This window comes from Epinephelus fuscoguttatus, linkage group LG14 (assembly GCF_011397635.1).
Source record: "Epinephelus fuscoguttatus linkage group LG14, E.fuscoguttatus.final_Chr_v1".
Taxonomy (NCBI): Eukaryota; Metazoa; Chordata; class Actinopteri; order Perciformes; family Serranidae; genus Epinephelus; species Epinephelus fuscoguttatus.
The window spans coordinates 30,120,170-30,408,527 of record NC_064765.1 but is presented as its reverse complement, the minus strand read 5'-3'; the positions used below and the strand labels follow the sequence as shown (position 1 = coordinate 30,408,527).

General features: G+C 41.3%; 2 protein-coding genes across 7 annotated transcripts; both read left to right on the top strand.

The window, feature by feature from the left end:
- The first annotated feature begins 63,185 nt into the window (after window positions 1-63,185).
- On the top strand, window positions 63,186-192,417 carry myt1lb (myelin transcription factor 1-like, b). 6 transcript variants are annotated; one of them, XM_049595486.1, is made up of 25 exons: window positions 63,186-63,339; window positions 64,903-64,973; window positions 66,086-66,194; window positions 107,768-107,881; window positions 115,703-115,748; window positions 119,209-119,242; window positions 147,083-147,552; window positions 151,211-152,395; window positions 156,552-156,686; window positions 161,873-161,963; window positions 163,234-163,341; window positions 165,125-165,351; window positions 165,917-166,203; window positions 172,436-172,666; window positions 175,779-175,900; window positions 176,424-176,486; window positions 177,267-177,335; window positions 180,330-180,392; window positions 180,588-180,671; window positions 186,549-186,770; window positions 187,311-187,405; window positions 187,985-188,088; window positions 188,210-188,353; window positions 189,061-189,123; window positions 189,760-192,417. In XM_049595486.1, exons 5-25 carry the CDS (start codon window positions 115,703-115,705, stop codon window positions 189,898-189,900), a joined length of 3,984 nt encoding a protein of 1,327 aa, XP_049451443.1. In that variant the 5' UTR covers window positions 63,186-63,339; window positions 64,903-64,973; window positions 66,086-66,194; window positions 107,768-107,881; the 3' UTR covers window positions 189,901-192,417. The 6 variants fall into 6 exon arrangements, with proteins under 6 accessions (XP_049451443.1, XP_049451445.1, XP_049451446.1 ...); XM_049595488.1 differs by lacking the exons at window positions 63,186-63,339; window positions 64,903-64,973; window positions 66,086-66,194 and adding an exon at window positions 66,216-66,885 and having other exon boundaries at window positions 165,191-165,351; XM_049595489.1 differs by lacking the exons at window positions 63,186-63,339; window positions 64,903-64,973; window positions 66,086-66,194 and adding an exon at window positions 66,216-66,885 and having other exon boundaries at window positions 188,210-188,257.
- Window positions 192,418-201,525: 9,108 nt separating this feature from the next.
- LOC125900470 (peroxidasin) lies at window positions 201,526-267,668 on the top strand. Its single transcript, XM_049595484.1, has 23 exons — window positions 201,526-201,799; window positions 220,435-220,506; window positions 222,040-222,111; window positions 227,249-227,320; window positions 229,636-229,707; window positions 232,273-232,344; window positions 233,373-233,542; window positions 238,480-238,597; window positions 238,805-238,974; window positions 240,085-240,357; window positions 241,202-241,477; window positions 243,974-244,086; window positions 245,147-245,303; window positions 246,226-246,334; window positions 251,129-251,286; window positions 256,582-257,588; window positions 257,779-258,275; window positions 258,534-258,668; window positions 258,956-259,164; window positions 263,259-263,370; window positions 265,095-265,227; window positions 265,726-265,839; window positions 266,927-267,668. The coding sequence occupies exons 1-23, from the start codon at window positions 201,615-201,617 to the stop codon at window positions 267,068-267,070; spliced, it is 4,440 nt and encodes a 1,479-aa protein (XP_049451441.1). The 5' UTR covers window positions 201,526-201,614; the 3' UTR covers window positions 267,071-267,668.
- Window positions 267,669-288,358: the final 20,690 nt, after the last annotated feature.

Genomic DNA, 288,358 nt, shown 5'->3' with positions numbered 1-288,358 from the left:
GCTGAAGGACCAGCGTTCTAAAAGTAACGGAAGTAACTGATGTCTTGTTTGAAAATGTACTTAAGTATTTGATTACTCAAACAGCAAACTAACACGTTAGGTTACTCGTTACTGCAAAAAGTAATCAAAGTACTCTGGTGGCTACAGTATGTAGCTGAAAAATGGGTTGAGCTGCTGGTTCTGGAAGTATTTTTGTCACTAAATCCCCTTTCAAAGTTTACCTATATTGATTCTGTATCTTAAGTGTTACTCAGCATAGAAATACAGGGGTCTCCTGGATAATTTAGGCCATCAGCTTTATTCAGTTCAACTTTGTTTCAGAGACATCATGTTTTTCCATCTAAAGTATCTTGAGTCTTAGCTGCTGTAGGGATGGAGTTGGCAGAGGGGTGAATCAGAGTTGTAGAAATACTGCAATTGCAAACACACCAGATTCATACAACACTGATGCAGGATTTGAAAGGGAACTGATTTAAATAGCTGAATGTTCTATCAGGTGTCTACAAAGCATTAACTACTAACGATGAGCCTCTGCTTCTGCTCACAATGCACGCAACTGAATTTTAAACTTGGTGACCAAATGATTCTGAAAAGAAATGCTCTTTGGCAGTTATAGTTGACTTCTTTCATTTTTAATAAAGTTGTAATTTTTTTGGCCACTTGGAGGCAGTATAACAAGCTGAAAAGACAGTTTCCTATTTGCACTTCCACCAGACATGACGCAACATGTCTCTCGCTTAGCTCTGTTTTAATCTCCATCATAAACTGGATGATAAAAATGGATTGATCCCCAGTAGTTGCAGTATTAGTCATAACCCCCGCTCCCTCCATGTTAGTGGATGGGACTTGGGCCACACTGAAAGATCAAAGTACACGTCAAATAAATTTTTCCCAATGATGGTTTCAGTCATTTTAGGTAGTTCTTATCATGGTATTGTCTGTTTAAGTGTTTGTGTTTTCTGAAAAATGTTGTTTTAATTAGTTATTTGATGCCATGAAAACGGGGTTTGATGTCATGATTGGCAGCTATGTGTGCCAATCGGTGTGTGATCAGTGGTGCCGCTCGCAACTGGTAAGACGGTATGTGCAGGAAATTAAGACCTCTATTGTGCAGACTAGGCCATGCCCAGGATATTTTGGCTTCATTTTTGTACAACAGGAGTAAGCAGAAACCCGTTGTCCGTCTTTATAGACAGTCTATGATCTCCTCTAATTTCTAAGACAACAATCTGGCACTAAAGCTACTAAATCTATCTTCACCAGCTAGTCACTAACTTTGTCGGTCTGTACAATTGCTGGAAACAGTGTTGATGAGAGTGTTGAGACTGAACTAAACTGTAAAGTTGTGGGCTGTAAAACCAAAACAATGACCTGAAAGTCACTAAAATGCTTTGTAGAGATGAAGGGAACTGCAATGTCAGGTGATACTTCTCTGTGCATTTGAGACTTAAAATGACTCCAACCAGATTACACAATCATTTTATCCATTATAAATATAAAAATATTGATAAGTGCAGCTTTAAAGAGTCAGATATTTTCTTTTGCAGTGATAATTCAGACATTAGAGTTTTCAAGTTTTGGTCTTTTCTTATGTATGAGCATGTTCTAGCTGTGTTGTGACCCACATTCAGTCCAGGATTTCTGTGCTGAAGTCTCGAGCCATTGCTGTTTTTAAGATGCCAACATGCTAGTGCTTAGTGAGGGCTTATTGTGTTAATGATGCTTTGTTTTGTTACAAAGCACTTGTTTTTTTGTTTTTTTTACCTCAAAAAACTACCTGTAAGTCAATCTGTGTTATTAAAACAGTAGAATAATACAAGACAGTACAATTTTCGACCAGGGTGGAATTGTGTTTTTGGCTCTGAGGGGGGCATAATTACAGAAAAATACAGTACCATTGATTTGTGCACATCAGTTCATCATTTTATAACACAATGCACAGTAAACATCAAATAATTACCAATTAAAAAGTACAAAAAGAAGAGTTTAAAATCTTCACTATTTCAATAATATTGTTATTATATATGTACTTTCTTGCAGTAAAGGGATCATTTTCTCAATGTTTTTATGAAAAAAAAAGTATATATATTTATCAGCAGCTCCAGTAGATACGAGGCTTCTGTGAGGGGAAAAAATGAAGCAGGCCTTGTGTTGTACTCACACGAGATGAATTGATGTTGCCATTTTGACCATTTGTGGTTCCCCACCCCAGGTCTACTCTTCATCTATAGGCTAATGCTATCACTCATCTCTCCCTTCAGATCACAGACATGGAGGGTAATAATCCCTAGTGGTGGTGTTCAAACACCTACAGATGCGCACACACCTGCAGCCACACATGGACACTCTCGCCCCCTCTCTTTTGCACACAGGCACACACTCTGATGAGACAGGTACACATATAAAATGATAACAGTCAGATAGACAGACAGTTGCATGTGTCAGGCACAGATGTTCACATGCTTTTCAGGCAAATTCAGAACAGATGTGTACGTTGCTTATGCTCTCCTTCAAGGCAAAAACACACCTAAACATTTCATGGAAATTTTAATCTGCTCACAGTGCACATTATGACCTCCCCCTTTACACACACACACACACACACACACACACACACACACACACACACACACACACACACACAAAAACAAAAACGTAGTAGCATTAATGTATGCATGCATATTTGGATACATGTTTCTGGATGGATGAACATCAGCTAACACATTTATACAATACAGAGTCCTGTTTACATGTTGGTACATGCTGATGCTCTTCAACTTCATTATACAGGAAGCTTTGGTTGATAACAGAGCTATCGTTCCTGTCCATTGATCTCTAAAGGGCCTGTGCATTCAGCATACAAATCCTCCTGTGCTGATGGTAAAGGTTGTTAAAGGACAACTCTGGCAAGTTTTTATTTGGAGGGGGGCTAAGTCTCCAGGTTCACCTAAATTGCATATTTAGCTAAAGGGTGGGTTCACAGAAATTACAAAATCATATTTTCTGTTCAAGTCAAGCAGCAACCTCTGGGGCTGAAAAATGAAGCCAAGTGCTAAAAACTTAAGTACTGAGCATATGACTGGATAAATGAGACTTGGTATATACTGCACTGGAATTGTGTGAGTTTGTAAACTGATGTATGATATAGTCTTGCTGTTGTTAAACACGGACCTCTATGACTTTAATTCTTCATTCTTTGTTCAGTTGAGGCGTGCAAGAAAAACAGTTTTCTCCAAAAATCCAATGTGACATGGGGTGAGTACTTGATATATAGATGGTCATTTTGGGGTTGAAGTACTTAATTAAAATTACTAAAGGTTGAAATTGCTGTAAGTGCTGCAGTATACTAATTTCTCTTAAAACACTGATGGTAAATCCCAGAAATAGGTTTCACTTTTACAGACAAAAAACAATGATTTTTCAGAAGACAAACTGCCATTGATTTTTCGTACTAGTATATTTCTTATACTCATGTACTTTTTCATAGCTGTGAGCCCCATGAATAAAATTCCTTTTACCTTTGTTGTGCTGGGGTCAGAAGCCTCGGTATTCTTGATCCGAAACAATTTCAAATCATCCTTTGAACATTTTGTTGCAAGTTGTTGCAAAATAACCCTTCATGTTTTTAATGGCAAAAACTACAACAGTTTAAATTTTGCAGCACACACAAATCAAGCAGCAGCGTGTCTGCTCCAAGCAGCATGTTTGAGTCTTGAGGAAGAACCTTGACCACCCGTCAAGTCCCGCAGCCTGCATCGCAGATCAAAACAGTGGACCACACAAAGCACATGTATGGCATACTCTCTCATACACTGGATCTCTCTTTCATGGTGCTGCGGACAACATTACTGTGATGACTCCAAAATTCAAACCAGCGGCACAAGATTAGAAAATATGCGTAATGTACAGTTTGATTAAAAGATAAAATAACTTCAGAATTTTTATCACATACGTTGATTTTTATCCTCACACGTTCTGTATTTGCCTTGACTGTTGCCTCTTTGTTTTCCCCACTTGAAAACTGGAAGAACTTCAAAAGCAACAGGCAGTGCTGCGATTAACAAATGCTTTTTGACTGGCCCATAATTAAGTGCTGACATTAGTTTCATATTTGGGCCCAAACTGTTATTGGCTCCTGTTGTGTTTACAACTGATGATAGCCTATAAATATAAGACTTTAAGTTGTGTATGTGAGTGTGAGGGATGAGTGTGTAGTGCTTCACCCAAGATGTACTGTTCCTTCTTTACAAGGCACATACACAGAAATACACAGAAAAATAAAGGATCACCCACAGAAATACACAATATTCATTCATATGCTGAAACACAAATGCACACACAGAGAGCAGGGCAGACTGCAGGCTGCAGAGCTCTGCCAAATGATGGGGTCCTAAGAGGCAGTGGCTCTGACCTTGGCTGCCCTTGTGTGTGCCTGACTCCAGCTGGGCGTCCATTAGAGGGCTCTACAACAGACGCTGGCCACTGCTGAGAGCCAAGGGTCGGATGCTATATACACACACACGCCTGCACATGTCCCACACAAACACACACACAAACAGAGACATACAAAGTAGCACACACACACACACACACACACACACACACACACACACTCAGGCACAGTTAGGTATACACAGCATGTGTGCATCTAAGTATGTGTTCGTGAGGGCATTTCATAAACACGCTCCAATGTAACATTCATGCTGTGGGTACACAAACACACACATACACAGCGTCACCACATGTGTGTGTATTTACCAGTGCGTGTATGATGGAGAGTGACAACGAGTGGGAGCGAGGGACGGGGAGGTGTGACCAGTGATTTGGAACCTAAGCTTAAATGCTTAAATTGAACAGGTGTTGGGATGTGATCTTAAAACGTGTCAGGGAATTTCACACAAAAAAGGCTGTAACTTTTGAAAGATACCCACCTGATTTGTCAAATTCAGACTGCAAAAGCCTAATATCTTCTGATAAACCTTGCATGTTTAATATGTTGTTTTACACAGAATGACAACTGTGGATTCAGCCCCTGTCACTTAGCACATAGGCAGCATGTTAGGGATGTAGACTGTATAAAAATAGCGCACGTAGCCACCATTTCATCTGCAGTTGGTTTGTGGACTCATGTTTTGAAGCTCTGAGTTTGGCATTTTGGTTGTCGCCATTTTAGATTTTTGGAGCCAGAGTTGACCATATTTGGATGAGAGGGTGGAGCTGTGAAGGAGCGAGGGGTGAATCTCACTCATAGACTGTGGTGACGCCTTGCAAACAGCCTGTCACTCAAAGTGGCCATACCCTTTGTGCCAGGCTGTAAACCTGTTTATTTCTGCTGTACAGTTGGGCATTTTAACATGGGGGCCTATGGGGATTGACTCACTTTTGGAACCAGCCTCAAGTGGCCATTAGAGGAACTGCAGTTTGGCATTTGCACACTTGCATCATTTTTCAGGGCTAGCGTTAGGGTCAGAAATTCAGTCCTCATACTATTGCATAGTGGCTTGCCTTATAAAAAGCTTTTAAAGCCTTGAATGTATTTCTTAAACCAGACTTGTACCTAAAGTAACATTCTCCCAACAACAGAACCACTTTGCATAGCCTGGTCACTCCATAAAGGGTCACAGTAAAAGTTATTCATGCATTCTTGCAAAACGTGGTGCTAAAAGGCTGGTGCCATAGTGCAACACAATTAATATGATAGCTTCCTCCAGTTCTCTCTGTACTAATACAGTATAGCTCAAAGGTCAGCACTCCCAAGATGGTTTGCAAATGCCCAACTCCATGAATTTGCATGTCAAAGTTTCCCCAAATTAACTTGTGAACTATGCTAATAAAGCACCATACAAAAGTCTCTGCAAGCCAATTTATGTTGATTTTGGTCTAAAATTATGCTGTTTTAAATGTTGCTGTGCATTATTAAGCGATAGTGGTGAAATCCACAAAAAGCAATGAAAAAAGGCTATCTTAATTGGTCAGTAATGACACAAAGCGTTAAAGTAACATGGTCCACAAATACAGCAACACAGTGGCACAAAGAGCATAAAAAAAGTCTTGGTGCTCTTCTTCACGCAGCAGCCCACAGACCTGAGGGACAATGCCAAACTTGAAACACATTGCAATCCAAAGTAGCTGCCAGTCCTAGCCATTTTGTTCTTTGTGGCAGTAAGTGCCTGTATTTGTGAAGTAAGGGTGGAACACATGCTGGCATATGACACTCATTATCACACACACGCCCATTTTTTTTTAGCCATGCTAGCAGCACTGCTTCAGGGATGGCAATGTCAGATGCTCAGTGGATTGGACACAGTAGGTCCAGACTAAAAAATCTCAACAACAATCAGATGGATTGCCATGGGATAGTGTACAGACATTTATGGTCCCCAGACGATGAATCCTACTCATTTACACGATCCTGTCTTTTCCTCTAGCACCACCAGCAGGTTAAATTTTTGGGCTTTATCTCAATTGATTAATTGGCATTAAAGGTGGTCCAGACATGCATGCCCCCCTCAACATGAACTATAATAGCTCTGGTGATCTCAACTTTTCATTTTGCACCAGCATCAGGTGTAAATATCTATTCGTCAAATACTTAATGACCAAAATACCTGCAAAGCTAACATTACCATCAGCCTCAGCTGTATTTTGAAGTGTCGTGTTAATTAGTGATCCTAGCATGTTAACAACCTAACATGAGATGGTGAACATGGCAGGCATTATACATCTGCCTGTGTGCAGTGTGACTGTGAGCATGTTAGCATGCTGAAGTTAGCATTTAGCTCGGATCACTGCTGTATTTACAGCCTCACAGAGCTGCAAGCGTAGCTTTAGTCTTGTTTATGCATGCCATGTGACATCACAGGTCCAAGTGTTGATGCACATCAAGAAAAGCAGTAATTTTATCATGTTTGGTTTTTGGATTGAAACACAGTTGGTGCTTTAAGGGGAGAGAGGGAATGGCTTGCCTCTTGTAAGCAAAATGACAAAAACGCATCCCCCTTGTGAACCCGCTATCCCTCTCCATCTCCTGAGGTGCTCCAGATGCCATCCTATAAATAAATCCTTGACTTTTTATTTTAACTGGTGAAACATTTGTAGCACTGATTATAGAGCAGCAATGTGAAGCACCACTACAAGACAAAGCACAGAGCATCTTTCTCGCAAACATACCCACTAAATTCCAAATGTCACATGTCACAGATAGATAGATAGATAGATAGATAGATAGATAGATAGATAGATAGATGGACGGTAACAATAGTTTTCAGGCAGCTCCTAGCTGGCATGGCCTTTCCCTTCCTCCTCACAAAAGGATAGGAAGGCTAATTTTACCCTGTCGGCTGTCTGCAGTGGAGCCAGTGAGCCACAACACTGGTATGCTGCAGACACCACCTCACAGCATGCCATCTCTCTCTCTCCCTCTCTCTTTGTAAGCCGGTCAACTCCAGCACCACAACCATCATTAAAGCGTTCTGGCTGATCACACCCTTTAATTGGACCATACAAGCGGCCCGGGCAAAATGGCGCCTTGTTAGTTCAGCTGCAGAGCAGAGCGAATGCACAAACAAACAAGCAAATAAATGAGGATATAAACAAACCCCATGGAAGCTCACTTGGAACGTGGAACATGGGAAGAAGCAAAGATGAGGCTGACCTGCAAACACAGAGACTGATAAGGAGACATGTCGCAATATACTGTAGAAGGATGAGGGGCTTTCCTATCTGCTACATTTATTTGCACTTATTTTTGACAGCTCTGTGGAAGCAGTTTTTACTTCACTAACTAACTAGACTCAGAGAATCTCTAAATATATACAACACAGTTGCTATTTGGTATCCATATAGAGGCAAATCACAGTCAAATGAGTACCAAGCATTCATGAAAGCATAGGTGTCCCCAGTGGGACTTCTAATGTAGGCAGTAATGCTGTGGTTTACTCCTTGAAACATATAGCTGTTTATATATTGACACAAGAGGCATCTATACTTAAAGTTCACATACCTGTCTGCATAATTAGCACATGGCTTTCACAGGATATTGAACAATAGTTTGCTCTCCTCCTCCTCTCCTTAGTGGTGTTTAATTTGGAGGCAGGAGTGTGTGCATTGTAATATTTTCCATTTAGCGCTGAGGGACTTGGAGAATTCAGTGGGTCGTTTCACTTTCACGCTTTGCTGAAGAAAAAGCGAGGACCATCTGACAATAGTTGCTACGAGTCACCTTGGTGCTGCTTTTACGCTAACGGGGTGGCTGATAATTCAAGGTTGTTAATGCCGCACAGTCACCACTGAATCAAGAGCTTTAGGTACAATGCAGATCCTCTAATCCACTGAGAGTGGCATAATGTTGTTGCTTCACTGATTATAAAGATAACAGTTATGATTAACACACATTACTGATTCTAGCTGGGGAGATCTTTTTCCTCTTACGTCTGACAGGAACTCAGTGTCTTGCTCAAAGGTAGACCTGCTCCTGCAGGTGGATGATTGTCTGTCACAGGTACTTAAAAGGGACCTATATTTATTTTTCTTTTAACTTTACAATGTTGGATGTTCAATTTCAAGTTATGAAAAATGAGGTAAACACATGTAAAAGCAATCCTTTTAAGCAAACACTACAGACTTCGAACCATTCTCAATTCTCTGATTCCAACACTTTTTCTACTTTGGCTACAAGATGACATCAGATTGTTACGGATTTCTTTATATGGTTGTGCTCCAGGTACGTTACTGCAAGTGTTTACATTGCATAGCCTAGGGTGACCATATTTTGATTTCCAAAAAAGAGGACACTCAGCCCGGCCACGAGGCCTACTTAAATGATACTTGCAGTTTACTCAAAGATGCCTTATAATTTTAATATATTTAAAGTTTATATTAATATAAATTCAGTTATATTACAAAATAATATCTCTCAAAGACAGAAATTCAGATAGGCCCCAATAGATAGGGGACACATACACACACTAGAGTGTGGCTATCAATGGGTCGGGCTGGGTTCGGTCGAAAATCTATAAATTGTATTCGGGCTCGGGTCGGATTCAGTCAGCTTTCAGTGAAAATGTAGTGTAAAAATAAATAAAATCCTATTGTCTGTCCTGTTTATTGCTTGACAGTTATTTATGTGACAACACCTGAACAGAACACAGACACACATTGGCTGTTTGTGTCTACCTCTCCCCTCGCTGGAAGCCTCAGACCTCCAGCCGCCCGCCTCCACCTTGATTAAATGCTGAAAATAAAATAAAAGAGGGAGACAGGTTTTTCCTATTTTATCTTATTTTGTTATATTTCTCCCTCTCCTCTCACTAGAAGCATCAGACCTCCCGCCGCCTGCTCCCGTCTCAAACACGGAGGTCTCCCTCTTCACGGAGCACCCACGGCGCACGCCCGGCCTATTAAATAGCCTGTAACCATAACAACTGTGTGACACAAACTCAGTGCTTTAGTAATTAAATAATGTCGGACTCGGTTTGGGTTCGGACAGAAATATGCGGCCCGTGCTGCACTCTAACACACACACACACACACACGCACACACACAAGGAAAACCGGACATTATCATCAATTTATAAACACCCCCCGGACTCCCTGGACAGGACGTGAAAAGTGGACATGTCCGGGCAAAAGAGGACATTTGGTCAGCCTAGCGTAGCCTACACTGCTACATGAAGCTACTTGCTAACGTCAGGGAAACATGTAATCTTTGATGCCGATACTGTAGATTTGTCCCCAACTTTAGATCATTTTCCTGCCGAAACATATCTGGTTGCATGTAGAAGGTGATTTTTCGTGATAGAAAGAGCTTCTATTCTCCGTTACAGTCATTTCCCTGCTGGAAGTACACTGCTAATACGTAGCCACATGCTAATGTCAAGGAAATAGGTAATCTCGGTTGCCCATGTTGTTAAATTTTCCCCATTTTCAGATTATATTCTTACTGGAGCATGCCTGGGAGGGCTTAAAAGGTTTACTGGTGATTTTTAACAGGAGAAAGTGCCACTACACAGTCATTCGCTCGCTGCAAGTACATTGCTACATGTAGTAAAGTACTAACATCAAGGAAACATGCAATCTTGGATGCTGATGTTGTTAATTTCTTGACGATATTGGATCATATTCCCGCTGGAACATGTCTAATTGTGTCTAAAAGCACACTAGAAAGCCGCTATTCTCCCTTACAGTCATTCCCCAACTGCGATGACTTTGCAGAGACAGTGAGATTTTAAAGACCCGGAAACAAGAAAAAAGAGACAGCACAGATTGTATGAGGAAAATAAAGTGTTTTTTGACCAATAAAACATGTAAACATTTCACATACCCGAAATACAAGTATGAACCTGAGAATGAGCATCGCAAGTCCTATTTAAGATGCATTTATGGCTGATGTGTAGTCATACTAGTCTTGTTGTCATCTTACCGAGCAAACCTCTAATTAAAAATACAAATTTAAGAAACCTGTCAAGTTTGGTGTTGTATTATGATGGGCAGCAGCATGTTGAGTAGCGCTGATAATAGCTTTATGAAAGGCTCCATGTATGCAAATATGCCATGCTAAAAATGTATAATGTTTTAACTTAAAAGCTGAAAACTGAAGATTTAAATGTCCAAGTGAATACATTACAGTAATGCGCACATCCACTTAATCGCTTCAGACATAATTGACCTATCAAGGTCTTCTGACTTTGACTTAGGAGACCATGCTTTGCATCTTGTCTCCTGCAGCCAAATCTTCCTACAACCATAACCAAGCACTTTATTCAGTCACTCTTACAATTTGTCCTTGGCCTTCAGCGCATAGTTTATGTTTGCTAGACTTAAGGGGATATTTTGGAAGTGAGGGTGCATGGGGTACACTACCATAGTCAGTGTATTACCTACAGCAGATGTCATTCGGCAGGCCTCCATTTCAAAGAGGCAGGCTGGAGTTAAGCTAGGCAATGTACTGCTGTAGATGGGGGTCAGCAACATTTATACATTGTATTTTAGCCACCTAAAAAGGTCTTATCTTGAAATAATTAATATCAGTTTAAGTGTATGTTATATTGAGAGCTTTTTCAACTCTTTACCTTTCCATCACACAGCCCGTTCTGAAGGGGAAGCCGACAAAACAGTAATTTTAGCTCGCTGAACAGTGAAGCTGCTGATTTATCACTGCCCCAAACAGTTAGTTAGTTAGTTAGTCTTATTGTGTAACTTTGGTTAACCTGAACTAACACTTTTAAATGGCACACAATAACACAAAATAACTTTTGAAGGCAACAGCAGACCAGCAGCTCCTGTGTTCAGCAACGTAGAATTACTGTTTTTCTTAATGGAGTCTGGCTTTGGTGAGGGTAATATAAAGGCTTAATTTTCCTGTTTGACTGTATGATATTAAGGTAAAGCAGTGAAAATATTATTGATGTAGCATACACTTAAACTTATTTGATTTGATAGCTACCCAGATGTCACCCAGTGGTTTGTGGACTCCTGTTTTGAAGCCTTGAGTTCGGCACTTCAGCCATTGAAATCTTGGTTTTATGGAGACAGAAGTGACGTTATTTGGGCAAGAGGGAGCAGAGAGCCTGTCACTCAAAGCAGCCTGCTCTTAATAATGTGTAACTTCAAGGCTTAATAAAACATAAATGGTTGAGTTATAAACAATTCACCCCCTGTGCAGTTGTGACAAAGGGGAAAATTAGCTATAGAGACCAAACCCGTTTTTTGTACCAGGCTGTAAACATGTTTATTTCTGCTGTAAAGTTGGGTATTTTAACATGGGGGTCTATGAGGATTGGCTGACTTGACAGCCGTTCAAACAATTTTTTCATTTAGCTAAATTGATGTGTATGCCCTACCTCACCAATAAAAAATAAGCCTGCTGGTTGGCAATAATTGTTACAAAGAGAAAAGTAAAGCCTGCACACTTACTCTGTGCCATGTTTAATAAGGACAATGTTTCGATCCTGCTTGTTTTGACGCTTCGACATTTCGACATATTGATCCTACTTCTATCCACGGATCGAAACCTTGTTTTTACTACCGTTTGTGTTGCATGGAGTATGTGTGCAGGCTTTACTTTCTTCCTAATGTACGCTCATTTTTCATGGCCTTGCACCTACGTGATGTGCCTATGATTATTTACTCTTGTGTATTATGTGTTATGTGTGACCTACATAGAAAAATGATTAAAATAAAATAATGTGCTAATATGTTTGGGATACAGATATACAGACATTTGTTTGGCTGTGTCTTTTATACTTGTATGTGCAACTTGTGTGACTTTTGTTTTTGTCTCTGTTTTAGACCTGTGTTGAATCAACCAACCAGCTTGCTTGACATGGAGGTCTATATAACTCTTCTGCTAGCCTCTGCATCCTTTGGTTGCCCATAACACCCATCGCTGTGTAGGTTTGCAGAGATGTTTATGTGTACCTTCAGAGAAACATAACTCCAGGTTAATGGCATTGGATTTTTTCTGTTTCTGGTGTAAAAGGGTTGAGATTGGACCATCGCATGATATTGTCCTTTCCACATCTATTAAATGTCAGCCTGGACTTCAATTCTACCTCGCTGATGTTTGACATTCAGGCCTCATGAGAACACAACTATGTCAAAACATGGTGGTGACAGGTTGGGTGGCACTATAAGAGATTGTAGTCCCAAGAAAAATGAGCACAGCTTTCATAATTGAAATGTTGTTCAGTCACAGCTGTTTAAAGATGTATAACTACAGAGGAAGTGTTGTTTAATCATTTCACTTGTTCGAGACTATATTGTCCCTCTGGGTGTGTATTCGGGAACAGCTCTACTGGTGATCTGAAGTTATGAAAAGCTCTACAGTGAAGTAATGAAATTTTGAACACCATCGATTGCCATGTCTGTAACAACTAAGAAAATAAGGCCCAAGTTGAAAATAATTGTAATCATCCTTTAAGCACACTGTTTGGGGTTGGTTGCGTTCAGGGCTCTACTGTAGTGCTCTCTATGTAGTGCACTAAACAGGACACCTTATTCAGGACAAAGCAAGAGAGGAGAGGAGTGATCCCTCCCTCCCTCTGACTCTCTGACCTTCTCAAAATGGGTAGAGTGAGAGAGAGCAGAGGGAGGAGTGGAGCGAGGGAGAGGCCATTTATCTAGCTGCTCTCCCCCTCCACCCCACCACCTCCACCACTGCCCAAGTGGGGCAGTGAAGCTGAAGGTGAGAGTGGCTCAACCCTGCTGCCAACGCCACGGCTTCAGAATCAAACCTGTCGCGCCTCAGCACTGTCATTCTTCACCCCACACCTGAATTTGCACTTACACACATTCGAGCATGCAACAGCATTAACACAGTAGCAGATTAATCTTCAGATTCAACATAAGCACACACACACACCCTAACATTTGCCCATCCATCACAGCCACCCTGGGCTCTGCGGATCCTCCTACTCACAGCCAAATGTGTGTGTGTACACGGAGCTGGGAGGGGCCGGTGCGTCGGCCAGACATGCCTGGCCGATCACACTGCGCTAGGGCCTCCCAGACGGACTGTCATCACCAATTAGCACAAATACTAACAACTGACAACCCATAATGCAGAAGCAGTATCATGGCCGAGCAGACTTCACCAGATCATATGGCTAGTATTTAATCTACAGAACCACCTCCATATGTTATTAGTAGTGCTATATAGTAGCAGTATATTTCAAGAAGTGACTTTATTGCACAGATCTGAGGTACATACAATTAACTATTAACTTCTTTCAAATTTTGGCTGCTTTCTACTTTAAATTTCAGATGGATTTTTTTACCCCACCACATTATATCATAGCTGCAGATACCACTTTGCAAATAAAGGATTTATTAACAAACTTTAAGATCAGCCTGGACTTTTAAGTCAAATCAAAGCCAAGCTAGCATGTCTCTATAGTTGACAACATCAACTTGTTGGTCAGTTGTCCTTCACTGTGATCTCAACCACACACCTCTAAAGATTTGTGACTGCAGCTTTTACAGTTGTGATGCCATTGTGCGGACAAAATCTGTCCACAGGCAGACAGACAGACGGACAGACAGACAGACAGACAGACAGATGTATAACAGCTGGCAAAGTAGTCAAAATGGCTTTTGTGGTACTCCCATAACAATAGGTGTCTCCAGGATCACATTTGACATGATGACACACACAGAAACAGACTCGCAAGGTGAAAACAATAACAGCCCTACTGTCGCAGCTGCTAATATGTCCATGAAGAGTGGGGACAGTATATCAGGACGTAAAACGAGGTCAGCAGCAGCAATAGTGACAGAAAGTTGTGAGAAACACCTAACAAAGCAGGCACATTTTCTTTTTTGTGTTCATTAACAATATTGTAACTTGTATTCAACTTAAACAACAAAATGAGTCCACCCTCCAGGATGACACATATATGTGTTTCTTATCTAACATCCCTATATGCAGGACAACATAATTGCTTCTATGCCTTCTAGAATGATCTCAAATCACTGTCAACATCATGATAAGGTTTGGTTAGGTTTCAGCAGACAAATAATTTGGTAAGGTTTAGGCAAAGATCATGCTTGTTTAGAGATGCCCTCCATTGTCATCATTGCAATAATAATTCTGTGCTTAAGGTTACAGGACAACTGCAATTAGGCTTTTCAAAACCAAAATGCTGACTTTCAGTTGGAAATGGGAAACAAACATCTCCTGTGTTTATGCCAGATATTTTGTACAATGTTGTCTAACTTCCTCTGCTTCTGTCATGATTCCTACAGATTCAGGAAATATCATGGTTTGCTTTCAATCAACTACTTCATTAAGGTTTGAGGACCTTCATCGTTAAGCGGCAACCTCCTGGACTGAAAAATGAAGCCAACGTGGCTCCAGAAGAGATTCAATCCCCACTGACCCCCTTATTAAAATGCCCATCTGTGTGGGCACTGTAAAAACAGTTTTGGTCTCTACAGCTAATTTCCCCATTCATGACAGCTATACTTGGGGTGAATTTTTATTTAACTCACTTGTTTATATTTTTAGGCTTTTTTAGGCTTAAAGTTATGCATAATTAAGGGCAGGGCTGCTTTAAGTGACAGCTTGTCTGCAGTTAGTGTCCTTAGATTCTCAGTCAGATCCACCCCTCGCTCCTCCACAGCTCCCCTCTCTTATCCAAATTTGGTCACTTCTGGCTCCAAAAATCAAAGATGGGGGACGACCAAAATGCCAAAGCTGAGGCTTCAAAACAGGAGTCCAAAAACCAGTGAGTAAAGTCATGCTGTTTTAAATCATTACAGTCTATGGGTCACACCAACATTTGAAACAGCATCATTTTGGAGGGAAAATCCAAATGAATTTGTTGTACTATTATTATTTCATACAAATTCAACTAATTGGATGAGGGTAGGGAACGATCATGGTCGTGGTTAAAAAACAACAACACTGACTGTCAGAAGGAAACTGACAGCAAAATAGTAGTCTTGTATTTGAGCCCAATGCTGATGTCAGTGTTGCTGACCCATTAAGCCGCCTTGTCTCCTCCTTCTGTGGTCTTTGCTCCTGATGGACAAGAGTCATAATAAGCTGCTCTTTATCACTTGAACTTGTTACTGGGCTTACCATCACCTTCATCAACACAATGTGAATAAAAATGTTTTAAAGGAATCCTGCTCATGCCACGAGGTCACTTCCAGAGAGAAAATCTACGCCTTTCAGTGGAACAAGATATTACCACAACACTTTTCCCTCTCGTTCATCAGCCATCTGTATCTATCACATATAATTTCACCAAACCATAAATAGAACTTTACCATCATCAGGGGTGCTCTGACTGTGTTGCTGACATCCAGAGATGTTACAGAACGAGGTGAAAGAGGAGCAAATAAGCTGTAAGAATAATCGGCGAAACACATCACCCCCACCTGCCATCAGCTGCAGCGCTCTCTGCACCAGAGCCATCAAACTGTGCAGCTTGCTTAATTAGCAAACAGCTAACTGTTACAATCCGCCTTGAGTGTCCCTCGCCAGAAGCTCACATCTCTCCCATTTTGATGCTTGGACGTGGCCCAAACGCACTGACATGGAAAATAATAACAATACTGGGGTCTGGACTTGGATGTGAAACCCTCACATGGTGCACTGATGAGTGTGTGTTAATGTGGGGGGAGACTTGTGCTGTTAATGTGTGGCAGCAGCACAGTGTGTGTGTTGTAATGGGTGTGTGCGTGTGTGTGTGTGTGTGTGTGAGGGAGCTTGAGGCCATTGGTGCTCGATAAGACTCCATCCGCACTGCAATGTATAAATAGCTTTGCCCTGGTTTGGTTGCTGGCACCCTCTAAAAATTACATACACACACACACACACACACACACACACACACACACACACACACATCCCCTAACCCTGATCCAGCTGCCACCGTGCAGCCTTTCTGTGTGGTTTGGCTGCCCTTCAAGAAGTGTGTGTATTTGGGAAAGGGTGTGTGTCGAGTTGTCTCTATCTGACCCTCTGTGTGCGTGACTGTGTGGGAGTGTGTGTCCGCGAGGGTCCATGTGTACACTTTAATACCCTGTTTGGCTCTCTCTGCAAACAGATGGAAAAAAAAATTGGTTAACTGCTGTAAATTACGAGTATACGCTTGTTTACACCTGTATTTCTGCAGCAATGGGCTCCTAAACACATACACACAAAGAACACACACACACACACACACACACACACACACACACACACACACACAGGTTCCCCTCCACAAAACATTCACATGTGCAAAAGTAAATGAATAAAAATCACATTTCCCCGAATTTTATTGCCAAAAGAATTTATACTTTTAATTTTTTTTCCTCCTCATTTCAAAGTTTTCATCTCTCTCTGGGGAGAGATGTGAATTTCTCCAAAATCTCCTCTAATCCCTGACAGGTTTTCTGTTTCCTCCTGCATCACAGCCATATTGTCCTAATCTTAAAGCCTCTCAATGGACTGCTGGAGTCTACGTTTCCCATGCTGAAGGGCCAGTAAACCACCAAAAGGATGTGGTTTGAGAGAGTTAGACAGGGAATAAAATGGTATGAGATCACTCCAGAGTGTTCTGAGAGTCGGTCACAGTATCTCTGTGCAGCTGTGGAGGGAGCAGACCAGACCAAGTCATAATCCTGACCTCACAGAATGTGTCTTACTACAGTTGAATGTCAGAAAGGGATGACAGAAGTTGACTGGGCAGATTAAACATTTGATTTCTTGTAAACAGGTAATGTGACAATGAAAGAAAATGAATTCATTAAAGTCAATGTCACAATTTATTCTATCTTTTGCATTTATCTTCTTTTTGTATTTTCATATTTTTTATCAATACATTATTAGTTAATTTAGTTTAATTACAAAATAAGATCATACATTTCTATGTGCTTCTCAATATGAATAGAGGAATGTGTTCGATCAATATTTGATACCTAGCACACTGTATTTGTAAAATGTGAAATTAGTGAGTGTCATATTCATTAACTTTACAGAGCCAACACAAATTCCCACAATGTTTCAGAATAAATTGCAATAACTGTGGTTATCCATTGATCTCTATAACAGATTCTGTATATGTAAGCAAAATCTGTAGGCAATGCGAAATGATTTTGGTATAGGAAGTGTTCTTATTTCTGTCTGTAGTCTGTTTGAAGTCAAAGTAGTATTGACCAATCACATTTGAACAGCAGGTACACAGTCCATGTAGAGAGGCAGAATGCATCAGCCGAAATTAAATCTCGGAACAAATCAGCTATCGTCTGAGCTAATGAGTAAGCTTTATATTATCCTTTTAAAAGTTAAACTGCTGTCATGTGCAGATTAATGTTTACATAGATTAGCTGAAATGACCGGTGCACAGAAGAGAAAGTCTTGGCTCTGACATCCACTGACTGCATCAGATCAGCCCACAATATTGGACCTCACGCCATGAGGCTTATGCTGTTAGGTCAATAGCTGATGAGTTCAAAGACTAGTTATCCACTGACATTTCATCTCGAGCCGCTGTCCTTCAAATTGTCTAATACTTTACGACTAAATACCTGTAAAGCTAATGATACTCCCATCAGCTTTAGTGCTAAGCAGCAAATGTTAGCATGCTAACATGCTAGACTAAGATGGTGAGCAGGGTAACCATCACAGCATGTAAGCACCATCACTGTAAGCATGTTAGCATGCTGAAATAAGCATTTAACTATAGCCTGGTTGTAGCATGGCTGTAGAGTCTTTGCCTTTTGACAGATGTGTAAATTACAATCTGCAGCGTTACAGCCGTCAAGACTGTCCTGCTAAATAAAAAGACAGCATCAGTCACTTTAGAAAATGCCCAAAAATGACAAACTCAACCACAATCGTTCTATAAACTAAGCATGTGGTTATTATTGTATCCATGACAACAAATGACCTCTAACCTTCAAAGGACAATTCACTTAGAAATCGAAAATACATATTTTTTTCTTACCTCTAGTGCCTTTTATGAATCCACATTGTTCTGATGTGAGTTGCCGAGTGTTAGAGATATCAACCATAGAGATGCCTGCCTTCTCTCCAATATAATGAAACTAGATGGCACTGCCTTTGTGATGCATTAAGTGCCCCAAAAAACAGATTTGAAAAACACAACAGAAATTCAAGTTACTCAAGATAACCCACAGACCTTATTATGAGCAGTTTCATCAAGGAACTATTTTCTTTCTACCAAACTATACCTGCCAACCATATTAACGCACAGAAGGAAGTGTGTATCTACTGTTAGCCTCTCGAGCACCACTGAGCTAGCAACATTAGAGCTCAGCCAAGGAGGACGCTATTAATGTTTACATCTCATGCTGTTCATCAGTACTACAGATAGAAGAAAAAATATGTATTTTTAATTTTGGGGTGAATTGTCCCTTTAATAAGGTACTTATTTTAAGCCAAACCATAATCTTTCCCTGACCCTAACCAAATTCTTTTGTGATAAAATCTAACAAGTGACAAACAAGGTGTAGGATACGCGCATTCAAAAAACTTTTACAGGTGTTGGATCAAAAAAAATCTAACCAAGATAAGAATCAGGTGTACCTATAAAAAGTTATGCAACACAAGTCTTTTATAATGCATGTAATCTTAAGCTAGTAATGTGTCTCACCCACTTATTTAGGAAAGTTGCAATCATGTGACCAGTGCACTGACACAGAGTAAAGAAGGTAGTTTCAAGAGAAACAATCTAAGGACATAGGTTGGGTTGGTGGATGGGTCATATGGACACAGGACTTTTCCCCAGGAGACCAGTGTTTGAAACCCATGTTTTGTTTTGTTTTCCCCCTAAACTTAACCTATGTAACTACTGGTCTAAACCTAATCTACGTAACTTTAAATTAAGTATGTTACTTGACGATCTCATTTGTGGAACACTAATTTGTTAGGATATAATACAATCTGTTGTATGAGCTACACAGGGAAAGTTACATTTGAAATTTAATGGGCTAGGTTTTAATTACTTCATCAAAGTAATGTAACTTAAATGTTTTAAACTGGGCAATAAAGTTGAATAATGTCTGGATATATGCCAAAAGAAGGCATGCCTGCACGACAAAGCAACAAGATGCAAAGCAACAGAATCAATGTTATATTCCTCATATACACGTTTTACCAATAAAAATATATTCAGATGGAACTCCTTTATAATGACCATTATTTTGATTAGTAACTGTAATTGAATAACATTTTTTTCTCAGTAACTCTATCTGATTACAATTTACTAATTACATTTATTTTCTTAATTAACTGCATGTAACTGTTATTCCCCAACACTAAGGATATGTTGGTGTTTTGCAATAGTTGTATAACAAGCCCCCAATCCTCTCCCTGTGGCTCTTCACTTCAGGGGAAAATCCATTAAAATCAAACAACGTGACATTGCTCTAAAAACTCAAGTAGACCTGTGTGACATCAACCTTCTTCTATCTATCTATCTATCTATCTATCTATCTATCTATCTATCTATCTATCTATCTATCTATTTTATCCTTATACAACCCTCTGCGTCTTCAGCCTCCCCTTTTTCCTATTCATAAACATATACTGTAGCTATTACACACACACACACACACACACACACACACACACACACACACACACACACACACATGCACACACACACACACACACACACACATGCACACACACACACATGCACACACACACACACACACACACACACATTTTCCTGGTGAGCAGACTCTGACCCCAGCACAGAGTAAGTGCCAAGTGTGTGTGTGTGTGTGTGTGTGTGTGTGCGTGCGTGCATGTGTGAGTGACTGACTCGTCTGTCCCTGCAGCCGTCTGGCACCCCTGCCAATGACATGACCACTGCTGTTGCCAAGATGCTGGCTTTGTGTGTGAGTGTGTGTGTGTAGATGCTTACATCTTTTTCCACATTCACGTACAACCTTTTTCCGTTCTACATTTTCAATGTTTGAACTATGAACCCCCACACACTCACTTTAAATCAAAATTACACACCTACACAGTCAAATAAAGTGCTTCAACACTGCTGAGGGTATCGTGTTTAATTCCTATCATGGGTGGTCTGGTGAGTCATGGTTTGTGGGGGTGGGCCATTTACATTGGGAGTCCAACGGTCGTCCCCTAGAGAAAAAACAAAACTATTTGTTGTTTTTTTAAAACAAATTCCCCGCAATTTTACACACTTTGCCATGTGTGTTTTGCTGTTTAGACCACTAATCTGGAAAATAAATAATTCACACAAGTCAAAAGAATTGCAAAAAGCTACCTGACCTGTGGGGGAGCAGTTCACTGTGCACCGAGACAATGATCTAAAGCTCACTGCATGCATAATATCACAGGACTGTACTGAAAATATTACAGGAGTTTATCAGTTTATTTCATTTCACTTTAGTATGGGAATTTACTCCAAACAAAACTGTTTTAACTGAGACTCCTGAAGGAGCGCCCAAATACATTTTTTACATACCAAAGTCAATATAATGGTGGGTACTTAACAGGCAGGTATGTCTCTAATGAAAGATGATACTGAGTTGCATTATGGGAAGTCTACAGTTCAATGTCTTTGTTGCTTGACTTGTACTGCTGCTGCCTCAATTTTGTTCAGAATTCTTAAAATCTTACTCTTACAAGGCTCCCAACTATGTGGACAGCCTAGTAGCCAGAGGTATTTTTTAATAAGAGGTTGGAACATTTAGAGCTGTAGTTGTAAAAACAACAGGTTATTTTAAACATGACTTTTGAAACATTTCAAGCATTGTTTGTTACAACCAAACCACATGTTTGTTTAATGAGACTGAGACTTTAGCACATATCCAGCCATGATTGTTGTGACCAAACCAGGTCATTTTAAACAAGATTTTGTGACATTTTCAACAGTGTTCTTAATGAGAGACAGAGACATTTCTAGCTGTTTTTGTAAAGACAAAATAAGGTACTTTTTAACGAGAGGTTGGGACATTTCCAGCTGTGTTTGTAACAATCAAACTGGGATATTTTAAGCTAAAACATCATGTTTTCCTTACCCTAAGTGCATACCCATAGTCCATACCCATTGAATGCACAGTCGCCCACGTACATGTTTGGAAAAAGCAGCTTTGTCACCTTCTACCTATGCCAGTCCTCAATGCCTATGTGCAGTTTCACATAGATTGACCACGTCAGTGAGTAGAAAACGTGGGACAGACAGAATGACTGACTGACAGAATGACACACCGACAGTTTCCGTGATTATGTACAGCATACCATACCATGACTTAGTCATACCAAAAATAAGAAAAAAACAACAACATTGGGCCACAGGGGGAGCCACAGCGATTGGTTGCATTTTAGCCATTTTTAAGCATTTTTCTGTTGTTATAGCGCCACCCAGTTGCCAGTTAGAGTTAAATTTCTCCAGTCACCTTGAGGCGTCCTGTTCTACATATCTACCAAGGTTAGTAAAAATCGATATGGCGGTTAGGCCTAGATAAGAAATTAGCTCTCTAGCGCCCCCATTTTGTTTGATCGGGTCAATAATGGAGGGGTCCCCTCAGATTATGTGTGGTCATATGCCTACAAAGTTGCATGGTGATCGGTGAAACCCTTGAGATGTTAAACACCTTTATGTGATGAGCCACGGCCTCCGCAATATTCATTGCCTTATAGAAGCTCAGTTTTAGTAAGTTTTCCAACTTTTGCCAAGAGGGAACTTTAGATATTGGTCCCTAGATTATGTTCACCGAGTTTCATGCAGATCGGTCAAACTTCCTAGGAAGAGATCGATTTGAAGTGTTTTTCAAAAAATTCAAAATGGCGGAAAATATGTACAACCGGAAGTTATGGGTTCTTGAGGCAAATTTGTTCCTCATGAGGAGAGGCATCTCTGTGCAAAGTTTCATGTCTCTACGACATATGGGGCATGAGATATGCCCATTCAAAGTTTGCAATTTCAATCGGTTGCTATAGCACCCCCCTTTGGCCAATTGATGTAATATTGCTTCATTCGCATCCTCCCATGACCCTCTATCACTGTGCCAAATTTCACATGGATTGACCAAGACAGTGAGGAGAAAAACATGGAACAGACACACACACACACACACACACACACATACACACACACACACACACACACACACACACACAGAGTTTTCGTCATTATATAGTGAGAAAATGCCCATTTAAAGTCCTATTTGAACCCTCTGAAATGTTCATATTTGTGAAGAAGAAAAAAAATCTGCTAGTTAATTTTTAAAAAGTTGTGTTAAATGTATGTTCATACAACTACCATTTTTGGATTAGTTCATGACTAGGGCATTAGAAAACAATTCCCTGAATTAGGAACTGAAGTTTTATACTCAGTGAATATCCCAATTTCACACTTTACAGTTTACATTTACTTACATTTACAATGAAACTACCAGTCCATGTCTGCTGTCTACCGATGTTCCGTAGGGAAATATTCTCTGTGACTGATATACACATTAAATGTCATTAGACAGTTAATGCTGATGCCTCATAATGTGAGGACCATTGTAATGTTGCGGCTGGTTGAGGTGAAGTTAGTTTTAAGCACTTTATTTTAACTATTTATTTACTAAAGGGTCACAAAACAAACCTGAAGGGTCATGAGATAATTATAGTTTTTCTCAGTTGCTCTGGCACAATGCTCAAATGATAATGAATATTTTGAAAACAACATGCAAACCTCCAAACCACAAGCCACTTGTTCCCAACAGGTTTGAATTTCTCATTCTTCTAAACAAATTGCAAATGTTTTAGCACATCCCTGCAAATGAGTAAGTACAATTGTCTACAATTTGCACACTTACCCACTGATTATTTTTTGCTGATCAGAACTGATTAGGATACTTCACAGGTGAATGGTTGTAAAAAAACATGCATGAATTTTGTCATTGTGTCATCACATGCACAATAGTTAATTCAATTGCAAAAATCTGTCAAGCAGATACCATGAATATCAGTACAGTAGTATGGATTTTTTTTGTGACGTCCGCTGAATTGGTAAACTGCCTGTCAGATTGAATTTGAACTTCACTAACGAGCGAGAAGTTTCTCATATCTTACATCAACCAATCAAAGACTCTGTCAAGTTACTGTAGCTGACAGGTGCTATTTATGAGTATGGATATCTATTGAACTTAACCACAATAGAATCACAACAGTTTCTGGACATGGAGGAACCTGCCTCTATAATATACTGCAGAGGAGTGAGGATCTGTGGTGGTGTAGTGAGGGGAAGACAGCTGAACAGAGGAAAATGCAGAAGAGCACAAAGACGTAGAGCTGTCTTTGATGAAATACAGCCACAATTGCAGACCATGTAATTAACCATGGCCTTACAATGCCAGAGGCTGGTCACTGAGCCTGATGTAAATCGTGCTACAGTGTCTTCGACCACTAACCCCAATATTCCACAGGGAAAACAGGTATGTACTCAGTCAATACTTGAATTATGCATGCCGCAGTATTCCACGTAGTCATGGAGGGTCACTGGGTCATGGAGGCCAGCAATAATAAGCAATGCTAATCAATTTTTATTTTGAAACAAAATAATCATTATTAAAACAAATAAAATAATTAAATTTCAATTACATTTTATTTATAAAGCCCAATATCACAAATCACAGTTTGCATCAGAGGGCTTTACAGCATACGACATCCTCCTGTCCTTTGGACCCTCACAGAGGATAAGGAAAAACTCCCCCAAAAATCCCCTTTAACGGGGGACAAATAAGCATTGTAGTTATTGTTGCTTTAGTAAAACTTATCCTGTTTCATAATGACAACCCCCTCTCCTGAAACTGATATTTTCATTACTGGTTATGAATGGTGGCAAAATAAATGTTGGCATTGTCTGTTTCTGGATATGTTACATTTGTATGTTTTTATGTAGCGGATACAGTGAAACTTTATGTTTCAACAAAGCTGAGGCACAGTGGTGCAGTGATTAGCATTGTCACCTCACAGCAAGAGGTCAACGTGGGTTTTGTGATTACTCCAGCTTTTTCCCACAGTCCAAAGACATGCAGCATAGGTTAATTGGTGACTCTATATTGGCCGTAGGTGTGAATGTGAGCGTTAATGGTTGTCTGTCTCTATATGTTAGCCCTGTGATAGTCTGGCCGCCTGTCCAGGGTGTCGCAGTTACAGTTTATTTATATCCATGTCAGTGAAAACATGGATGCTTCATGCACATCTTTACCCCAACAGCTCAGAAGCTCTTTACAATCAGCAAAGTTTCAAGGTGGACACCCAAGATTAGTGCCAGGATCTGACCAAATGTCTCCCCTTCTGTTCCTGAAATATGATGTTGAGTAATGGCGAACAAAGTGTTTTTGCAGAACAATATGATATCACTGTGATGTTGACCTCTAACCTTTTAGATATACAATGTCATCACTTCATTGTTATATCATGTTAGACATTTGTGTGAAATTTCGTCATAACTAGTGTATCTATCTTGTTTTAGCCAAAAACATGTTTTGTGAGGTGACAGTGACCTTGACTTTTGACCACCAAATTCTAATCTCAAAATGGACGTTTGTGCCAAATTTGAGAAACTTCCCTCAAGATGTTCTTGAGATATTGCATTCACAAGAATGGGACAGACAAGGTCATAGTGACCTTGACCTTTGACCTTTGAACACCAAAATCTTAACTTTTTTTTTTTTGTCAGGGCCAGGTGGACATTCGTGCCAAATTTGAAAAAAATCCTTCAATATGTTCTTGTAATATCAGGTTCACGAGACTGGGACATATGGACAGAGAGACAACCCAGAAACACAACACTTCCACCTGCGGCTATCGCAAACGCTGAGGCATAATTATAACTGCTTTTTGTGACACTATTACCAGAGACTGGTGTTTGTAACCGAGTTTTTTTTAAGGTATGTCGTCAACATGCTTCTTTTCCCAAACCTAACCTATGTACCTTTACACGTCTAAACCTAAGGACGCCCAACCAGTTTCATTCGTGAGGCGCCAATTCTTTACAGATCACACAAACCAGATCTGTTGCAGTAACATTATGAAAAAAGCAGAAACTGTTATTTCTGGTGACCAAAGACATTTCCCACATGGGTTGGATGGTGGAGGTTGGGGGCCAACTGCAGCACAGAGCTGACACCTGTGTAAGGAAAATGTTTAGAATATGACAGCAGGATGGTGATTGGTTCACATTAAGTGTGGTGAAACCTGATTGGTTGAGGGCAAACAAGAGGAGCACAAAGAGACATCTGACAGAACTGATATTATGGTATAAAGTCTCCCTAACTTAACTTTTACTGAGTTTCATATGTACACACACACACACACACACACACACACACACACACACACGCACTGCCTACTCACAGAAAGATATACTTCATGAAACACAAAAAGTCAAAAATTAACTAAAACAAACTGAATAAAAACCTAGAGAATACTACTGCCACCCACATGCATGCATGCTCACATAAGCACAAATCAGTAATAACTACAAGTCGTTTTCCAAAAAAACTATATTGCTGGAGGTGGCATCCCACACAAGCACATTTGACATTTAAATGCATACAGTCAAACCCTCATATAAATATGATAACGTTATTTCTGAGAGGAAAATTTGAGTGTATCCACCCTGATGTGTGCAGAGGCAATCCTCAGACGTCCAAACTCAAGGTGATCAAACAGAAAACTCAATAACAACACTTTACTCTTAGTTTTTGATGCACAATACATGGGTATCCATGTCAGGTAAAATGTGACTGTATCAACTGCAAGAATGTTGCCAGAAACCTTCTGAGGAAATTTACCTGCATTTTGACCAGAGGAACCTCAATCTACATTTAGTTCCTGGGCTGTAGTGCCAGCTGGACGCCACAGTTCAGTTGAACACATTTTGGCTACAATTTAAACTGCATTAAATGTCAACGTATTCTAATGGAGAAACATCAAGCCACAGAGCCCTGATGTCCGAACTAATAACAAACTCCATTACTATAGAAAAGCACTTTGTAGTATATGCATACAACTGATTATAAATGTACATATCAGCCTTCCTCTGTATAGCCTCGCTAGAATTAAACTGAAAGGATGACTCACAATGAAGCTACATAAATTAAATAACCTGACACAACCCTGTCTGCTGCAGCTGCTGATTTATCCTCTTTCTTTTGGTGCATTCACACACAGTTTCTCAGGACTTTTTCAGGTGACCTCTGCTCGTAGTTTGTAACGTTTTCAACTTGAAATTTAGGGAAGTACATGTAGTACTTGCGACGAAGTACTTGTGATAAAAAGTGCTTGAGTGAAAGAAAAATAACAGATTTTTAAAAAAGAGAGCAAATGTCAAATGCTACTCCCAGGCCTGGCTTTCACCAAACTTTTTTGGAAGAGAACAAAAAGGCAAGAGGCAAAATCATAACTCAAACTGTCCAAAGTTCACAGACCAACTCACCTGGTTCAACTGAAAAGAAAACAATAAGACACAACTTTCTTTTAATCCATATTGCCCTTTAAAACATAGATTTGTTATGCAGTGGGAGGAGAGTTATTTTTCATGTAGGGATAGTTTGAATCTTTTGAAGTGGAGTTGTATAACGTATCCATAGTCAGTGTATTATATACAGCAGATGTGACACAGTTGCGCTTATGCATGGGAATACAGAAGTTCTACTGCTGACAAAATATAGTGCCAATGGAAAGGTTTGTCTGACAGCAAGGTTAAGCAGTAAATATATTCTTAATATAGCATGCACTGACAGACTGATACTGTTTTTGTTTTTTTTTAAGTGGCTAAAGTACGTTTTGCTGCTGCTCCCATCCACAGCAGTACATTGCTTAGCTTCCCTGTTAGTACTCCTGTCTGCTTCTCCAAACTGGGAGGGTGCCGACAGCCATCATAATAATGCACAGGAATACACTGAGGGGTGAACCCACATTTTCAGTGATGCTGAGATTACATAAAACAACATAAAACAAAAATAACTTAAAACAAATTGAAGCAATTGATACATGCATATTACATGCAAGACCATTGAGATTTTTAAGCATATTTCTAAAATAATACATCTCATAACACTTACATGGTACCTTATAGTGGCCCAATTCAAAAAATCTAAACTATTGCTTTAAGCAGTATGGCTATGTATTAGCAAGAATCTGGCGATACAGTGGTTACAGTTGAATTGATTGTGATATACTGTGATAGCCTACAGTAAGAAAGGCAATATATTGTGATTTGTTAAAATCTAATTTTAGGAAAATTGTCATAGCATAAAGAATACACCACCATATGCATAAAATCTAAATAGAAAAAAGTTTACTTTTTTATTCAACCAGAATATTGGGATCTGCATTTGCTTTTAGTACAGTCAAACATGCTAGCAACATGATATAACATTGGAAATGGCTGAGGATAGATTACAATACTGCCATCTTGTGTTTGGAGGTTTAAACGCAACACAAAATGAGTCACTGCTACAAAACTTTGCATGTAAACTATTATATTAAAATCAATACAGTGTTTTTGAGAATTGATACAGTATCACAAAGGATAGTATTGTGATACACAAGTGTAAACATATTTTGTCACACCCCTATAATTTCCAGTTGTCGGCTGATGATGTGAAATGTACATTCTTATGTATCATTCTGACAATGAAATTATAGCTGATGATAAGGCCAGACTGCTTTCATTGACTTAAAAAGGGTAGGATCTACACACCTGATACAATCGGTGGTGGTGGACCTTTAAAGTTGGGTTTGCAAGCTGCCAATAAACACAGAGAAACAGAAGAAGAAGAAGAATGAGCACAGCACACTGGCAAGAGAGCCAAATATGTTGTTGCCATTGTGGAAGTCTTCCACAGTTTCAGAGGTAGACAACACAATGGCAGAGAGGGTCTGATCCTGGCCCCCAGAAAAGCAGCTCAGCCTTGCAGCAAATTTTTCCCAGTGGCCACTCACGGTATTGCAGCAAAAAAAATCCCATGCAGCTCAAAGAGCATTTTACCCATAGGCCACCATTATAAAAGACACGTCTGTAAAATTGTGAAAAGGACGCCTTGAACTGCATACAAGGTCAGTTTTGGCTCTTTTTATTCTGAAATTTTTAACCATGGTGGTTTTATATTTGTAAAACTTTCCTCAAGCCAGGAAAAGCGATTTAAAAATCTGTGACATCATCACAATGTAAAGTCTATGAGCTGAGCAGGAACTCGAGGGCATACTACGGATCATCTCCACTGGAACAATTAGGCGCCATCTTGGTGTCCAATATTTAGTTATTTTTCAATCTATGGTATGATGCCCGACCACCTGACTCCCCACCAAATCAGCAAACTTCCTGCTGCCATTAAATGGGTTAGATGTAGCGCTGGATAACCCCCTCCTGAGCCACTGTCCTCAGGGCAAATGGTCAGTGACTGCCCAGTTAGCACAAGTGAACTGTTTTGACAGATTGAGTGGAAGCACTGAATTTGAATTCTTAGGCAAAATGCTCAGTGAAAACCTAAGTATGTTTCCAAAGTTTTTTGATTTACTTAAGACCAGGGCTATGGAATATTATATCATCCATATTTTCTCACTACATCCTAGCCTTTCTTACCCTACAGTGTGCATTAACTACAGGTCATAAGCTTTTTTTTTTAATACAAAAATGTGAAATAATCAGTTATAAGAAGCAGGATTTTATCTGTTATCAGTAACAAGGCTGAAAAAAATCCATATTGTGTATCCCTAACATATATAGATATAGATATAAATATGCTTGTTGACAGTTTTTCCTTAATATTTGGAGCCCTTATGTGCTTTGGCAAACTGATGTACCCATATGTTTTTTTCCACTGGAGCAAGTTGGACTGAACTGAAGTGAACTGAGGGAGAGGATAGTTTTTGCATGTGGGTACTGACTGTAAAAAGAAAACACAGAATCTGCTGTAAATCAGCGTTGAGCTTCTGGGTCTTGTTTGAAATCAATAATAAAAGTAAATAGGCAGTGAAGTGTAAATAACAACAAGCTTTGCTTTGCTGTGCCATTTACTAAGAGGCAACCAGCTGCTGAATAATGCTAACCCTGACAATGATTTATATTGTAGCTGTGTGTGTTGGCATGTTCTCCTCTCTGTGTGTGTGTGTGTGTGTGTGTGTGTGTGTGTGTGTGTGTGTCTGCGTATGTTGGAGGAAATGAGGTGACCTGCTGCATGTGAACGCGCTCTGACAGAATGCCTCGTCAGATGTCTGGGGAGAGGCGACCAATGGGCTCTCCTGTCTGTCTGCTGCTAGCCCAGCTATGGCCCAGACACACACGCACACACACACGCACACACACACACACACACACACACACAGACACACAAAGAAGGAAAGGACGTACATTTGAGATGTGGGCACATGTGATACTGTATGAAATACTCTGAGGGATTAATATGCAGCCTTTACATGTTCAAACACACACACACACAAAACTGTGATTCAGAAGGGACGGATGCCTGTGCTGGTGTCGCTAACTGCTCTCCTGTGTGTGTGTGTGTGTGTGTGTGTGTGTGTGTGTGTGTGTGTGTGTGTGTGTGTGTGTGTGTATGCAGCTCTACAGAAATCAAGTTACTATAGGAACACCTCTGTGGGAATCATACAGGAATGGAATGAAATTATTATTACAAGTGCAGGGAGGAATAGAGGGATCAAGGGAAGGAAAGACACAAAGAAGTCCAGAATGGAGGAAGGGAGGAAGAAAGCACAGAGGGAGGGAATCAAAAGAAGAATGAAAGAAAAGAGGGGAAAAGGCAGGAAGATTGGAAGACAGAGCACGTGGGAAAGGAACAGGTGAATGCCGTGAGGAAGGAAAGATGGAAGGAGGAGACACATGCAGCATGATAGAAGGGAACTATTCCCAGATACAACGGTAGAAGCAAGCGAGGTAGGGGAAAGTAAGGGAGAAACATGTTGCTTAAAAGAACACACATCAGAACAACACATGACATAAAATACAAACGTCCTTCTTGCAAACCCCCCATACACACTCTCACTCGCTACACACACACACAGCAGCAGCAGGTCCATCCAGCAATAACAGATCAGGAGCTCCCCCTGAGAAACCCCAGCAGGCAGACTTTGCAGACATTACAGCAGTAGCATATCAATACATACACATGATTACACAGCAGCTAAACAGTGTGGTGCAGTAACACACAAAAACAAAGACCCTCAGTCCCATCTACACAGCAGAGCATTTAGATTAGACTCAAGTTATAACATCATAGCATGGCAGCAGTTTTAGGGCAAGGCACTTAAACAATGCAATTCATTGCTTATTACTCATTATTAAGTAATTACATTATTTTAGTGATTACATAACTGCAAAAAATGAGTTACATTACTTGTTATATTACTTGCCCCTGCAGGTTATTCTTGTAACTCCTACGCTGATGCCAACACCATGTGCTGCTACAGCTCCCTCCAGCATCACAACCTCCTCTTTGTGCATTTTGGTATGGATGAGTTAACTTAGTTTTAACGTTCATGTGTCTGTTAAAGCAACTCAATGTCTAAAATAAAAGTTAGAGCTGTACATTTCTGAAAACCACAAATATGTTACATTTGTTCATTTCATATGCGGCAGATATGTTAAAACTTCATTCATTCATCTTCTAACCGCTTCATCCTCTTAAGAGTCGCGGGGGGGCTGGAGCCTATCCCAGCTGACATCGGGCGAGAGGTAGGGTACACCCTGAACAGGTCGCCAGACTCGCAGGGCTGACACATAGAGACAGACAACCACTCACGCTCACTTTCACAGCTACGGACAATTTAGAGTCACCAATTAACCTAGTCCCCAATCTGCGTGTTTTTGAACTGTGGGAGGAAGCTGGAGTGCCCGGAGAGAACCCACGCTGACACGGGGAGAACATGCAAACTCCGCACAGAAGGGCTCCCACACCTGGGATCGAACCGGGAACCCTCTTGCTGTGAGGCAACAGTGCTAACCACCACACCACCGTGCCACTCATGTTAAAACTTTATGGTTCAAGTGAGGTTAGATTTAGGTACAAAAACCACTTGGTTAGAGTTAGAGAAACATCTTGTTTTGGTTTAAAATACCCAGTTTGGCCATCACAAACTTAGTTGTAAATGTCACTGGTCTTGCACAGTGGTCTGCAGCGTCGCAGCTGTCTCGTCTCTGTGTCACGCCATCCACCATCCCTTCCTCCTCCTGATGAGTAGTCTCGCCACCAGACAATCAGAGATCTCCGCCTTCTGATAGTCTGGGGACATTCCTTTCTAAAGTGTGTTTAACACACCGGCGAAAACGGCCGGCAACAAAGCAACACCTATTGCATTTTTGAAAAGGACACGCCTTCTCGGAAATGTGCGCTCCCCCTTTTCCCGTCCGCAAGGAAACAAACACACAGAGAGCTTGAAAATGGATGCCGAGAGATTTAACTCCGTTTTATCAAACGTGTGCTCATCCGTGAAGAAAATATTTTTTCCAGCGGATGTCTTAGTTACAACATGATTGAGCTAACTGGAGTAGTTTCATGTCATATCCGACAACGGGAGGCTTTTAACAGATGATGTCCTGATGTTAGCTTTGCTGCTGCTGTTAGCTGTCCCTGTCAGCTGCAGCCACTGATGCTTTCTAGACATCGTGATTTCCCAAAACTGAATAAATACCACACATAGCAACACAAAACTGCTTTGCTAGCTCAATCATGTTGTAACTAAGATATCCGCTGGAAAAGATATTTTTTTCACGGACCGTTTAAAGAGTTATTATCTATTACAGACACTGCTAACGGCTAACAGGGCTAACAGCTAACGGTTAGCCCAGCTAAACGTGCACACAGAAATAGTAATGTTTGTTCAATCATTGTGTTTATAGACTTTACAAACATCGGATTAGTCCAAACGGTGATACAGTGATGTGAAAAATGTGATTGATAGATATATATATAGCTAAAAGCTCTGCTGGTTTTCTACACGGAAGTATCTGTAAACAACACGGCGATTCCCTCTATAGTCCGGCCGGACGGATGAGTTACGGCCTTGTAAAAGATTATGTTTGTTTCTTTTAGTTGGCGAGAATGTGTCACTGCAAACACGACAAACATCCACTAACTTTGACGGCGTTTTCTGCGAGCATGGCTGAGCCATTTTGTATTGCTACACGTGTTTCTAGTCAGACTATGTTTACGAGCACAAGAGTTCAGCGAACCACCGAAGGACCGCCCTGCAGATTTACAATTGGTTCTGCAACGTAGGGAGTTTTTTAAACTCTGAAATTGTATCCGCCCATCTAAACATAAAATCAGGGAGAAAGTCATCAGTCTTTAGTCAAGCAAAGCTTCTAAAGACTGACTTGTGAGTCTACCTGATGAGAAACTTAGCTCATTTACATGTAATCTGAACTACATCACTTATGAAATGTTGATATATATATATATATATATATATATACATATATATTTGGTACGTACAAATGTAACATTCTGTGGTTTGCAGAAACATACAATGCAAACATTTTATTCCAATCCATTCTCAGGGCGTCAAATACTGCCCCTTTGTCATGTCCCTCGGCATCACATAATGACACACAGGGCACCCTTTTGTGTACCAATGTGATGCACAGCTTAAACGGTTTATTATACATGGTTAATGTTTTGAAACGGTCACGGTTAGGTTTGGGCAGCAAAAGTACTTGGTTAGGTTTAGAAAAAAGATCATCTTTTGGGTTAAAATAAGTATGTTTTTTTAAGTAATGTAACGTCGCATGAGTGACATCAGTGTGCTACGTCCGTATGGTAATTACCTAATGTTACTTTAAAACAACAGTATCTTTTGGTTTCACACAGGACACAAACATTTCTCTCCTGGATAAAAGCCTGATTTTTGACCCATCCACCTACCTTTCCAACCCTCGGACATGGATTCTCTTGCTCCTCCTTCTCTTACCAAAACTAACTGTATAATGTTTTGCTATAAATGGTCAAGTCCTTGACCCAAGTGTCTTTGACTGAACTGAACTGAAATAGCTAAGGACACAGTGGTCCTCATGAACTGAGTGTACAGTAATTTCCATTCAAAGCCTAGCAATTGTCAATCTGGCTGTGAGCAGACGCTACGATCAAATGTCGAGTCAGGTCTCAACTTGTGTACCCAAGTTTGAGTCAATGTGGAATTGTGGTGCAGCATAGTAAATCTGGCTGAGGTAGAAAACTGTTGTTAGACCATAATCTGATATACATCTAAGTATTTCTAGCTACATATAAATTATGTAAAATGTATGGTAAATGTGCAAAAATATTATATTTTCTAAAGGCCTACATCACTGCATGCTCTCTACCACAGCTGGAAGTTGTCTTGCTCTTTGGGACAGGCTCTAGCTCTATCTGAAAGGCATGTTTATATGATTTATTATTGACACATCATTAAAAAGAAATACATAAACCCTGCAACAGTGTAATTATTTAAATACTAGTAGCCTAGGCAGACTCGACACACTTGTGTCTGAATAAAATAAACAATATCAATATTATATAATATATAGGCTATATTATGAATATATGTAGGCTATAGGTTGGTTCATATTCCAAACTCAGCTGAGTTTGATTGTCCACTGCAACACTACTGACCACAGCCATGATTTCTTTCCATGCTGTGTTTTTCTCACTTCCTTTGATGACACTTTCAGGCTGCCAAATAGAACCAACTGGTTATTCCATTTACATGTTAATTGACATATTCCCGTGTTTCAGTGTTTTCAAGAAAGTACGCCGGGCTACTGGCCTACAGTACTAGAAACACTCTTATTTAATGCAACACTCAACCTGCGGGGGGCAGTGATACACCTATAGGCGTCTGGTCTGCCAGAAATGCAGTAGAAGAAGAAGTTGTTTATATGATGAACAGAAGCTATAATGTTTGTTTCTGACATACCCCTGTGTTGTCCTACTTGTGTTTTTGCACCACAACTTAACTACAACACTCCTGCTGATCTATTTATTTATGAAGGTACAAAGCCAGTTCTGCTGTTCTCCCTGCTTGCCATAACCATAACAACACCGACAACCCAGGATTTCTTCGAGCATGCGCAGACGTTACTGAATATTTTGGTCCAGGGCATTTTCCGATTAAGGTGTATACATGTCACAATATTCTGGTTAAAACAGGCATATGCCAGGGGTCTTACCTGGAATATTCTCTAACTGGAATATGACCTTAATCGGGTTATGCATGTGTTTACATGACACGTGCACAACCGGAATATTGAGGATATTCAGAATAATACAGGAATATGGTGTGCATGTAAACATAGTCGGTGTTTCCATTTCTAGCTCAGAGATGTTTTTCATCTTGGCTGTGTTATGTCTCCACATGTCGTAAACTCTTGGGGCGAGGCCTCGACGCAAGAATATATTGGGGCAGGATATTTAAATGACAGTTGTTCTCAACTGCCACATTTATCAACGCTGTGATCGGCAAGATAAAATGTTTCATAAGTCACACATGAGTCCTATGGTATGATTTCTGTACATGAATCTGCACAGGTTTGTACATTAAACTGATAAATGAGGACCATTGTGTTTTAACAAGCAACCAGTCTATGTGCTAGAGATTTTCACTGACCATCAACAACAGCCCGGTGCAGTCCCACCCTCACAGTGAAGCTGCAGGGCTCACACACTCTCCAACTGTGAGCAAAGCCAAATGATGTCTGAATAGAGGCTTACTACTAGCCAGCCAGCTACAAAATTGGAAACAAACTAAATTGATATAAATCCTCCCATCCAACTCATAGTTAAGACAACATTGCCCAACACTGATGGTCACACAGCTGTAAGCAGGGATCATTTTGAAAACACAACAGTAATGAGCTATGTTCTCAGAAAATCAGTCGCTGAAGACCAAATGTGACTGTGGTCATTTCTTGCATTAAACAGCTGATACTCGGCAGCCAGCTGTGAAATCTCATATGTCACAGTGTCCTTGAACAGTTCTCAATATAGTCCCTGCTCACTTTAACTGCATTACAACATGTCACAAAGTTTTGGTCAACAAAACAGAGGACAAAGATGCTCACAAATGAAAGACTGCCTATGATATGTGTGCTGCTAAGCCTGATTTCCACACCATAGTGCCATAATCGGCAACCAGTGACTGCCCCAGTGGGTGGACATCAGTCTAAAAATACATGCTTTAGAACTGATATGCTTTGGATGGTCGACAGTAAAGTAAATTTGACATGTTGTTTGTTGTTTTATGCACTGGCATGGTCCTTTAATCCTGACTCAACAAGCTCATAGAACATAATACACACTTTCCTATTGAATAAACTAACCCCAGAATGTACAGTCCAACCTAAGAAACTGTTCTTTCTCCAATTTTCGACTGAATATACCAACCAAAGCAAGAACAGTGAACACGTGGTTATAATAAATAAAGTGATTAACAGTCTCAGGTGAATCACACTTTGTTGTTAGGGGCCCCGTGCAACACGCTGCGCTGTAGATCCCCTGATCTGTCCTCTAAGAAATCCCTGCCGCTGATTCTGTCCGACGTCACACAGAGACCTTATGTTTCTAACCTCCACTGCAGCTGCAGAGAGGAAAACTTGCCCTTCACTTTCTCCAAACTCTGCAGTGGAAAACACAGCAGCGTCCCACCCTCCTCCTGCCAGCCTTCTGTCTCAGCTCATACTCAACAGTAAGGGGGGGAGGCAGGAGGCTCCTTCACTCATGAACAGTTGAATATAGGCAGTGGATCCAGAATCTAAGTTCAGTCGCTTCTGGAGAGTCCATCCTGCTGACCCCCGCACACCTCTTGCTGCTTTGTGTTTAGAGTGCCTGTGACGCTTTAGGGCGCCTGAGGTGACTCCACTGGAATAGATAAGCTGTCCACACTCCTGACTCTGTACCGCTGACTTATGTAGACCACAGCAGACACCAGGCTTTCATTGTTGAGGTTTAGATGTCCTGGATCATTAGAAAAGCTCAACTGATAGTTCTACTTCAAGCCAACAGTCTTCCTCAGAAGAGCCACTAGATCCCCCAAGCAGACGTCTGCACAGTATGGCATTCTTTGAGGTGCCTGGAATGTAAAAGTTGACACACTGCACACGAGGGCCATCAATCCCTGCCCACTGCAGAGGCAGAGACTGAACTACTGGGTTTTTAAAGGGTGGAACAACCAGTGCAGAAATGTTCCCTTCTTGATTTGGTCCCACGGACCTCCTGAATGATCCTCTTTGTCCCCATTGCTTCACGTTGGTTCCCAAAGCTGTCTTTTTCTCATTTTAGATGTTAAAGTGTGTAGGATAAACGGTGTTATATTGGCAGGAATACAATAAAATATTCATAACTACGTGTTCATTGGTGTATAATCACCTGAAACTAAGTTTTGTTGTGTTACTGTTTCCTTAGAACGAGCTGTTTATACAGGTATCTACATGCAAGAGGAGTGGGTCCTCTCCTAAGGAGTCTGCCACATTGTTTCTACAGTATTCCAGAATGGACAAACCAAACAGTAGCTCTTGATAGGGCCATTCATGTTTTCATTTGTCTGCATTAGTCACCACAGTACACGCTTGCCACACAGGAGATGTTTCACTTGGTTGCCATCCTCACCACTAGATGCCACAAAATCCAACACATTAGCCCTTTAAACACATTGTTTATATGGCCTCTTCAACATTAGTTGGAGGAATATAACAACAGAAATTTTGCATTTATCTCGAACATTCAGCTCAGATTGACCTCATCTGGTGGTATTTAGCAGGTGATGATCCCTAATCCTCTTTATTTTCAACCACTCAACTTCATCAGGTCACTTTAGTCTCAGGTACTTGTCCCTGCTTTATTCATGTTCACAACTACATTTTCAAAATGAGTATACTTATCACAACATGTTATTTTATGGTTCATTCACTATCCCCCAAAGTGTGTGTTCTGAAGAGACTGAATGAAGCCAAACAGCATAGAGCAAGTTTATTTGTTGTGGTGCCTCCATGTCAATATACTCCTACCTATGGCTGTCTGTTATAGCCTCCAGAATCAATGGACCATTAGACACAAGTTTAAGCTGCAGCTCCTGTAGGAGGTAAACTGCATGATAGGTAGAAAATATTTTTTTTTTTTTTAAAAAAAGACAGTGTCCATTTTATTTAGACAAGTGCTGCTGGCATGCACAAATTGGAATTCTGTATAATCACGATATTAACGGGGGGTTAGGCTTGTATGACAAAACCTTACAGCTAGGGCCGGGCGATATGGTGTATAAGTAATATCACAATATTTTTGGGCTGTATTGCGATATATGATATATATCTCAATATTTTGAAATATCCCCACAACTACTGTAGACTACTAAACTACTAAACTACTAAATAACAACAAACAGTTACAATAAAATTAAATGTTATAACAAATTTAAATCAAGTACTGTTAGAATAAAGCTAAATACAGTATCATTAGAATTAAGTTAAAGTGCTATTATAATCAAGTTAAATAAAGTATTTTTACAATTTGAAAAACCACTAGTGTCTTTATTTGAAAGATTCCATCTCATCTTGGGCCCAAAGTGTTCATTTTTTTCCTGTGAACTCAAAGCTTCTGTTCGACAGTTAGATGTAAGCAGAAAATTGAACTGTTACAGTGGCACCATTAAACATAAGGTTTTATTCACTATGAGGATGAAAAAAACTTACAGCACTCTAGTTCATATATTGATAGTATTTGCAAGTCACACTGGTGCTCCATGGTCACAAAATGCGACTAAATGGTTATTGTCTAGAGCCCTGCTGATAGAAAAACTCTCACTTTGCTTGACCACAATATCATCAAGAGGGAGTGGTCTGGATGGGCTGCTAAGCGTGTGTGACACATCACGTTGTTCTTTTTGTGTCTATGAAAGAGAGAGAGCCATAGGAGAGAGCAAAAGAATCAAAAAGCAAAAGCTTGTCGTATGCTGAAGCTTAAAACAGATGATGTAACAGTAATACATTCCGCATGAAACAAGCCACAATACATCAAGTATAATTGAAATATTGCCCACCCCAACATACACTTAAACTTCTTTCTCTTTAAAAGTTGCTGTTTATGGACTGAAAGGGATACTTGCAGTATAGAATGTTTTAACCTCCTCCATGACATTTTGAGTTGCAATAACAAGCCATGGTTTATTAACTTGGCATTTCAACATTTAAAATGAGGAGCTTATACCAATAATATTAAACAATTATAGTTCTTTCATGTGTTTCTCAGAGGATGAAACGTGTGTAAAATTGCCTTGCCCTCAAACAGATGGACATTAGCATTCAACATGTACTGATACAGTTAAAGTCTATGAATACAGATATGAAAAAGGTCCCAAGAAAGAACCCTGTGGTACACCGTTTTTCTAACATGCAATGTTTGCATCAATAGATACAGCTACACTTTTTAACCTGCCTGCCATGGTATTAAAATATATATTAGGTTTTTTATAGTCACTTAGGACAACCAATTCTGATTGATGATGTGATTGTGGTTTTATTATTATTTATTACAACTCACAACTGACAAGAGTTTGGTCTACCAACGTCTTTTACAGCCCTAGAAAGCAAGTATATTTTAGAAACTACACCCATAAATATAGAAAATTATGAGTAAACGAACAATGCCATAAAGATTTTATGTAAGCCTACTACATGCACACATACAGTGGTTACAGCAAAAATATACACTATGTCCTCTGCAGCCCTTCCAGAGACTATTGCATTATGCCATTCCTCCTCCAACAGCCATAACAATGCCTTAATATGGGCCCAGTTAGCATTAACAGTGGAAGCACTATATATTTTATACCTACAGTCTGCTAAGGCCTGCATAGGACTGAGGCATTGTCTACATAGACATGGACAGTGATGGCTGTAATTATCCCCAGCTCTGCCATCCTCACTCTCTGCAATTTTCTGTGTAAAAGAGAAGGTAGATGCCTGAAAGCTTCTGTGTATACCTGCCTCAATAGCTGCCCAGCAGGCCCCCATGCCAAAAAGTTACACCCCACCTGCACAGGCCTGCTTGGACCCCCTGCAAGAGCAACAGAGAGAGAGAGGAAGAGTGGAGGAGATGTCGGAGGTCTGCAGGAGATGAGAACGGAGGGAGGAGCAAGGGAGGAAACACAAGTGAGAAGGAGAGAGACTATGATTGCCAGCCAGCATGCAGCCAGTAATTACAATGTTGTGTTCCTTCACTCACTCTCTCCATCTCTCAGCCATTCACACCTTCCTGTCTTACATGCCTATGTGCTCAAGGTTAATGGAAAGTTGGGGGCGATTGCTAAATAAAGACACACAAACACATGGCACATACAGAGAACACACTCTTCTGTGCACTTGAAAAGTATTTAGACAGTGCGACAGGATTTAGTCATTGTCAGTGTCGCAGTTTCTTCATGGATCTAAATTATGCAAACATGTGAATGAAGTTGCATTTCATTGAATGAAATATTGGTTTATTTTTCCCTTTTTGGATAACTGTAGCAGACAAAGGGGACCTTGAAATAGTATAAGGCTGCTTCTGAACACTGGTTACTGCAGTTATATACAGTGGGGCTGAGTTGTGTCTAAGTGACTAATTGGAACAATTTTTTTTTTAAACTGGTCCAGTAACTAATGGCTAATGGTAACCATTAGCTGCAAGGTAACCTACATAGTGTGAATAGTGGTACCAAAAAACAACTCTACTTTTAATTGATATTTCTGGCTTTACTGTATGGAGCTTTATCCCTATCTTTATTCAGGAGAGTGGTCTATCAGTTTGAGAGCATTATTTATTGATATCACGCTCAAAAACCCTGCCCTCGCACTCAAATAGCCTCTGCTTGCACTTGGATCTACTCTGTTTCTGCTCAAACTGTGTGCTCGCACTCAGGTACAATGTTGCTTGCACAGATTTCCTGCTCGAGCTTCGGCTTTTCTCCTCGCGCTCAAACTGTTCCTGTGCGCTCGCGGAATTTCTGCTCTCAGATTTCTGCCCTGCCCTTGGATTTTTTTGTGTAACAACCCTGTCAAAATGCCCCAACCAATAGAACGCCAGGTTTACTGTTGACCAATGAAATGATCCCTGCCTCCTTGTGGGCGCGCTCACTTTAGTGTTAGAGCGTATACATATATACATATATATATATACATATGGCACACGCGTGTAAATTAACAGTCCCTTTATTCCAAAAGTGGTAAAGAAAGCAAAGGAATAACATTTAATAAAGCCCTGGAGGGATGGGAGTGGATGAACCCGGTTAAAGAGTACCCTCCCAGACGGGCGCAAACCTACACTATAGCGTTACACCAAGAAGATGGATATTTTCCCCAAAATTACATTTGAATTAAATTATGAATGGTCGTCAGGAGAGGACGAGGAAAAGGAAAGCCAGGACTCTTCTGTGCAGACCTCCAGGTGTGTTTGAATCTGTGCCAAAATCCAGGTTTGCCAATGTTTCATCAGCCGAATTGGACGAAGTTACACAGTTGCAGATCAATGTAAATACAAAGTAGCTTGTGAGTTCCTGGTGTGTGTGCTGCGTTGCCTGGCAACAGACTGGGGGAACTGTTTTTTTTTTTCATGGAGCTACATAACATACTTTCATTCATCTTCTAACCGCTTCATCCTCTTGAGGGTCGCGGGGGGGCTGGAGCCTATCCCAGCTGACATCGGGCGAGAGGCAGGGTACACCCTGGACAGGTCGCCAGACTATCACAGGGCTGACACATAGAGACAGACAATCATTCACACTCACATTCACACCTATGGACAATTTAGAGTTACCAATTAACCTAGTCCCCAATCTGCATGTCTTTGGACTGTGGGAGGAAGCCGGAGTGCCCGGAGAGAACCCACGCTGGCACGGGGAGAACATGCAAACTCCGCACAGAAGGGCTCCCATGCCCGGGATCGAACCGGCAACCCTCTTGCTGTGAGGTGAGAGTGCTAACCACCACACCACCGTGCCGCCCTACATAACATACTTAAATAATTTATTTCATCACCTTTTGTTAACATTTCCTTACTCAGCATTGCTGTTTAAGCTGTTGTTGAACTCTTGTATAAAAGCAATATCACACTCAAGGTCTGTAATTGTCTTCCTGCGGCCTCATGCCTACGACCAAACCACAGCCGTAACGATATACAGTACAACGTCTCTCCCTCTCGTGAGATATTGCTTAAATACATATATATGTGTATATATATATATACACATATATATGTAACGGATAATATATAGTGAGCCAATGACTGTTGAAAAATAACTCCCAACAGGGGAAGAGGGTGGGAGTGGATGAACCCAGTTAAAGAGTACCCGCCCGGATGGGATGCTCTAATACTAAAGCGAGCGCACCCACAAGGAGGCAGGGATCATTTCATTGGTCAACAGTAAACCTGGCGTTCTATTGGTTGGGGCATTTTGACAGGGTTGTTACACAAAAAAATCCAAGCGCAGGGCAGAAATCTGAGAGCAGAAATTCCGCGAGCACACAGAAACAGTTTGAGCGAGAGGAGAAAAGCCAAAGCTCGAGCAGGAGATCTGTGCAAGCAACATGGTATCTGAGTGCGAACACACAGTTTGAGCAGAAACAGAGTAGATCCAAGCACAAGCAGAGGCTATTTGAATGCGAGGGCAGGGTTTTTGAGTGTGAAATCAATAAATAATGCTCTCAAACTGATAGACCACTCTCTTGAATAAAGATAGGGATAAAGCTCCATACTACCGGGGATGAGGAAGTCCAGAAATACTAGAAAAACACAAACTGTAACATAATCTCCCTATAAAGTTGATTTAATTTAACTAATCTCTTTAAAATTCTCTCTCAGTAACATTTGCATTCATCTGAAGTCATGTTTCTGGCCACCTGACAAAGGTAAGTTCAAAAGTTATTCAACTTTTATCTCTGTTTTGGTCTTTACCAACTTTTAAATAAGTATTCAGGGTTTAAAGCTTGTGATCTGAAAAAGGCCAAAAAACGGCAGAATTTTCCTGTTGCCTCTCCTACCAGATGACCATGGGCCGCCCGACCACAAATGAAACAAGACTTAGCTAGCTAGCCGTCGAACAGAGGTCTGTCTCCCAACAAGGTGGTCTCCCTGTAGTGGCTTGAATACAGCCAGTGCAAACCCCTTGGTGCTAGGTGTCACAATGGGCTGGTGGTCAGCAACAGCACCAGGTCTAACCTGTGTAATGGCAGCAACAGAAAGTTTGGAGTCTGGGCTCTCCGTCTCTGGAGGGCTGCCCACTCTCCTCCTGACCAGGTGGCCTGTAGCTGCAGAAAGTGAGGTGGAGGACACACTGTGATAGAGGCTCTAACGTTTGCTATATAAACATGAAATTGAAGCTGCTGCCATGAGTCTTTAGCACTGGTTAACAGGCTTAACTATGAGAAAAACATTTTCTCTTTATCTCTGAAACACTTTGCTGATATTGACAGGTGTTTATTTTGTTTATTATCAGAAACTTGTTTTGATAAGTCCGTCTTCCTTGCGTTGCTTTGCAGTGTTGGCAGTTGTTCTCAAGCTGGAACAGTAACTTTCTCTGCAGGATTCTCCGCTACTGGATCAGGCTTTCACCAAAAGGATGTGCACATGCATCTGCATTTGTAGAATAGCCAATAGGTCCACCCTCTCTCTCTGAAATGAACAGTGATTGGCCAAAGTTTCCTGTCACAACCTAGATTTTCTCAAGCCTGAAAACAGAGCCAGGGTGAGGTACAGAAGTCTAGTGTCCTCTCAGTGCAAAACAATGAGCTAAAGAAGCTCTATAGAGCTGCAGAGTGTGGCGGCATTACTGTGAGGAACCACTGCCACATTATACATTGTCATATCATCCATTGGCAATATAGAATACAGATAAGGGGAGTTTTAAGATAATTAAATATTAGATTAATTTAAGTATGGTCTATGAACAAAGCATTTTTTATTTGTGTGTATTGTGAGATGCAAAAACCTGTCAAGCAATTTAGGTAATGTTTGAGAGGTGAATACAAGGCAAAATGTATGTGTGTGTGCGCATTTGTATTTGTGTGTGTGTGTGTGTGTGTGTGTGTGTGTGGTCCCTCCAGCCATACGATTCATTATTTATATGAGTGGTTAAAGTAGGACAGCCTGGCCTTCAAAGCTACCTCACTGAGAAGCCCTGATATCTTCTTGTGCTCTCCTTTCTATCACTCCTTCTCCTCTCTCAACCTCTCTCACCCCAACTGTCTCCTCCCTCCTCCTTTTAACCACTTCACGCCAGCCCATTTTTTGTCTCTCCCCCCCTCATTTTCTCAGCCTCTCCTCTCATGCTGTCTTGCGTCATTTCTTGCTTTTTTTCTCTTTTCTCATCTTTCTTTTCTCTCTCCCACTGTCTTGCTCATCGCCTTATCTCTCTGCTTTGCTTGATTCATCTTTCTCTCTGCATTGCTCTCTCTATCTCACACGCGTGCACACACACACACACACACACAAAGTACACAGACTGCTCTACATGAGTGTGTCCTCTCCTGCCTCCCCCTCTCCTCCCACTCGTTCACCCCAATCTCCATCTCTCCCCTGCCCCTCACTCATTTTTATTACTGTCACAGGAGCCTTTCTCTCACTCTCTCGCTGCCTCTTTCTCTCTCTCTGTCTCTGTGTTTATGAGCAGAGCTATATTGAGAGCGTCTGGCTGGCAGACACAGAGGAGAAGAGGGGGCGAGAGTGCATGATGAGGCTAGAGGAGAGAGGGAGGCAATCTGAGGCAATAAACAGAGACCCAAATAGGACAAATAGGCAAATAGCAGGTTTCAGACTGGCAGGAATTCTTACAAAAACTGGCGACTTAGCACAGAAAATATTCGGCAAAGTGATGAAAACTTAAACCCAAATGTGGGCGAAGTCCATCACAAAAGATGAATGCTAAATGTGGTCAACATCTTTTAACTCTTTGTTTTGGTTCACCACTCTCATAGCGTTGTTTCTAGCTGAAACTAAGTTGTAAAGCTGTAAAGCTTTGCAAAACCTGAAGTGTGCTACCAGTCCAACACTAAACAACAGACAGACAAAGTTAGGGACGAGCTACTGAACATATGGAGCATTTAGCAGCTAAAGAAACAGATATTTACTCAGGAGTCAGTGGAGACCAAAACAGAGCTAAAGGAGAATGAATATTGCACTTAGATTTCTTTGGTGACCAAAAACGTAACTCCAAAAATGTACATTTTACCCCATCTCTGGTGGACGTGTAAATAAGAAACTATTTGCTGACACATTACCCCTATCAACCTACTGGGGGACAGGATAATAGATCAGTGTTGTCTTGACAGCTTGTATGTGGCCAGAAAAACATTAATTAAGGTTTAAAGGATGATTTATTCAGTACCTTGGGTTTTGGCCATCATTTCTATCAGTTACGATACCATGCTCCTCATCAAAGTCATTCCTGAGATCCAGGAACCACTAGGTTGGGTAAAGTTAGTCAGAAGAGAATACAAAAGCCAAACAAAGACATTGTGCTTATATGATGATATGATGATATGCACCTTAAAGGCACAATCACCCCCAAAATAATATATATATATATATATATATATATATATTCCCTCGTACCTGTGGTGCTATTTATCAAACCAGAGTGTTTTTGCGTAAGTTGCCAAGTGGTGGACATATATATAATGTAACTAGTTGGCTCTTGGCTCTACATTTGAAAAACTCAACAGCAGTGTATCTTTCCAGAAATCATGACCCGAGTACTCAAGATAATCCACAGACTTTGTTGTGAGCAAGTTCGTGTAGAAACTGTTTTCTTACTACTGAACTGCACCCGCCAACGGCATCGCTGCACAGAAGGGAGTGTGCATGCAGTCATAGACGAGGGGTCCATGCTTTTGACAGTGTAAGATGTAAACATGTCACCCAGTGCAGGTGACGTGGCTCACTGATGTGTTATTAATAGTTTTTAGATGACAATAGAGCTGTATAAAACAGAGAAATAAGAGCCTTGAATGTACGGGCAGTACTTGTTAAGTAAGATCCATTCATTGCTGGTTTGGGTCTTTTAATGGGATTTGAAGAATATTAAATTTTACCAGCTTTCTCATGCAGAAAAGTCTTGTATCCGGCACTATTGCACAGATGCATAACCGCTTGAAGGAGCTCAAGACCTGGAGCCCTGAGCAATGGAAAATCATCTGATGACTCATCCCGTTTTTTTCCCTCCATCCAGATGAGTTTATATTTGGAGAAGCCCACAGCCCTCAGCATCTATTAAAGTTGGAGGTGGGTGTGTAATGGCAGCAGCTAGAGTGAATCATTAGCTTAGAAGTTTGTTGTCTATGATTACCAGAGCCACACTTAGGCAGAGTAGATGCCATGACTGGAGGCCATATCACAGAGCTGGCTGCATCTCGGTGCAAATACAGCTCCCTTTTGATGTTCCTATTATTGTTGAGTTCTCCTAAAGGTCTCGTGAATTGAGACAAAATGTAGATGACACCAAAAGGGTGTCCAGAGGAATATCAGTCTATCACTTTAACTGTCTTGATGTGACATCATAGCTAGTGTTTATAATTTACAAGTGTCCCTGTAAATAGTTTAAGTGAACACAACATTAGCACCAAATAAAAACAAACAGATATGCAAGCCATATTGCAACATAACATCAGACAATAATTTGATATGAAAAATTAATTCTAGGAATGATAACATTAGGTGGTTGTTTCGTCCGCCACTAAAATGTATGGCTCCAAAATGACTCTGGTAATCCCCTTCATTTCCATCCAGACCAGTGGGCTAGTCTCGCTCACCTGGCTGGGCTGACTCTCACTTTAAGATTGGAGAAAAAAATGCCCTGGCTGCTTGTATTTCTTTCAACCAATCACCATCGTTCTGCGCGGTGCCACAACAACGGTGCACTTGCAAAAATATTGCTGGGGGGAAACAGGTTTTGGTGTAACAAGCCCACAAAAATATCGCCTACAGGACGTGAACCATGGCAGAAAAATGGCTACATCCCCGCAAGATCAAACACCGCAAATGTTAGTAAAGGACGTGTTGAAAAAGGTTGAAAACTGCTACACAACCGGAGGTGGTAGGGCGGGACTTCAGCAGGTGGCTCGTTCTGCCCAATGAGAGGCAGATCTATGCAGCGAACTTCCACCCACTCAGACTACCAGTGGGCTGACATTTTTGGTTCAGAGAATGTCTTAGTATTGTATAGATTGGCATGAAATTTATTATGACATTCATGGAAATCATTTAAATTTGCTTACTTCTTGGTTTAAAACCAAATACCTGCAAAAAATAATGACTTTACCATCAGCCTTAGCTGTGCTTAAAGTTTAGTGTAGAGCCCTGCGTGGGACCGTTTTCTTCACCCCGCTCCTGCCCGCTCCCGCTGAATTTCTGACCATTACCGCCCACAACCGCAAGGTGTGTGTTACACTCCCGCCCGCACCCGCAATGTGTATGTCCACTCCCGCCCTCTCCCGTAAAACTCACCACACAGTAATAGAGATGCATTGATTTTGTATCTTCTCCCGTCCCGCAGGAGAAAACACGTCATTTTATAGGCTATTAATAAAGAGATTCATGGGGTTGTTTGTTTCATTTCCCTGGTCTGCATGTTTTTTGACGTACTGGTCAGGAATAGCGCTCCTATTTCATTTTTTTCATTTAGTTTTTAATGAAATAAAGGCTGATTCATATTCTATTCTCCTCCTCTGTATTTTATTCATTTTTCTACCTTATCACGCATTAATTGAGGTTAAGGTCTCTTTTCTAAGAGAGACCTGAATAAGAAACATTAATGAGATAAAGATAAAGCCTATGCTCAATAACACCAGCAACATCACGCCTCTTTATGTAATTAACAAATAGCAAAGAGAGTAGGCCGTGAGTGGCTCAAATAACACTAATAAATAACATAAATAACATAAAATAAACAAAGTTAACGAATGAAATGAATGAATTTAACAAATGAATCACTTGGCCACATTTTTTGTATGAAAAGTGTTTTAGAAATAATGATTGATTGATTGATTGATTGATTGATTAACACTAAAGACCCGCTCTGAAGGTGCGCTGGATGCAGGGATACTGAAGATGGAACGCGCCAGCTTTGAGAGCGCTGGGAAGTAGATGGCTCAGTGCGCCTTCAGACCTTGTTTGAGCTTCTTTTACACAACATTTGTTAACCGCATCCTTTCGCTATAGGCTATATCCCGATCCCGCAGTGGTTTTTTTAGCCGCCCGTTCCCGCTTGCAGCAAAGTTCAAACCACCTACTCCCGCAAGATTTGGGTTGGGTCCCGCGGGACCAAGCGGCTGTCCGCGGTAATGTACGGCTCGCGGCGGGCGTATGGTGCGCCGCGACCGGCTTGGGGCGGAGCAGGCTCACGGCTTATGTGTTTGTCACTTTCTTTTTCATTCTAACCCACACCATGATCTTTTCCTGACCCTAACCAAGTGGTTTTTGTGCCTAAACCTAACCAGACCTTAACCACAGGGCATCATGATGATTTCGGAACGGACTTAGGAACAATGAATTTAATATGGTCGGAACAATGGGATGTCGAACCAATGGGCTGTCGAACCAATGGGCAGTTCCCGTTCAGGCCTTACTGAGCATATGCGACGGTGGAAATACAACACGATTTTGACTCATCAAAATGAAAATGATGGTGCTCTACCAACCGCCAGCCGGCTTACAGTACGTCACTTCAGCATTTCTATTGGTGGTACGAATGCAAACAGAAAAAAAGCCCTTGACAGTATGTAGTTCTTAGGGGGAGCACCCTAATGGGCAGTTCCTCTTAAGGACTTCCCAGAGCTGTTTGGTCCAAAAATGTCTCATGATAGACTTTATACCCACTAAACATCAGCAAATTAAAACTGTATTCATCAAAATGATTTGATTACAAATGAAAAAAAAAAAATGACTAGTGCTCACAGTGCTCACAGTGATGAATTCACAGGGAATTTTCACCCAACTTCCACTTGTCAACTTTACTCTTGTTCAGTCTCACAGTCTGACGCTCATTATGTCATTGTCGTCGGTGAAGATTCTCAGTCATCCAGGTCATGGTAATCATAAGTGCTAATATCGTAGGCAGTTGGACTTGCTTGCATTTATTGAAGACGTTGTAACAATCGAATATATGAAATGTGCCTTTAACATGGTGTATACTGTGTCGCTTAACAGCAACGTCATCAAGCAGCGCCTGTTATGAGTTGAGTCTGTTGAAAGCGCACCCAGCGCTGGTTGGATAGATACCTATGTGCTCCTGCTTTTTCTTTTGTCTCTCAACACAATAGGTAGTAGCTGTACAACCATGCTTGGTAAGGTTGGAGTGTTATTAAGTTGATGTAAAAATAAACAACAAGCATTTGTGAAATCTCACACTCGTGTGGAAGTGAGTTTCTGCCTGTCGTCTAACTCCAAAGAGCTACATGGACCCAAAAGCATTATTGAAGACGTTTCACCTAAGATGAGAGGCGAAACGCCGTCAAGTAACACAAGCAGCAGCAGTTTCCGACGATATTAGCACTTACGATATGTCATTGTCATTTTTTTTTCACCAAAAAGCTCACATAAATCTACTGTACTGTACACTTCCTGCCATTTAGGAGCGTTAGGCCAGATATTTTTCTCAGGAGGAAGAATGCATCTACTCATGGATGAGTGGCTTGTGCTCATGACAGCACAATCTGTATACATCAATGGTGTCCTCCTCAGCTGAGCTGTAATGTTAGCTAGCTTAGTGGTGCTAGGTGAGCTAGCAGTAGATGCACGCTTCCCTCAGTGCGGTGATGTGGTTGGTCGATGTAGTTAGGTAGAAAGAAAATGGTTCCTACATGAAGCTGCTCACAATAAGGTGTGTGGATTATCTTCAGTAACTGGGTAATGATTTCTGGAAAGATACATTACTGTTTTGAAATTCATCTTTTGATGCCTTGAGCACCACAAGCCGAGTGAGTGGCAGTTTTTGAGAAAGAAGACAAACATCTTTACAGCTCATACCAAAACAATTTGGACTCATAAATAGTTCTAAGCTCTGAGAAAAAAAAATATGTATTTTGGATTTTGGGTGAACTGTCCCTTTAGATTGTTTATAGACAGAAACCGTTCAAAAGTTTCTTTTTTGTACAGATGGCGTACAAGCTTCCAGACAATTGAACTGCTTATTAATAGTATTACTCCTTCCAGCTCTTGAATGTGCATTTTTTTCCCACTGCTGTCTGATTGTAACTGCCATGCTGTATGTTGAATTTATGTGGAAATCAAGCACAGCCATTAAAGCATATCAGCTGACCTGAGCCATGCAATAGTATTTGCAAGAGTAACTGGATGGCCTCATTAATCAAGTGTGTCCCAGTAAGCTCTGATAACTCTCGACACACTTGCAGTCTTAATAGGCACTTGGGTGCTGTGGCAGTTCCCGGAATTACGTCACACAAGTATGCACTTGATTACCCATGCTGCAAGTACTGCAAGTGTGCATATCGGGGTGGAACCACAGTCTTGTTTGACAAAGCCACCTCAGACACCTTGCTACAGCTACAGATAGTGAACATGATTAAACTGGCCTCTGAGTGGCATTCCAAAGTAAAAATTCAGAGAAATTCTAAGAGCTCTTCACTCTGACAATGACTATAAGTCCAAGTGATACTGAAGGTAACACCAACATAACAGAGACCAAAAATGAGCGTTTGCGGTGAGTCCAGACTCAAGTACCAGACATTGTAATTCCCTCTTATAACCTGCTGGTTTAATGATCAGAACAGTGCAGTCAAACTCCTTATGGCCTCTACAGTCAGCAGATCTAAACATATTTCACCCTTTACAGGAAGCAGATTTCCACTTCCTTTATCGTTCAAAGAGCTCAGGGCTTTTTTATACTAAAGAAAGGTCCAACATCCATCACACACGGTTCAGGCTGCAGAGTGACAGCAGCACAAAGAAGAGTAAGGCAGAAGTTGAACTACTACTTTACTGATACTTCATATATTGTTCGATGTTGAAGTTTTTATGTGCATATATAAAGAATCAACTTAGAGAGATCCAGTTACAGCAATCCCGCAGCGACAGGAGATGGAACGGGTCATTGACTAGTGTGTGTTTGTGGATGTGTGTTTGAGCAGTAAAGAGAAAACAAAGTAACAATCTAGTGCAGTCCAGGCGATGGAGCAACCGTATGGTATTTCTGCTTTGAGCAGGTGTTTGCTGAAGCAAGGGGGAAGCATGAGTACTCAACCATATGTGATTGAGAAACTGGTCAGTAAAGACAAAGATGATGTTGGAAACACTCCCCAAGGTCAGTTTATGGAGAAATCGCACCACCCTGCTGCTACACATTTCTGAGTCTCCCTGCATCTTTTGAACAATTCCTCTTTTTTTTCCTAATTCTGAGCAATAAAAGTTCAATTCTCCACCCTGACCCATACTCAGGCGATAATCACTGTTTTCATCTGGACCAGTGTGGCTAGGGCTTGAGATTAAATAGTGGATCAAATAAATCAGCTCTGTAATTAGACAAACTGTGGTGCAAAAAGGATTGGAGTTTCAGTGCTCACTGCAACAAACGGTCTCATTTTCTGTATGCCCCCGAATCGCCTGAATTTTACAGATTCAACTATTACTCTTGGAGGAGGACTTGTGCTGCCTAATGGCACAAAAAGTTTTGTCCACTGCATTAAAGCCACAACAACAGCACATTACATTGAATGTATATATAAGCTGCAGCTGTATAGACTAAAATAAGTGTTGTACAGCCTCTGTCAAACCATGCTTTTCAATTAAAAACTGGTGCACAAAGTGAAGAAAGCAGCTTTAACAAGTGGTGCATAGAAATGTAGAGGAGTAGAACAGGATCTGATCTGCATTAAAGGATAAAGGCTGATCTGGCTGTCTTATCTGTGGGATTCTTCAATTTTCCATAGAGTGTGCAGCTATGAAACTTAATAATGACAGCTGGGATCAATTCACATTTCAGGAATTTGCTGTAGAAAAATTAGAGCCCTTAAAACAATAAATTGTAAGTAATAAATGTCACATGTGGTGTGTGTCATTCTATCCAAATATTGCAGAAATCAACAGCAACCCAATATTGGTTACACCTTTATCACCTTAACATCAATTAGGGCCCTTTAACTACTGGACAAATTGTGCAACTTTTTAATAAGGTACTTTTTATAAGTTACTACTAATGTCTTTATTGAATCCTCTGGTCTGAAAATTGAATTTTTCTGTAACATTTTATATTCGTGACTAAAGAAGCAACAATAAAAGTTAGAAATGAACAACCTTAAGTATTATCTATAATCTGTTTAGAATCAGACGTGTGTGGGTGTGGGTTTGACCACAGTTAGATTGACAGTGGCCTTGTAACATCTGCAAACAACCCCATAACTGTCGTTAGATTTAAATATTCCAAAGCTCTCATTGGTACACACTGGTATCTCTCATGTGAGACAAGCAAAACTGCTCTAACTTACAGTATGTTGTTAAGACATTTTGTGTACATGTAAGATGTTGACTGAATAAATGTGTTCAGGTGTTCATGGTTTTTAATGGTTAAGAAAAAATGTACTAATTATAGACATAGACCAGCAATAAGCCATCGATAAAGACAGCTTTTGGGTCGTAAGGTTGTGAAAAATCCATTTTACTGGAGTTTATGGCTCTTTTTTTTTTCTTTTAAGTTGCTGCAGAGCAAGTGAACGGAAATCAATTTACTAACAACTTTTCAGAACATCACAGGGTTATGATGTTACAGTGATTCGTTATATCACTTACTGTCGAACTGAACCGTATTTAAAGGGTGAAGCAATCGCTCAGCTTAGAAATAAACTGAATAAACAACATAGTCAGTCCTTTTTCCACCTCAGCTACTGAACAGAACTAACAAACTGGTTCAATTGTTGTTGAGTTAGATGATAAGATCAATACTATCTTGTGTCTTTACACTAAATATGAATGTCATGGTCAAGTCAAGACCCCAGGAAGTCACCACGATACATGATAAGGAGGTCTTCTTGGTGCCTCCCTCTGGAGGTTTTCTGGCCATGTCCAACTGGTAGGAGACCCACTGGAGGGATTCTATATTTGGTTTGGAAAAACCTCAGGATCTCCATAGAGGAGCTGGAAGACACTGCCAGGGAGGACTAAATTACCTTGCTTAGCCTGCTGCCACAGCAACCCAGTCTTGGATAAGCAGCGGGAAGTGGATGGATGGATTACAACCGTCCAACGGGCCTGCAGTTGTAAATGTTAATAAGCTGTTAATAAACAGATTCTGGTCCAGTATATTGGCAGCTATTTTCCAGAAGGTCAGAGGTTGAACAGTTTGTTGGAGTGGTCAATGTAATGAGTTACAGAGCTAAAGAAAGCATTTGTCATTTTGGAGGAAGATATAAAACAGGAAATGAGTTTTTTCACATCCTGACAACACAAAGATTAAAGGTTAAAAGCCATTAATAAGAATAGTGATGGTTTATAAACCATTCCCTAATGCACTGTATTAAGGAAAACCAACTGTTTCTATATTTACATATTTAAAGTGACTGATGATAGTGAACCAGCTCCTTTTTTCCACAATCAACAGTGCAACCTCAGTAGACCTCCCACAGTGCCCTACAGAGTCCACCAAACTTTCTGAGACACTTCACCCCCCCTTGCCCTATCCCATCATGGGAGGTTTTGATTCACAGGACTGACAACCTTATTATGCGGCGCACTTATTATTGATATTACGCCGCAGAGGCGCGGTTGCCATGGTCACCGAGCGAGAGACATTTAATTTTCTCTCCTCCATCATCATTATCTATGGGGCCATCTGTTGTGGAAAATGAATTCAGCCTCATTTGCATGACTGATAAGCACATTCTTTATCTGTCCCACAGAAGGTCATATGCCATGGATGTGGGGACTAAAGAGAGAGAGAGAAAGAGAGTGAGGGGGTGAAATGATGCGTGGTCTTACCTCTATGAATGAAGTAAATGGGGTGTATGTGTGTTTGAGTGTCTATCGGAGCTCGGATGTGTGCATGTGTCTGCATAATGCATAGACATGTAATGTTTATGTATGCCCTCTTGTTTATACTCATGCCATGGCTTTGTTCTCGTGTGGATGCTTTTGAATTTACATAAGCACATGCCTGTGTGTGTTTGTGTGTGTGTATGCACCCACCATTATGACTACATGCAGTAATTTTGGGTGTGAATGCATATATTTCAACAGTGGTATGTGTGAGTGTCTTTGTGGGAAGTACTGGTATTTTGGGTTTTAGACCTCAGAGCGAGGGTAGTTTTTTAAGAGTAATTATATTTTGGCCAGTCCAACTTCTTCTCCTGCTTTGTCTTCATTTACTGGCTATACTTACAGTCTATTGTGCATTGATAGCATTAAAGATGCCATATCATAATCTTATAAAGTTGTTATGGCAAAGTGTTAGCAAACAATTGGCTACTTGCACATTCAGCAGACACAGAGAAACATTATGATTGATTTCTGAGTCAGATTTCTGTACAACTGATAAATATAAGTCCAATATTCACTCCTTTTTGGTCTCCATCAACTCCTGAGAAAAGAGCCCAATTGGCAGAATAAAATGTTGGCATTGTACTGCGTATTTCTGCAAAACATGGATATGTTACATTTGTACATTTTTATACATACACAAAGTTCAGATTACATACATATGAGCTAACTTCCTCATCAGGAGGAAGAGAGCATGGTGGATGACTTGACACTGAGGCGTGATGGCTGCTACCTAGCAGATCGCAGCAGACCAATGAAAACATAAAAAGCGGGTGTTTTTTAACAGCAGGTTGGGACATCTAGGACATTCTAGTTATCTTTGTTGTGACAAAAGCAGGTATAATTAACAACAGTTCAGGAAATTCTCAGCTGTATTTGTGCAATAAAAGCAGGTATTTTTTAACACGAGGTCAGGATATTTCCAGCTGTGTTTGTAGCAACAAAAGCAGGTATTTTTAATGACAGGTTGGGACATTTCCAGTTGTGTTTGTAGCGGAAAAAACAAGTATGTTAAGCAACAGCTCAGGAAAAAGTGGGTATTTCTAACAATAGTTGAGGACATTTCCAGCTGTATTTGTAGTGACAAAAGCAGGGGTTGTTTTTTTTTTTTTTTTTTGGTTTGTTTTTTACAAAAGGTCAGGACATTTCCAGCCATATTTGAAGCAACAAAAGCAGGTATTTTTAATGACAGGTTGGGACATTTCCAGTTGAGTTTGTAGTGGAAAAAGCAAAGATGTTTAACAACAGCTCAGGAAATTTTTAGCTGTATTTGTAGCAAAAAAAGTGGGTATTTTTAACGACGGGTCAGGGCATTTCCAGCTGTGTTTGTAGTGACAAATGCAGGTATTTATTTTTAAGAAGAAGTTGGGACATTTCCAGCTGTGTTTATAGTGACAAACGTATGTCAGGGCAAACCTTTATGTTCCTAAAGTTTTTGTACCTGAACTTAACCACATGCAACAACAACTTGTCACAACATAAAATTAAAAATTGAGAATGAAAAGAAACATAAGGGGCTCTAGTTTCACAGACCGGGAGAGGCGGAGGCGCAGCGTACCTGCGCTTCACCAACTGGGTGTGGCCAGGCGGATTTTGCAAGTTTGGCACACCGTGCTCGCTGGCGCAGCTACTCCTCTTTTCCACCTCTGTCCCTCCTACCTGCACAAGTCGGAAAGAGGGAGGAGAGAAGGCGTGGAGTGGGTTTTTACACACATCACACCAATCAAATGAGCCCCTCTCCTCGCCCTTAAATGTGCCGCGCGAAGGCGTAATGAGAGTTTACTCAATTCGCCATGGCGGAAGACAGCAGCAGCGTCACACAGCCAAACTCCTGCCAGGAGGAAACTGATGTTTTGGTCCGGGAGGTCCAAGCTCGCAGTGTATACGCTCGCAATATACGGAACTGCGAGCAGACCTCCACAGGCTGATGATACAAAGGTAGCCTGGGAGGAGGTCACCACAATTGTAAATCAATGTTGCGTTTCTCTCGTGCGCGTGCGCTCTCTCTTTCTCTCTCGCAGTCTCACTCTGTGTGTTTTTTTTTTACTTTTCTAAGATGACAGATGTTGAATGTATACTCCCTATCTGATGCTGTGGCTGTTTGTGGTTGGCTGAGAGGGATGTGAACTCGTTAGTTTTCAGGCTGTGTTAATCAAATCAGGTTGGGTTTCCATTATGCCGTGCCAAACGTGCCAAACGGTGCCAATCCCCTTTGATCTGACATCAGATGTGACGGGACAGTCGATACAGAGATACATTTATGTGCTGATTGCAGATAGTTGCATTGAATACTGTTTTTTGTGTATTTATTGCGTTGTTAATGTGCCTGATATTCTGGAAACCTGCCTGTGAGGTTTTGGTGACGTGTGCGCACTGTCCGCCGGTCAGCCAAACTTCGGCTTACACTGGCTGCGCTCCACCTGCGCTGACAGTAGACCTGGTTTCAGCTGGCGAGCTTTTAGCGCACCTTCGGCGAAGCCTTTTGGCACGAAACTGTCACTGCGCCTAGCTGGATCTGTTGATACCTCCCCCTGCTGCACCACCACACCCATCTCAGCGCACCTCGGTCTGCCAAACTACCAAACTGAGCCTCAGGTTGCGCTCAGTTCTGCTCTGCGCGGGGTTCGCCACCCTGCGCCACCCTGCGCTGCGCCGGGAAACTAGAGCCCAAGATTTGATCATATCCACAACAAATGAAACATACATATGTAACATATGCATAATTTGCAGAAACATACAGTGCCAAAATGTGTTCAGGTGATTGGGTCAGAGCAAAATATCTGTCTGCTAAAGCTGCTGAATACACACCTATGTCTACTATGTTGTCACAAACTTAGTCTGTGTGTTGTTCCGTGCTGAGCAGGTACAGTACAGCGGGTTTATCAGAGGTTCTTTTTCTTACAGGATCGTTAGATTTTAGACAGTGTTCTGAGACCCCGCACTTATACATTTTGGTGGCTTCAGTGGATTCCTAAAATTGGAATTTGAGTTAAAGTTTTCTGAAATTTTCGTTGCCTAATCTAAATCTGGTAGAGAAACAGTGATTGCGTATAATGAATATCTCACATGAAATTCATACTTTCACATGTGAATTTTCTCATTTTTTCTCATTCCTTGGACAATTTGCATATTTCTGCACAAACTGCCACTTCTTAAAAAAATGCACAGCTTTTAATTTTGATTAAAATATATTGTACATATTTATATGTAATTTTATTCTATTGTAAATTCATGTTTCTTATTTTTTGCACTACTTGCTTTTACTTTTAATTGAATTTTCTCTAACAGTGTTTATGTTAAGCACCAATACACCAAAGCAAATCAGTTAAAAACTTACTTATACACTGGATTCTGATTCTACATATGCCTGTAAATGAAATTATCGCATGTGAAACAATGTTGCAGCAGTTGAATATTGTTTTTCTATGCTTCACATTTCATATGCAAAAAAAATCTGAAAATTCACATGTGCAAATGAATGAATGATGAACAGGTGAAACTGTGCTCCATATGAGTTATAATAACTGATAAATAAATGTTTATGATAAATATGCTTTTTCTGTAAGTGTAAATTTGAGTACTTTTTAATGTCTCATAAAAATACCAAGGATATGACCTCTGTGTTTTCAGTTGTCATTACGCCTCTGTTCTTTTCTCTTATCTGTAACAGCTGCCTGCTGCTGCAGCCGGAAACAGGGCAGATGAGAGTGGAGTTTGCCTCTTCTGTGCATTTGTCATTATGAATGTCACTGTTCACATTACACATACTAGGGACTCACTTGTCTTGCTGAGGTTAGGTAGGCACAGTTATGGTGGTTACAGTTGTCGTAGGTTTTGGGGCTAAAAACTGCATCTAGTTACTGAGGGTCCTCATAAGTATAGTAATACAAATTTGTGTGTGTTAGCGTGAATCCCCTGAAGCCACTGTTGTGCATATGTGTGAGCTGTTGCTTTGTGTCTATGTGTGTGTGTGTGTGTGTGTGTGTGTGAGTGTGAGAGTGTGTGCAGGTAAAGTGGCTCCCTAAGGGTTTGTATGTGCTCTGGTCTTTCATGTCTGGCACATTTGTCATCCCATTCCAAAGACAGAAGTCTCTCCCTTTCTCTCTCTCTAACACACACACACACACACACACACACACACACACACACACACACACACACACACACACACACACAGAAAGACACCATACTGTACATAAGTAGGCTGAAGCTTGTTATTCCTCCGCTCTCTTACTCCCAATACGCCAGCAATGCAACCTCTCCTCCCTTATACATCTCTCTCTGCTCCCTTAAGGTATCACTCTTTCTCTTCTTCCTCCTCTCCTTCCCCCTCACCCCACCCGCTCTTCTCCCTCGGTCCCACTGAACAACAAGCCTTCACCTTCTCCCACGCTATCATCTCGAGTCCCAAAACACACTGATTCTCTTTTTCCTCCTCCTTTGGCTCCCTGGCTGTAGCTTGCTTCCACTCTGCAGCATCAACACCTCTAACCTCAACAACATCCCTCTCCCATGCTCCCTCCATCCCTCCTGCAGCTATGGGTTGCAGTTCATTTCTTTCACTCTGTCTCTGCCTCTATCTATCTATTCACTCGCTCACTTCATTCTTACTCCTAACTACGACAGGAAGTTGTACTGCTGTTTTAAATTCACAAATGCATTTTCGTGTATGCACAGTATGTGTGTGCAGTTCCCACGTCAGCTCTAGTATATCCCTCAAAACATTTTGCATGCGAACATCACTTTATGCCGCAAACGTACAACTTGTGCAGAGAACACATGATGTAGAAATGACCTACAAGTAGTTCAAGTGCTTTAATTTCAGCTGAAGAGTTCAATTCAAGAATGTAGGCTATTCACATCAAGTAGACTCCTTCGTAATGACATCCAAATTTGAGAAGATTACCTGAAGTTAAAAATATGGAATGTTTTAACTTGAGAAATGATGTGGAACTTTACAAGCCCAATTGTTGGCCTAATAGTGATACCTTCAACTACTCTACGACTTTTTTTTCCTCCTGGCCTAAAAGCATTGCAGTTAATTCATGAACAGAAGGTCCACTTACTTAGCCTTCAATTGTATCACACAGTCTTCACCTGCAGATTGAGTTTGATCAGATGCTAAAATCTACAAAAAAAAACAAACAAAAAAACATAGTGACCTACGACAGTTGAGAGTTTCGTCAGTTGCAGTTTCCAAGGTCAAGAATCAGCTGTCAAGCTCATACCATATGTTGTTTGTTTACTGGATATATCCTGTAACTAATTTATTCCAGCAATTTATACAGTTTGTGTGGGAAATGTTAATACTGTTTCAAATAAAAAGAAGAACATATAACTTTACTTGATTGGTATCAAACCTAATTTGGTGTATATACTTTCTTCTGTCTTCAGTCTTTTATCTGTGTTTTCTCATTTTATTATGTGAAGCACCTTGAGTTGAACTTGCTGTAAGAACTGTGCTTTATTATCAATATCATTATTATTATTATTATTATTATTATACATATCCTCATACAGCAGCTTGTATTATATCTAATGAATTAGCCCTACTGGTTAGGTTTGGGAAAAGAATCATGGTTGGCCATCATCAAGTTACGTACTTAACGTAAAGTTATGTACTTAATGGAAAGTTACATACTTAACATTCGCATGAGATCTTATGAAAATGCGCATACAATGGTTCGCATGATATCTAACAAATTAGCACCCCTAGTTATGTAGTAACTAAGTTACGTAGTTAACATTTTGGCCTCTAGTTTCCCGGCGCGGCGCAGGGTGGCACAGGGTGGCAAACCCTGTGCAGATCTAGTTTCAAGCAGCGCAACCCAAGGCGCACTCAGTTTGGTAGTTTGGCAGACCAAGGTGCGCTGAGATGGGTGTGGCGGTGCAGCAGGGGGAGGTATCAACAGATCCAGCTTGGCGCAGTGACAGTTTCGTGCCAAAAGGCTTCGCCGAAGGTGCGCTAACAGCTCGCCAGCTGAAACCAGGTCTACTGTCAGCATAGGCGGAGCGCAGCCGGTGTAGCGGAAGTTTGGCTGACCGGCAGACAGTGCGCACACGTCACCAAAACCTCACAGGCAGGTTTCCAGAATGTCAGGCACATTAACAATGCAATGACTACCCACAAAACCACTATTCAATGCAACTATCTGCAATCAGGACATAAATGTATCTCTATATCAACTGTCCCGTCACATCTGATGTCAGATCAAAGGGGATTGGCACTGTTTGGCACGCTTGGCACGTGTAATTGTAACCCGTGGAGGTCTGCTCGCAGTTCCGTATATTTGGACACTGCGAGCTTGGACCTCCCGGACCAAAACATCAGTTTCCTCCTGGGAGGAGTTTGGCTGTGTGATGCTGCTGCTCTCTTCTGCCATGGCGAATTGAGTAAACTCTCATTACGCCTTTGCGTGGCGCAGTTAAGGGCGAGGAGAGGGGCTCATTTGATTGGTGTGATGTGAATCGGCTGTGTAAAACCCACTCCACACCTTCTCTCCTCCCTCTTTCCAACTTGTGCAGGTAGGAGGGACGGAGGTGGGAAAGAGGAGTAGCTGCACCAGCGCGCACGGTGTGCCAAACTTGCAAAATCCGCCTGGCCACACCCAGTTGGTGAAGCGCAGGTGCGCTGCGCCTCCACCTTGCCCGGTCTACGAAACTAGAGGCCATAGTCACACACTCACTGTAAAGTTACACAGGTTCCGTTTAGAAAAAGAAACATGGTTGGGCATTGTCAGGTTACATACTTAACATGAAGTTACACACTTAATATAAAGTTACATCTAAGGTTTAGGAAAGTAATATTTCATTGGTTGAGTTTAGGAAAAGAAACATGGTTGGATGTTGCCACGTTACTTAATGTAAAGTTATGTATTTAACGTAACGAGATCACATGACAGCACACCGTAAAATAAATCAAAGTTCATTTAGTTTCACAGGAGACACGAACACTGGTCTACTGGGATAAAGTTCTGTATTTGTTTGACCCATCCAACCCCTCCATCCTGTCTTGTTACATGGACTTTTGATGTTAATACTACTTTCTTCTTTAGTCCTGTCAGTGCGTTGGTCACGTCATTGCAGCCTTTACAGTTACGTGGGTAATACACAAAATATTAGCTCATGATAATGTGGGCTATATACAAATTCTGGTGCATTCCTTTTCATGGGTATATGAATGAACAGTGCATGAAAACAGCATGCTTTGTAATACACAAAAATACACTGTATTGTGCTTATGCTGATGTCAAAAATCTCTTGCACGTTTTCTGGCTACATGCCAACACTCCTTCACTGATGTATCATGACTGAAATGTAAATCCTGTTAAATAAATATATATTATTGAGGGTACAAATTTTCTACAAATGGATCTGCATAGGTTTTTGGACAACGCTGTAGTCTAAGCAATGCAGTAAAATTGCTGGTTTATCTAATAGATGAAAACAATACACTGTCTGTTTTGGTGGATTTTACAGTCAACAACCATTACACATACTGTACTACTTTGTATGAGTAATGGTCAGCAGTGGGCTGTCTTGGCTTAAGCTTTAATAAAACAGCCTTTAGGTGTAGTCACTGTCTAACCGCACTAATGTATTGTAGGTGCACATCACTGGATTATCTGATTTTTATTTTCCTGCCATTTATGAGTTGAAGGCAGACTGTCCAGTGAATAGACTAACTGAGATGTGAATTTTGGCAGTGAATTTATCTGTTTGATTTGATGACCCAGTTTACAGCCTGCACAAAAAGTGCATCACAAACAAGCACTAGTATATTCAATCTTTAATTTTGCTAAAACAAGTGGAATATAATGATGTAGGTTGAGATATTGTTATTGTTATATGTTTTGGAAGGAACAAAAACTATGTTGGCATAAATCGTTTTGAAGAATTTCGGAAATTTTTATGAAATTAGTATTTTTTTCTGAATAAAATGCTTGAGGTGCCTCTTCATTCTGCTCTTGAGTCTCACATATGTCAGACTTTTCCTCAGCTTTTTCTCCATAATTTTACACCTCTAGTTGTCCCTCTTCAAGACTGCATCTTTAGATGACACAGGTGATGTGCCCCCTGTTTCTCTCTGACTGTCTGTTGGTGTCTGTGAGCATATCGGTGAAGGTTTCAGGGGGACATGGGGAACATGTGGGGGTAGTAAACACAGTAAAAGTAGCTTTCAACCAAAAGGCAAATGTCTAATCTGTCACCACAACAGAGTATTAGGCCCACTGATTCTGAAAATGAATTCAAAAAGGTTGCTTCGAGTCATATGTGCATGTTTTAGCATTTCCTGACAGTCAGAGGCTGCTGTATGCTACAGTTACTTTGACCCATAAAAAGTTTGTCTTTCCTCTGACTGGTATCTCTGTGTAATTGTCTCTGCGTCCCCCTCACTTATAGACCTTTGCTCTGTTAGGGACTGTCTCCCTACATATTCCACTGAGCAGTGAGGGAAGTGGCTGTGAGCTGCACTTTATTGGATGTGGTGAAGGTAAAATTTGTGTGGACCAAAAAACACACAATGGTGCAATTTATGCCTCATCAGAGGTGTTTTCACACTGTTTCGGTTTTCCACCTCTAATGAAGAGCAGCACACAACCGCTTCCTAAAACTTTGTCTCATCCAGAGAGTCCCAAACAAGGTAACATGTCTGCCAGACTGTCTGAAGAGAAAACAACCATATTAGGCAAGCCAAAAGGCAATGCACACTAGCCTACTGGGACAGATAGATCTTTTGCTTTAAATATTATGACTTTATTCTCATTAAATGGCAACTTTATTCTCATTATATTATGACAACACATGTGCCGAAAGTTTTGAACATGAGCAGAAATTTGGCTGCAACATATGAGCTATCAAAGTCCAGGTGTTTATAATGACTTAAAATCATTTAATATATCACTGACATGCCACATGCACATTTAAGACACCAAACAAAAGGGAAGAGCAGCTCATGCCTACAGGTGTGATGATTTAACAGAGATAACATTAAATGAGAAAAGCTGATCCACAAATACATACATGAAGGTATGAAGTACCGAAGGTAAACAATGTGAACAGCAGTGTGTAAGGGTGGTGTGTAAAGGTACAGCACTCTGGTGGCACTTCTCAGAGACTGTGTATTTATTAACATGACAATGGTGCTGCCTTCAGATGCTGCAGGGATTTGATGAACTGAAGGAGAAGCTTTTCATATAGCCTTGTATAAAGCAGCTATGGACAGAAAATATTGTTCATTATATATTACTGCAGACCAGTTTATTGGCTTTCCTGCTTTAACCACATTAAATATTGTTTCTTGTGTTGATTTAGATAAATTATTTTATATTAAGCATTAATCTGTTGTTGCAGCATGTCTGCAGTGAGACATGGTTTGAAACACAGGTGCCTGATATACTAGTCTCCTGTATCAGTAGCCTATGTGATGCTTACAAAAACAAAGGGATTTCATGAGTCAATAATTGATATACAAAATTATTTTCTGTTTGTCTGTTTGTTTAGCATAGTTAGCCTTACCCGTGTTCCCAGTCTTGACTGGGAACTGCGCATGGGTTTGACAGCCCATTGTTCCGACCATATTAAACTCACTGTTCCGAAGTCCGTTCCAAAATCATCATGATGCTCTGTGGTTAAGATCTGGTTAGGTTTAGGCATAAAAATCATGGCTCATCATCATCATGGTGTGGGTTAAAATGAAAATGAAAGTGAAAACACATAAACCGTGAGCCTGCTCCGCCTCAAGCCGATCGCGGCGCACCATACGCCCGCCGCGAGCCGTTCAGCACCGCGGACAGACGGATTAATGGGCTGTCGAACCAATGACATGGACCCGTGTGACTGTGTTAAGTAAGCTAACGTACCATTGAGGAAAGTATGACAAAAACTTTGAATAACTCGGTTTTGTTTGACTTTAAAACGTTTGTTTCGTCTTACATTACGTTACTAGACCTTTTCTTCTTATTTGTCTGCCTTTGTTGTGCTAAAAATACCGAAAAGAGTGATTTATGTGATAACTTCGTGACGAGGTGATTTATGTTAAGCTAGTTTTTGCTAACAGGCTTTAAGCTAGTTTGGGCTAACAGGTGCTAAGCTAGTTTTGGCTAACATGTTTTAAGCTAGTTTTTGCTTGGCAAAGTTGACATTACAATGACGGTAAGTAAGATAGTTGTCATACACCTGACATAATATAAATGTCTTATAAAATGTTAGCATCATAATACTTTTATAATTGGTCAAATATGTCCTGTCTTCTAGCATTAGTAACGCCATTACGTTTTTGAACTGGTCTTCATGCGACATTTTTGGCACTTCCACACATAAATCGAATGCAGCTAATCATGTAATCAATTAACACCTGTGTTAGATGTCAAAATGTCCGCTGTAAGAGTGGGTGAGAAGGTTCAAAGAAGCTCATATTCAGAGAAATGACACACTAACTGTGAGCCTTAAGGAAACCATATTAGTCAAAGGTGAACACTAATGCAGCCTTATTAGTAAAAAAAATAGTTTTTTTTTTACTCAAAACACCTGCAATTAAATACTTAGGTTAATAAAAGAATTATCTTTAGTTATTCTACACCTTAATATCGTTAATTTGACACAGGTATGTTAGCTTTCTAATATGTAAAATTTTGTTACAGACCCATGCATTTAAATTATTTACACAGCCATATCAGCAAACACATCAGGGCAAATAAAAGTTCCAAAATTCCCCACATAATTTTTCTGCAGCTGCTTAAACCACAGACTGATTAATACCGTAATCATTTATTCAGCTGAAGGGACCCACTGCCTACAAAAGCCTATTCATATCCATATTTTTACAGATAGCATTTCTCTGCTGTATTAGTGAGACCTCTCTTTTTTTATGCTGATCCATGAGTGAGTATCATAATACAATAACAGCTTAAACATTGATTTCCAGCTAGTTTTCCTAATGTGTGGTGATTCCTCATATTACCGGCATTTTCCTTATTCATGCACGTTTCTCCCCTTTGTTTATTTGTTTAAGAATGTGGGGTAAATTAATTGTGCTTGATTGGCATTAACATAGCCAAATAAGAATTTGAAATTGCTAATATTAAACGCCCTGAGGGCATCTGTGTCCCAACCCACCAGAGTACTTATCATGCCTTCCTCAGCTGCCTGGCAGCATTGTTGGAGAGAGCACTGCTTGTTGGTTCTGTAAAATACTGCTGTATGGCATTTGATTTGTTTACTATTATAGGGAAGATCAAAACAATGTGCCTTGTATACATGTATACTGGACTGGAAGAGCGCAACACAAGTCCATGTCTTTGAATGTTATTCTGAATATTAATGTGTAAATATGAATTTATTTGAATATGTTATTGCTTGTCGCTGTCAGATGAGCATATGAGAATCCCCAATATTCTGTTGTGCCTATAGGGTGGCTGCTGCATTTTTCAGCTGAGTCTCCCCCACTGGTGGAAAATGAATGAATTAGCACCTCTTGTCCGGTAAGAAATGAACCTAATTTATAATCTAATTATGATGATGTCTCAGGGATCAAATTAGCATTCTCTGTGTTTGCATATCTGGGTAAATATGGAAATCATCACGTTGTTATTCCCATTTTCATTCACACAAGAGTGCGCATGAATGTCACCCTCTTTATGGTGTGAGCATGATTATATTGTAAATATTGTCTCCTGTTTGGGAGCAGTGCATTACCGGTGCTCATCACTGAACACATGGCTACAACTAGCCTGTTTCAATACTCATTTATCTTCTGCGCTCTTAATTCTGGTGCTCAGCCAGCCTCGAAGCCTGGAATGGGGGGGAAAAAGTGTTAATTAACAGCAAGCCAGCGCTCAGCCAGAGACTTCCTTTAAGTTTGCTTCCTGTATCTCTCTCAGCTCTCTGAATGATCCCAGGCCAAATAATGTGCACTGAACCACAAGTGGAGCTCATTTTGCCTTTTTAAAAGCACAAATTTGTGTCTCTCCCATTTGAAATAAATGCACTGCACATGCTCCACATGGCTCACCCATCCCTCCTCTATTCTCCCTCTCCTTCCCTTCCCTTGCCTTCCCTTCCCTCCTCCCTGCCTCCCTTCATCTCTACCCAGGGCCCGTGGGAAGAACTGACTCTGGGAGCAGACAGTCTGCAGCCCTGAATAAATGTATAAGAGGGAGAAGGGGAAGGGAGGGCACATCAGCAGGCAGAGAGAGAGCAAGCGGGAGAGAGAGAGAGAGAACATATTGAGTGTTGGAGGACATACATGCACAGTGTACAGAGAGAGTGAGATACACAGATAGAGGGAGAAAGAGACAGAGAGAGAGGAGGAAACCAATTCAGCTTATAGGACTGAGAGAGGAGAGAGAGCATTTTAGCTTCCTTCAAACCGTCTCTCCCTCGCCTCCCAGCACAAACACATGCTCATACACACTCCCACCCTCTCTCCCTGACACTCACACACACTTACACGCAAACACACACACATATACAGACACACACACACGCGCACACACACACACACACACACATACACACACACAGGCACGATTGCTTTAGGGTATACCAGTCGGCTTTGGCAGTCCTCTCCTTTGTTGTTTTTGCTTTTGGTTAGTCTCAGCGGCAGCGCGGCGTGTGCCTGTATCGCTGGGGTGGGTGCATGTGTATATGTGTGTGTGGAGTCTGCGAGGCGATGTGTGAAGGATGCCACTAGCAGTACCCAGGTAAGTCAGTTCCTTCCTTCTTTCCCTTTCTTTCTTCCTCTCCCTGCCTTTCTTCTCCTCTTTCTTTCTTTGTGCTTTTCTTTCTCTGTTCCCCTCTCTGATCTGCACTCTCTCCATCTCGCCTGGGATGCTTGCCTCTCTCCACCTACCGTGCACACCCGCTACGTACAGCTCTGCACTCTCTCCCTCTCTCTATTTCTCTGTGCACTCCCAGTGTGCTTTCTCTCTCCTTCAGTGTCTTTCTCGGTCTGCGTTACAACGTCTCCTCCCGACTGTGCTCACGCCATCCCTGCTTCCCTCGCCCGTTTCCTCCGCTCTCTCTCTCTCTCTCTCTCCTTCTCGCGCTCTCTCTCTCTCCCTCTCCCTCTCCAGGCTGCGCCTCATTGGTGTGTCCTGATTCCCTTTTTCCATTAGGCTCCAGGCCCATTGGTCGCCTGCCTTCCAACCATTATCTCCTCTCCTCCACCCCTCTGTCATCCTTTCTCCCTCTCGCTCTCCCTCCTTCCCTCATTCCCAGTCATCTCTCAAGTCGTAAAAATGATTTGCATGCAGGAGGAGAGCAGAACTTTGCAGTGAGCACAGTAAGTGAATTGGGAGAGAGTAAGGGACAGAAGTAAAGGAAAGACTGAAAAAGGAGAGGAAGCGCATTCTGGAGAGCAGGAGGAAAAGTTTAAAAAGAAGACTGCAGTTGGTAGGTAACTTTGGCTTGTTTAGGGCATCTTGTGTCTTTGCTTTGCACTGATTGAAGATGTAAGGTACATGTATAGTCTTGCAAAGATTATATTTGAGTGCTGCTTTAAACTGATCATTAATTCTACACAGTTCTCTTGTGTTCATCGCTTTAGTGTTACTGATTCTTCAGATGTTTAGCAATGTGATCGTGTGGCAGTGGTGCAGTGAGTTAAGTGAGAAAAAGTAACAGCTGGCTGAGGAAGGTGATTTGGTAGTTTATTGTTCTTGTCGCGTAGCTCTGGGATGGCTTATATTGTGTCTTTGTTACATTGCTCTTGACTCTCTAGAATTGCTTTACCTACTGAATATTAATAATTTTAATTATCCCTCTTGAATGCAGTGTTATTTCACTAAGAGGCATGTAGAAGTTTCAGTCTGCTGTGAGCACCCATTTGAAAGTTTGTTCTGTAAGTTTTGTGCTCCTGCTGTAGATAATGCTGCACTGCAAACTTCAGCTGTGTTAGAGGATTGGACAATATTCTAGGGGCATTTGTTATCACTATACATTTGTTTAGCTATTGAATACAGTACTGTTATTATTATAAAATGTCGTTTTTTTATTATTTTATTTGGTTGCTACTCTGGTGCTTTTATCCCTTGCTAAGATCAGTCTCTCCTGTTGTGCAATGTGTTCTATTTGATGTTAGTCTGAGGTCTAAGAGGTAGCGAGGACGCTGTTTGTCATCCAGGGAGTTGAGGCATTGTGACTACCAGAAAACAATTAGAAGTAGTGGAATAGAGACTGAGAGAAGAGACTGAAGGAGGGAAAGAAGAGAATTTGAAGTTAGAAGAGAGCTTGAGTTCCCAACTTCAAATAGAGTGAACTCTTTGGTTGAGTTGCATGCATATAAACAATCACACACACACATGTGCATGAGTCCCTTAGTCCCTCTATATTTCATCTTACACAAAGTATTTTTTCTGATTTGTCTGTGAAAAAAGACAATGCAGATGTTTGTGTGTGTTCCCGTGGGTGGCATATACTGTATACACACACACACACAGCTAAGGCAGATGCGCGGCAACATGTTTCATTCTGTCAAGACAAACAAATGTCTGATACAAAGTGAGATACTTGTGTCTACTCTCCCTTACCCAAAGTGTGTCAAAATGAATGTTTCTCATGTCAACAAATGATGGAGACAATGTTTGTGACATCTGGGGATACAGTGAGAGGTTGTAACAGTGCGTTCCCCATACCAAGAAGATTTTTATATCACAAAAAATCAACCTACAGGATGTAGGCATAGTAAATGCCTTCTTTTCACAATCAATTTTTGGTATCTGTACACCTTTTAGTTTTATAGATTCAGTCTGAGCTCAGTCTTTTATTGTGAATCGTTAGAGAGAAGGTGGTGAATACTGCAGCTATTCCATCCTCTCACAATTTCCACAGTATTGTTAATGCTTTTATTACAGTTTCTGTCCAAATTGTGAGCTCTTGTGTTAAGTATAGTGTCCTTCAGTGCCCTGTATCTCTCAGAGGGGTTGTGTCACTTTATTGAGGCAGTCGGGACAAGCCGCTTGGCATGAGGTGAAGTCATGTTCTCTGGGATGTTCCTTTAGCTGGAAGAGGAAGGAAATGTCTTGCTTGTTAGGGGGAGACTCGTGTTGGTGTGCCGAGAGTGTGTGCGACTGTGTGCGTGTGTGTGCCACCATGGTGCCTGATGTGCTTTGCTGAGCGAGCCGAGGACAGGGAGACAGCTGAATGTGATTAAATTATAGAGGGAAAGCACGCTACCCGGGTCTTACTGCGACCAACATTGCGGGAACCCCCCTGCCTCCAATCTTTTCTCTCTGTCTCTCTCTGGTATGATAGAAGAACCCAGCCCCTCATAATCACAACAGTCTAGTCAGAGCTGGAGGGGAGAGGAAATTGGGTGTTGATGGGATTGCTGAATATGGACTGTAAGGTCATAAGAAATGTACAGATGCATTGTAATTAGGTACTGTAATGTGGGACAGTTAGTCCCAACCTCTGCTCAGCGTGCTCATATTTGATTCTTTATTGGTATAAACTGTAAATATATAAACATTTATGTCTACATACTGTGTAATAATGTGACAAAAAGAACTGCAGATTTTTCAAAGACATGTACAGCTGCAGACTGAGTCTAATGGATGGATGGGTGGGGGTCTTTACTCCAGCCTCGCGTGGGAGATACTGTATGTCCCTTATTTCTCAGCAGCCTAATGAATGAGCAGCAGAAAGCCTCCTGGGGATCCCCTGCATGCAATCGGTTACTGTGGGGTGGGGGGGCAGCCATGCGCTAATATTAGCCTCTATGTTGAGTGGCTGGATCACACATCCACACGCTATGCTTAGCATGTCTGAGCCATGCAGTACCATAGTATGACTCTGCATTCATGCTAGACTGTCTGTGTGATCTACTGTGGTGGTCACTTTTACAAATGCCTTCACATATGGAAGTACTGTGTAGCCAAAACGTGTATTTAAAAACATTACAATATATTAAAAAATATATAAAAATACTTTGGCAGTTGTAAATATAGGTACATATACATGTACATTTTAGTGTTGCTTAATTCTGATTTTAAAGGAAACAGGTGCAGTATAGACTGAATCACAATGTTTGTTTGCAGTAAGTTTCGTAGGGAAACCCCCCACATTAGTACATGAAATTAAAAAGTGCTGAGCAAACACTGCCTTAATTAGTTAGTTTTTAGACACTTAAGAAAAGGCCCACTTAAAAACTTTAAGTGTTCACTATATTTAGAATATTGTCCCCACTTTACCTTGCCGCAGACAGCTCTTTCTGACGGGAAAGTAAAGCTATTATCTTAACGCCACCAGACTCAATTGACAAACACAGTAATTTTACTTCGCAGAATAAGGGAGTTGCTGGTCTACCACTGCCTGAATTGGTTAGTCTGTAAGGTAAAGTGAAGAAAATATTCCAAATATAGCTTACACTTAAACCTGTATTGATTTTTAGATGGGTCTTTTTAGAAAAATATGTTTAGCTGCAGCCCCTGTCCACAACAGTACATTGCTCAGCTTCTGTGCAGGTAGATTTGATCAATCAAAGATGCTAGCAAAGCAAAACACTACATAAAATAAACACAGCAGAAACATCAGGTAGGTTGGACCACTGTATATAACTCTGTGTCTTTAAATGCATTTACTTTATGATAACAGAAATAAACAAGTGGGTTGGTTGCCAGTTGAAGTGATTGTTTTTGGTCTATACGACAAGTCTTTTTAAGGTTAACTTATACATAAAGAAACAGAATTTTTATTTACATTGAGCCAATAAGCAGAATTAGTTTGTGGGTGGGAAAGTCAGGGACGGATCACATCGTTGCCTCTGTAGCTACTCCTATCTGTTGTTTGGGGTTTAAAGCCTGGAAGGGGGATAGGATCAGGACAAAACTGTGTGAACCTCGTTTGCTTTCCTTGGTAAGCTCCTTTCTGGTATGTGAAAAGGAAGCGGTTGCTGACATCATGTGTATCAGAGGAGACCACAGTATAGAAGAAATGCATTTCAACCCAGTCACAATATGAATAACTACAACATTTGATTACTAATACAAAAAGTAGATATTACAAAATTGTAAATTGTATTTTACCAACAAACTGGCGAAGATGATTTAACCTTGAATTACATCCCTTTATACACCCAGAACCAGTGGCCAGTCTCTGAAAATAACTCCCATCTGCAGCCTCCGCTGTACTGGATGCAGCTCCCAGTAGACCATGCTACCTCCAGCTCCACACCAGGAGCATATCTCCCAAACACAGTGCAGATCGCACTCTCTCCCCGCGGTGAAGGCTAAGACGGGCTTACAGGCTGGCCTTCTAACATCACCTGCCCTTGACGCCAGACTGTGGCGCACCTACAGAAGTGCTGGCCTGCAGTATATTTGCCCACGCCATGCAGGCTGTCTGCTCTCCTTACGATGAATCATAGCACAACACAAATCGATTAAGCAGCAGCTGGGATTATTTTAAACATTTTCTCTCAAATGTTAATTTCATTGGAATAGAGATTTATTTTTTCTCCTCCTTACTTGTACAAAGGCCAAGAGGATCAGCCCGTGGTTGTGTGATGAATGTGTATCCTTGTGAACCTGTGTGGAGATACCATGGGGAATCAATGTGTTCTTCCAATCAGCCTCAATGACGTGGTCAGGCTATGGCAGAGAGGGGACTGATCTATTTGAGCAGACACAATGTCAATACTGACGTCTGCTCAGTGTAAGATGTAGCTGCTCCCGTGTCCTTCACACATGCATCCTTGGTACGCTTGCTGCTACAGGCTATTAATTATGGCACAGTCATCATTCAGACCAAAAGTCATGATTTTTAACAGCCACTGGAGATTTTAACTTTAGCCATACTACATTTTGAAACAATTGTATTTAATAACTAAAATGTCTGGCTTGACAATTACCAAAAATACAGATACAGATACTGCAGCTGCAAACACTAATGCTACTTGTACTGTAGGGAGATGTGCTCATACAATTACTTGCATACTTGGTAGCTGTCATATCACCACTGAAATGTAAAGGTTCTGTATTCGATATTCAGACCATTAACGCAGCAGCAAACGACTATTTGTTATGTAAAGACAAAGTGAAGTATTGGTGTCAGAAGGAGAAGGAGAAATCATGCTACCACTGTGTATGCTGTAATCAGAGCTTCTCTGTTCTTTGTTGTGTTAAGCCGGTCTGGCTGAGCCTGCATTTTAGTGCATATGTGTATCCCACTGGCTAGCTTATCGCTGCTGCTTTGCACTGTGCACATATTTATTTTATTTTTTTACTTGTTTCTGGCAAAAGTATTATGTGTATACATACAATATGCAGTATGTGATAGGTGACCACCCAGATCTGCTTTTTCATCCTTTTGTAAAATAGGTGCATAAAGAGAATTTTACTGTGGGTATCCCTCAAGAGATAGCACGGGTGCCCCCCACCATACACACACCTTCGTGCCTTTCCTCAGGGAAAACATGATCTATCTCCTGGCGGGCAGGCCAATTAAAAACCAATCAGCCTGCTCGGAGTGCACTGGTAATGGGAAAGCCACGGCAATGGAGGAAGTGGGGCTGATTAATGGACATTTTCACCTTGTGGCATAACAGCCTCCCACAGGCATCCATCACCCCAGGGGACAGCACTCACCTACACCTCAGGCCCCACACCTATCCAGTACTGTCAGACATATTGTATAAGTTGCAAATGTCTAAGCATATGATGATGAGCATAAAGTGCCAGACTAGGTGATAGGAGCTTTATACTGTATTAGCCTGCCTGACCTGCAGGACATTGGGATCATGTATTGTAACGTGGTGTCCTGACTCTTTCTGGGCTATTTTGCTTTGCATCTTTTCATGCTTAGACACTAGAGGCCATTTCAGCTACTCTGGAAATACAACTGCTGGAATGTTCCTAATAGTATTAATAGCTAAACCTCTGCCCTGGTATTTACAGGCTTTGTAGCTGATGTTTGCAGCCTATTTATTTGTTTTGTCAGGTAAAAGCTGGACTTTCCCACAGGGTGCAGACACATTTTTTAACAGCCGGGTCAAGACGCTCTTGCTAAGGAGGAGTGGAAACAGTGTGTCTGTGTCTTTCCCTCAGGTGCCATTGTAAGGCAGCAAGCATTCAAAAGAAAAGTATTAAACGGTGTGAGCGAGGTTCGTTCCATTTCAGGAGCTGCTGTGACCTACTTCACACAGCCAGGCAGCTAGCTGTAAATAAGGATTTTCATAACCTGGTTTGGCCTTTTCCCATTAGAGGCACAACTGTGCCTTGAAGAATATTACAAAGAGCACCGGAGCAGCTGTTTAGAGCGCTGCTACGATATCATCAAAGCGCTGACCTTGAGACTGCTTGTGTTGTTGTCATACGATCGCAATTAGTTTTAGTACAACATTTAGTATGAACTGAAGGTTGTGTATGCAAACCATGATAGAAAGGGAAGGTACACAAGCAGGCAATTTGATCGCTTGTGCCCCCTGCTAAGCCTTTTGTAAGGTATGGTTTCTGCATCCAGTCCCCTGATGCCCCTGCCTCCACACACCATCAGGTTAGAAGAAATATCAGTGATTATAATTCTAGCTAGTTTGGCTCACATCCATCAATCTGTAGTTGAAACATGACATGCTGAATGGACAATGATGTGTGCAACCATTGGATGTTTGGCCATGTTAGTATATGTATACAGTGGTAGGCAGGTATCATATTTCTAAGCATGCAGTATTTTGATAAAACATAGCAAACATAAATATTGATTTTCTAATTGAGAAATGCATTTTGTCCGTCACGCTCTTATTTAGAATGCATCTTTGAAAAAAAAGTAGAAAACTTGCAAACACTGGGATGGCCATGTTTGGATCAAAGAAAGATTAGCTTGCTTTACCTTTATATTCAAGTTTAGCCTGCATATTTTGCGTAAACTTTTACAAATTGTATCAACTGTAACTTTGCACCTGTGACATTTTCTCTCTCTAAACAATGGCAAGATGAATCAGAAAACAAAATGTTTCAATCACAACAACACCCGCCTCCTCAGTAATGACGCTATCACTGTAGCATCACTACTGAAAGTCAAGAAAGTCCCCGGACACTTTGGGTCAGAGACTGACGTAGACAAAGACACAAACTGTCCACGTAAATCTTTGAGCCACTGGTAGGCTGTTTCAGGAAACTCCAGCATATCAGTGTATACAAGAAGCAATGTCGGAGTAAAGATAGAAGGAAAGACAGAGAAAGAGATAAGAAAGAAAGAGATAAGAAAAAAGAGAGCCGTAAAGAGGAAAGAAAAGACAAGAAAAAGGAGGACTCTGCTAGGCCAGTCTAGGGGAAAGTGGTGTGATATTGGAAAATGATTACCAAACAGGCATCCATTATTCAACAGGGCAATCAGGGAGGGCACAATCTCCTTATTTATGCTAGCTCTGTAAATCAGATTTGTCGGTTTTGATCACTCTAAAATCTCCCAGTCACACGCCGGCAATATTGGGGGAATATTACACTGTCTAATGGGTAATTGATGACGGCATGTGACACCGGCCGAGACGAATGGACGGCCTACAGGAGCAAATGGGGGGAGGCTGGAGGTGTGGGGAGAAGAGATGACTATTGAGTGTAGTGTTGCATTCAGCAGGCGTATTACAGGTCTCCTCATACAGGCTTCATCCTGGTTCCCCTTTTCCATAGAGGCACTGATGTGCAGGATGGGCTGAATATAAATCCTGACCTGTATGCACTGCTGACTAAAGAGGGCATTGTATTAAGTACTATTTGTTTCAATCAGGACTCAAAGTAGTTATTGTTGTAGACAATGATCCTGTTATTTTTTCTGTACAGTTTTTGTGTGGACTGAATAGCTCTAATTGAGGCATGTTGGAAAAGAAGTAATTGAAAATTCAAATAAACGCGACTGGTGTGTGGAGCTCAGGCGAGCAGTGTGTGTGTGTGTATGCGGATAAATGTGTGTGACTGTATTATGCATGAGCGTGTGTCGGGCTCAGGCCTACACCACAGCGTTGGGAGGCAGGCAGACATGATGTGCTCTGAGTCGCAGCGTCTCTGTGAGGGTGGCCTGACCTCTGCCTTCAGCTCCGCTTCACAGGACAGCAGCAAATAAGAGGTGTCATCGCATGACAGCAGCATAGCCCCTCTTTAGGACTGACGGCTCATCGAACGCACACACAAAAACACACATATGCGGAACCAAACGCGCTATTGCAGGCAGGGATATGTGTACACATGCATGCAAACATGCAAGTTGAGGCAACAGTTGGAACATAAACAGACATAGATGCATAAATATTGACACACACACACTTCCACACAAAATTCCCAGGAAAACACAGCACAGATCAATAACTTTGTTTCATGAACATACAGCTTTTGTTTGGGGAACAATGATTTGGATTCAGTTTTGACCACTTAGTGCTTATGGCTTGCTTTGACGAGCTCCGAAAATCAAACTCAGATGCAGAAAGGATTGTGTCAGACAACAATCTGAGCACGCTCATTTTTGATTTGGTTCTTTTTTAAGGGATGTCAGAATGATCCTTTGAATTGGAGAGTCCATTTTAGTTTAGATAATCTGTCTTTCTGTCGTGTGCATTTGAGTCAAATCGATCACTGTATCTTTTTTTTCTTTTTTTTTGGAGTGCAGTTCTTGTGCAGTGGGATATTTTGTCAAAAAAGCTCAGTTATCAGTAAATCCATCTCATACAGGCAAGAGAATGCAATCTCAGTGTGTCATCAGAGGCAAGAAAATGTTGTCTATTGCTCCTTTTACAAGCAGAGAGAGGTTTAAGTGATTAAGGTATAACATTAAGTCGTCTGTTTTTGAAAACAGTGCAATTTAAAGCCTAATATTGACATGAATAAATATGTCATTATGAAAACTAAGGGTGTCAGTTTTGGTTAAATTTGCTTTTGATGGCTTGACACCTATTAATGGGTAACTAATTAATGGGTAATGGGTTAATTTTTGAGAAAAATAAAAAAGTGAAATGACATGCAAATCAAGAGGTCTTTCTTTTTAGGTGCTTCATTGACTGTCAGATTTAAAATCCCTTTGGCACTATTAACTATATTAGCACCACTAGCTGTGCTGACACTGCTTATGGTGCTAACGGAGCTAACAGTGATAATATAGTTGTCAATGCTAAAGGGTGTTTCTTGATCAAATTTGAGCAACCCACCCACCAGGGTGACCTGGGAGGAGACTGGAGGCTGAGCACAATAAGTTTAAGTAACTTTCATATTCAGGTACTCACATGGAGTTTGCATGTTCTCCCTGTGTCAGCATGGGTTTTCTCCTGGTACTCCGGCTTCCCCCCACAGTCCAAAGACATGCAGGTTAATTGGTGACTCTAAATTGTCCGTAGGTGTGAATGTGAGTGTGAATGGCTGTCTGTCTCTATGTGTTAGTCCTGTGATAGTCTGGCGACCTGTCCAGGGCGTACCCTGCCTCCCGCCCAATGTCAGCTGGGATAGGCTCCAGCCTCCCCGCGACCCCCAACAGGGATAAGCGGTTACGGAAATGAATGAATGAACAATGGAATTATTATAGAGTAGTACTTGCAAAAGAAACATAAGTAATGTTAGAAAGGGAATGTTAATTGTCTGACAACAGAAAACAAGTGCAATTTATTTATTTTCATTTATTGAGCAACCAGGCTTTAATTTGTCTATTAAACCAAGTGAGAGTTAACATGGGAAAAATCAGCCATCTTTCTGTTGCTGCTGTTACATGGGTTAGACGCAGCACTGAAGGAGTTTAACGCTCTACTTTGTCGTTAAACCTGTTAAAAGTATCGTGCACCCAAAAATGAAAATTCAGCCATTATCTACTCACCCATGTGCCGAGGGAGGCTCAGGTAGAGTTTTAGAGTCTTCACATCCCTTGTGGATATCCAAGCGGAGAGTGGGTAAGAGCACAACTCCACCTAATGCAGGCTGACGGTGCCCCAGATTAAAATGTCTAACAAACACAGAATTGAAACTACAGAATATCTCCATACTGCTCGTCCGTAGTGATCCAAGTGTCCTGAAGCCCTGACATAAAAAGTTGTTTGGAAAAACGTCATTTGAACTCTGTTTTTAGCCTCACTGTAGCCTGTAGCTCTAACTACTTCTGTGTACACCGAGCTCACGTGTGTGCGCTTGCGCTCAAGACCAGTGAAAGCACGTGAACACACATGAAGGCAGTGCCCATGTCTCACGGTCTTGCGCACAGAGAGGCAGTTAGAGCTACAGGCTACAATGAGGCTAAAAACAGAGTTCAAATGACATTTTTGCAAACAAATTTTTATGTCGGGGCTTCAGGACACTTGGATCACTACGGACGAGCAGTATGGAGATATTCTGTGGTTTCAATTATGTGTTTTTTGGACGTTTTAATCTGGGGCACCCACCCTGCATTAGGTGGAGTTGTGCTGCTACCCACTCTCCACTTGGATCTCCGCAGGGGATGTGAGGACTCTAAAACTTCACCTGAGCCTCCCTCGGCATATGGGTGAGTTTCATTTTTGGGTGCACTATCTCTTTAATAACTGATAGGTAATGTTAGCTATGTGATGCCAACAGCACACTCTGTCATGTGTGTGTGTGTGTATGCGGACTCTTACCACCTGTTCCACATTGCGGAGGTCACCCTCCTGCAGCATAAACAGAGAGGGACAGTGGGGCAAGGAGGTGCTGAGCAAAGTAATACACTGCTTACAATTCTACAATAAAATACATTTTTATTCATTTTTTTTACTCTATATGTTGAGCGAAAAACTGACTTCCAAACGAGTGCTTGAGTGCTCATTCCCATCCCTAATTTCTAACTGGTCAAAATATTCTCACCAGTTAACCGATTAACAGCTAACCATTGGCATCCATTTTCAACAATGCATACCTGTACTTAGGCTAAATAAGGTGGGAGAGAATATAGAGTTAAATAATCAGTGTGATTAAGGGAAAAGATTTACTTGTGTACTAAAAGACTGGTGCGTTTGTTTACATGCTCTGTGCACATGCCTCCTGTGTATCTGTGTATGCGCAAGCCAGTGTGTTAGTAGACAGAGACGCCGCTCCTCAAACTAGGGCATATTCACCTGCCACCTGGAGGCCTCCTCAGACATGGCCCCCAGAAACCGCTGACAAGGCACCTCTGGGCCCTCCTACTAACTCCCCTCAACACACACACACACACACACACACACACACACATACACACAGTTCTAGTTGCTCTGTCTCTCCTCATGTACCCTCTCCCTGTCTGTCCTTCCTTTGCTCCCTCTGTCATTTCCTTTATCTTCGCCTGTCTCTCTCTTTCTGTCGCTGCACACACACTCTCTCCTGCCCCTCCCTCGCCTTTCTGTCTCCCAAAAAATGTTGTGTCCCTCTGTACCCTCCCTGTCTATCGTTTCGCTCTGGCTCTTGACTGCAATGCATCTCTGTGCCATTGTTATCCTGGTCTGTGTAACAGGATTTTCCCTGCTAGTGGATGATTAGTTCAAATATAACTGTGAAGGGGGGGGGCAAGTTTTGCCTTCACTTCTTCATCTCAGTTCAGCGGTTAACAAGGCGGATGGATCACATATTTACTGTTAACAAGGAGGATGCCATCGTTTCTCATTCCCCCTCACCAATTGCGCCCCACAGTCCCATGCATAATAAATCAGACCCTCTGTGTCAGCATCGGTCTCTGCATACAGACAAGAAAGTCATAGTGTGCAGTGTGATCTGCTACAAAATGCAGGAGGAATTTGAAGCTATGCACTCAGAGCTGGATTCTCGCTTCCCTTCCATTGCTGCAATGTATTCAGGTCATTGCCAGGTCTCTGTTAAAACGCTTGTTTGCTTTGCCTGTGTTAAGCTCCTGCATCTTGTTCATTTTTCTCAAATTTGTGTACCCCCTGCCCTGAATAAATAGCGCTACACGTTTTAGTTCTTTAGTCTTAGCCCTCGCCACCGCTCGCTTGCCGAAAGAAGGCACTGCCCTGCTCTTGTAAATGACCTAATTTTCCTGCTCGGCCCAGCGTTTTCCGATGTGAGCCGTTCCAAAATAGCTTGGCTACAGCAAAGCGTGGCAAACTCATTTCCATCTTGCATAACAGGGACCAAACATCCCCCCACCCCCCCCTTCCTAAGCTCATTGGCGAGATGGCACATACTCTCACAAGCTGAATGTCAGCTTCCCACCTCATTGTATGAGGAAGATGGTGATATTATGCATTTCACTAATTCATTTTCATCCCAGTTTGTGCTGTATGTCCGTTCAGTCTCTCATATTTATTGAGCATGTCATTTCTGAGTGAAAGTCTGACTTGGTTGATCAAACTTATAAAATATACAGTATGTGCTTAGTCCAGATGATAAAGGAATGGAAAAGGATAGAGTCAGTGCAAAGGTAGCAGGGCAGAATCAAAAGGATTTCAAAAGGATTCAGGGTAACGTATTCAGACATAGCCTATATACTATGATCTATATTTCATACTATAACAACATCAAAATAACTATTCATGCTATAAAAAAGCCCATTACAGTACAGTGCCGTACTGTACAATGCAAGCCCTGCATAATATCACAGTAAGACGGCATTACAGAACAGTATAAGGGTCGTACATGCAATTGGCCCATATCTACTCCCTGTCATTGAATTGGCTTTGGATGGAGATAATGAGGAGTAGGGGGTTGAGAGAGGAATCATTATTTTACCCATGGCTGCGGCGCTTCTTAACAGGGTCTGTAGGGCGCCTTCACTAAGCTAATGTAGAGAAATGGAAACAGATGGAAGGCATGATTATTTGATCTGCAAAGAGCTCTTGGTGGGCTTTGTAGTAACTGGACTAGACTGCTTAGAGGCAAGAGTGGGTTGTATACGTCTGTGGGTGTGTGTATGTGTGTTCTGAGGGGAGTGCGTTAACATGCCTTGCCGTGGGTGGCTATTGTTTGTGTGTGTGGATGCCCGCATGCATGTGCAAGCGTGCTTGTCCATCTGTTCTCGTGCTCGAATGCATCGCACGTGCCTGCATACTCCTCTAATAACAATACGACTATTTGTTTCACACTGCAAACATATGGCCTTCTAATTAGGATTGAGCAATGAGCAGTGATACAGGTAGAAAACAGTTTTTGCAGTATAGGCAGTGTACAGGTCTCTTGGTTTTGTGCTGAAGGCTGTGCCTGTGTTTGCTACAGACTACCTCACCATGCTCCCTGTTAATTTGGTAACTGTGCAGAGCTCTGTACCTGTGGGCAGCAGCAGCATTACTGATTTTGTGCATGAAGGGCGCTCCATTCTGAAATGTTCATTCACAGATACACATTTGTACCAATACTCACAGAGTGCAGGTTTCATCTGCTTCACTCCTACACACATGCTGTATATATACGTGTATCTATGTATGTAGACATCAAGGTCAGTGTCTCGACTTTACCAGGTGTCCACCCAAAAAGAGCATTCCCACTGTGAAAAATGCATAAACACACATCAAACATACAGAGGCATATGGCTCCATACTGTACAGCCCACACACAATAGAGAGAGAGAGAATTAGTCAGGCTCCGTATTATTCTATTGATCTCACTGCAATGCTGGAGCTGTCTCCATGCCACTCTACACAATATTCACAGCTACAGCAGCACTCCCGTATACTAGCACTTTGTGGATTGGCCTCACACACAGAGTGGCACATACATCTACCTACTGAATGCATGCAAATAAACCCAGCAACACACACATTTAGAAAGCATGGGGACACACACATGCACTCTGACAGAGCATACAGCTTCTCACTTTATCACTACACACACTCATTCACACACACACACACACACACACACACACACACACCGAATGGGGTACATTATCACATGGGGTTGGGGGACGTGACTGGTGGCTGGTGTGTGTGTGCGTGACTGGCGGGCCACACCTGTCAACAGCACTCCATAGGCTCGGTGCTGATGCTATCTGACAGCCTGGCTGCCATGGCAGGGTGTGTGTGCGCTTGTGTGTTTGTGTGTTCTGTGACCGTTTGGATGAGTCATTGTTATGCCCCCGCTGCTATTTTCCCCAGAGGACCCTCTAGTGTCTGACTGGTGGTTTCAGTGTGTGTGTGTGTGTGTGTGTGTGTGTGTGTGTCTTTGTGGTTTTTGTCTGGCTGTGTGTTCAGACCCTATTAACAGCTGGCCTCTTACTCACACAGTAAACAAACACGTTGAACCATCAAAATTTTTTAGTGATCTAGTCTCTTGTAGTGTTTGCACCATGCTTCTTCAAATATGCAATGTGCTGAAACACTCACACTCAGTGTGCTTGTATCTGTAACAAAGCAATCTGCTTTAATTCATGGGAAGGATTTACATTAAAGAACAACACCTTTTCCAAATTGGCTCATTGTAATGCAAATCACGTTGCTTTAAACTTAATGTTTCAGCCCACTTCACATCACATGTAGCAAATGACTACTTTCTGGATGTGACTCTCAGACACCATTCTTCAATCATGGCCGCCACAGACCCAGCATTATGAAGCAGCTGTACCCTCCAGTGCCTCTCAGCAGCACATGCATTTGGCTGAAATATTCAGCCCAGCTCCCAGCGTTACCTTGCATGTATAATTACCGGATATGCTGCCTGCCGCTGATAACTCTCCCAAACAATGTTTGAAGGGGGAAGGCGGCGATGAATTCCCAATGAAGTGTGAAAAAGACTGATTAAAATTGCCGTGGTCAAAAGCCAGCGCACCAGTGTGTTCTGCTCTCACGGACCAGGGGAGATGGGGAGACAGGCTCTGCAGTTGAGATAGCTAGCTTTTTTTCTATACTGTGCTTGGGATTGATTTTTGGTTTCTATTTTGGTCCACAGTGGAAATTATATTGGCATATATTTTTGTATTTTTGTGTTTTGGCTGAGCTCGTCATAAAAAAAATAAATAAAAAAAGACATTTGGTGCAATCCTTGAGCAGTTGCATTCAGTAAATGGTTGGTTGTACAGCATAAATTCTCATAGTCTGAGAGGTTTACAGGTTCACGTGAGCTTTATTACTTATTTATAAGAATAACAGAAAGGTAACAGAGCAGTGTCTGGTGCTAAAATCAATCATTCATTGTTGTTTGAGGACAGTTTCCCCATCACTCTTACATTCCACTAATGCAGTCACTTTATGATCCCCAAGATAAGTGTGTTTCTGAGTGTGTGTACAGGCTCTGCAGCTGTATGTGTTAATTGTGTATGACATTCTTTTTCGCGGGTTTGCACATGCTGTAGTTGTGTGGGTGAGTTTGTCTTGTGTGCTTGATGATACAAATGATATACTGTATACTGTATATGTGCATGTATGTGCACCTGTGTGTGGCTGTGTACCAGAGCCCAGGCGCCCAGGAGCCTATTTGCAGTGGAGAGGGAGGGATGGATGGCGTCTCGTTCGAGGCGTGTGGGCGTCAAGCTCAGGGCACCTAATTACAGCCCCGGCTCCCACAGCTTGCCTGCGTCTCCCTCAGCCCCCATGTTTGGGTGCATCTTCCCTGGCAGAGTCAGATGATATGCTCCCCTCGTCTCCGAAGCTTTGGTCTCAGGAGGGCTCCACCTTAGCACAATGCACGGTTGTGTCTGATTAGCAGGCTTAAATGAGATCCCTAGCTAGCCAGCTATATTGTCATTCTCTTTGTTGACAGTTATGAGATGGGCTGCTAGACAGCCACCCGGCACATTTAGCTTGTTAGCTTGATCAGGAGATTTCTGTATCATGTCACTGGCATTACAAACCTGTAGGGACCTCATTTGGGCTACGCTAGTAAAGAAACTAGTTAGCCAGCTAGCTAGCTATGTGCCTCTGGGCTAACAAGCCCTGAGTAAAACAGAGAAGGCCTTTTTTTATTTTTCTTCCATTCTTTTCTTGTACACTGATGTACAGTTCAATAATTGGTGGTTATTAGAGAGCTTGCTGGAAGAGGAGCCGGGTATCTGGTTAACCCTTTCCTCCCTAAAAGGACGGCAGATGTCTTTCATCTCATTTCAGAGGATTAAAAGGCAGAGAGATGGCAAGAGAGAGTAGGAGAGAGAGACATAGATGGATGCCTATAGTGGGGGTTGGTTATTATTTTTTTTGCCAACAGCAGATGCCAGGCACAGTGGTTTCAACCGGGCACACTTTAAAACACAACACAGCTGCCTTCTCTGCATCTGGGCACCGAATGGAAAGAGGAGGGAGGAGAGGAGAGAGAAGCAGAAGAGAACAAGGAAAAAAAAGACAAGGAATAAGAATGAGAGGGAGCAGGAGACAGGCTGTGCAGGGAGAAACAGAGGGAACATGAGGGTAGAGGAAGGAGGAGAGAGGGGAAGAAACAAAGGCTGACACAGATAACATCTATCAGCACAGCAGAAACATGGGCCGGGTTTACCATTATAAATAGAGAGATACCCACATCCCCCTCCCACCTCATCCCCAGTTTAGTATTCCCTTCCAAAAGCTGGGAACCACTAACTGGGCCAATCCACAACAGGGATTAGCTATCTAGCTGCAGAGGCATTTAAATGTGCTCATAGCAAACTCTGCGCTTTATGTGGGAGTGACTGTAAACACAAACACATACCGAGGTGTCAGAAAGAAGAAAGAAAGAAAGAAACACACGGTTTACTCTATTGTCTTTACTGTTTTTTAAGGGATGTCACATAGAATTTTAATACTATAAAGAAGACATGTTACAAAGAGAATGCAATATTCTCGCATTACATTAAAAATCTCTATTTTAAGATTTAATGCAGTGCAATGTTCTCATGAAACAATTGATAACAACAGGACACAACAAAAAGAAAGAGAGAATATTAAATGCAGAAAAATGTACCAAAACTTCAGAGGATGCGAAGTACGCGGGATGAGATATGACTGAAAAATAATGAATATACAAAGAGATGAATGCAATGTATAACACATTAAAAGGAGAGGAGACTGTGGAGACAATGTGTTGACCTTACATATATTCAGTTAATGAATATACTGTATACAGCTCTGTATGTGCTTATTCCACAGGGGGAAATGTGGTACGGCTCTTTGAAAGCTTACTGTCGAGCTGTGTGAAAAATAGGGGTAGATTGAAATTTACTTTATCTCGCTCCCCACCTGTGGACAGTAGTGCAGGGCAAATGTCAGCACCACTGAAAAAGGAATTACACACTATTATTATTTTACAATATGTATAATTTCAAAGACCCTTGCACCACAGTATGCTTGTTTCTCTCCATAGGTCTCTGTTTCCCCCTCTCCCTCTCCCCTCTTTCTTTTGTTCTACGTCTATTAGAGTCGTCCTTGACTGCCGAGCGAGCGCACGGTGCAGCCTTTGGTTGAGAGGAGCCAGTCAAACGCTCTCTTGCTCTCCTGTTGAGACAAGAATAGGAGAGGACATGGGAGTGTGAGAGGGAGAGAGACAGAAAAGGTAGTGAGGAAAGAGAGGGGAGAGCCTTTTTCAATTCAGCAAACATCTTCCTGAAGCATCGGAGAGCTGTGAATGAGACAGGAAGAGTATTAGCAGGAAGTTGGTTTGATGACTAAGCGTCTGAAGACAGGGGAGAGCTCTGGGCATCTTGTTTGGAAAGACAGTGAATGGAGAGACATTGTCTGCCAAGAAAGCAGGGCTCAGAAATTGTGGTGCATCATCCCTTGAGATGTAGAGCTTTTGGTCCAGGAGAACGTACTCCTCATGGTGGAACTGCAAGGTGGCATCATAGACTGAATGTAATAATGAACACAACCATCGTGATGTCACCCATCAATTTAAGGGCTCAAGTTTGGCATCTTGGCTGTTGCTATCTTGGATATTTTGAGTCAGAAGTGAAGCTAACACCAATACTAGCTGCTAGTTTGGTTAGCCTGGTGCATTTACAGCTATGATTAACTAAAGCCACTTTTACACAGAGACAAACAATGGCAGCATAATGCCACCAGTGTGTGATTTTAGACAAGCAAAAGAAGCATGACGGGTGTGACATGTAATGCAACAGGGCTGATCTCTTGTTTGGCATAAAACGTCCATATTGGCAGCGCTCAGTAAACAATAACAAAGACATAAAATGGCAATCATTTACCATCTCTGTTACACGGAAACTGATCTTGTCTTTTGCTTGCTGGGTGAGGAACTCCTAAACCCCATTGTTTTCGCAAAATCCGTCTGCTAGTGTTCTTTGAGTTAGCCGCTAACTGCTTCTTGGGGTGGGTCTCACATATCACACATTGCCAAAATGTCACACCTGCCCCATTTATGGTCCCTTCCTGCCGGCTGTCCCTTTTACACAGACCCAGTTTTGGCAGTGTTATTACCTCTGCTGCCCGCTTAACCCTATGGGCCCGAATGACGCATAGTGCGTCCAAATTCACACCTGTTCTTCTCTGTGGATTTTCTCCGCGGCCGTGCATCATAGCAAGAAGCCACGCATATCACGTGAAACAGCGGAATCATAGCTTTCTGACAAGGCCACTTGTCGGTAGTCCATTGTTTTAGTTACACTAAAATTATGTATAACAGAGCTTTCATACAGCTTTGCACACACATTACTCTTGGATGGATTACTCACGAATGCAGGGTTGCACAGAAATGCCACGCATATCACATGAAAGTGCAGGACTAGAGCTTTCCACTGATACCACACACATCATTATGATGCCATCCCATCACGCTATAAATCCAGATTAATTGTCTGCAAAATAAAAACCTGACGAATTTCTTTACAATCCATTATACAGATCTTGTTGTCAGTCACCTCATATAGTGAGGAATATCGTATCTTACCACGTCTTAGGCCTGTGTGTGTTTTTCCCTGTCTATCCACATTTGTAGTCCGGCTTTCAAGATGCAAATATCTCCATATCGTCCAGTTGACACTCCATCAAACTTTGTATGACAAGACTAGCCACTTCATCTTTGTGCACCCAGACAACTGTAGCCTAATTATGCATGTCTGACAGGGCCGTAGTCACCATATACATTGAGGGGGACACGTGCCCCCCCACCAATGCCCAAATTTTTTTTTACTGCAAACAAAGTGGCAAATATTATCTTGGAGGACATCATAGCACTTGGTTGACTATTTTTCTATGATCTTAGATGTAAATATTGCATGTTTCTTTCAGATAAAACACATTCTTAACTTGTGAATGAGTCAATGGAATTTCTTGCAATAATGAAAAAATACTGGCAATCATGTCCACCTGGCACAAACCACATGTTTTGGACAGCTGTGAAGTGACAGAATGTCCCACCATCATGGTTCTTATATTGCCAGATTCCAAAGAGTCTCCCCTCTTCATATATGGCAGAATATGTCTTCTTCCAACATGCTATGGTGAGATACATAAAAATGTAAATGAAAAAAAAATGTAAGAATTTAGTCACACGGATTTGTTTTTTTCATTGATATAAAAATTAATATAAAATACAGGCACATAGAAGGACATGAAATGATTAGCCCAGATTGTCCTGAAAAAAAAAACAAGATATGGCATGTGTATGTAGTCTTTATAATGACTGTGATATGAGCTTAACAGTAAAGGCAGTAAAAATACCCCAAAAACGCCTAGGGCCCAAAGGGTTAAAGGCAAGACAACTCTGTCCCCCCATTCCATGACCATACCTTTCATAGAAAACAGGGAGGTGGAATAAAAGTGCTACAGTGTAATCTGTAAACATGTTTATGTTCATGTTTCTGCGGTAATGTCTGGCATTTTAACCTGGGGACCTATAGTGATTGACTTGCTCTTGGAGCCAACCTCAAGTGGCCATTGGAGGAACTACAATTTTTGGCACTTCTGTGTTGTCTTAATTTTTCAGCCTCGGAGATACCCTTTAAGGTGGCATATATTATACCATACCAAATGTGAATACAAGATGAATACAAACATAGATGTAGCGAATAGTGCAGAAACGTCAAGTGACAATGTGGTGGCCACACAATCAAATATGAATGTTACTCCCCAGTCAATAATCCAGGTCCTGTGTGATCTGAGGTTTCAAGATGTTGCTTGGGTGTTGAAAGGTCATGTAGTGTCAAAGTGAGAAATCCATTCACAGCACCAGTTCTTTTTCCTGTCACATCAGTAAACCTTTCTGAAACTGAAGTACTGTCTACTATAGAATGGGGTTAGGGGTTCATGTTTGGCATTTGTCTAAGCACCTCGACGCAGGCAGACATACAGTGAGACAGGCAGATGAACAGAAAACAGGCAGATGGACAGGCAGACAGGTAAACATGCAGATAGACGAGCAGGCAAACAAATAAAGACACAAACAGATGACGAATAGACAGGCAGATAGTCAGGCAGATTGGCAGAGCGGCTGACAGCCTGGCCGCTTTCCTGCAGAGAGGCATTGGCTAGAAAGAGTGGCTGGCAGGCAGACAGGCAGATGGACAGGCAGGCACCCATGCACACAGACAGAGACACAGACACAAAAGCAGACAGACAGGAGGACTGAAGGAATAATAGACAGAGAGACAGACAGAGAGACAGACAAGCATGCAGAGCAGCAGACAGAAAGGCAGGCAGAGAGGTTGCCAGACAGACATGCACCGTTGGTAGCAGGACAGGCAGTTGGCGTAGGAAGGAGACACGGGGACAGCAAGTGCCTCTGGCAGAGAGGGAGAGCGAGATAGAGGGAGACAGAAATAGAGGGGGAGAGAGAGAGAGAGAGGGATGAGGTCAGTGCACGGCTGGCTGGCTGATTGTTGATCTGTGGCACTGGGCTGGCAGAAGAGGGTCCTCAGGGAGCGAGCAGCTCCATACAGCCTCCATCTACACCCCCCCAGCCCTCCACCCATCCCTTCATCCCTCCATCCCCCAGCTGGGACAGAAAGACAAGCCTGTGAGGGGAGAGACATTTAGCAAACAGTGGCGCAGACAGGTGAAAGAAGCAAAATTAGGAGTCAGGGTGACAAATGCCATTCAGTAAAAGTGGTAAAAGAAAATATCAATGAAGGCTAGGATATTATGTTTTGTGATACTGTATCAATTCTCAAAAACATTGTATTGATTTTTAGCTAATAATTTGCATGAAAAGGTTTGTGGCAGTGGTTCATTTTGTGTTGTGTCTAAACTCTGAACGCTAAATGGTAGTGCTCTAATCTTACTCTGCTGCACCAGTGCAACAACATATCGCTCTATCCCTGTTGTCCTGATACTGGGATTTTTAACTTTGATACAGTACTTTGAAAAATATTGATATTCAATTAAATTTTTGATACCAAGAGGAAAATGTACATTGAGAGCATAACATTTTAAAGTTGTATTAAAAGATAAATAAAACAAGACTATAACATTTCAATAACGACTTCTCTTTTCTTGGGTAGTAGTAGAGGACAGCACAATGACTGTAGTAAACATTAACAATAATTTTATACATAAATGAAAACAATATTCTTGTGGTTGTGCAGATGTTTAAAATCCTCTGAGACTGTCACACATTTAAAGGACAATAAAATGCAAGTAGGAAAAAACAAAACAAAACTGTGTTGCAAAAAGCCAAAATGAAACCACAACATGTGAGACGAGTGACAAGAAGACAGCATTGTGAGTGAGAGGAGGCGGGGCTATAGGAGGCACCGCAGCAATGTGTGTGTCAGCTGGCTGTTGGAGAGAAGGTAGAGCAAAAAAGTGTTATTAATAGCATCGTAGGAGTGTGCCATATCATCTTGTTCACAATAATACCAGTATAATTTTTAATATTATATGAAAAATTCATGTTGTGATGCTCGCAATATTTAGACTTGTTGACAGTGACTGTTATCCACAACAGGCATGGTTGAAAGAGAAATTATTACCGACTTCCAAAAAGAGGAGCAGCTTCATTAGTGTGGAATAAACTGTGGTGTCCTGAATGTTTTATAAACTGCCCCAGACTTCTCAGACTCTTGTAGCCAGTTACTGCTCAGAGGGAACTCACTCAGTGACTCCGCCAGCAGCAGCACACCGTCTCTCTCGCCATGCAGTAGTTGGTGTTGTCATGTGATTTTGTCATAAATCTTTGGTAATGTAAACCTACCTGATACTTACGGCTCGACAAAAAACTACCTATATGTGAATGTGCGATAGCTATGGTAGCATAACAGCCTGTTCTTAGATTAATAAAGAAATGAATGAAAATTTTACTAATTTGTCATATTGTCAAGACTATTGTTATAGAAGAAATACCCTGAAATATCGTTTTATTATTTTAGGGTCGTATCACCCACCCCTATAGCATCGATACTGCAGAAAATAAGTATTGAAACTGTTTAGAATATTCAGAAATGATATGTATTGATAAAACGATATTTTTGGCAACACTAATCGCTATGATTAACACGAAGAACATGAGCCTATGAACCAGGCAGAGTCATAATGGGTATGCAGCCAGCTCCTAAAATAAGATTTTGAAGGAACTGCAATGTTTCGCCTTGCTTACAATATTGCAATATAAGTAAATGTAACCCCTGTATTGTGATACATATGGTAGTGCTAAATTCTTGCCAAAACACCGCCATATTCAGTAATATTTGGAAGAAAAGAAGATAGCAGTGACAGCATTTAGTTCAGAATCAGCAGCGGGAATACAACAACATGGTCGCCTCTCCTCTGCAACAAACACTTGAAGGACGTTCTGACAGGACTGCCACATGGGGCTCTACATGTACCTCAGGCTTTTAGAAACGGGGACATGTGATATTCATTGTGCCTCCTGTCTGACGATGATATGGAAATATAAACTGTGCTTTGGACCCCAGTGCATTCAATAAGTATTTTACTGATCTTCTCAAGTATTTACATATTTCTGCATCACAAGTTCAGACATCTTCTAAATGAGCTACTCTCAGTATGTCATATTCACTTTAAATATCATATTCACTTTTATCGTACTGTAAATTTAAAGCACTTCGCTGACGTTCTTATCTACAACTGACGGTGACAACAACAGATCACCAGCATTATAAACAAGCACTGCTTAACTAATAAATTGCAGCAGTGAGAGCCAGATGAAGCAAACATTTCTGTTTATGGAATGATCATATATCACAGAGAAGTGTAAAAATAAACTGAAATGACAATGAAGAAAGGGTTTCAATTATTTTAACAGAACTAGCTCTTACTGGTATGTGTTGTATAATATTTCCTGATCATTTTTACAGACCAGCTCAGTGAAAATGCACTGTATTGTGTTGAAAATGCCTGTATGTCAAAGGAAAATTCTCCGCTTTGCTAAAAAGCCTGTGGAGGTATTTTCAGGACACAGACGAAATATTAGAGTATTATGGTCGTTTTGACTTACCCCGTGTTTGGACAGTTGAAATATTGGATCAGTATGTCGATTTGTGATTTGAGGTGCTGAGGATGTTTTTTATGGCTTTCTCTCAGCTAGAGTTACACAAGGTTAATGTTACAGCCGCGTGTGGGAGTGTGAATGTGTGTGCGTGTGTTTGTGTGTGTGCGTGCATGCATGTGTGCGTTTAGCTGCAGGGTGCAAAGCTGCTCCAAATGTCCATCTGCTGAGTTCACAATCCACCTGAGCCCGCTCACGCATGCACATGTGCACCCACACACACTTAGAGACATGCAGTTGCACCCATGCTCCCATACACACTCTCGCACAGGCACAAGTAGAGACATAACCTACTCTAGAGCCTCAAACATTCAGTACATACCTGTACAGCCACGCTGAGTGTTTTCGTTCTATTCAGACCTATCTCCATTCTCACAGCCATTTGCATAAAAACATCCCACCTTTTCTCAAGCTGTCACCTTGATGTAGCTGCAATATGCAGTGTGATATCAACATAACAAGTTTTCTGACAAGAATCCAGAAATGCACATATACATATTTCACAACAGGTGTTAAGAGAAGTACGGGTGAAAGGAAAGAATGCGTCGAAAGAGCCTGAACACACACAAACAGGCACATACAAGCATACATACACACATACAGTTAGTTCTGTGTGTACGTTTACATATACACACAGTTTGTGTTTGCAGATTATTGTTTTTTCAGCTTGTATTTCAGTGTGGGCATGTGTGCTTGGCGCACTGAGTGCCAAGCTGATAATTATTGAAACGAGCTTATGACTCGCTGACGCTGGTACGACTCTGGCAAGATCTCAGAATAAAATTCATTTACAAGTGCCACATTAAGCACCTGTTTCTTTTCTGAGGATTTGGTATATGTTTTTCAGTGACACTAGGCATGGTTCAATCACTATATTCTCTTATAATGGGATACAGACGAGTGTGTAAGCTGTTGTGTCCAAATAAATGCTGCTGTAATGGGTGCTGTGCTCACTTATTCATCCACTGAGTCAAGATATCAGCTCTGCAGTAGCCAAACAGGTGCCGTGTAGCTGGCATTTTATAGGTCTCTGATAACGTGCAGACATTTGAAACCCTTTATTCCACTTGGATTTTAAGGTTTTCTCTTGAAGGCAGGGATTTGATTGTTGCTGCACATTCATGTAAACATTACTGTAGGACACTTTGGTTAGAGGAGTTCTTGAATTGTGTAGTCTTTGAAATGTTTACAGTATGATTGTTTAAAGGAATTCCTCACCCCCAAATGACCATTTGTATATTGATTACTCACCCTGTGTTACGTTGAATATGTGAAGAAGCCTTGTTTTTCTGGCATGCCTCCGGGGAAGAATCCAAAAATAGAGGAATTAAAGTAAAAGGGGTTTGTGTTTAACAACAAAAATACTAAATCAAAACATCACAACACACCACTCGTGCAGTGTAATCCAAGTCTCATTTATCCAGTTGTGTGCTCAGCACTTCCTAAGCGGACAGCCCTCTCTGACGGGGAATGAACTAAAACTTAAACCTATCTATGCTCTCTTCAAAGCTGGACTCCATTGACAGAAACAGTCATTTCACTTGCAGAACACAGGAGCTGCTGGTCTACCGTTGCCTTGATCAGTTAGTTTGTTTGTGTTATTGTATGACTTCAGTGTTTCAAAGAGTCAGTTCAGATTTACCAAAGTCCCATGATAACACAAACTGTCAATCAAGGCAGTGGTAGACCAGCAGCTCCCATGTTCATTGAGGTAACATTACTGTTTCTGTCAATGGAGTCTGGCTTTGAAGAGAGCATAGATAAGTTTCACTTGTAGTTTAGTCTCCAGTCAAAAAAGGTCTGAGCATTCATCTGGATAAATGAGACTTGACTCACTCACTGCATGAGTTGTAAACAGAGGTTTTGATATAGTTTTGCTGTTGCCAGATGCGGACCCCTATGACCTCAATTAATTAAAAATCTTAACAGTTTTTGGATTCTTCGTTTACCAGAGGCATGCAAAAAAAGCAAAGAACTTTTTTTTCCACAAATTTAATGTAACACATTGTGACAAAGAACATGTTAAGATCCCCCATTGCTCCACAGACCTTTTTTCCCAGCCAACATTCTGACTTGACATAGTGGGAAGTGTGCAAGTGTCACTAATAACATTAACACATCTGATCAGATTCATAGACTTCTTTACTTTACTTATTTTTTTCCTAGACACTTCCTTATTCAAATCACTAAAGCCAGTTGTTTTTACAGAAAGCAATTTTATACACTCAAGGATCAGCTGTCATGTTAAAATAGTAAAAAAAAAAATAAAGGGGATATAGGAAGTAAGAGAGTAATGAAACAACAAAGACCACAGGCTGGACTACACAGCATATTGACCTCAGCCTGCAGCTAGATGCCACTTATTTTAGGGTTTTTGAAGAAATCCAAAATATATAATCCATTAATGACTCAGTGGGTATAGGGGGAAAATGTAGCCTATGCATGAACAATTGTTCACATCTGAATGAGAAGCAGCATGGGATGCCGAGCCTTTAGTCTAATGAATATAAGCCTATGAGACAAATAATAACACCATCAAGTGTGACTCAAAAGTGATACTGAACGATAACAACAATGACCAAACCACGGAAAGTAAATCTAATTTCATGGGCAGCTTTTCTATTTCTCTTCAAATATGTGGAGTAGGGCTGCAACTAATGAATATTTTCATTGTCAATTAGTTCTCAATTAATGGATTAGTTGTCTGGTCTGTGAAATGTCAGAAAATGCTAAGAAATGCCAGTCGGTGTTTCCCAAAGCCAAAGATGACATCCTCAGATGTTTTGTTAACAACCCGAAGATATTGTGTTTACTGTCAGAGAGGAAAGAAGCCAAAAAATATTCACGTTAAAGAAGCAGGAATCACAGACTTTTTACTTTTTTTTCTTCTTGAAAAATTACTCAAACTGATTAATCGATTATGAAATTAGTGGGCGATTAATTTAATAGTTGACAACTCGTGGTTGCAGCTCTAATGTGGAGTGCCTTCTAAATTGGCTGTCTGAGCATTTCAGACAGGGCCGTAGGTAGTGGAGACGGCCCAGTCTGGGGGTGTTTGTGTGTATGTACCTCTGCAATTGGTCTCTGGCTTTCGGATAGCTATTTTGAATTACCGTGTGATTCATTCAAATCGAAACAAATTCTGTCTCATGTTGCCCAACGCCTTTGACTCCCACACTGGAAATATAGGTCCTATTTGAGTGGAGAGTGAGGGGACATTTTCTATTCCGTTCTATTAGGCTGCTATTTTTGGTGCCACAGGATACCCAGTGACTGTGTAGAGCCTTGTCAGTGACGAATGTGTTTGTGTGAGAAACAGGGGTGGGGTGCCTTCCCACAGGAAGATGTGCGTGTGTGTGTGTGTGTGTGTGTGTGTGTGTGTATGTGTCTGTGTTTGAGATGGATGGAATTGGGGGGATATTCAGTGTTTTTCTATCTTGCCTGCAGGACTGTGTGTGTTACAGAGAGAGAGAAAGAGAGAGAGAGACAGAATGTGTGTACAGTGGTGGGGTGTTCTGTCTCTATCTCTCTTTCTGGCTCGCTCGCCTGCGGTGATTCAGTGTGTGTATGCCCATTAGCTTGCCTGAGTGTGTGTATATCTCTGAATGTGAATGTCTGCAGTGCTATGTGAGTGAGTAAGTGTGTGTTTGCCTTCCTGCTTCAGTGCCTATGCTGAGATGCAGCATGCCAAGCTGGGGGTACCTTTGTGTGAGTGCATGTGTGTATGTGTGTGTGCGCCTGCTGTCATCCTGGGGTAAAGCCTCGGGACATATAGGGTCATGTGACAGACAGCCCTATCTATCTATCTGTAGACTGCATCATTGGTATTCTGGGTAGACACTGGTAGCCAAGCAGGGGGTGGTAGAGCAGGGGAAGTAAGGAAAGAGGGAAGAAGTGTGTGTGTGTGTGAGAGAGAGAGAGAGGGAGTGAGAAAAAAGAGATAGAGGGATAAAGAGGGGGATTTTGTGGAGGGAACCAGAGAAAAAAATAGAGACAAGAACAATAGAGCTCATCAGTGCATTGAGACCTGGGTGCAATCAGACACACACATACACACACACACACACACACACACACACACACGCAATGTTTGTACACTGTATACTGGCTTGTGCACTTATAAGCATGCTTGCACATGCACACAAACTGTCATCCAGTCATCCATCAGTAATGTTAAATGCAGGCATTGCACACACACACATCCTATATACATACACACACAGCAACGTCCTTGCCAATTCATAAGGGAGGTCTGATATGAATAACGAGAAGGACGATGCCATGAGGACTAAATGTTGGAAAATGTCATCCACAGCGACACAAAAGGAGCTGTTTCATTAGCCAGGGCAAAGCACTCCAACACAGCATAGTTTATCATAGCTTAGGGTTAAACTCTCATCTGATGTGCTAAAAGACAGCTAACCTTCAAAGACGCTTCGCCATCCTTTTTACTGCATAGATACTGCAAACAGCCTCTCCTGATTGATCCCCTTGTCTGTCTAGTGAGGAAAGATTGTATATGCCTTGGCTGTAAATAAGTATTCAGCCTTCATTGACAGACGGCCACATGCAGGGGTATCAGTTCGCTAACCAAAGGCCCAGGATCTAATATCATTTGCCAGCAAAACATTCAGATCTGCTTATATCGAAATTTCCGAGGACAAGTGGAGCAATGAGTGATGACTGAGGAGATGTTATTTTATTATTGGTCAGTCTGATGAATTGTTAGACCTCAGGGTTTCCATTATTTATGGACACTTGTGCCCCTTGGGTAAACATTTTAGGTGCATTGACAAAAATCTCAGGCACAGGAAATGTTTAATTTTCAATAGCATTTATCACATCTGAATCAGAGGCCAATAACAGTGTGTGTTTTCGTGTTAAATAACAAGATGCCGTACATTATTTTTCAACTGTTAAATGTTCTGCTGTCACAATTGTTTAATAGCCAAATATAAGGGAACCTAATAAAAGTGTTTATGGTATGTGTTTATGTACAAAAATTATTATAAGCCATAATATTATTACCTGATTTCTGGAGACTCAAGTTTGGTACATGTTGGGTAATAATCTGAGTTAATCTGATACCTGATGTCATTTAAATCCCTCGTCAAAGCTAGTATTTTGGTTTATCATTCGTTTATCTTTCAGAAAATCAGATGCTCAGCTCTGTGACTCAAATGTACCAATAAAATATGAGAAGCATAAGATGGGGTTAATATCTATGGAGAGTCTGTCTTGCAGAAAGCACACCGACCAGGCACCACCAAATGCACATTTTGGCTTTTGTGAGGTCAGTCACAAAATTAACCTTAACAGCAACCATAATCTGCAGATGACAATTTTGGTCATTCTAACCAGTGAAAGTGACACTCAGTACTGGGTAAAAATGAAGCTTACTACCTGAAAGCTTTGTAGTTTTAATATGAGACAGAACAAAAGGTAGTCAATGGTTCTGTGATACATAACACATATCAAATGTTTGCTACATTAGACGGTTGTAGTTTTCATTGGATCATGAACCTTTACCTGCAGTCACTGTGAACAGTTAAATCAGTCATATGCTGTCAATAACCCTGCAATACCAAAACATCCACTGCTCCCATCATAGACTATAATTTTACAGTTTTTAATGCACATTTTTTTAATGTGTAGGCTACATATCATCTGTTACTGTAAATAAAAATCCTACATGCTGTATATATAATATATAGACATCTATACAGTCTATCTATATGCAGTCAATATTTATTTCTTTGCACTGTTTGTATATTTTACAGCTAACAGAACCCTTGACTTGTAGATGTTCAATTGCTATTGTTGGTCATTTATGCTTTATATACACATCTCTTGAAAAATAGCAAAATACTCACACAACTTGCTGTGATTAACTGCTATTAATCACTTTTGAAAACATTTATTAAACATAAAATCACAAAATAAATGCAGAATCAACACAAAGGAAGAGTACTTGAATTCAGATACTATTGTTTAATAGCATCTTTTTAACCGCTGAACTACAGATTTCCAATAAAAACCATCAAGGCCATCAAAATCAACTGTCAGCTTTAAAGGCATATTTCATATTCACCACCAGAGAAAGATTGCAGATTTCCTTCTTTATCAGTGAAGTGTGCTGTGACGCCCAAGTACTTGTCATTACTCAGATGATCCCCTGTGAGAGCAACGTCCTTTGCTCACTCAAGCATGTTCATCCTCCATGCATTGCCTTTTTACAAAGTGTGTATTCTTGGCACTATGGTTCTTCTTGAGGGCAGATCATGCAGTTCAAATAATTTCCCTTAGTTCGTTGTCTTCTACTTTGATAATTTGGCGACATTTTTTAGCTATTCATTTAGACAAAGAATTTATTTTCCTTCTCATCTACATGTTTGGATATTCACCCACAAATAACACACTGTTGTATTTTAGATCGCGAAGCCCTGCAGTTTTGGTAGGGTGTTTTGCTTTCGGGTGTTATGTCAAAGATGAATTACTTCTGTGGTGATTTAATTTGGCTTTGGGGTGCCCCAGTAGTCTACCTGGTAGAGTGAGTGCCTCAGTACTAAGGCTGTGGCCAAAGACTCCAACATTGTCCTTATCCATCTTCAGCCAGGATGGTTCAACGGCACACGCCACATAAGCCACCACAGGAAGTCAATAAAATTCAGCTGCGTTTAATTTACTTTTTTTTTTTTTTTTTTTTTTAACATGCTTAATATTTTAAATTAATTGCACAAATGACCACCATAATTTTGACAGCACTAATTTATACACCCTTTTTCACACACTTGTGTACACACTAGTCCTTTCTAGTCTTTACTTTTATTTGTCCTGCTTGTCCTGATTGTTTTTGCTCCTAGCTCTTATATCTACTTCTGTGTAACTACATGAGAGCGATGCAAAAATACAAACAAACATAAAAAAAACCCAGAGCCAAATTCTTTGTCTTTGTTCACATACTTGGCCGATAAAAGTGATTTTGATTCTTATTATTTACTGAGTGACAGAACTCAGTGTGCCTCAGCCCAATTGTTAAATGTGTTTTTCACGTTTATGCTTTAATTGCCATTCACACATTCAAGAAAAATGCCTGCACTTTGAAGGCCTGGCATACTGCAGGTCACCCTACTACAAACTCTGACAGTATCTTAAACACTCCCTGACAGCATCATGTACAGCAGCAGCATGAATAGTGTCTTCTATAGGTGCAGGTACCGTACTGTTTGGTGTTTTCCTGTGGCTATTTCAGGTCTCGACTGTCTCACTCCACAACCTTGGTGTTCTATAGCTGCTGGGGATGAGAGATGGTGTTAACACTCTAAAGGCGTAAATCACCTCTCTCTCTCTCTCTGTATCTTGCTCCCCCTCACTCTCTCTCTCTCTCTCTCGCTCCCTCTCTGCAATGTTGTTCCCTTCACTCGCTATCTGTGCTGAGAGGTGATTGGAGTCTTCCCAGTCTGATAATGGGCCACATATACACGCTCTCACACACATACACACACACACCTTTTTACAGCCACAGAGCAGAGAGAGAAGGAGACTCATCAAGTAATTAAGGCCCTGGCTCTCCCTTGGAAATTAAAGGAATGGCCCTTTGCTCTCCTCTCTCCCTCTCTCTCTCTCTCTGTCTGTCTCTCTCTTCCTCTTCCTGCTGGGCTGATTGCTGTCTGGCTTCTCTCCTCACCTGAGTATTTCACTCTCTCTCCCAGGCAGCCAACCCATAGTGCATTGTGCTGGTGATTACCCCACTGTGGGTAATTGCGGCAGTGGTTCGCTCAATGTTATTTCCCCCCACTCTCTGCCCTTACAGAGGAGGAGGCACCTCCCTCGAGAAAGCAGAGGGGTGGAGGGGGGTGTGCTTTTAGCTATTTGTATGTATGTGTGTCTCATTGGGAGGGGCAAGTTAATAATGAACGCACTGAATGTGTTCCTGTGTGCATTGTATGTATTTATTTTTACTTCCTTGAGTAGGCGTCATCTGTGTGTGTGTGTGTGTGTGTGTGTGTTTGTGACTACAGTGAAGCCCAGCAGGTCATGCACACGGTCAGTTCCATCTCTCATGTCCTTGAAGAGAAATGCAGGTCAGAAAACTGCTTTTACCTTGGCTCACTCTTCCTCTTTGATAGGAGCAGGAAAGTCATGAAGAGCCAGTCCACTTCACTACCTGACAGCTTCTCTCACCCTTGAACCTCAGTGTCTCCATATTTTGTGGGAGAAATTCAGACCAGCAGATAGATTCATTTTTTTTAGCTGTTGTAACAAAAAGCATCCAACAGGTAAATGTGATATGTGATATTGATTTAATATGGACTGCTCTGTGGTTAGCTCTGTGTTTGTCTGCCTATGCATCCTGGCTTGACCTACCCAGAGAGAGCTGCCTGCAGCCCCACAGCCCTCAATAAGATAAGCAGGTATAGAAAATAGAAGGTTAGATGGATGACAGTGAGCAGTGTGACAAAATGAAAGAAGGCAGGTCCATTCCAGAGGCTGCATTGTCAGGACAGCTTTTCCATTTTTTTAACGAAAGCAGCTCTGGTCTAATTACTGAATTTCTTGATATTTACAGAAATAAATAATAACAGCATCTTATTTTTTGAAAAGAAATTGTCATTGCCTTACATTTATCCTGCAGTATATCTAAAGTACTTAGTACCCAGCTGTAAACATTGCCTATTTTATGACTTACTAAATAAATAGATAAATTAATTAATTAATTAATTTGCTTACCACCCTCATTATTTAATGAGGAAATTTTATTTACTGGTAGTAGATGTTTGATTTTGGAGAGCGATGTTGCCAATGGACAGTGAAAATTTGGAGCTACCTAATCATGTTCAAACTCAAAAGTGTTGAATGCTGGATACATAAACAAGATATTAAGCATGAAAACTCACAAATACAAACAGTGAAATACATAAATGAGCCACTAATAATAATAGAAACAAACTGCAGCTGGAAGGGCTTTAAAGAAAATTACACGTACTGAGTGCTTTGCATGATGAAAAATAGGGATGGGTATTGTTAAGATTTTAACGGTACTACTACTCTTATTGGCACTGCTTATCGATCCGGTATTTTAACGGTACTCTTATCGATACTTTTTGAGGAAGAAAAAAACAAATTAAGAACATAAATTGCTTTATTTTCTCAATTCTCATTATGCAACAAAATAGTTTTTAACGAAACATTTTACTTTTTACAACTTGAAATGTAAAATACATAAAATAATAGTGTTGTCACGGTACCAAAATTGGGACCCACGGTACGATACCAGTGAAAGTATCACGGTTCTGAGTAGTATCACGATACCACAGCAAAAATGAGGCAGATGTGCCTTTTGTTATTTATAAAAAGATAAATCACTTTTCTATAATACATCACTGATATTTCAATGGAATAAATTACTTATTGACTTATTCATACTTCAAAAACAGGAATACATATTCCTGTCTGTGTCTGTGACCCCTGTTCAACCCACAACCAACAGGATTCTGCTGCTGGTTGAAATCTGTACTCGCGCAGCGTGCTCCTGAATGATTTCTTTTACTTGCACAACACTATTTTTAGTCGCAAATGCAGTAAAATGCTCGCACTCTAGAGTTCTGTAGAAAACAAATCACTGTAGCATATATAAACAAATCTAGCCTACAAGTAAAAATATTAGGTATTCTAGGTATGTTAGGTATTCTAGGTATTTTATATTTTATTTTTATCTGAAAAAGACACAAATAAAATCCCAAAGCTGAAACCCTATTTAGTAAATAGGGTCGCAAAATAGCTAATGGTTATTAACGCCACGTGTTGGCTGCTAGCATAATGTTACAAACCTGGACTGGACGTAGATGAACTAGCTAGGGGTGCACGATAACTATCGGGCCGATAATTATCGGGCCGATAACAGGAATTATTACGTCATTCCGATAAGTCCGATATCATGACGAATAGCCCCGATAACATATATAATTTTGTCAGCACGGCAGTGCCCCGCTCCCACTATGAGAACTGAATGACCTGCAGTGAATGCTGCATTCAAGTGACGTCGGCATAATCAGAAAAACTCTTTCTGACTGGGAAAATTCAAGAATACCCCCTCATGTCAGAAAACAATTCGTTAACTCAGTCATAATTTCACACAGACGTGCACACTCTCTCTCTTTCACACACACACACACACACACACACACACACACAGATGCGCACACTCTCACTCACACTTTGCATGGTATACTGGTACCAACGGTAGACCGCGGCACTAAAGCTCCACAGTACATATCAGTGTTTCCGCTACATTCATTTAGCAGCGGCGTGTCGTCGCTGCTGCTCCTTCAAAACATTTTTGCAAATGCACCACCACTCTGAGACATCTGTGCACTTGCACAGCGCAGCAGCCAGTATAGTGAGGAGAGCAGCGGTGAGGGGAGTGGGGAGTGGGGGAAGGCTCCTATTTAGGGATGCACCGAATATATTCGGCCAAATATTGCAAAAAAACACACATTCGGTATTCGGTGGAATAAGTGAAAAGCAAGGCCGAATAATAGCGGCGTGTTTTGATAACGCAATCAAACAGTGTGCGGTGACAGACAGAGTAAAATGTCGGCAGTGTGGCGACAAACAGTAACGGCGAATCCCGCCGGTTGTGGGTTGAACGGGGGTCACAGACACAGACAGGAATACGTATTCCTGTCAAATATGGCGGCACATTATAACGGCTTACCGGCGAAGAAGTCCGGCTCCAGGTGAATAACTTGTTGTCATGACTGCCCAAAAGTACCTGAACAGCTGAGCCATGGCGGCATGTGGCGTATCAGAGGAGAAACTTTAGGGACTGTTCGTTACTTATGAAGGGACTTGTCATGGGAGGAGGGTGGCTGGTTGATTCTTATTTAATTTATTTATTTTATTTTGATCCCCCCTATGTTCATCACTCATTGATGCTGTTTTTGAAGTATGAATAAGTCAGTAAGTAATTTATTCCATTGAAATATCATTGATGTATTATAGAAAAGTGATTTATCTTTTTATAAATGACAAAAGGCACATCTACCTCATTTTTGCTGTGGTATAGTGATACTGTCACTGGTATCGTACCATGGGTCCCAATTTTGGTACCGTGACAACACTATCTCAAACACACACAGACTCTGTGTCTCTGTCTCTCTGTCTCTCTCTCTCTCTCTCTCTCTCCTAATAGGAGATAAAAGAACAACTGAACCCCATTTACCTTCGTGAAAAGGTATTCATTTGAATGGAACCATAAGCCAAAATTCTTTAAACTTATTTTTTTGTTATTATGGAATGCACTTTTTCAGTTTGTTTACATAGGCAAGTCTAACTTGTTCAGTGCAATCATTTTCTATATGTATTTATTTTTTGACCTTCTGGAATGAACTTTTTCAGTTTGTAATCCCGATGCATGTATTTGCATCAGTTCAAGAGACCTTTATTTTTATATCAGTAAGTAATGCACCTTATTTAAATTGATGTTCATTTGAGATACCAAATAGTTTTTTTGTTTGATATCTTTTCGAAAATGTTTGAGATGCTTGCCAATAGTTTTTCATTGGAAAAAATAAATATCTCTTCATTTAAAGAGTCATAACTGTTTTGGTTTTGTTCATAGTATTGATGTCATGATCTTAGGTATATATATATATATATATATATATACATATATATATAAAATATATATGTGCGTGCGTTATTGGTTATCAGTTATCGGTATCGGCCTTTAGGAGCTGAAAGTTATCGGTTATCTGTATTGGTTTAAAAGAAAAGTTATCGTGCATCCCTAGAACTAGCTGTGCTAGGGCAGTCAAACACTGTACATCTTTCTGTCTGAATAAGATGCACTTTTGCAAGGTGTTTTGACAAATTACTAGTGTTGCCGCCCTCACACGCAAAACATTTGTCACACTTGTGACAACGCGCTGTGTCTGCATCAACTCTTGTAATGTAAAGCCACACTTTTGACCATTTGGCTCTCTCCGCCATCGTTATCTATCTAAAGGTAGGCTATGAGCTTGAGTTGGTGTATGCGCTGTCTTGTGTGTGTGTGTGTGTGTGTGTGTGTGTGTGTGTGTGTGTGTGTGTCACTGGAACAACAGCCCCGCCCCCCGCTCTCCACTCACACATAGCAAGCAGCCAGGGTGAGCAAGACAGATCTCTCGTCTTCAGGGAGAATAGCGAAAATTATGATACTATGACGGATAATTGACGGAGTTGGTGAGATAAATGTGCAAGATAACGTTTGTCTTGTAAAAAACAAAAAAACAAAACAAAAACGCAACTGCTCCAGTACCGATAGCAGAACCGTTAAGGTCAGAGCTTATCAATACTGCGATCTTGAAGAATGTAGCCCCGGGGCTCATTCAATACCGGTGTTTGGTACCCATCCCTAATGAAAAGTAAATAAGTGATAAATAAGTGAAATATTTTGATATATAATTAAATTGAGCTTCTGTTTTTTTTCATCATTGTTATTTTCCTTAATTTTCATTTAGTCATTTTTCTTTCATTTAAAATGTCTTCTTTCAAAAATCTGGTTTTATGTCACATTGGCATTTTTCCCAGTGACTCTTTTATTTCATAGCGCCCACTTTCCATGACAGCAGACTTTAAAACCCCTTCAATTTTCAACCGACTAAATGCCTCAAATCTCTTTTAGCAGGACTTAACAACTGCTGCCAGGTTTTGCCAGCTACAATAGCTCTTGTTTGCAAGGGCAACAGCAATGTCAAAGTAAACTCTATCAACAAACTAGATGCTACTGTAAATAGATGCGGTGCAGAAGCACAAAAAATAATCTCTGCTTGCATGTAGTTTAGCAGAGCTATATGCCACCCGTCTGAGACAGGTTGGCTTGTGAGCGCATTAATTCACATCAAACTGAACAGCCAGTGTAAGCAGCAGAGGCTGCCTTGTTAATTGAGCAGTGATGTGACGTGTTGAAGATGTTGCTTAGAGAATGATAAACAACTTTTCAGAGAGTTAAAAGATTTTCACATTGGTTGCAATAGCCAACAGGAGCTAGCTGGCTAGATGGCAGCACAGATCTGACCTCGCTAAGAGAAACTTGGGGTCTAGGCAGGAAACTGAGGGCCAGGCATTGGCGACAACCCACTGTCATGAAAAGTGGCTTTAGGAAAAATGCCATTATGACTTGAAAATGATTTTGACGTAAAAATGTCTATAATGAAACCACTCAATAGTTAAAAACAGTTTTAGGAAACTGGGTTTCACATGCTTTCTGTTGTATTTTCTCTCTACTCGCAAGAGGATTTGTTGGGAAAAATCTTGCAATATTAAAGTTGTCTAGATGCAGGGTCATGGGATTTCTTCCACTGGTTTCTGCTGTATCACTGTTTTGACAGTGTGGTCAGTGTAATGCCTCAGTGGGATTTAGAGGGTTGGGGTGGTTTAGTTCAGGGATATAGTGGATCAGGTCTTTTTTATAAACTGAAACCCTTTTGAATTACTAACCTCTGTGCTGTCTGGGCATGGAGAGACTCCTAGACAGACACTCTGAACAGACTGCCAGCTGAAATAATAAAAAATAGTCAAAATATGGCATGAAGCATGGAAATGGATCTGCTCTCTGCACACCTGGACAAATGAAGACCACTCTTGTTGCATTAGGAGATAGAGGGGTGTGGGCCCGAAATGATACCTTTAAGTTAGAAATGATAATGTGTACTGCTTCTTATCTGTTACCTTAGTCTGTGTTTGCAGTCCAGTCCAGTGGAAGCATTGATTTCCACAGGACAGTGTGAGGAGGAATAGATAAAGCTGCCAGCGGGCTTTATTATCTGACCAATCCCATCTCCTGCTCTCTGGCTAATCAGACCAGCTAACAAACAGACCATCACCCAATAAACACACATGTACACAAGCGGACATTAATTTAGGTTCACCTCATCAACTTATCTTGTTCTCTACTTGGATTCCATCACGCCCCTCTTCTCACCTCACCATTTGTTTCCCTGAGAGGCTGGCCTTCGGACCACTTGCTTGCTTTGCAGTATTTTGGGGGACCTAAATATTTTATTTACATACATGGGGAGCATGAGGTGGTTTGAGGATCTTCCATACTGTACTCAGCAAAGGAAAGACAGCAGTCCTTTTCTCACCTCAGTCTGACATCCATCAAACACATGTAGCTATACTCTGACAATGCTAGTTTCAGCAGCAGCACGAGGGCATTCAGGCTAAGAAATCATAGTCGCTACTTCACCTCAACTGTGTGTATGTGTGCGCATATGTGTGTGTGTGTGTGTGTGTGTGTGTGTCAAAGAGGCAATGGACAGGCACAGAAAAGAACACAGGATATGGAACAGAGAGAGGGAGAGCAATAGAGAGTGAGATTTCATCTCCTCTCTGCCTGTACACATATCTGCTAGAATGTAGGTCAGGCAGCCCCAGTCACTCTCAGAGCCTCGGAGAAAGAGATTGCTGTGTGTGTATATGTGTGTGTGTGCATACACATCACATGAATAAAGCATGTGTCTCTCTTGTAATATGCGCTTATTTGTGTGTGCCCTTTGTCCTCATGTGCCATACGTGTGTTTCTTTGTAAAGACGGGTGTGATTTTGTGTTCCGTGTGTGTGTGCACGTGAAATGCCTGTCATGTACAGTATGTGTCATAGAAAATGTCACAGCGGGCATCATAGCCCACTTTCCATACTGCAGTGTACATAACCAATACAATAGGGTTTTCATTACAGTTGTGTGTGTGTTTGTGCCAGGCTATTTACAGTGTGTATCCTGGCTTTGATAGATATAGGAGCCCAGTAGAGGGCAGGCATAGTCCCCTGTCATTCTCCAAGGAAAAGACTATGAGAAAATCACACACACTTGTAGGATTCTTGGCTGAAAAGAATTCTACCAGTCCTTGGTATATATTCCTTTATATTCCTTTGTAACTCAGGAGAAGAATGAAGTGCAACACACACCGCCGCCGTACGCCGCGCGTCAAAACGCCCACCTCCATTATATTCTATGAACCAACCCACACTGGCGCCGGCCGACGCGCCGCGCCGCTCTGCTTCAGCCCACTGCTCTATCTCCAGCGCGGCCAGCGCTCATGGCGGTGCTGCGAGAAGAGCCTTTTATGTATGTCTCTTCTCGTAGGATCAACTCCGGTTGTTTCAAATTTTTAATAAGACGATTTTGATAAGAAACTCACCCGTGAAATTCAAGTTGTTGTTGCCTCAAAGTTTTTCCTCTTCTTCTTCTGTTACTAGCAGTTGGCAACCGTTGGCAACTACTGTAGGTACAGCCACCTAGAGGGCTGGGGTGGCAAATACATGTTGACGGTGCCGCTGCGCGCCGCTGCCAGTGTGTGTTGGGAGGCGGCCCTTGACGGCCACAGCGCCGCGCCGGCGGCGGTGTGTGTTGCACTTAAGAATAGCTTGAGTACGTGTGCATCTATAAATGACTGTTTACATGTGTGATTGTATAAACCTTGAGATAGCATGTATGTTTGCCTTCCTGTGAGTGTGCTACCATTGCTATTGAAGGCCCATTCTTCCCTTACTGTGCTCTGTCTGTCACTGTCCTTGGTGCTGAAATGAACAGACCAGCATCATTGCACATTGGCTGGAGTACCATACACAAACACACATTAAATACAACCACACTGAATACTACCAAAGCGTGCTGTATTGTTCAATAGTGCAACATCTTCTGCTGTTTTCTAGTTATACTCTTCTTGCTTGTTATTTTTCATTTGTCTTTTTGTCTCTGTTTCTTGTCCTCCCCCCTTTTTTTTCCCGACACACGCACACACACACACACACACACACACACACACACACACACACAGAGTCAGAGAGCCGTGATTTGTCATCAGCCTCCACATGAAGACCTTCATCAGAGGACAGACCCATCACTTACACCCTGATTATAATGACCAATGGGCAAGGGATGAGTGTGTGTGCGTGTATGTGTGTGTCATGCTATGGGGTAAAAGCAGTTAGAAGTATATCACAAATGTGCCAGAATATATATGGATCTATATTTTTTCTAGCTACCCTTGCCCAAAAGCACTTTGACTTTGTTTTACCACCAAGGGCTCAAAATACCATGTGCATATGCATGGTGGTCCACATAAAATAAACAAAAGACAAAATAAAGCAGCACTGTAAAAGACTGTGGTTATGCCAGCTGCAACCGCCACACCGTGGTGAAGTTCGTTTTAAGTCGACTGACTTTCTCTCCAGACCCACTGGTGTGTTCTTACCTAGTTTTATCCGATGTTGACAGCAGGAGGACAGGCAGTTCACCTTCCAGCCCTCCGTTTGACTGCAGGGGGCAGACTGAGGGATCGTCAATGTATTACTCTTTAAATAAGACAAAGCCAATGTTTGTTCAACACCGTCATGCTGACTTGTCAATATTAGTGAAAATTATGGTTAAAAACTTATTCTGAATTGGTCTCATGCAGCACATGTATTTTCATTGTTAATGTGTAGTGTAATTATTTTTAAATAGATTTTAATAGAAAATACTGGCACTCTAATATGAAATGTCTCCTAGAGACTCGGATTTACTACCAAAATGTATCATTATTCAAGACACACAGGAGACACCTCTTCATATGGGATTTAGTGCTTCCTCTAGAAGAAAAACAGTCACCAAAGATGTTGAAATTTGATGAAGAGAAAATTTGTGTCCATATTAGGTCTGCTAAGAAGCTGCTCAAGTGTTACTTTGACCATATAAAATGTGTGGCCATGGTGGAAGTGTGAATAAAGAAGGATAAGAGCGCCAAATGGTGCAGTGAAAACATTTTTGGTGCAGGTAAAAAAAATGGTGCATGTCCACAGAAAAGGTATGTCAGGCTCTACTGCCCTTTTTTTCTGAATGAAAATGTTTTCTGGGTGCAGCTGTGGCTATAATCAAATTCAGACCACATTTTGACGCCATTCTTAAAGACATTAAAGACATAGTCGTAAAACGAAAATATAGTGTGAGTGGCCCATTGTTTGCGCTATCCCCTTACAACTCACTCACGCTGTTTCCAGCTTGGCCACACTCAAGATTCACTCTACAAAGAAAGTGGACATAAAAAGGTGAAAAAACAGAGGTGTGTGTGTGTGCGTGTGTGTGATGAAGGGTAAAAAAGACCCCCTGCTGGTTCAAAGCAAAGTTCGCTTATGCACAAAACCACCACCGCTCCTTTTACGTAAGGCACAACAGGCACTCTGAGTACTTGCTGTATGCCTATGGTTGTGTTTGTCCTGAGGGACCAGCTATTGTTTTGATTTAAGCTGCTTTGAAATAGGTTGGGAATAGCTGCTTGTGTGTGTGTGTGTGTGTGTGTGTGTGTGTGTGTGTGTGTGTGTACATGTTATGGGCCGTCTGGTAGGCTCCCTATGGGGGCCTTCATTCTTTGTGATGGTCCCTATACACCATCAACACCTCATCTGTTCTTTCCCATACGTTCTCTCAATTAGCTGCACCGGATGGAGAGACACAAAGACAGGCAGAGTGTGCAGGCTGTGTTTGAGTGCATATGTTCATTCACACCACCATCTCTTCCCTCTCTGTCTTTATCATTTTCTCTGTCAAAGGTTATTTTACCTTTTTTTTTTTTTTTTGACAGAGTAGGACATCAGCCCCTTTACTCACTCCTCTCCCATCTTCCACCTCTCTCCCTCCCTTCTCCTCTCCTCCTCTAACTCAGCAAAGGATGGCGAGCTGAGGAGAGAAATCATGGAGGCAGGCACGGATCATTAGCTATATTTGTCCCCACTTCCTGCAGAAGATGATAGATCTAGCTAATTACCCCATGTTGCCAAGCCTATCGCACACGACAAGCGGCCGTCGTTATGGCGGAAATCAACGTTCGCTTGGCGTGTGCCGCATAGCTGATGATATATGACTATTCATGAGCCCAGAGTCAAAGGAGAGGAGGAAATTTCAGATCCTGTCATGGGTGTATGTGAATGTGATTGTTTTGGAAATGATTTTAATGATGCACCGTCTTCTTCTTCTTCCCTCTGTGTAGAAAATGAGTTTGGAGGAGACGTGGTGAGCCGTTCCTCTCCAGCTGAACGTCAGTAGGTCACGGTGGAAGCAGAGGTCTGGACCAAAGAGCTGTCTCAACCCCAAACCCTTTCAGGTAGTGACGCACATCCTGTTGTCCACTTAATACTGTTCAAATGTCTTTTGATCAAGTTCACAAACTGCTTCCAGTGCAGACTTGGCAGATTTGTGTCCGTTTTGATGAACAAATGCTTGATTAACATTATAGCTTTATTTAAAAACAAACATAACACCTTCTATCTTTTCTCTCTGTTTTGTAATGGATCAGTGAAGCAGCCAGGCTCCTGATAAAGCTATTTTAAAGTTAATGCTTGATATAGTTAATGTCCCTAATTAAGCTATGTTAGCTATTTACAGATATACAGATAATTATTTTTGTTTAGAGGAAAAATTCTGTCCACTTGACCTTCATTTTACAAAATATCTCCCTCCACATTGAACACAAACATGACCCCAGACGCTCACCATGATGGCTATCCCTTTTTTTTATAACACCTACTTGAGATCTCATCACGAATGAAGGAGCTCACTCAGAGATATGAGTTCTGCGCTGGACATATGAATGTATCCCTTCCACTCTTAACTGACAACAACCCCACTCTCTGATTTGACTGGGCCTGGGTGCAGTAGACAGCTCTGGTTATCCGTGAAGTGGTGCAGAATGACTAAGTTTAAGAGTAAAGTAGTCAAGCAGTGCTAACAAAACATAAATAAATCAGAAGTCAGCCATTGTTGTCATTGTTTCTGATGCATGGCTATTACACAGTGCAACAATGGGCATGCGTGAACTGAGGAGATGATCCGTTTTACATGTCCTCAAAAACACAATGTAACCAGAGTTTTGAAAAATCTGTACATTTAAGTAGGAGGCATTTTCCAAAATCTCTTTATTCATGCAAAACTCTGTTAATGTGTTGACAAGGGACAGAAACCTATCCGTTTTTAAAAATATCTGTATTTGTGTAGTGAGGGCCTAAAGCTAACACTTGATGAAGCTAACACCTAGCTACGTCCAGCCATCAAAAAATGGAGAGAAAACAAACAGAAGGCATTTCTGTTATTTATGACTGTGTTAAAATGAATCTGTAAACATGCGTTTGTCCGTCAGAATAGACACAAATCTGACAGAAAGACACTGGAGTGTAACGTTATGGAGTTTTTGAAATATTTCATGTTGTTAGTCAGAGTTGGTCACTTCAGCAATACCTCATCAATATATATTAGTTACATTTCCCTTTAATTCTCAGTGCATGGCTGCATCATCAATGTTCATTTATGTTTTTTTGAATGTCCTTTTTTTAATTGTAGTGGCCTTGTCTGTTCTTACTGTGGCATTCAGGTACTATTTTATTTCCAAGTTTGAAACACAACTGTACTGAATTGGAAAGAGTAACATGGGGGATAGATAGATAGATAGATAGATAGATAGATAGATAGATAGATAGATAGATAGATAGATAGAAACAGATCAAAATGAAATATGTGACAATATAGAAATATAAAATATATACAAAAATAAGCAGTATTAAAATCTAAAATATACAAGAGAAATATACAGTAATAAAATAAATATATCAAAATTGCAGGAGTAAAAAGAGAACATCAGTTATATACACCACACAGTGAGAAGTGAGGTAGAGGTTGTAAAAATGTGTAGTATAGCTAACAAGATCTGTAAGAGCAAAAAAAATGTTCAGGGGGGGATTCTGCATTTAATCTGAACTTGCCTAAATGGCAGGGGAACCCTTGTTCATGAAGGTCTCCCATAGTTTTGTTGTTAATTATTGGTAGAAGCCCAGATGAAAAGTTTCCACGACCTGCATGTTTGGTAATATGAAATCAATTTTTTAATGTGTTAAATATGATGGTGTTTTTTTCTACTGACCGCCAATACAAACCTGTTTCTAAAGTGGATAAAACATCTTACTTCCAATAGCAGTTTAGTTCATTCTTTCTTCTCCATGAATGCTATGACAGGCAAGTTTTCAAAGATAAAATGTTTGAGATAAAAGGCAATCAAGCTCAATAGAATCAAGATTTTACAAAAGGAAAAGTATCCAACATGATCCACTCAGGCTATATGGCAATCATGTAAGCAACAATCACAGACCCTGCACATCCTGCACTGTGACAGCTCTCTGTCGTCACTGGACCAGCTGATAAATTGTCGTATTGTATTCTGATCACAGCTTTTTCACACTCTAACCATTTTAGAGCCGTGCACTGCTGCCATCACCCACCAAAGCCATTTTCCATACTAGTTAGGAGTCACTCCCCAGATTTTAGTCTCTCTTTCTGTCTCCATCACTCTCGCTCTCTTTCTCACTCTGACTGTCAGCGCCCACTCAGATGCTATCTCCACAGCCCTTCACACTAATTCAAATGCACTTAGCATCGGTTTGGCACACATGTTTACTGTCACTAGATGATGCATGGCGTAAATACCTATTTGCAGTGAAATTTGATAGTGCCAGAGCAGTTTTGGTGGCTCCCTACCGCCACACTGTACAGAATACGAATGTGAGGGTAGGAGTGTGCGTGCGTGTGTGTGTGTGTGTGTGTGTGAGGCGGAGTGTGGGTTGGGCGCCATATGCCTGAAACGCATTCTCCCAAAACTTCAAGGTGAAAACAAAGGGAAACTGATAACGATGTGAATTGTTGTGACAGATGTCTGAGCACACACCACCACCACCACCACCACCACCACTAAAATGATAAACACACACACACACACACACACACATACAAAATGCTTGTTCTGTGTCTCAGTGCATATTACAATAATCGCTGCATTTCTTATCATGTGTAATTCCCAGCAATATCCCACTTCTTTATCAAACAGCAAGAACCTTCTTCTTGTTTGTGTACGCAATTTGTCTGTGTCTGACGGCATTCCTGTGTCCTATGTAATGATGAAGACACCTAATAATAGGCACCGCCACTTTAATTTCCAAAGAAGAGATTTACATATTGTTTTCATTTTGATGCAGACTGTACAATCAATACCAACACAAACACAGTTGGCATTTGGACAGCTGCTTTTTCCAATATGTTTGCTGCATAAAATGCTTAGCTGCATTCCACATCACATTCACAAACATGCATGTATTTTCAAAGGATGCCAATCTTCCATGAGGATTCATCTTAGTACTGAATGAAACACTCGCTTCCATAGCTTGCATTTGAAATGGAATGCAGCCTTCACTTCATGCAGCCACCTCCTCCCAGACCCCTTGTATGTGTTGAATGTGAATAAAATCCTTACACAATATATGATGCATAATATGCCACATGGATTAGAATTCATGGATGCAAATTACAAAACATGGGAAGAGCTTCTGTTGTACACATTTAGAGGCAATGAATGGTAAATAGGAATATGAAGTACAACCGGATTTTTGTAGCTAATTACCTGCTGGCTTGTGCTTGGTTTTGAATATAGCAACTGAGTCCCAGTGGAGGTCATGTGTGAAATGAAATGGTGAATTACTCCAACACAAGTTAAATACCTCCATCTTGCTTGAGTACTTCCAACATTAAGTTTGTACAAGAATGAAAAATTGCTTTCTGGTATTAGATATATATTTCCTAGAATTATTATTTTATTTTATTTTATTTTATTTAAGAGTTTCTTTACTGTAACTAAAGTGATGGATCAAACTAATAATTGTTGCAATAATATTGCTGTTATAGTGTAAATTAAAGTTTATAAATGCTGTAAAGAAAAACTGTTAGATAAATGTTGAATAATTAAAAAATAAAAGTAAAAAAAAAAGTTTGTAAAAACAAATGATAAAACATTAGGAATGTGCGCAATCAGACGACTAGTCTAAACTTTGCTACCATCACTACTTGCCACCAGAAAATTAGTCAGTTGAACTTAATGTTAAGATTTTTATTTTATTGATGTACACATTTAAACTACAAACTGACATAATTTGCACTGAAATGTGGTCTTCCTAGTTTCTCTTTAAACAAAATGAGCACGCGTTAACTGGCAATGTTGACAACACCAAATTTAAAAAAACAACAACCATAAAACAAAAAACAGAAATAGCGAGGTGGAAAGTGGGACAAAGATCATATCGCTGCATGATTTGGCAGTATATTTGTTTTCATTGAGTGAGTAGCTGTCATGTTGCCATGACAGATAATGAGCAATGTTCATAAAGCATGGTGTGAAGTGCCACACATTTCAGCAGCATTAAAATACAATTTTGTTTTTGAAAAATGTGATAAACATTTTTAAATGGCTGTTAGATGGAATAACGTTTTCTTACAAAATTAACCTTATAGATTTAATTGTGCTTCATTTTGACTCTGTTTTCTTACTTTTAGACTCACTGGGAAGTCTATGTTTAAAGTTCTGTTTACACATGAGGGAAATTAGTTGTTAGGAAAATCCCTAGAAAACATACATAGTGTATATGGCATTAAAGCACTTTCATGCTATGTTTTCATCTGTTTGACAATACATTTGTCAGATAATCCAGTGGGTTCATAAATGGTTTATTATGGTTTATGAAATAAGAGATTTCTCTCAACCCAAAGTTGAAAAATTTTAAAATCAATTTGGAGGCACATGGTTTTCTTGTCTTGTTGAAATAATATAAATTGCTGGTTGTGTAGAAAAACAAGAGTATGCAGTATTTCTTTTGGACTGTGCTTCATTATGTTTAACTAGCCAGTCTAAACTTTGGTGCTTGGATCAACGTGACTCTGTGGTTATTCATCTGGGCCTATAATGCCATTGATCCAGGGTCTAATTGAGACGCAGACAGAGAAGGAGTGGGCCTCTTCCTAATCCTCAATAAGCAGGCTAACCTTCATTACAGCCATGACATTTTCCCATGGGGTGCTAAGAGAGAGAGAGAAAAAAAGCCAGACTACGAAGGGCTCTCCAACATATGGTGAGCTGCAGAGGCGTGCATGCTTCCTGGGTCCAACGCTCACAAGGAGCCTTGAGGGAAGGAAGCGGAGGCGACAAGACTTACACTGCTGCCACCGCCGTTTTTGTTGTTTTATTCTGCTGCTGGATTCAGTTGATGTAGACGCCGTGTTCAGTGCTGATGCAGGCCTCGCTCAAAACCAGGGCCCCTCAGAGAGAGTCTGACAGCTTCAGATAGGCACTGTTAGGATGCTTATGTGTGTGTGTGTGTGTGTGTGTGTGTGTGTGTCTGCTTCAACTAAACATGCATTCATATCGTAGTCCACAAATGATATATTTCTTTTAACATTCTGCAAGCAGGTTGAGACCATTTCCCTTCTTCTCAATATTTCATTCATTACATTTTCAGACCAGACAGCTCACTCTAGTTGGTTCAAGAAAGTTCTTCAAAGAGATTTTTTCATGTACGTATTTTAATGTAATCATCAGCAGTGTTTTCATATAAACAAATGGTTATTTCCAACCAATTAGTGTGTTACAAATGCTGCTGCTGCTGCTGCTGCTGTTAGGAAAGTTTTTCTAACAGCAGGAAAAGACATTTGTTTAGAGAAGAAGTGGGAGGAACAATACCTCCCATGGCTAAATAGAGAAAGAAAAGAGCGCCACCTACAGAAACTCAAACTTTAAAATTCAGGAAAAAACACCATTACCGCCCACATTGATTGACAAGTGATCTCTGGGTATTTCGGTACAGAAACAGCAGCAATGAGTAGACAGTAACTACACTAGAGAAAATGTGTTAAAGCTTAGATTTAAAATGAACTAGACATTGAATTAATTGTTCCATACTGTGTGTGTTTTTGAATGTGTGGCACAAGTGTGCTGTGGATGCTGTAAAGAATTAGCTACTGTCTCAGGGAACACAGACATGTAAGGCTGGGTGCTTATAATGTCACACCTAACTGTTAAGACATGAAAGATGTGCCATGTGCTGTACGCAAAAATCTGCATATGCAACATGATGTTCTCATCCACGTTAAAGTCGGCTGCACGTGTTGAAGGGATGCTATCACTTAGGCCCGTACTGTGGATTGTTCCAGAGAAGCTTTGATAAAACAGAGCAGTGATGAGACCGATGAGAGATGCTCAGTGAGAGGGGACTAAGTCCACTTTGCTCACATGACTACTTCAGAAACATTCAAGGTTATGCACTCACATATGTACACACTCACAGTGGTCTGTGCTCAGTGTCTGTCTGAATGACTGCCTGAAAGGAGAGAGGAGAAAAATGGATTGATAAGTAGTTATTTCTGTTTTTCCTTCCTTTTTTTCCTCAAGGAAGTTTTTTTTTTAATTGCCATGGTAACCACATTTATGCTTTATGCACTATATATATATATTACAGAGAGAGATAGTTTAGGTCACCCTCCCCAAAATACTCCGGGTCTTTCCCTCCCTGCTACGCTAATAAGATTTACAAGGTATCCTTGCCTTTCATCATTTTATTTTTCTCCCGCTGAAACATTTATGGGCATTCATAAAGAAACACACCATTAGGGCTGAGGGGCTCTACAGTACAGTAAGTGTGGTGTTAATAAATCATGTTTAATAAAAAGAGACATCCAAACAGGTCTACGGCCCCCGTCATAGTCCAAACCCGGCGAGCATGAATATTCAGGACATCTGGAAATAACAGAGCGACGTTCAGGCTTCTTAACAATTTATGATGTGTTGGTAAGGAGATATAGGCCTACCTTTAAGAGGGATATGTTGGTCTGGCACACATGAAAGAGAGGTGGAGGGGAGGATAATGCTTACTCTGGCATATGAAGAGCTTGAAAGGCCTACTGAGGAGGAGACAGCATAAATGGAAACCATGCAGTAAATGTTGGATGCTGTTATGTCTGCAGTCCATCTGTAAAGCCACTGATAGGTAGTTGAACTATTCATGAATGAGCAGACGAATGGTTTGACAGATGGATAGGTGGATTGATGGATGGAGAAGCTGATGAATGAATACTTCAGAAATGACGTTTTTCATGATTTCAAAATGCAAACTTACATTCATTGTAAAAATGGAATATGTGGTTATTCATAAAACATTTCCTCAAACATTTTTTTGGAATTAACAAAGGAGAGGGGACTTAGCACCAAATTCTGGGCTCCATGCATAAGCAGTTTCTGTGGGCCCCCCACCTTACCTCTCTTGATTCATGTTTCTCTCATGCACCTTTTGGTCAAAGTCAAGTCAAAATGCTTTCTTTCTTTCTTTCTTTCTTTCTTTCTTTCTTGATTCTCCTTTCTCGGGGAAAGACATGACAGTGTACGTTAGTGCCACAGCAGCAAAAGCAGTCTCTCCCTTGGCTCCACATTATAGACAAATCAGCCTCAGAGAGTTTTCAGTATTTTTTAAATGCAAAGTTCAGCCTTTTAATCAATATATCTAGCCAATTTGACTTTACTCATGCCACTATTTACTTAGAAATAAAATACCACAAACGAAACCCAACTTTCCAGGCTTTTTTAGGGCCCCTCCCCCATCGGGCCCACTTTCCCCCCACTTTGATGCCCCTGGAAAGGAGATCTCTTTTCCTCATTGACAGACAAATCTGTCTTGACCAAATAGGAGTCTTTGCATAATTTGTTACTTCCTGAAATACTTAGGACACTTTTGATATTATAAGCAGTGATTTACTCGAAACTAATTTTTGATTGAGGAAATACGTTCATGTAAATTCAGCAGGGCAGATGTATAGGCCAAGAGATCTTTACAGTAGGTCTCATTCACTCAGAGATAATTTAAGATAACAGGAACAGTCAGTCAGTCTGCCTCTACAGTGCAGCACATGAAATGTTACGTTTAAGTGTTTCAAACATCAGGTGTAAATTACATGTTTGACAGGCGGGAAAAAAAGTACTCTGAACGTGAAGAAACATGTATCCAAATTAAGATAATTTTGCAGTGCTGTCTGTTGTGTGTTTAACAGCTTGTTTGTGCCTTCTTTGCAGATGGAGGTGGATGCAGACGATAAACGCCATCGAACACGCTCCAAAGGTATCTGCACATACACACACACACCACATACACACAGCGGCACTGCCATTCAGGGTGACCTTCACTCCCCCAACACAAACACATGCATGCACAGACACAGGCACGCACATATAGTGTACACACACCACTGCACAAATCCCAGACTGTCACAGTTGAGTTGCCTCTTCTCACTGCTCTCTGTCTTCCTCTGACGCTGTTTTTATACATCTTGCAGAAACAGAATCACAAAGTCCACATTTTAAGAGCTTTGTTCAAAATGAAATATCTACCACAGTGACATCTAATCCTACAAAATGATGCATGGAACAAAGTGAAAACAAATGATGGAACTTTTTTTAAGCAAAGAACAGGTAGCTCCCAGTTTCAGCTGATAAACTGGTGACACTCTGTTTCTTATTTTATTAGTTTAAAAAGAATTCTTCCAAAACAGGTGTTAACAAGATTTGATTACAGTGAATATATCCACATAACCAAGGGCAAAATCTTTATTAGTGGTAGGTAGAGCTTTATAAAACACACACACACACACACACACACACACACACACATTAAAAAAAGCATCAGTGGATATTATTTACCTGTTTCTGAACATTTAAAAACACCCGACCAGATGTGTTCATCAAGAGCAATAACACACGGGTTCATATTTAGCTTATGCATCAGTGAGGCTGCAATTTAAACAGAGAGTATTTAACCTGGGTAGCAGACCTGTGAGTGATCCAACCTGCAGGATGTGAGGACACAGAACTGGTAAAATTTTAGCATGTGCTCAGTAGCCACATCCACAATCAGCATCAAGCGGGAGGAGTTCATTGTTGGTTTAGCACTGAACATTGAAGAACATTAGCTTTCTTCTGACTTTTGGAGGCATTTGATTGGTATGGCTTTGTGTATTTATACCAAACCATCACAGTACGGGGGTCACAGTCTGGTGCACACAGCTATACGTAGAATACACGGTATGTAAAGTGAGGCAAGTTATATAGAACAGAAGTTTACAAACGAAAGAGGCATACGCTGGGGTTAGTGCAACAAATAGAGTGGCATGGGAGTCAGTCACACTATGGTGAGTGCAAATGAACACTGGAACTGTAAGCTGGTTTTGGGTGAGTTTCAACAGCAACGGAGGGAGAGCTGAGTGTAAGACAAGGACGGCGTTTCGGTGTTGCGCCACTCTTGTAGGGAATGTGAATGGAAACACGTCTAACATGCCAACACACATTCAGTGGCATCTCCCAGATGTGCCAGTCACCGGGATGATAAATGTTTGAGTGCTCTGCATGTGTTAAATATAGCCACAGTGGAACCAATTGAAAGAGTCCTCCTTTTCTTTTTTTTTAATTACAGTATTCCATGTTTTCTGTATTTTCAATTTCATAGCATAAGAGAAGCATTTCAGTTTTATAGCTTGTGTGTGAAATGGTCCTTGTTTTTATAATGAAAATAGTTTACCAAAGCTGCTAGTGGGCAAAATGTAAGGATTTTTCTTTATTTGACACTTGCACTACTGTCCCTTCAAAATAACTGAGAAGAAACATATCCTTATGCATTTGGGGTTTGTTTTTTTTTTTGGCCACTGAACTATGAAGTGGTGTGAGCTGGACCGTGACCTCTGTGTACCATTACACCCCTAATGAATGGTCATTATGTGCTTGCACCATAAAAACTAAAAAACTCTAAAAATGCTCACCGGCCCTAATCTTACTCCCCACCGACCCTCCTGTCCACCCTCACAGGTTTAAAGCATCTAAAAGGAATTGACCATGTTTAATCAGATGACCCTCTTGATACATATTTTATTTCCTTTAACTTTAGAAAGTTTCTAACATCTTTAACCATACAAAGAACAAGGTGGTGACCTTTGTTCTTAGAATAGGTGGATCAAGCACTGTGTAGTGAAGGCTATGACCACAAGGCCTTTGTTTGATTGAGTTAAGTGTCCTCCACTTGTCGGCCAAAGAGAGAACAAACGTGTGAGTGAAGGACTGGCACTGAAATCATCTTTAGGGCTGTGTCTGAAATCACTCCATCATTCACTCCTTTTATATTAGAAAACTCAGTAATTTAGCATCAAAATTTCATATCTGACACTCATGAATCATCATCATTTTACGTCATCACTGACACACCACACCTATTAAATACAAGACATTGCATTGTGGGATTGCTCAATGTTTTGATTCATTGTAAGAATAGAGCCTTCTCGCAGCAGACATTTTGACTTGACTTGCTCTGAAAAGTCAAAATGTCTGCTGTGGAAAGGCTCTATTTTTTAGAACACTATAAAGCAGATACATTTCACACTCAGCATTCAGACACTCAAATAAAATGGCAAACCGTAAATATAGTGCACTATACAGGCAATAAGAAGCGACTTCAGACACAGCCTATTTTGTAGCCTAAATGTTTGTAACTCCTAAAAACAAGATTACAGTATTTATCTTTGGTGAAGCTCATGCAGTATTTCACCACTGCCAATATGTGTGTTTTATTGTGTGTTAGCGTTATTCCAAACAGGCCAGTTAGGTTTATTGTTCACATGTCTACTCAGTCTCAAATGTTAGAGCTCAAAACAACATGTTATCATGTGCACACTTAAAGGAAAAGGCTACTGATGTATGGTAGTTCATTTTAGAATAATTTCACACATGAACAAGTGTGCACCATGAGTGGGAAAATTGTCTACAGCACACCAAAACTAAAATATTGCACAGAATAAATGTGGGGGACAAGACACTGGAAAAGAAGAATGGGTTGTTAAAAAATACAAACAAAATACATTGGCATGATAATAATATCAATAATAAAAGCTACAAGATATTTCCACTGCAAATCATTTTCTTTAAATGTATTCAATTGGATTTTACCCACAGTTTGCATTATTTATTTTTAATCTCTTTTCTAACTGTTTTCGAATACTCAAAATATGAATACAAATTAATATATTAATAATGTCATGTTTATTTTATAACACAACAAAACAATGAGCACAGTATGCACAGTCAATCCTCTCATCTTATACCATACATCTTTAATAGAAACACTGAAAAACATGTACACGACTACTGTATAAGCAGCTGTTCAATAAATGCTGCTCACATTTACTTCAGACAAAGGTTATACACTAATTAGAAATTGATCTGTATAAGAAATGTTTGTCGCAGATTGGCTTTCTTATCTTTGAGATGATCGCCATTAGGCGAGGATATTTTCTGAAATGAATATATTGTTTTTCAATTGAGTTGCTCAAACAGATACAACAAAATTCTACATTGTACTGATCTCAAAATGTTTCATTGGTAATTTATTTCATGGTAAACCTTCGCAGATCACAAGCCTCAATGATCAACTATTCAGCAGGTTCCTTTTTTATGTGTTATACAAAGAGCCTGTGGATTTAGCATTCACAAGTCAGTCCTGTTTCATAATCTCTCTCCCTCTCTCCCTCTCTCTCTCTCAGTGCCTGTGGATCCAGCATTAACAGAGCTTTTCAGGTCAGTGGGATTGAAAAAGTGCACTGCACTGATACGCAAACACACACACGCACAAATGCAACACACATACAAATGCACAGACAGGCGGAAAATAGCCAGAGAGTTACAAACACATACTCATACACACCCACACTCACACACACACACACACACACACACACACACACACACACACACACAAAATTGGCCTGCTGTTGTCTTAGTGCCGAGGTAGAGACAGTCAAACAGTGCCTGGATCAACTGTCACTTTATTACCAAGCAGAGACATTCCAGCCTTTCCTCCACTGTTTGATAGCTGCTCTCAGATCAGCAACCAGTCACTAAAGTGTGTTTTGACACCAGTTCTTACTCTTTCTTGCTCTTCGCTAGTTCCTTCTTGCTTTTTCTCTGTTTCTTTGGCCACACTGAGACACTTATGGATGCTTCACTTTGTCTCTCCTCATTCCTCCCCTCCAGTGTGAATTTCTCTCTTCCACTGTTTGAAAATCTTCAGTGTCACAAAAGATGTTAACAGCAAACAGAAACAACAAGCACCAAATTCTTTCTTCCCTCTAGTTAATACAATTCCCCCATATGAAATATTAAATAAGAGGGTTTTCTCATCTTTTAATGTTCCAACTAGACAAGCTAAATAATTCTGTTTTTCTCTTATGTACTTGATGATATTTAGCATAATAGACAATTATCAATTCATTACCCATGCAGCACAACTCTTTCTCTCTTTCTACGCCTACAGCCTTAAAGTTCTTGTTGGGTGAGTGGAGTGGGTGGAAGGTAGAACACAGCTTTATTTCAAATTTAAAGGTTTTCTTTGTCACTGTAAGTTTCTTCCCAGTATTTTTTAACAGCTTTTGTCATTTTATTGATTTTTTAAAAAATGTTTGTCTAAATATTATTATTATCACTGTTGTTGATGTAATTTTGCAGTCAACACACATACATACCTACAATTACGTGAAATATATTATTCACAGCTGCTCAGTTACACTGCAGTCCAATGCACCTGCAGAGCAGCAGCCTCACACTAAACTGCAACAGGCTACATGTCAAGTCTGAGTGGTGGGAGGCTCTAGTGTTGTGTTGCCTTGACATATAGGGCACACTAATGGGATGTGCCGGTATTGAATAAAAATAACAACATTTAAACTGTATTACCCTTCCACATTATTGACTAATCTGTACAAAAAAACTCCACCATCTCCTACTGGATGAATTTTTTTATTGTGGCAGTGACAGAAATAAGAAATTAACCATAGTAAAAAGTAAAAGTATTTAAATCAATATGTAAAACAATTAATAAAACTAACAAGCAATAAAAGCAAAAGCTAAGGGGTATACTGTCTGACAATGTTACATGAATGAATTTGGTGGTCCCTGAAGCCCCCAGTTGGTCTCTGTGATATTCTAGGGCGTACAGTAGTTCGGCATGTACAAGAAATGTTGAGGGCAGCAATTATGTATGGGAGCTGATATCAGCAGCAGCTGAGCCAAGTCAAGTATACAGGCCACCTTAGAGCTAAACTTTGTCACACAATATACAAGTGGGTTTTTAACACTGCTTAAGGTTGGAGTGCTTCCATTTTGCTTCCAGAAAAAGCTGAATAGGATGGAAAAGCAACAGCCTTTGTCAGTGTCACACTCAAAGTGGGCACCTGGTTCAAATGTTATCACTGCTGATCAGCCTCATAGATACTGGTTAGAAGGGTACTGCTACATCAGTTAGTATGTTCAAAAGGCCGTTATCAACCCATAAAATAAATGTGTTTCTTGTAATGCTGCAATGGAGGAGGACAGGTGGCTGAACATTGGTATGAAGAGCGAGAAAGTCTGCAGAGGGAGTTGGACAAGGTGGTGGATGGGTCAAACAAACACAAGACTTTCACCCAAAAGACTAATTTCTCGTATGAATCCAAAAGTCGACATTGAGTTACAATAACTGCATGATGTATGTCACGCGACATATGTTACATAACCTAAATCTGTGTCAGTAAAAAAAAAAAAAAAAAAAAACTTACATCAAGCCAAACAATGACGTCGGCAACCTACTAGTCGGGGTAGCAGGGCCCTGCTAACTCATTAACTCCGATCTAATCGAGTGATACAGTTTGCAGTGTCTGTGGCCTGGTACTTGTGGAACTCAGAAACTTCTCTTTGAAGAGATTTCTTTGATAATTTTTTGCCAGTGCTAGACTCACATCGTAATGTGTTTGTTCATCATCTGTGATGTGAAAACATCTGATTTCCACACAGTCAAACAAATGAAAAGCGTGCATCCTGGTCATAGATCAGTAATATAATTATTGCGCACTGTGGATCATACCCCTTGTATGTTTCCTGGCAGCACTTTCAACCAAAGTACCAAAAGCAGTAGTTACATCTTTAGTTCAAAAGAAGCTTTGCCAACTTCACTAGCATTTAGCAGTGAGGCTGAATGCATTGGAGCAGCGAAAGGAAACACATGTTGCACTGTTTTGATATTCCCTTCATCTCACTTTCATTTCTTTATTATTATAGTTCATTTTTTTATCAGGTGATTTGTAGACAAGACTAGTTATCCTACATAGTGCTCAATGACTCAGCTAAAAATCTGGATAAAGTGCAGTGATTCGACTGACAAAATAAGGTCTGACTGCGTGGCTTCTCCACTGAATATTCAATTCAGCGAATTGTAGGGGGTAGCCCTCATACATACTAGGGGAACCAAAATGATACACAATACCAATTTCAACAAAAGTAGCTATATTGCCATTCAAATGTACCAGTCACTCCTCAGCATTGGCCTTAATGGAGCCCTTACACTGGCGTTGTAACAGCTTATTGACTTATGTTCCACACAGTGCAACAGAGTCTCTTGGGAGGATGAGGATTGTAGCCCTAAGGATCTAACTGGAGTTCATTAATGTTAGCCACTCAGCCTGGCTGTCCACACCAGTTCCAGTTCTGACTGTTAACTTAGCCATGCTCACACAGGCTAGAATATATTTTACATATATTTTTTTACTTTCTTATTATTGTCACTATTATTTGCTTAGTGTAAAGTATAACCTGTATGGGACTTCCATGGTTGGTATTTCAGTGTCCTCTACTTGTCTTTGCAAGTTGTTTCCACCCCAGTAATGTGTGAATTTCATTTTGTCCTTGGCTGTGTGTTAGGGGGTGGTTGCAGCTAAGATAAGGGTTCCTGCCTACCTATATATCAATAAAATATTATTCCACCTGGAAGATTACTGTGTAGCCTTTAGCTGATATTCATAGATTGTACAAGGTGTACTCTCTCTCCTCTCTCTCCTCAATCCTTCATCCCCCTCCACTCTCACTCTTTCCCCTCTTTCCCCATTTTCTATCATTTTCACCTCCCTCTCTCACTTTTCTCTCTCCCACCTCTCTCTCTCTCCCTCTCCCTCACCCTGCTGCTGCCTGCAGATAGTAATTAATCAGGGGATCGATGTGAAGCCTATCTCCAGGCTGAGGCGTCTATAATGTCGATAATGCTGCTCGATGGCCTCTCTCCCCGGAGAGCTGATAGTCTTCAGGACAAACACGCTTGACTTTGCATGGAGCAGCATGGGCTGCGTCAGATAGACTGTTGCTGTTATGCTTGTGTGTATGATTATGTGTGTTTTTTATGTACATACCCTGCTTGTATGCTTCCATGTAAGCCTGAACTCACATACAGCAAACACACGCCCGCACACAGGAATGGGTCGAGAACTATGATTGATGACAGAGGTCAGGAGAATGATGGCAGTTCACAGTGACTAAACTGAGGGAATGCAGGGCTAACTGTAGTGATGTACATGTCCTATTTTCTGTGAAAATCTATTTAGGTTTACCAACACAGGATCAGGTTAAAGACAGGTGTGTGACTGTGGTTATAGAATTGGCTCTGCCCATCATAGACACTGAACTGGTCCCACAACACCACCAGAAGGCTCAACAGGAAGTTGTGGGCCCTATTCTTCATACATGATAACTGGTTTAGCTTGATGTAATTATTGAAGATTTGATCTTTTAGCCTGGGTTTTTGAGTTCTTCCAGCCTGGCTCAAAATATATTAGAAGCTGTTGGCAGAGCTTGCTGCTATCTGATACAAGCTGAAATCTGCAAGTTAAAGGCTCTTCTTTTTTTTACAATCAGCTGGATCTTGACCCATAAGTGAACTATTTTTTTTAGATACAAATGTTAAAAATCAGTATATGTAAAGCTGGGGTAGGCAGTTTTCCTGAAAAGGCACACTATAAAATGCCAGAATTTAGAGTTCATTTATGTCCTAATGACAGGTTCGTATTAAATACAGAGGCACCATGAGGCGTGCCAAATTTTCTTGCTTGCTTCCTTTTAGCGCCCATGTTAACCAGTTTGACTGTTCACACTGGACGTGCTGCAGCCCCGAGCTTTGTTTCTGGCTCCTGATTTGCAGAGACAGTTTTGTCATCTGGTCTTTTTTCCATGAGTGAATCTAGCAAAAAAATTAAACAGATAATCTTTTATGAATGATATAAAGAACATATTAGACATGATATAAATGATCTGATTATGATAAATGCTAAAATATGCATCCAGTGCTTCCACGTATTTGTCAGTTGTGTCAAAACAGAGAGTGAGAGAGACGAGCAGACACACAAACACATACACACAAGGAAACAGAGACAGAGCTCTACATGTTAAGAGAACAGAGCAGAGGAGCAGGATCACTAAGTGACCTCCGTGGAGAATTGTGCTTCTGGTGTGAACTGCCAGACAGCTGTTGATGGGTGGCTTATCAAAAATTTACATATTAGGGCGCTGCTGCCTCCAGTGTGAACATGGCATATGCCCCTCCCTCCAGATGAGTAGGGGGCATATGCATGCACTTCATACAATAACCTGTGTGAGTAATACTCATTCATGACAGTCATTCACACAGCAGTTATATAAGAATTACCCTTTTTTTTGGTAGACTTGAGAGCCTGAAGACCTTTGAGATGAGATACTGTGATGTGAGGCTCTAGCTAGCTACATAAACATGAACTTGAATTAACCACAGTCATGAACCTTATGCTATGGTTAGCAGGAGGCTTATCTATTAGCAGCATTTTCTGTCCATCTCTGAAATGCTTTCCTGATACTGACATGTGTTTTGTTTATTGTCAGACTGTCTTTTAGACTCTCCTCTAGATAAATCCAGAAAAGCAATTTTTCTGCAGCATTCTCCGCTCTTGAATCAGGCTTTCACCCTCTGAAGGGACGTACACACACATCTGCATTTGTAGAACAGCCAATAAGAACACCCTCTTTTTGAAATGACCTGTAATTGGCTAACGTCTCCTATCATGGGCTTGATTTTCTTAAATTACAATATGCTGATTATAGGATTTTTGCTTAATGATGCCAAAAATAAATAAATACATTTCAAAAAATCCGCCCAACCCCACTGTAAAGAACCTCTCAAACTCCCAAAAAACAGTATCAGATGAGCTGAAGTATACACGTTGAACCCTTAATGTATTCACATTAATTAAATTTGAGTCACTTTCATGAATGATATGTAAATCGTTCTACTCTGTAAGATTTCAGGTTGCAACAAGAATATGGCAGTGAGATGGCCGACTCTCCTGGCCTCAGACATCCTCATCAGTTCAGAAACAGAAGTGTCTTAGTTATCGTAGCCCCCAGGATGGCTATAAAGTCTGTATACTGCATGGCAGAGGTGTATGACAAGCAGTGAGCTTTTGTGAGTTTCATTAAAGTGGTATTATTAGTGGTGGCACGCAGTACGGGGCACAGGACACAAGTTTCTCACATAGAAAAAAAAATCAGCTTGAGGTCCAAGTCTGCTGACATGTGGGAGGAAGCAGTTTAGAGAGAGGGCATCCGTGCATCATTGCAGCTGCCCTGTGTCTGCGCCCGATCAAAGCAGCCACAGCAGCAGCAAATATGAAAGACATGGAAGGTAAAGGCATCCCTTTTTCTATTCAAAGCTCCAATTACATGGTTGAATTTCTTTTATGAAAGGAAAAAAAATAAAGATAGCTTTAACAGGGACCCCATCTCGATAAACCTCATCATGGTTTCCATACACAAGGTAGGGTGGAGGAGGGGCTGTGCTAGACAGAAAGCTCACAGCATAAACATTCCCCTCCATATCTCTTTTGTCATTTGCATATTTACAGTCTGCCATGCTAATCGTGTTTATTGGGGTGTACAGCCTAAGTACTGCGCATGAGCTCAATAGGGGAGGATAGCTTTGTGCCACAGACTGGATGGTAGAGGCACTGGGATAAAAATTGCCCCCAACCCCCCATTTCTGGAAATAAATGGCTCCTCCTGCAGTAATCCAATTTCAAAAGACAAAAAGAGCTGTCTTACGTAACTAGGACAGCACGGGATTTTGCTAATTATGGTGTTAATGCACAGTGAAGAATTCCCTTGATTTCAAACAAAGGCCACGATTTGTGAAGATATTTTTGTGTCGCTGGGTGTTGTGTAGTTGAGCAAGTGCAGTTCTTACAGTATCACATCATGAAACAGTGCCGAATCTATCATTATGCGAGGTGATGGATGTCTGGCTTACAGGAAATAAGGTATTTGTTCACTTGACTGCATGTATCAGAAAAAATTGCTAGAAAAAAATTACACACCATGTAAAAGCTATCAATATGTAAAGGTGTTCAAGGTGGATGTCTCAGTGCCTAAGGCTGGCTTGCAAAGGTAAACTATTCACTCCCTTATTTGCATTAATCAAAAAAAATTCAAGGAAACCAAATCCAGATTTGCACGATTTCACCTTGAGCACGTAGATTTCATTGTCAGCCCTGGTGTGCTTTTGCACTGAAGTGTTGAGAACAGTTAAGTAAGGTGGATAACTGCTAAAGCCCCTCATTTTTCCCCTGTCAGATTTCTGCTTTCATACAAAAGACATAAGGTTGTCCTCTGTCGCCGACTGGCCGAATGAGAGAGGCGTACAGTCCCGGCCCCGGCTTTAATTGCCGGTGTCAGAGCTGAAACATGGCCGAACAGGAAATGATCAAGTTAATGAAACGTTTTAATTATTCAACATAATTGTGGAACGTGACGAGCATGTCGGTGAATCCCTGGCCTGGCTGTTCACACAAGGTGTCTCTCCAACACACACACATTCATATAGTGGCGCTGACTCTCTCTCATTCCCTTTGTCTCACCCACATTGAACACTTGCTTTCCCATGGTGCTCTCCCTCATCCTTATTACTCGCCATTCTCCTCAATGATAGAATGAGTGAGATCAGTCTGTGTTATAATTACTTGCCCTTGTCTGCTCGGGGTCGTTACTCCGAGCCGCCCACCTCAGCCACCCGCCCCCCCTGCTGAGCCTGTATGCCGACCGGCCAGAGCTCCTGCAGCCATTCTGCACATCACTGCAGGGCTGACGGGTACTGGCTGATCGATCTGTGAGCTGGAGAGCACAAGGATGAAAAGAAAGAGTCTGTTCTCTCATTCTCTATCCCTGTGCCTCTGTCTAATACCACACACACACGCACATTTACCAAATGTGCACGCCAGATAATTAAAGACAACTAAAACAAACATGAGGATATCAGTTCATCAGCACGCCTGAGACTGCCTCCTATCTCACACTCTCTCTTTGGTCGCTCCTTTCTTTTTCCTCCTGTTTCTTCATCCTGACATTCCTCTTCTCTTTTCTTATCCGTCCTGCCTCTTTTTAGTTCCCCCTTTTCCCCCAACACCCTGTCCCTTCCTTGCTCCTTTCCTTCCTTCCTACCTTCCTCTTTCACTCTACCCCTCCCATCTCTCTCGGCTGTCTCTGGCAGAGCTAATTCCCTCTTCAGATGGTGCGGCTCTCATTTGCATACTTATCAAAGTGTTTGGACTATCCGACAGAAGCTGTAGGAAGGTGGGGTCATTAATATGTTAATTACCCCCCCTTTTTCTCCCCACTCGCCTTTAGACGGCGGCGCACCATCCATATCCTCCACCTCTCTGTTCGTTTCACACGCAGCCTTTGAATGTTTGAATATCCTTAGAGGCCCTGCAAATGCCATAAGACTCTGTAGACGCTCACACATGGGAGTTAGGGTAGGTTTAAGGCTATCTATAGCGGGTTTGTATATGCGTGTGTGTGCATACTCTGTAAGCTACCATCAATTACATGTCTACGTCAGGGATTAGCAGCATTTGTACAAATGATTATTGGACATTTTAGAGCCATAATATGATCTGGTGGCACAATTGACTGTTCGCTAAACCCCTCCCCCAAACTGTAATTGTCCAGTCATAACCTTAGCAGCTGTGATTAAACACAACAGGCCTGTCAAGCTTTGGATTTCTTTACATGCTGGAGCGTAGTAAGAGCGACACTGTTAGGACTGACCCAAAAAATTTGAAGCTTCGAAGCTTCGTTGGATGGCACGGGATTCGATTGTGGGAAAAAAAATTGAATATTCTGCCTTTTTTTTCCTCCCGTTTTTTTGGGGGACCTTGAATACAGCACTAACCCCATTAGGCCGAGTAAAGAAGTCATCTGGTCTAGTTGTTGCATGAATTGCCTAAAAAAGTTTCACGGTAAATCGGGGGGGTATTTGAAATGGACAAAGGTATTCTTTACTGGTGAGTTAAGGGATATGTAATTAAAAAATTAAACATCTCCGACAAGGAAATAGAATGGAGGCAATGGATGGAGACCTATTATCCTGCTTGAACACAGACGACTAAATTCTTTCAACAGTGTGACTCAAAATAATGATAAAATAGATTTTATTGATGTAAAATAATATGCTGATGGTGACATTTTCCACCGGTCCACTGCGCTCTGAGTCTGGTGTCAGTGACACATGCTGCTCTGAGTCGCACATCTGTCTGCTTGCACTGAGGGTTTTAATTTTTAGTGTTAAATCAAATGTTAAGCACTACTTATCAGCAACCAGAAGTGTTTTTTTCATTTGAATATTTTTATCTTAATTCTAGGGTTGCGAGAAGCTACCTTTTTCGACATAATTTTTAAGTTATTAACTTTTTTGGACTTAGCATCACATTTGGTAAACACTCTAGCACCTTTATTCTTGTAATGTTAAAAGTATTAATAAATTCTATCAAAGTAAGATCAAGTATATAAGATAAGTGACCAAATAGGATTGCCAGAAGGAAATAACAGTTTAATGTTACATTTTTCTGTACACTTATAATACAAGAACTAAGTAGTACTATACCACCATACAACAGTAATGTTGTTATCTGCATGGATCGACTGCTGGTTTTGGTGTTAACATTTTGCTTGTGACATGTAGCTTAGGCTTCAATCTATGCCACCACGATAGCGTGTATGTATCCATTGAGTGCATATTCAAGACCCCTTTCACAAGATTCTCACTTTAAAAAGAGTGAGCTGGAGGCTTTAAAAAGTCAGTCGGCACATATGAGCCCGGCACATCTCTTTTAATTAACTCAGATGTAATCCCACCCATAGCAATAACATAGTAAAAAGAGTAGGGATGCACCGAAATGAAAATTTGTGGCCGAAGCCAAAGCCGAATAATATTAAATGCTTGGCCAAATACTGAGTACCAAATACCGAATATTGTTGTTTAGTTTTTCATTAGTTTTTGCAGATGAACCCCCTCCAGATTAGTGTTGTCACGGTACCAAAATTGGATCCCACTGTATGATACCAATGAAAATATCATGGTTCTGAGTAGTATCCCGATACCACAGCGAAAATGAGGCAGATGTGCCTTTTGTCATTTATGAAAAGATAAATCACTTTTCTATAATACATCAATGATATTTCAATGGAATAAATTACTTATTGACTTATTCATACTTCAAAAACAGCATCAATGAGTGATTAACATAGGGGGGATCAAAATAAAATAAATAAATAAAATAAGAACCAACCAGCCACCCTCCTCCCCTTCATAAGTAAAGAACAGTCCCTAAAGTGCAGTGAGGTTTGTGGGCCGTGAACAGCTCGTTTCTCCTCTGACACGTCACATACCTGTGTTCGGCTGGCTCGGCTGTTCAGGTACTTCTGGGCAGTCCACACGCCAAGAAGAGGATATTATTGGAGCCGACTTATCCGTCGCCGGTAAGCCAATGGCCGCCGTATTTGACAGGAATACATTACTGTCTGTGTCTGTGACCCCCGTTCAACCCACAGTCGGTGGAATTCGCCTTTGGTTTCTGCTGCTGGTTGGAATCTGTAGGCTGCTCGCACAGCATGCTGAATGATTTAAGCCTATTTTGCTCGCTCAAAACTATTTTTAGTCGCAAATGCAAGTGCAGTGAGGGACGGAGTAAAATATCGCCACACTGCCGACATTTTACTCCGCACGTCACAGCACGCTGTTTGATTGCGTTACCAAAACACGCCGCTATTATTTGGCCTTGCTTTTAACTTATTCCACCGAACACAGAATGTGTGTTTTTTTGCAATATTTGGCCGAATATATTCGGTTACCGAATATTCGGTGCATCCCGAAAAAAAAAGAGTAAGAAAGTTCGAGTCCAGCAGGAGGGAGGGAGGGGTGGTGGACAGGTCAAACATATCCTGGACTTCCACCTGTGAAAACCAGAAGTCAGCTTTACTTTTTCAAAGCATGTATTGTAGTTAATAGGTTGTCAAGTGACATACTTGTTAAGGTACTGTAACAAATACAGTTGTTTTAACCATAACCATTTTTCTAAACCTAACCAAGGCGTTTTTGTTGCCTAAACCTAAAGTAGTTTTGGTGGTAAACCTACGTGTCCTGTGAAGAAGACAGTTAATTTTAAAAGACAATGTAGAATGTAAAGAGCAGAATTGATGCAAAAATGGACATGACCGAAACTGACACTAGAGGGGTACCTAAAGCCTTATAGTTTGAAGTGTAGGGCCCCTGACCAAGCTGCTGTATTTGACGTTGGAAGTGAAAACATTTTCCAACCAAGTCATGGAGCTAATGTTAGCGTAATACGCTGATAACATCTGCCACTCTTATCAATGTTAAACTGTATATGAGCTGTGCAAGAACTAAAAGCTTGCCAACCATAGCCACAGTATCTATGAGGGGCAGTGTTTAGCACACTGTCCACTGAGTTTGAACCTCGTCGAAAGGCATATTTTCCACAAAGTTCCACAAAGCTATGTGCTACAACATCTATAGATTAGATTTGATGCTGGCTTTCAACAAAGCCCAGCTAATGAAAAAGCTCTCCATTCAAAGTCCAAGCCTACAGTGGACTTGATTTGCATACTGTACAGGATGCTGTTCTCATGTCATTTAAAGCAATATGATTACAATAAATGTCCTACGTAAAGGTTGCAGGGTCAGTGGTTAGGTCACTGAGCTGAAGGAGTGGACATCTTGTTAATTCTGATTTATCTGCTCATGAACAAAGGTTAATGGGTCATTTATGTTTAAGATGTTATAACAAGGCTTGGTTGGCACTGCATCCCAGATTAGTCAATGCTGATACAGGTGATTGACTGAGGTGCTTACAACAAGCAACTGTGGCTGACGATAATTAAAAATGGCATGGGAAGTTATAAGCAAATGTTGGCGCAAGGCATCTTGGGAATTGACGTCCTTGATCGAGCTTGTTTTGTGGTGCGCTATTTAAACTCTGCAGTTTGAATATGCTGTACTGGAATGCCAAAATCCACAATTTGAACATTTATTCAGTAACATGCTGGCAAACAGAGGTAAGTGGCTCCTGGAATGAAAGGGAAACATGAAAATAAATCAACATTTTTCTGAGGAACAGAAAGGTAACTAGGGACTCAAGTGTTTTCTAAAGTAGGTTTCAATAATTTAACCAGGAGAGTGAAGGCAGAGGAACTGTTTCAACATTCCTGCTCACCCGTTTTGATTTTAGCTTTTCAAGGACTTTAACAAATAGGAATTGTAACAGCCGCCTCACTGAACATGTTTATGTTAAGTAGACTTTCAGTCTCTTGCTTTCACCTCTACAGCCCTACGTCTTGTGTATGTCACTGTGCCTCTGCCAGCGCACCAAGGGGTGGCTTTCTAGGTTAGTATTGTGTGGTGGATAGGATGGGTCTAGGAGGGACTACAGTATATTATCACAGAGCCATCTACAGTGAATTTGAGATAAACAGTGTGATTTTTACAGCAAGAGACAACAGGCTACCAACGCTTGTTTTGCACCCCCCCATTTTGTGAGTGGCTTTCCTTTATCTGTCCCTCCCCATAGGTAAGATAAACTTTTAGAAATAAGGGTTCTTCTGGAAGGGCTGAGGTTCTGCCCAGAAACTTTTTGGTTCTGAAAAAACCCATAAGAAGAAAGGGTTCCTCAAGGGATCTCTATAAGACTAAGAGTTACATTAAGAACCTTCTTCATCCAAATGGCTCTTTCTTAGAAGAAGGAATTCATCAGGGATTGTTGAAAGCATGGGTGCTAAAAGATCCTCACCCTCATATATCGAAAAGTTTACTCATGTTTCATTGGTATTTTTAAACATAGATGTATCTGAAATCCCCTTAATTGGTTCATTTTACTTGTGCTTTGTCATAGTTGATATCTTTCCCATCAATTAATGTCATGCACTGCCAAGGTTTCCATGGTTTTTGAAAACCTGGAAAAGTAATGGAAATACCCATTGACATTATCCAGGCCTGGAAAAATCGTGGAACTTTGTTGTGTGTATAATGAATTTGTTGAAGTAATCTTCTGTGGCTAACCTTCCACATCATGTAACGTAATGGCAAATCTGTTTGCTGTAGCTGTAGACATAACATAGCTCTACAATATGCAAGGGTTTTTTCTGTCTCTTCATTTTCTGCCCATGTTCCACCTCTCTTTTCATGGCAGTTATGTTTGGATCTGATATCTTTTTAAAAACACAAGGCAAGTTGGGCAAGATTTTATTTTTATTATGGGTCCTTAGAAGTTATGGAAATGTTTTCAAATGTTGACCATGACTATATTGGAACCCTGTACTACATTGTCTGCCTTTTTTGTTGTTGTTTTGTTTTTTCGAACATTTTGCATTTGGTTCTTATTTTGGAACGAAGTTTTGGTTACCAACCCTACTACACCATTGAAAAAAGTAAAGGTTGTAGTAGTAATGATTTTACAAAATCTCCAACCCCTAAAAACATGATTGTGAACCATGTTGTGGGTTGTGTTGGATCACAGCCCTGTGATGAAGCCCAAGGCTCTTGGATGTGGCTGTCTTGACCCCAGGCCAACCTTTTACATTAAAAGCCATGATTAGTGGAGCAGAGGTCTACAAGGTGGGAAGGTTCTGATAGAATCCCCAGAGAGGGTTCTGGGTGAAACCATTACACAGTAGAAGGGTAGGTAAAACACAATAAATGGTTCCAGGTCAAACCTTTATGTAAGTTTCTACCATGAACCCAAAAGGGTTCACCTATGGGAACAAGCTGAAGAACTCTATATGGTTCCAGTAAGCACAATTATTTTTAAGAGTGGACATGACAGAGGTAGGGCAGGTTGGGGAGGTGTAACTGAGCAGAGAAGGCTTTGATAATTATTGAAAAGGAGGATAGAGGAGAAGTGTTTGTGCAGTGGTATTAAAAATATACCTTTGGAAACTGGGTGGAGTAATGAGGACAGAAGTAAAGGAAAGGCAAAGAGATTAGACAAGACAAAAGGTGAGATGAGGAGAGCCCTCACCTTGTTCTTAGCAACAATAAAAGCCTCACAAATCCACCTGGCCTTGCCTCTGAATACATATTTTTCTCTGTGCCAAACCGAGAGGGCGTTCAATTCAACCCACACAGGGCAGACTTAACAATTACTCTCACTTTGAACGCAATTTCCTTGCTGGGGGAAATGATTGACAGATTGTATCCATGGTGTCAGGGGGGCAGCCACGCCCCTCCTGACTAAGGCAGAAATTAGAGAACAGTAGGAGCTAAATTACACCTTAGCAAAGACCTCTGGCAAGAGGACAGGGAGGGAAGCATGATGAATGAGGAAAGGATCAGAACAGAAAGGTAGAGGGTGAGTCGCGTGGGAGCATGGAGACGACTGGAGGAACGGCTCGGAAATACATTTGTAGCCACACACAAGCGCACACATAGATGCGGGTAGACACACAAACATGCGCGCTGAGGTAATGGGTCTGCAGTACTATTGGAGTGCAAAGGGAGAGACACTTAAATGCCATCTCTACAGTTGGGATGCTATTTACTCCCTCACTCTCTCTCACACGCACACACACACTCACACACTCACACACACACACACACACACGCACACAGTCATCTCCGCTCTCCCTACTATGTCATGCTCTCAAAGCACTCAGACTGATATGAGAGCAGCAAGCAACCAGCAGAGTGGCACAATGAGTCTCAGGGTATCTACAGTGGAAGAGCTCAACAGTAGCAGCATTGGTTTGTACACATTGTAAGGCAAAAAATAGCTGATGGACATCTACTGTGGTCGCTCCATAGAAACTGTTCTTTTATCAGTGCATATTTGGTTTGAAAGTGTAGGTCTTGTGATATGCGAAATCTTTGTTACTGTTAACAGATGCATTTAAAACGGCCAAAACCAACAGTGACCTGATCCCACTTATGAAGGCTTGTGTGTGTGTCCAAACCTAGAGATTATAATGGGAAATTTAGCTCTCCTCCATGCATAGATGCTGAGTTGAGGAGGCAATGGTACTTTCAAAGCTGGAAAAGCTCAGATATACCACTCAGGACTAGATTGATAAATTCCAGTAAATATGGCAAGCATCCCTGGGCTACTGTTACAATTTCTGTGTTACAATTTAATACAACTCAATGCCTGTAACTGATAACCATAACTGACTAAAACCAAGGGATGAAAACTTAGAAATGGCACAAATGGTCCATTCCATTAGAATATGCCTCAGAGCTTATCAATTCCTTTCATTGATGACATTTTTCTGATATATGCGCATTGCAAAACAATGATGTCAAACTCATGCGCATATGCTGCTGAAAACGTGCAACAAGAAGGAGTCATGGCAGAGAGGAAGAAACATTTAGAAGAGTAGCTTTGGTTGTAATGTCTGTAAAATGATCATTTCAAAACAACGGCATTATGCTGAGACATCTCTTTATACAATATGGGCTTAATCCAGGAATGACATGTTTGACACTCTCACGCGCTGTTGCCACTGCTTCCCAACTGAGCAGCGCATCCATCACTGAGGGTAAATATTTTATGTTATAATAACATAAGTGCCACGCATGCAGTTTTGCCGATTTTTCTTTGACCAAGAAAACCTAAATGAAACACATGCTGTTTAAATATTCTACCATTTAATCCATTTTTAGTAATGACCTGAGTCACATGCATGTTTTTTCTCTACTCTGTTACCACACTGTACTCAGACTAATAAAACAGTTGACGCGGAAAATGTGTAGGCTGACTTTGTCCACACAAAATTGATCATGAATCGATAAGGGAGTTAGTAAAGAGTCAGACCGCTAAGCAGAATCCAGAATAGCACTGGTATCAATAAAATCGTATCAATTCCTATCACCAATAGAAATTACTCACGCCATGTTACATTGAATTTGTGAGTTTTTGTTTTTCTCACTTGCTTCCATTGTGAACAAAGAATCCAAAAAGAAGAAAATTGTTGATGAATTGAAGTCAAAACTTGATCAAAACAACATACTCACATAACTTGGGTAGTATAATCCAAGTCTCATTTACTCAGTACTTCCCAGACAGTCCTTTTCTGACGGGAAACTAAACTGAAAGTGAAACTTAATCTGTGCTCTCTTCAAATCCAGATCCCATTGACAAAAACAGTGATTGTACCTCACTGATAACAGGAGCTGGTTGTCTACCACTGCCTCAATCAGTTGGTTTGTTTATGTTATTGACTGGGGTTAATCCAAACTAACCCTTTAAAACACGAAAGTACAAATTTTTTTTAGCGTTTTCTTGACAATTAGAAAATTATAGGATAACATCCTGTCCTTTAAATTGTATATCTTTCATTAAACAAGTAAAATATTCTGCCTGTGATATGTGTTAATGTGTTTCAGGATTAGTATATGTGTAGTCAGGAACAGTGGTAAATGTCAACTAAAGTGAGACTGAAACCAGTGTTTTCTTGAATTACGCTTATAAGCATCACTGACATTTTCTCACTTGACTGACAGATTTGGCAGACTTATTAAGAGAAAAACAATGTTCTAGGGGTCAACAGAAGAATACATTAAATTACTTGTTAGTGTTGATGTTCTTTGCAGCGTAGGGCGTTGCTGCCTGCTGGTGCCAAACCACTTGTGGCTGCTGTCTGATGGTCCACTAAGTGTTTGCTGCTAAGACAGATGGCGTAGTGTAGGTTTACCTCTATCTGGGTAAAGTGCTGCCAGCCTGGCTTCAAGAGGCCTCGACTGGAGCAGAGCCTTCAGCTCAGGCTCTTCACCTGGAGAGAGAGGGAAGAGTGGCAAAGGGCAGCACACTGACACTCACATTCACACGGACATTCACACCTACATGGGCTCTCTGAATGTGAACTGACACAAATGTAGACATACAAGCCACATGCGCACACACACATCTCCAAAGCTCCTCACACACACACAACCTACTTCACATGTAGAGCAGCGTTCCCAGCTGAGTGCCTCTCTCCAACCTGGCAATTTCAGCGGAAAGAGAATCCAGCTAAAGTACACAGAGCGTCATGCTGATTTCACAACAGGGGGGTTGAATGGCAGAATGGCCTCACTGCAGCCCTCGTTACTGATCCGGCAAGATCCAACTCATCTATTTCAATAGCACTCTATCATTCCCACTTGTGTGTGCATATACGGATGGAGCTAGATTGCAAAAGTCCCAGTTTTTTTTTTTTTACAGTGTTGCTGTGGCAGTGTTGTATTATTCCTGTTTATCTGCTTCAGGACATATTTAGGATGGACAGACCCTTGCAATGAAATAAAGACGCACATGCACAAACACAAACACAATTCGTACATAGAACCATTATGTACATGCTCATACACACAGCACCATCTGACAGTGATGTTTTGGGTGACATTTAGTTTCTAGGTTGCACAAGATGCTCCTATAAATGAATCATGAGTAAATCTGTGAGGTGTGAATAATAGATGGGAGGAGAGGTAAAAAACAAAGGAGTGCTGTTATTATTTGTTAATAAGACACTCTGGAGCATCACTAACTAGATCTCATTACCACAATCCACGCAGGCATGCATACGCACACACCCAACCACAGCCACACAAACACACACACCTCCAACCGCCCACACACGCGTACACCTTGAGCACACACCCCACATGCCAAACACATGCAGAAATCTCTCATCCTGCATGACTATTTTTACCTGTGAAGCCTGACGTTGCCTAGCACTCTGTAATTACATCCCACACTCCACCAACGAATGATTAGAAGCAATGATGGATGGGTTAACACTGTCACCTAAGGATGCCTCGGTGCAAAACTAATTACGTGACCGTACATGTGTCATATGCCTGATACATGCGATAGCCCTCTCAGCCTGCTGCCATAACTGTGGAACAAGTGCGATAAAGGTGGACGACATGTCTCCTGTTAATCAACAGATAAGAGATGATGAAGTAACTCCGCTGTTGATTAATAGATCTTTGTAGCTCAGTGGTGTCTGAAATATAGACTACCAGAGTGTCATAAAGAGCTCCTTTGGTGGCATTTGGTTTTCAGTTTTCCTCACTGAACATTTAACTCAAAGGGACAGTTCAAAATAGAAAAATACATATTTTTCCTCCTGCCTGTAGTGCTGTTTATCAACCTAAATTGTTTTGGTGTGAGTTGCTTAGTCTCAGAGATATGTCTGCCCTCTCTTGAATATAACAGCAACAGCAATGTCTCTTTCCAGATATCATGACCTGGACCTTGTTGTGAGCAGTTTCATGTAGGAATGTAAGCGTGCATTTAGCGCTAGCTTACCTAGCACCACTGAGTTAGCTAACATTACAGCTCAGCCAAGGAGGACACCATTAATGTTAACATCTCGCGCTCTTCCTTCTGTGTGGTGACACAGTTGACAAGTGTAGTTCGGTAGAAAGAAAATAGTTCCTACATGAAACAGCCAGTTTGGCACTTTGAGCTCCACAAGCTGAGTGCCATCTAATTCCATTATATTAGAGAGAAGGCAGACATCCTTCTGGCCAGTATCTTCAGCACTGGGCAATTCACACCAAAACAATAGAACAACAGGTAAGAGTAAAAATATGTATTTTCTACTTTGAGGTGAACTGTCCCTTTAAATTACTTGTTTCTTTCTCAGATAAAAACAATTGTAACCTTTTCTCTTGGCAATAAAAGTGATCTTTACAGTATTTGTTCACTTAGCTAGGCTATATCTTGTAGACAGATAGGAGTATTTCACCAACAATCAACGCCCTGATTTTATCATCATCCTCCATGAAATCACTGTCAGAAATACTTTGTGCTTTTTACTATGCACTTTGTGGACATTTTCTGAATGTTCGCTGTTTCTCCTCTCACAGCCAGGAGAGATAGTACTATGGATTTTCTGTCATGTATAGCAAGAAAAGTTGTTTAGATGCTGTGTCTCTGCATAGAAATGTTTTTGGTATTATTTGGATCAGGAGATGGGGTGTGTGCTTGTCTGCTTGTACATGCATGCAAAGTGTGTGTGTTGTGTGCAGACGGGGATGTGAGGGGTTGCGTTTATGATTGCCACGGCTGCAGCTGGGGCTGTGGGCTGAGTAATTGCCTGTCTTGGTAGGGAGAGCGTGGTAGCGAGCTAAAAGTCAAGTGCTCTCTTCCTGCTGTAGACCTCATTTGGATTCCACATAGCTAGCTAGCAAGCTAACGCCAGCCTTGGGCCTGTATTATTCATAGCTTGACTGATAGCTCTCACTAAAAGCATTGGAACTGGGCCAGGTGGTGATGGAGCGACAGGGGGAAGCGGCACCGCTGCAGCGCACTCTCTGCCTGGCAGGGGGAGAGGATACAGGACAGGAGTAAAGGATATGAAATTGAAGATAGAATGGAGCAGCAGGGAGATGAGCGGTTTTAACAGAAGCAGGGAAATGTATAAGCAGGATAGGAAGAGGAAGTAGAGATATAGAGATGAAGAGACTGAGGAGGTGAAGAGGGGACAGAGGGTGAAGACGGAAATCAGACAGAATTATCAGAAGGCCATATGAAGAACTACAAGACGTTAAAGCACAGCTTACATTATAATAGAGATAGAGGATGAGTGCGCTAACAACAATAGGATGGAAATGGAGAGAAGGCAGATGCAGAAACGAAGAGCAAGCGAGCGAGCGAAGCCATTTCAAATAGAGGAGAGAAAGAGGCCTGGGAAAAAAAGAAGAGGAGAACAGGCAGCCATCCACCCCCGCCAAGCTCAGCAACCCCTCTGCCTCCATGTGCAGAACCAGATAAGGTCGCATTAATCAAAATCTGCCACTTCCCCTTCCAAAAAAACACCGTCTATGCCATCAACCCCCCTCTGTGAAGTATCTGTCACCGAAACGGAAATTTCCATATTTAATGGGAAAGCTTTATATCACCAAAAAGCCAGTGTGGGCTGAGGGTGAAAAGAACAGAGTTGGTTGGATCTGTCAGCTCTGTCATTAGCTTATACACTTTAGACTGCATGTGGAGCCTTGGGGTTCATTTCAGTTTGGCTCTGACACCATTGTTATCATTTCAACAGTATGATGAAGCTGGACTGAGATTGGTCCTTCTCTTGTAGAACTACAATCATTTGTGTAATGATAGTATATTATAACAATACGATATTGACTGTTCTTCATCACAGTCTCTTTCTTAGCACATTAAAGAGTACTTTTTTTCCCAACAGCATATTCTGTCCTCACATAAACCTCTAATGCAATTTAAAACACATTTTGAAAGCATTTCAAAACCAGGACCACCAAATTTACAGTGGCATGCACATGCGACTTCCCTCGTCATGCCTTCTTCTCTGATGCCATTTGTTTATTTTTTCCCTTTGTAATTTTCCCCCCTTATTTGCCTCCCGTGCATATTATGACAAGCCTGCAGACTACCTTTCCGACATTACCCGGCGTCAGATAAACAGGTGGTGTTTACGCTTTTTTTTCATCCTCCTTTTTTTTCCTCTTTTTTTTTATAACCGCCTCCCCGAGGAAAGACATCAAAGGGAATAACAGATCATGTGCGGTGAGTGCGGAGTGTGCCAGGGGGACGTGGGCATGAAGGGGGGATCTGGGGTTGGGCGAGGGGGTGGGCAGCTGCTTAGGGCCAGCTCCAGGCCAGGCACATCCTGACCTCTAACCCCTGAACCCCCACAAGCCCTCCACGATCCTAACCTCCCCCTCCCACCCCCGGCCAGCCCTCCCCTCAGAGCAGCTGCCAACTAAATTACATCAATGTCAAAAAACGCCCTCCTCCTCTGCTGGGGAGATGGAGCCTGGTAAACATGACGCAGAGTGGGAATCACAGTGTAACACGGGAAGGGCAGACTCTTTGGTCTCTATGCCAGAATTACAGTAAAGGATAAGTTCAGTTATATTTATATCTTGTCAACAAAAAAGACCAAAAACCGAGTTGCGCTTTTGTGTTTCTCAGTAAGCGCCACTTCCCCAGCTGGTCTGTGGCTCACAACCTACTAGTTGGTTCCTACTGACATATATCTTTAAAATCTTGTATAACGTACCTAAAATAAATGGACACTGTACTTTATTACATCACATTTTAACTCATGACCTTCAGTGGCCTTGTTCATGATGAGGAATACATCATCCCGTGCAACACTGACTACTTTTAAATGCACATTAATACTTCAATTTCAAATATGACCCAAATATTCCAAACACAAACCAATTAACCAACAGTTTGCAGGGCTGGGATGGAGATGCATGCCCAAAAGAAATGCCCACATTTCTGGACAGAAGCTGAAACACACCTTGTTTTAAGACTTGGATAATAACAGATTTTCGGATATGTGCAAGTATCACAACACTGACCTTTTCAAGAAAGTGGCTGAAGGAAGGAAAGAGTGAGGCTGTGTTTGCACAGTTTAACAAGTCCGCTACCAGTTGAGAACTTTGTAAATATACTTTTTTGATGTCAAAAAAAAAAAAAAAAAAGGAAAATGGTACAAAAACGATAAACTTTATGTTAGGGCATGCTAATCACAGTATGCACTGCTGCATGTAAACGCGTATATTCATTTTCATTAGCCATGTAAAGAGCTTCATGGAATATTGTCTTTTTGGAATAAGAGCATAAAACAATGTTTTGTGCATGTGAATGAATAATCAGTGTGGCTCAATAATGTGGTTATTACAGTTTTTGGACAACAAAGGAGCTCTATGGAATGGAGGAATAATGTCTATATCCAGCTTTTGCTGAAGAGGCAGTACTTGTTTAGATAAACTTGTTTTAGGTTTTGGTCTTTTTATGGGCTTCGACAAAAATCACAAAAATTTATATTACCAGACTTTTGCATTTTTGTTGTTCAGTTTAAGGCTGAAATGATTAAAGTTGGTCAATCAGCAGGAAACCACTTAAGCAAAAAAGCCAAATGTTCCATAGTTTTTTTCTAATCTACTGTGAAATTTTGCTTTATTTGTTTGTCTTAAGTGATATTTTATTATATATATATATATATATATATATATATATATATATATATATATAGATATATATATATGTGTGTGTGTGTATAAGACTTAAAAAAATTGTGGTAGCTGTTTTTTTACAATTTGTCTGACATTTTATTGGACAAACAGCTAGTCAATTATTAAGGAAAACAAATCAACAGAATGATAAATAATGAAAATATTTGCAGTGCTATATAAGCAACACATTCCAGTGAATGAAGGGATTCTTAGTATAGATTGTGACTAATACGCTGCCTATTATTCAGTGTAAGAAGCAAAAACTGAATGAAGGGAAAAACTATTATTTGCAATCAGCTCACAATCTAGTTTACCTTGGACTTTTTATTCATTCACATCTGCTTGTCTCTGTCAGCTCATCCAAATAAACAACTATTATGACAGCCTACATTGTGGCTTACATAGACAAATGGACAAGCTGGAGGAGAGAATTCCTCTTCCAAAATGGCTGCTGGGCTAGCAGCTAACTAGCTGGCCTCTGTGTGTGTCTGTGAGTTGAGGTGATTGATTGAAGTCATTACGCTGGTGGAAAGACTCCTTACCTGGCTAATCCAGGAGTGAATTTAGCTGCAGCATGACAGATAGCCGCATTACGCCCCCAGTATCTGCTGCTGGATGAGCTCTCCTGCCCAGGACCTCCACTACCATATTATGCAAAATAGCTCGTATGATACACATTTCAATATTCTACCTGATACATCTTAAAATCCCCAACCTAATTGTGACACTCAACTCAGAGGCTACAAACAGAAATGCTAAAGAATTTGACATATTAAATCATTATTAAAATATATCATAAATACTTATCATGCAGTACATTTTTACCTGAAGGGGCTTCTACACCTGTGTTATACATTTTGTGGAAATTAGAGGAATACCTCATCCCCCAAATGATCAACTGTATATCAAAAACTCATCCTGTGTTGCGTTGAATTTATGAAGAAAAATTTGTTTTCCCCACATGCCTCCAGTGAACGAAGAATCCAAAACGGTGAAAAGATTTTGATGAATTGAAGTAACAACAGTAAAAATTTATCAAAACATACTATTTTCAAACTTTCACACCAGTCTTGTAGCATAATCCAAGTCTTATTTACTCAATCTTTTGCTCAATACTTCCCAAAGAGGCAGCCCTTTTTTTGACAGGAACTGAATTGAAAGTGAAACTTAATCTATGCTCTCTTCAAAGCCAAACTCCATTGTCAAAGAGTTATTTTACCTTGCTGAACACAGGAGCTGCTGGTCCACCACTGCCTCAGTTATCATTGTGTGACATTGGTGAATCCAATCTAAATCTTTAAAACACCAAAGTTTTCTTCACAAATTCAACGTAACATGGGGTGTCAATAATTAAATATCACTTGTGGGGTAGGCTTTTTCTTTAAATCAGAATACACAGCAACAGGTACAGTAAGGACAGCACCTAGCGATTATTTTCGGATTGCTTGTTTAGTCTGACTAGCATTCTAGCATTTCAAAATCCAAAGATACGTAGTTTAAACAGAAACAGAAAAGACAAGAGTGGAGCAAAAAAAATGTTAGCAAGTGTTTGCTTTGATTGCTTTTCATTTATCAGATTTATTGCCAGTTAATTGTATGTCAAATGTTTTGTAGACTCATCGTTTCACCTCTACCCCAGTCTTCACAATTGTGACCATCAAGCTCTAAAATTCCATAGCCTGTCCTATCATATTACAGAGTTTTGGTACCTCATCAGTTGTAGCAACAAAAACAAAATAGCCCATTATCCGAGCACCTCTGACTTGTCTCATCCCATCTTTAATGCTCACAGCTCCCACATCCCCCACCAAATACACCACAGCTCCTTGATGGGACAGTATCAGTAAGGTGCACAAACAGCCATTGAGTGTGAATAGTAGTCGGCCAGATATGGATAATAGAAGCTAAAGGGGGCAGATGAGGTCTTGAATGGGCTCAAGGAGTGAGGAAAGAATGCAGGAAGATGTTGCAAGGCACATGCAAGATGTCCACTAGAGTCATTACTAGCCACTGCCATCTCATGCTGAGACTGGGGAGGCTTGATGTGAGTATTTGACTTGAGTTAAGACTGGATATATTAGCTGCAGGCTACAAATGTTGGAGCTGGGGCAGTGAATGGGCAACAACCGGCTTATTGAACCAGTGAGGTGAACAGCATGTCTGTTGGGCACTGATGTCTCTTTGCTACTTCACTACTGCGCTTGCGGTCTAAAACACATATACCATTGTATCGTTAAGAAATGGTGAATTTGGAGTCGTGCTTTGTTGAAATATGCAAGCAAACATGAGAAGATTACACTTAATGTCTTGTATTAGGAGGACTTTTGTGTAAATCCAAGTGGACATGTAATTTCAGCACATTCACACTCACATCATATATGGTTCCCTGACACTGAGGATTATTTCGACACTATGAAGTAATATTTCATGAGTTTTAGGTGTGTGTATGTGTGTGTGTGAATGAGCCATAGCAGCTGATATGTGAGCAGGGATCCTGAGACGACAGAAAACGCCCCAAATTGCAGCGTCTGCCATGCGCTGAGCCTCCTGCACCAAGACACTGTCTTTTGTTCTCCCCTGCTAGCGGGAGAAGCCTGACAGCTCTGAAATGATCCTCTCTCCTCTTTCATACACACACACATCTCTCCTTCTCTTTTCAACTTCTCTACTATATATTTCCCAATTTTGCGTGCACACAAAAGCGGTACATACACACACACACACACACACACAAAAAACATACATTCTGCTGTCTGTCTCGCTCCTATAGCCTTTATTTTTCCTCCCCACCTCTCGTTTTCTCTCCCTGTCTGTCTTTCTCTCTCATTTTTCCTCACTGGCTTGCTGTGAGGATGGCGAATCCCTCATGGATTTCTGGAGGGTATCACCATGGAGACGGGGCTCTGCCACACGTGTCTGTAGATCCTCCTGCTGGATAGGGGGCACAGCCAGAGGTGGTGCATTCCCTCCATCTCTAGTCTGCTCCGTGGAGAGCGAAGGGAGAGACAACAATGAGCTGAGGTTGAGGGAGAGATAGGAGAAAATGGGAAAAGGGTAGAAAGTGTAAGTGGTGGAAATGTAGAGATAAATTGGCATGAGAGAGGGATTGAGGTAATCTATACTCTAAAATATACAGCATACGGAGGAGGTGGAGAAAGTGGATGTATGGTGGCAAAAGGAGCAGGTGAGGTGAGAACAGAGAGGGAGAAATATGAGGTGAGAATGTTGGGTGACAGGAAGAGATGACGAGAGAGAGAGAGAGGAGAAAAGAAGCAGCAGTGAGAGGAGGCAGAGGAAAAGGCAACAGCCGTCTCATCCCTGTGTCAGGGAGACAAATAGCGTGTGATGCTAATGACTGGCTAAAGCTTTTGCCCCTGCTGAGAACAGCCGCTAATATGACTGCTAATAAAGGCGGCATGGAACGCTGTCGCATTCCAGCAGTCGCTCAACTGTCGCCCAAAATTAGCCAAACGGGAGCTCTCCCTCTCCTGCCGCTCCACTCTCCTGCCTCACATTAATGCTCCAGAAATGGGACCCTCTCTGTAACGTTTCCAGGAGGTTTTTCTTTTGCATTAAAGGGCCACTTGTTCACACAGTAATAGAATTTGTTCCATCTTATAATGCTGAGGATGCCCACTCCATAAAATATGAAGTGGTCTTTTTGTGATCTGAGGCTCTTTTCGTCTTTGATTGCTACCTCTCATACCGCACACTCCTCTTGGAGGATTTTGTGATTCTGCCAGGGGACAAAGCAAAAGGAAACTTAGAATGGTACAGTATTTTCTCATCTTCTTCCTCTCTCTGCACAATGCCTGCAGAATGCCTTTTCTTTTTAATTTTAATGCCACCTAATTATTTCTGGAATTTTAATTGCCAAGCGCAGTGAGTGGGATGCATCGCCTGTGATGACGAATGTTGTAGCCAAGGTCACACAGCGACAGAGCCAGGGAACGTGGGATGGCGGAGCTGTGGAGGCTTCCTGTGGCTTAGTCATCGTGGGGCTCGAGGAGCGTCGGGGCAAACACACCTCTCACGGTGTCACAACAACCTGACAACGCCTCTTAACACGAGTGTGATTAAAAGGCATTTACATAAGATGCTCTGCGGTCGCTTTCAATGAGCAGGAGCTTTTAAACAGAAGCCAAATATCTGTTCCACTGTAGGTGGAACTTTTAGAGTAGTCGGGTTTTAAAGCATGTCCGCTCTCTGTTATCAAAAGGCCGCTTTGTTTGTACAATCCTGACCCAAAATTATGAAGTGCACTTGACTCCTTTTAAAGATACAATGAAAAAATACAAACCCAGCATTTATTATTTGCTATCCATTAGCTGATGTTGCAAAGCAATTATAGTAATTCAACAACTTCTTTTTTTAGAGGTATTGAGGTATAGTCGCATTAATACCTGTCAGCTACGAGCTATGCAGCTCAATGCTTGAGAGCAAACGCTGCCTTAAGACTACTTTATTTTTAAGGTAAAGGTAGGAAGACTGGACCAGGAGACAGAGGGGGAGAGGAGGGGTGAGAGACTATGTCTATGTCCCATTCCCACACCACTTTTCCCTCTTCCCATCCCTGATCCCCCTCCTCCTTCCTCCCACTCACCTATCCTCCTCTCCTGCCAGCCCGCCTGCCTTGGCAGCCGCTAACCTGCTGGGACCGGCCCTTGATTTATTTGGAGAGGGCCCTGGAACGGAGGGGCCAGGATGAGTGGCATTTTAATGTGCTTTTGAGATGTTTGGTCACAAGCACTATTGATCACAGTGCCGCAGCGCACACACACACACACACCCCTCCCTCACTGTCCCGCAGAACTTCACACTGCCCTGGGGGAGAGGTCTGGCTGTCAGGCAGGGAATGAGTTTCCATGCGGGCTTAGATTAATGAAATGAGGCCCCTGGTTGCGGGGGGTGCAGGGGGTCAGACCATTAAGGAATCCCTGGGCTGGGCGAGATTGAGCCTGCCAGCTGACTGTAGCCTGACTGACTGATGGACGTCCGGGACTGAAGAGAGAGGGAGGGAGAGAGAGAGGAGGATGGATAGGATATTGGACTGTGGGACACACTGATGTGAAAAACAGAGAAAAAAGGGGCAACTGAAATGTGTTGCTAAGACTGCGATCCACTATCCTACAACGCCACCTCACCACTGCCTTTTCCGTAGCCACTCTACAACAAAAGCAGCACATACTGACTAACAACTACCATTTTCTTAGTCTCACACACAGCCTTGTGCCATTCATTCACATCAGGTCTTACTCTAAGTAGCGCCGAGCCGAGGAAACATCCAGAGGTTGTAAAAATAGGAGCCAGGGATATTTCACAGCCGAGTGAACATGCCCAAAGCGTGTTTAGCTCTCTTACACTCCAGCCCGGACAAGGGGTTTATTTGATGGCCAAAACACTCAGCAGAACTCATCATAATTCTGACTGTGTGGGTGCTTTTGTTTTCAAATGTGCCAAATGTGCGCACACAGCCACACACATGCACACACACTCATACATAAATGTACAAACAGCAGCACACGTTGGAAAGTCACGCACATGCAGCTTACATTGGGGGGCCGGGTAGCAGCTCGGGGCTCTCAGAGGTTTGATGAGTGAAATGGATTAAACCCCTGTGATCAATAGCCTGAGCGAATACACAGATTATCAGATTATCAGATTAAGATCTGTCCCCCTGCTGCCGAGGGGAGCCAGAGAATACATTAAAACCTGAGGTGCCTCGGCAAGATTCAATTAATCAGGCTACAGGTTGTCTTTTCCCCCCTTACAGTCAATTCCAGACAAGCCGTTGTGTTTTGCTGCACTCGGTTCACGTCAGAACAAGGGCATATCACTCTGGAACAAAGTGTTTGCGGAGCACGCACAGTGATTTTCTTTTGCCTGAAGAACAAATTGGTGTTACCTGAATATAAATGAATGTGAAAATAAACTAAATCTTCTGCTTTGTTTGCTCCAAAGATAGAGACTTTGTAACTGTTTTCAAGAAGAAATGGAGCATTTTATTATAATTGCCCAATAGTTAATGAGTACATGTCTAATTAAGGTTGGTTAAGCAAAGTTTAATATTTTTCCCAGCAGAAGAACTTAAGAGGCATTGCTTTCCTTGCAGTAAGATGCTCTTGTTCCACTGCTGCTTTGTGTATTGTATTCTAGTTTGTAAACCACGGCACCTTAACACAGAGGCCTGATTGCAAATGAACATTAGCATTTATGGCCAGGTGAGGCTAACAGCTAATGGCTGCTCTGTTATCTCTCCTCTGCAGTGTGTACGGCTGCCCCCTGGCCAAGAAGAGAAAGAGTCTAGACAGGCAAACCCTGGAAACGTCCCCCAAGAGGAGCACCTACCTAGATGACATGGACAACTCCACCATGGAGGAGTGCTACGAGACAGATGGGACCGAGGAGATGGACGACAGGGAGGAAGAGGAGGAGGAAGGGGCGGTAGAGGAGGAGGAAGAGGGAGAGGTGGAGGAGGAGGAAGAAGAGGAGGTGGAAGGCTATATGGACTACAACGTAGAGCAAATGGAGCACGAAGACGGGGAGGTGGAGAGAGGGGACGGAGAAGGTGAGGAAGAGGAGGAGGAGGAAGAAGAGGAGGTAGAGGTAGAGCAAGAAGAGGAGGAAGAGGGCGAGGAGGAGCGGGTTGAGGAGGCAGAGGAAGAGGAGGAAGCGGTAGAGGAGGTGGACTATGAAGAGGGAGAGGAGGAGGAAGGAGAGCAGAGTCAAGGGCAAGGTGAGATAACTCTCTTCATATTGTACTAAAACACAGTAGATAGATGTTGGTGTTGAACGCTCTAGAACATTGATGCCATTCACATGTCTGTGCAGTCAAGTTAGTGCTACAGCCAGCAGCTGGTTAGCTTAGTTTAGCACAAAGATTGGAAACAAGGGGAAACAGCTAGCCTGGCTTTGTCCAAAGTTAAAAAATTCCACTCACAGGAGCAGCATTCTTAACTCTCAGTATTAACATGTTGTATCTCATTTGTTTAACCCAAACTGTAAAAACGACAATTTACCATTAAATTGGGGGTTATGTCTTGGCTCAGCTGCCAGGCCACGAGTCAATACTTCAGAAAGTGACAGTGCCCCGACTGTTTTGTATGCATTAAACAAAGAAGATGTAAACTGGTGATTAATTAGATTTAGAGGTGCTGATGGGAGGACTTTGTTACCTCTGGACAGAGTTAGGCTAACTGTTTCCATGTTTCCAGTCTTTATGCGAAGCTAAGCTTCGCTAAGCCAACGAAATGCTGAGTGCTGATTTACCGTACAGACCAAGCCCTGGTAATGATGCACCCTGACCTTCTTCCTAAGCAAACTTTCTCGCTCTTAATGTAGCAAAATGTCAGTTGCTCTGAGCGTTCAGTATTGCTGCTGATGGATTTACATTGCAGTTAGCTGAAAGCCCCGTGCATCTCATACAAACAAAAAGGGAGCCTCGTTTCCCAGTATCAGGCACAGAGTGACAATGTGTCAGTGAAGCCAGGCTGTACAGACGATACTGGTATCAATCTTCTCATGTAACTCTCCATCAGAAAGCAAATAAACATTCTTCTCAAAAAGTTAAAAAAAATGTTTTTAACACTATATCTATCTATCATTATTTTTCAAGTACTGTGTTTGCATATCTTTTATATTTCATTATTTGATGAGCTGATTGAAGTAGTTTGGGGCAGTTGGGCATGATGTTCAAACACTGATTGTGTTTTTCATTGGAAAAAGATAAAAGACCTGACACAATATACTGAATCCAGCATGGCTGAGGCCCCACAATGTATTATTCCTACAGTGACAGGTTATTTTTTAATGTCATTTTTTATGTGATTCATTCATTTATTCATTTCACATTTTACTCACATATATATGCACATTTTCAAAGTGCTACTGAACTCTTACTGTAGTCTAAACCCACCAGATGCTGGAGAAGTGGTGCACTTGCAGCAGTTTGCTGCTTTCTTGTTTTTTAATAGAGTTCATCTTAAAAATATTTAATACCTTAATTACAGTGAAATTATCAGAATAGCAGAATCCAACTTTGCAGTTATTTCCCACTGAAATGTTTCAGCTTTCTCCAGAAGACCTTTGCCAGAAACAGTAGAGCCATTAGTGCTAAACCTGGAACCATAATTATTTTTTGTAAGCAACAGAAAGTAACAAACTAATCATTTCTAATGACAAAGGAATCTTCAGTTGCTTAAATATATTAGAGATGTTGACAATCAAATCCTCAGTGTAATTATGGCTTTCTTGAAGACATGAACAGAAATACCATCTATGTTTTGGGACTGGGATTTAAGAAACTCCTGCCCCATATGTTACCCCCCCCCCCCGACATGCCCAAGACCAGATTTGGCAGGTTTCTCTCCAGCAGATTCTGCTTTGCACCCCCGCATCACGATTGGACCTGACAGTGCCTTCAAGTCCAATTAAGAGTGAAGCTCTGAGAGAGAAGTGTGTTAACCCTGTTTGGCGCGTAGCTCTACCCACCCAAAGTGTTGATGTGGCATCGCAGCAGCAGCAGCAGCCATGCTCTTATTTTCGTTGCAGAATGTGAATCTCTACAGACTGGTGTTCATTAGAGCCCACAACCGAGGCCTTATTCGTAACACTGAGACAGTGGACTGTTGCCACTGTCTCTTCAGCCTGTCAACAGCCTCTCTTTCCATGGGTAGACGCTGATTACCATGTTTTTTTGATAAGTGCTATGGACATGCCACAGTGCGTCTTGTTGTCACTGGAAGGTGTTCTCTTGCCTGATGAATTCTCCAAATCCTTCTCATCATTGAGCTCTATAATCATTGTGTTTGCTTTATTGGAATAGAAGGATTCAACAGCATTTTAATCTGCAGCATTTTCCTTTAGAAAGGCAGAAAAATCTTTCTGTATGCATCATTACCATGTTCCCCATTCGCCCCAAGACAGCCGTACTGGATGGTCGCTGGGCAGATTCCAATCTCCTAAATGTAATAGAGGTGACATTCTGGAGCTTCTCTGTGTTTCTCAGTGGCATGCACATCTCTGTAGCTAATCCAAAGCCAATTCAGGGCAGGGCAGTCCCTCTGTTCCCTCCTTAATCTGTTTCGCTTCCATATCCCTTTTGTGTACCTTGATTGCTCTTCAAATTGCTTTCCTGTGCCATGTTTCATACCATCAAAAATTAAACCCCTGGTGCAGGAGGTTGCTGTAAGAAGCCTTCCACTGTCAAAATGTGTGCCTGGTCATTCGTGACTGTTCCCTCTTCCCGCTCTAAAGCCCTCACCCCCCAAGCACCAATATTGTGTTGCTCTCATTAGATTGGAGTGTGTGTGTGAGTGTGTACAGTATGTGAGTGAAGGAAAGTCAGTGTGAGGGTTTAGTCTATGTACAAAGTATATAGTTGGATTACATTCACAATTGTTTTTGTATGCATACTTTGTTTTGATGAATACAGTCAAGTTCACGTAATTGTGTTGATCACTGATACGTCTTTGAGCCTGGTCATAGTTAATTTTTCATCACTAACAAATAACACTGTTTTTTATTATTGTCATTATTTTTTGTCTCGTGATTCATTCATTCCCACCAGAAGTCAAACTCTTGTTTATTATTTCTGTGTTTAGGGAGGGTGGGGGGCCTTTGGGTTCATTTTCTCTGCAGGAATGCAAGTGGCAAATGTGACGCCAACGTGAGCGATGTGCTCTTGGCGGCTCAGGGCGGAAATGTGAAAGGAGAGATTGGAAGTGCTCCAGGAGTGAGTGCTTGAAATTACTGACAGAAGAGGTTCAGTAACCTTTTGCAGCCTGTCGGAATCAATTAGGCAGTGAAAGGAATTCTAAAGATACTGATGATTGAATGAAAAAAGAACTTAACTAGCAAACGTTGAATAGCTACTGACTGGGGTTCATCGTGTTGCAGATGGAACACCATATTATCTCTCATATTTTAGACTCTCCTGTAAAAAAAAAAAAAAATGCTCAATGTAATTCAAAGATTTTCTCACAGTGTTTTGATTCACACTGCTGAACAATGACTAAAATGCTATCTCATTTGCAACTATTTACAGAATTCTTCAGTAATATTATTAATCGTAAGACCTGTGAATTTCTGTTTCTAAAGACATCCAGGAAATAAGGGCAAGAAGAAGACTTGCCAAAGATATATTCCCTAGTTTCATAGATCCCCATTTACCAGAGCATCTTTCTCTGGAACTTTCCCCAGCCACTATATTTAACTTCCTGTGCTGATTCACAATTCAGAACACAAGCTGCTGTTAAGACTCTCAAAGTAAATTATTAGGGGAAGCAAAGAGTTCCTTATCCAATTTAGATGGACCAAGCCCAGAAATCTGATTTACCAGTAAAATAGAATGACGGAAATGAAATTACAAGACGTTTGTTCTTTCTTTCCAACAGAGGACGATCAGATGAGCAGCAGCGAGGGGGGCGAGGGCGATGGCGGAGGTGGTGGTGGCAGTGCCAAATCCGGCCCGACGACGGAGAAGGACGACAACAACAACGACGAGTACGAGAACTACGATGAACTCGTGGCCAAGTCCCTTCTCAACCTGGGCAAGATCGCGGAAGATGCCGCCAACCGAGCCATGACAGAATCCGAGATGAACAGCAACTCCTCTAACAGCGCAGAGGAAGAGGAAGAGGAGGATGAAGAGGAAGAGGAGGATGAAGAGGAGGAGGAGGAGGAAGAGGAGGAGGAGGAGGAGGAAGAGGAGGAGGAAGAGGAAGAGGAGGAAGAAGAAGAGGGGGAAGGGGATGAAACACAGAGGGGTGACCTGACTTTGGACGTTGACAGTGATGTGGTTCGGGAGACGGTGGACTCCCTTAAACTTCTGGCACAAGGTCACGGTGCAGTATTGTCAGACAATTTAGATGGACAGGAGTTTGAGGACAGTACAGCCGGGAATGGGGATGAAAATGACTGTACTCACAATGGGGGAAACGCACATAATGGTGGTAATGGACAAGTTAAGATCAATAGTAACGGACAAATAGAAAACAGCGACGAGGAAGTGTGTCTAAGCAGTCTGGAGTGCCTAAGAAACCAATGCTTCGATCTTGCTCGGAAACTAAGCGAAACAAAGTCCACTGATCGAAACGGACCATCCCAGCAAAATCATTTTTCATGCGGGGATCCCAATCAACAGCCCCAGCATCACAGCTATGGGGATTTCCACCATAGTCAAGATGACAGACGAACGCTTGATAGGAACTATTCCGACATGGACAATCTCATGAAGCTTGAGGAGCAGCTGAGCCCACGCTCCAAGGCATTCTCCAGTTTTGCACAGGACAACCGATACCACACCAACCTCCGGGACTTTGATGAGGACACAGCTTCCGTGACGTCGGACCGGTCAGAAGAAGTGTTTGACATGACGAAGGGTAACCTGTCCCTGTTGGAGAAGGCCATTGCACTAGAATCAGAACGTGCCAAGGCAATGCGGGATAAAATGGCGGCCGAGGCTGCCAGGAGAGACGGCGTGAGGTATAACCATGAAGACCATGGCCCGCGGCATGGCTACGGTGTTGAGCGTAAAGCCCGGCTTCCCGACAGCATGAAGAAGCCGTTCTACCATAAAGGTGAGTGGATCTTTCAAAGGCCGACACGCTCAGATGCAGACCAAACCTCCACTGGGAACCATATCTACACAAGTGTAGACATGTTTACCTCATTTAACAAGCTCAGGTAAAATGTTTGTCTGCAACTGTTTGGCTCTGTATTCTATCTATCCTGTACCGGAGACTAGACAGCCCACATGCATTCTGGGAACCTCACTATAACCCCAGGACAAGCTTTTTCAGCCAATTTGGAAATTCGCATCTCGGTAGCAGCGGGAGCGGCAGCAGCAGCTTATGTTGTTAAAATAGGCCAGCATGGAAACATCAGAGGGTAGGCTTGTCAGGCATAAGTAATGGCAATCTGCACGGCCTGTTAGGACCGCAAATCTCATCCCTGCGATGCAGCTTGGGGTAAAGCCGCCTATTTTTAAACCTGTGCAAGCACTTGGGAGAGGAAGCTACAAAACAGAGGCCTTCTGCCTTTAGAAAAGAATCAGTCTGTAGGGAACAAGGAAGCTTTTTACATCTGTTTATGATGCTTATGACCTACTGTTACTGGTACCACAGATAGACAGATATATATGGCTAATCATATAGTACAAATACTGCAGTATTCCATCAGTGGTAATTGTTATACAGTGTCTGCTTGTATATACATACAGGATACAGTTGCAGTTACGCAGACATTGCAGTGGCATTTACAGTGGTTTGATTTCAAGCTCCCTTGTTTAACTCTTAATTATTTCTCTCATCATATCCTTGACTGCAACAATATTCAGATTTAGTTAGGTTAAATAATTTCCCCCCATAAGGAAGATATCAGATGAGACCAACAAATAGGAGCATGCTAATTCACAGCAGGGTTATATTACACCTTAAATGCCACACAACTCCCAGCAGGTATATATTGCGACTTAAATGCCACACAAATGTTAATTTCGAAAGCCTTCCCTGGCCCCTGTGTCTGGCTAATGTTGGAATAATGAGAGGACGCAAGACAGTTGCGTCACGATAACATCTTTCCTCAGGCAAGATAGTAGCAGACACTCGTTGACCAGGGTTCCTGTGTGATTCATAAAACAGAGCATGGAGAGGGAGGGGGGAACCAGGATTGGGGGGTGTTTCACAGAACAGCCCCGCTCCCTAAGAGAAGCATGAGGCTGAGATGAAAATTGAACAGTATCAGAATGACCGATAACGAACGGCAGGCCAACTGACTGCACATTAATTATCCAGAGATGGTATGGTAATGGGGGCCATTTGCTATGCAAAGCGCAGACCGTCCCCAGCCACAATCAATATCCCCTGCTTTCTAATATGCCTTCCACTTGGCTGCTTCCAGTCTGTGCTATAGAAGCGTGGCAGGCATTACATATGTGTGGAAATGGAGAATTATTTCCAACATACTGTTCAAACACTAACAGTCAATGTAATGATCTGCCCCAAAAGAAGCTATTATTAAGAAGCCACATTTTACATGTAGACCAAGTTCGTTATCAACATGAAATTTCCCTGGCTTTATTGCACTGGTGCCAGACAGAAGAGCCAGACATGACATAGCAATATTGTACCAAACTCATATGCCCCTAACGTGACATAGATAGATGATAGCCACAGTTGGTAATGAGGTGCTTTTTTCTGATGAATGAGACATGGATTTCATGTGGTGACTCAATTGTATGAGTAGGTGTGCTCCTTGCCACCTCTCAGCTTTGTCCTTTCTCAACCCTCCTATCTCTTTCACCTGATTGTTCTTCTCTTTGCTCGCACTCCACAACCTCTGGTTTATTTTGGCTCGTCAGTAAGAGCCTTAGGTGGAGCTACTTAGTTACACAGGCCTGTAAAACTTTAATCAGTGGTCTGTCTTTCTGTGGCATGAGATAATAGCTGCTCCTCTGACTACTTTGCTAATACTTGCTCTAGATAACAGTTTCTGTCACTCACATGGCTCCAAATTGATTATACAGTCTGATACAACACTATACTCCTGTAGCTCTGCTGTGAAAAGACATTAAAGGCTATTTTTGCGGCGTAAATGTTCCTAATTTTTATTTAAAATGTTAATGTAAGCTGCATCCTGCAAGAGACATTTCATGTGGCTGTAAGGAGAGTCATTGACCTTGTTTGAGAGTCAAAGTGTTTTAAAGGTGGTTAAAGGTTACATTTGCAGAAACGATGCCAGTTGGCACAGCTTGGCATCGTTGCTTTTTGGTGGTAACTATATCTGATCTGGGTTTCAAAGAAATAGGAGAAGCAGGTTTTGTGAGGGGAAAGACAATCTTCTCCGGTGTGTGTCTGTGTGTGTTTGTGTGTGTGCTTTTTGAACCCCCATTGTCACACTCAGCTCAACAAACTGTCATGCAAAGGCACAAGTGGTTTTAATGAAGAAAAGCGTGATAAATTCTTAATTGAATCTAAACTGAAAGATGAAGCGCTTTTTGTTGAAGGTCACTAACACGAGAGTTGTAATATTTCACAAATCTTCACAATTTCATTACAGTAAACAAACTTCATGATCAAAAGATCTGTCAGCAAGCCAATTATTGCATCTTTGTCCTTGTCAGTCTTCACTCCATTACTTCAAATAAGCACAGCAATAAATAATGGGCCATGAATAAGAAATAAAATCCACTTAAAATTCAAATGTTTTTGGTTGCAATAGTCAAGGGTGTAGATTTGGTTTCAGAAGTGCAGGGGCACATAAAGTCAAAGTTCCTCAGCTAAACTGAAAAACAACAAAAATACTATTCCCTGCTTTTTACATATTCATATCAATCCAGAAGATAACACATCATCATGAAATCATGCTTCCTAGATTAATGATAGTCAAGTACAGGAAATAGTGATGTTAATAGCTACAAGCGGAAAGCTCACATTTTGTTTTCATTGATAGCGATACTTATATATTTAATCATGTATCATCTCAGAGCACTGCCTTATCAATGCTGAAAATAAGATTTATACCTCTTAGTAAACCTTTTTTTATTGCTGTTCTGGTGTTAGGGCAACAGCTTTGGCCCTTGTTCATATCCTGTCAGCAGTCTAGCACATCAAATCTAACTCCACTCTTGATCTTTGCGTTGGAGACTACTAGGAAAAGGTCTGGCTGAACCCATCATAATAATGTACCAAGGGAAAAAAACACTCTGGGATGTTTTTGCATTTATTTAAACCAATCACAATTGTCAAGGGCGGCGCTAAGCCCAGTGCACAGTAACAGTGCCTTTACAAGATAGTGTCGGGAGATAGCGGAAGGGAAGGTGCAGTCTCTCTGAAATAGGTGGCCATGGCAGGCTTATACCAAAGGTGTATAAAGAGAAATGGATACAGCATCGGAGGCAGGGCCCCGTTCATTGCTATGAAAGTTCCTCTGTGTGTAAAATCACACAGATCTTCCATTCTGCTTCCGTGTCTTTGGGTCCATGGAGCAGGCATGGAGACTCCTACAAGTCTTCCACTAACTTGAATGGGGATAAAGTGATTCGATTGCGCAACTTTTCAAGACTTTCAAAATGTTAGCAGACCAAATAGATCAAATTACAAAAGTGAAATGAGTCGTTTCGTGGGGGTTTTACAGCCATCTCTTTCACAATGAAAGTCTGAGGTAAAAATTATTTTTGGGCCAAATGGCATCACATGACGGGCCCAAAAATTGTAATTGCACGGTTTGGCCACTTTGTCAGATTGGCTTCAAAGCCTGGTGCCATTCGGTGTTGCCCGGTTTATACCCATAGTCAACATCCTGAGAGTCAGGCTGTCCTGTAAGATACCACATTAACAACTATTCTAACAGCAAATACAAAGGGGGCCATTTAGAATGTTTATGTTGTCAAGAGAGAAAAGGTCTACAGAAATAGTGCTCATCACAATAGTAATTGAAAAGTCCAGGACATCCAGGACAAACAGACATATTATCTAAACAGCCAAACTGCACATCTTGTGTTCATCAACATCTGTTCCTTATTGATACAGCTGTGTTCGGCTTTCAACATGTCATATACTTTCTATTATTCACATATGGCATTTTAACTCCCTTAAAACTTACGTGACATCTGGGAGATATGTTTCTGTGCAACTTATAGCTCTGATGTTTGCAGCTGCCACAATGCCAGCCTCACATGAGCTTATGTGTTCTTTTGTCATGTGCCATCACCTCAATATGACTTTCTGCTCGCAGATGCTTCACGTGCAGACAAGAAGGAAAGTCGATGTCCGACACCAGGCTGTGACGGCACGGGCCACGTTACGGGCCTCTACCCCCACCATCGGAGTCTGTCCGGCTGTCCGCACAAAGACAGGGTGCCACCAGAAAGTAAGCACTTCAGCCACACACCAGTCTAAACACTGGTTCGGCTCATTTACCCAACCTGTGGCCTCCGTGCTCTTTGATGTTCAGGAATCGGCATGTTTCCCGTGATCACTGCTGTGTCCGGCTCGTTTTATGTGCTGTGTACTTGCTGTCTTGGGACTGTGTTTGATATTTCAGCAGGGGGTACAATGAGGGTCAGACAGGTCACAGCTGCACTTCTCTTGTGACCTTTTGCATGGGGCCATGGTTATGCTTGTCGACTGCCTGCCTAGTGTGCCGTGGTGATGAGGTGGGGAGTGACGCCTTGGTGATGCACAAATAGTGGCAATGCAGCAATTGATGGGATGGTCAAGAGCTGTCAATCTGTGGCTTACTTGACTGCATGAGGCTTTCTCTTCCACTAGATTGACTGACTGATTGAGAGCATATGATAATCCCATCCACTGTTGTTGGCTTCATCATTGTAGGGGATATATGGGCTGCATGCTTCTTCACAGCACGATTTATTGTTGAATATGTGACTGATAAGAAAAGGTTAAATGTCATGTTTTTGTATTTCATTAATTTGCGTAGCGTTTTAAAGTTAATTGAGTCTTAACATTTCAATTTTTCGCAAAAAGTTGAGAATGCTCACAGACCTTGATAACACTGAGCCTGCCTCACTCATCCATGCCATGAACTCCATTCATTTATTTATATTCCTTGCTCAATTAAGTTAGTTGAATGGAAAGGCTGTATCATATCTCAGAGCCACGGATCAAGTGAAGTGGCAATAAACATTAGCCTTGAATGAATAGTGAGTTTTCCTTTCGAGATTTCACCCCAGCTATTTAGTCTCATTCACCTTGTGCAAACTTCTCAATAAAAGCCCCTTTACATGTTTCATTAACTGCAGCGTGAAAATCAAGTTATGATCTGTCATGACCCAGACTGCAATCAAAATAAAAGAGGGTTTTAATAATGGCAAAGAAATTAGTTACCATTAAAGCGAGGCTTGTAAAGACCAGCAGTGTCACAGATGACTCTTGTTCTGCGGAGCGCCGCTCGCATAAAGGTCCCTAACCTGAGCTGTACTTGTCTCCCAGAAATCTGAAATGACTCAGAGCTGTTGACCTTGACTAGGATCAAGAGCCCCAAAATGGAATTTGGAATGGGCTTGAATTGATTGTCACTGGAGATTTTGGAATATGATGTCTGTGTTCCTCCTCTTGTTCCTCACTTGTGTTGATCGGGCTGACTTTTTTTGGGAACTGATACCACTAATACTGCACAGGATGCTTTGGATCACAGAAAGTTCTCTTCTTGATCTTTGTGGCATCATCTTCAGTTCTTCTTCCCTGACTTTAAAAGGATACTTGAGAGTGAAACACACACACACACACACACACCTTGTTGCTGTAAAAAGGTGACCTGCTTTAGGTGGCTTCAGTTATCACTGGGCCTCTGCATTATCAGCCATGTAGCGACCAGTCACTAGGTTTCTGTCAATATGTGGTCAATAGTCTCATGCAGACTCCTTGCTTTACCACTTCAAAGATGCCCTCCATCCAAAATCAGGTTTTTAACCTCTTTAGCATGTCTGTATGATGTGTTTTTTTTTTTTTAATAGAACTTAGATTTCAAAGGTGGGGGTGGGGGGGGGGGGGGGGGGCTGTAAAGGCACAAATCCTCAAAAATGCATTAGTTTTTCAGAAAATAGACTGTTTGAAATAATGGACAAAGCTACGATGACAGCCCCCATTGGTTTGTGGTCTGCCGTTTGGAAGCCTCAAGTTCAGCAGTTTGGCCATCACCGTCTTGGTTTTGGTGACTATGCTTGGACAAGAGGTTGAAGCTGTGGAGGAGTGAGGGGGGGATCTGACTCACAGACCGTAGCGGTACCTCACAGACAGTCTGTCACTTAAGCGGTCATACCCTTAAATATACGTAACTTTGAGCCTTAATAAAATATAAAGGCGTGAGTTATATGAAAATTCACCCCCCGGTACAGTTGTCATGAATGTTAAAATTAGCTATAGGGGTGAAAACTGTTTTGTGTATCACACTGTGAACATTTATTTCTGCTTTGAAGTTTGGCATTTTAACATAGGGGTCTATGGGGATTTACTCTATTTTGAAGCCAGCCTCAAGTGGCCATTTGATGAACTGCAGTTTTTGGCACTTCTGCATTGGCTTTGTTTTTCAGCCTTGGAGGTTGCCATCCTGGAAATCCAGAGTTCTCACGAGAGTACAATTTGAATTTGCTCAGCAAGTCATTCTGGCAATCAGTAATGATGCTCATTACCTATGCCCATGAAACCGAGCTACACCAATCACATCGGTGTATCTGATACAGGCAGGCCAGAGGCGAGCTAAACAGATGACGACGACACTCAGACGACGAAGTCCGGAATCAGTCATTAAACATTGCAAGATGGCTACGGATGAACACCAGTTCATCCGTAGCCATCATCAGTTTGAAACGGCTTTGGGCACTACAGTGAACGAGTTAGACTTGGCTTTTTCTCTAAAAGAGGAACAGAAGACGGCGCTGGAGTCTTTCCTTTGCAAGAAGGACGTTTTTGCTGTTTTGCCGACCGGATACGGCAAGAGTCTAATCGACCAGTTAGCTCCGCTGGTAGCTCCACCCCATGTCACCCCATGTATTGTTCTGATTGGTCGTAGTGTTATCCAATTGCGTGCAGTGATATTTACAAATGCGTGCTTGGTGCCACCCCTCGAGTTGGGCCATTTTAATTACTCATGGCCAGACCCTAAATCTTTCTAAATTTGGGTCTGGATTTCCAGGCTAGGAGGTTGCCACTTGGTTAGAACAACACATGACCATGAAACACTTTTTGAGGTAATATATAACAGTTCAGGCCATCACATTGATAAAGAAACAATAAATATGGTGCATGAAAGAAAAATGTGTAACGTGAGGAGCAAAATGCATGTTTTGATATGTTACAAAGTAGGCAAAAATAAACTTTTTTTAATATATTAAAAAGAAAAACCCAGAGGGAGCTCAAGATTTCAAAATGTATTTACCCTCACAATGTTTTGATTACACGCTCTAAGTTCCACTTAAAAGATGCTGTTAACACTTAAAGATTTTACACAAATTTGGGAAATTCTTATTTTGTAAGTCATTCTTACTAATCTATTCAGTCTCAAAGTAATTTGCTACAGCATATAAACACAATTCCAACTTCAATAGCTTCAGAATTACACACACTAGTGAGTTTCTCTTGAGTTTTCTTTTTAATATAACGTTAGTTTTCAGACTGAAAAGTAGAGGGGTCCAACACTTACTTCTGAAAAAAGTGCAGGGGACATGTCCCCTGTGTCCCCCCTGTAAATTACACCCCTGCTACAAGACATATCATAAGCAACACAAGCAGTCAACACCATGGCTGAGTGTTTTCACCTCTGAACTGCAGTGTTCCAATGACAGTCTCAGAAATACGGATTCTGACTTCAAGGGTTTGAAACCAATCCTGTAACATTACTACAAACAAGAGGAATCAGGAGAAGACAGGTTGTGTATCAGCATTTTTTGCTCAGTTTCAACTTGTCAGAGGTGGTGATCAGGAACAAGGTTTATCTGATGTTAGCAACACGTTATTAGCAGTTTGATAACGTGGTCAAGCTGAAGACTTATGTTATCTTTTACTGTCTACCAGCAGAGGTTTGTGTGTTTGATGAGCAGAGTCGAAGGTGAGCAGGTACGCCCGAGCTGCAGGCCAGCGGCTGAGGGGCGGGGCTAATTTGTATTCATAGATTTGCACATACTAAATGAGGAAAAGGTGTAGAAATACATCATAGTCATTTTAAGGCATTAAGGGGTTTTTATTCATGGAAAAAAAAAATTCTAAATGTGTAATTTTGATGAACAGAGATGAGTTTTTAGGGGTTTAGTCAGTGCCCGGAGAGGAACTTTAAAGGTAAAGATGAGTACATGTCACACATGTCGCTGCCTGTGGGAAAGATTCAGCTATGGGCAAGTCTCTCTCCCCTATTAACACATTTGCTGTACTGAATGGACGATGTATTATTAATGCAGTGGCTTCATTTAATTGGGAAATCACACAGTGCAACCAGACTGTTCCTTGGGAAATGTGAAAAATGACGATTAAATTATATCTCAAATTCATTAATTCCCATTCCTGTTTGCTCATTGTGGCTCTTTTCTGTAGAATGCTAAAATATTTAATCAGCTCACATGGGAGTCTTTGTTTTTGTCTTTAAAGTGAATTACCTTTGTAACATGCAAGGCGTTCAGAGCCACATTTCTTCCTGTTTGCTGCCTTGTATTATTCTTTTTTTCAGCATCCCTGTAGTTCTATGTGTGCCCACTGAATCAGGCCCAGTGCTTTAATGTCTTGCCATTCTAACTGTGTCTTTGCAGAGGGCAGGGCAAAACTGGGATATGCATAATGTATTGGCTTGTGGCATGTTGAGGTGGCAGGCTTTGTCCAATTACCTGCACCGAAAGCCAATTAGTATGAGGGAAGGAGGATGATGAGGGGTTAAGGTTTAAGGGGGTGATAATGATGAAGCTGGTGCCGATGGGGTTTGGCCCTGCGCGCCACTGATTTCGAGACAACCCTTCCCCGCGCCCGCGCCTGCGGTGCTCCAACGGCTCCTCTCGGACATCCATAGATCATTAATCTAATTGGCTGGTTGCCGAGGGGATCTGAGACAGTTATGGACTGTTTTAATGGTAAATGGTATTGAAGACCGAGCTCTCTACCCTAACAACGCAGGGATGATAACAAAGCACACTCTATCAAGGAGCTGTATTCCATGTGTCTGCTTCTTCCATTGATTTCAAGGCTCGTGTTTTGCATGATTGCTAGCTGTTGGTTGCTCTGCTCTCTGCATGCCCAAAATTTCCTTCCATTTCTGCCTCTTGCTGGCTTTGTCCTGTTAAACTTAAATGACATCTTTTTATTCATGACTGTCCCTATTCCATGAATACTAATTTGAAAGGCTGGATAAGTGGAAGCAATATGGTGGGAAACCTTGCCTGCCCTCTCAAACTAGTGTTCATTAAAATGAAGAAGAGGTCATTTGGGTTCACACAGGCTCATTTCTTAATGATGTTTATAATGCCAAGCTCCTCACACACTAATAGAGCTCGTGCGCGATTGTAAGGGGCTCCTAACCTTCCCTGTCTTTCACTCCTATCTCCTGTCTGCGTGAAGTTGTGGCTATGTATGAGAATGTTCTTAAGTGTCCTACGCCTGGCTGCACGGGACGTGGCCATGTCAATAGCAACAGAAACTCCCACAGAAGGTAAGTGACAGCCTGCCCATGTGAAACTGGCACTGTCCATGTTGCATCCTCCGTTTTTCACTGTGGGACTTTTTTTTAATGATGTATTCTGAAATAATTTTTGTCATCCTCATCTTTTTGTTTAGTTATTCTCAAACCCATTCTATTTGTCTTTGCAACACATTATTTGTGTGTGTGTGTGTGTGTGTGTGTGTGTGGATACGTTTAGTCTTACAATTTTTGGTATAACGGAATAATTAAAGTAGTTCAGCTGCTCAACAATCCTGTGGTTTAACTGAGTCTGATTAGAATGCAGCAATTCACACCTTCCATGGCATAAATCATTTCTCAGCTCATGGTGAAAAAATGGCATCTATCAGGTGCAGGTTTGGAGGGAGAAACTGAAATAGCAGGGCACCATTGCCAGTGCTGTCAGACGGGGCGAGGTGACAGTGAAAGAGGAGTGTCACCCACAGCAGATGCTCAGGGAGTCGGGCATAGCAGCAGCCATTAGCACCTTTCTGCCACTCAGCCAGGGTGACAGGAGAGGTGCAGACCTGGGAGGACCAGAATGCCTCCATGCTGTGCTCAGTGACACGGCTGCAGCGCAAAATAGGCACGCACATGGACAAACTTTCACTTTTACTAGAAAGAGCTGATATAAACCTCCGTACTGCCGCACACTTCCCAACCTGATACACACTCTTATACCTGCACACAGTCATGCACATCTGATGACAGGTGCTCATGAACACAACTCTATACTGGCTTCAGGCCATTGTCAAAGATAATTTTTTCACCGCGGCCCGGCACACCACAGTTGACAGACTGGATGGAGTATAATAGGGGTTAAGGATAACAACATGAACTTTTGTCACATTTGGTCAGTTAGTTGTCAGGAGGAAGTTTTACAGCCGTAGATGCTATTGGAGCATGTTGAAGGTGATGTAGATCCCAAGTGTATGTGAGTGTATGTCTTGTCAGCATGTGTTTGAAGGAAACAATTTTTTTTTTATGTGCATTTGTCCAAGTGAGAATATCTATTCAAAGTGGGAATATCTATTCAAAGAATTATTTCAAGACATTCAATGAGAAACATGCAGGCTGTTGCCAATTGTAATTGAAATTTTTGTATTTCAAACGAATACTTTATGAACTATAGTCAGGTATTCTCAAATGTGTAGACATTTAACATTATGTGCCATGTGCATTCAATGTAACATTTTCACTTATCAAAATGTGTCTCACATTCAAGTTCCAAAATGCAACTTAAGTGGCTTTCTCATTTCAGTCTGTCAGGATGTCCCATTGCTGCAGCTGAGAAGCTGGCCAAAGCCCAGGAGAAGCACCAGGGCTGCGACGGCCCCAAGTCCAACCAGGCCTCTGACCGAGTCTTAAGGTAGTATTCACTCTTCACTTTCACATATATCATAAATGTTGAAATTCTCTGTTGGAGCAGCACAGTTGCCGGTATAAAATGTTGGCATCATACATTTCTGCAAACCACATATGTTGCATTTGTTATTTTATGTCATATCAACATTTCTAAAGTAATATAGTTCAGATTACATTCATATGAGCTGAGTTTCTTACCAGAAGGGGGGAGGGGATGGTGGGTGGCATCAGGCCTAGGCGAGATAGCTGCCAAGCAGCTGACCACTGTTCGAGACTAGACACATTTCCAGCAGTGTTTTTGGTGACAAGAACAGGTATTGTTTTCATGAGACATCCAGGCATTTTTTGCCATGTTTTTGGCGACCAAACCAGTTATTTTTTAACTAGACGTCTGGGCATTTCCAGCCATGTTTTGGCGACATCCAGGTGCTTTGTAACTAGATGTCAGGACATCTCCAGCTGTGTTTTTGGCGACAAAACTGGGTATTTTTAACAACACATTAGGACTGTTTCAGACATGTTTTTGGAAACCAAATCAGGTATTTTTTGACAAAACATGGGGACATTTCCAGCCTTGTTTGTAGCCACCAAACTGGGCATTTCAAGCCAAAACATGATTTTTTTTTTTTTTTCCTAACCCTAGCCAAGTCTTTTTTGTGCCTAAATCTAACCACACTTTAACCACAGTTGTCACAACAACAAAAAAATGAAAATTGAAATGTCAAGAAATGTGAAGTTTCAAAACATCCACTACATTTGAAATTTTAACATATCCATGGTTTGCAAAAGTGTTCAATGCCAACATTTTCTACCATTTAGGTTGGTTGAACGTAGCCAAAATATGGGATGGAAAGCACATGGCATAGGTACATTTTGTTCTACAGCCAGCTCCTAGTGCATAATCAATCAATATGTTGTCTGCTGTCACAAGGTGTTAGATATAAAATAGGTCAGACACTAAAAGGCATGCACATGTGTATTTTATATCAAGGTGTACTGGCTGTAATGCGATGTAATACTTACTATGTAGAGAACTGCTATTCAGTCATGTTGGAAGGTTCTTTTGTTCTCCTGCATTTTGTGAAGCGATTGAGATTTTAAGTCTCCCCTTTTTGTTTTATGTTTATGTTCTTTTGTCCCCTGAGAATACTTCCAAGAGACTGCATGTTCATTTCTGTGCTCACTATTGAAGGCAAATCGTTTTATTAGATTCTAACAAAATTGGCCTCATTTATCATGGCGAAGGCAGAGCTTTTTGAATGAGGGTTTCTTTGATAGTCATGAAAATGCTATGATGAAAAGTCATAAGTAATAGTAAAATTTATATTTATATCTAAACGGAACATCAACAGCACACGATCTTACATTTCATTTCTTCCTGGGCTTAGATTGAGGATATAAATGCATATCAAATGATAAAAGCACATCAAAAGTATCCAAGTGTAATAAAAGAAATGCGGAAATTCAATTTTGACTGTTTTTATTGACCAGGCATGAAAAACACTTGTAGCAGGGTTTTTTTGTTTTTGTTTTTTTTTTTTGTAAAGCAAGAGGAAGAAAACATCCATGCCATGGTGTATAAAAAGGACACCCACACCCTAAATCACCCCACCTTTACCATCCACCAGCATCATCCTCCATATTCTAATCCTGGAGTATTACCATAACAGTCTGCCCCTTCCTTGCATCTGCCCATTTTTTAACCAAACCCCAAGTTCCCTCTCCTTCCCCTGGGCAATGTTGAGTGCCTCGGTCCAACTTCCACCCCCTCGTCATTTATTTTCCAGGCCTATGTGCTTTGTCAAACAACTGGACTATCCACAGTATGGTTACAAGAACAATGTTTCCACCAGCACGCCCCGCTCCAACCTGGCCAAGGAGCTGGAGAAGTACTCCAAGACCAGCTTCGACTACAGCGCCTTCGACGGCAGTAACAACCACCAAGTGTATGGGAAACGGGCCATCGCACCCAAAGTTCACGGACAAAGAGACACCTCCCCCAAAGGATATGACGGTACTACATCACTGCAAGTTAAAATTGACTACATTTATTTCCCCCAGACATTCCTATGTCAACTTTTTCATTTCTCCTATCATGAATTTACTGTTCATCACAAGATTATGAAAAAATTCCATTGAGCTGTATCAAGCGTATCAAGCAAAAATATTTTGTAGAATCTTTTAATGTGGTGTTTTATTTTAAATTTAAACAGTATAAATTAAAATACCAAATCTAATAGACTTTTTTCCAAGGCTTATGTTTTATGCATCTAAAAACCATAAAAGTTTGGTGGAGAACGCAGTCACCTTCTTAAATTAGTTCATGATCTGCAGACTTTGGCGCAGGTTTACAGGTTAACTTCTGACATACACCAACATGAACACACTTCATCAGAGATATACTGATGGATAAACCCACCTAGATAATTTATTCACCTTTATGAATGGAAAAACAATATACCTGCCTTTTAAGGCACCTAAATCTATATAATACATCAATGCAAGTATTTATCAAAATGCAAGAAGCCTTTTTTTTTTTTTTTTTTTCTCATTTTGAATTTCTTTACCACCACTCACAGCCAAACGTTACTGCAAGAACTCCAGCTCGGCCAGCAGCACCACCAGCACCTACGCTCCCAGCAGTAGCAGCAGCAGCCTGAGCTGTGGGGGTGGAGGAGGGGGCGCAGGAGGAGGCAGAGGGGGCGGGGGCAGCAGCGCCAGCAGCACCTGCAGCAAGAGCAGCTTCGACTACAGTCACGACATGGAGGCCGCCCACATGGCAGCCACGGCCATCCTCAACCTGTCCACGCGCTGCCGGGAGATGCCCCACGGCATGGGGGGGAAGCCCCAGGATCTGTGCTCGCAGGTAGGAGGGGAAGGAAGGCTTAATAATTCCAGGGTGTCTGCAGGTCCTTAGAAAGTCCTGAAATTCAGTTTGATAAATATTAGGTCATTAAATAGTCTTAGACTTAAATTTGTAATTGCCACAAACAAATTTTATCTTACTTAATTTCTTTTTGTCGAAATTAGTCGAGCTCTTTCTGATGTTACAAGTCTTTTAACGCACCACTGAACTTTACTTTATACTTGCACTCACCTGTTGGCAAATGTAGTTCAACCTGTCTCTAATAACCATATTCCTACGTAAAATCTACATCTGCGCAGGACCACATATATACTACTTATCTTTATACCTGCAATGCTTGAAAAACAAAAAGATGATTTGTCCAAAAATCAGTCTGTATTTGGTCGATTTGCTACATTTGGTTTAAAAACTATCTTGAAAAGGTTTTTAAAAAGCATTAAAGTGTCTGGTACCCTGATTCACTGTATTCATTGTATATTCTGTCACCCAAATGCCAAACAATGAAATGCTGTGAGATCAACTGGTGCATTCTGGTGAGTTTTTGGTTTGGTTGAGCAGGGCGCTCTTATATTTAAAATGAAAGGAAGTTACAAGCATCCCCTGATTTGACACTGCAGCCTCACATGACTCTGTACTCACTTCACCTTTGTAAGACTTTGGCCTCCTGCTGCAGTCACAACAAAATCCACTGACAGATTATCTCTGTGCTTCCTTCATTATACTAATGCTGGCAGTGAGAACTGACAAAGATAGGGAGATTTGAGCTGCGCACACCACACGTACACACACACTCGCACACACACACACACACACACATTCCATTAAAGATCCGGGGCTGTGTCTTACACTCAGGGCTCAGCAGGGCAGTTTTTTATTTTCCGTCTGGGGATCAGATAGGAGCAGGACGAAGCGCCGTTTGACACGGCGTGAGCCCAGTGTGTCATTTCTGAGGAGATAAGGTGACGGTGTTTCTGTATTATCTGAGCCCAGATGCTGAGCTGGAAAATGGGGGCCAGAAAGAGAGCGCACAGCAGAGGGCTAATGCTGGCTTAATGCTAATGTTGACAGCGGAGACTGCCAGAGAATGAGAGTGAGGGTGTTAGAATTGAAAATAAAGAATGAGAGCAAAGAAAGTCTTTTTGGCGGGAGGCGTCTAAATGTCACAATGCAGGAAGAGAGGAGAGGAGAATGCAGGAGAGGAGAAAGGTACTGAGGAAAAAGAGGGGAGAGCAGAGGAAAAGAAAAGGGAGGGATAAAAGCCAAAAGCAACGTACTTCCAAAGAAAAGTGGAACGGAATAAACTTGGCGGGAACAAACGCCCGAAGCAGTCAGGACTTCCTCTGGTCCTACCTCATTTCATTGTCTGTCCTTCTGCTTCGGGGCCAGACGAGCAGGATGCTCTCAGGGCAGGATGGGAAGACGGGAGACTTCAGAGGAGGTTTTTTTTTTTCTTCTTCTTCCTCTTTCATCTCAACACCTCACCTCGTGGCACACACTGTTCCTTTCTATGTCTGAATGAAACTTCACACACACACACACACACACACACACACACACACACACACACACACACACACATCTATTCTCGCCCCCTTTTTTTCAGCCTGTCTATCCGCCTGTTTCTATTTCTCTCAGTCTGCTCGTTGAATTTATTCAGCCAAAGTGTAATTTTCTCCTCTAAACCTCTGAGATTGTTTCATTTGAATAACTGATCAAGGCCTGAAGAGGTAAAGCTCACCAGGATTTTACAAAAACTAAGCATGGATTGTAGAATAACCTGGAAGAAAATCTAAAGTTGAGTAGCAGAACAATATTTTTCTTCCCTCCTGTCTCAGTAATCATAATCAAATCATCAAATCTCAGGTGTGGAACCAATGGTCTGTGGAGTCAGGCAGCTGCATTTAGCATTTAAATTACTATACATGTGTTTCTGCATAAATTAGCCATTTTACTACAAATTACGAACACTGTATACTTAACATTAATACCATTTCTAAAGCATACCATACTGTAGTTGTTTCTGTCTTCCAGGCAGGTACTTGTACATGTACCACTTCAAATTCCAGAGACTCCAAACATGCTCGAGATAACTGACGAATCACAATAAGCACAATAATCTGTGATATACTTTGCCTTTAGTTTTGTCAAATTGTTATTGGATTGGGTCCCAATGACAGATTTTACTCATACTTGTCTGAGTCACAAGGAGAACTTGCTCCAGCTCATTTGATTTCATTGCTTGCTTTTACATTCAGTGTCTGACACACTCAGTAAACAAAGGTACACTGTTGTAACACACACAATATTATTCCTCCTTACAGTATTCCATGTCAGGTCTTAATATGATCCTTTTCATGTTAACAAGATCATTTTCATGCTATTAAATATTTTTCATCATTACTAGATACCAAACAATTCAGTTTTTATTGGAAACTTTTCGTGTCTGCTGGTGCAGACTACACGCAATGATATAACAAGATGGTGACATTTTGCTTTAAAAAAAATCTTGTATAAGTCTTGACGGATCTTGTAAAAATGAGAAAATGTTCTCAGTATAGCGAGAAATTAAACAGAATTTTATTTGTCATGTGCAGCATTATGCTGCCATATGAATTTCAAATGCCTAATAAGGATGTTATTGATGTTATGACTTTGTAGAATGTTAAGAAAAGATTTTTACATGAGGCTAACAAGAACAAACTATTAGACCTTTGGATTTCCCTGAGCAAAGCTGGTACTGATTCCATGGACATCCTAACATCCATAACACAAAATAAGATAGTATTTGTGTCAGAGTACTGTCAAATTGCACTCAAAGGTATAAACAGGCATTCAAGAATGTTTGCTAAAAGGACAGTTCACCCCAAAATCAAAAAAACAGATTTGTCCTCTTACCTGTAGTGCTATTTATCAGTCTAGATTGTTTTGGTGTTAGTTGCCGAGTGCTGGAGATATCAGCGTAGAGATGTCTGCTGTCTCTCTAATATAATAGAACTAGATGGCACTCGGCTTGTGGTGCTCAACACACCCAAAACATTATTTTGAAAAACTCAGAGGCAGTGTCTCTCTCCAGAAATCATGACCCTGTTACTCAAGATAATCCACAGACCTTGTTTTGAGCAGTTTCATGCAGGAACTATTTGCTTTCTGCTGAGCTACGCCTGCCAACTGTATCACGGCGCAGAAGGAAGTGTCCATCTATTGCTAGCTCATCTAGCACCACTGAGCTAGCTATTGTCAGAACTCAGCTGAAGTGCACGCCCTTTAAGTTTACATCTCGCACTGTCACAAGCAGAAGCCTGTGGTCCTTGAGTAGATGCACGCTTCCTTCTGCATGGTGATTTAAGTCGGTCTTACTCCAAAGTCGTCGAAATCTGGTGCTTGGGCAGTGACTTGCGAGGTCAGACGCTAACGTAAAAAGCCATCCTTTAATGTTGGCAGGATACGCTGCCAGTTGCAGTTATACTTGGTGGGAGGGGTTGTGGATGGGTCCAACAAACACCAACCTTCACCCAAGAGAGCGTCCCATAAGATTCTAAAGCCAAACCCTGTTCTTTTTTCCTAAACCCAACCACTTTGCGTTAGTTGTTGGAGGGGAAAAAAAACATCAATTCGTGTTGTTGTACTGACGAAGTGGAATTATTTTGAAAGAAGACAATGCATGAAACAGGCACAACTTGACACAGTGTCCCAGAATGTCAACAACCAATGCAACAAGGGTATCTTTCACGTTGTGTCCGGACATGGAAGGTCCATGACCAAACATTGATATGTGACAAGGTCGGACTGAGAATGTGTTGGGTGATACGGTTGGCAAGTGTAGTTTGGTAGACAGAAAATAGTTCCTCCATGACACTGCTTACGAGGTCTGGAGATTATCTTGAGTAACCTGGTCATGATTTCTGGAAAGAGACATTGAGTTTTTCAAATGTATTTTTTGGGCACTTTGAGCACCACAAGCCAAGTGCCATCTAGCTCCATTGTATTGGAGAGAAGGCAGACATCTCTACAGCTGATACCTCCAACACTCGGCAACTCACACTAGAACAATCTAGATTGATAAATAGCACTACAGGTAATTGGAGAAATATGTATTTTTGATTTTAGGGTGAACTGTCTCTTAAAAAATAAAAACAAAACAAAATTTTTGAACAATAAAGAGGAGGAAGGAGATGGTGAGCACAGTGAGAGAAAGGCTCAACGGAGTAAAGAAAAGGCCAGAGAGGAGAACAGGACATGATGCTGGTTTTATTTTAAGACCTGGAATAGGTGGGCAGAAGTAATGTGGCGAGAATAAGCAAGTGACCTCTCATGCTCTGGCCCTCTTCCTCCCAGCATCTCCATGGCAACAGAGGTCAGGGGTAACAGGAGGGCCAGAGCGAGAAAGGGGTGGTCTCTAATGAAGGAGGTGGGGTGCATTCTCACACATCATCCTTGTTAATGCGATATGAAGGGGTGGGTCATGTTAATTGGACGGTGACATACAATACAGTGGCTGATAAGGAGAGGGCTGAGCATATTCACAAGGACACGATGAGGCATCGGATCTACTCCTCAGCAACTTGACCTTTATTTTACACAGACTGTTTCTATTGTTCTTACAGCCCTTTACTCATCACCTGCCTCCTTCTCTCTCTTTTCCCAGCTCCTAGCCAAACCTGCAGTTGAACTTTTACTCGAGTTTAAACAGTGAGTGTGTGCTTGATAGAAGCAGACACCTACATCATGGAATAATGTCAGCTGACAGTTGTGTAGACAGGTGCTATTGTAAAAGCTCAGCTTGTGCTGTGTCTGCTAAGCCTCATAATGAACAGCCTTTGTATTTAACACCCCATCATCTCTGTGTTTGTCTTTCATGATATCCAACTTTTTTTTATAGTGCCTTTTATTATTCATGCTGAGATATTTTTCTCCACAGATTAATGACCCAGCGGTAATAATGTTTTTCGGCCCCTTTTTTTCCCTACTATTTTTAAGTCCTCAGTTCAGTCACAGTTCTTGCAGTATTCAAGCCCAGTCTCAAATCTATCACCCCGTGTGTTTGAGTCAGTGTGCGTCACAGAGGTTTTGGCTTCAGACACCAGGAGAATCCACCCCTAGGGACACTGTCGGCTGGAATCAACATTAGCGCAGGCTTTCCTACTTGTGAAAGGGAGGAAGGAGGATGAAGAGGAGAGGGGGAGATGAGAGAAGGGAGTCAGGGAGAGGGATGTTAATGAGAGCAAGGACACAAACACATGCCTGCCAAAACATAAGCCTCACGGGAGTGGGACTTTTTTGGTATATACTGTACAGTATGTTTCAAATGTAGATTAAAGTAAAGGCATGTGTGCTTAGATGTATAGATACAAACTAAACCCAGAAGGCAAAGTGGATGCTTTGGTGAGCAGTCAGTCTTGTTGGATGTGGCCCACTTTGTTCCAGAACACAGTATAGTTCTGTCTCTATTTTTGGGATTGCAGCAGTCTAGTTCCAGCCACCGCTGCTCATCACTCCTCTCAACCCCACCCCTAACCCTCAGCCCCGGCCTGCCCCCCTGTGATGTCCACTCACATTAGGCTCACACACACACACACACACACACACACACACACACATACAACACAAAGTCATGCACACACACCCTTCTGACTGCACAGAACACAGTAGAGACCATAGCAGGATGGAAGGAAAGAGAGAAAGAGAAAAAGGAGGGGTTCACAGAGGGATGCACTCGTCCTTGAGCACTGATGACCTCTTCTTCTTTTGACCCTCTTATGAGCGTCACACTTCATCACTACTGTACACTGCAAGTGTCTAATATTTCATCCAAGACAGACTTGGGCAAAAAATAATAAATTGGAATATTGTTTCAGGTATTTGAACTGCAGGTGTTCTTGATCCATCTTTCCAGAAATCTGAAAACTTCAAAAGTGAGCACATCACTGGAGGAGCAGAAAATTCAAGCACTTTTCATGTACTTCTTTAGTATTCACCATGTATTCAGCTACTGTTTTGCCCAGCTCTGATCCGAGAATATGGATATGTTTGACTGCTATTTAATTCAGAAACTCTCACTCTCTTTTATCCCCTTCTCTCCATCCCTGCCTCCTTATGTTCTGTGCATCCTTTTACCCTTCCTCATAATCATCTCACTGAAAACACGCAACACACACACACCCATCTCCTCCACATACACTGACTTTACCCCACACACACGTATGCATGCACAAAAACCACATCCACTTTCCAGAGCCCCGGTCTAGATGTTGATGAGAACGGTACGTTGGACCTGAGTATGAGCAAGCGTCTGTGCAGTGGCGGCGGAGGGGACTCGGTGCTCACACCTCTAGAGCCCATGTCCCCCCAGAGGCAAGCTGCCCTGCTGGGCTCCCGCTGCTACGGCATGGGGGACGCTGCTGACTGCTGGGACCTGCCTGTAGACTACACCAAGATCAAACACATAGACGAGGACGAGAAAGAGGTAAAGGAGAAAATTACAAGGACAATGCTGGAAATTCATTTGACCACTGATGTCTGGTTGTGGCCAGATATATACATGTGTATGCTATGTATCACTTTTTCAGGAAGAAGGGTAGATTGCTGGCTGAACTTAAACACTCAGTATCTTTTAAATGTAGCCTGTCAAGGTTGAGTCACCTTAAAAGTATTATAAAGTGTGCTATATAAAGCATAACACAGTGTGTCATCTTTGTTATTCATACAGATACAGATTTTTAACCTTTAAAGCAACCTAGTCGCCACAAGAAAATGTTGGCGTTGTATGTTTCTACAAACCATGACTGTTACATTTGTATACGTTAAACATATACCAGCGTTTCTAAAGTGACAAAGTATATGAGCTGATTTTGTCATGCGGAGGTGGAGAGGATGGTGGATAGGGTGTAACATAGACAAGACACCTGCCAGGCTGCAGAGCACTGAAGAAAGCTGTTTAAAACCAACAAAACCAGTTGTTTTTTATGGAGTCAATTTTTTTATGCTTTTTAAACATCTGATGTAGGTGTTTTTTGGTGACCCATCGCTGTGTTTCCAGTGTTTTTTTTAGCTCCCAAACGTGAGTGGTTTTAGCAACCTGTGGCTGTTTTCCAGTGGCTTAATGGCTCCCATATGTGGCCGTTTCTAACAACCCATTGCTGTGTTTCCAGCAGCTTTTTTTGGCACCAAACGTGGGTGTTTTGTAGCGACCCATTGCTGTGTTTCCAGCAGGAATAGTGGCACAAAGAACTGTTGTTTTTTGCTGAAACATGGCTCCTTTTCCTGACAGCATTTTGCTCCCTAAAACCAGGTATTTTAAGCAAAAACGTGATCTTTTCCAAATGATAACCAAGTGTTTTTTCTGCCTTAACAAACCTACACATTAACCAGTGTTGTTGGAACATTAAGTTCCAATGTATCCGCTACATAATAGGTGCAAATGTAACATATCCCTTTGCAGAAATGTATAATGCCAACCTTTATTCTGGCAACTGGGTTACATAAGGCTGCTATCCTCTCTGCCTCCGAATATTCCATCACATATTCAATTTCCTTCAAGATGTTCAGGACGATACCAGGATCAAGACAGAAATGATGACGTGTGATGAAGAGAAGAATAAAAGAGAGAGATGTGATGTTGATGATGATTATAAAGCACAAGTATATGATAGTTTGTGGTTTTGGAAGCTGATAGACAGTACAGTTGGCATGCGTTATTTCTACTGTCTGTTCAATGTGTCTCAGCCCAAATTATTTCCCTCCGAGCCATTGATTCAACACAGTGTCTCCAAGTCAAACATTTGCATTGCCGCCTGATTGTCTTTTAGGTTCCTTACCTCCCTGTCTTACTCACTGTTTGGAATCATTAGAAAGTCATATTAGGGATTTTTGAGGGAAACCTAATGAATCTGCATGTTAATTGATGTCAGCATTGCCATGCACAGAGGTATCTGCTCTGTTTGTATCATGCTCCCCGCATGCTGGCTTTCTGTTTTTACATTTCGCTCTTCTCCAAAATGAATTATGCAAAGTAGCACCTTGGGAGGGAATCGGAATAGCTCATCTCATCAAAGAACTGCTGGAAATCAATGCACCACTGCTGGGTGCGCCTGTCGGTGTGTGTGTACAGGCGCATGCATGTGCAGTACATACGCCTCTGTTTTTGGTGTGTGTGTGTGTGTGAGATGTGAATATTCATTTGAGCGTGTGTACCCATGTCTCTTTGGGAGTGTGTCTGCGTGTATATGCAAGTTCCATCCCTAGCCTACTTTCTGCATCTCTGTATGTATGCATGCGTCGCTCTCCTTCCTGTCTGCCTCTCAGCCTGCGCTCCCTTTAATTGGAGAAGCTCGCTGGCTGACCCAGCATCACGCACTCCGAGACAGCTTGAGCGCCGGATAATTTGGGCTGTATCTGGACCTGTCTCTTTATGGGCATTACTGTACATACACTGCGAGCATGGAAGAAAGGAAAGAGGATTTGCATCAACAGCCGTCGTGCCCTGGCTGCATGCACTGCAGACAAAGCACAGCCCCACATAACACAGCCAACAGCGGTCTGACACTACACCGCAGTGCCATCTTGTGACTGACTGGTGCATTGCGAGTAAAGAACGAGCCAACTCCCTGAATGTTCTGTTCTCGCACACACACAGGAATACTCTATGAACATGCGCAAACCCACAAATGAGCTCGCATACACATGCACGCACACGCGCGCACACACACACACACACACACACACACACACACTGTTCATTTGGCACTGAGTGATTATTTCCTCCCAGAGATTCTATTTTTGAGCTCTGTTAGACTGACAGGTGAGGCTCAATTGTCATACAGGCTCAACCATTAGCATTCAAATTGATAAGACTCTATGGTCTGACAGGTGTGCGTGTGTTTTGTGTGTGTGTGTGTGTGTGTGTGTGTGCGTGAGGAAAAAGACAGACAACTGGAAGATATGAGTTTTCATCATGTGCCAGTAAATAAAATGTACGGCTGGGCAATATATCATTGTGAGATGAGACTGGATATTGTCTTAGATCTTGAATATTGTAAGTATTTTCCTAGTTTTAAATGTCCAGTTTGCAGGATTTAGTGGCATCTAGCAGTGAGATTGCAGATTGCGTGTAGGAGAACTACAGTGGCCGACACGAAAACGCAATGGCCCAGCTTGAACCTGGCTATTACCGTGAGCCGAATTATCCGAGATCTCCTACTCTCCAAAACAAACGAACCCAGTGATTGAAACCAATAAAAAACCGAATAAAGCAGTTTCACATTACAAATCAGACGTTCTCTGAAGCTGTTCGGCATGTCAGAGACGGGTCACTTGCCCAGAACCTGCTAATCTGTACTTGCCTTTTTTCTTTTATAACTTAAGATCCAAACATTCAGGAGGTTTTTACTGGGAGCCGAAGTAACTGCAGAGGTCTCTTCCTGTCCAAAACAAATGGGCCTGATGATTAAATTCAAATCACCAATGGCACTGTCTAGAGTCAGTGTTTAGTTTGTCCGTCTTCATCTCTCTTTTTCCCCTTGCCTGTCTCCCTTCTCCCCTTTTTCTCCTCCCTTCCCTCGGCTCTCACCCAATCTCAGCCGGATGATCTGGACCCCTTCCATGACCTGCTGGAGGACCGCTCCTACACCACAGATGTGAACATGCCCAGCCCCAAACCCAAGTATGTCCAGTGCAAGGAGAGTAAGAAGGACCTGATAACGTAAGAGCCCCCCTACTCTCACTAACGCCCCAGTGTTCCCCCTATCCACCTCACCCCACTTGCCTTTCCCAACTCATGCTCTGCTTTCCCCCCCTCACCTTATTCTTTTCTTTTGTTTTCATCCCTCTCTTTGCTCCAGTTGACTTCAGACAACCTTTCTCTCTCCCTTCCCCATCCTGTGCTGCCAGCTTTGCTGTATGACTTTTATTTACATCTTTATCCATTTGTCCACACTGATCTCAGAGGTGGTAGCTTCTACTGATGCCTTCACTGCAGTTTTCTCTCCTTTGATGCTTTATCTTTGTAAGACACAACACTAGTTGTCAGTATTATGCCATATCAAGTGTAGCTGTATCTCAGGAGTCACAATATTAATCACAGACAGTGAAGCTAAACTGGAAACAATGAAAACCAACAATGAAAAAAAAAAGAAAATCAGAAACAACCCCCTTTTTTCTGTAATTTTCACATTTTCTTCTCCTTCCCTTTGGGCTTATAAATCTATCTATTTTTCCGGTGGCAGATGTCCCACACCGGGGTGTGATGGAAGTGGTCACTTGACGAGCAATTTCGCCTCACATCGAAGGTGTGACTTCCTTTTCTCCTGGTGGATTCTAAGTCTATTTCTCTTTATTGTTTTCAGCTTACCTCGACTATGCTGTCAAACACCTGTAGGCAGAATGTCTCTCTTTCTCTCTTATTTGTTAGCCCTTTGACTATTGGCAACTTGACATCCTGAAATAAGGGTATCATGAAATAAAGAGACTAATTTAATTAAAGATTGGAAACATGCTAATTTTTAAGCTGAACCCTGGGATAAAATTATTTCTCAATGGGCCGGGTGTAAAGCCTTCTAAGCTGATGTTATTCAGTCCTCCAGGCACTTCCAACAGTGCAATGCAGACTAAGCATTTACCATTCACAGTAAGAAGACTTAAGCAGAATTGTTGAGTGTTGCCGTGTGAGGTGAGTCTGCAAGGGCTGAATGATATCAGTGCGGAGGCTGCACATGGCTGCAAGTACATAAGATTTCCCCTGAAAAAGCTCACGATTCCAACTAGTCTTTGGAAACAACCCCATGTCTTCATTTTAATTCACTCAGTCCTGTTTGAACACACAGTGCACCAAAACAAGACTTCCTTGTTGTTACAAATACAAATACTCAGAGGGTTAACTTAATTAAATCAACTCCCTGCACTTGCATCATGGCTTTTTTGCATTTCCTGGTTGATGTTTTATGTATGCATGTGTTTGTGTATGTCTGAGTGTAGAGACGAGTGTGGTCTGAGAGATTATTTTGTGTTACAGTGGTTGGGGGTGACTTGTCATTCTGGTGTAACTAATGTTCCACTGGTGTATTTTCCAGTCTCTCAGGTTGTCCTTTAGCTGATAAAAGCATTCGAAGTATGCTGGCCAACAACGCGCAAGAGCTCAAGTAAGGCGTGAGATGATTCACTCATATTTGTATGATTTGTATGTCTTGCTCATTCTGCCAAGGTCAATCTTATTAGTGTTAGTAAAGCGGGAATGAAAAGCACCGTATGGATAGAGACGATGGGCTGCTCATATATGGAGCCATGGAACTGTATTTCACTGCTTTTTAAGGAAAACTATTTCAAGCCTGGTAATATTCCGTATATTTATGTTGTCAACAAATCCCTTAAAAAGACCCAAAACAACAATGCATCGATCCTTTTAACAAGTATTCTTAGTATCCAACACAACAGTATAAATAGCTTATTCCTCTGTGCCATAGAGCTCCGCTGTTGTCCAAACACTAATAAAAACACATCAGCGAGCCACACTGTTGCACTGGGTGGCATGTTCCTTTATTACCATGAACACACACTGTAGTTTATTTTTAGTCAATCCAACATACACCATCCCTGAATCCACATTAATTGTGGATTAATTCGCAGCTGAAAATAGTCCCCAACAAATTAATTCCGGTTTGCTAAAAAACTACAGTGCTCAGCTGTAGCAGATTCTTTTAGCTTTTTTAATATATTTATGGCCAGTTTTAAAGTTTTATGTTTTTGGTAGGAACCAACAGGAGTGCCACAGGCAGGTAGGGAGGTCAAAGTAGACTAACACATAGTTTCTTTTCATGCTAAAAGACTTTAAGAAAAATATTTTAAAATTGCCTTATTCTTATATAATGTATCAATCAAAAACCTGCGTGTGAAATGTGTTTAGTCAGGGGATCTCAGAGCCCCGTACTTATACCTAAAACCCCCTGAGAACCTCATAATCACATTTTTGAGGGGTTAAAATTTAAACCGTTAAGTTAATTTAATGTTGAAACGTTTAGGAAAAGACAACTGACAATGAACAGGGAGCAAATGTGCTTTATATCCAACAAGTCCTTCAACCCCTTCAGCCACATAGGTCCTTTGTTCCTACCCTGTAAAACAACCCATGGGAGTGTTTCCTAAATAATTATGGCAAGCCGTTTTAACATTTAATCGATAGGCTGGATATTCATTACTGATATCTGCAACATAATTTTGCCTAGTCAAAACTCTTATTCAAGATATCCCTAATTAGATTTTGCCTAGTCAAAACTCTAATTACAGATATCTGTAATTCAGTTTTGACTAGTAAGATTCAAACTATTTTTGCCATTCATGTGTATGGGGTTTGTCATTATAGATATCTCCAATGTAGTTGCGGATATCTGCAATTGTTATTGCGGATATCTGCAACTGAATTGTGGATATCTGTAATTCCATTTTGAGATATCTACAATTTAATTTTGACTAGTCATAATTCAAGTTCAAGATATCTTTAATTATCATCAATTGAAGATATCTACATGGTCCTTTCTAGATATCTTGAACTGAGTTTCAGATAGTCAGAATGACATTATAGATATCCTGAATTCGAATTATGACTAATCAAAATGACGTTGTAGATATCTGCAACTGAATTATGACTAGTCAAAATGACGTTGTAGATATCTACAACTGGAATTATAGATAGTCATAATGTAATTGTAGATGTCTATAATGACAAACCCCATACACATGAATGGCAAAAATAGTTTGAATCTTACTAGTCAAAACTGAATTACAGATATCTGTAACTGTAGTTTTGACTAGTCTGAATGACATTATAGATATCTGTAATTCAGTTTTGACTAGTCAAAATGACATTACAGATATCTGTAATTCAGTTTTGACTAGTCAGACTGACGTTACAGATATCTTAAATTAAAATTCATACTAGTCACAATGACATTACTACTAGTCAAAATGACGTTATAGATATCTATAATGGTAATTCGGGATAGTCAAACTTAGTGATTAAATGTTAAAACGGCTTGCCATAAAATTATTGTCCCTACAAGTGGCACATCTTCATATATAACTGACAGAATAGGTCATTTGCCAGTGACTTTTAAAACCACATACAAGATGGCTACAGGTTTAAACGCATGGACACCAAATCTACTCAGTTAAGTTTAATCAACAAAATTAGTTGGTTAGGTTTAGGAAAAGCTCATGGTTTTGGTTACAATAAGTAGGTCTGTTACAAAACTTAAGTTATTTGGGCAACATACGTATCATAAGATTAGCTAACTTGTGTATAGAAATTGACTTTTGGATTCACATGTGACAAAAACACCAGTCTCCCGAGACAAAGTCCTGTGTTTGTTTGACCCATCCATCCAGCCCAGTCTTTGCTTCCAGAATAATTACCACGGCCACTAGAGGTCGCCACTTAGCAATAAATGTAATAGGTTGTAGTAAGCTGCTTGTACAAATGACCTATGTCGTCATTTTGGGGGGAGGACAGTCTCCAGTGTCTTGCTGGTGCCAAAATTCCTAGCATGGATAATACCTGAGTTGCCTGCCATAGTTGTGCAATTCAGTATATATACGAATATAGCCAAATACATTATATAGCCTCCAGCCCCTCAGCAGTGTATTGGAAAAGCCTGATTTGACATAAAACAATCCATACACAGAACACTTTTTTATTTGATCTGAAGAAGAAAAAGTTTTTAAACTAACCGTCTTAAAACACATGAATAAAAATAGCGTTAGGGATACACATTCCTCACATTTTGTAATTGTGAGATGTTTCCACGATATTTTTCACAAACTATAGGATGTTTAATTTTATGGCATCATCGTATCGCTATTTAAAGACGAGTGGCTGATATATAGCACAGTAATCCCTGTCTGTCCTAGCCCGGCACGCATGACACAGGACTGCTACCAGTTATCATAGAGTATCTTGCACTCTAATTATAACCATAGTGAAGCAAATGTTTGCACTTGTGTTGTCACATTCAGTAGGCAGTGGGCATAATAACAACAACCGTAGAAGCTATAAATTATGTGCACCACATGGGATAAATTATCCTCAAGATGCTGAACTTTTGCTGTAGGCCCTGAGCCCTTTTTTGTGTTTTCTGCCCCAGGTGCCCGACACCAGGGTGCGATGGTTCGGGACATATCACTGGCAACTACGCCTCACACAGAAGGTACAACACACACTCTGCACACATGAACCCCCCCCCATTCTCTCTCTTCTCTGTCTCGCATACATCCTAAATTGACCTTATGTAAACTTTGCTCTGCTTCTACTTTTCTCCCCATCTCTCTCTGTCTCTCTCTCACACACACACACACACACACACTGTGTGTTTCCACTTTGTAACACTGTCATTTATCTGCAGTCTCTCAGGGTGTCCGCGGGCCAGGAAAAGTGGGATAAAGATCATCCACAGTAAAGAGAACAAGGAGGACCAGGAGCCTATCAGGTACAGTACAGACACTGATCATCAGTCTTCTGTCTCCGTTTAAAACCCTGAAACTGAAACTCCTCCTCCTGCTGCCAACACTGCTAACTATTCACTGCTTACTTTACATTTCCCATGTGAAATATACTTTATCACGTTATTTATGTCTGTTTTATAATGATGCAAGTAAGCAGCGTGAATGGGAACAAAAGAGCAATGTGCTGCTTTCTAATCATTACATTGCTCTTTGAGTGCACTGATGCAAGCAGGTATAAATCAGTATTAGCCCTGACAAGACAAATGCAGTATGAGTGTAAAGTTTCAGCCCGAATCTAAAGGTGCAGGAGAAACTTCAGAAGAGCAAGGTTGTAGCAGTTTACAGATTCTGCAGTCTCTGGTGAACTCCTGCAGACACACAGGTAAGGAAAGACAGAGAGGCGAGCAGAGAGGGAGAGATAGAGGCAGAGAGAGATTGATTGGACTCTACCTAAATCCCACAATGGGCTTCTCTGGCCTTAGCCCTGCAGCTGCATTGATTTCTCTGGTGGTGCAGAGCACAAATAACACACTTTGGCCATTCTCGATCTAACCCCAATCATTCTGTTGGAGTCTGAGGACAGTTTGCCAAAGGTAGCCCTGTCAGTATGCTCTGATGACATTAAAATATCTTTGAAAAATATTTTTGACTCACTATTTGAGGTGTGGAAACTAGTAAGGAACTTAAAGAGATGAGTAAAGTCTCTTGGGTTCAGAGGAAGACATGGTGGTTGTAACTCGTTAATGAAATATATAAAATCCATAGAATGGAGTGCACAAAACAAACACTCTAAATTAAAAGCTTTTCTACTTTCTTCAGTATTGAACGTAAAGGGAGTAAATTAACTCCCCATGTTGATCTTTCACATACCCTTATTTGGATTCGGGATGATGACCTTGTCATTTTCACTCTTTCCCTTGAGCTTATTATGCTCAGAGGGAGGGTCAGTAATCTTTGTTTGTGTGTGTTCTTCAGATTAGAGATCAGGGCCTTTGCATGATCATTCATTATTGGAGACTTTTTCTGTCATGGGGTAGTGTTCTCTTATAACTTGCACTGGCTCTCATGCCAGGAGGCCTGGTCTAACCCTTAACACTAAGGGACTGTACAAAAATTATTAGAGGAGCTGTAAAAAGCAGAAGGAATGTTTGTTTGGTTTTTTCCAAAGGGAGGGTAGTCTGCCTTCTTAGGGAGAGCATATGAGGGTCTTTTTTACAATATTTATACTTATACAACTATTATATTATTTAAGGCTGCAACTAACAACTATTCAATGATAATAGTAATAATAATAACTTAATGTTTATAGCACCTTTATAGCACAGAATTGCAAAGTTCTTTACAATAAAAAAAGTAGAACTTGTACAAGATATAAAGAGGATATATAGTTTAAATAGTTATAGTAAATCCAAGCAGGGAGTTCCACAGATGAGGGGCCGGCAAAGCAAAGGTCCAGTCCCTTTTGTGACAAGTCAATTTTGGAACCATTAGTAGGGCCTTGCTGGATGCAGCAGCAATGAGGATAGGGAGCTAGCAGATCACAGATATAGGCAGGAGCCTGATGATTCAAGGCTTTAAAAACAAGCAGTAAAATCTTAAAATCAATTTCAAAACTCACAGGTAACCAGTGAAGAGCAGCAAGAATTGATGTGATGTACTCACTTCTCTCAGTACGAGTTTAAAGACTAGCAGCAGCGTTTTGTCTTTGTCTTTGGATGTTTCTCCTGCTGATACCTGAGAAAGGTGTGATGCTATAGTCCGCTCTGGAGGAGATAAAAGCATGCAAGACTTTTTTTAAAACTGCAAAAGAAAAGAATTACCTGATCTTAGCCAAATATCTTGGTTGGGCATAGCAGGACTGCGCCAATTCTGTCACCTAAGCATCAAACGTCAGCATCAAAAGTAACAACTAGGCTGCCTTTTTACATTATTAGAGAAGACACCCAGACTAGAAGAAAGATTGTTAATGCTGCTAGCGTTGGGACTGGTGGGGGTAACATATATATATATATATATACATACATATATACACATACATATATACATATATGTATATTTCTGATTCAGAATCATTCAATTGCAGGAAATTTTCGAAAAATTCGGTGGTGCTCGGCTTCAAAGGGACATGAGTTTCTTCTCATCTGCATAGCAATGAAAGTGTATCCCACTGTATGTCTACACACGATAAGCTCCAGTGGTAACATGCATATGGTAAATAGGAGGGGACCCAGTATAGACACCTGAGGAACCAAACCAAAGAAAGGAACATAAGAGGGAGAGGCATCTCCAAGCATGACCATGTCACTGATGCCAACAAAGTTTTTCAGGTGGTTGATTAAGACAAATTTGGTCCACTGTGTCAAAGGCTGAGATTAGGGAAAATTGGATTAAAATGGAGTACAGGTCTTTGTTGATGGCATGCAGTAAGTCATTGGAGACTTTGACCAGAGTCTCTGTGCTGTCTTGAGAGCGAAAAGCTGATTGAATCTTTTTAGAAATTTGATTGCTGTTCATAAAAGAAATCTGTTTATTAGAGACAACTTTTTCTAAGATCTTAGGTAAAAAGGGCATGAACAAATAAAAATTGAGGGAAGAGTCTTGCAGTTTTAGAGCATGAAATGTGGTTCAGCCCCCCTCCCAACCCCAGTCATTTCTGTACAGTCCCGAACCTGTTGTGCTGCCAGTGTGGCATTAAACACAACATCTTACTAGGCTCTGTATCTGGACATGATGTAATTCTGGATGGCAGTCAGTTTGGCTCTTCTGAACTGTTACATAGCACACATGAGGCTCTCATCACAGACTGGTGGATGTTTGCCTCAACAGCACAGCTCTGGATCTGTTACCAGGTTGTACCCATTTGGCTCTCAGGTCACTGATGAAGTGTGCTGTGAGCTGATATGTGGCTCAAACAGCTGAGACATTTATGGCTTGAACTGGTGTCCACAGTACTTTCTGAAGAGGATGAGGAAAGGTGCAGTCCTGGGAGAGGCTAGCAATAATGTGAAGACATTTCTAGAGCAATATTTCTTATACCATCAATGTCATCGTGCAGAATAATTCACAGATCTGTAGAAAATAAGATGTTACAGGCTGCTTTGATCAGTTTAAATTCAGTGCTGAGATTAAATTTACCCTGCAGCCTAAAATAGGTTTAAGCCTTTGTTCTAAATAGTAAGAGTAATGGACAAAGAGTTTGAAAATGAATTTAAATATGAAGTTGAGAATCAACCAGTTACCAGATTTTCTATAAATCAGTTGATTGATAAGTAGCTCACCCAAAACACATCACCAGTACTGGGACACAAAGATTCAGCAAACAAGTACTGCACTTCAGAAAGGTTGGAAAAGAATGGCAAGCTTGTCAAAGAAGGAAGCATTTGCATCTGTGGATTAGATTTGTGATACAATGTGTAGAAATTGAAAATGTTTGCTCTTGGCCCCCCCAGTGTTACTATCGGAAAGACAGTGGATGGTGGATGTTAAGAGGAGTGGTAAGGAATGGGTTCATGGAAACAATATTTGGCAGTGCTGAATGATCCCTCAACATCCTTACAGTATGCAGATCATATTTAAAATGATCAGGCTACACAACTGACTGCAGTAAGTCCGGGGTCATGCTGTTTTCTACATCTTGCTTCTTATTCTGTACTCAGGATTTTCTGTTACTAAATATTGTAACAAAGATCAAACCCACACAAAGGTCAACAATAACTGTTTCAAAAGTCATAGTAACCCCTCGTCTCACTTCCATAGTAGTGACGCTCCCAATGTCAATGCCATCTATCATCAAGAGGTTTGTTGATACAATCAAGTGAATGGGAGGGGGAAAAACAAGGACTGGATTAATTACAAAAATTGTTCCTTAATTCTAAATGGCTAAATGATGCAAATGTTGGAAACTGATAGGTGATAGAGCAGATTAGAAAGAGACACTGCCTTAGTAGTAAAGTAACATAATATATTCTGTTGCAATTAAACAAATAGAACATATAAAAACATGTACAAACTGTCTCACCATGTTCAGAGATGCTCTACGTTATGGCGCAGTCCTGTTATCTCTATTGGAAAAACAACTATCAAAACTGTGATATTCTAATGGCTTACATACTTTTGGAGATAGATATAAAGAATTTATGTTTTTGTAAAATGGAGATGTAATGAAACATTTTCGTGAAAAGAACAAAAATCTATCTGATCTATAATCTAGCTTTTTGGCACAATGGTGTATGTATGTATGTCAAGAGGGAATAGCGAAAATTTACATAAAACTAAATATTATGTAGAGACTGTCATACTCCATTAAGACAGATGGATAATGAAAATGAGAAAGGAAGATTTGGGCTGGAGGTGCAGGATGGAATTGTTTGCTGGAATTTAACGCAGTCCCGACCACTCTTGGTTAAGGTTTGGGAGTCTGAGTGGATGGGTTAGTGAAGCTAATTCCTGTGACTTCTGATTTATATTCACAAGAGGAAAGATCTCAAATGCAAGAAGGACACACTGTGTTTCACAGCAGTGCATGTGATGCCCCCTGTTTTTTATTTGTTTATTTATTTGCAGTCAAAAAGCCACAAAGCTGATATAACACCAGGTAGCTGCTATTTGCAGACAGAACTGATACTTTCACAACTGTAGCTAGCTTTAGCTATAATCCATTTTGCAAGCTGTGACATTTGGAATAATTTACTGCCTCATTGCATCTGATTAGCATGGTGTTGATGCACTGTCAGCATTCCAAGACTGCGATAAGACTGCCGCTGGGACAGCTTTAAATAAGATGATGGTATCTTTGTTTATATCAAAGCAATAGAGATAGAGGGAACCAGAAAAATGATATCCGCACATACAGTCTATGGTGTTTTAGTACTCAGGAGGCAAACAGACTGAAGGGTATACCAGAGAGCTAGTACAGACTCAGTAGGTCACTCTTTGATGGGGAAAAGGATGATGTCTCCAAGGGGTTGGTAAAAAATGTATTCACATAAGTCTCTCTCTTTTTTTCATTAAGTTTTTAATGCCTGAATCAATGTAATTAAAATTTAAATTAAAATTTTCCCCCTCAATATTTAGAACATGTGCAACTACATATGCTTAAAATGTCTTCCCCAATGCTGAAACGAAACCTACGCCCTTGCAAATTCAACAATTCAAAAATTTTCAATTTTATTTTATGCCAAGGTGGAAAAAGTTACCATTTTTACTGTTTAAATCTACAAGTAACTTGGTGTCATATTTGTTTAAAGACAAACAAAGCCAAAGCAAGAAAAAAGAAAATAGTGGGTGGTTCAAGGACACGAACCCTCAGTTATCTGCTGTAACAACTCAAATTCAGCCAGCGCAAACCCCAATGTTGAGTGGGTCTTACCTGTGTAACAGCAGCAACAGAAAGTTTGCTGATCTGGTGGAGAGTCAGGGCAGTTAGCGATCAGTCAGTCAAGGTTTGCCCCAAACTCAGGTAATTCCAATGACCTGAATTATTAATTAACTGATTAATAATTATTGATTAACTGAAAATGTTTTTTGGAAATGTGCCAAATGATATAAGTATCTGTAAGTGTATGATTCAACTTTTTATCCTTGGTAAAGTGTTCAGAGTTTGAACAGAAATCGTAATAAATGATAAAATTAAATCACAGTACTTGTAAATTCGTAATACATATCAAACATATCAATCAAAGTATCAAATTGGGAACTAAGCATATCATGCCAGCCCTAATGTCTTCAATATAGATTAAAGACAATGGTATCAACTTTGTATATGTAAGCAAATGAAGGTTGTGGTTGAATAAATAAATGATGAAAGTGAATTAAACTGTTGAGAGAGTCTTCTCTAAGAACATTGCACTCTGTCCCTCCAGGTGTCCAGTCCCAGGTTGTGATGGCCAGGGGCACGTGACAGGGAAGTACGCATCCCACAGAAGTGCATCAGGATGCCCCATAGCAGCAAAGAGACAAAAGGACGGCTACTTAAATGGCATCCAGTTCACATGGAAGTCTGGAAAAACAGAGGGCATGTCCTGCCCCACGCCAGGCTGCGACGGCTCGGGTCACGTTAGCGGCAGCTTCCTGACACATCGGAGGTGGGTATGGGGAACTTGTGTGCTATCAGTCTTTCCATCAAACTTTCAACAATAAAGCACGTTTGACTTTTCTGTGAGACTGACATTAATGAAATATGTCACTCACAAAATGACAATTGCATATCAATCACTCACCACGTTACCCAGAATTCATGAGAAAAACTTTGTTTTTCTAACAGAGTATCCAAAAAAGGCAAGCCAGTGCATGTTTGAAAAGATAGATGAGACTTGGATTATACTGCACAAGTTGAGTGAGAGTTTGCCAACAGATTTTTTGAAATGTTTTTTCTGTTGTTAAATGTGGACCCTGATAACTTCATGGCAAATGTTCACCTTTTTGGATTCTCCGTTCACCAAGGAAGCATGCAAGAAAACAGTTTTCTCATTAATTCAAGGTCACATGCAATGAGTAACTTTTGCGGGTGAAGTATTTCTTTAGTGGAATATTTTTTCCCCGCCTTCCTATATATAATATCCAGCAGTTGTCTCATTTGTGGAATATACTGAAACAATGCTTCCTTTCCTTGTTACTGCCTTCAGTTTGTCGGGTTGTCCACGTGCCACCTCCGCCATGAGGAAAGCCAGGCTCTCCGGGGTGGAAATGCTAACAATAAAGCAGCAACGTGCCAGCAACGGTAACTACAGCTACCACTCACCCACACAATACAGCCAATCAGGAATGTGGACATGGAATGATTTGCTGAGCAAAGTTCCAATTTCAGATAATAAACCAATCAGGAGGGCGTGTGTGGAGAGCATTGTCTGAACAAAGGCTTACATTGGAGATGAACTGCCATTCAGGGGTAGGGTGTAAATAATGAGAAGAGTGGCTCCAATCTAGAAGAACAGGGCTGGACTCAGCAGTTATCAGACATGGAATATCTGGGCTAGCTTGTGGTTGTGTGCTCCATCTGTTTTGCTAACACTTCACCCTTGAATGCAGTGTATTTCAACACTTCATAAAGGGATGTGACAGGATCATAATGTAATTTGTCTGAGGGATTGTTGAGTCTTAATCAGCTAAAATGACCTGCCCCAGTCGTATTGTAGAGGTGAAGACAGTCACACACAGTGTCCAGCAGAATTCTGACATAGCCACACAGTCATATTGTGTCATTTTTAATTACTTCAGTCCAACATAAAGGCCGTTAATCTAATTTATGACTGAGGCCTTGCAGTAATGTGTCAGTGTTAATGCTGCTCTTCCTCTGTAGGACTGGAGCATGAAGAGGAGATCAAACAGCTGGATGAAGAAATCAAAGATATAAGTGAATCAAATTCACAAGTGGAAGCAGACATGATCAAACTCAGAACACAGGTAAGCCACGTCCTGTCTGCTCCTGTGTTTCTGTATATCTGAGTCAGCAGCGGTGCGCACTCGCCACGTGAATACAAAGCTGTGTTCTTAACATCCTGTCATCCGCCCGTTCTCTCCTCAGATCACAACAATGGAGTCCAACCTGAAGTCCATAGAGGAGGAAAACAAGGTGATTGAACAGCAAAATGAATCTCTCCTGCATGAGCTGGCCAACCTCAGCCAGTCACTGATTAACAGTTTAGCTAATGTCCAGCTCCCTCATATGGTAAGGGCCACCAGGAACGGCAAGCCGGCAAGTTGCAGAACATAGCTAACCGTAGCATTATAGCAGCTTACTCATTTATTTGTGTATTTAACCACAGCCTATTGTGCATGCTTAGTCTAAAATGTGGAGCATTGCTTGTCTTTCCAAATAGTGAGGGGGAGTTGGGAAATGAGGTTTGATTGGGCATTTTTTGAAAGTGGTAGCAACTCCAACTACAGCAACAGTCAATGGAGTAGGTTAAACAATGGTGTAGGCTCTTCAGTGAGGGGTTTTTGTGCTAATATGATAGAAGGCTTTTTTGTAAAGTGTGTTGCAAAAATCTTGGGCTCTTGAAGAAAAAGTAAAAATGATTACATTCTGAGTTTCATAGTAACACGTTGTTATCCTGTTTTTCATCCTTCACTATGCCATTCATTCATGTTACCCTCTTGCATGATGGATAAGTTAACATTCATTGACAAACGAATGAATTACAGTTATGGCAATGGTTACATTGTGCCATTCTGACACCATTACATGGGCTGGCCTGGCTCTGTTTGTCTTGCCTTATACTGTATGTCTTCATCTATGTCCAGCTTCTGTTTTCCAGTTAATTTCTTCTGTCTGGCTGTATATCAAATACTGCCACCTAGTGTTTAAATGTAAGAAGAACAACTTTGCTTCTCAAAGCGAGCTAAAAGAAATGTGTCCCTCCTTTGCTTCCATAGAAACCACTGGCACACAAAGAGCCTCCTCTAAGGAATAACAGCTGCTTACAGATGCACCAGCAAGTGAGTCGATGACTTCATTTTAAAGGGACTTATTTTGCTCATTTTCAGGTTCATACTTGTAGTTTCACCCCCAAATATGAAATACATATTTCTCCTCTTACCTGTAGTGCTGTTTATCAGTCTAGGTTGTTTTGGTGTGAGTTGCTGAGTGTTGGAGATATCTGCTGTAGAGACGTTTACCTTGTTTGTATGCTTGTGTGATGCGCGGTGATAGCGTCTGCAGGTGTAGTTTGGAAGAAAGAAAATAGTCCTTAGATGAAACTGCTCACAGCAAGGTCTGTGGATTTCTGGAAGGAGACACTGCTGTTGAGTTTTTTCAAATGTACTTTTTGGTGCTTTTTCCATAAGCCAAATGCCATCTAGTTCCATTAGTTTGGAGAAAAGGCAGACATCTGTACAGCCAATATCTCCAACACTTGGCACCTCACACTAGAAGAACTATATGTATTATTTATTTTAGGGTGAACTGTCCCTTAAAAGAAACTGAATAACAAATTGTGAAACTTAACATTACAGAAAAGTTAATGTTGACATTTAGATCATAACACATTCTATAGGAAGATTAGAGACATCTTAAATCCTCTGTCACCTCTGTTTTCCTCTAATGGCCATCATGTTGTGTCTCTGGTCCTGCAGGAGCCAATAAGCGAGCAGAACTTTGACGCCTATGTCACCACTCTGACAGACATGTACACAAACCAAGACCAGTACCAGAGCCCAGAAAACAAAGCCCTGTTGGAAAACATCAAGCAAGCAGTTCAAGGGATTCAAGTGTAACCATTGAGCAAAGGGAGATTTTTGTTCCCCCAGCAGGTGTGGCTGATGTATCAAATCCACATACAGACAGGCAGTGATGGTTCGGTGCAGTAACTTATATAGTGTTATATATTCTCAATTCTGTTCTCTCAAAAAAAGAGGTGTGATGCGTAGAAAGACCTCGAGATAATTTCCTTCTTAGTTTCTTTCTTTTTTTTTCGGGCCTTGCTTTGAGGAAGAACATAAAAGAGTAAATGGCAAAATAGTTTTTGAGGACATTCACATTTTGTACGTTTTCATATGAGCTGACATAGTGTCATGTAATGTTTCTAGCTGCTCATGTATGCACATTTTTAGTGTATATTTCTGAACAGTAAGCTAATGATAATGGAACGTGAGTTCTTTTTATTGCTTGACAAAAAAAGCATTTTAGATGAAAAAAAACTGGACAGTGAAATAAAAATGAAAAAAACTACAAGCAAGGAGGAAGCTACATATTTTTCTCCTCACTGGATGATTTTGGACTCAATGATTTTAGATGTTTTTTCTTCTTCTCTTCTTCTTCTTCTTCTTGCGTGTAGATTGTTCAAGAGCAAGAACTGGTTTGCGGATCGCTTTATTTTCTGACAATGCTTGAGAAACGTTTGTGTTTTGTTTTGATGGAAAAAAAGATGTGTAGCTGTAGGTGGGGGCATTTTTAATTGGTGCTGTAAATGAATCCGGAGAGGAAACTGACCTGATGTATGTATGAATGTATGTATGAATAGTTATATTGTAAACATCATTACACGGAAACCCGATGGTGGAAATCCCATTATCTAGGAGAGCCAATTAATTCCTAGAGGAACACATCTGTGCGGTGCATGCATGTTCACATGCTCATCCTTAACTAATCTCAAATAGAAACAATGTGTAAAGACAATGACCTATAGAGACCACATTCTAGCCTTTCTAGTATCAAATCTGCGCAATTCCAAGACTTGTGTTGCTAGGGTCAAGAAATGTCTCAGCAATATAATAACTAAATCATTTGTTTATAGTCGGTATGGGATGCAATCTGCAAAGGAAAAAAAAAAAAGGTTGGGTATATGCAATTTCTTGTTTATAAGCATAGCGGGGTAACATGAATCTTTTTAATATAGCCTATGTAAAATATTGATTTTTATACAAATCTTTTAATACAAAAAGTCTTTTTAAAAAAGAGGAGGGAACCTGGACATTGAGTTTTAGAAGCGAAAGTATATGAGTTCCACTTTTTTTCTGTACAATTTTGCACAGGGACACCTTCGTTTCCATGTTTTGATGTTCTTACAGAAACTAAAAGCAGTACCCGAGAGCCTAAAAGGAGGGTTTCAGAGGGTTTTGTAAAGAGTATTTATAGAGTATGACAGCGGGACTTACAGGGTCACTGTCCCCACTTATGTGCCAGTAGACTATTTGCACTTGTCCTTGAAGATATTATCCTTACGTACGGCGGCGTGCAATTTTCCAGATGACCTCTTTGGCACACGATTGGAGCAACCAACTGCTTGGAGCCACTGTAGGTGTGGATTTAGTACCACTGAGAGAGGAAGAACAGGGACTTGAAATCAGAGAAGAGGATGATTATAACCATAGCAGTTATACTGTAGGCTATTATCAAGTGTAAAAACATTGTTCTTTCATTTTTTTGCTATGTTTTAGGAAGATGAAGTTATCCCCCAGCAGCACTTTATATCTAATCACTGTACAAAGGATTAAATAGTCAATCAATTCAAGGTTTTAAAAAAAGCTGAAGAAATGGTGAAACGAGACCTTCGAGGGGTGATACAATCCAGCGTCGTGCCCATATGCCTGACTGTATGCACCCCTCCATTCTGTTGTTCTAGTTGTTAGCGATCATGTTCAGAATTGCCTTTTCGAGAGCTAATGCAAAAGGTGCTTGTCCTTCACCTGATTGAATCTCATCTATTGTACTTTACTGTCCTCTTTCAGGACTCTACTACCCATCATCCATGACTGCATACGCCTTTTTCCACAGCATCGTGTCTGCAGCTTTTTGCCAATATAGTAATGCTTCAGTAGAGTAATAGCTAGTACCAGTTTTTGAATTAATTCTCATTATCAGTAAAAAGGGAAAAGGGATTTTAAAGCACAAACCGGCTGCTCATCTGATGTTGGTACATAAATAACAAATCTGAATAGAGTTATCTGTGACTATCTATAGGGAACACAAAAAGGTCGTCACATATTTAGAAAGCTGACTTTTCATATAAATTATTGTGAATTCATCAGAGTTTATTATTTTATTTGAGCCAGTTCATTTTGAGATTGTTTTCAGTGACCATTAACAAAGACAGGATTTTGTATAAACTATTGTGCTCTCTGTGGAACTGAAGTTTGATTTATTTTTGTACTACACAGCATGGATTTGTTGACATTTTAATTTTGCTATAAATGTGTGAGATCACAAGTTGCTGTGATATTTCATTTATAAATTGTGAACTTTGTACAATTTTTGTCATGCTGGATGTTGACACATCTTACTCTGAATAAAGAAAAAATGTGTTGCCAGAGGCCTGTAAAATGATTTGTGTGCTCATTACACATTGCTACGGCAGAGCCCATCGTCATATTCACTCTGAGACTGATACACTCATCTCTCCACCAGCAGGTGTCAGCAAACCCAAACTACACCATGGGTGCACCTTTGTGCTGTGCAGCTGCCAAAGATGAATCATTACAGTGACTTGCTGATGAAAAGCAGGTTCATTTTCAAAAATGAAATGGAGTTCAAAACACCACAGATTGGCAAACTATCCTCCAATGATCCTTTTGTTGTTGTTAATCACTGATGGAGCAGTGCAAAACAATTAAAGCAGACAACAATTTTAAATTCTTTATTTGTTGAAATACCTCTGTGTGACCGGCTCATTAATTGAGATTCAGATGCCGCCAATTCAATTTGTCATTTAGCCAAGATAATCTGCTTCACAATGGAGCAATCAAAGAAGGCTACAAGGCCCTGTTATATAGTGATCTCTCATTCTCTCACTGTCTCTCTCATTCCAGTGCATACCTCATGTTGAAACAGCACGCTGATAGTTTAGTAGTGCTCTGGCTATGAAGATAGGGGATGAACAAAAGATAGACAGTACATAGAATCATGCGTGTCACATGGAGCTCAGTGGTGTTTTTGTGACAAGGGTATGACATGCAGGTAAGGTCCCCAGCAGCCAATCAAAGCATGGATGTTGCGGTTAACTATCAGGCTGCAGGAACGACCCATGAATTGTCTGAATACTTTCTGCATACTGCACTGTATCATTCCATGATAGAGGTGCTAATGGTATCTGGCATGATTGCTTCCTGGCAACAAAGTTGTTTCTACTTGTACTTGTACTTGGATTAGTAATAGGCAGACAGGAATATAATTTATCATCCATGTGCCTGACTTTATGCGTAGACACATTTTACACAAATTGACATACTGTCACTGTCAGTTATTTTTTTTAGCCATTACATTGAAAGGTCAACACCTTGTAAAGCACTTTTTATGTATTTTTGAAATATTCCTGGACCTTTAGTGCTCTTTATTTTCAGGTTTTAATGTTACCATTTTGGCATTTTTTGCCTTTATTGCAGTGATTTCGACTAATCGATGACTAATCGACTATTAAAATAATTGATGACTATTTTAGTAGTCGACTAATCGGTTTGAGTCATTTTTCATAGAAAAGTACTATAAAAGTACCCCAAAATACTCTTACTGCAGCTTCTTACGTTCAAATATTGGCAGCTTTACACACTCCCCCATGACGTTGAACTAAAAGCCTTTGGCGTAAGTAAGAAACAAGATATTAGATGACGTAATTTTGGGGTTTGGGAGTGACAGACCGACATTTTTCAACATTTTAACACATTTTTTGATGAAATGATTAGTCGACTAATCGAAGAAATAATCGACAGATTAGTCGACAATAAAAATAATCGTTAGTGGCAGCCCTATTGTTCAGCTAATTTGAAACATCTAAATAACAATTTGATTTGAACATTTAAAAAAAAATCCATATATTGAGTCAGCTGTAACTTGAATGCAATGTGTTGATTGCAGGAAAAGTGGTTATAAAGCGAGCTGAGAAGTCTGAACAATTGGCTAAAAACTCGGATAAATGGTTAAAAAGAAGCTAAAAGTATGATAAAGATACAGATTAAACAGTTTGCTAACTAAAAGTAACAGATACATGACTGAAAGCGTTAATATAAAACTCATGAATATGCAGTTGAAATTAGTTAGCTAAAAGTAATGACTGAAATAGCTTAACGTTTGTGCTGATTAAGATTTGACAGAAGTCTTTGGTGTATGGACACCAGAGGGAGATATTTTGTGATTGAGAGACATGTGAGTGGCAGCAAGACAAATCCCCACATGGAGTCCAGACCCTTAAGGTGGTGGCTGATGACTACGAGGCTGCTGATTCTGAGGCACATGAGGCTGATGAATCTGTAAAGTCTAGGTGGTGTTGGGAGGTGGAGGGTGCGCACGACTGCGGCAAGAAAGAACTACGACAGAGAACGAGCCATATTTAAAATGAGTAGCAGTAAGATGATAGGCTGACAGAGAAAGGTATGTTGCTGTGCTATTGGTTGATTGTGAATCAGCTGAAATGGCTGATGATTCAACTGACAGACCCAGACAGTGACACCCAGAGATGGTGAGTGAGCATGCGTGCAAGGAGTAGTAGGGTGAGAAAGAAAACTTACAGCCTGAGCATGAAAGGTATTGACTACCTGACTCAACTTTCGCTAGGGCTTCATTTGACGAATGTCTTGAGTTCGTCATATAGGGATGTGTGGGTAACCTACATCTTCAAGAAAAGGTTAGGAACCACTGCCTTATTGGACACTACAATGTAGAGGAAGACGGAAAACAAGGGGAGAGACAGGGGTATGACCTGCAACAAAGGACCACAACCAAAACTAAACTGGGGACACTGGGAGAACATGGCACATACCTTAACCACTTTGCTACTACCAAGGTGTCCCAGGGTACTGTACGCTCAAAGGGGTTAGTAACATCAATTATCAAGGTCCAAGTTGAACAGTCAAGGATTTCATGAATGTCTCACTGACTTTAAGGAATACTTCACCTACAAAATGATCATCACCCCATGTTACCTTGACTTCATGAAAAAAGTTTTGTTTTCTTCGCATGCCTCCAAGAATCCAAACGCAGAGGAAAAAAATGCGAGAAAAAGTTTTCTTTACAAATTCAAGGCAACTCAGGGTGAGAATCCGATATACAAATGATCATTCTGCGGGTGAAGTATTTCTTTAAACAGTCCTCTCTGTGCATACAGACCACTGGAGTATGCACACAGACTTAGATTCCTTGCCAAGGTCCAGAACATTTTGTCCATATCTCTTATCTTCTCCAAGCCTCTGTGCTGGCATTGCTCCAGTTTTAAAGAGGCATTTTTTGTTTAAAGTTTGCAGTGTAGCCAGTGTCTCCATAAGTCTTGGCAAAAAGATCTATCTCATGCCATACAACATACTGCACAGCATACATTATGTTCCATATCTAAGCGTCAACAGGTGGTTTCACTGGCCCAGTGGCTGCTTACTATATATACAGTCTATGCATTGGTCCTGGCCTTTCAGTTCACCTGTCTAGGGTGAAAATGTATTGGTGTTGTTGGTCTCTCACCTGCACTCTGGTTCACCATGTGATATAGCCACAGCTCTCACATCCACAAATGCCATATTTTGACTCTACCTCCATCTCACCCACAGTTCACAAACCAACCTGAGTGGAGAAAGCAGCATGATTTGAACTAGCAAGGCAAATAGTGTTATAATGTGTCACATGAGCCTCCTGGGCTACATCTGACAACTCAGCCTGGAGTAAACAAGATTTGTACTCCATGAATAATTCATCAATCTGATTTCCCGCTTGATGCAGAGCAGCTTTGGGGGTACTGTGGGACATGTATCAGCTTGAAAAGGGGCAATTGACGTATACTGTATATGAAATATGTACTGTATATGTGTCTTCTTTTAAAATCTGTTGGTTTGACTTTAAATTTAACATATTAAGGTTGACATCAAAGTTGACCAACAAGGAGATATCAGTGGTGCCAAAATAGCCTTTATTTTAGATCTTGAACACAAGTGGATGAGAAGCAATAATGGCTTTGAGGAGAAGAAAATGTGCACATTGATACATTCCCACCAGATCTCCCTGTAAATAAAATACCACAGTCCACAGAATTCACTGAAACAATGTTCCCACTGTTCATCAGTTGGCCTGTGGAAATGCTAACAATAGCACTGGGGGAGCATTGTTAGCAGTGGAAATGCTAACAATGACACAGCAGCATGCCAGCAGAAGCAGACACAACCACCTCACCCACACAATACAGCGGTCAGGAGCACAGATGCAGAGTGATAGTGAGCAGAGTTCCAATATGAGATAACTGACCAATCAGAAGGCTGTATGTACAGTATGCATGGTGAGCTGCTGCTGAGAAGAGGCTTAAATTGGGAATAAACCACCAGTCCACCTATAGGTGGACCTAGAGGTTCTGGAGAGGAGCTCCAGGGCTGAGACGGTCAGATATATAAGCAAGACGGTCATGGAGCTTCATTCAGTGAGTAGCATTTACCTGTTTTTCAGTCAAACATATGCTGATATGTTTTTTTCAAAGCCTAAACACGCATCAAATAATAAATAGCCTATATATCTTGTCTCAGGCCTATTCCTGTAACCGTTTGTAGTGCTATGTGGTGTTATTTCTACATTCACCAGCAGATGTCAGCAAACCCAAACTATTAAGAAAGGAATGTTGAGCTGTGTAATAATGATGCTGAAGGTGTAAGTTGACATAAAGTTATATAAGTCTTACTGTGTGTTTTAAGATTGTTTTGTCTTTTGAATCTAATTTGAATAGGTGACTTAAATGTTCACATCCGGTGACATCAGGCATGTTTCCTGCTCTCACGTCTGATTGGTGCACCAGTGCCAATATACAGCAGACCTACCTAATTACACACACCTGTGCATAATTAGCCAACGGCTAGAGCTCGAGCATTAGCTAGCTAACCTACTAAGATAAGCTAAACTAAGCTAAGCTAGCTTTTTCGTGGAGAGAATGGTGAGCCAATTTCATTTTCGGTTGTATTATAAAAACAAAATTTGTATTAGACGTGAGTTATTGGTAGTGCTGGCTAAAATAATGTAAGCTTAGGCTAGCTAAAACTTAAAGGGGAACTATTACGCCAATTCAAAATCCATACATGTTATTGCTATGGTCTAAGACAGTCCAAAAATACCAGTAAACATGAACAACTCTCCCAAATCCAAAAACTAGAGTGTTAAAACTCAAATTCAAATTAATTTGGGTGGTGTTCCCTTTCAACCTTTTAGTCTTTCTTGCTGAGGCTAATGCTATCACTTAGCTACTTTTCTGAACACACCACCATTAAGTGCCATCTCCATTCAGCTATCTAGTTATCTGAAAATGTGAGTTTTCTTTGCATTCCTTTACTCATTTTTGTCATGTTTTGCTATTTTAATACCACATACTCCCCTAGGTCTCTATCAAGGCAGACATTTCAGCATGATAGAACTAGTCGAGGTGTAACTTACCAAGTGTAATAAGCACTATTAATAATGGCTGCATTCCATTTGACTGCTGGGTATGCCAGTTGCTTGGCTCTGGTAGCTGTTGGGAGAAGTTTGCCTTCAGGGCTTTCTGCCAGAAGGGATTTCCCATTTGAGGTTAGGGGGGAAAATTGTAACTTGTGTTAAGATATCTGCCAGAAAACTGTTAGATAGAGCGGTCTGACAGAAAAGCCTGAAGAAGGCCAACTTGCCACACGTGCCCCCAGGTACATTGTGCTGGCTCACTAATTACTTTTATTCTGGTTTTATGCTACTTTATACATCATTAGGTTACATTGATACTTCACTATTTACATTTATCTGACAGCTAATAGGTCTAGCTAGCTACATTACCTGACTTAAAGCAGCCAAAAGTAGGCTCTGTAAAGTCCACCTAGGGCTACAAAACTGATCCAGTAATAGGACAGCAACACCTGCATAACAAGCAGTTTTATTTTTGATACAAGCACATTTTGATATTTCTGAAGCCTTTTTCACCACGGTTTTGAATGCAGGACTTTCCAGTCCAACAGAGTATTTTCACAATATAGTCCATCTTGGCATGGTGTAAGAGGACTGACACCTTTTAAAGGGGAACGCCACCTAAATTAAGAATTCCTATATTCCATGGCCTAGAACAAAGGAATACTTCACACACCTATTACAAAACAGGTGCATGGAAAAGGGACAAGCCACACACAACTTGCAGACAAACTCACACACACTGTTTAACTTGCAAAAATAGTACATTATTGCAAAGTTTCGGTAACTAGACCGTCATCAGATAATGCCTGTTTACCTGATGACGGTGTGTGTGAGTTTGCATGCAAGTTATTTCCATGGCCCAAGAAAGTTCAATCAATATTTATGAACATGAGTTACCCTCTCTCAAAGCCAGAACCCAGAGAAGTCTCAAACATGTGACATCACTGGGTATAAAATCTGGAGCTGCTCCGTAGACAATCAATGAGAGGCTAATTTAGTGGACCCACAGAAAGTTTGTTGTCTTTTTTATACCCAGATGAGCAATACTATTGTAGTGTTCTCAGCTCTGAAACAGAAAATGTACCCATATAGTCAGAACATTCCCCTGGGTGCTCTCAGTATCATCCATCTTTCCAAATTCATTGTCATTGGAGAAGCTCCAGACTTAATACCCTGTGACATCACAAATTTGAGTATGAGCACTCTAGCTTTTGGATTTAGGAGAGAGTTGTTTATGTTTAGTAATATTTTTGAACTTTCTTTGACCATAGCAATAATATGTATGAATTTTTAAACCGGGCGTAGTTCCCTAAAATGCGAAGGAGCCATGCACCTAGGGGGGAAGTTAGGTAATGTGAAACATTAGGCAAAATGGGACAAATACGGTTTTACATCTAGTGCTCTTTCAGTATTTGCAGTCATAACTGAATAAAGGTAACAGCCTATTAAGTCAAAATTAGCCCATCAACATTACGAATAGGTCTTAATGAGCATCAGTATGGTTTACTACAGGGTGGCTACTCTGCAGTTGGCTATTTATGATTATTTAGTACTTTAACTTTGCAGCATTGGTGGTGGAAGCAAATTAATCTGTCCACACACTGTTAAATCCTCTATTTTCCTCCAGGACCTTTCCTATTATTCATTTCCATATCCTCCTGAGACCCATACTTTTGTTTGGTACACATTTTTAACTTCTCCTAGCTATTTGGGATCAATAGGTCCCCATATGTATAAAAAACTAAACACTGTCAATGATAATTAAGTCCCAGTGTCCTCAAACAGGACGATAACGAAGCCCTAATGTCAAACGAGAGTCACAGAGTCATGCGCTTGTTCCTGTTGCTAAAATTGGTCAAATTTGTTGCTGTATCAAACTACAAACATTATTAATCATATAAGTTTCAACCATAAAATGTAGTTAGGTTTTGGACCTTGTCCACTTACTTGTCGCTGCAGACTGACTTGGCAGAGATGGCTGCCATCTTGTTTTTACATGGATTAGTGTATTGTGCTCTTACTACCACTAGATGGCACATAAAAGTGTCCATGAACGAGGACAACAGGTCTAAGTTAAAGGATAACTTTGGTATTTTTCAACCTGGGCCCTATTTCCCAATGTGTATATGTGCGTATGATTCATAGGTACAACTCGTTCTAAAATTGGTTCAGTATTGAGGGAGGCGGATGCAACAAGGAGCCACGAAACGAGCTAAAACGGTAACGGGGGCAAATGCGTCCTGTATAAGTTTGCGCATTAAAAGTGCTTTTTTTCGCCACTGACCGTTTCAGATCGCCAGTGCTATCTCTGTAAATAGCAAACTAAGCGTTTCCCTTACCTCTGGGCTGTGTGACATCATGTCACGAGAGCTTTGCTCCACTGTGTCTGTAGCTCTCTCTACTCGTGGGACAGCCGTTTTCTTGAGGAAGAGGTGTTTCGGGATTGGATGTCTTCTCTTCTTCGGCTGGCAGTAGTCAACTTGGGAGAAGTGAGCATGCAGACCCAATGGTCTGCAAGGCGCAGTGTCTGGACAGGAGTGTTAGCATCCATTTGTAGCACAACTAGCCACAGCTTCAGCATCTCGCCGTCCGACAAAGGCAGCCTATGAAAGCTGTATGGGGTGTTGCGAGACATCCTGTTCTTGGAATTCGGATAAGCTTAACACGAACCATTGTTATCAATCGATGCAGTAAAACTCTCAACTGTACTCCGGGACAACCAGCACCACTCTGAGCAGCGCTCAGCATGGCTCCTCTGTTTTTCAAGCAAAGCTCTTGCAAGATGACGTCACAGCCCAAAGGTAAGGGAAACGCTTTGTATGCTATTTTTAGAGATAGCACTGGCGATCTGAAATGGTCAGTGGTGAAAAAAAGCACTTTTAATGCGCAAACTTATACGGGACGCATTTGCCCCTGTGACCGTTTTAGCTTGTTTGGCGGCTGCCAGCTGCATCTGCCTCCCTCAATACTGAACCAATTTTAAAACGAGTTGTACCTATAAATCATACGCACACATACACATGGGGAAATAGGGCCCAGGTTGAAAAATACCGAAGTTATCCTTCAAGCAGAATGAAGTATAAGATCAAGTAAACCCAAAATGTGATGTCATCATATGAGGACACAGGGAGGATATCATTTTAGGTCAAACCCACAGGTAGCCAATTGAGAGGGTCTAAAGAGCTGCATATGGCTCCAGAGCCACAGGTTGTCTACCCCTGCACTAAGGAAACAAGCAGCTAAAAAGCAGGGAAAGCATGGCAGAAAAGTTGGACTATCGTTTTTTTTAACGAATAGCCACAGGTCTCAGTAATGATTTAATGGATGACTGAATTGATTAATGGATTTAACCATTTAAAAACGAATAAAACATGACTGTCCCATTTTACCTTAGACCACTAGCGGTCCCATTTTACCTGAACATGTCACCAGAGTAAGGTAGGGGTCTATAATGTGTTTGAAAGTTCCTAACAGATCTCAATTAGCAACAGATTGCCTGTAAAAAGAAATATATAGCAGAGAACCATAACAAGTCGTAAAGTGTCTTAAATTAGTCTTCACCGTTTATGGTGGTTTTCTTGGTGATCTACCAGAAAGTGTCTTTAATTCCCTGACTTCACCCTATGTTCCTAAACCAAAAATCTATATCAACCCATATCCAAAAATGTGTTCCAGGACATTTTGAAATTAAACATAGGTCTCCAAATTGCGCTTTTGGTTGGCGTTACAACAAACTTTCGGATTAAGTTGCAAAGGGTGTACTCCACCAAATTATGGGATTTAGGAAATGACTTATAGGTGCAAACAGCAGATTGTATGTAGGCTATATAGCTGAGGATAAATACGTTTCTAATTATCTCCCTGAATGACGTTTTTTACTTCCCTTTTCTGGGACTGTATTAACACACTGCCCCACTTCTCTCTCTCTCTGTCTCTCTCTCTCTCTCTCTCTCTCTCTCTCTCTCTCTCTCTCTCTCTGTCTCTCTCTCTCTCTGCCTCTGTCTGTGTCGCTCTGTCTCCGTGCCTCTGCAGACTGGGGCTGACTTGCTGGGAGTGTGTGTGAGAGGGGCAGCTGGCGGTCTGTGCTCTGCTCGGCTCACTGCTAGCAATGGCGCTGCGAGCTGGCCAGCTCTTTTCTCCGTGTCTACTCGCGGTGGCTTTGTTACTGCTCGCCAGCGGACCACAGTCTGTGCTTTGTTGTCCGAGTCGCTGTTTATGTTTCCGAACCACCGTGAGATGTATGCATCTAAACTTGGAAACCGTACCAGCAGTTTCTCCTCAGACCACCATTCTGTAAGTAGCCTTTTCCTTCAATCTAACGGGAACCGAGCCTCTAGGCACACCGGACGGGAATGCAATGAGTGCTTCAAGCCTGTGCATTTTTTCCACATCTAAGCCCCTTGGTAAAGTTATAACAGATGGGATTCTTTGCGTGAATTAATCACAGTGTTAAAACCAACTTTTTAAAATGTTTAATCACTGATTTAAGTTGAAATTTGAGCAAAGGCTTGTGGAAACCATAGGTCCTGTGGTAGAGCAGAGGTTATTGCAATGTCTCAGAAAGTTTTCTCAAAGTTATGACACCTGCCAGTGGGTTCAGCTGTTGGCTGTAGAGGTTAATGAACAGGGTTTTTAGGGTCACACAGCTGGTGAAGTCAGCCGCAAGCAATGTGGAGGGTCAGGCTCTTCAGTAGAGGTCCCTGCATGAGAGAGCTTGTATGAGGAACTGCAACAGTCTCCTCCATCTCCTTCATGGAGACATGCACTGATGAATTCTAATGAAACATAGACAGGGTAGAAGCAAAAGTTCGGTTAGATTTGATTGACGCCCAAGTCTTGTACAGCAGACTTCACTGGGTGTGTTGTCATGTTTTGTGGAAGTGTTTACCTAATTTCCATGCAGGAAATATCCTTGTTCAAGGTCAAGCTGGCTTTTAACAATGGATCTTTGCACCACATTGTGATAGAGATACAATGTGGAGCAGTTTCTGGAGCTGCTTCCTTCTCTGTAGTCAGTAAAGCTATCATTGTGCATGCGTGGGCTTTGTTGCACAGGTTAAACTCCATGTTTGACTTTCCCTCTGAGATGAAAGGAAGGAAATACTTGTCACTTGACAGGCACTTGTGAATGTGTCCTGGTTGTCAGGAGCACTCTGCCGCAGTCACCCAACTAAACAATTTCCTTTTTGATGTAGCTGGCCACAGTTTCTCAGAACTGCAGTGAGAGAAGACAAAGCTTCAGATCTGTCCAGTCTCCCAAATATGTGGCACCCTTTGTCTTTAATTGGCCACTGCAATCTTGTTGTGTATTTCAGTCCATAATGCATGGACCTATAAATAACCTCATTCAGCCTGTAAGCAGGGGGACAAAGGGGCAACTCAGCCTGCCCGTACCACAGAAGTATGAATTAGCCTTGTCCTCTCCCATCTGGGGTCAGCCCACAGCTTTGAAGGGAGCCCATGGTGCGGCCCTGCCCAGATACCCCCGAAGGAAAGATGAAAGTCAGCTCTCCACCACAGCAATGAAAGGATTGTTTAGGTCTTCTGTAGGATGTGTCTAAATCTGTTCGAGGGCTGATCAGAGCAGGAGAGCACGCTGTGGTTTCCCAGAAGCTTTCATGCTGGCAAGCTTTGAAGCAGCAGCCACTTGTCGCTTTTCCCCCTTGCCCTGCTGTCATGTCAGGACATGAACACGGTTCCTACCTAGCCTTCCCTCATTCTGCTGTATAAAACGTTCAACACATACTGGTCGTCTGCAGCAACCTTGAGCTTACCAAAACGTTGTGTCCCTGCAGTTTGTGGTCTGTTTGTTGTCACTAATCAAATTAAGATTTATAACATGGTAGTCAACGTGCAGTGAACATGTGTTTTAGCACAGAAGTTGTATGTAGGGGAGTGTACAGCTTCTAACAGAAGTGTGTTTTGATGTTTGGTTAGCTTTTGAGCAATACTGTGGCAGCTAAGGTCCTTAAGGTTCAAGCTTTTCCTGTATATACTGAGGGTTTCGCAGGATTAAGTAATAGTGGATAAAGATTTTGTTTTTGTATAGACACTTGACCTGTAGCTATGTGCTGTATAGGTGCATTCCTCCTTCCACCAGGCAGCATGCCATTCTAGGAATTTAAAATGATACTATCGTAGGAATGTGAGATGATCTGTCATATAAACCCTCAGCAGAGATAGTGTAATCTGATGAAAAGATAAGGCACATGCTCACTTTATATACTCCCACCTATCTATTTATTAAGCTATTTCGATCAATTACATTTGTGATTGAATTGTCCCTTATTATCATCTCAATCCTTTAGTTGCGCACATCAGGGGTTTTTTCCAGGCCACAACTTAGCCTAGAGAAAGCACAATGCGGAAAGTTGTTGCTTGTCTTTGTTGTGTCTGTTGGAATTTTGAAATTTAAATGAAGGCATTTTCTATCCTTTAGATGACTAAAAAACACTTGGATGGTCCACATTAGATTCCAATAGACTAGAAAATCCTGAGCAGAATATGTTTGTATCCATGAAAAATCAATCACTGTATATTTGCATCTATATTAGAAAACACTGTCCAGATAACGAAGGTGCCTGACCTGACAGTTGTGTTTATGTAGTTTCAAATACTAAATGTTATTGTCTTGAAACACCAAACATCTCTTTCTGTTTCCTCCAAGCCACTGCAGTAGAGAATAAAAAGTCTTGGCTCAGACGTTGTACTGCACGTGGGCTTTGTGCCAAGAGCTTTTCTACATGACACTTGGACCAAGAAACATGGCCATTTTTTCCCCAGATTTTTTGGGTTCTTTCTGGCCTACATTTGTTTTTCAGCTGTTTTCTCTAAGGACTTTCTGTTTGAGGCATGATAGTAAATTGCGTTTCCTCTCTCTAATGTCACTGCTGCTTATCTTCCCAGGGATTTGCTGGGGTTGGAGAAATGATTACTTTTACATTAGCATTATTTTGCCAACATCAAATATAAATTGTTTTTTTGCTGGTATTACTTTAGCAGCTCAAGAAAAAGGCTCAACATAGCAAGTCTTCCATCTTTGTATGACATGCAGTATCAAAGCTTGTCAGTGTAACAGAGGCTTTTTATTTCATAAGTCAGGAGCTCTGTGGTTCATATTTGGACATCTTGGCTGTTTGCTCGTTATGATTTCCAAACATATTTTTTCTTGTTTTCTTGTCTTTAAGTTAGGGATGCACCGAAATGAAAATTTGTGGCCGAAGCCGAATAATATTAAACACTTGGCTGAATGCCGAGTACCGAATACCGAATATCGTTGTTTAGTTTTTCATTAGTTTTTGCAGATGAACCCCCTCCAGATTAGTGTTGTCACGGTACTAAAATTGCATCCCACTGTATGATACCAATGAAAATATCATGGTTCTGAGTAGTATCACGATATCACAGCGAAAATGAGGCAGATGTGCCTTTTGTCATTTATAAAAATATAAATCACTTTTCTATAATACATCAATGATATTTCAATGGAATAAATTACTTATTGACTTATTCATACTTCAAAAACAGCATCAATGAGTGATGAACATAGGGGGATCAAAATAAAATAAATAAATAAAATAAGAATCAACCAGCCACCCTCCTCCCATGACAAGTCCCTTCATAAGTAAAGTGCGGTGAGGTTTGTGGGCCGTGAACGGCTTGTTTCTCTTCTGACACATCACGTACGGTCTGTGTTCAGCTGGCTCAGCTGTTCAGGTACTTCTGGGCAGTCCACATGCCAAGAAGAGGATATTATTGGAGCCGACTTCTCCTCGCCGGTAAGACGATGGCCCCCGTATTTGACAGGAATACGTATTCCTGTCTGTGTCTGTGACCCCCGTTCAACCCACAGTCGGTGGGATTCGCCTTTCATTTCTGCTGCTTTATTCCGCCCGTCACGGCACGCTGTTTGATTGCGTTATCAAAACCGCGCTGCTATTATTCGGCCTTGCTTTTAACTTATTCCACCGAATACCGAATGTGTGTTTTTTTGCAATATTCAGCCAAATATATTCGGTTACCGAATATTCGGTGCATCCCTACTTTAAGTGTGTCACTGTGTGATGTAACAAACAAGAAAAAAATTGTTTCAACATTGTGACCCTGGAGCCAAACTCTACACATATGCATGCTGAGAATGCTGTGAATCTCCACTAGGTCACTATGTGGCTTGTTATTGTCTTTCATACTTCTGCAATTCAACATAGTGCTTGTATCCCAATGTATGCTGTTATTTAGCTGGTTTCTTGTATAGTGTGATGAATGAGGTTCTTAAACACAGTTACTGTAAACAGCCATTAAGATACAGCGTACTTCCCAGAAGTTTGCAGATAGTTAAAAAGATGTGGTTGTTCAGTGTGGGGCTAGCCTTCAGTCCATTAGCTGTGTGTGCTGGAGGAATGGCACTGTTGAATGGAGTGAGTGTCCAGATCATGAGTGAAATCTGGTGTTTGTGGGTGCAGGAAGGCTGGTGAGTCAATTTAGCAGGGTTTGGTGTCCCAGTGTTACTCACAGATGTACAAAGAGAACTGTATACAGCGTCGGAGGCGGGGCCCCATTTATTTCTATGAAAGTTCCTCAGTGGCACATGAAGCCCAAAAAGTTTGGCTTCCTAGTGTAAAATTACCCAGATCATTGGGCCCGTAGAGCACGCACACCAGAGACTTTTGCTGGCCATACAACTAACTTACACCAACCAAGCAGTTAACTTCCGGTTTAGCCCTCTGCTAAGTCAAATGGTGATAAAATGATTTAATTGTGCAGTTCTTTTAGACTTGCATCTAATCCTGATAGTGAAACTAGTCATTTCACAAGGACTGTGACACTTGCAAAAATGTATCCACTAATTTACCCACACAGTGGTCACAATGAGAAAAAGTATTTTTTAGGCAAATGGCATCATGTAAAAGACCGTGAAGTTGTAATTCCACGGTTTGGCCACTGTGTCAAATTGGCCTTAACACCCAATGCTGCCTGTGGGGGCTTGGTGTCACCCGGTTGTAGATTTGACTGGTAATGGCTGTGATAAGCAGACACATTTTTGTGGCAGCTTTCTTTGAGGCCTCCTTTAACTCTACCTGACGGTGAGCAGCCAGCCATTGTTGCCCGTCTAAATGTCTTAATGTGTTGTACCCCATCACCCTGCTCATGGCCCAAAACAGTGGCCTGGTCTGACTGAGTAACAGTGTTAGTCAGTCAGGGAGGGAAAGTGGAGTTCCATTGTGTGGAATTTGCTGCAGTCAGGCTTTGTGAGGCGCTCAGTCTCTGCAGCATTATGGAATGCAAAGCCAGAAATCCCCAAAGCTTCGCTCATTTGCACAGGGAGATTGGGCCCAAGATAGTTGTTGAAAGGAACTCCACTGGCCCCTTCCTGTGCCCATCCAACACAGGACAGCTGGTGAATTTTGGGGAACACTGATTCAGATTTCTTCAAAATTAATTTTTGAAAAGATACCCTGAATAAATGTAGAATTCTGGTTATTTCAAACCTGGCCATTACTAGTCATATTGATAATAGATGATAATAGATAAATAATTGCATTTTAAAACTTACTGCACTGCAGACATCTGTGTACAGCCAGCTCTGATGGAACAGTTCTTCATGGAGGGCCAAGACAACTTCTAACAAATGAACTCTAAAAACACATGAAGCAAAATGAGAATAGTTGAGTCTTTTTGTGATTAGCGTACTGATGCCTTTCATTGTCTTATTAGTTGTATTTTTGCCTATAAAGCAAATTGTAAGGTGTTTCAGAAATGTAGCAAAGAGAAGTGCTACATAAAGTTATAATTCCATTATTAAACTGACAGCTAAAAGACTGTAGTGGTAATTTGATATTGTTCTTGGCAGCTTCACTAACCCACACCTCATGTTTTGAATTGATGAATCCACTAATGCAGTCCAGTACATTTACATTCAGAATGACCTGTTATACTCTGTGATATAACCTCAAAGAGATAGAGGATCATTGGCGAGGATGATGGACTGTTAAATTAATCTGGCACTGAATTGTGGACAGCAATATTGAGCAAACTATAAGTACTGTGGGTGTTACTATCTTCAGTGTAAAGTTTTGGGTTTGACTTGTGTTGGTCCTGTGGAGAGCAGTGCATCCAGCTGTAGCCAGACTGAGTGATGGAATTGCAAGCAAAAAATAAATGACAAAATTATGAAGTCAATCAAATGCTATGATAGAGCAAGGAAAAAAGGCCCAGTAGGACTGTGACTGGAGCTCAATTGTTGCTGACAGATGGAGCTACAGCTTATGAAAAGTCCTTCATGCATCACTATTAATGTTTGTGGCCACTTGCTCACCATTTCCAGCTGATGCTATGATGATCTGAGCAAACCTAGATGAGGCAGAGGTTAAATAAATGCACTGTAGGATTTTGATAGGCTCTTACTGTGTACCACCACTCCCTTGACAAGAAACAAATCCTTGTCATTTTTACACAGGATGTGCTTTGCAGAGAACTATTGCAGCCATGTTTGGAGATCCTGGTTGACTGTTCCTCCAACCAAGCGAGGAGCCAGCCATGTTCTTGTTTAACTGAGAATGACTCACGCACGCCCGAGAGTCCTTGGCAAGCCCACTTGGGCATGTGTCACAAAGCCAAACGACTCCCCCTGACTAGAGAGGGAGAGAATGAGAGGAGAGGTCCACACATGGCATTCAGATGCTGGTTGAATTGGGCAGCGGCCAGGTTCGCTCGTCGTCCTGGCTCAGACAAGAATTTACAGAAACCTCTTTAGAAATTTTCCTTGCAGCTACAGTCCCCATTTGAACACTTTGGCATCATATCATTTTTGTTCGCTTTGTAAATACACAGATCAGATCAAACTTAGAAGTATGGTAAATGCCATGGTTGCAGTTATTTGCTAGGTCTGTCACAATAATTACATTATCTACTTATTGAGGTCATGAAAAGTTATTAAGGCCACGTCCATATATCATACAATCTTGCCCCTGGGTTTACATGTGTGTTTGTTTACTTGAGAATGTCACCAATATCTTAGCCAACACAATGCCAGAAATAACAGCAGGGTTTTCCCGACCGTAATAAGACTTGGACACAGCGCCTAAGCTTTTTTCACGGTGCCTAAGCTGAATGAACAGGAAAAAAACAACTATGCTGAGACACGTTTTGCTGTCCTTCCTGGTCGCTCTACTTCTGTCCTCTCATCTGCTCTGTGTCTCACACACCCAGACACACACACACACACACACACACACACACACACACACACACACACAGCAACAGTGAACCAGGTCAAGTGGATCCAGCACAACAGTCAACACGCTAATAGGTGTTTTTCCCGACGGCCACTGACCAGCCAAAAAATTTGAAAGACTAGGTCCAAATAGACTTGGTTTCAAAGCTGCACTCCACAACTCTGATTGGAAACATTTTGGGTTTAGCTGACTGAGAGAGGAGAGCCCATTAATGTGAATGATCTCATGTTTAACTTATAGCTAATATGTTGTTACTTCGCACATTAACAAAGTCCTAACCATTGAAAAGCAGGATTAGCAGTATATTGCCTTTAAGAAGTGACTCTCTATACCCTGTGCCAAATATTTGATATTTAAGTTTCTGTTAACAGAACCAAAGAGTCAATTTTATTAATTGTTTTGGTTGTGTGGTTTTACTTTACTTATGTAGTCAAAGTAGTTAATGGTGACAGGCCTAGTATATGCACAGCAGTGACAGTGCCAGATAGTTTTTTGTTACTAGTGCTATGAGAGTCATTGATTGTTTAGCAAGTGCAATCCTGTTTGCCTATCAGTTTCCTTCACACATGGATTTCTGAGCAGTAACACACACTTATATATACATCACAGCAATAGTCTGACAGTTCAGCTACAAACTCTATGAGCATTGATCCAGCATAATAGTCAGCACCTACAAACATTTACCACCTACAGTGCACATATTCAGCTCTTTGAAGTGCAGGGTTTTGGTACTGCCTACTGCTTTTAACCTTGAGGTTGGCTATATTCTTCATTCTCACCATTATTTGCAGGATTTGGTGGACTCATTTTGTTGTTGAAGCTGGGTCTACCACCGGGCCATTTCTCTGTGGCTCAGCACAGCTATTCCCTTTTGGTGGTGCGACTGGTCATAGGTTCACTGGTTTCTTTAGGTTTTCCTTCAGCTTTCTCCTCACTGGATTTTTAGAGAATAGGGAGTTCAAATCACTTGTGCTGAGTCCAGATACTTGAGCAGCATCACTAATTGTGGGCGGCAGTAGTTCAGTCCATAGGGGCTTGGCTTGGGAACCGGAGAGTCATCTGTTCAAGTCCCAGTACAGACCAAATATAGAGCAGTAGCTGGCGAGGTGCCAGGTTGCCTCCTCGAGCAAGGCACTGAACCTTCAACTACATGGGGAGCCTGTCCATGGACAGCCCCTTTGCTCTGACATGTCTACATTTAAAGCATGTGTATAGGTCCTGTTGTACTTGTGTGTGTATTTCAGGCCTGTGTGTATGTAACATGTTAGTACCAACAGGGTGAAAATATTGAATTTTCCCTTGGGGATTAATAAAGTATGTCTTCTTCTCTTTCTATCCTATGGGGGACAGCTAATTAGTAAGGATGCACCGATTTTGAAATTCTGGGCAGATACTGATGTTTGAAATAACAGCTAATTGAAACAATACTGATGTGTTAATATCATTGTTTATTTTATTTTTTGTTGTTATTTATTCCCCCTTTTGTGCTAGGGAAATCTAAACCATAAATAACTAACTAAACAGTTTTTAAGTCATTCAGCCTTTCAGTACAGTATCTTTGAATGAGCACAAATTCAATCATACAGATATATTAAACAACCTTTAATATGACCTTTTACATGAAAAACATCTTTAAAAAATCTGCTTCAAAGTCCTTTACTATAATTCCCTCTTTAATGTCTATTTTATATTGCTGTGAAAACAACATTTCTCTTTCAAACAACTGTATTGAAGTTCCTCACCAAAACCTATATTTTACACGATTACATTGAACACATCACAAGAACGTTATAATTTACCTTTGCCCAATCATCATTTTTACTGAGAAGAGTTTGAACGCGATGTAATGAAACTCAGTACAACCTCCGTGAGCGGTTAGTTGAGGCCACTGGCTGCCAACAACATTAACTAGCTCTCATTCTGTAGATGTCAATACAGATTCCTTGTTCACAGTGTCATATTGTCAGGGAAACAATACGGTGTGTCCTTTGACACAATGAAAGTGAGTTTACCTTGTCCTTTCGTCCCAAAGGCGTCCATGGGAAGATCTCTGTTTGTTTCAAACACATATTCTATTGTCCGCGGGTCGCTGGCTGCTACGAGCCATCTCATTATACAACACTAAGATCACAGAGCCCATTTGCCAAACAGTCACTGTCTTCTTCTTAAACCTGCTCATTAATCTAAGTTTGATGCAATTAGTCTGGAGGCCTGCTTTTTAGCCTTTCAATGTCATCTCATTTGCAACTAGGCTGATGTCAGTCATCAAGTTGAATATCAGCTCATACTGATGTTCAGCTGATAAATCATTGCATACCTACTAATGAACACAATGCAAATATGAAATCATGTAGAGCAGTGAATAATTAAATAGACCAGACAAGGGTGATATCTTGGCAGTGCCCTGCTTGGTGTTCCAGTGTGTACAGGGAAAGCAGAGCTTTTCCAAAATGATATCATACGCCCGTTCAGTGATGGTCAGGAACTGTGTGCCACAGTGTCGGTTACGAAATCACTTCTGTCTCAGCGATCATTCATTTTAAATGCCAACACAGCTGAACGCACAGCAGAGCTGCTGTCATCAATTTGGGTTTTTGGTGATGATCAGACGACATTGCAATTATAAAATAAGAATCAAATTCAAAAATAGCTGTCACTCAGCACAGTAATCAGCTGTGTTGAGTCACAGGCAGAGCCTGTGTGGCAGCAAAGGACACAACTATCTGTCCTCTTACTTTTTCTGTAATCACATACTTTAAACACAGATGTGGCTGATCATACAACACAGCTGTTGTCATTAAACAGTGCTTATGCTGATTTTATCGAATGATGACAAAGCATGAAATAATGATTTGGTGAGCAGGACTGTCTGTCCTACTCCTTACCCTATGCTGTCTGTGATGCACATCTTTTTTGTTTGCCAAGTGAAAATAGTAGAAAAAGGACAAGAGTTATCTGTTTTCATATTGTTCATGTTCACAAACGTCTCTGAAAAAACTGATCTGTAAACACTCATGCGGATGCAAATAGTTTTCACATGAATACAGCATTTTAAAATATAGATGGCTTCATTTAGACCTAGTCTGAGTAAAGTTGCTGGCAAGTTAACACATTGACCAATAAGTACCGTAATTCCCCTGTGTGGGGCCAGAGTTAGCCTGTCCCTAAATCACCTCAGTGAACTCACTGGACCTACAGTTCTATCTCAGACACACAGTGTGCCCAAAACACTGCAGGCAGATTGTCAGCATTGTCTAGTCTAAATAGGTCATCCTAATTATCTTTTGAGAAATGTAAGGCTTGAGTTTAGTTTATGCCAGAAAGCAGCAGTGCAAACAAAGGAACCTAATGATAAAATCATGCATTCAGTCTTTTGAAAAGTACTGTAATAAGCTCTCTCTAGGAATACATCTTTGGACTGTTCTCATTTTTATTTAAAAATAAATTTCCCTGTCTTTGTTGTCTCTGTTATCATCAGCATAGCATGTTAAATTATAAGCCGACCATCCTGTGTGGGTAAATGACAAATTTCTTTGTTCTTAAAAATAGCCTAAATCAAATGATCTTTTGTTCTGCCCTCACGGCATTAATGCTATTTGTGTCACATTCCCATGGCTCCTTCATTACTGAGCCAGGGAAGCTGTTTTCAGGCTTTTTGTTTAGGCAATACCCAGAATAGTCTGTCAGCTCCTCTGCAGCATAGTTAGCCATGTTGTTTTACAGTTCCCTCTGGCTCAGTGCCACCATAACTCATTAATGGTAGTTAATAGACTCCTTTAATAAGTCCCGGAACAAATATCGTAAAATGTTCTGCAGTATGAGCTCATTTTCTGTGACAACATCCCAGCGGTCTCTGCTCGTTCAGGGAACTATTCGTTGTAGCATGTCCCACAGATGCCTTGTTTACTAAATGTCCTCCAAACATACCACTGCTTTCCGGTTCCTTGATGAGAAACCACCACAAAGCAGCTTTATAGACCATCTTGTTCCTCTGACGAAGTATTGTCATTACTTCCTGTTTAATTGTAGTGTAACAATTGTGGGTGTTGCTTTCATGCTTGGAACAGTAGCGCTGGTATTAGTGTAGATCTTGTGATTTAGTATCATGAACAACAGCCCTTATTCTTTCAGTAGGGGATGAAGTGTGATCTGTTATTATAAGTGATGTGTTTGTGGAACAAATCACTGTCTCCGGGTCACGATGGATGGGAATGGTCAGATTCTGGCATATACACAACGTTTTTATTAGCAGATCCTCAGACAAACACACAGTACTGTCCAGAGTGCCAGTGCTGCCATTCTGTGATCAAAGGCCACTTTTCAGTCTCACTGCAAGCCCGATAGCACTAGTGGGATACATCAGTGCTGATGTCATCAGCCCTAATACTCCACCCTGGTCAGCTGAGCCTCTTTTTACCTTCTATCGACAGCTGATGCTTTAAACACACCCTGCTGCCACAGACAACACTCTGCTTGACCTTATTTAGCCTTCTCTACAAAGAAACACAGTCATCTCAACCATGAAACTGAGACACACACACACACAGCCAAAATAACAGCCATCAACCAGTGAATCAGTTATTCACTCAGGGTAGTCAGGATAATAGCTTTAGAGAGTTTATATATATACAGGCCAAAAGTTTGGACACACCTTCTCATTCAATGTGTTTTCTTTATTTTCATGACTATTTACATTGTAGATTCTCACTGAAGGCATCAAAACTATGAATGAACACATGTGGAGTTATGTACTTAACAAAAAAAGGTGAAATAACTGAAAACATGTTTTATATTCTAGTTTCTTCAAAATAGCCACCCTTTGCTCTGATTACTGCTTTGCACACTCTTGGCATTCTCTCCATGAGCTTCAAGAGGTAGTCACCTGAAATGGTTTTCCAACAGTCTTGAAGGAGTTCCCAGAGGTGTTTAGCACTTGTTGGCCCCTTTGCCTTCACTCTGCGGTCCAGCTCACCCCAAACCATCTCCATTGGGTTCAGGTCCGGTGACTGTGGAGGCCAGGTCATCTGCCGCAGCACTCCATCACTCTCCTTCTTGGTCAAATAGCCCTTACACAGCCTGGAGGTGTGTTTGGGGTCATTGTCCTGTTGAAAAATAAATGATCGTCAACTAAGCATAAACCGGATGGGATGGCATGTCGCTGCAGGATGCTGTGGTAGCCATGCTGGTTCAGTGTGCCTTCAATTTTGAATAAATCCCCAACAGTGTCACCAGCAAAACACCCCCACACCATCACACCTCCTCCTCCATGCTTCACAGTGGGAACCAGGCATGTGGAATCCATCCGTTCACCTTTTCTGCGTCTCACAAAGACACGGCGGTTGGAACCAAAGATCATGGAGGAGGAGGTGTGATGGTGTGTTCATTCATAGTTTTGATGCCTTCAGTGAGAATCTACAATGTAAATAGTCATGAAAATAAAGAAAACGCATTGAATGAGAAGGTGTGTCCCTATATATAGAGCCCTATATATATATATATATATATATATATATATATATATATATATATATGGGGGGGGGATTTTGAACATTGTAAATTGAAATGAATTTTGTAACTCTGCAGGACTTATTTCCACCCTGCCCAACAGCAGTACCGTGGCGAACGGTCCCTAACTGCTGGGAGAACGGAGCAGGCTTCCCCGGAGGTCCGCCGCTTTTCCCGGTCCCTCTTCTCCACACTTTGGGCTCTAGTTTCGCAGACCGGGCGAGGCGGGGGTGCAGCGCACCTGCGCTTCGCCAACTGGGTGTGGCCAGGCGGATTTTGCAAGTTTGGCACACCGTGCACGCTGGTGCAGCTACTCGTCTGTCCCACCTCCGTCCTTCCTACCTGCGCAAGTTGGAAAGGAGGGAGGAGGGAGGAGAGAAGGCGTGGAGTGGGTTTTACACACATCACACCAATCAAATGGGCCCCTCTCCTTGCCCTTAAATGTGCCGCACGAAGGCGTAATTACTCAATTTATTCAATTCGCCATGGCGGAAGAGAGCAGCGTCAGACGGCCAAACTTCTCGCAGGAGGAAACTTATGTTTTGGTCCGGGAGGTCCAAGCTCGCAGTGTCCGAATATACGGAACTGCGAGCAGACCTCCACGGGCTGATGATAGAAAGGTAGCCTGGGAGGAGGTCACCACAATTGTAAATCAATGTTGCATTTCTCTTGTGCACGCGTGCGCTCTCTCTTTCTCTCTCGCAGTCTCACTCTGTTTCTTTTTTTTTTTTTTTTTTTTTACTTTTCTAAGATGACAGATGCTGAATATATACTCTCTATCTGATGCTGTGGCTGTTTGTGGTTGGCTGAGAGGGATGTGAACTCATTAGTTTTCAGGCTGTGTTAATCAAATCAGGTTGGGTTTCCATTACGCGTGCCAAACGGTGCCAATCCCCTTTGATCTGACATCAGATGTGACGGGACAGTCGATACAGAGATACATTTATGTGCTGATTGCGGATAGTTGCATTGAATAGTGGTTTTTTTGGCTATTTATTGCGTTGTTAATGTGCCTGACATTCTGGAACCCTGTCTGTGAGGTTTTGGTGACGTGTGCGCACTGTCCGCCGGTCAGCCAAACTTCGGCTTACACCGGCTGCGCTCCCCCTGTGCTGACAGTAGACGTGGTTTCAGATGGCGAGCTTTTAGCGCACCTTCGGCGAAGCCTTTTGGCACGTAACTGTCACTGCGCCTAGCTGGATCTGTCGACACCTCCCCCTGCTGCGCCACCACACCCATCTCAGTGCACCTCGGTCTGCCAAACTACCAAACTGAACACGCCTCGGGTTGCGCTGCTCGAAACTAGCTCTGTGTGGGGTTCGCACACCCTGCGCCACCCTGCGCTGCACCGGGAAACTAGAGCCCTTTGACTTATTTCCACCCAGCCGACAGTGGGACTTATATTTATTGTGCCGACAGTGGCTTGGAAAACCGCCCATAACCGTGTCACACGGGGAAGAGGGAAAGCAGCTGGAGTTCCTCCAACATTTGCAGTTAGATTATCATATTTTTTACTGACAAAAATATAGTCTGCTTCAGCTGATTTTTTTTTTTTATGCACACATGTGCCCCTAAATATTTTTTACAGTTCACACACACATTTTTAGTCAAGTGAAACGCTCACACTGTCGAGCGCTGGATCTGACAGCCTGAGCACATCGGCACAAAACGCTACGGCATTCAAGATATTATTTATATCATGAGAAGTCAATACTTTCGGCAGCGTTACAGTTTTGTTTTTGTATTGTCATTTGGACGAAGATATTTTTCATTAACAGTGTGTGTGAATGTGATTTTTTTTTTTTTTTTTTTTCAAACAAAGGATGACAAACCCTGTTTTCAAAACTACCAATGTATGTGTGAACTAGTCCCTGGTTTCTTTCAACCTGCTGCTGTCAGTCCATAGTGTGTGTGTGTGTGTGTGTGTGTGTGTGTGTGTGTGTGTGTAGAGGATACTAAGCTAGTTCAAGTTAAAGCTTTGATTGGATCCTGTGAAAGAAGCATGACCCCTCATTTTACTTCCCTCAGGAGAAATCAGAACCATTGCTTTCATGTATGTACCTGAGATGGGTGCTGCCTGAACCAGCATGTAGCCCTGCTCTCCTGCCCCCCCCCCCCCCCCATCCTCCTCAAAGCCTTCATCTCTTAGACCTGAAGGCAGTTAGGCAGCACAGCCCCTGCCTCAGCATGTCGGGGCAGTGCACTCTGCACCCTGAGCCCGTTGCCTGGAGAGAGGTGTTTTCCTAAGGGTGCTGTATCGCTTCACCTCGCAGTGATCCCTGTTCTCTCCATGGAAGACCCACACCCCTCTCTCCATTTAAATTGTCTTTGACAGGTCATTTTAGTGCTCCCAGTGCATCAAACCTGTTGATACTAAGCACTCTGGTTTAAACTTTCTGGTTGTGAGGTTTTCTGGTTTGGTCAAAGCTGTTGATTCATTTGATTTTGGGATCAGCTTTGCTCTAGTTTTATTGTCTTATCTTGACATTAAGAACTTGATGAAGTTTCTCACATACTGAAGATGGTGCCAGAAACAACAGCATCATCATAGCTGAAGGACGTTCCACACAAAGCTTTTCAGTTGCAGAAAAGCTCTTTGAGTGAATTCTTGCTCAAGCTCGCAGCCTATATATGAAAGGAAGTCAGCATATGAAAAAGTTTGACTCACTTCGATTAGATCCATATGTGAAGGCTTTTACAGAGCCAATGACCCATAAACATTTCACTGGCTATGAAATCAGTTGATTTGGTTATTCAGGCCTCATTTTCACAGAACTACAAGTAATCAAAAACTCAGGAATGTATAACTTTATGGTGCTTTGCTTGTTGAGCATAGAGGGAAATAGACAAGATGAATGCTAAACTAATGGATAAATACAGTGTGTAAAGAACCTTTGTATGCTTGGGGTGGATTTCATAGCAAGAAAGATTGTGTCAGACATAATTTAGCAGAAAAAGAGCAAAGGTTTTTTTCCACTGATTTCAGGATTCTCCTCAGCCTGGCGTCTCGACAGTTTTGCATAATCATTGAAGTACGTTATGTCTGTGTGACCCAGTCTCAGAGTATTTACTTTGTAAGGGCATTGGCTAACAAGAATGCTGGTAGACAGTTCCAGCTGTTAGTGGGGGAGTTGGGCTTTCCAGAGGAGAACGGCTGTAGTTCTCCCTTTCCTCAGCGCAGTGATAAATCTGCTTTGTGGTCCCACCCAAATGCTCTCTTCATCTCTTTGGCTGGAGGTGAAAGAGTAGGGATGCACCGATTTATCAGCAGAACATCAGTATCAGCTGACATTCATTGTGTTGACTGCCATCAGCCTTTCGGCAAATAAGATGACCTTCACCGATGCTGATGTTTTTCTGTTGTGTCATCAGTTTGGTGCAGGCTAAAAAGCAAAGCTTGAGACTAACTGCCTCAAATTTAATTAATGAGCAGATTTAAGAAGAATACTATGACTGTTGGCAAATGGGCTCCATGATCTTGGTGTTGTGTGACGAGATGGCTAGTAGCAGCCAGCGTACTGGCATCCTTTGGACAATAGAATCTGTGTTTGGGACAGACGGAGATCTTCCCCAGAATGCCTTCAGGACAAAAGGACACCGTAAACTCACTATTGTCGTGTCAAAGGATGCACCCTATTGTTTCCCTGATAATGCGACGCTGTGAACAATGAATCTGACATTCACAGAATGAGCGCTAGTTAGCGTTAGCTGTTAGCAGTGGGTGGCTGCTACTAATGGCTCACGGAGGTGACATTGAGTTTCATTAAGATGCATTTAAGCTTTACTCAGTAGAAGTGGGTATTGGGCAAAGGTAAATTATAACATTCTCGTGATGTGTTTAATGTAATCTTAATGTAAAACTAAAATGTAGTTTTTGGTAAGAAACTTGAATAAATACAATTCTTTGAAAGACAATTTACTGATGTTTTCACAGCAATATAAAATAGATATTAGAAAGGGAACTGACCCTTTGCTAAGCCCCGCCCCTTTGTGATGTTCCGTCAAGCTGTCAGAACTAGCATGGAGCCCTCATTGTAACTAACTGAATTCCCTGAAGAAATATTATCAAATGTTTTAGGAAAAATTTAAAAAAAAATATGTTTTGCTGCTAAAATATATTTTAGCAGCAAGAACAGGTTGAAAAGATAAACATAGGTAGAAGCCAAAGCCCTATAGGTTACAGATTACAGTGTAAAAGTGAACCACCACACTGCTGGCAATCAAGACAGAGGATAATGAATATAAAGGCAAACTTCGCCGAAATTCAGCCATCTGTGTGTCATCACAGTGTGTGCAGATAAACGGTGTCTGACTTTCCCTGTGCTGTCAGCAGCTGGACCTCCACCACTGAAACTTTGCTGCTGGACAGTGGGGAGTTCTGGGGTAAGCCAGTCATTATTCATCGACACACACTTTGATGACACACAGCTGGTTTAATATTGGCAAAGTTTCCCTGCTTCTCTTCACTGAGTCCTGTGCAGGTTAGGTCTTTATTCAGTGTTACAATCATGTCATACTGATTACTGTTAATTTGTCATGTTGATCTATTCTGTATGACATCTATTGCACATCTGTCCGTCCTGGAAGAGGGATCCCTCCTTAGTTGCTCTTCCTGAGGTTTCTATCATTTTTTCCCCCCGTTAAAGGGGTTTTATTTAGGGAGTTTTTCCTTATCAGCTGTGAGGGTCCAAAGGACAGAGGGATGTTGTATGCTGTAAAGCCCTCTGAGGCAAATTGTGATTTGTGATGTTGGGCTTTATAAATAAAATTGAATTGAATTAAAACAAAAGTAGTGTGTGTGTGTACATTCAGTAGGCTATATCTTCAGTGGTAGCTTGCTAACCCTACACATTTTTTAGGGTTTGATTTTGGTTTTGGAACAGGGGAGAAATGTATATCTCCTTCTAACCTCTCCAGGTAATGAGTATTATTAATTAATATAATGTCCCAGGCATAATGTCCCAGGCATAATGTTGAGCTTAAAATCCACAAAATCAGCATTGCATTAGAGTCTATAGGGCTCAGCTGTGTTGTTGTCGGACCTTTGTTGGAGCTGGCTGATACTTCACTATGATTGGCCAGTCTGCGTTTGAGGGGTGAGACTTAGCGCAGAGTCAGTTATGATTTATATGTATGGTAAAAAAGCCTTTGAAGTAGTTTTTTTTGATATATAAAAATATATTTTTGTGTGAGAGGTTATATTAAAGGTTGTTTCATAAATGTGTATGATTGAATTTGTGCTCATTCAAAAGTGGTGTAATGAAGGGCTTAAATGATTTTCAAACAGTTCAGTTATTTTTTATAGTGTAGATATCTTTGGTACAGAAAGGGAATAAATAACAACAAAATCAAAATTAACAATAATATAAATGCATCAGTATTTGTACCACCTGTCAGCCAAATTGTTATTTTAAAATTGGTATCAGTATCGGCCCAGAATTTCAAAATCGGTGCACCCCTCAAAAGAGCGTAAATTGGTAGAGAGTGTGAATGCTTTAGGAGTAGTGGCTGACTGAAACGTTTTTTAAATGCACTCACTCTATTCATATGAATGGCTGGTTCCACTTACAGAATTTATCTTGTAAAAATACATTTAGCAAAAGGCTTAGTTGAAGATCAGATGACTTAGAGCTTAAGTTCCACAAACATAACATCACGGTTCAGATGAGATGATCCAGTTTCGCATAACTTGTCATTCTGCGGCTTGTAATGCCACATGGGTTTAAGCATGATTTCACCTTCACAGGGCTATTTGCAGCATTAGGGTCTTTAGTTTGTCACTTTCATGGCACGCTAAGTCATTCTTTGTAAGACCAGTGAGTGATTAGTGCCACGTCAAACTATATTGTCATTACGTAGCCTCTTTAAATTAGGAAGTTAAAGGAGTGAGATACTGAGACCTGCTGACTGCTGCGGCTTGCCTTGTGATTGTTATCTTTGGGGCAAATGTTATGTAAATCTGCCCTCATGATTAAAGCTTGACAAAGGAATTCTTGTGAAATGAGTAATGTGTCCAGTTATCCTTCAGGATTATTACATGAAGGCTCTGCTGTGGATTTCAGTTCATGCAGATGTGTATTGCCTGTTTTCTAAACATTAGGAAATCTTCCCAGTGTAACTGTTGGATTTATGCACAGCTTTTCTCTGCAATGTACTTCATACTTTAATATATTTCATTTTCCTCTACAGAGACCTGAGGTTCAACAAAATCAAGGATTTACAACCAGGTTCTTTCAGACGGTTAAAGAACCTCAACACACTGTAAGTCTTTGTCCCTGCTGTGAAAAACTTTTGTAGACATAGAGTATAAGCTCTTTTTCTGACATTATTCCCTGAATAATATCTAATAGTAATGATGTCCTGTTCGTGGGAAATTCTGTGAACTTAAGAGGACTACCAATGAAAATGAATCAAGCCCATTTCCTTAAAACAGCAATCTGCAGAATGATTGTCACTTCCCTAGAAAGTCCTGTTTGTATTACACAGACAAGCAAATTCTTGCTCTGTTTTGCTGTGGTTTCACACATGTAGGGCAGCTCGTAATCTATGAGGAATTTATTTTTCCACTTCCACCCACAGGGCTATTTATCATATGTCCAGCCTGCTAGATGGTGCATTGCTAAGCTAATAAAGCAGATATGCTCCAAGTTTTTGTGTTTTTCATGGGCAACCCATTACTTTAGCAACCTTCTGTGCGGACAAACTCCTGCACACCTGTCTAACTTGCAAAAAAAAATTTGCGGGGGTTGTCTGCAAATTGTTACCTCCTCCTCCCTCTCCTATGCACCTGTTTTAAAATAGATGTGCAAAGTGTTCTTGTGTTTTAGCTGCCTTTTTTAAAAAAATTGAAGAAATAAGTGCATTCTTCAGCTTGTGTAGCCATGTAAGTATTAAGACTGTTCAAATGACTGCGAGAATCAATCAAAACCTCCTCACCTTATTCAGATATTTGTCAACATTATTGAGATGCTTTCTCATCAGTGCCTGCTTTGGAAGACAAAGTTAATATGCAAAAACAGTAAAAGCACTTTCACTAAAGGCAAAGATGTGTAGATCTATTTATGTATCCATAGTTAGTAAACATGAGAATATGTGCAGGGCACGGACATAGTGGTTTAGATTTAGTTTCAAAGTGAAGAAAAGTCCCTTAAGGCAGGAGAAAAGCCCAGCTTTTCCTATCAGCCAGCCAGCCAGCCATGCAGACTGTTGAGGGCTTTATATCCTGAACAGCTCTTCATGGTTTCAGGCTGCACTTCCACAGACTGAACAATAACATATCCTAAAGTCTATCAGCCTTTGAACTACAGCGACATGTCCAGTATTACCGTTGTACAGACAGAAATATGTCTGTAATGTCCGTTGAAGGGGAGAGCCTTTTATGTTCTCTCAGGTTAGCCTATGACAAAGTGTCCCTCTGTAGATTTAAAATCAAAAGCCTGTAATGTTTTTAACATTTTGGCAGTAGAAAAAGTGCATCAAATGATGTTTTGTTATCGTTGCGTTTGATGAAGCACGACAAAAAAAGTGAAGAAACTATAACTCAAACTGATGTTAAACTGCAGAATGAAGGGAAATTGTGTGAGCAAGCTGATCAGATGACCTGAAAAACTCCTCCATGTTTTGCCATGCCAGAGGTCAGGAGGCAACTGATGCAAACAGCTGTGAATTAAGTTATCCTTCATCTTGTCTGGAAATAGACATAGCATTACTCAGAATCCATTTAGAATTAGCCCAGAACAAACTGACTGTCTGTCTTATAACCACAAAATAACCTCTATTTTCTTTCCTTCACAGCCTCCTCAACAACAATCATATACGAAGGATCCCCAGGGGGGCATTTGAAGACCTGGAAAACCTCAAATATCTGTAAGTTGCCTTCATGTCAGCTTTGTTTTGCTTTGAGGTCAAGTGGTAGATTTTGAGACAGTGTGGCAGTATCTTTGTTCTGTCAGACTTTATGGGCGAAAGGTCACTGTTAAAGGAGCTCACTCTTTGTTCAGTCAACAGAGGAGGAAGCATGGTGAAACATGCCTCACACTTTTGTTGCAAAAAAAAGACACGCTATTGACCGTAAATGTGGCAGACAGCTGATGTTGCTAGACTGCTCAGTCAGTGAAAATGTATCAGTGCAGTGTACGGAAAATGCATCAATGAAAAGCCTCTCTTCGTCTGATCCTCTGTACTTATGTGTCTGGAAGTCTTGACCTGGAGGCAGAGTTCGGAAGGAGTGTGTAGCCTCAAGGTTTCTCTGGGATTGCTAGTTTGCTCCCTTTGTTAGTCACTTACATTATCATACCAAGGGCCACAGTTGTGATTAAAGCACTGTCTGTGCTCACTGTTAGATATGGTCTGACTTCCCTGCTTGGGACCTACATATTGTACTCTAATGTTGGGACAAAACTTTGAGATACTGACGCACATATTTAATCATCTGTGAGATGTTTTGTCCATTTTGAGACTGAAAATGACATGATGTTCTTTGTTGTCTGTGATTAGGCAAAGCTACTGCTGTGTCCAAACTTGCATACTATGCACTTATTACATACCCAGTATGTATATTATAGTTTAACATACTTAATGTGTAAATGTACAGCATTATGTATTAGTGATGTCTAAGGCTGTACTCGACACTGAATTATGTTAGGTGAATCAGATTTGGCTGTTCAGTACAAATATTCAACCACTGTTTTTTTTATTTTTGGTTTGTTTTTTCCATATAAAGTTTGAACAAAGTTCAGCGAGATGCTTAGTCTTACAGCAACAATCACGTAATAGTAATAAACAAGCTAACTGCACAAACAATAGAAGTGTGCAACAACATTTTTTGCCAACACTATGTATCAAAGCCAGAGACTGCTTCATATTAAATTGCTGTGAGCTGTAATTTCACCACCTCTATGCAAAACAGAGAAGCTGATGTTATCTCTGAGCCTCACAGTGCAAAGTCTCTCCTCCTCTGTGTCACTGCATGGTGTCCGAAGCCATGTGTTCCAAAGAGTAGTGGCAAAGTCAAGACCAAAATGTCCCCAGAATTACACTGCACAGCACACTGACTAGCAGAAATGGATAAATAAATAGATAAAAAATAACAACTGCTCAAATTGAAGCAATCTTAGTCGACTGAGGGGTCTCCAAATGATGATTTGAATGTCCGACTTTCAAGGGGCAGCCCTAGTATTGTCAAAAATTTCGATGTATCAGTACATATCAATTCTGAATATTTGAAATGGTTTCCATACTCATTTTCCGCAGTATAAATAAAACGGTGGCTGCACTTTCTCACGCTCTCATATTGTTAATATTTAGTACAGTCATTCTGCTGTTCTCTGCTATTAACCAAGACAAGAAAAGTCATTGTGGTCATGTTATAGCCTTGTTTAAATTTTAAATTGTAGACCCTCAATGTCAGTTCCCAAGAGCCTCCTTGCCGGTTCGAGACACGTAACATGGTAACCGTGCCAACCTCAGCTCTACTGGAAATTTAAAAACAATTAAAATACAGATATTCGTCTAGCAAAGTAAAATGTTACGCTTACACTTAAACTTAAGAGCTATTGACGTTACAGAGCTCGCTCGGTCGCTGCCTGGCATTGTCTGTTCTGAACGTTGCTGTCTACCACATTGCATTCTGGGATACCTTTGCTGCCATAGTGTCCAGAGTTTGCATACATTAATATTTCACTGCGGATAGAATGCAGTTTATGCATATTAAAAAGTCTTACAATTGTAGCATACTTCATGGCATGTTAGTGTGGAATTTTTTATGTAGCTGACATGCTTGGTGGCTGATGAAAGCAACATATATTAGCAGGAACTAATGGTAAAGGCCTGTGTGTCTGGGAAAGAAGTAGCGTGACACACTGTTACATCACAGCCCAGCTAATGTCTTGGACAAGCACTGCACACTCGAGACAAGATCATATACAGTATGTCAGCTCTGAGAGAGAAGGAGAGGGAACAGGGCGTGAGAGTAGAAGGGATGTAAGGGCTCTTCTGTTTTGTTTTTTTTTTCTCTCATCAGCTTACTGGCACACAAATATACACATTCCCGGCATATATCCTCGCTCTTCATGTTGTAATTAAATCCTGTGGCTATTAAGTAGCTATTTTAATTACAGTGCCCCTCTCACTTAAAAGCAGAGTTGATCTTAAGCCTGCCCCATGCCTAACCTTTGTGATTAGGGTAAGGTATCCCCCCACACTCATCCCTTCCTGCTTATTCAGTGTTCTATAGCTGGGGGCTAGATTGTATCTCTCATCTCACCTCTTCACTTCCTTTGGACCCCAGTAAAGTCCACTCCCTGTCATCTTTCAAGTCCTCTAAAGCTAACGGCCGGGCGGCTGTCTATATAGCGCCCCGTCTCCCACGACCACCTCCATAAACAAGTCAGACAGAGGTCAGCACGCCTTTTTGTGGGAACTCTTCACTGTTTATTTCATCCTTTTCTAATTACTCAGTTGCATTACATCCATCAGTGTATTTATTATAGAAAAACAGATTCAGTTGTGCACTTGCATCAAAGTACATTAAGTTTCCTTTGGTACATACTGTACCTTTCCTTAGTACGTATGTATAAAATTTGTTTTTTGTTAAGGTTAATATAGATAATTTAATGAAGTGATCAGCAGCAGTCAGGGAAATTCTTCCTGGGTCTTAAACCAAACATTTAACAAAAACAGTGCAGAAGCAAGTGAATGACTTTTGAATGTGTGGTTTATGCAATACATATTTCTAGTTAAATGCAGGCTGTTAAAGTGCATACTGTCTGCTTTTTGATGAGTAATACCACTAAAGGATATCTGGTCATTAAAGTGAGGCCCCTTGGGATTTTAGCCCACAACTTCCAAATCCAGTTTCCCATCCAAAACCCGCATGCAAAGCTTGTCCACACCCACACCCACACCCACACCGACACACACACACACACACACACACACACACACACACACAAGGCTGCAGTCCGCTGTGTTTCACATTCATTCACAGGCTCCTGCAGAGCATTCTCAGAAGTGAAATATTAGCCCGTTAGCCGTTTGCATGGTATTACAGCAATATGTCTGGTTACTCCAGTGTCACTGACGGAACCACATTACAATTAATGATCTGAGTTTTCATTATCATACCATCATAATTTATTACAGAAAAGCTCTGCATGGAAATGTAATAATAATAGTTTTGGTTTGGTCATTAATCATTTCCTAGTAGAAAGGCTTCTGGAACATGTAAGATGGAGGTGTCATTTTTCTATGAATGTCACTTTCTTAGTTGTCGCTTTCGGCTCAATTTGTCTTTTATCATTTCTCATATTACATTTAATAAAGTTGTTTATTTTTGTATAACCCTTTCATCTTCCATGGTAAGAAACCTGATAGCATTGACACAGACAGGTTTAAGCACTGAGAAGGCCGTGCAATGATAAAAAAGAGGATGTTTATTTTTCCATACATTGCGTCAGTTGTGCTGTGGGGGAGATCTGTATCTCTCATCATGTCTCATCCTGAGTGCATTGGTGGAAAGTGGAACAGAGACAGGAGATGAAAGGACAGACAACTTTAAGCCATTGCTTTTCTAGTATCACATTTCTGTAACATGCATGATGGAGGGAAAACATGCACACGTCAAGGGTATTTGTCTTTCAGTGTGCTGAAATAGTGTGTTGATCCTGTACAGGCTGCTTATTACATACTTCAGTCTCTTTCAAGTTGAAATGTTGAAGTCAATGAAAAAGTGCAGACATGGACAAAATATCTAACACACAAGGAATCTGTTATGTCAGTTTATTGATAGTCCGTTGATGATGACTGATTTTTATCTGATGCACACACCATGTTTACTGCAATTTATTTTGTCCTGAGATGTGCGTGTATCTAGGCTTTGATTTTGTTGTATGAATATTAACCTATACAACTGCATTTTAAGACTCATTAATTGAATGTAGCATATCCCCTGAGTGATGTAGTGTATTTTATTATTCTGGTAGAAATGTAATGAGTGTTTAATAGCTCTGTTGCCTATATTGACTAGATTACTGTGTGATGTTTAGCACATTGTACTATAATAATGAACAACAAATACAATGATCTGTAAAGTATTCCTGCACTGCACTGTCCACTGCTGTCTTTGAAAAAAGTTAGCTCAGAAATGCATTCTCACCTTAAAGGTCCCATATTATGCTCATTCTCAGGTTGATACTTGTATTTGAGGTTTCTACTAGAACATGTTGACATGCTTTAATGTTCAAAACTACAACATTTTTCTTATACTGTCTGCCTGAATACACCTGTATTTCCCTCTGTCTAAAATGCTTTGTTTTAGCACCTGTCTTTTTAAGCACCCCTCCCGACAAAGCCCAGTCTGCTCTGACTGGTCAGCGTTTGCAGGTCTTCTGCGTTCTTGCTTTCTCTGCTCCATCACTGCAGTTCCATTATGACTGTAGCAGCACTGTAGTTGCAGTTTCTGCAGTATAGTTGTGACATCACAACTTTATTGAAGCCCTGATGGCTCGTTTTTAAAGGCACAGTTTCTTAATACGGACTGAGTGCATTTCTCGGGAGATTGAACATTTTCATTCTTTCACAGTGTTCATAGATAACCCATACTTGCCTTATGATGAAAAAGACATAAGAAATAATAATAATAATAAATCTGACTTTTTACAATATGGGACCTTTAAGTTTGAATTGTGCAGTGTGACCGATGTTCTGTACAGCTGTTCCAAATATTCGCTAACTTGCAGAAGAGTCCCCTGCCCATACAGTAGCTACAAGTAGTGATGTCCATGAAGCAGGGTTGTTTAGCACATTGTTCACTACGTAAATACAAGACTACAGTAAACATGCTTTAAATGTAGTAGCGCAACATGCACATTATTTAAAATTGCAGCTAGACAGTAGTATTTGATCAGATCTTCTCTACTTTCTCTCGTAATAACCAGACAGATTTCAGATGATCCTGTGTGAGTGTGTGTGTGTTACTAATGTTACTGATTATCTCTCCTTTCAGCTATTTGTACAAGAATGAAATCCAATCAATTGACAGACAAGCATTTAAGGGACTTGTCTCTCTTGAGCAACTGTAAGTGACCAACTTCCTCGTCCACCTTTTCCTTCTGCTCGCCCAACTGCTCCTCCTCCCACCTTACTGTCTCTCCGTCTTGTGAAACTGCTCACCTCCCCCCTTCCTGAAATATTGCTATAAACAGTTCATGCAGCCTGGTAAGGTCTACATGGTCATACGTGATTATAAGCTGAGTCAAATGATGGAACACTGACACTGATGTTGCCATCTTTTTTCTGAGCTGTTATGAACGGTGTGTGACATGACTGTGTAGGCCTTACATGGCTGTCATGATAGCTCTGTTGAGTTCGTTTTCATTACAGTGACACCTTTCTCCTCCAACCCCTACGTGCGCCCCTCTGTCCACTTTTCCACCGCCACCATGCATGCCGTGTGTGCATCCACCCATGTGTGCCGCGCTGACCCTCTTTGACCCCTTTGCATGAGCCGCATGTCTTGTGGTCAGGACGACAGATAATCGTCACCCCCATGCAAAGCCTAAAGCATGATGTCTAGCCTCGTGCTGCTAGTAGTGCTAGCAGTGTTGTGCTGGAGTCAAAGCTTCTACGCTTGACCCGCACTGCGTCTTTCCTGCTACTGCAGAAACTACTCTCTGCTCCAGTTTGCTGTAATCTGCTCTAAGTGTTCATTTGTGAGATACCGTCAGTGCATTATGTGTGTTAAGTCTGTGATAAAATTCAACCACTTCCTCTAATTCTTGACACCCAGAAACGTTTGTGCTGCTTTTACAAAAAGCTCTGACCCTGTTGTGTCTTTAAACACTTGCATGTATGACAAGAAAACACATTAAGCATTGCTGATTGATGACATAAATATGAATTGTGTTTTCAGAACTGTAATAGAGTTTGTGTGACACTGTTAAAAGAAATGATCCCTGCGATATGTTGATTTAGCCAGTGTGCCATTCTCACAACCAATATGGCAGATATTCTTTCGCAAATGAGGGTTTCTGTACTCTTGGAGAAGACCGTGACTTACTGTACCTCTCTGTAACCACATTAACAGAGAACAAATGGCCAATTCACCAAGTAAAACAAATTCCAACATCAGGCTCTGTGCCTGGCAGCTGTTTTGAGTTTTGCTACAATAATGAAGGGTTTTATACGTAGGTGACAAGTTCTGAGCCAGATTGCATTACACTTTAATAGTTCTTCTACATCCTCACTGGGCAACAGGATCCTGAAGTCACATGCTTCTTTGGGGGGAATAAACAGTTTCAAAGCCCTATGCACCACTCATCTGTTGAGGTTTTATCAGCATGCCATTGAGGTTGTTAGGGAGTGTTGGAGGATATCACACAAGAACACAGCCACATGATCACAACAGCATGAATGCAACATAAGACATCTTCTGGTCCTCTTTACACAGATAAGAACTTGGCTGATTGATTTCATTTCATCTCTCGCTAAACAGCTATATTGGCTCACCAATAGCTTGAAAGTGCAACGACATAATTGGTGTGGGATTGATCCTAGAGAGAGATGAAGTGCCTCTAACATTAATTTATTGCTGTCTTCATAAACCTCTCTGTCTTTTGCTTGTCTGGACTGTGATGTGTTTTTCTGCTCTGGCCCCTGTACAGCACATACTCAAGGCAACTCTCAAATACACTGAGTTGGATGTCCAGTAGAGCTTATATAAATACAGCAAAGAATCAACAGTTGAGATGTAGTTGCAAATAAAAGTAAAATGCATTTTCTTATGTAGAAGGCATCCAGAGGGATATTGCATTTTATTTTACATTCTATGCTGCTTTAGTTTTTCTTTGTATGTCTGTTTTCCTCCTGCAGCTGCTTTGACTGTTGCTTTCCTTGTCTAAACAAGCAGATACCCAACTGAATCCTTACAGTTACCAATCAGTTGTATTTCATTTCCCTATCCTTTTTATTTGCTCGCATATGGTTTGATTTATGCTTTCTCAGCTCAAAGGCTTCTAGGGGCATACATTATATTTGCATTCCATGAGATAATTGTTGTACTTGCTTTTCACCTGTGGGCAATCTCATTTCAAAGTCAAGACTTCAGCCATAGATTGTCAGACCATGTATATTGACTGGTTAAGATGAATGCCTGTGATGTGGAAATTCCTCCAGTCTTGTCTGCAGTCATTTAGAGCCACAGTAGATATCACCTTTTCTGGAACTGTGATATCAATACAGTGATGGACAGGTAAATAGAGATGACTGAGGAACATTTCACTGTCCTCATTTAAACACCTCTTAGGGCCCACTAGGACAGTGACATGATATATAGTCAGACAGGGAGCCCTAATCCAGTTTCACTATGTTTTGTCTACACTTTCTCTTTTCCAGGTACCTGCACTTCAACAACATTGAGTCTTTGGAACCTGAATCATTCACTCACCTACCAAAGCTGGAACGACTGTAAGTTCATCCTGTCTGACCTGTCACCCAAGAATCCTAAAGTGTACGCAGCTCACTCACAATCCTTAAAAAAAAAAAAAAACGTTCTCAGGAGGAAAAAGCAGACCAACTTCAATGGTCTCACATAAATCAATGCATTTAAGGTCCAGTGTGTCGGACTTAGGGGCAGAAATGGAATATAATTGTTTTCTTTAGTGCACAATCACCTGAAAATAAGAATTGTTTTTGTTACCTTAGTATGAGCTGTTTATGCTAAATAGGGAGGGGTCGTCATTTATGGAGCTCATCATGTTGCACTGCCATGTTCCTGCAGTAGCCCATACTGAACACACCAAACACTGGCTCCAGATAGGGCCGTTTGCGTTTTCACATTGGTCACAACTGTTAGAAGCCCATCTGCAACAAGCAGATTGCAGGTTTACCAGTTTAAATCACCACTTCCATTTCTTTTGGAGAAGAAGAGCCCTCTGCAGATAATTTGGCTCCCGTTGAAAACCTCCTGAACATCTGGAGCTATAGTTTTCAGAGAAAAAGGGTGAGCACACTTTAGCAGGTTGTGGACGAGCCAAACAGTGTCAGAGATACACTGATTTGTAACTTGAAACTGCTTTATTCACTGTTTTTTCCTATTTAAATCACCTGACCTGCTGGTCCTCTGTGGGATATTTAGCTCCTGGGAGAAGCTTTAGTTGGTTGCAATCTGCAGTTCACCCCTAGACGCCACCAAATCCCCCTAAATCGTACACACTTCAATTTTAATAGGTCCAGCGATGCAAGTGGATTCACCACACCACTTGATTATAACCATAACGCAATAATTAGCATCATGTCCTCGATATGCAATTAAGTGTCAACTCAGGCAGGTCCACGCTTCGCTTAGCATGATATTGGAATGACCTGATATTGGAATAAATCAGTACAGCCAAATGCCTCCTAATAAGCCTCTGAGGCTCCTCTTATAGTAAAGAGATTGGTTTGTCATTGCTTTAGACAATAACAAAGTTATGACAGCAGATTCTGGGAGCTGATCCCTGACTTACATTTAGATCCTATGAGGCTAATTTTGTTTGTCCCGTTAGAGCTGTGAGATGATGCTAGTGGTCCTTTCACCCTGTAGTACATATTTTTTAACAGCCAACTCAAGCTCAGTTGTTAAGCAGACCTATGTCAGGGAATGTATTGGGTTTGTATTTTTCTTCCTAATTATATTGCTTCCAAAAATACTCACATTGGGACAGTTGGTCAGAGACAAAGAAATCAGAGGAACTGAATGAGATCACAACCTTCAAGTCATAGTCTAGGATTGGGCTGAGGATTGAGAACACATCTTGACCTCATTAAACACAGAGCTGAGCTAATTGCAACCACAGATGGGAATGTCACTCTGAACATGGTGTTTATCGCAGATCACTGATTATATACTGCAGTAATATTTATCGGCAATATTGTTGTGGGCTGCTCCAACTCTTAACCTTCAGTTTTTCTTTTACCACCTGTCAAGTTGTCCTGTGAAATCTGTATAAGTTTATCTAAATGTGACAACTTCATATTAAATTTAATCGTGGTATTGTTGTTGTTGTCCCTGAACACAATAACACATAACCAGATGCATACAATTGTTTCAGTAACGTCTCAGTTAACATGTTTTTATCCTTTTGTCAATAAACAACCAATCAGCTACGTATGTAAATGATTTAAGGCCGTCTTGTGCACAGACTGCCATAATGTTTTATATGTAGCCTGTTAGTCCCGAGCAAAGTCTGCGAACACTCTGGATATGAACTTTCCTGACAACGTGCAGATGTGATGCTGCCTCTGCTTCTAAAACTCTATACCAGATGTTTACGAGTTGAAGAAAGTCCTGTTAAATTCCTATTTCATTGTCCCTGTTTACGGGCCAGTGGCTGCCCAGTATATCCATACTTCCCAGTCACTGGAGAGCGAGAGAAGAAGGATTGACACCTGTGGAACATGGGGGAAAGGGGAGCGAAGGAATTCCCATATGCACACTATGAGTGGCTTGTTGGGGAATATCTCCATGGTCACAGCCAAAGCAGTGTCTTTGATAAAGTGGCCAGAGAGCATATCTGTAGATCGGTTAGTAAAGGTTGGGATAGAGGATATAGAACTGCATCAAAGATTATCTTGATCCATTTATGTAGGAATGAATAGTTTCTGGGGAATATTTTGGGGTGAGGTCTTGCATAAACAGGAAAATATTTTGATGTCTGCCTTTAGCTAAGGAATATGAGTCTCCGGGGTCATTGAGTTGAGACGTCATAGCATGTCTGGGAAGATGATCATGTTTTTTTGTCCCACTTGGAAAATGAAATATGATATTAGCAAAAGGCAGATCGTCAACATTTGTTCCACTATTTTTGGGTAGTAAATGAATTTCAAAAATGTTATTTCGTAGAACAGTTTATTTATTCAAATTACTCAAGTTCCTCATGTTTGAGTAGCCATTGGTGGACTTAAATGTTTGGAGTCAAGCCAGCGATATAGCTATAGCTGCAGTTCTGAACCCCAGTGAACCATCTTAATGTTTCTCCTTCTCTCACTCAGGTTTTTGCACAACAACAGAATCACCCAGCTCGTCCCGGGAACCTTCTCTCATCTTCAGGCCATGAAGCGATTGTAAGTGGAAAAGTCCCTAACAACCACTGGAACAGCTGTGTATCAATGCATGTCTCTATCAATTTCTGGAGCTTGCTCCCATGACACCCAGTATCAAGCGGGGCCTGTTGTCGGTTACATGCCACATAACCACACTACACTGTTCTCACGCTTCTTGGGCTGCAAGGTGGTTTCTATCACAAGGCTCACAGCCCAGTACTCCTCGTAGTCTTCTGTCTTCTGAGTCAGCTGCAGAGGAGATTGGAAGGGACTGTGTCGAGTGGGAGTATAATGGGAAAAGCAAAGAAAACTCTAATGTCCATCTTACACAAAGATGCTTCATTTTCTCTGAAATGTGAGAATTTGGGGTCTTACAACATGAGGCCAGATATCTCTAATACAGCCTCTAAACTGCAACCTCCTCCAGCCAACAGACAGCGAAGAACAATCAGCAGCTTGGCCTCATCCCAGTGCTTTGTCCCCTCTTGTCTCTGCCATGAGTGACCTTTTAAGTATTTGTTAGATCCCAGGCCAGTGCTTAGAAAGACAAACTGCAGTAGACTCTCATTGACTGTGATCATAGCGTTTAGTGTTGGAGAGTATATAAATGATCGCTGAGGCCCTGAAAGGATAAGTGTGACCAAAAGTCAAATTTCCTCATAACACACTTTATCAAATAGAGCTTCACAAATGTAAAAGCACTGCCAATTAAATTTTCTGAAAATGATGCCATGGATAATGGACACATTGTGGAAGAACTAAAAGCTGGACCAGTTAGTAGAAGAGAGGGCCAAGCACAGAGATAGTTTCCCACGGCAGGAGGAGAGTGTATTCCAATATGGCCCTGCTGAGCCCCACTGTTTGGACTGAGTTGGGCCCAGTGATGCCAGACCAGTTTTAGTTCATAAACTGCCAGCAAGGATTTACATGACATCGCTGCATGCACAACTCCACACATGTCATATACAGTTTGCTTTATGGAAGGACTATATGCCCATTTCTCACTTGCAATGTGTTTATGTGTCTGTGCATGTTGTCTGTGTGTTCAGGCGACTGGATTCCAATGCATTAAACTGTGACTGTGAGCTGCTGTGGCTGGCTGACCTGCTGAAGCAGTATGCTGAGTCGGGGAATGCCCAGGCTGCTGCCACCTGCGACTACCCCAGCCGCCTGCAGGGCAGATCAGTGGCAACACTCACCGCTGAGGAGCTTAACTGTGGTATGGAGAAAATAACCAGACTTCCCACTGAGCATGACAATTCAGAATATCATGGCACATTTGAAATGAGGACAGTTGTGTTTTTAGATTAGTGAGTGGAGTCTGAGAATAGCAGGGTTTTTATGAATTAATCAGTTTTAGGTATAATACAAAATGTAATTTAAGACTTGTTCTCAGCTGTTCCATTGTATTGCCTCCTTTCCACATTGAGATCAGCTGCAGCTGAAATCAAAGTGATTATCTCTGTGCTGAATCATGAATAGCATTAACCAGGCAGAACATGTAGAGAAAACACAGTGACATGGATATTGAAAGCCTCCTGATTAAAACCTTATTTAGTTGTAAATTGGAACAAATTTTGAAGCTGAGGGGAACACACATCTGGGCACACATTCATGAAACCATACACACATGTTTGCATAGCAGCATGCATGTGGTTTTCATGTTCCTATTCCTACACACACAGTCCACAAACCACAAATCAGTTCACACACAAAACCTACAGCCTTCCTGCCTGCAAATAGCAGGTATGCATCATCACCCTGTCTCACACGTACACCCACACACAGAGACACAGACACACACACAGGTGTATCCTCTCTTTGTGTCTGAGGTCTGCAGGCACCCAGCTGTTTCACTCGTCATACTCCACCAGCTGTGTCTCTGGTCTGGGTAAAATTTCAGTCATGACCCTCTTTGACTTCTGGTCTCTCTAGTATCAGATCACTTGCTGCTGCTCAGTCCTGGTGTGTGAGTGTGTGTTTGTTTATGTGTATGTGCATGCATGAATGGCTAGAATGGTGTGATGGGGCCTTTGTCATTTGCTCTATATTTGTTAGTTAGTATTTATACAGGATAAACAGGGTAATAACAGGGGCAGGGTTGTCTACCTGACCTGCCCTGTAAGGGGGAATAAAGTGGGAATCAAATATAAGGTAAGGGCAGTGTTGGTATATAAGATGCCATGTAAAAGGCATCACCAATCTCCATACCAAATCATTTAAAAATTTAAAATTCAAGTAACTGGCTATCAGCTAACTTGAAAAATAGCTTGATATACGAATCTTCCAATTCAATAAAATCTTTTTTTCTAGCAGCCAAAAAGGTTTTTGTCTCTTTGGGATCATAGCTGTGTAGCCCTAGACCCCAGCAAGCAAACAGCAGGGCACTGAGAGAGGATTTTATTCATAATTACTGATATTAAATTAAAAACTTCTTTAAAGAAGGGCTATGGGCACAACCTTGCCAGCAGAGATCAGATCAGCTTTGATCTTCGTGTTTAAATCTGGAAGGAGCGATAAAAGGTCTGTGTAGGATTTTTAATTGTATAATTCTCTATCTTACTTGGATATTACTGAAGACTCCCAGACTTCATGTTGTTTCCCACTCTGCAGAGTTGAGTAAAACCCAAGTCGTTTTCTCCTTGTGTGTGAATCATCACCCTACACAGACCTGAGACAGTATCTCATTCTGAGGCAAAAGACCTGAATTGTTTGTCTGTCTCATAATCATAGTCCCAAAGTATTCACTGGGGAATTTGGAAAGAATTAATCTCAATTGAGCATACTGTGAAAAAGGCATTGCTGTTTAATTGTATCTCCTTCTGAAATGATAAAAAAAATCCCTGTTCTCTATGATTGTGAGTTGTCTGTAGTTCTGTGCTGCTGCCAGACACACTGTAGTTTGACAGAAGATGTCCTGCAGCTTTCAATCCTGTATTGTGCCATGTTCGGTGGGATGCTAAGGCAGCTCTTGTCATGCCAAGTTTTTTTCTGAACATGTTTTGCCATATCACATAACATTTAAATACTGCCATTATCTGGCTTTGTGGGTGGGACATGATAATACCACAGGCAGGATAACATAATCAATTTGTAACTGTCCTTTACAAGGTAAACTTCCATTCATCTTATATCCCTAGGTCAGAGGATACCTGGCCTTAAATGCAGATAATACAGACACACGTTGTAGTCCCTGACACACATTGTGGCAAATGCACTGTAAAGAGGTATTGGAAAAAACAAACAACTTGACACAAAGTCAAAAATAACAACCCACAGCACTGCAGCTTAACAATTCCTATGAATAAGATGCATGACAAGATTATATGTCAGAAAGACTTTGGTTGGAGTATCACTCACCGGCTTTTCAAGCCACAGGGAAGTATATGCTTAAGCACAGGTTTAAGTGTATTGATACCGTTTAACACTGCAAGTAGAAAAGAGAGTGCACATTTCACTCTGAGTCTGTATGGCAGATTTTCAGTTGGTCTCTAAAATAGGCGGTTAGCTCCTGCAGTAAATCCAACTGTCTTAGCTCTGTGTTTCCTCCAGCTCCCACTGAATGCTTTAGTCTGAGCCAGGCAGGCGGGCTAGTTGGCAGCTGACTGTAACCCAACCGCATTTAAATCTCAGCAGCTAATTTGATGGCACCGACTTGTCCATTCTTGCTCAATGTTACCCCCTCCACTTCATCTGTCTGCATAGCAGCAGAGGAAGAATGTCTGCTTAGAAACATGATGGAAGCCATTCCACACCTCCTTCCCTCCCTCCTTGTTCTCCCTCTTTCCCCCTGTAAACGAGGTGGAACAATGCACGGCGGGTTGAGCAGCTGTCAAAACAGCCGTCCTTCTTGAGATGAGGTGCCACCTCCCTGCACAAGTGGTATCTGATGAGACTGGCTTGTCTCCTCATTGGACCGTGATACAGGCCAGGTTACGGCAAACAGCATTTCCAACTGCAATTACAATCCCCAGTGTTAATGTAGAGTAATGTGGTCGTAAGAAGAGAGATGGGTTAGTATTGTTTGTCTGAATTTCAGAAGTTTCTTATGAGTTTACATTTACCTGCTGATTTACAGAGATTTATCCCCATCCCATGGATTGCTCTCTGTTAACAGAGCGGAGAGAACCGTTTGAAAGAGTAGTTCTGAAATGTGTCTACCATATGTACAGTGAGTGTGTGGAGCAGGGGCCACAGAGAGAGTGTGTGCTGCATGTTGACGGGTGAGTGTGGGAGCTCAACTTTCTACAGCGGCAGAAGTTAAAAGCTTAAAGGGAAACTTTGGTATTTTTCAACCTGATCCCTATTTTCCCATGTTCTGTGTCTAAGTAACTAATGTGAAGAACAAATTTTAAAAATGGTCCAGTAATGAGCAAAAGCGCTGCAGCCAGCAGCTGTGAAATGGGCTTCAGTGTAATCCTTCAGGGACAGTGAATGTGTGTCCACTGAAAGTGCTTGCCACTGACAGGCCCAGATTGTTATTTTAAGTGTCATCTTGGACAAAGCACTACAAAGAAATAAAATGTTTTCTCTTACTGATATGGTCAGTTATTGTGTCCAACCAAGACTCTCTCAAGCACAAGTCTCGTACTTTAAGTCTAATTAGTTGAGTTGTTGCAGGAACACAATAACAGACAGATTGGATCAAGAAAGAGGTTAAGAAAAATGGTTTATTCCTCTGTGAGGTCCTTTCCATGTCATTTGACATTTCAGTTTCAAAAGTTGTTGTTTCCATTATTTGCTTGGACACAGAAACATGGGAAAATATGGTCCAGGTTGAAAAATAAGTTTCTCTGTATTGTGTTTTAGGAACTGGCAACATTTGTCCATATTATTGTCCTTATCCTATGCCATATTCCTACGTCTGTGTGTGTTAGTACACACATGCTTGTAAGATCTTGTGTAAAAACAACATGTGGCCAACAAAGATAAAGGGTGGGTAGGTGGCATTGTGGTTTGCCACCTACCCACACTCAATCTGCAAGGTTAGTGCCTTAGACTGGAGGCAGTTTTAATGGTTTCCTCAGGAGCGATTTGTATTTGCAGTGGCACACTCTGATCTTAAATCCAGAGCTTCTATTGAACCATTTAGGGGGATAAGGCCTGCACACACTGTGGTGGGTTATGAGGTAGACTGTTCTGCAGCTCAGACTAAATAACTGGCAGTGTCATTTATCTTTGGATGTGGTGGCCCAGGGGATATGACCAGTTGATAGTCTAATATTTGTCTAACTTGTTTCTGAATATCTATGTAGACATGATGACAGACCAGACTCATCGCCCAGCCTGCACCCTTGTAGAGATAAGACAGATTCACAAGGGCGGAGGTCATCAGCTACATTTGTCCAAGAGCCAGAATTTTTCTAAGCAGACACTGTGGAGTCCAGGGGCTGGTCGCACAAAACACTCTTAAGTCTTCTGCTTAGGGTTTCCTTAAAATGTTTACTTAGGTATTTGTGGTTTTCTCCTTGAATCGCTTTTATAAAAGGAATGTTTTCAGCTTCACCAGCAAAATATAGGTGAATCAACCACCTAAACCCAACCCACAAACCCATGACCTATATGCATTATAGTAGTACAACAGTCAGGTCTGAGGACAGAGACACAGACTGAGCATTGCAGCGTGTGTGTGAGAGAAAGACAGAGAGAGACATAGAGTTTGGAAGAGGAGGTGGAAGGTCAGCTACTGCATGCAATCTTTCTGTAATTCACTTTTTGGCATTTGATATTTTGATATTTTTCTAGTAAGCTTACTGATCCACATCAGTAGTGTCTAAAATAAGATGATAAATGGATTTATAACTGCTTTAGTACCCTCAGGTCAAACACATAGTTGGGGATGATAAATCATTTGTAATAAAATTATTTCCATCCCTTTTGTGTTTCAATATAATAGATATACTGTAATGCATTCTTTTTTTCCTCCTCACATTTTCTGAATAAATTGATAATATTATTATAAATCAATAATACTAATACAATAAAAAGTTTTGATGAGCTGGATGTGGCCCGCAGGCTGCCAGTTGACAATCCCTGGATGAGAGGCTTTGGTCAACAATTGATGCAGCTTTCAGGCACATACAAATAAATAGAAATACATTTACATTTTTGTTAAATTATCTTCCTATCCATCTGATTTGCTTTGATTTCCTCCAGAGGTACCCAGGATCACCTCAGAGCCCCAGGATGTTGATGTTACATCAGGGAACACCGTCTACTTCACCTGTAGAGCCGAAGGCAACCCTAAACCACAGATCATCTGGCTCAGGAACAAGTAAGACCTCTCTTCACTGACTGTTCCAGTTTAAAGATTGATCTGATACTTGTGTTGGTCCCATAAATTGTTGACATTTAAATGTTTGGATTATGCTAATAATGATTATGTGGAATTTTAGAAGAGTACAGCATGTGAATAGACTGAATATAAAAGCTGATTTGTGTTTAATTAGTTGTGATGTGTATCTCTGCACCCTTCTGATAGCAATGCTCTCAACATGCGCGAGGACAGTCGTCTGAACCTGCTGGAAGACGGAACGCTGATGATCCAGGACACCAGGGAGACAGACCAGGGAGTCTACCAATGCATGGCCAAAAATGTGGCCGGTGAAGTCAAGACTTCACAGGTCACGCTACGATATTTTGGAGCCCCCTGTAAGTAGCTGCTTTTGATCTCAGTTTCCGCCCTTCACGGGCAACCTATTAACTACTAATGTCAAATGTCCAAGCCATTAATCTATATCACAGATTGATCTTGATAAATCCAAATTTAGGGCCACAAGTAAACCTCTTAAAAACACAATTCTTTCACTTCAGCCAATCCAACTGTAATCTCCTGCATTTATTAACTTAATTTATTCATATGTTTTATGGGATTGAAAAAAGACTGGTGACATTTTAATTTTGAAGAACATGGTGAGGCTTCCTTAGCGAGTTCTGCTTGTGTCATTGTGGGTCATAATGTACAAATTAGTGGGAGCTTATGTAGAAACAGATCTTGAATGATTTGATCTCTTCCTGTGTCAGAATAGAGCAAGGTATCTGCGCTGGGAGTAGCACCTAGGATACTTTCAGAGTTCAGCAGGTCAAATAACTGGCATGTCCCACTGAGCCGTGAGCCAAGCCCGCTGACTTTCATGTCAGATTTTCCTCCCACATACTTAACGACACACTCACAAGTACATTCTGTCCTCTGTCTCTGTTGCTCTTTCTCTGTAGCTGCTGCCTGACATACATACACACTTAAAGAGTATTCACACATCAATCAGTTATACTGCCAATAGTGTCGCTGTGGGAGATTTGCACGGCTGTCTCTAGATGACCCCAGGGTCATTGCCAGGGTGACGGATGGCCCTAGTGACGACCCCTTGTTGAGGAACAGTTTCTGAGAGCAGATGTTGCGCATTTCCTGTCTCTGTGTGATTGTAAACGCCAGGCTTCTCACTGTGTACATATTTCCTTTGACTCCACTGTAATCACTGGCCAAATATGGCCAGGACGCCGCCATATTTTGCGAGACATACAAAGTTGTTTTATGAGTCAAAGTAGTGTGAATGACCGCAATATACAAAGATGATCTTTACGCATGAACTGACCTTTCAAGTGTGTCTCAAAAGCTTTCTATTGAAAATTTATTTACTGGTTTCCTAATACACTGGAGCTACTTACACCAGAGACCCAGATGAAAAATGTTATCACCTCTTCACCAAATTAATCTAACCTCATTCCCACGTTCTCCCCTCCTCCCTCCCCCTGCTCCTCCAGCTCGGCCAAGTTTTGTGATCCAGCCCCAGAACACTGAGGTGCTGGTGGGAGAGAGTGTGACCCTGGAGTGCAGCGCCACAGGACAACCGCAGCCTCGGGTCTCTTGGACAAAAGGCGATCGGACACCACTGCCCAATGACGCCCGCATCAACATCACTCCCTCCGGAGGGCTTTATATCCAGAACGTGGACCAGGCTGACGGTGGACAGTATACCTGTTTTGCTTCAAATAATGTTGATACTATACACGCAACTGCATACATCATAGTACAAGGTAGGAATCAGAATTTGTTTTTCTGTGTCAGGTGAATGGAATTGGGCATTGGATTTATTAATGAATAAGACAGATTTCATGCACTGAGTTGCTTTAGGGTGATTTTCTCTGCACAAAAATGTTAGCATTCCTCGAATACACTGTAGTTAAAATATGAATCTTGTCCTTGCTTGTAGGAGCTTCCTGCAATTTTTATCTTGCATCCTGTACTTTTCACGTGGCTCTTTACTATTGTTCAAATGTTTAGCAAAGTGCAGTTGGCCATCAGAAGCCATTAGAAATCTCAACAGGTTCATTCATACAACAAAACATTTCACAGACCAGTCACATGACAATTTTTACTGTTATCCTGATTCTTCTGAGACATCAGGACCTGTAATCTCACATGAACTCACCCAGTACAAAGTAAATTCAATCAAAACAAAACTTTCCTAATCAACTTGCACTGTCTCACCTCGCTAAAAGACAGCACCTCAGGGCAGAGGCCCCCTCATGCCTCACAAATTTGATGAATTTCTTTTTGCACCTCTTCAGGGCAATTGTTTCAGACCTTGACAATGTCAGCTCCCAAATACCAAACATGTTTGACTAAAGACATGTCTATTACTATGTCTCATTTATTTTGAGATTTGATGTTGACAAAATGAATCTTTATATTGCTCACATTACTGACGGATTTATCCCCTGAATGTACTATATGTTCAGCTGTAAATGCTGTGAATCTGAAGTCTAATAGCTCCATAATAACTCCTCAGCTTGTCCTGGCAAGTGACGGCTCCTTTGAAGCAAGATTTCATTATTATACAGAATTTAAACAGCTTTTTTCCCCCCATTCTGCTCCCAGCGATCCCCCAGTTCACGGTCACGCCACAAGACCACTCAGTCCTGGAGGGTCACACAGTGGACTTCTCCTGTGAGGCGACCGGTTATCCCCAGCCGGTGATTGCCTGGACACGTGGGGGCAGTCCATTACCCCTAGATCGCCGTCACGTGGTCCTGTCTTCCGGTACCCTCCGCATCACCAGGGTGGCGGCCCATGATGAGGGCCAGTATGAGTGCCAGGCAGTCAGCCCTGTGGGGACTGTGCGCACCGCTGTGCAGCTCAGCATCCAGCAAAGAGGTGAGGGTGTAAGATGAAGCTTCATAATGAATGTGGATGATGGCACATTATAATGACCATGTGTACTTAAAGCAAGCAAGGTTTCAGGTCACAGTTACCTATAGTCACCTTAGGCACAGTTAACTATAAGTTGGAGGAAAAACAGAGCCATGTAGCTTAAGATTATCATAGAAGTCAATCTGTTCTATCAGACAGATGAAAAGTGTAGCTGAAACACTGCTGTCATACACAGGCTGTAAGTGTGGCTGCTGAAAAGCTCTCTTCAAACAACTGCATGTTTGTGTAGGCAGAGGAGGAGGGGAGAGCTGGGTGGTAAAATGTGAAAAGGGTTGTGGTGCAGTTCTCCCTGTCCACAGCTTATTTGTCATTTTCACATGCATATTTTCTATTTAACTTTTATAGTGCATGTAAACACTGAACAACATGTAGCTCTGTGTGTGTGTGTGTGTGTGTGTGTGTGTGTGTGTGTGTGTGTGTGTTTCATCTTTATGTGCGTATGTGTAATGCAATGCAATGTAAACGCACCGTACTGTGTAGTATTATACTGTAATTCATTCTTTCTGTTTCTGTTCGGAAGAAGGCATATATAAGTTGATGTGTCACACTGCTTCTTTCTTGTGTGCAGATGGTTGTATTTTGTGTGTGTGTGTGTGTGTGTGTGTGTGTGTGTGTGTGTGTGTGTGTGTGTGTAGCTGAAATTACAGGCTTGACATAGCACAGGAAAGCATGGCAGTCTGTAATCCCGTGATGACACCATGTTTTTCCATGTAGTAATGGCTGTTAACATGGCACAAAGTACACGTTGCATAATGGCCCCACACTGTTAAAATGCTGTACAAGCCCACAACCATGCTGGCAGTGTATGATGGCTGCCTTACTCTCAGAGCACTGTGCAGAGGAACAGACAAAGCATTAAGAGAAAGGGAAAGCAGGGATTAACAGGATGTGATCTTTCTCCTATGAATGTCTAACATGTCTCCATTCCACAGAGATTTCAATATCCCTCTTAATGATAACTATTTTGGAGTGCCTCAGTAGCCAAATGTTTACAGCACGCCACATAACCACAAGGTCACTGGCTCGATTCCAGCCAGGAACCTTTTGTTGCATGTCATACCTCCCTCTCTCTCTGCCCATTTCCTGTCTCTCTATTCAGCTACTATTAAAGGTGAAAATGCTAAATAATAATAATATGTACCATTTTTATGTTCCTGTGTTCACATCCCAGATTTGTTCATGACACGGAGTGGTACTAGCAACACATTGCCTGCAGCTTTGGTGCTGTGTAATGTATACTGCAGTGAACCCTATGTTTTAGAAAGTTCAACTTTGATTTAAAGGCTGTTAATTAGTGTCGGACTACTATGAAACTGCCTCCCACCCCACCTTGTGTTCCTAAAACTTGTGGGAATTTCCCATGGCCAGGTGGCTCACTGCTGGCTGCTACATGGGAACCATGAAGGAATTTGAAGATAGTGTGTGGGGGGAAAACATCCACCCTCTCCCAACCAACATCTCAGCTGCGGAAGGGTTGTATCATGAATCTTAGACAGGATAACACAGTGACTCACTCTCGTCTGTTACCTATAACAATGCACTTTGTTTGTGTGTGTGTGTGTGTGTGTGTGTGTGTGTGTGTGTGTGTGTGTGCGCTTGTACAGCCATCTTTGTGAAAAACAATTTGAGTTTTAGATCTTGACAGTAAGGATATTTTGTCTGGTCTAGTGAATTTCCTTTCAATATATGTCTCGCTGCTTCACACGTTGTACTCCCCACAGACTTGAACTCATTTGTGCCCACAACTGAAATTTTAAATTTCTTTTTTTTCACACTACATTTAGTCTTTGGGTATATGGGACCTCTACATATTTGATTATACTTTAAGAAAAACCATCAGTCCCATGTGCCCGAAGACTAAATATAATAAAACAAGAAAATGGTTGTATCTAGTAAAGGAGCACAATCAAGTATATGGCATCCATGAACTCAACATGTTGAATATCACAGATATGCACACACATGAAGTGTAAAAAATATTTTTTGTGCAAGACATATAAAAATATTTTAATTTTTTCATTTTTGACTATTGATAAACGTGTTTTTTCATATCATCTAAAAATGTCTAAGTTGTACTGGAGGAGACTTACAGAGAGTTTGTCCGTACCAGGTATCAAGACTTTCGACCAATCAGAACAAATGTTGTGGCATTTCTCCTTATCATACTAATTGTAGTCTTAGGGCTCAAATTGGTTAATGTTTTGCAGCTCTGTAATAAAGGAAGGAGAAACAGCAACTGCAGTGTAACACAAACACTGTGAGTTTGTGTATATTCTGTGAGCATATGCAGGACAGTAAAACGCTGAGATAAGTCTCAGGGTTTCATGTCTGTTGTGATTGATTGCAAAATGCAGTTTACATGTGCAGTACTTTGAGTGCTGGTGCATAATCATTAACACATGCCTATGTGTGTGTGTGTGTATGTTTTAACTCATTCAGTAACGCCTGTTTTCACAAATGCTCCAAGGGACCTGACGGTGGAGTCTGGCCAGGACGTCCAGATTCCCTGCAGTGCCCAGGGCCAGCCACAGCCTGTCATCACCTGGAACAAGGTTAGATGATAAAGCTCCTGTGCAGCTGAGTAAGGTGCCCATCACCTCACCACAGAGGTCATGGGGTTAGACAAGTGCTTAAAGGATGATTGACCCATGTTTTTGTGTTTAAAGCGGAACAGAAATCATTGAAATTGGTACAGTATCTTCAATTTACATCGACTGTAAGTGCTTGTTTTTGCCACTGACAGGCTCAGATTATTATTCCGTGTCTGTCAACTTATGTGAAGGATCAGGATACAGAGATAGACCTTTTTATTTAAGAGTAAGCTCCTGTTTGTTTAACGAGAAACAGCCCTGAAATCACTATCACCAATCACACCAGACTCAATTTAAATAAACAGTAATTTTATGATCGTAAAATAAACTTAACTCAAAGTTGACAGAAACAAAATAAAACTCACCAAAAATGTCTTGGATTGTCTTTCCACCGTTCCAACAATCACCAACTCCAGTTCGGTTGAAATAAACCCTTAATTCACCCAGCTAGATGTGAAAATATGCTGGCTCCGTACACACTAAAATTACTGTTTATTTAAATTGAGTCTTGTGTGTATGGTGATGGCAACTTTAGGGCTGTTTCTGAACCTATCGTTGGAAAAAAGCACTTTTAGTGGTGATATTACTGCAGCCCTCTCACTCAGTACTGAATCAGTTTTAAAAATTGTTGTTCCTAGAAGTCACTGTAGCACAAAAACATGGGAAAATAGGTTCCAGGTTGAAAAATAGGTGTTTAACTTACCCTTTAGAGTGCTTAAAAGAGAACCGCGAAGAAAAAAAGGTAGTGGGGCCAGGAAATGGTGTGTGGTTACTTTATTAGTCATTATACAAATTAAGGCAAATAATGACAATGAGGTAACTCAGTGAATAATATATTTAAGTTGTTCAAGTTGAAGTTTCTGCTCATAAACAACCATGTAAACTAAACATCTCAGTGGACTGACACAACAGATTCCATCTGTGAGGCTCCTAATTACTGTCTCGTAATTCGATACGCACCTTCACATACCAGCTCCCAAGGTCATGACCTTTACCCTTTGTCCCACCCTTTCTCTCCCAGGATGGTGTACAGGTGACAGAGAGTGGCAAGTTCCACATCAGCTCTGAGGGTTATTTAGAGGTGAAGGACGTGGGCACTGCCGATGGTGGACGCTACGAGTGTGTCGCTCGCAATCCCATCGGGTACCAGGTGGCCAGTATGGTTCTCACTGTCACAGGTAACACACAGCTAATGCCAGTGGCTCATAACCAGACATTATGCTGTTCTTTTTTCACTTTCTATATGAGGGGCAGAGTCAAGTAAGTCCACAGTGTCAGTAAGGGATGAATGTGTTGCTTATCAATGCTGTAGCAAGTTTGGTCACATGGATGATAAAACCTTAGGTCAACTACAGTGTTTTGTAATATGTCAATTAAAGTAAGATATATAATTTTTCTAGCATTGAACTTCACCCTCAATGTACAAACTAGAAGGAACACTCCCTCTTTCTTCATGCAGCACTAATGCAATGAATCCATGTCAAAGCCCTTATCCTTATTGGATATTTACCAGTCACAAGAACAGAGAGTGAAGCAGGGAAGTTGGAACATAATGTGTTAGCTGTGAAGCAGGTCAGCTCTTCCCTGTGTGTGTTGGTGTTTCCTGCTGAGATTTGTCAGGTCAGGCTACAGCACTCTGCTGGTGAGCCATAAACTGTATCAATGTGCTCAGTTGTTGTTGGACTCTCTTTGTCCTCATGTCATATTCTCACTGTGTTCAATGGCACACTAAGAGGAACGAGTGTGCCAGAAATGGGAAGCTGAAGTGCAGCACCTTAAAAGGCTCGGTTACTTCCAGTAACCTATCCTTAAAATGTGTTTTGACCAGTGTTATACCTCGTGTGTTAGAGCATCGAGTGTAGTGACACTGAATTGTGTAAAATAGCATTAATACCTTTTCCAAATTAATTTTGTAAATATTTAAATGGCAGTTTAATCAAACTTAAAAAAAAAAGTAACAAACACAAAATGAGAAAGTGGGAAAGAAATTCTTTTATGTTGAGTAACCTCGTGAATCCCAATAAAGTCTCATGTCCCAAATGATTTTTTCAACTTGGTTCTAATCAGTCTGTCTGTCTGTCTCTCTCTGTGTAACAACAGTTCCTGCAGTCAGCAGAGAAGGAGACACCTTTGTGAGCACCTCCATAGAGCAAGCCATCCGGAATGTGGACAGTGCTATTGAGTCAACAAGGAGACGTCTCTTTGATGGGTAAGTTATGTGAAGCTCACACTCAAAGGGACTTTTATGCTGCGCCTCAAATCAGATACTGAGTACACTTACATGTAGTACACCGCGCACACTATGCTCTTACTTGTGTAGTGCGCAAGTTTTGACAGGCTAGTGTTGTCTGAAATCAAACATTGCCATTGCACACTAGTTGGACATGATGGTCACAAGATTTGAAAGCCTTTCTTCTACTACTCAGGAGGTAGTACTTTGAAAAGTGAAAGTTATTAACATTTAACAAAATATATACTTGCAGTATCTGTTTGTTTGCTCACTTCTGTTTTTATTCATTTGTTGTATTAAAAATGAACGTGCTTTGAGGGCATGCTTCTATATCTATGAATGCCAGTGGCGGCAGTAGCTCAGTCCATAGGAATTTGGGTTGGGAACTGGAGGGTCACCTGGGACAGCTGGAGAGGTGCCAGCTTGCCTCTGGAGCATTGCCAAGGTGCCCCTGAGCAAGGCACCAAACCCCCGACTGCTATGACAACAGAGTGAAAAAACTGCTTCTTCTTCGTCTTCTTCTTCTTTGTCTTTGTCTTCTTCTATCACCAGCTGATCTCCTGAGTTAATAATAGCTGTTTAGCTGTTGCATTTTGCAAATATATTTCCAACTTGTCAAGCAACTGAGCGGAAATCTAATACTAAAATCTTCTATGGTGAAGACGACAATTTAACACACGTTAACACCAAACACCCCAAAAACATATAGCTTACACTTCAACACGTGACGTCGATGCCTGATGATAAAATGTGCCGCTGTTAGCTAGCAAGTTAACATTAGCATTCATATTATCGTTTGTGGTACCAAGTTATTACAGAATTAACCTAATAAACAAACTGATGGCTTATACCTGACAACACTATAGTGGTGGTGAAAAATACACATGTATTACATGGTACACATGGTAGTCGGCCAATATTTCACAAGTTTGAAATGTGGTCTAGCCCCTTATGCTACATAAGCAACATGGTGACCATTGAGGGTGAGAAGTGTTCAGCGTTTCACATTTTACTTTTTTGACTGCTATGCGTGCACCATGCAAGTACTTATAGTGACTGCATTTTGCCATATTGCTCAGCATGAATGAACTAAGGCACTCAAAATAGCAAGTATAAGTACAGAAATATACAATTTGAGACACATCATTAGGTCTTTACACTCAATACCCTGTAACTGATTTAGAAAGCCAGTTCATGCATTTCATATTAGTGGTAAGGCGAGGCAATTAAGTGTAAAATGAAGGCTACACATACTATGGCCAACATATGCGATGTTTTAAGTAAATCTTGTAATTGTAGTGCAAATTAAGATTGTGCGTAATATTTACATTTCACAGAGCACACTGATATTCCCTTAAATGAATCAATTTTAGGAGGTCATTTGTAGAATAACACTTGTGATACAGTAGTTGAGCACAAAATGTGGGGAGGCTAGCATTCACACTGTCAGGTGATTTCTGATTAATGTATGTTCTTTTGTACTGTCAATACAGAAAAGTTTGTGTACAGCCAGTGCTTTTGATTGGGCCTGCATCTATCAGCCACTAAGTCTACAACTTCATATACCCGTACTTTTTAGATTAAAACAAGTCTCATATACAGTAGCACATTATACTGCACTTTACAAATGTACACGTCTTCAATTTAATGGCTCTTTGATATAGGTTGTAACTAAGCAAATGAGAGCAGCAATCTGCAACAACATTATGTCATCAGTCCTTTTTATAGTTGGACTAATTGAACTGTTTTGCCCTGTACAGACTCAGTCCAGAGCTACATGCTCATGGGGCCTAAGTTATAATACAAATGGCTTGTCTCACATCATCTTGGCACATGACTTGCATGTTCTAAGTCTGAGTCAGAGCCTTCAGGGAAAGAGTGTGGCCATTTAGAGGGGCTGCTAATATTCCTGCACTTTCCTATGTCAGTTCACAGGGTTTGCAGTTTGCAGATCAGAACACTCCAATGAGAAATGGTGCCTTAGGGTGCAGTGCTGACGGCCATTTAGTCAGACAATTGTTCTGACAGCTGCAGTCAATATTTGTGACTGCTTGTCAACAGCTCTTCGTGGCATCTCTATCTGTCTATCCGTTTGTGCATCAATGTAATCATTTTCAGGACATTAAAGGAATCAATAGTTATTTGAAGTCTTTGTTTATCTAACTTTTCATTACACTCTGTCACTGTAAAGCCTGCTTCATACTTTCCATGACCGCGAGGATTTGCTGTATTCCGCATGGCATGAATGTCATCATCCACCAATGTTTGCGTCTTTGTGGACGTTCATGTGCACCCCAAAATTTGTGAGCGGAACTGTACACATAACAATTGTGCCAACTGGCCATGCTTCAGTTACAAAACATAATCTCTTATTCCACACTGCAGTCCCAGGTCCTGTTCTCTCACATTCTATTTTCCCCAGTTGTGTTTTGCTTGTTATGCATCACACGCATGATTCTTTATCTTGTTTTTGATTTTTATTGGCGGTTGGCAAACAATGATATGATGCCACCAACTGGATGGGGACATGATGGGGAAATATGCATGTGTGGAGCACAAGGTCAGCGCGGACCGTAAATTGTCGTACGTACGAATACGCGCGAGCGTTACAAGTCCCCAGCTGTCTGGGGAAGTGTATCCGAGCCTTAAGAGATGTAGGTGGTTTCAATATAGCCCGTAAGTATTTCCATCCTGTTGAATGATGTGGGTAACAGCTGTGTTTTTCTTGGCACGCACACACATACACTCTGCCCACACATGCATGCACAAATACAGTGCACAAACACATATACACATAAACACACATGAAGAAGAGAAATGCACAGACAAATACACAGTGGTAGCCCAAATAGAGATGAGGGGATTTCCAGCTCTTTTTAATGACTATCACAGATTAACAGGCGGCCTCCTCCTTGGCTGATGGCACCAGCGTCTTTTAAACATGGTTTGGAAATAATGGAAAACCAGAATGCCATTGGAGAATAAGCGCGTATCAGGAGAAGAGCTAGTAGCACTTGTTACTCGGATCATAAAGGACATTGGCTGTGTTGCTGCTAAGTGTCAGACAGTTAGACCTTGAGAGTTGCTTGTTGATGGCAGCAGCTGTTCATTATTGAAACAAATTGCATCTGTGTCGCCAGCTTTTTCAAATTATCAAAACTAAATGCAATTAAAGCAGCCGTTTTCCCACACAAAAACAACACACCTTTGACCACTCTTGGCAACAGCCCTCTCTCTCTCTCTCCACACCAGTGTTAATGTTGTTAGCTGTAGGAGGAAGAAAAATGTAATCAACCACAGAAAGTATTTATGTAAAACTCCAGTCCTGTTTAGCAAAGTATCGTGTGTGCTAATAAAATAAAACTACACTATGATAAGGCAATATACAGTATGTTTACATCAATCTATATTTCATAGTGTGTATATTCCACATGCCTGCTCTCTGTTTATCATAGAATATATGCATTTAGAGTGTATTGCTGCTTTACCAGAAATCCAGTAAAAAGCTACGTAACATAACAGATCTTTGCCAGCATTATTAAACACATTAAGATGTCAAATAAAGTGTTCATGGTTCAAAAATATCTTGGCTTTCAGCTGCATTATGTCATGATCTAAATGTGCCTGCCAAATGAGGCAATTCATGATTTGTTTTTCATCTTGGTTTGGGTAGAACACCTGTGGATCTGGCATGTGTCTTAATGGTTCGCCAAACCCTTAAGTCCAAGTTGAATGCATGTTTAAAAAATTATCCTCAGGTGATAGTGTGCAGTCCAGTAGACTTCATTAGGAAAGCAGCAAAAACACACCGTCATGCAAAACAAACTCAGTGATGATGGAGAAGATCCAACTCATGAGTGAAATGACTAATGCCTAGTTCACACTACACGACTTTGTTCCTGACAGATTTTGGAGCTTCCTGACAAAGTCCCAGATCAGATGCAAATCAGCATTGACTTGGCGCTCACCAATAGGAGCTTGAGTGGTTTCGTGACAAAGCGTAGTTTAAAGACCAGACATGCTTATCGAGGAATCCTCTTGTTAAAAGATATTTATTGGGCGGCTGTGGCTCAGGAGGGAAGAGCAGGTTGTACACAAATGAGTTCAATCCCCAGCTCCTCCAGCAAGCTTGTCAAAGAATCCTTGGGCAAGATACTGAACCCCAAATTGCTCCTGATGACGGGTGTGTGAAATGGGTGTGGTTTTTTGTAAGTGAGTAGCACGTGGCACCTTGTATGGCAGCCTCTGCAACCAGTGTATAAATGTGAGTGTGAATGGATGAATGGACATATAGTGCAAAAGTGCTTTGAGTGATCAGAAGACTAGACAGGTGCTTGCTTTGCAAGTCCATTTATCACCTTGTAGTGTGTGACCTCGTGTAACCGGTCAGTTATGTGATGTGAAAACTACAGCAACTAAAAGACTCATGATTGTAAAACAGCAAGTTGTGTAGTGTGAGCATTACATCAATGTGATGACTTTCTGAAAGTCGTGTAATGTGAACTTACTCAGGAATTTATGCATGATTTGGGCGTCTTCTTGTTTGAACTCTCTGACCTGCTCTAGCTGTAGCAAATACATCTTCTGGAGAGTGTCAGAAAGCTGTTCCTGCTTTTCCCGCCCTTGGAAAAAAAAAAGGGCCAGAAGAATGTCATTTGAGTAAAACATTTGAAATTAATCTCTCTACACATAACATATTCATTGTCTCTTCTTCACTCTGTCATTCTCTCTGTACTCCCCTACACCCCATCTCTTTATCCCTCATCCCTCCAGTCAGCCTCGTACCCCAGGAGAGCTGCTAGCTCTTTTCCGGTATCCACGTGACCCCTACACAGTGGAGCAGGCGCGTGCTGGGGAGATCTTTGAGCAGACTCTTCTGCTCATCCAGAACCACGTCAACCAGGGTCTCATGGTGGACACCAACGGCACCGGTGAGTCTAATACCCAAATATTCTATGCTGCTACTAAAGGTGCAAAACAGACTGCTGTTACTTTTGTTGCTTTATACCTGATCACATCTCTCACCATTCAAGTGTCTACAAATGTTTGGGAAAAAAATCTGTAACTCTTAAATTATTTTAATCAGAGACATCAGTCTGAATTGTGGCTGTACACACTGACAAATGAGGACTAATCAAGTTGAGCGAATCTTAAAGACTTACAAAGAAAAAAATCAGTAAAGCTGCATCTTCTTTTTTGGCATTCTGCCTTTATTTGAGAGCCAACAGTGTAGAGAGACAAGAAATTGTGGACAGTGTGGGATGACATACAACAAAGGTGTCCAGCCAGAATCGAACCATGGTTGTTTCAGTTCTGTGCCCTAAACATTTTGCCATCAAGGCACACCAAGCTAGCTGTATGTCTTCTTTATTACACAAATTACTGTTCCCCTAAGTGAGGTACCATAGATGAACCTTTTTTGTCAGCCAATCCATGTTTCCACAGACGTCAATGTAAACTGTACCTACAACATGGCATGCAATCACAAGGCAAAAAATTCTAGTTTGAAATTGTCAAATTCCACATCTTCTTTAGATTATGGATGCTGGTTGTAATTCGAATCACATTTGGACATAGTGTCATTCAGGGCTGAAAATTAACATCCGCCAAGTGCCAATTGCAGGTAGATTTTCCATTTGGCGACTAAATCTTGGAAGGCTATCCTCCACATTGGCGGGTAAATGTTTGTATCAAAATAGTCATGTAATAAATCATATATATAATAGCTATTTGATGGTGGCTAATAGCAGACCAGCGCTCTGTTTGTTGTGTGTCGCACCTTAATTGCTCCCCGCTGCATCAAGGAACCTGTAGGCCTACTCGGAGGATGCGTGCACACACAGGCATATTGCGCGTCTAGATCCATGATCTGCTGTTAGTAGCAAGCAAGCTATCACCGTGGGCGTCATGTGGAAGATTACCAGGTGTAAGTAAATCACTGACAAAACGAAAAAAACACAGACGAGGACGAAGCTGAAGCTGTAACGTTAGAGAAAAAAAGAAAGTTTTGTGAGGAATGGAGGTTCAGCGATAACAGCATTTCAAGAGGCTGGCTACACTATGAGCTGTAATGTATGTCGGTAATATGCTAAAGAAAATGAATGGGCAGTCTGAGGAGGTTTAAGTTACATGATTAATAAGCATCTGGAAGGTTTACAAAAAAATTGCTGTTATGTTTACTATAAATTACTGTTATGTTTGAAGTACAAATGTCTGAAGTACAAAGTGCAAATGGAATTTTGAGCTCAAAACTTGATCATTTTAAACTAATTTTGCTTCAAATTTCACTCTGGCCTCTCCTTTAAAGGTAGGGTCTGGAGGATTTTCCAGTTGCTGTTTGTAAACACACATTCAAATTTGGCCCCTCCTATCAGGTTCAACTCTCCCGGGTGTACGGAGCCCGGAGGTACAGAAAAAGGCTTCACAGAAGAGGTTCAGGCAAGGCTCGTACCAGTGCATGCTCGGACACACTCGGACATGCTCGGGCACGGCTCCTGCGCTCTCTCATTGGCTGGGGAAATCTCTGCCCAGAAGCGGTCCGAGCTCACAAAAACATAAAAATACAGTTTAAGGGCAGGAGCTCTGCAAACAGAGTCACCACCACACATGAGTAGAAGCCCATAGGTGATGATTAAGCAGGATTTTGTTTGTATAGTATGTCTATATTTTGTTTTGTTTGAAAATCCTCCAGATCCTACCTTTAAGCTTGTATTCAACTTAATACTGTATTATCTCAATGAAAAGTACTGAAACAAATGTATATGTGACAGAAAAAGGCAATTAATTATTTTGGCTGGTAGAAAAATATGTCTGGCCAGTGGATTTTCTCATCTACCAGTCCCCTTGGCCGGTGAGCCAAAAAGTTAATTTTCAGCCCTGGTGTCATTATTTCTCTACACAAACCAAACAGTGGCAACCAGAAACAATGAGCTGTTGTGTAGCACTGACCTTCTAAAATTTCAAAACAGTTTGTTTAACCTGCTTCCTTCATTGCATCACTTACTATACAGTAATATTGATTAGGGCTGTACCAAATACCACCAATCTAACAACACCATATATTACATTTATTCATTAAAGAAAGTTGATTTGATGAAAACACAAATTTAATCTGATGAATCACTTTATTCAAACTGAGAATTTTGTTCTAGGATATTTTTGTGTGTGTGTGTGTGTGTGTGTGTGTGTGTGTGTGTGTGTGTGTGTGTGTGATGGCGTCATAAAGGATGATGACATTCAAAGCTTAATCTGAAGAAATATTAGGTACAGCCCTTATATTGATATTTCATTACTACGAAGGAGAGTGTCATGCCGTTCCAGACATCTTGTGTCTGAGCGTTCTGCTGCTGAAAAAAGCCAAATATTGCTGCTCTCTGTCAGGGTGTGAACAGCCTCTGAGAGCCCATGGGAGTCTGCTCTCTAGTTTACTGGTGTTGCAGGGTGGAGCCTTTGGCACACCATTGCTGTTGATTACGCTGTATTCATAGCATTGGGAATAACCACTGGAACAACTTAATGCGTGGAGGAAATGATTAATAGGTGTTTGCATTTGAAGGAGTCTGACTTCATCATGACAAAATGGTTTTCATGTTTTCTATGGACTCTGGTTCCTGACAGATCGCTCTGCTGATTCAAATCACTTGGTTCAGTCCAAAGATGTGTTGCCACTGACTTTGTATTTTGTTCACTTTTTTTCTGAAGCTAAGCGGTCGCATTACAGTTCAAAGGCACTTTGGTATGCACGTCAGTAAGTGAACGCATAGTTCATATGGTCTGATGTTCAGTGCTGAATTATACTGTCTTATGTTCAGCAGTACATTCCTTGTTGCTAGTCTATTGCTGCTGTTACTGCTACCCTGTACAAAAACTGTAGATACAGCAGTAGTAGCTCAGAGCCTTGTTATTTATGACTGAGTTATCAGATTATTGTTTCTGTGGCTTTTTGGGTCTCAAATATGTTTTTAATGAGGAAGTAAGTACTGCAAGTCACAGCTGAGCAGACAACAGTGCTCTCAGTCACCAGTGTGGAGCGTGCATGTGGTGATCAATCCATAGGACGAGGCTGTGATTTCACCTATACACAAAAATTCAAGCAAGTTTATTGTAGCCACTCTCTCACCGTGCTCTTCATTTTTCCTTTTAGGCTGATCTCCTCAAGCAATGTGTGGCCACATATTTATAGACTTACTTTGTGCTTAGTGCAAAATTGCTCTTTGTGGTACCAGTTCGATTACCAGTATCACTGCCACTGGTACTGGTAATTAAGCCAGATAGCTAGCTAGATAAAGTGAGCTTAACCGTAGCAATGTGGACAGGGAAGGTTAATCAAAGAGCTGCAGTGCAGTTATTAACATTAGCATGACGCCACCAGTGGGTTTGCACAATGTCAAACAAAACATGGTCAGTGAACTTATTTGTTGTGGTGATGGGAGTTTGTGATGACATAGGCCCATTTCACCAACCCCGCAATGGCAGCTTTATTTTATTCACAAGGACAGATTTTTACCCACATTTGGCAAAATGGCAGATACTAAATTTGGACCCTTCTGCAGTCTAATTACATCTCTATTATGCACTGAACTACAAACAGATCAATGGACACAAACACTGTTACACATCATCCTAATACAGATGTAGGTGCATATACATTCTGTATATTTAAATTTGTTGTCTTAGTAATATCAGCTTTCCCTCATGAGCCCTCGAGGATCAGCGGGCGTAGCTGATGAATTGATGGATGGAAATGTCATTTTCTTATTGAGTATACTTAACATTCTACCAAAGTCTCACTGTGGATTCAGTAAGAAGCTCCCACCCAGTTTTTTAAGCAAAGTCTCATGCAACCAGTAATTCAATTCTCAACCACTCTATGAATTACCATGTTATCGTGAGCAACGTTTGGCTGAGGATAGGTGCTCCATCTGTATGCCATTTTCTCTTAAGCATGACCCGAGGCATAGAGACATAATCATGGAGCAGTTGACGAGGAGCCCGTTAACACTTTTATTAGCCCTGTGTCACACCACACAACACTAAACCTACAATCACTGTCAAGCACAGGACAAATTTTAAGGTGGCGTGTGGTGGTGTGCAGATTGTCTCAATTATGCATGCGTGTGGGAGATTAGGTGAGCATGGGCTGGTTCAGATGTTTATTCATGTAAGCGTCTGTCTTTGTTTGCATTCACATATGCATGGAAAAATGACTTTATGGGGCATGAAAGTGCTCATTGTAAAGGATGGTTGAATTTAACAGCAGAAAGGTTGAACTGGCTGGTTGTGTAGAGCGGCTGTGTTTTGTGAATAATGTTTCTCATGCAGTTCTTTGAAGAATTTTACCTGAATCAAAGAAGAAGGAGGAATTTATAAAGAAAAGCAAGGGATATTAGCATGTAAAAGAAGAGTGGCATGTTGTCAAGAGAGAAGGATTCAGGTGAAAGTTAGTGTCAGAGGAAAAAGAGAGGTGGGGAGAGGGAAACAGAGCTCTGTGAAATCTGAACAAAGCAAGGCAGAGACAGAAAGAGAGAGACAGTGTTTTTATTACTTATGCCAACAACCAAGTGTTCATTGTTGCACTGGCCCCAAACCAAGCTAACAGAGAGTTTTCTGCCCGTCAGCAGAAACAAACGTGCTGTTTTTATTGTATCTCTATTTCATCTGAGAGCGCAACACCACAGTTTCCCCTTTCTCTGTTCTCACACACACACGCACACACACACACATACAGAACCACACATGACACACCAATAATGTGTGTAAAGTGAACTTGTAGCAGGTTTTGCCATTTATACAGGAAGTCTCACCTAACCCTCATTGAGCTTGGCCGCACACACTTAACACTTGTTCTCATGCATAACCACAACAGCACCTTGCTAACACATCTCAGTCCTACACACATGCACATTGATGTGCTGCACATTGAAACTTTCACAGAGGAGCTCTCACATATCAAAGCGAGTCAGGGCAGGTTAGTGAAATACTGCAAGTTGTGCCCTCGGGACAGGAGGTTCTTTCTACTACCAGAGCCAGTAGCAGTTAATCGCTGTGTCTGCTATAAAAATAGTTAATACATGTTTGAGAATCATGTTAATAGACATTAGCTTATTGCATATCTTAAGTGGTGGCTTGGATGATGTTGTACTTCACTTCTAATATTTTTAAATCTTTTATGAAGCCTAAACTTATCCAGACTCTTCATGTGTTGAATTTATGTTGCTTTCTCACAGCATTTCGCTACAACGACTTGGTGTCCCCACACTTTCTGGATGTGATCGCCAACCTGTCTGGCTGCACAGCCCACCGTCGCTTCAACAACTGCTCTGATATTTGCTTCCACCAAAAGTACCGCAGCCACGACGGCACCTGCAACAACCTGCAGCACCCTATGTGGGGCGCCTCACTCACTGCCTTCGAACGACTTCTGAAGTCAGTCTATGATAATGGCTTTAACTTGCCAAGAGGTGCTACTGAGCAGCTGCATAATGGATACAGGTTGCCTCTGCCGAGGTTGGTGTCCACCACCATGATTGGTACAGAAACCATCACTCCTGATGACCGCTACACGCACATGCTGATGCAGTGGGGTCAGTTCCTGGACCATGACTTGGACTCGACAGTGGCGGCTCTCAGTCAGTCGCGGTTCTCCGACGGCCAGCTGTGCACTCAGGTCTGCACCAATGACCCACCATGCTTCCCAATCCAGTTCCCACCCAATGACCCACGGCAGCTGCGAAGTGGGGCCCGCTGCATGTTCTTTGTCCGCTCCAGCCCCGTGTGCGGCAGTGGGATGACTTCTCTTCTCATGAACAGTGTATACCCAAGAGAGCAAATCAATCAGCTGACCTCTTACATCGATGCTTCAAATGTCTACGGCAGCTCACGCCATGAATCTGAGGAAATCCGCGACTTAGCCAGCCAAAGGGGTCTGCTCCGGCAAGGTATCATCCAGCGAACAGGGAAGCCTCTTCTGCCGTTTGCCACTGGACCACCCACTGAGTGTATGAGGGATGAAAATGAGAGTCCAATTCCATGTTTCTTAGCTGGAGATCACCGTGCCAATGAGCAGCTTGGTCTGACTGCCATGCACACGGTATGGTTCAGGGAGCACAACCGCATAGCCACAGAGCTACTGAGACTGAATCCCCATTGGGATGGGGACACCATCTACCATGAGGCCAGGAAGATAGTGGGGGCCCAGATGCAGCACATCACCTACAGTCATTGGTTGCCAAAGGTAACAGCTGTCATTTTAAGTCTAATGTGTCTCTGTTATGATGCTAGTTGTGGGGTTTTTTTGACCTCTGTTTCTTCAGTTATTTACAAGGTTACAGCAAAAGGAAAGACATTCATTAATAGTGATGCTGTATTACAATGATAAAGATGATTAGAAGAAAGACTATTAAGTTCCCTTTCTCATCTCCTAGATCCTGGGTGAGGCAGGCATGAAGATGATGGGGCCATACACCAGTTACAACCCCAATGTTAACACTGGCATCCTCAATGCTTTCGCCACTGCTGCTTTCCGCTTCGGGCACACCCTCATCAACCCAATACTCTACAGGTTAGACGAGGACTTCCAGCCTATCCCCCAGGGACACATCTCTCTGCATCGTGCCTTCTTCTCCCCGTTCCGCATTGTGAACGAGGGCGGAATTGACCCACTCCTTCGTGGGCTCTTTGGCGTCGCTGGTAAAATGCGGGTGTCCACACAACTGCTGAATACAGAGCTGACGGAGAGGTTGTTCTCTATGGCCCACGCTGTGGCTCTGGATCTGGCTGCTATGAATATACAGAGAGGAAGGGATCATGGAATGCCACCGTACAATGATTACAGGACCTTCTGTAACCTGACCTCGGCTCGGACGTTTGATGACCTGAGGAATGAAATTAAGAATCCTAGTGTCAGAGAGAAACTGCAGAGGTAATTATACACCCAAGATAAACTATATTACAATTTTCTGTTACTTGAGACCAGTATAAAACAAATGAAACCAGGTTATTAGCGGGCTATAGTCATGCCTTCGAACAGTCTAAGGAAAGCATAGTCTTTATAAGGTTCTTGTCATTTTGAGACAAAGAATCGTGGTGTGATAGTGACTTCAGGGAAGTTTGTGCTCCATAAACTCTGGATCATGATATATATAGTTTAGTGTCCCTGACTATTTGTTCTGTGTGGTAGGCTGTACGGCACTCCTCTAAACATCGATCTGTTCCCTGCACTGATGGCTGAAGACCTGGTCCCTGGAAGTAGAGTGGGGCCCACCCTCATGTGTCTGCTGGTAACTCAGTTCAAGCGCCTGCGGGATGGAGACAGGTACAACACATCTCACCTCACCATTTACAAAGACATTGCCTCAAAGAAAAAACAGCCTCCAGGTATCCCAGTCAGTCACTCTTCTGGGTACAAAGTGATTACTTTTCCCCATTTCCTCTGCATATACTGAGGTCAGGCCTTTTGCTTGTGATTGGCAAGATAATGAGGCAAGATAATGACCAGAACTTATTTTTGTTTGATCAATCAAGCTTTAGACATTAGACTGATGCTGTTAAATTAATGCAACAGTAGAAAACCTTGAGTACATGCCTGTCTGTCTTGTTCAGGTTCTGGTATGAAAACCCAGGCGTGTTCACTCCTGCCCAGCTGACCCAGTTGAAGCAGGCCTCCCTGACACGGGTGCTGTGTGACAACGGGGACAATATCACACGCATCCAGCAAGACGTCTTCAGGGTGGCCGAGCTCCCCCACGGCTACGGCAGCTGTGATGACATCCCTCAGATTGACCTGCGCATGTGGCAGGACTGTTGTGAAGGTGAGAACAGTTTTTGATTGTTTGATAATGTTGCTTTCATCATTCTTTATGTAATTCTTTTACTTTGATATTTAGTTCAGTGCATGTACAAACACAAGGACAGAACAATAGAAACATTTCAGTATGAAGCCGCCTCAGTGTTTACCCTGGATCAACTATCTTGGAGAGGTGGTGAGAACAGGGAACGGGGTACAAGGTACACATTTTAATGAATAACAGCTATTAAGTAAAAGAAAAATACACATTAAGATATCTGTCCTTTACAAACAACATTCTTAAGATGTTTTTAAGACTTTCTTTGACTAACCCTAACCCCAACCCTTAAGTTAAGTTTCTACTTACTACTGTCTACTTAGCTTGGAAAACAAATACCTGAAGTTGGCTGGTGTTAGATACTAACATAGCTGAACTTAGCAATGTTTACAGCACCTCCAGTTTGCAGAAATACATTTTTTAAGGTACAAATGTGGGTCTTTCATTTTGGCAGTTTTTCAAATTGGTACAGTGAAAAGGCTTGAATTTGAATCTGTATGTAGTCAGAGTTGTCCTTTACTGAAATGTATCAGGAAGGATAATGTAAATTCCTTCACAACTGAGAGGAACACATGTTATTGAGAGTGGTGTCAGTTTGCACAGATCATAAATAAATATATACAAATAGAGAAGTTATTTCTAAATGTACAAATGCAATAAGGATATGAATATGTGCATTCACAAAACTAATGAGACACCATTTTCTGTCAGGATTTATAAAAATAAGAAAAAAATAATAGAAAAAAAGATAAAGCACATTTTTGTCAGACATTGTTTTGTTCTTGGGAGTGCATCTCGCTGCAACTTTGTATGCTACAACTGAAGTGAATGATACAGTCTTTAACAGATACACAAAAACAACTGCAAAGAAATAAACAGTCTAATAAAATAATAATGTCATTTAATACATAAAACACAATACATCACCTATATATGAGTAAGAGACATTAATTTAAACATAAATGTCAAGTTTATTTTTTAATATCTTTATATTTATTTATGTGTCATAAAAATGAATAAATGAGATTAATTATTCCTCGCCCTCCCCATTATTATAGTAAGAAAACATGGAGTCTGGTTAAAAAAAAAAAACAAAACCTCAAGCTACAACTTCAAACATGATTTTAAGTCAACTTGTGTTTGAGACAGTCAACAAAAAAAATGGACGTGTCAAGCTTGACAGAGAGGATTTATTACAAGAGGATTACAATAGATTGTAGAGGCATATACAATAAAACCAGTAAACTCATGTTTTCATAAAAGTTTCACTTTCAGAAATTAATGGCAGATCCTCCGGCTCAGTTTCTCATGTCCGTTGCGAGTGTGATTTATTCTGACAGCACAGTTATGTACAGAACAGTTACCTCTCACTATCACGTCTTTCATCATCTTGACTAATCTTTAAAAACCTGTGCCTTTTTTCATGATGAAAGAAGACAAAGAGTTTAACAGCACAGGAAGTGGCCTAGACATTTCAGTCTCCGCATCACACTGGTCCAGTGTGTAAAATTAAAGCCACAATATCCTCACCCTTGTTTCCCTTTGATAACATCTTCCTCAAGGCAGCCTGGCTTCACAACAATCACCTGTTTTCTGCTACAATATGAACCCCCCCACCCCACAACAAGGTTAATCTTTGACCGCAATTTACTTGACAGAGCTCCTTTCTGTACGGCTCGTGTCAAATAGATGTCACTCAGTGTGATTGTTGCTTGACTGAGTGTGAAGCTTGGAGGAAGAGATCAACTAGGGAAGAATAAACAATGTATGAGGCTTCAGCGCCTCGTAATGAAAAGGCGATTTGACCAAAGAGAAACAACGTCTGGGATCATTTCTCTGTAGCCTCGAGAAAGGCAAACTTCCTTCTGTCAGATGTAGATTTTGTCTTGTTGTGAAATCAGCGTAAAATAATGTTTGAAGTGGAATGCCATGAAATGTCATGCCATTGTTACTCTGCTGGATCACCGCGTCAGTGAAACAGCGGTTTTCCTTTTTGAACACTTATGACGTACCCAGTGTTGTGCTTTTCACAGACTGCTCCCACTAATTGTAGGGGGAAGAGATTGTATTTGGAGCTAAGTCCTTGATGTTTAAAAGTTCCACCCATGGGTGCAGCTGACAAAGCGAAAAGGAGACGAATGAAGAGGCACCCCCTGCTGTTGTAATGAACCAGCTTTAGGATTTATACTGATTGTTTGCTTTGTGTATCATTTATTTGGAGATGTGATCGGTTGTGAAATAGTAAATAGACTAGATTAGAACAGATAATCTAAGTTATTAAATTAATTAAACTCTAGGGACTGAAAGCCATGCAATGATTTTTTAATACAACATTGAGCAATCATAATAAGAGCGAATAATAGTCATTACTATCTGCTGTCTCCCAAGCTTTGATTATGGGCTTGCAGGAGCACCATGACAGGCCAAGACTGATTTCTTTAAACTCAAGATGTAAATACGTTTTTCATATTTTAAAAACTGCTCCAGTACCTTCCGGGTGGTTCATGGGGGGAAAAAAAGTGTTTTTTCAGTGACATAATGTGGCCATTTACCACATGTTGTAAAACATACAGCCACCACCTCCCTACTTTACCTTTTTCCATTTAATCACTAATGAAGTGATGCAAGAAATGTTGACTGAAAAGGAGAAAAGATCACGTGGTCATGTATGCACTCCAGAATCTGCCCACAAACAGCTATGATTTCATGTTATAGGGACTTTAGGGACAATAAAATTTCATACAATGAACACTTGAGCACATGTAAACATGAACACATGTAAATATTGAACCAGATTAATCTAAAATATTGATTGAACTATGTGAAATAAGACAAAATGCTTATTGCAGATGTACGGATGTGATCTCCAGTCACATGTGAATGACTTTCAGCCTGTCTGTGTACATCTGGACTCTGTTAGACTTATGTGTCAATTCATAATTGTTTTGTGCTGCATTTGGGATAAATAAGTTCTCATTTGATGTAAAAGCTTGAGGGGGAAAGTTTCAGTCCACTGTGTGATATAAAATATTAACAATCGTGATGTGTAAACTGAGGTGTAAGTCTAGTTTTAGATCTCAACTTTCAAAAGACTGAAGTAAACTGAAATGAGGCGGTCTCATCAATTCATTGTCTTTTTAATAAGCAACACATGGTGCCTCTTAATTATTCTCCTTTCATCCCAGATTCTGACCTCGGCACTCACCCTTCCTTGACAAAATGTACAAGGGAAGAGCTAAGCTAATAAACAGAGAAGATCCTGCCAGAAAGGCGAGGGAGGGAGGAAGTTAACGCACTTGTTTGTGTCTGTCTGTCTGTCAGTGAGGCTATAGCCAGATTCACAGTTGTGTTTGGCTCCATTAAGAGAGAGGACACTGCTGAGAACTTACATGTGTGTGTATGTGTGTGTGCAGCTCAGCAGGGTATGAGCGTGCATCTGTGTGCTCATGCGTGTCTATCAGCATGAGATAGGAAGTCTTGTTGTGTTTAGATAGTCTTTGTCTTTTACAGACTCTTGTCTGGTAAATCAAAGGCGCTCTGAGGCTGAGCAGCCGGCTTTAAACTTTTACAGATAAAGGTGAAGCCCTCCTAACTACAGGGCCCGATCCCATTCATCTGTCCTTCCTCAGATTTATTATGGACTGTCTCTAGTTGCTCTTTGCTGATGCTCAGCATGCTCCAGGTGTGTAGTAGGGCATGAGCAGGGGTCTGTGTTTGTGTGTGTGTCTTTTACCCTCTTTGAACTAGGTACAGTGACGGCAGTGTGAGTCATTTTAATACAATAAGCCCCTTAGATCAGCACTTTGAAGCAGAAAGAAAGTGGCATCAGCAGTCATGGTTTCCTGTTTTGTGTATGTATGCATGGGTGGGTGGCTGTATTTGTGTTTATGCGTAAAGGAAAAAACATTAGTCTAACTTCCCCGCACGAGTTTCCTGTATTCCATGTGGTCATTAAGTGCGTAAGTGTTGCCATTTTATCATGTTGAACAAGAAAATATAACTTGATCCTGAAAAGCCATTTGGTACAGTAAAGATTTGTTGTATTGTGTTTAACTCAACAGACTGCAGAACCAAGGGTCAGTTCAATGCCCTGTCATACCACTTTAGAGGACGCAGATCAGCTGAGCACAGCTACAAAGAGGAAAGACCTGCCAACAGCGTCCAGGAGAACAGGTAACACAGCATGACAAACATCATCTTAATAGCCTAAACAGCAAATTTTCTGTGGCTGCTGTTACACAGGTTAGACCTGGTGCTGCCGCTGGTCTCCAGCCTGCTGTGCCACACAGCGCTGGGGGGGTTTGCACTGGCTGAATACAAACCAGTACAGCCACTGACCAAAGGTCCATCCCCCTAGCTGCTGTCTGCTCTCCTCCCAGGGAAGCAGTCCACAATGGTGGGGACGAGGTGGAGGGATGGTGGGGTGGCTAGCCAGCAAATATTTGTTTTATTTGTGGTCTAATAAACGGGGAGAGAGTGGGGCATGGAGGGGCTTAGCAAATGAGCTGTGTGCAACTGTTTCATAAAATAAGATCATATAAATCAATATATGGGAAACACACGGTTACTGTATGAAGCGTTAGCATATGCCCATGGTCATTAGGTGGGAGGGGTCTAGGACAGAGAGGGGAGAGCTGCAGGAGGATGGTGTATTTTCAGATTCTGCCCTTTTTTTTGTCTTGTTTTGTTTGCCTTTTCCAGATTTTTTTCCCTCCCCAAGCTTTTCCTCCCCAAACAAATATTTAGAAAGACATTGTGGTGTCAATATGTGACTGAAGCTTTTCTTTGTGCTCATTTGTTATTGCCAGGTATAAATAAGAGCTTCAAGCAAGAATTTTGGAGGTTTATAATACATCAGGGATACTTAACTTGCTTTTTCCCAGAGGCCACAGTTGCAGAATAGGAGGCTAGGGGCCAGTTTATAAACAAACAATGAATATTATTTATCAGTGTGTGTGTTTAGCATTTGCTGTCAAGAGGCAACAGTCCTGCACAGGTCAGGTGTACACAGGGACGTTTCTAGAATTTAAGGACATTTGGGACTGAGCCCAGACCTCTGTCAGGGGGTCTGGGAGATCTTCCCCTGGCACTTTTCAATAAACAGACTCTACTTTGATGCTTTTAATGTGCTCTGGCATCCTATTTACATTCAAAGTACAGCAAAAAAAAAAATCTTAGTGTGAATCTGTTTATTTTTATTGTAAATTAATGGTCAGCAGACCACCCAGCATCACATGCTGAAGATGGGTTTCACAGAAGCCCCTTTTCCCACCAGACAAAAAACCACAAACACTAACATCTGGCTTCTGTTTTTGATGGGAAAGGATACAATCTGCATTAATTCCCAGGACAAATGACTCCGCAGTGATCATGGGTATTAATCGGCTCCAATCAGCAGTGATGGAAACATGACACCTGGGTGGACATGCTAATTTTCACCCCTCTTGCAGCACATGCACTGCCGAAAAATTCCATCTGTCTTCGTCCAACCAGCTCTTGAATATCATTCCAAACTAGTCATGTTTTGTAAAGAGAGACTGAATTAGTAACAGCTATACAAAATAAGCAACCATCTGCTTTCTACTGTTTATTAACCTGTTTACTGACGCGTTTGTGATGTAGAACATGACACACCAGAAAAAAATGGGGGGAAAAACAGTAAAGCATACTTGTCTACTGCAGAGCCATGTATAGGACTGCAGACCGGTCTACTGGAAATAGGAAAGGAGTCTATCACCTATTTTAAGTGTTTCCTGTATTTAAAAGAACAGCATGTACGTTCTCATTATGGTGTTTATGATGCAAACAGTAAATGTAGTTTATGTGGTCTTAGAGAGACTGTAAAGAGATGATTGTTGTAGAAACTGAACCTAATTTTCTTACATTTGTCTCTGCAGCCCAGTGGAGGAAGCTCTAGAAAGTCTTGTAAATGTTACTGTGACCTCCAAAAAAAGCACTGAACCCTCAATCAGCGACTTCCAGGACTTTGTCTCCGACATGCAGAAGACAATCACAAGTTTACGAAAGCAGGCAAGTGTCTGTATCTCCAACCACACACAAAGATTCATCTCATCTCTGAACTTGGTGCATGCCTACACTATCCATTTACAAAAGCTATGCTGTAGTCTAACACACGACACAGTCAGAGCTCCATACATACAGGCATGTTTTTCATTAACATGTCAGAGGTACAGTTAATTCCTCAGGATGGGGCCCAGCATCCTGACTTTGTCTTCTGGTCAGCTGCAGCCTTTTAAATGCAGAGCTGTTGATAAATAGAAAGTCACAGTGAAAGTCTATTTTTAATGGGTGCTGCATTGTTGTGCTTTACATGAGAATTTTGTTTTTAAAGAAGGTAATATGACAATTTCTTTTACTTGAAGTACTCGGGCAGTGTGCACATTTTCATGTATACGTGGCTCAAGTTTTGTTGAAGTTGTTGTGATGGAGACAGACATGTGCCATTGTTGGTGCAACCACAAACAACTGCTCCTCTGAGTAAATGTTTGTGTCGCTGTATCTTTACAGATTAAAAGACTGGAGGCCCGTCTGAGCAAGACTGACTGCACTGATAATGAGGGACGTGAGCGAACAGATGGAGAGCGGTGGAAAAAGGACTCCTGCACCATATGTGAATGCAGAGTATGTTCAACATACAGTATATAAATCAGTATGCAGTGCAATTGGTTTACACACCACACAAACACATGCACACAGTTCTTAATCCACTCATTATTCACACTCTAAGAAGCAGCTCATGTTTTACTCTCTTCGTGTGTCTCATTGTGGACAGGCCGTCCATAAGAATCATTTCTATGTGAGCAGTCTGCCCAGTTAAAATGCCCCAGTTTCTCCCAGTCTGGCACTCATGCCAGTGTTTCACCTCCTCCAGCACCTCTTGGCATTACGCTTCTCCTGGCACCAGTGTCTCCCCACAGTGTTTGTGTGTGCCGGCCACTTCTCTGCCTTTCATTCTTTATCTCTGACACCTTTTCAGTGCCAACTGTTGGCAGAGGGGATGGCAGCTCTGTGCCAAACCTGGCTGCCTCTGATCTTCTTCAGGCCTCTCTCTCTCCCACCTACTTACCTTTTGCTGCCATCTTTCCACTCAAAAGTTTATTTTGCTCACCACATCTGATAACACACCTGTCAGTTTCTCTTTTATGTCTCTCTCTTTCCCCTCGGCTTCCCCAAAACGATCTCTTTCCACCTTCCACGCCTGGCTGTAATTGGAGGATTTTTGTTCTAATTGAATTTGGCAGGCAGAAGCACAATGAGCAGGACTGTCTGGGAAAGAACAGTTTGGTTCAACACATCATGTTGTTGCTCTGAAACAAAGCACTTCATTGTTCTGTTCAGCCATGTCGTAAGCATCTTACTAGAGCCTTGTCGTAGGCAAAACGTTTCAGATTCTGTTCTGTGCCAAACAAAACCACAAGACAGTGCCAGCTCATGACCACACACTGAAATCATTTATTCACACATTTTATAGTCACATTATGTACATCTGTGAAGTTATTGGTCTCTTTTAGACACCTCTTGAACATAAACACAAGTATGATCTGAACTTTTTATTAAGAAGTGTTTTTTCCAGTTGATCTATTCATGTTTTTGTGCTGTTTTTTACTTCCTGTATCTGGATAATTGTACTGCAGCTGCACTGATCATGAACATTTCATCCAGTCTAATCTAATGAGGTGTCTGACCCGTCTTTGCCCCCACCCCCCAGGACAACCAGGTGACCTGCTTTGTGGAGTCTTGTCCACCAGCTGAGTGCAAACGGCCCGTCAAACTAAAAAGCGCCTGCTGCCCAGTGTGCCTTCAACACGCAGATGTTAAGGAGCAGCAAAAAGCAGACACCCGCCACAAATAACCCTCAGGACCCCCCGACAAACACACTCTAGTGGCTGAGAGTCACACACTCACACACAGACATCCAGAGAGAGGATGGGACTCATGAAGGTGTGCCAATCCACAGCCACCAATAGCCTCGATAGACCCAATAGCCTCAGTTCTTGTTTTGTTTCATTTTGTATTCTTTTTCGTTGATTGGGGGAGGGGGGTGATTTTATTTTTATTTTTTATTTTCGGATTGTTGCCCCCACCAGGGCCAGCAGCCTGAGGCTCAGTTTGAAATCCTCTGGAAACCAGCCAGCGATCACTAAATGGATTTATTTCTGAACCCGACGGGTGGATGGATGGATGAATGGGTGGATTGTAAACACGACGGACAAACCTCGTCTCCTTGCTCGGAGTCCATTGAGGCTTCTGAAGTGTAACAAACAGCCACTGTGTTTGCTCTCCTGCGACTAACACTTGGTGACAAAACGCAGGGCCACTTGCCGTCGACAAGCAGGAAAGGGAAGTAGAATAAAAGGCGGCAGCCATTTTGTTGTCTCACAAAAGTTTCTCAGGTTAGAGATGCCGAAAACTGGTGCTATTTCCCCCCCTCCTTTTTTTTTTTTTTATTAATGATTTAATCACTAAATACAAACCTTCAAAGTATTGTCTTTTGTATGCAAAGCAACCTATATACACTCAGTATATGCCTTTTTATGATAAATCACAATTGAGAGGATGGTTTTATTCAAACTAAAAGACTTTTTATGAATAGATTTACTTCATCTTTTAATCCAAGGTGCTTTATATCGTTATGAATATGTTTTTTTTTCCTCCCTTCTTGTATAAAAATGCTTACATATGAAGATAATGTGAAGCCCTAGGAAAATGTTTGTAATGCAAAAGAGATGTCTACTGATTACTGCTCCTCTATCCATGGACAACTTGTTAGTTGACTTACTTAATGTCTCTGCTGGCCTGTCCTGAACTTGAGTGAGGTGGAGCCGTGTAGCGCTCCCCATTGCAGGACACTCAAACCAGCTCTTGCACTGTTGTGCTCCTTTCCAAGTTTCATTTTGCTTTCAAAAAGCAGTGAAAGAATATCCATTTTTACCACTGTAATGTTGTGAACTTTGTCCCAGTATTTTCCTCAGTCTCCTAAAGCCAAATGTATGATTTAGTTACTTCTAAAATGGCATAAATAGCACATGTCTATCTATGAAACTATGTATGAATGTTGTAATGAGGTCAGGATTTAGCCTTTGGTACTGCTCACTCTACCACAGCAGTATTCTCCCTCACAGATCGTTTTTATTCATGTATAGTCTTTAGTCCACAGACTACACACAACTGAAGGACTGCTACCATAACTGTTGACTGTTCCTCTCTGCTGTGGTGGACCTGCAGCTCTCTAGCTCCAGTTTAGACAAGGACACGCTTGCATGCATTCCTTTGTCAAGCATCCACTTTGACTCCACCTTTTCCCCCTTTATGTTTTTTTTTTTTTTTTTTCATGTGTGTTCAGTGTTTGGATATTTCCCCCCGTGAGGACCGTCGTCAGTGTTGATACAGGTCAGGAATGCTCGTCCTGCTCATGTTTCTTTGCCATGTTGAAGATTTTGAGACCGAGGTGACGTCATTCAGCAGAGCATGTGTGGAGCGCAGGCTTCTCTCTAGCGCTCTGACCCTCATTCCGCTGTAATGGAAGCCATATGAGAGGGGAAGCAAGGGTAATGTAGGGGGAGGGGTGCTGATGATTGGGATACAGTGTCAATCATAACAAGTCTCCACCATCTTGCTCTTGTGAGATGTATTCCACTGACCCCTGTCAGTAGGCCCTACACTTGTACTGTATTTAGACCACCCGTTGTACCCCATGCACTGGCTCGCTTCGTGTAACATAAGTCACGTTTTTGTTTTCCTGTTTTGCTTTGCTCCTAATTATGGTGAAGCGGCTGCAGCTGCAGTGTTCCTTTCCATTGTTTTCTTTATGTGGTAACGTCCTGAGCAAGCATCTGTCACTAAACAGAAATAATACTCTCCGGAATGTTCCATCCAGGATTCCAGATGGATTACTGGGCTGGCAGTCGCACTGGTAAATTGGTATCATATCATATGTTTAAATATACTGGACAGGTTTGTACATCAAACTGTGTGTTTACAGCCGTATTTTTGTCTCCATTAATTCCTGATTGTGGCACTTCCAACAATACCTATATGTACACATCCTATTCACGTGTGTGTATTAATGAATTTAATATTTTGACATATTTTCATAAACTTTGTGTGTATGAATGAGTGTATGTGTCTCAGTCTCATTAACAGACTAAATGCATTTTGGCAAGTGTCCCAAGGTTTGGCTGTCAAAGCACTGTGAGCTCTCTTTGTTACCAGTCTTCATATTCACATATCTATGATATTAGTTCATTTTTATTTTCTGTTTTCATCATAGTTCCCTCTTTTTATTCCCACCCAAAAAACTCCCAAGTGTCAATGGAATGCACTGCTCTGCAAGACTGAACATGCTTTACCTACACTGTCCCATAACCAGTGGTCAATGTGGATATATTAGTACCTATCATGACATTTGTATTGTACGTTTGCCAAAGAATGGTTTGCACTGTAATGTATGCCTCTCGACAGTAATAATAAATAAATAAGCCACATTTGAATTATAGTCCTACATGTTGGTGCCTGTTCTTTTCCAGCTCCTGTGCTTGGCAGCGAAACTGACAAACAGATGAGCTCACTCTGAAAGATGTGGCCTGTCATCAGCTGCTCTGACAGTGCTCAAACATTTGGGGATTCTGATTTGGCTGATAACAAAACATTTTGCACTGAACAACTAAACCAAAAACCAAGCAGTTTTGTAAGGTTGGCTCTCTCTGCTTTAGGGTGCTGGTCATTATACGGTATTATTATATTAGCGGTATTACGGAATTATTATTATAGCAGCAAACAGACATAATGAAATAAGCAGAGAATAGGGTTACATTTCCTTTTTGTGTGTTTTAATCTGAGTTTCTCTGTGCTTTATTGTGGTAGACGTTCCCACTGTGCAACTAAGTGCATGCAAGTCCCTATGTGTGTCCCACTGGCTAGCTTATCACCTCCGCTTATACAGCAGTTACCACAGATATAGACGACTTCGCCACAGAAGCAAAATGCACACCCTTCAGTTGCCCCCATAGGTTGTACCTAAGATGGACAACATGACAGCTCCCCAAAAAGTGAAGCCAAACCTATTCAATCACCCCCTGGTGTCTGGCTGCAGGACAGGTCATAAAGCCGGCCCCTCCGTGCTATGCGGATGGGACATAAACCAAACTAAAAACATTTTTCCAAAGATGGTTCCTGTCATTTTAGGTAGTTCTTATCACGCCACTGTATGTTCAAGTGTTAGTTTCTCAGATAAGCTTTACGTTACTTATCTGATTGTAAAAAAAGGGGGTTTGATATGATTGACAACTATGTGTGCAAATCGGTGTGCTCACTATCAATGGCGCTGCTGGCAATTGGGTCCGACAAGTGTTTGGGAGGGAACTCAACATCGTGGAGATTACTGTACAACCTCTTGCTCCAAATGACATCACCAGTGCAAGATGGCAGCGGCCACATGTGGGATACTTTGACTTTATTTTTGTACAATGCAGGTAAGTGAAGAGGCATCGTCCACCCTTATACAGTCTATGAATCCCTAGACTCACAAGTCAGTCTTTAGACGCTTTGCTTAACTAAATCTACTATCAGAAGGCCGAGATCTCTGATTGTCTGGTGGCGAGACTAATGAATCCCCACCAAGTTAACACCGCTAGCTCTGTTTGCACTGTTGCTGCTGTTAGCACTATTAGCCACTAGCTGCCGGCTCAGCCACCTCCATGTTGAGAACCGTGTGCAGACAATCTCTGAATCATAGATACACGCTGAATATTGTTTAGAGCTCCTTTAGCAGGGACACTTAAGTATGTCTGTAGAGCTAACGAACTAATCTTGTATGTTGCACATGGCTCACATTTATGTCTCAGCAGTTCCTGCATGTTCTAAGCAGCCTGAAGTGCCTTTTGATATTCGCTTTCACAGACTACTACATACTACCTACACTCAGTTACTCCTGGACCTGGTTCTCTGTTGCTAGCCATGCTAGCAAGGCTCTAGGGAGGGCACTGTACATCTGATTAGCAAATGCTAACACTAAGCTACTAAGGTGACAGTGGTTACTAAACCAGCATAACATCAGCACGTTAGCGCAGTCATTATGAGCATGTTAGTGTGCAGACGTTAGCATTTAGTCCAAAGCACTGCTCTGCCTCGGCTCAGCCTCACAGAGCTGTTATCAAGACTGTAGTCAAGTCTTGTTGTCCTTTGTATAGTTCTCTGCTCTTTTGACACGAGAGACAGCACTATCTAAAGCAAGTGTGTCCAAACAGAAAACAGCTGTGTTTGGGGAAAGATATTTGCAAGGTGAGTAATATTAGAGGCCTGGGAACTTCAACCATGGGAAGATAACCCTCGGACTGTTGGTCGCATGTGCTGTCTGGCAAACATACCCACAACCTGTTTTTAAACCTCTGCTTTGTGTCAAATTATGCGCTGATTTGGAATTAGCTGCTTAGAGATAAATACCAAAACACAAGTGTGATTGTGTTGATCACCACTGACTCAGAAACTCTCAAAAATAACACAAGCTCCCCCCTTCCACCTGTCTCCTTTCCTTTGCTTTCTTTCCTCCATCCATGTCCCTCCTTTAGTGCTCTATACTTCTCCCTGTAGACTCAGCACTGGCAGCCGGGGCAGTGAGTGGACCGAGGCTCTGGAAAGAAAACTGGACCAGGAAATGAGGTTTCCAGTGGCTGCACAGATAAAAGCGCCTTCATCTTCTAGCCAGGCAGGAAAAGACATTATCACCCTGACAACAAGGGACCTACCTTACTTAGAGTAATAGCTTTGTTCCTGGGAGATATGAACCTGAATACACACACACACACACGTGCACTTCCTCTGGGTAAGTCTCATATCTGCTGCAGTTTCCCTTCCAAGCTGTTGTTTGAATGAGACCTCCTCTGTTTACTTTGGAAAGATATGGACAGTCTGATTATGTAAGTAAGAAAGTGCTGTAGGTGTCTGGAGCAAAATGTGAGCAGACAATACAACACACACAGACAGCCGTCAAAAAAACACGAATCAGAGCACAAAGTCTGCTGTATTCATCTGAGACGCCGAGATCTGAATCTCCGTCCAGATACTTTTCAGATCTTAAAGCAGACAACAGACAAGAGGCAGAGGATTGTGGCTTTCAGGGTTTGGACAGGACACAAGCCTGCAGCTGCAATATCCTGGCTACCCAGCAAGCCTCTCGCTTCCCACTCATCACGTACTGGAATTTCATTTAGGCAATTGGCTCTCAGCATTGCACCTCTCACTCGCCAAGGTGGGGAATTCTTTCCCCTCGCTAGTGGAACGTCATTCTCATTTCCAGAGCGAGGCGGATGAAAGGGAGAGAAGTGGTGTCCCGCTGGGGGAAAATAGGTTTTGCATCCCGGGACTCAAAGGACTGCGGCGATGGCTTGTCACCCCCAGTAGGTGGGAAATGTCATGAGATGGCTTCCCGCTAGTGTTTTTGGCTCTGACACACAAGCCCACTGAGTTTATAGTGCAGGTGTTTGCACAGGCAGTTACTGTACGTGTAAAACTGCTTGGTAAGTGTCTTACCTGCTTGGAATCACATGGGCTGCACTCCACTAGCAAACTAAGCAACACAATGTTTTACTAAAAGTTAGTTTGAATTATACCATGACTAGTGGAGTGTGAATATAAAGTTTGTCCTGATAGTGGAACAAGAGGGAAACTCAGTGATTGTTCAGAACTCAAAGGCGTCATCCTGTGAGGAACACGCTGAGAACATATCATGGGAATGCCATTTCCTTATTTTCTTATGATCATCCAACTCTGCAGTTCCGCCTCAGCTCAAGGGAGCATTTTAGTTTCTTTTTGCACATTGTTCTGCCTTCTTGGCCCACAGATGTATTGTCTTTGTTCACTCTCACCGCTCTCATCAACCTAATTTCCTCCTGTATTTGGTGAAAATGTATCACTTAGCAAAACAGTACACAGAAATTACCTAAATTAGCCTTTCCAGTGTATGGTATGGTACATGAAAGCACTAAGTCATAGAGAACTGGACAAAAGACTTAACATTCCTAGATAGAGCGTTTCCACCCAGCATGTAAAATTTGTTTGCAAATGTAGAATGTACTCAGAACCCTCATATTCCTAGAAACATACTGGTAGACACTTAACTGGGCCCACTAAAGCCCCTGCTCAGGGAGCATGTGATTTCACAAAGTGTTATCCCATGCCTAAAACAGCATAGCCTATCAAAGGAATATTTCACTCCCCAAATGACTATTTGTATATCAGTTACTCGTTTTGTGTTATGTTGAATTCGTAAAGAAAACTTAATATTTCTTGCATACCTGCCGACAAACAAAAAAATGAAGGAAGAATCCAAAAATGGAAAAAAATTACTTGAAATCAAAATTACTTGTGGTATTATGAGACTTGCCTTTATTGAAGCCACGAACAAAGTTCCACTAATTCAGTGATAAACACGTTTCATTTCCTATAGATTCTTCACAATAAAAGTCCCGTTATTTTGTTATCTATAAACTTTAATTGTGAAGCAGCAAAATACGGAAATGTTCCGTTTTTGAGCAGCAACTTCACACAATTTCATAATTGATAGCAAACATGAAATAGTAATATGAAACAGGTATCTAAAGTACAAACAGGATGCAGAGAAGAAATTTAAGTCCGAACCACAAAAGTTCAGTTAGACACTACAAAATACTGAGAGCTTAACACACAGAGACTATTAAAAACACCTGTCTCTTTTTGGTGTCCTGCAGTCAGAGGTGGGTAGAGTTTTGCAACACACACGGCTTGTTTTAGAAGGGGAGTCATGGGGGATTGCCTGCGGTCGGCAAGAAGTCACCGCTACCCACTTGAGACGGGCAGCCTGGCTTTTGGACCTACTCCTGAAAAGGTCCATCTTTGGCACAGTGTGGCATGACACGGTGCATCTAAACTGACAATGGGAATACAAATCTGCCCGGCATGGCTTGACTTGGTGTGGCCAGAACTGACAGTGTAAAAAGCCCCATAGGGGTCCTTGTTTAACAACAGTAAAACTACATCAAAACATTTGTTGTTAGAAACTCTGATACAACTTGTGCAATATAATCCAATTCTCATTAATATAGTTATATAATAAGTACTTCCCAGACAGCCCCTTCCAACAGGGAACTGAACTGAAACTTATCTATGCTCTCCTCAAAGCCAGATTCAGCTGACAACAGTAATTTTATCTTGCTGAACACAGGAGCTGCTAGTCTACCGTTCCCTCAGTCAGTTAGTATGTTATTGTGTGACTTTACTGTTATAAGGGTTAGTTTTAATTAATCAAAGTCACAAGCTGCTGATTAAAGCAGTGGTAGACCAACAGCTCCTGTGTTCAGCAAGATAAAATTACTGTTGTCAGCTGAATCTGGCTTAGAAGAGCATACAGTAGATGAGTTTCACTTTCAGTTCACTTCCTTGTCGAGAACAGGCTGCGTGTGAAGTACTGAGCATGTGACTAAATAAATGAGACTTGGATTACGCTGCAGGAGTTGTGGAGGGGCTGTACACATGCCGCATCTTTGCGCCCTCAGATTCACTGTTTTCAATGTCGACAACGGCACAATGGCTGTACCCTGAGATAAACTGAGTTCAGCTTTTGGAATGCAGCAGTATGCGCCACATGTCGTGTGACAAGGAACAACCAATCACAGCCGACAGATACCTTTCCCTTCTTTTGTAAATATCAACCTGCCGCTGTGCTCTTGGATTATGCCGCAAAAAAGGCACAATTAAGAGTAGTGCCCAGCACCTGACCTTGCGTTTTCCAGGTGGTTAAAGACGCGGCATGTGGAAGGCCCCTAAGAGTTTGTAAATGGATGTTTTCAAAAAGTTGCTGTAGTAGCTATCATGGGCTGTAACTATTGGCGCATTGCTATGTTTGATTCCTGTTAGGTGTATACATGTACATTCAGCTACAGTATCTGCCTAATGAATAAGTCATTAAGGGTACAAAGTTTATATATAATAGCATACAGTAAGTGTGTGTATCAATGTGTTGTTCAGCACTTGCTAGATTTCCACACCTTTGTCCCTCTTTCCTCCTCACTTCCTTGCGTCATTCTCAGCTTTTGTTGTTTTCAACTCCTAACATTTTTAAGTTACTCTAATTCAATATACGGATGTAACTCTGTGCCAAATAGAGTGCTACATTTGACCCCTCTGCCCCTGGGGGGACTTTCTCCCCTGTATGAAAATACCAAACACCTTTCCCAGATGCATTAACTGTAATTGCCAAAACAGAATGGATCCTTTCACTGAAATATGGACAAAAGAGGTCAACAGATAAGAGGAGGTAAGTTATCTTCTTCTATCCAACATAGATATGATCATGTTAAATGTGTGTCTGTGTGTGAGAGAGCTGGGCACTAGGTTGAGAGGAACATACAGTTCCTACACAGTAATTGTTGCTGATAGAAAGCCAAGCTAATCTCATGTGAGGACTGGCTGAGGGCCTCGCTGGCAGATGACTGACTGGCAGATGGGATGACTCAGTGCGTGACCGACTGACTGGCTGACTGATAGGCTCACTGGTTGATTTGCCTGCATTCCTCAGTGGACACCAGCAGGGTACAGTCTGACCCAGCGTGATAATCCCTTCACTGCCAGGACCCCTAATCAGCTCTCCTCTAGACCTGAAATGGGCAAGCTAATGGGGGAAGCCAACCTGACACACTGAAGGAATGTATGTTCACACGCACACAAGACGCATATGCACCCACTGCGGCGCCAAAAACAGCTATCTGTCTGCAAAACATCTATATCTTTCCAAATGAAAGATATCTTGGATAAGATAAATGAACCTGGCTGGCGTTTTTCTCCCAGAGGTTGGGAAATCTTAGTTTGAGGTGTGAGAAAAGTGCATTAAATTACCAAAACCGCCAAGAGACAATTGGATGCTTTGGATACAAAGCTAAATCAAAACATGTACACAAAGGTTTTTATTGGGGAATTCACCTAATATGACACATCTCTCAAGAGGGATGAGCCACAGCTCCAGCTGTGAGCCAAACACTGTCAACAGTGTAGGATTGATATCAGGCACAAAACAAAGGGGAACTCGTTTCTGCTGTGATATTTAAAATACAAAATACAATCTTTGAGGAATGCCTGATGCTTCTGTTGTGCCTTTACAGCCTCAATGCCCTCAATCAATATATAGCTAAATATTGCAGGACTTCCTGTTGTAAAGCAGAATCCAGAGGAGTTAACCGTTTAACAATTGTACATGTTTTGCTATCCATGAACGTCTTCCTAAGTGAGCAGTTACAGTATTTGAAGGCAGACACAAAGACTAGAAACATCGCATGGACAGGTTCAGGACATACAATGTCTGCCACTTTCACCATGCAATAGGGCTGAGTATCAGTTCTCGATACTTTATATCAAGCGAAATAACCTCATGTGATCAGCCCACTACCGCCACAGCTACAATACATGGTGGTCTTTAGTGAAGTCGAGCATGGTGTATTTGACAGGGTTGCCAATTCAGCTGGCCAAGATGCCACCAAAGCATTCGAAAGTATGACTATACTACACACCTGTAGTATCAGGAAGTCCAAGCAATACAGGCTAAAAATAAGGCCCCATCTACATACAAGCAATACCAAGTGCCTCCTGTATAGTTTTAAATGCTGGAGGGACACACAGCTGTTATAAAAAAGACTGATGAAGTCCACAAGGGATGCCTGAGAGGGTTATGTGGTATCTCCTGGCCCAACAAGATTACAACCTTGGAATTACGCTGAAAAATCAAAAGCAGGATTATCGTTACCGAAATAAGGTGGAGGAAACTGTGAACGTTGGGCCATATACTACAAAAGGAGGCATGTTATATCCCACGGGTTGCACTAAGATGGACTTCTCCAAGGAAAACCAAAAATGACCTGGAGCAGAGCTTTGATAGACAAGCCAGCAAAGATGAATTTAACTTGGAAGGACGGCACAACATGTTGCCAAGAATAGGGAACATTTTCTCATTTATCTCTACAGGTATTTTGCAGTCTTTTATTTTTATTAGCAGACACATAGGACTTTGAAAATGTCAATCTTGATGTGGAGCAACTTCTATCAGACTCATGTCTCCTGCAGCTGCTTTAAAATGACGGACTTCCAGTGGTTTATGAGGGGTGAAACTAATGGACAGTGATTTAACAGGGTTTAACAGGGTTAAGTTTACTTTGACAGTACATTCACACTTCATTACAGCTTCAATAGCACAGCAAAGGGGAGAAGATCAGCAAACTTGTCCGTCATGGAAGGTTTGACCCTGCTCTTAATCAGAAGCATACCATTGCGATTACCTCCTGCTGTGAAGATGTTGTGGAAATACAAATGAGGGCTGTTTGCTACCATAAAGAATACCATTGGAAAATGACGGATACATATGAGAGCACTGACAGAGCATGTTACTCTGCTTTGTTTTCTGTTGGGTAAGACTTCCATGCCAAGCTTGTTAAGGCTTGGAGGGTCACACTGTGCCAACTAGGAAAACAGACAGAAAGTCACTGCCAAGCAATGATGGATGAATGAACTGTTTAACTGTGCCTGCAATAGCAACACACACCTGTCTTATTATACTCTGATTCAGGTTATTGCACTTTTAGCCTCATTTTCAACTGACCCTTTGCTAAGCCCCACCCCCTTTGTTACTTTTGTCAAGCTTGTCAAGCTTTCAGACCCAGTATGTCAATACGGCATTCTCAACAATATCAGTTAGTAACAATCCAAATGAGATAATACCATATTTCTGTAATAACAGTTTTGAAATATCAAAGAAAAGTAGACAGAAAGGACCACAATATGTGCTACATTCACAATATAATGTGTTGGCAGAGTTTTGTGAATGAAGAGGACATTAAAACTGAGGGAAAAGCTCACTGGTCCCAATGCAAGCGTTGTCCTGGCAATTCATGCGAAGGACATACAAGAACAACAATTTTCTTCCACGGCAGGGTAAGTCCGTATATTGTTTTATTTTAAGCTAATGTTTAGTTATGACTATATCTTTCATTATCAAATATTAAGGCCCATTGCTAGCAAAACTAAATTGTCCATTTGTTTAAAGCAGAAACAAATACTAATTTAAAGTTAAAAAAAAACAACGTATCTTATAATTAGTATTAGTATTTGTTTGCTAACATGCTAAGCTACATAACATTAGTTAGCATCTCACCATGGCGGAACAAAGAAGTGTCGATCTCTGATGGATTCAGCTGTGAGAGGGTTGCTTCACAATAATCCATATCCAACATCTCTCTTACTGCTTTTTTGGCTTTGGAAGAGCAAAAAATACGACACCCTGCACTAATGTTAAACGTTCTCTCATATCTAAATGACAAATCAGGTTGATTTTCACAAACTTCCAAAACCACCTATATAAATTTCCCAGAAATGAAATATTACTGTCCTAATGGTCACAGTTTAGTATACACACCTATCAGCCAAAAAGCCACTGGACCGTATAGGAGAGTATACCTACATCCTCCTTGGTAACCTGTCCATCTACTTAGTAGTCCACCCACCTAATCAACTACCACTACACCATTATCAAACAGTTGCCATTACACTACAGAACTTTCAGGTGAGGTTAAGGCAACATAACTAAGTGGTTAAGCTTAGAAAAACCATCATGGTTTGGCTTCAAATAAGTGCTTTTGTTACTAACGTAATGCATGTATGCTAGAATACCATGTTTTGTTGTTATTAAAATAAGTCAGTGTTGATTTTGGGCCACGTCTCTGGGTAAAAGTCCTATGCTTGTTTGACCCATACACCACCCCTTCTGCCCACCCTAGGGACTCCTTTATTCTTTTTACAACATTAAACTAAATGTTTAGCTTTTTATTCGTTACAGTACAGCCACTAGAGGGCACTGCCTTACAATGAACGTAAGTATGAGTCGTGATAAACTGCTCAAACACTCAACCTATGTGGCCATTTTTCCAGTGACAGTGGCCTGTAACGTTTGAGGATATCGGCAGGTTCCATGCCTCCTATTCCCAGACATGGTTGCTTACGTGGAATTGGGCAGTGGCTGTTTTAAGTAAGGCCTTAGGTAAGTGTCAAACTATTCAGTGGTTTATGTTCAGTTCCCCATGTAGCACAATCCCTCAGAACAATTAATGTAATTCTATTGCTAGGGTTGCCACTGTGCTCTCGCCAACTATCCTAGATGCCTAGAAAACTGGGTTGCACTCAGAAATGTATCATTCAGTACATTTATGGGATCATTTGTCTGCAGTACAGAACATGTTTGTTGTATTGTAGACAAAACATCAAGTAAACATGTTGAAGGATACATTTCACACTAACGTAGTTCCCATTCCACTGACTTTCCCATTAACAGTCCACATGGAAAAATAACTTCAAGTACTCACTCACACCAAATTCTTGTGTGAGAATGTGCTTAACGCTCAAATGTCTTCATCGCTGTCATATTTGTGTGTGTGTGTGTGTGTGTGTGTGTGTGTGTGTGTGTGTGTGTCAAGCATGCATGTAACATTTCCAAGCAGGCCTATCAGCAGTATGTTTTCCAGACCAAGCAGCAAGTCTGGCTTGATCATATTAGTATGAAAAACATTTTTTCCAAATGTTTTCCTCTCCAGAACTAAGGTGGGGAGTCTGGACAAGTCACACAATTAGACTGTTTGCCATTGTTCTCCAACATCTGGTAAAGGCCTTGTTATCTACAAACAAAGGTGCTTACAATAAATGCACACAATAAGATGAACAAAAACACATTTAGCACATTAATCCCTGCCCAGGCTGAATTACAAAGTATGAAGGATCTACCAAGACAATATATCGGGCTGCTACAATAAAACCCTTCAGCAATGATGACTCTTGGGAGAATGAATCACAAACTAATTGCAGTATAGGAGTCAAAGGAGTGACTTCATTGTCAAGTACCAGATGTTAAGATGAACATATTCAAGTGTGGTAAGAAAGAAAAAAGAAAATATCGCTCATGGAAAGCGTCAAAGATCCACTTTGAGTAAATTTTTCCTCAAAGGAGCACCCCTCTTAGTCATTGCGGCACCAAAAATGGCACACAGTGCTACCTTGTTATAGCATGTCCCTAACATGTGAGACTGAAGGAGGGTTATCTGGAATGAGCCTAAGGCTAAAGGGTCTCTAAATCACCACTGTAAAATGGTCTTTTACAATTTGTTGTTTCTCTGAAGATAAATGAAGGGTCATATATCACCTGATGCAATAATTCCTGACCAGAGCTGACTGGTTTAAATCAGCAGAGAGGCTGCTGGTATCTGTGGGAGAAAAGTGAGTAATATTTTTATGTCCCTCCAAAATTACTACCAAAGTGACCATGTGCAATGCAGTGCCTCCTTGTCTACAAGGATTTAGGCTTCTTTGACTGCAACATCACTGTCATGGCGAACTTTAAAGTTACACCAATCAATATTTTTATATTAACAAAGGATGAAATTACTATGTGTAACGTAAAAATGTCACTCTTAGGGCCTTCAGCTTTTGGAATGCAGCAGTATGCGCCACATGTCGTGTGACAAGGAATAACCAATCACCACCGACAGATATCTTTCCCTTCTTTCATAAATATCAACCTGCCACTGTGCTCTTGAAATATGGTGCAAAAAAGGCACAAGAGTAGTGCCCAGCACCTGACCTTGTGTTTTCCAGGTGGTTAAAGATGCGGCATGTGGAAGGCCCCTAAGAGTTTGTAAATGGATGTTTTCAAAAAGTTTTGCAGTTGGTAAAACACAAAGCCCTTATACATCAATTTATCAAGAACTACTCAGTTTTTGGATACTTGGTTCACGGAACGCATGCAAGAAAAGCATTTAATTCACAAATTCAATTGACACAGGGTGAGTAATTGATATATATGTATTCCTTTGAGCTCTCACAGATTCAATACAGTGCTTGCTTTAATAGCTATCATGGGCTGTAACCTGTAACTATCAGCACGGTTCTATGTTTGACTGTTAGATGTATACATTTACATTCAGCTATAGAATCTGCCTAATGAATTAGGGCTGTTTTATAGTCAACGCAAAGGCACGCAGACACGAACACATTGGGACGCATCAAGATTCATTGGCCGCCATGATGTGTGCTTGCGTCTCAAAATGTATTGTCCATGTTTTTTGATAGGCGACGCAGCAACATGTGCAATATCATGCGTTGCCAGTGGGGATGATAATGCAAGTGACGTACTTGAAATTAACCACTTTTTGTTATTCACAGAAGAAGCAGGTATGAAATATGGCGGGCGAGGTGGAAAAACTTTGCAAACTCGTACGGGCACACCCCCATTTACATGACAGTTCTAGTGCCCTGCACTCTAATAAAACAGCAGTACTAGCTAGCTACAGCTGTACTAGCTAGCCAGAATGTACCGGTGACTCTGCTACCACCTATTGCACGAGCGATGTATTGCATTTCAAGCATCGCTTGCTCAAGTTGCGCGCGTGGGCTATGAAACAGCCCTTAGTGACAAACCCACAAAGAATTATTACCCAGCGGTGCAGTTCCGCTCAGTTCTATGGAGCGTTTCAGTGTATCTTTCATTGTTTGGTTTTAAGGCTCACAACATTCTTATAGTGTTTACAGTCTCACTGCTCTCATCATATAGATGTTTAACTGAGTTGCAGGTGGCACTGTGTACAGTAGCCTCAGTCACCAGTGTGTGAATGTTTGTGTGAATGGGTTAATGTAACTCTGCAATGTAAAAAAATCTTTGAGTGGTTGGAAGACTAGAAAGACTCTATAAAAGTGCTGAGTCAGGACTTAGATTTGCCAGATGGTCAGAAAAAAACTTTAAATGAATGCTAATGTTCGCAATTATAACATATGACCATATAAAGTTCCAATATGTTAATTCTGTTGACAGTATGTTCCAGTTGGCAAACAAAATCATATAATCAATATTCGCCTCCCATTTCCATTCAGTGCGATCAGACGATCAAATAGAACATTTGCATCCAAAGGCAAAGCAAATTTGCATCTTTGCATCACAAGTTTAACTGTGGTGAACTCTGACGCAATCTGAACCAGTTGCAAAGAAGTGTGTGGGGGAGAGATTGATTGTTGCCTTGTCGTACCAGCTGATATTGTGTTATATTGACCATGCCAAACACAAACTGCTACCACATGAGAGATGCTGCCTGGCTGCCAGTGAGTCAGGAGACAGGCATGGAACATAAGAAAATGGAAGCTGTCCCCTAAAACATCATATTTCATTGTATTTATTACCAAGCTAGTTAACATTAGCTAGCTAGCTAGGTGTCAGTCACATTAGGCCCTGCCCACATTCAGCACAAATATTGCCTCAGCTAGCGATTGTCACTCGTCTGCAGTCTTTCAAGTGTATCCTTAACCCTAACCTGCATTTATGCTGCAGACAATTTAATTACTTTGCAAAAAAAAGGATTACACATCAGATGAATAGCTCATAAATATGGAGATAGCCAACTCTAATGTATGTATGTCTGTTAAATATTCTGATTTAACAGTAAAATACTGTTTGCACAGCAGACATCCTAACTTGATATAGCAGGAAATGTAATTAATAATTAATGACATTAGCAATGGTTCAGTTCTATTAAGTAGTTTAACTGCCCAGTAAAACATTCCAGGGAGTCAGCTGTCGAAATACTAAGGACCTTGAAATGACCATAATTAAAAGTTACTAAGTACACCAACTTATTAATTACATTGTGACGAAATGTCTGTTGTGAAAAAAGGCCAGTTGTATGTTTTTGACTTGTGTGGCATACAATATTGCTTTTCATTTTGACTTAAGTGTTATCTAGACTGTGTGCGCTGTTGAAAGCAACCCCATGTATGGCATTTTATGTTTTTGCAAACTACAGATATGTTTGTACGATCATTTGTACGATTCATATGTAGCAGATATGTTATAATTTTAAGTGTCATTTTTCAATTTTATACCGAGACAAAGCTGTGGTTATTGTGTGGTTAGGTTTAGGTACAATAATCTCTTGGTTAGGGTGAGGAAAACATCATGTTTTGGCTTAAAATACCCACTTTCATCACGACTAACACTGCTGGACACGTCTGGACATATTGTTAAAAACCACCTGTTTTTTGTTGGTTTCAAATACTCGTCTGCTTCCTGCTGCTTGGCAGTCTTCTCACCTAGGCATTATGCCATCCACCACCCCCTCCCGCTTCCTGATGCAAAACTTAGCTCATAAGCATATAATCTGAACTACGTCATATGTATGAAACGTACAAATGTAACATAGCCATGGTTTGCAGAAACCTACCATGCCAGCATTTTATTGTGGAGACTGGGCTGCTGTAAAGGCCCTGCACATCTGCGCAGGTGTTTTCACTTTGGCTTGCTGATTAGATCTCTGCTCAGGTCAAAGGTGTGCAGAGCTATGCTGGGCATTATGTGAGGTCACTGGACTCCATGCACCAATAAGAATGATAAAAGTGTAACCGGTTTAACGAACATAACAGGAGAGTGAGGAAGATGTCTATCAAACACATTCTGCACACTCCTGAGCAGAGCTCCTCCAAAGCAAATGAAATCACCTGTGTGGATGTACCATGAACAGGTCCTTCAAGTAGTGTAACATCTGGGCGAAACCTGAAAGCAGACACATGGAGTTAGAACGTAGTGAAATTGGTTTAACAGGCTTAAATCAAGAACAGGAAGGCAGGCTGGATAAGCAACAGGTAAACAGATAACAGGCGGATAGAAACAGCTGGGCACATATAGTAAACTTTGTGGGGATGAGCAGCTGTTACTGATTGCTGATGAGGAGCAGGTGAATGGGTCAGCAGGAATCTCTTTAGTAGTAGTCCACAAAACACTGCAGAACAAGTATATTGTTCCTGACAGGTTTCTGTGTCCGAGGCTCAGGAGTAAGTAGAGGGATACGATGTAAGATCTTCGTTTTCCTGTGAGGAACTAACAAATCCTTTTTGCTAAAGCCAAAACCAAGAATCTAATTATAAACAGCAGAAATAAACCCTCTGTGGGGGAAAAACGAAAACTGTTGCTCCGTGTTGCTCAATTTGTAATAGACCTTTCTCATAGCAACATTTTGCTTGTCAAACTCAAGTATAACTGACATTACTAAACGGCTTACAACTTCCATTGCTATCATTATCTCAAATGGCTTGAAAAATAGTGCATATAGCTGCCGTAAATGGGAGGAAAAATCTCCCAGCATTCACCCAGGTTTGGGCCTAGCTCCATATGTTTACAACGTCTGGCTCCGCCCTTGTATCCTGACATTTTAATACAGACAGCATGAAAAATTGCACGTTATGACATCTGTGTTTTTGAGTTGCGCAGGGTGCTGTGAGAAAGGCACATATGCACACACAGATCATGTGTTGATTGATTTCGCACAGGCAAGTCATGGCTTAGAAGAGAGGTCAGGTGGTGTGTGGAGACAGTCAACTCACTGAGGACACCCAGTGGGCAGGTGGTGGGGCAACAGACCTGAGAGGAATGTGGCAGATCCTTATCCACAGGCCCTGTCCACACGTGTTATCTTGTGTCCAGACGTATCCAGACTGTGCTTGCATCCAGCTGAGTTTAACTGCAGTTCACATCTGGCAATCAAATGTTTCTAAAATGGGTCTCGAGTGAAATATCAATTTGATTGACTGATTAACATTGCGTAATGTCAGTACTGGAATTCCATACAGTTAACCTCTGTGACCAGCTGGCTTGAGGTTAGAAATGCCACACATATTCTAAATGCACGAGGGGCTGAGGAGCAGCCAAACTTAAAAGATAATCATGAAGTGTGGCAGGGTGTATAGGGTATGGCTGTGAGTGTGTGATATAAGGGTAAGTGAACGTATGCCAATAAACAGGTATGAAGCCAAAGTAAAGAAAGAGAAGCCCCAGCACAGATGTTACAGGTTTGAACACAGCAGAACAAAAAGGAGAGCAAACAGAGTGGGTGGATTATCAAGCTGTGAGACATAAATGAAACCGCAGTCGAACTAACGAGGGCTTCTTTTCATACAGTAAATCATTTGGAACACTGAAAGGGTAAAGGATAGTATTTCATCCATCAAGTAAAAAAACAATGATAAAACAAAGCTTACTGAGGACCTCCAGTGGATGAAAAAGGAGGAATATTACCATTCAGCTACTCCCTGTTATGTAACAGGGGCCTGTCATACTTCTCGAAGTCTGTTTCTCCGGGGGATTTGATCACCAATATGTGCTGATGATGTCACAGGTGTGTACTGTGCAACGGCGTCTTGGCTTCACAACACTGTACTCAGCTTTGTCAGAAGAGATACCAGAATCAGATATAAAAAGCCGTGCCAGCAGTACCATGCAGTGTCTCGTGTGGTTTACCATATGCAATTTGCATATTGCACTCGTGTATTTATCTTTGTTATAAAAGTTAAGGTGTCAACATTGTGGTTTCACATTGTATATCTGTGATACAGGCCCAACCAAAAGCTGGGTGGAGCATAAAATATTCAAACACAACATTAACAAACTGTCATTTAGCTGTCAGCTGGCTGTTCACAACTTTCTGTATTTCTCTTGCAAATACATTAATTTCTTTCAATTACTGCAGTAATACAGCTGTTTCTGAAGTGAAGAAGATGAGTCTGGTTTGCATATATGAAATACAGTCTTGAAATGCACCTGAGTGCTTTTCATCAAAATGCCTGTAACCTCTGCATCACTTCAGCTTCTCTCCTCTTTTCTCAGTGTTTGCACTTTGCAGTGCTTTAAATATATTTCTTTTAAAGCCTGTTTTATTGGTACAGCTGAAAGTGTCAAATTTGTCTTCAGACCATCAAACTAACTGGCTATAAAATCAAGTTGGACATTCGTTTTGGCTGTTATCAGCCCATTAATTGGTTGTGATCAGTTGTCATTTGGAGCATGGATTTAAGGTTGTAGTTTGTTACGTTATCTAATGTGTTAATGTGCACTTGATTGGACTCTATAAGGGCCTCAGTTACATTTCTATCTGCAGTCCATGCCTCATGAGGTAAGGCAGCCCTTGTTGTCATACTTTGATGGCTTCTGCTTACAAAGCTCTGAAACTTTTACCCCTTGACACCAGCAACTTGTGGTAGCATTTGCCAGGCACTGACGTTTACTCTGACCCAACCACAGGAAACAAAGTTCATGGGTACAGGAAGATGGGTTTTGAAATTTGTGTCTTGCCCTGTAAATACAGCACAGTGCAGGAAAGTGAAGGGACTAATAAAGCTGATATGTTATTTTCTGTGTTTGTATTAGTAAAAGGTTAAAAAAGAAAACAGATGCTTTTTGTATCCGGCATCCTTGCATTCTTCGCTTGGCTGAATGTGAGAGCCAACCCTGTTTCCAACAAACATACTGTTCAAAAATGTCTTTGTCAGTACAACACAACTTCAGCTTGTGTCAATGTAAGTATACATTGGGGTGCATATTAGTTTAACTGTTATTATCATGCTAATGTATGCTTATGAAGTCTCTCACCATTTCACACATTATGTGGGAAAACCATGTCCTACAACTACAGGGTGCAACACAGTGTGTAACGTGCCTTAGTTGTGCGCCATAGTATCAAGTGTCCTATTTAAGATTTAAAGGAATTCTTCATCACCCAAATGACCATTTGTATATTAATTACTCACCCCATGATACACTGAATTCTTGAAGAAAACTTTGTTTTCCTTGAACGCTCCATGGTGAACGAAGAATCCAAAAATGGAGAAAGTTCTTGATAAATTGAAGTAAAAGGGTTCTGTGTAACAGCAAAACTGTATAAAACCATCTGTTTGCAATGTCTTACATAACTCGTGCAGTATAATCCAAGTCTCACTTATCCAATCATATGCGCAGTATGACAGCCCTTTCAGCCCTCTCTGCAAGGGAACTGAACAGAAAGTGAAACTTATCTTTACCCTCTCAGAGCCAGACTCCACTGACAAAAACAATAATTTTACATCATTGAACATGTTGAACAGTTGCTGGTCTACTGCCTTGATCGGTTAGTTAGTTTGTGTTACTATATGACTTTGATGAATCCAAACTAACCATTTAAAACACCACAGCCACACAATAACACAAATTAAAGGGGAACTAATGTTTTTTTCAACCTGGGCCCTATTTTCAGATCTACTTTTGTCTAAATGAGTGATAGGATGTTCAATATCTGACATTTCTCCAGTATGAAGGTAGGGCTGACCTGCCTGCAGCCCGAGAGCGCGCACTATATTAAATAATAGGGCACTGGGACAGCATCAAACAACGTCAAAATACGTTCACTAAAAGTGCATTTTTTTTTAAACACAGATAGGCTCGGATTGTTAGTATAATTATCTGACAACATAACGGAAAAGAGAAATGAACGTCTGTGTTTACCTTTAGCTGGATTGCTCCCTCTCTCTGAGCTCTGCATCCATGTACATCCGTGTACTCTGTATTCAAATAAATACAGTCCATCCAGATCCAGTTGGTCAAAATCGGGTAAAAATTTGGACATGTTTGTTGTGGCAAGTCAAAACACTCACTCAGAGAGTGAAAGTCTGGCTCTGAAATCTCACGTCTCGCGGGGTTCTTCTTCTTCTTCTTTGGTGTTTTACTATACAGTCTGTTGTGTTTTACAGCAGTTGGTCTCGCGAGACTTGAGTTGTTGCAGGAAGTTAGCGCTGGAGCGAGCTTACAAATGTGACTGTTTGCAGTAGTCATGCCTGAATTTTTACTCCATTATGACCAACTGGATCTGGATGAGACATTTGAATTTGATGACCACTGGTATTTATTTGAACACGGAGTACGCAGACATACACGGATGCAGAGCTCATTGAAGAGGGACGAGGAGAGAGAGGGAGCAGGGAGAGGAAGTGTTTTTACTTGCCACAACAAATATGTGTGATTCCAGCTAAAGGTAAACACTGATGTTTCTCCTTTCTGTTATGTTGTCGGATAATTATACTAACAATCCGAGCCTATCTGTTTGAAAAAAAAAAAGCACTTTTAGTGGACGTATTTTGACGTTGTTTGACGCTATCTGAGTGCCCTATTATTTAATATAGCGCACGTTCATGAGCTGCAGGCAGGTCAGCCCTAGCTTCGTACTGGAGAAATGTCAAATATTGAACATCCTATCACTCATTTAGACAAAAGTAGATCAGAAAATAGGCTGAAAAA

Bases quoted from the DNA above. Each gene is read 5' to 3' on its own strand.
- myt1lb (XM_049595486.1), top strand. From the start codon at position 115,703: ATGGAGGTGGATGCAGACGATAAACGCCATCGAACACGCTCCAAAG. The intron at 115,749-119,208 runs GTATCTGCACAT...TCTCTCTCTCAG, and splicing joins CCATCGAACACGCTCCAAAG to TGCCTGTGGATCCAGCATTA. The intron at 119,243-147,082 runs GTCAGTGGGATT...TCTCCTCTGCAG, and splicing joins GCATTAACAGAGCTTTTCAG to TGTGTACGGCTGCCCCCTGG.
- LOC125900470 (XM_049595484.1), top strand. From the start codon at position 201,615: ATGGCGCTGCGAGCTGGCCAGCTCTTTTCTCCGTGTCTACTCGCGGTG. The intron at 244,087-245,146 runs GTTAGATGATAA...TTTCTCTCCCAG, and splicing joins CTGTCATCACCTGGAACAAG to GATGGTGTACAGGTGACAGA. The intron at 251,287-256,581 runs GTGAGTCTAATA...GCTTTCTCACAG, and splicing joins GGTGGACACCAACGGCACCG to CATTTCGCTACAACGACTTG.